This window comes from Genypterus blacodes, unplaced genomic scaffold, assembly GCF_046128005.1.
Source record: "Genypterus blacodes isolate CSIRO-AG114 ecotype Tasmania unplaced genomic scaffold, CSIRO-AGI_Gbla_v1 ptg000003l_1, whole genome shotgun sequence".
NCBI classification, from domain to species: Eukaryota; Metazoa; Chordata; class Actinopteri; order Ophidiiformes; family Ophidiidae; genus Genypterus; species Genypterus blacodes.
The window spans coordinates 4,540,934-4,829,291 of NW_027466817.1; the positions used below are offsets into that span (position 1 = coordinate 4,540,934).

The following is a 288,358-nucleotide window of genomic DNA, read 5'->3' on the forward strand; positions in this document are numbered from 1 at the left end:
CATTTGGTGCTCCTAGATCACACAACGAGACATTTTCACTGATGGCCAGTGTAGCAGTCTTACAACCAATCACAACCTTCAAAATTCTGACAGTGCTAGAAATTTAGGATGAATATTTCACAATTAAACTGCTGCTATGACCTACATCTGAAACCCAACCAGATGGATTACAAAGTAATGACGCATTTCAGCCGCCATTCTTTTTTCTTCCTACTTGTCATGGTGCTACAATCGACCAGACATTCATCACCAGGCAGTCATCACAGTCTCATAGTCATTGCTATGGGTTGATGATAACTGAAGATTTCATCATTGTTCACTCATGACTGTTACCCTTTGTCTTCAAAGCTGAACTTCTGTCAAAATACTGCATTAGAATTTAGTACCAAAGCAGAAATTCAAGTGGTTTTTGCATTTCTAAGTGTCTCTTGTCACAAATTAGTACACAGTATAGGAGAACAACATCAAAGTGTGGAATTAGTCTTCACTGGCAGGTAAATGAAGCAGGTACTAAAATAAAATAAATATATTTTGAAACAAACATTAAAATTACCTTAGCATGATCCCAACATGTCAAATTGGAAGATTAAATAGTTCTCAGTGAATATCAAGATATGGACCACACCTATCATCTATGAGAAACAATGCAACAAAGACTTCAGTCTAAGACGATTTCAAAAAGCAATCTTTACTTACAGTCTGGGAGACAGCATGGTGAGGGGCACGGAGAAAAAAAGCAAAGCATGCAGTCACACTACAAGGCTGACGTGAACAGGCACATCTTGGTTATGAGCACTGTCTCCTGGGACCCCAATTGGATTAGATGCCAATCTGTTCCTATGGAAATCAGTACCCTCAAGAACAGAACAGTGACTCTTAAGCCTTTTATTTTTTTATGCCAGCACCCAGAGATTAATTAACACTGGTACCCAGTTTCAAGAAATGAAAGGAGAATGAGCTCCGGGACTCGGGAAGGACCGAATAAAATTGCCATCTTCTCACACCTCCATGGTCCTGCTCAGAAATGACTCGGTCTTCCTCACAGCATGCTCTCAGCTCACCAGAATGGCTCTACAGAGTCATTTTTAAAAACAGTACCAAGTACTTATGACCTACTCACAATCCTATTCTAAATTTTAATTTCAACTAAGAAAGACTGCCTGTGTGATTCAGGTCTCTACATGCAATGTCTTCATCTACCTACCTATCAGATGTCTGCATTGTGGTACATGTGGTTGTTGGTGTGCTGTGAAAACAACAGTTGGCAGATTGGGAGCTCAGTTTGCTGTGAGCTCTTGGGGCCTCAATGTGCCATGTGAAGTGACTCACAGCAGCGCACAAAATAAGGAATTACTCATGTTTTATACATGGGAGCTAACCAAGACTGTTATGAACTAAAGTTTAGTTTAGTAAGCTTGTGTCTCAGATCTAAAATGCAGCTCATTTAAAATTTCAGACTAACTACAAGACATAATACTTTAAAATGCCATTTATTTTCATACTTGAGCATATTTCGTAATAACATTAGATAAATTAACCCTGGAAAGGTTACATTTTGGCATTTTTATCCATTTTTGGGTTTCCTTCTCTGCTGTGTTTGACAGTTTCATTGACCTCTGCAGCAATAGGCCAATCTCAGTTATGTTTTTGTGCTTATAACTCTCTACACATCACAGAAACACAGTGAAGCTCACAGTTAAAGTAGATACTTGTACTATTAGCTTCAACATCTTGAATCACAAAATGCATTATTATAAAATAAGCTTAGAAGCTCTTCTATTGGTTGAAACCAATATTGGTCAAGTCATTGTAGGCAGGACAGAGTCATATCAGGAGGCATTGGTATGTGGGCTGAAGCTATTAAACTGAAGCTTAGATTAAGGGCCTGTACTATGAAGAAAGCTCAATTTATCTCTGCCTTGTTTTCGTAAAATGACATAACATGACAAAATCAAAACTCCACAATCAGGGGTAATTGGTATCACGAAGCCGCTAATCAACAGGATTGGTCAATTCTTGCCTTGTTAATGCGGACACTTGATGGAGCGGTCAGGTGCAGATACGTAACTCATGTCCAAGGAGCTTGTCTGTGTGTTTTGTCCCATTTTTTAGGAAAGTGCCATTTGTGTCAAAAGCATCTTAAATAAATCTGGATCTGACTTCACTCGCAAATTACAAGTTGTCTTCAGTGTCATTACTGAATATTGTTGATGGAATATCACCTGTGATCGATTCCTTAGATTAAGAATTATTATTATTATTATTGTTTAGTTGCAGTTGTGACAATGGAAAACGCATGGAAACGCAAGTAAGACGGGTTCATAATTGTCTCGAATTGTGGCTCTAAATATCCTTGAACGGCTTTCTGCGGGTCACCCCAGAAAGATACGTCAAGGGGATCTTGCAGGTACCGTGACAGAAATTTCCAAGCGAGGTGATTGGTCAAGAGGCGGTGCTTTATATATCTCCCTGACTAAGCTCCAACAGATTCTGATCCGGACCTGGATTGCCGTGGAGCATAAATTGCCGTGGGAACAGCCAGCGTGAGACAGAGTTTTAGTGTGATGAAACAACATGTTCAAACAGTTTCATAAAGTAGAGTTGGGCTGTGTGAGTGAGTTACATTACATTATTGATTAGATTGTTGACAGAGACGTCCAGCAACAGGGCTCACTTGCGGTTTGAAGTTTGAGATCGTATGTTGAGCTTTTTGGCTGGACTGTTTCAGTGTAATTGTATATTTCGTTCCTCTTATTTGGGCATATGGAACGTCAAATCATTGCTGTTATGCACTTTTCCTTTATGTTGTAAAGATTAGGGTGTTGCAGATGTAAAGGAGTGTTCTTGACAGTTTGAAGTCATAGAGAAGTGAAATATTGGCATTTCATTTGTTTGCCAACAGAGGGTGATTTAATTTGTATTGAGCAGAGGTGCTGGTGCTGAAGAACATTATGAAAGAACACTGTACCTGCACACACAACAAACACAGCCTTTTTCCATTAACGGAGGTTCTGTTCACAAAGATTTGATCATTTCCTCAACATGCCACTGTGATCCAATTTTGCCATTTTATGGATGGATTTTTACGTTCAATGTTGCTGGTTATTTCCAAACACTGATGACGTGAAGGAGCACAGTTGCAGCAGAAATAATTTGTATGAAGTGCTGCTTATAAGTAGCGCCTGACACACGCTTGAAGTACACTACAACACATGTGATGAAGGCAACAGATCACAAGTATCTCTTCACAGTCTGTCCCTTTGACTGAGGAAACATCAGTGGAATATTGCTGCAATATTCGACGTCCTGTAATAATGAAAACTAAGATTTTGACAAGATCACCGCTGTGAATTGATGAACAACATCAGTATGTAATAATGATATGGTTGGCTTCCACATGAATGGTGAATGCCTTGAAACTAATTAATGAGGACAAGAAGAAGTATGAAAAGTTTAAATTATGTTTCTTATGTAATGCAAGATTGCTCCTGTCATGTCTTCACTGTCACTTATGATGATAAAAAGGGTCAGAGTTATCTGTTCACTCTCTGTCTCTGTCTCTCTCTCTCTCTCTCTCTCAGTGTGTGTGTGTGTGTGTGTGTGTGTGTGTTTGTGTGAGTGTGTGATCAAAATGTCTTCAATAAGGTTTGGAAAGTTTACTCGTTTCTCCCAGGCATTATGAAACATGCTCAGTTCCCTCAGTCGAACAGCAGTGATAAATTAGTTCTACCGTGCATTTCAATGAATCTCCATTTCCACCTCCTATATTTTCGTGTTGACACATAAGTAACACCCAAAATACATAATGCATTAACCCAAACACACAGCTTTCAGCCTCGACAATTTTTTTCTCAAAAGTCGCCAGTAAACCTCAGTGCAGCCCCTTAGTAAATACGGAGAAGCACTATTCCCTCATTTGCACCTAAATGATCACAAATTCTTAGTACATTTGGCCCGTAGTGTTTCATGATCCTTGGAATTGACCGAGCCCCTGCCAGAGCACAGGACCATTCAAAGTGTGCTTGTTGGAGTGTAGTGGGCCTTCCCTCAATAGATCTCGTCAAATAGAGCTTCTCTGTAATGGCAGCGTGGCAGATTAAGGCAAAAGCCCTCCCAAGCCCAACTCTTATGTCCCTGTAGAAGCAATCCCCACACTGATGGAGGATGTGATTCCAAACAAAACAGTGAGAATGACAATCTCTCATTCTGTGCCAAATCTTTCTGAATGTCCCATTTTGAAATCAGGATCTTTCCATTGTGAGATAAAAAAGCAAACTGTCTCACTCCCTAAGTCCCTATGATACACATTCAGGTGTAAGGTGACATTGTGGAGGGACAAAACTCCTCCAAAGCAAAACAATATACAAGTTGCCATTGCATTGCCTGACCTCTACCTATGGGTCCTAAGAGAGGAATAGAGGAGCAATAGGTTAGCGTTCCCTCTCACAGCTAAGCAATCTCACACTCTCTCTTTTTGCCTCAAGCAACCAGAATTTGAAGAGTAGCGAGGCCTGTGTGGTTCGACGTCTCCTGTGTCGGACACAGGAGAAGTCCAACCAAAACATAGTATAATATCAGGCCTTTCTGCCCCCTGACTTGGATGATGATATGTGAAGGGCAGAGTTCTCAGCCTGATTCGGCAGGGAGCACAGGTTCAATATAACCCCAAGAAGCAGGGGGCTTATCTTTGTTTCTTTCCCAGCTTTATTCCAGATGACCTACCTGGCTCTGTCTTGGGGCAGGTAGGGGTGCACTGTGAGTGTCTACCACCACTCTCTTCTTTATGCAGCCATGTAAGACACACATAACTGGGGCGAGCGATCACTCAGAACTACTTTTCAACCACAGCCACCGATCTTCCTCTTCCTCGCTCTCAATAAGTGGAGGCAAACACCAAAATGTGCCGACCTGGCCTTTTTAACTAATACTTATCCCCCGCCTACCTCCATGTTAAATCCCTGCTCCCCAGAAGGACTCTCAGGAGGAGAAGAGAATGAGGGAAAAGGAAAAATGCACAGCCAACCTACTTTTCACCTTCACCTCACAGATTTCTGTAGTCATCAGTTCATTTTTTTCACACCGGTTCTCATTCTAAACATATCCTTTCAAGCTCACAAGTGATCTGATATCAGACTCTGCAAATTACACGTCATTAATTTCAGTCACTAGCAACCAACTGAGGTGACCTTGAACTGGAACGTTGAGCTTGAATTATGCTAAAGCCAATATCTAAGTATTTTCTACACGTTCCGTCTTGCAAATAAAGACATTAATAAGCCATGGTATTTAATGCTGCATCAAGGTTAGAAATAAGTGAAACCTTGAAAATATCTGCATGTGTGCTGGTTGTTTCTTGTTGACAAACAGGAAGCATCACTCATTATTTAATACAGCAATGTTTGTGATTTTGGAATTTTTAAGTCAAGGATTAGAGTTGCATGACAAGTTAACATGAGGGAAAAAGGGAAGCACAGGCAGGCATGTGTGCCTCACTGGTAATCCCTCATTCCCTCTTTTCAGAGTTCTAATTAATTAAAATATGCATGGCAGAAACTAAGCAGTAATCTCCAAGGCTTTGGCTTTTAATTCCAGCAGTGAGTTGTATGACCGGAGCCTAAATGACTGGTAATTCTGTTTTCGCCAGCACTTTTCCATCCCTCCTCAAAAAAAATCTCTAAATTCCCACCCACCATCCACAACCACAAACCCCATGACACTCCCATCTCCCATCACTCTCAGTCTTACTCCTATTTATTTGTAGGCTATTTCTCCTCTCCATTACTTTAAGGTGTGATCTATATTCTGTTGATGACAGTTTAATGAGTATTTTTCTATTTCGCTGGAGTCTTATCATGTCATTAGCAAGAAAAAAACCCAGATGAATAATAGATCTAATGGTGAGACATCTCAGGAAACATCACATATAACTCTGTGTTGAGATGAGAGAGAGAAGACTAGGTACTTTCGTTACACAGAACTCCACTTCCAACCAATTAATGGCTCGTGGCTGATCTGAAGTTATTCTGAAGGACAGCTGATGGAGAATGAGAAAAAGCATTCTCATGGAGAATGAGAAAAATGAGGGAGAGAGTGAGAGTGAGACCATTGCTGTTTTCTCAGCTTTAAAGGAGTAATCTTTTGGAGCTCTGTGATGTCACTTCACCCCCCGGCAGGACCTGTGAGTGGGCTAAAGCGAGCACAAGCCCCCTGTTGGTTCTGTGTTGCTCGGAAGGCTAACGCACCCTGCCAGTTTTCCTCCATACACAGCACTCTCAGTTCTGTCAGCTTAATTGGCTCGCCTCCCATCAGCAAGATACCCCAACCCTATCCTAATTGGCTCCGTTTTAGCCACCCAGCCAATGCTATTGTTCAGGTACACAGTGTGTCGCTATGGATGCAGTGATCACTCACACATGAATTCTGTTACAAAAGGCAGACAGGCTGCCTCTCAACTGGTTTCCTGAACCACAGCTACATTATTGCCAACAGCAACAACAACCACAACACACTTTTTAAAAAATCCCCTACCTCCAAGCCAATACCCTGGTGCCTTCTTTGGAAAAGGTAATTTATTCACAGCTTGCTGTTCCTCCACATGATGTAGGGCCCCATGCCAGCTGCTGTGAGATCGGCGCTGTCTCGTGTGTTTAAGCTCATCCTGTGTGATGTTTACATAGGAAGATCATAGCAGTCCACCGAATGCCAGTCAACCCACAGAGACAGTGTGAGAGATAATGATTGAGAGAGAGTTGAAGCTTCCTACAGCCTGCATGGTCCAGAGCCAGAAGTCTGGTTCTGCCTGAGTAAGGGTAGTCAATGTTACCCTGATGAGTGCCACTTTGGCCCTGGCCGGGTCAGTTGCCTGCCAGTGCGTAATGAGCCCCGATGATGGTGAACTCCCTGTTCCCCTGTGCCCTGGCCCGTCTCCACTAATGAGCTTCTGAATAAATCAGTTTTGGTACCCTCTCTCTCCAAGTCCATCCACTCGCCTTTTCAGTTTACTTACCCCTTACCCTACCCGTCCCTCTACACCTACCCATCACCTGGCCTTGTCACCCTACACCTTAATGAGCCTACAGAACACCTTAGACATCCCCTTTTCAACAGTGTCTGTCTGGTAATTGTGAGTATTTGTTTGTGGGACAGTCTGCCCTTGTGATTCCTACATTGTGGCATAGAAATCTCCTGTGGTGTGATTGTCACTATTGTTGCTGCCTTGCGCTGTTCTTTAGTCTGTTTTTGAAAAATTGATTGATGTTCCTCTGCTCTTCACCAGGTTTACACGACATATTTTGTGTCATTTTCTACTTCTCCTGCTCAGTATTTGCAGTGGAAACTATTGTACTTTTTTACTTCACATAATTTAACACATATTGAAATATTAATTATATTTATTTAAATATTGTCATTGCATATCAAAACACAACAAAGCTTATTTTGGCAGCAATCCACTCAACATAGCAGCATGAACATAAATGTATAAAAATATGATAATCAGTCAAGATAACAATATAGTAAAAGTCAAGAATAAGAGCCATAATCAAATCAAATAAATAGAGTGCCAGTGAAATGCCATCAGCAGTCATTGCACTTGCCTCAGTTATATAGTTGTGGATGAATACATGAGACATGAAACAGGATATAAACTTCACCATTACTGTTCTCAGATCCATTAACATGTACAAGCACATATTAATTAACCAATGATGTAATACTGACATTTTTCCACAAATAATGCTTTTATCTTAGGAGATTGACCATAGGTGATAGGTCGGTGTGAAAGAGGGTCGGTGCCTCTTACCCAATGAATGCTGGGATATGCTCCAGCTGACCTATGACCCTGCACAGGACAAGCACATTTATATGATGGATGGTTGGATGGGCAGATTGGATGGATGGAGTATTTTTTACTGCAAATACTAAAGTTTAATTATGAATACAGAGCCTATGGAATGTTTTTAAATAAAGGTATTACTCATTTTCAAAAGGTAAAAGAACTGAGCACTTCTTCCATCACTAGTCTTATCAGACAGGAGATAAATCATGAAATAAAAGTTCTTGCCGCTCCTTCACGTCCCATTATCCTCAACCCTAATTTCATTCCTATTACATTCACTCACCATTTGGGGAGTGAAGGTCTGTTTTTGGCATGTGGTAGACTGACACAGGTTGCTTTGCAAAAGGTAATGATGAAAATTACAAGGGATGGATTACTGGACCACGAACCTGCCCACTCAGGTACCATAAATAGCCTCAAACATTTGGACTATGAAATAACCAGGGGGAGATTTCCCTTGCAGAGCTGGGTAAAGTAGGCCACAGCTTCTGGATTTGGAAATCATATGTGACACGCTGATTCAGATGCAAAAATACATAAAACACAAAGACGTTTGGCTATTTTTAAACTGGAGAAATCGCTAAATTCCCTTCTGAAAAAACAAACACTGCCATCAAAATGTAGCTGAAATCAATGTGAAATTGTCCCTAAAAACATATGCATTAAAAGGCAAACAGAAGTAACTTGGGCCACCAAGACAAAGAAGTTAGAAATGAGGTGAGTTCAGTTACTTTATGGTGCAGTCAGCACTGTTGTTGCCCATAGATTGCCTTTCCAAGGTGACTGACCCTTGAGCAAATGTTACTAGTCAAAATATTGGCTGCCATGCATCAGGATCAAACATTCTTTTTCTTTCACCTCAACTCATTCCTTTCTTCACAGATTGCCTACCCCAGCAAACTTATCAGTTGGCTTGGGGGAATCAATCATGGGGTGACACTATTCCAGACCAGAGTGTTTGCGAATCTGTTGTCCGTGATGCCTGCAAATCCCTGGCTGTGATTGCCAAGCCTCTCAATGTGTTGGTTTTGGAGTTATTTTTCATTGTAGACCTGTTTCCTGTCTCCTTGGCTTTAATTCTCACTCTCTCTCTCTCTCTCTCTCTCTCTCTCTCTCTCTCTCTCTCGCTCTCTTCTCTGTCTCTCTTTCCGCGGAAATGAGAGATTCTAACAAATCATCGTGCTGCACCACCGGAGATTAAGGTAAATGTAATTTAGAGTGTACTCATAGTATAATACAATATTATACTAGAGATTCGCAACATCCACCAGTTGTGTGGCTCATCCACCCAGAGCCAGCATGAGGGCAACTTTCTTTTGCAGAGAGCTGACCACACCCAGTAGAGATGCTAGATTTCTTTCCTTCTTTCCATTCACTTGTGTTTCAATAATACAATAATATTCCTCAAAATCTAACTTTGTTTCATAGATAAACATAGATTTTTAAGTGGGATCATGCTTATTTAGAAATTTAGTCACACACATTTCAGCATGTTAACAGCTGAATCAAATACCGTCAGCGCTTCCAAATGAGGCTGGATTTGTATGCATGACTGAGTGGAAGCACTGGCTGAAAAACCTGACTCAGGACAAAAAAAAAATATTCCCATACACTCGCTCTGCTGCTCCTGAAGCTTGAGAATGAGCAAATCTCAATTCCTCAGTTGAGCATATTTTGATTTTTATATGATCAGGGAATATTCTTGTAAAGATGCTACTGTCTGGATAACATGTGCAGAATGGGAAAACAAAGTTCCTCCTGGACTACAAGAGCAACTCGAAGATGGGCAGGCTTGATTCAGCACAGTACAAGATATCAACCTTCCATAAAGTGCATACTTTGAGAGCAGGGGGTATCATTCTACATCTGTCCATCTGATGGATTTCTAATTTATAAGAGATTAAATGACACTATTGTTTTACATTGCCTCCTCATTGCATTGGCTTTTTAAACAATGGACACACATTCTATTTATCCTCAACTAGTAAGCAATTAGGAAGCAGGTAAATTAATTAAGTGTTGTTAGTGTTGGCTCATCTGAATTCACTTATCAAGGATGTCTAATCGAATTAATTTGTCTGTAATCACAACAACAGAATAGTGCTGCTTATGTAAAGACAGCAGAATGTTACAACTCAATTCTGTCTGAGGTCTTTATGCTTTAACCAGACATAATTAGTAATGATTTCCACCGTGCCCTCTAGCTTTTTTTTTTTAATTTCCACACCTGACACATATGACACATATGAATTTGGCTCAGTGGCCTCATACAAACATTTCCATACATTAATATTCTCATGCATAGTAAGTTTTTGCACTAGTGAGTAATGAATGAGCTCTCGTGCATTGAGCATGTGGACGTGGGCAGCCACAAACCAAGTTTCACTGCGCTGACTTTGCCCCAGGCTATGTATTGTATGTAATTGTATATGCATCTGGGTATGTAGTGTGTCCATGGTGCTGTCATCTGATCAGCAAAATGAGAAAAGTCTATGTCAGAAACTTACTGAACAATTACAACAAACTATAACCATTCGGATCAGAACAGCCAAGTATAGTTTCATTCCAACTATTCTTACAGACTGGCTGTGTTTGTCGCTGTGAGCCAGTGCCCAGAAATTATATCAATGGGGATATGTTTTTATTTCTTCATATATACTCCATCAGCTTCTCCCATAAATGCTCTGCTATTGTTGTTGCTGTCATTGTTGTGGTTGTTGATGCTGACTTGCTGACAAGAGTTGACATTACTGCCTCATTTTTACAGCAGAGTGTTATTTCTTTAGCACAGAGGTGCACTTGAAACTACAGCATAAAGCACACGGATGTCAACATTTGCACACATACTTTAATGGCAAGTGTGATCATGGACACATGCTTTTGTGCTGTATATACTATAACAAAAGGCTTTAATATATATATATATATATATATATATATATATATATATATATATATATATATGTTGTTTTGAAAACTGGCATCATTCAGCAGAATAATGTTATCCTTCAGACATGAAACCAGTCTGAAGCACATTATTTTGAGTTGAAACACTGGCATTGCAATGTTAATGCACTGTAGCTCTTTTTGCACACTTCTTGTACAACATTAGTGCTTTACAAATAACAAAGAAGCATAGAATATCAGATTCTTTTTCTTACATTTCCATCTTAAGAAACTAGTGTTATTACTCTTTCAATACAAGAACATGACTATAATAAGGTGTTTAATCCCAATTTGTCTGGGTAGAGCTCAGAATTTCTTTGTGGATCAGTGGGACCACTGAACCTGTGAGGCCTTCAAAAGACACAATAAAAAGAAAAAAAGCATCTGGCTTTTCCTACAGTAGTGTAAAGCTTATTTTACAAGTTAAATGAGCAATAATGGAAATGAGTAGAAGAGGCCTTAAAGGAGGAATTAAAGTAAATTGATACATTTGGACTTGGAGGGGCTAGACATGCTGCTTCTCCTTGGTGGTGTCTTGGAGGTGCCTTTATTGAAGAATTTAGTATGTTTAAGTGTAGTATAACTGATGGATAGAAAGCTAAGACTCCAATGATTGTTTTTGGAATTAATAATACATTACTGGCGTATATGGTGAGGCAGGTGAGGCAGTGGCTCAGTGGGTAGTGCTTCCGCTCGGGAACCGGAGGGCCGCCGGTTCGAGCCCCTGCCAAGGTGCCCCTGAGCAAGGCACTGAACCCTCAATTGCTCCCCCCTCTGCGAAGGGTGGCAATGTAATGTAGGTCGCTTTGGATAAAAGCGTCTGCCAAATGATCGTAATGTAATTACTGGCGTATATCTTTGTCAGGATTACTTTAGATAATTACACAGGCTGTGTGTGTTGAGTGGTTGCATTTACATAGCTATATGATATTTTTGTTGTATGGGTCTTACAAATCAGCACCAACCGTCATCATTGAACGATCAAAATCTCTGGGTCCCAATGTCAAAACAATGTGTTCCTGTTTTTAAAAAGTTCTCTTTCGTTCACTCCATATTTTACTGGCATAATTTTATTGATAATTGAAGTCATGGAAAGGTGGTTAAGTTTTTTTCTGCCATTCAAACTCAACTCAATTGTTTTGATTCACTTTGCAAAATTGAGTTCACGTCATTTTAAATTGTCCTGCATTCTTGTACAGTTATTAATTTAAATAAGGTATCATTCAACTCTTTGTGTTCCATTCAATCTGTTGTCCTTGGATAAACTATAACCCCAAGTGAAACAAATGAGGGTCTGTGAATGCAGCATCATGCTTCCGTTTACAGAATGTTTTAATTCATTTTACTGATGGGGGAAAAAGAGGACATCATTGTGACACAATGTTTCCTGTCTCAGCAGGATCCCACAGATCATTACACAGTGTATCATACCCTACATATAGTCCCATTTCTGCAGTTTGGTTAACTGAAACAGTGCTGGATGGCATGGATATTTACACCAAGATGAAATGTAATGAGCAGCAACTCCAAAAGAATGACCAGATGGAGAGCCCTTGCTGAGGGTGACTCACTCCTCCTCTGCACTACTCCTACTGCCACTGCTTGCATCTCTCGTCCTTCCCTTTCCTTCCCTCCACACTCGACATACACTAACTGCTGCGGCTGCTACGACTGCCGCTGCTTCCACCTTTTGGATTGCTATATTTGTGACTGCGCCCATTGATGTGGAAAAAGCCATCATCTGGGCCAGTAGATCTGGAAATAGAGTACTCGCCGAGGTCAGCCAGAGACAAGCCGTGTTCCCTGAGAGCTCACACAGCCAAGGGTGTAGGGGGCAATGAGTTCCAGCTTGGCAGAGTTGGAGGTCTCTGCTGGCTATTTTCTCAACACTCACACTGGGGCTGATAATGTTCAGAAGTTAAGACAACACTTCCTATTGGATGAGGGTCATTCAGGCCTTTGTGTCCCTGTAATGTGTTGTAGTGTTGTGAGTAATGCTTAAGTCTACAACAAATGGGGCGTTTTACACAAGAAATAGGGCGTGAATCAATAAAATATCCAAGAGTAGGACCTTCTGTCCGATTAAGCAACATGGGCTCTGATAAATAAAATCAAAACGTTGTTTCAATACTTATGTCTCTGTTTGTTGGTTACTGTACTGCATTTGATGGGCCCTGCTCAAAATAATTTTACATTATACGAAATAATGGTCTTTGGTAGAACCTGTAATTGTACCATGGCCTTGAGTATATCAAAGATGCAGATAGAAAAGATTGGCAAGTTGTAATTCATATCTCGTAAACACATATATATACATGCATATATGTTGCTGTTTGTAAGTTTGCTTCTGATTGAGGCATATTTTTTATCATTTAGTGCAATTTGGTCTGTTTCTTGTGACAAATAAACTGTCCTGTTCTTATTATAGCCATTTGTCTGACTTTAAAGCAGTACTTTATTAGGGTGAGAAATGTTTAGATCTTAGTTTGCTGGGCCTGGGCAGAGGTATATGCATTCCAGTGAGTGGACGGCAGTAGCTCAGTGGGTAGTGCTTCAACTTGGGAACCGGAGGGTCGCCGGTTCGAGCCCCTGCCGAGGTGCCCCTGAGCAAGGCACCGAACCCTCAATTGCTCCCCCCTCTGCGAAGGGTGGTAATGTAATGTAAGTCGCTTTGGATAAAAGCGTCTGCCAAAATGATCGTAATGTAATGGACGCTTTGATTTGTGAGTAAGTCATTGCAGAGGAGTGTCTTGTGAGTAGATACTGTCTTATTCGTTTGTAACTGAAATGAAATAGATTAAGTTTTAAAAAAACCAAATAAATATTTATGTTCGGTCAGATACAACTTGCTATACATCAGGAGTTTTTTCCATTACCATAATTACAGGTACTTTTCAATCCTAGAAATTCATGAGATCACAGTATATTGAATAGCTCAGCTGGGAGTGAGCCACTCTCCTCCATCCAGCTGTAGAATGGCCCTTAGGCCTTTATGGCATACTTAATGGAGTGCACCTATGAATTATTAACAGTGCTTACATTCCCTTCAAATTTGCCATTCTATCGATCTTTAACTCTTTACAAACTTATAGGCATGTGGCAATTTTAGTTTTTTGACATATGCTGAATGGCAATTTCCTTAAATACTGGACATTCTGCTTCCTGATGGTTAGACATCTTCCATGATGAGGATAAGGCAAACTATGTTGAATAAAATATGTTACTCGCAGACAATAAAATTAAATAGAAAGCACTTCACACATGTGGATCTGAATTTAAGTGGTGGTGACATTGACTTGTGACAACCCACCACTCTCAGTTCTCCTGTTCTTTCAGTTGACACTGCAGGGACACCTTGAGGTGTACATTATTAAAGGATACTTGGATTTATGACATCATCTTCAACACGAAGTAATCCATGCGGGGAAATCAATGACCAAAAAACAGCATCCACAAACGATAAAACCACTTCTCTCTTCCAAAGTCCTTGTAAACTCTTTGGGTTATCATTGGTGGGCTCAGCAGCATGTAGCTCTGGGGAGGTTCACATTAAGAAAAGAAAAAGGGCGGGTGTAGCTGCCTTGACTTCTTTGGTCATGAGGGAACAGTTGCATTGCCTTGCTCTCCTGTTACAGTGGGACCTGTGAGAAGATTGTTCATCTGAAACGAGCAAGCTGGGGCATAAAACTCAAATTCTAGGTGTGCCTTCATAAGGATTAATTATCACTATTGACTGTGTGTGTGTGTGTGTGTGTGTGTGTGTGTGTGTGTGTGTGTGTGTGTGTGTGTGTGTATGTGTGTGTGTGTGTGTGTGTGTGTGTTGTTTGTTTGTTTGAGAGAGACATTTGTTCCAGAGCAGATGGCAAATCTATTGCCATGAGAAAGTGAGAGAAGGTTTCTTTAATCTATTTCATGTATATGGTCTGAGGTTTCTATCTAAATTTCAATTTTATCAGATTTTTGCAGTAACAACAGATTGATATTGACAGATATTGAAGGCAAAAATCAGCTCAAGTATAATTACAAAGTGAAAAATAATGATCGACTCACTTCAAGCAACCAAAAGCCCAAATGAGGGAAATCTATCCTCACCTACAGTATGATAATAGAATTATTGGATTTAGGAGTTTTCCTCATGAATCATTATGATTGGAAAAAAATAGCATTAAACATGAGTAAAAGCTTTGAAAAAAAACCTTTCCTTGTCTCTAAACACCAATTCATTTTCTGTTATATTTATCACTCTGTCTCTCACTCCCCACTCTTACCCCCCCTCCTCCATTCCTTTCCAAACAATCTCTTCTTTGTACTGCCAGCCAACATTTTCTCTCTCTCTGACTCAGTCAGCCCCCCTGAACAGCTCTGGGCATACAGGTTCTCAGTCTCCTTAGCCTCTATGCTTCTCTGTCTGACCGTATGAAAATGACTTTCTATGGGTTGTTAATAGACTGCCCACTCCTATACATCCTATCACTGTCTGCTATCATAGACTTGACTGGTCTGTGAAAGTATGGGTGTTTGCATCAGCTCTTTCAGCTTGAGTTCCCCTTCTCTTCCTCTTCATCATCCTCATCAATTCTAACAGTCTCTGAATCAAACAGCCACATAGGTAATTACTTAGCCTATTGTCTCTCCGGGCACTCCAATACACATCTATCAATGTTTCCTATGGGGTTCCATCTAGTTTGGGCTCTGCTCACAGGAAGCCCAAAGCTTACAGACAGAGATTTCCACTTACACATAGTGCTACACCACATGCTCACCAGCAAACACGTTACTCTGTATTTAGATTTAGTTTTAGTATAAATATTATGCATCTAGTTGTTGTGTAGGTCAATACACCTCTTATGGTAGATTTAACACTGAGAAGAAAATTCCTCTCCAATCATTTCTTGGCAGTAGTATAATAATTGTTTATCAAATGTATCCAAATGTGTACAACCCGTGACACAGCAGTGGTTACTTTCTGGCTATATGACCTTTAGTGCAGTTAGAGGACAATGTTAACAAACCGATAAGTCAGGAAGCTCTGGACATATGGCACTCAGTGTTTAATCACAGTTGTCCTACATTATGTCCTCTGGGTTTTCCTGCACACTTCACAGGCCTATCTTCCATTATGTTCAAGACTTATGTATGCTTTGACGAACACTTAAATGGATTAAAGGAATGGTAATGGTAAAAAAAACAGTCCCTTGCACTTATAATCTTGTTGAGCCAGGAAATTAAAAAAAAATCGATTTGATATCTACCAGGGAGGGTTGAATAATTTTAGTTCTGTAATAATTTTGATTTTAGTTCGAAAGCAAAGGGAGAAAAATTGAGTTTTAGGCCCAAAGTATTCTTAACTCTGCACAGTGGGGCACAATTGAGCTATTTCTGTTCTTATGCTAATCTGCAAATAATTGTTGAAGCCACGCTTGCATAGTAATTCAAATGTCCATATTAATGTGCACTTACAAGAACATTTTCTATTTCCAGTGTGTCACCATGTCTTGGCAGAGATTGTATCATTATAAAGACGCCTTTTGCTCTTATTACAGCGCACTGAGGTGCTGAAACAGAACAATACCTTTTTTGTTCATCCAAACGCAATAAACACACGCTGAGAAAGTTATTTCCCCATGATATAAGATAAGTATTGACATTGTGTCTAGAATCATATACTGCAATGTAAATTGTTTTTCTGCAAGGTTCAGACAATAACACGAAAAAGAAGCTACTTCAAATAAAAAGGGGAAATTTGATGACACAAGGACCTGTTTCAGCTGTGTTGTCCCAAACTATGAAATCAACCAGGAATCCATGTGAAATATGTTAAATAATCTCTCTTGTAAAGTCCACTTCCATTGTTGCCAACTTCAACTTTACCAAGGTGACTTAAATGTTCAACCATCAGTGTCCAGGGGCAAGGTGTCCAGTCAAATGCTGATGCTTTAGATAGCAACACAGCCATGTCCGTGTGATCAGTGTTAAAATGATGCCATACACTCAGAATGATGTATGACTCATTATGTGAGTGAACAAGAGCGGCACACTAGTGTGCTGTGAGAGATCGTCAGGTGTGCCTTGGGAAATTATCCAACGTCACTTAATTAGTCCAAAATTATATTGTTTATGTTATTTAGTTACCGCAAATAATTTACCATGATTGTGCGTCTGTGCCTCCAATGTAGTGACTGGCGGAATAATTAAATCCTCTTCCATGTGTACTGACTGACCTGCCCAGTAGGAGGCGGTAGCGCAATAATGACCTTGTTAATTTAAGACAATAGAATTAGTGATGTGCGCGAGAGGTGTCGGTGACAAGACACACGGCGATGGATAAATATTTAAAAAGGAAAAATGAAGACTCCCAACTGGGCCCTGGACAAAATGCTAACCCAGATGAAGGGAGTAACATGAGTGGTGGTCAAAAGAAAGCAAACACGGTGAGCTCAAGCATACACAGCGAGTCAACAGTGTCATGGTCCAAAGCTAGCTTAAACGCCATCTCCAAACAAAACGCCCGTTACTTCAAAGCAAGAACACTGATTATTTCGTTCGCCTGCGAAAAAACACGGAGGAACAGGCAACTTTTATGAGAAAAACTACAACGGTGTCTGCGATAGCTCCCAAGGCTAGCTACTTAGTAGTTGAACTCGTAGCCAAATCCAAAAAGCCACACACTGGCAGAGACATTAATACTAACTACCTGCAAAGCCATTGTAACTGACTGAGTATAAATACATTGAGATACTATTGACTAATTGTCATTGTAAATGTGTCATTTTGTAACACTTTTGGTTGGTGGTGTAACTCAGGATTTTTTCAATGTAAAAATTGTGCCGTGGCTCAAAAAACACTGGCATAGAGGACAGTGTGCAGTACAAGCGAAGTGTAGTACTGAGAGGGTTCATTCTGATTTTGTTACTACATTTTTAGCAGTGATGTAAAGAGGTGAAAGCATTTGCAAAAACCCTTGTCTTATTATGTGATGAATGGATTTTTTATTGCAAGGCTGCAGAAAGTAACAATTGCTTAAGTTAAGCTAAAAAGCTCAAAACAAGAGTAATGGCAACAAATTTAATTTCTTAACTTTAACACAAAGTTTTAATCTTGTTCATCGAGAACATCATTATTCCTTGAATAACCTCAGCTCATTTCCATAGTGTATACAAATGCATGTCACCAAAATATAGAAAAATATATAGAGCAATCAGTTTTCATTCAGTTGAGGTATATGAAGCACAAAATTAAATTTGCTGCCATTCAACAATGTAATTACTCAAGCAAGTATTATGGGAAAGTAATTAATGTAATCCTTTGGTTACAACTATAGCTACAGCTGTGATTTATGGGGATTCAGTAAGAGAAACACAAGTATATTCGTACGTCTTCCTCATCAGGCCTTTTGACCCTGTCATATGAATCTGGAGGCCTTCTTCGAGCACAGGGGATTACCATGTGCTTTGCTGTAGCTTGAATAGCACATACATCAATAACCCCTCCAAGCACAGCACACAGCTATTCTCGCATCTTAGTATATTTGAAGACTACCAATCATCGTGAGCTTGTGGCATCTCTTCCTCCCCTGGTCACCAATCTAACACGACTGTTCAAGTAAGACAAACATCTCTGACTCCTCTTTTGTTCAGTTTTAGGTAAGAAGTGTAGAAACAGTTCTGAGAAGTGAGAGTAATGTAAAGTAACAAATCCTTATCCTAAACTGTGATTAGATTGATTGAACATTTGTCATGAAAAGTGTTAGGGTTCATTTATAGTGATTAGACCTTGATTTATATGCAGAGAGGATGGAGACACTGTCTAGAATATTCAGTTCATGGCAAACAAAAATCAATTTTCTCTACCACTTGAACTACTTCTACTTATTCTTGAATTTCCTTGAAACACATATCATTTTGCTTTGGACTTCAAAACTGCATTTCAAGAATAATATGTGCTATTTTGACACCCTTTCTAAAGGAACAAGAAATGTGTAATATCAGCCATGCCATGATGGCAAGTCATAGATTGGGACTAGAATGTCACATTTCCTGACCCTTCAACAGTACACAAGGGACAGAGGAATATAGATCTTATCTGTGTTACCATCTATTGAAGTGTTCCGAGACTGAAATGTAATTTCTTTGTTTTGTTCAAAGGGGCTGGTGTCATCTTCGGGAAACATTGGGTCAGAAACCCTGCAGAAACAAGCACACGTTGCCATAAGGTTAGTAATGGGTAAATGACCTTTTTGGGATTTTCTTTTGGTGAAGTTGCAGAGCAGAATCACTTTTTGACTTCAGGTCGCCTGCAGTAGAGGCACAATGAATGACATAATAGTGGTTGAATGATTGACAGCGGTTGTCTGATTGAAATTGCAGTTACTATCGTCACCTTTTTTGTTGGCATGTCTCAGTCACTCTTGTATGTTCATATTCACTTGATCATTGGATATGTCTCCAACAGCAATTTGCTTTTTCTCTATTTGTTTAACTGGATTTAATGGATGGTTAACCTAAATGTATTTGTACAGCAAAAAATAGCATACAATGTCTTGAGGGGTTTTATAGACCCACACACAGCTTTCTAGGATAAGACAGCTCAACTTAGTACACACAGGTACACACAGATGTTTTTGTTTAATTGAAGAAATCAGTCAAGCTAACATTATTTTATTCAGCAAAGTGTATGAAAAATACTCATCGGGGATGTAATTGCCACTATAATTACATTTTAGATGTGAATCGAAAGATTTAGAATGGAAAAGGGAAATAGTAACTCTTGTGTTGTTGTGTTATAATATTCCCATTTTCCCATTTCCAATTTCTTGTTACAATATTCCCAATAGCACTTGAAGGAGGCCATAGGCTACAGGCACAGTGGGATTCTCATTTCTGTCATTTGTACATACATCATTTGCACATTTATGCAGTTTGAGAAGACCTTGTTTTCATGGAGTAGTCCAGATTTGGCGCTTTGTCCCTGCAGGCACCGTCTCTGGAGATGTCCACGGATCTTGTCTGTTTCAAGCTTAAACAGTTTATACTATCCTTAAGTAATAGGTTATGTTTACGTTTCTTTTACTGTTAAACAAAATGAACACACATTTGCTTAGACACTACAGTAAACTCTTAATAATGCCAAACTGACGGCTGGCTTTTTTCTTTTAGCTTTTTGCATTTTCAGCAATCATAACATTCTTGATACATACAAGGTCGGTGATTAAGTATGCAGATTGTTTCCTTCTGTGTGTGTATCCCAAAATTCACAGCTTTTATTTTAGGCTGTAGATAGTTTTTTGTTGGTAATTGCCCTAGAATTCTTTGTGGGAAGAATCAGGAAAGGGATCGTTGCCAAAAGCTCTGTTTTACAGCTGGAGAAATATTTTAGTCCCATTTTAACAAGGTAGGCCATGTCACACAGTACACCAAAGGCCTCCCATATCAGCCCTATAGCTTCAGTGAAATGATGAAAGTGAAGAAAACAAAGGCCTTGGAGCTTCGTGTTATTTGTCCAACTGATTTGAAAATGGGGTGCAGGCATAAATAAAAGCTTATGCAACAGATCCGTCAAGTCAAACCTCTAATAATAGAAACAGATAATATTGTATGCAAGAACTACATTGACAGTTTAGGAATATTTCAAAGAGGATTATGTTAAGAGTACATTTACTTAAAATAGTTTGTCTGTGTTTGTGTATGTCCACCCTGTAATATCTCATGCCGTCTGTTCAGTGTGTGCCTTGCCTCTCTAGGATAAACGCCAACACCTCTGTGACACTCCTTGGAAAATAAGCAATAATAGTGATTGGACAGATGGATTTTGTTGATATCATTTGGTGAAGGTTGGTGCCTGAAAAATAAGACAAATAATGTTGCTCTACTTGATACAACAATAAAATGGGCAGTCCCAGGCTGGCAGGTCATAGGAAACAAACAAGCCACACTCTTTCTGAATGAGTGTCATGTGTGTGCCCTGTATGTGGACCAGAGTTTAGTTACACACTGAGAGCTCTGCTTACAGTGATAGTTGGTGGAGCAGCAAAAAGCCAGCTGTCTAATGCTGTTGTTATGATGGATGCTGCGTTTTGGATCCTGACATCACAATACAACCGGCTGATCACAGATTGCAAGAGCTGTATGTTGAAGAGGTGCCCTGCTCTATAAACAGACACAGAAAGTCTGGGCATTGACTGCTATCCTCCAGGAAGCTCTGTTGATCACAACCATGACCCAATCAGAACAAGTTTGACATCACAAGCTTTGACCTTCGAACAACAGTAGCAATGGAACGCTTTAAACACATTTCACAAGTTGGCAAATGTTAAAAATGGAAGAAATTTTCCTACCACTCCTCAGCAATAGGACAGCTTGATTCAAGGGGATCTTCAGCTACTTTGAGTGAATTCAAAACTACATCAAAAAATATTTCTGGACAAGGTCAGGACAGTGCGTCCTTAGAATACACACAATAACAGAGTGGTTTAAAAGAGAGGAAAATTAACCGAGTCATAGTCCAGACCCTAATTAAAATGTTTATCAGTTTGCATAGATTCTGTTCATGACTTCGAACACATGGAATCAATTGAGAAATCCAGTTTCTTCTGCTCTCTGCTGGCCAAACATAAGCTCTTAAAAAGGGGATAAGACATGGACGTTGAGGTTGAAAACCTACATAAAGTGGAGGCACTGCCCTTCAGACTGCATAAGCCTCTTTTAGCTGATAAGGTCAGAGGTGATCAGTGTTACGGATGCCCTTCAGAAACTAATTTCCATCTCAAAAGGGTACCTTGTTCAAAAGGGCACACCTCTATCCTAACCTCACCAAATTATAATAATGATTCAGAAAGAATGCACCCATATCAAGAAATGTGTTGTTATTCAGTTTCTTCGTTCAGGAGTAGTACCTATATTATTAATCCAGTGGCTCCCGAAGTGGGGAGCACGCCCCCTGGGGGGGGGGGGGGCGCGGCGCGGGATCAAAAGATTAGTGATATGAATAAGTACCGCCTCAGGTAAATGAATGAGGCGGTCAATCTTGGATTACCTTTATGGAACATGCAGAGGTGCAGTTTAATTGCCTCCACAATTCCACTTAGCCTCTATAAGGCAATGAGACCTGTTTTAGTCTGTTAAAAGAACCTTTTATAGTTGGCTCTCACGTCCAGAGAAGAACAGATGTGTTTGATCCATTCATTACCTTACTGGCATAAGGATACGCTGTAGTTGGTGGTATTTTGCATGACAACCATAGCAGACAGGTCTTTGGACTGCACTGAAAACATTTAGCCAGGCAAATTGATGTTGTAAGCAGAGCCACTGCTGCCAGATGGCAATAGGGGAATGAAATGCAGGTAGTAAATGCCTGAGGTCATGATTAAGCAGACTTGTGGATAAAGCACACTGCCGCAAATGCATGTAGCATAGTGATTAAATGCAGGTTAGCAGAGGAAAAATTCAACAGGTTTCAGGTTGGTCTACATGGAGAACAAAGTCAAGACTGGGTCAATATTCAACCCTTACATAAACATTTCAGCCATCTGAGTCAATTCTATATGTAAACAATGTATCGATAACTGCTATGATGCGCTGGGGCTTTCTTCTCCACTGTGAAGCAACACAAACAGAGCTCAGCCTGGGGCGAACTACAGTTATCCACGGAGAAGAAATACATTCCGTAATCTTCGAAAATGGAGGACAGATTCCAAGCATGTGAATAACTGAGCAGAAATGAAAGGAGACCAGTTTGGAAGCATATACAGAGCCCTTGTCTGAAAAGATGTCAGGTCGGTGTGAATGGCTCAGATACTTATTGTTAGAGTTACCACTGAGGGAGGGAGAGAGGAAGGGAGGGAAGGAGGAAGGGAGAGACTATAATAATGTCAGCAACACTGCCTTGAGAGATAAAGAGAGGTATGTTAATTAATACATAAGTCTTAAATTATAACCATTCCTTGGAATGGAGACCTGAAGTTTGTGTGTCCATGTGCATGTGGTGCCACATCGTGTTTGGATGACTCTTAAGGTTGGAATAGAAGGAAAAAAAAGAATGGCGGGTCTCCTCCCATTCCTGGCCCTCAATGCCTGCTTCCTGAGGAGGTGATGGGACGGGTCTGTTTTGTGGAGATAAAGTGCTGCTCAACACATCCCCAGAGCTGAGAGAAGTTGGCACAGAAGACAGGGGCAGTGTGCATGTGTTGCAGGCCCTGAGAGAGAGAGAGAGAGAGAGAGAGAGAGAGAGAGAGAGAGAGAGAGAGAGAGAGAGAGAGAGAGAGAGAGAGAGAGAGAGAGAGAGAGAGAGAGAGAGAGAGAGAGAGAGAGAGAGAGAGAGAGAGAGAGAGAGAGAGAGAGAGAGAGAGAGAGAGAGAGAGAGAGAGAGAGAGAGAGAGAGAGAGAGAGAGAGAGAGAGAGAGAGAGAGAGAATTTCATTTTGTTGATTTGTCTTGGCCACTGTGTAAAGGGTTTAGCAGTGTCCAGCTTCTATGCTACTCTGATGTGCTCATCCAATTATGTGGCCTTCACTGTGTCAGTCGACCTTTGGCTACAATGGGCCGAGAAAAGTTTGTGACCTACTGTGTTTAGTGCACAGGTGACATCCCATGCCTCTCTCTGCTTGTTTGAACTGAAGTATTTATTTCTTATCTTTGGGTGGCATTCATCCATCCAACCATCCAACCATCCATCCATCCATCTGTCCATTCATCTATCTATTCATCCATCCATCCATCCATCCATCCATCCATCTATCCATCGACCATCCATCTGTCCATTCATCTGTCCATTCATCAATCCATCAATCCATCCATCCATCCATCCGTCCATTCTAAATGCAAGATTGTGCTTCTCACAAAGCACTGAAATGCTACTTGTTTTTACCTTAAATTGATCAATGAGGCCCATTGACTAGTTTGATTAATTTCAACATCAATCAATTCTTCACACAATCATTAAAAGTTAAAAAAAAAGGCACAGAACAGGGACATGATCACTCCCCAATTGATTGGCAGATTGTTTTATGACAGACATGACCAGTCAACATCTTAATTTAAGTTTTCTAAGTGTTCCAAAACTGTGAAATTATAGCTGTAAAACAGGCCTATAATATTTTCAGTTGACAAGCAACAAAATTCATTATGACAAAACACTTAAATTATGGATGTGGAACTTAAATTTAAACATCTGATGAGATAAATTGGTAGTTAAGTAGCAGACAATATTTTACCAGAGCAACACTTCTGGATTGCATCTAACACATTCTATTTAGCACACCCAAACTGAAATACACATGTACACGTCTAATATATATTTCTCTAATATGTACGCTAACGGCAGCACGTTGATACAAAATCAATGTTTGTTCAGCAATAAAATATTAAAGATTCCACCGGAGAATGTGGAATATCCAATACTTGCTAGATGTGCTAAAGTTGCACTCCTAGATCGATAACAACAGTCATAGGGTCCATTAACTGTCATTTTGGCCATCTCATGACATGCAACAATGTAAGAGCAGCTTAATACCCACGAGCAGAGAAAACTAAAACCCTGGTATTGATTGCTAAAATCTAGTTGAAATGGTTAGTTTCAGGAAGATACTCTCTGCTCAACATTTTACCATGCAAATCTCAAGTCAGGTTCATCTTTTCTACACCGTAAATGTCTTCAGTAATGTCATCAAATTGAGCTGTTATTTAGTTTGTCATTTAAAGGTTTCAAAATGCATTTTCAAGTGATGTTTGTGTCTATCCTTAATGTCTATTTTCTGATTAATTCTGCTGGGTAATTCATCTCTTCCATCGCTTTACACATGGATGCAGACATACTACACACACACACACACACACACACACACACACACACACACACACACACACACACACACACACACACACACACACACACACACACACATGCACACAACTATACACGTCCTCTGAGACCAAGCTCAATATCGCACTGTGTACCAGCTTTCTGCTGCAGCATCTCTACTTTCATTTTCCCAAATGTAGACTGGGCTATATGCTCCACCACAGGGGATATCAATATACCAACTATAGTATTTAAAGGGATCAATACTGTAGAATATGTTCTCTCTCTCGCGCGCTCTCTCTCTCTTTCTCAAATCTTGTGCATGTTCCTTTTCCCCAAAACACTAGATCGAAATTTTGGCGTCCAATGGTCTGTGTGACCCAAATATGAAAGATGCCCTTGAATCATTCAAAGAAGTGGCATCCTTACTCCACCATTTATCAAAATTAATGCTTTAATCAGGAAATACAATTGTCATGCTCTTTTATTCTCAAACCACTCAGCAAAGGAACATTTTATTGTGCCATTTTTTGGGAAATTTGCTGGCCTGGCTTCCAAAAACTAAACATAACTAAGAAACAACTAAACAGCTTGGGTTGTCCTCTGTGTCGCATGTTTTTTTGGGCAATGACTGACTCTCCTATGGGCGCTGTAGTTTCATCCCTCAATTCAAAAGCAGGTGAGTTAGGTGAACGGAGGAGAACCCGAGGAAGGCTTAAGTCTACTTAGCTGGAGGAGATCCTACAAAAACCAATGTGCGAGCCAAAGCAGATTGTCAGCCTCACTGAAGCCGCTGAGAATTAAGGGAACAGACTTTGCACTGCATTTGAATTGTAAATAAAAGAAATAAAAGTGGTGAGAGACGAGTTAATTGCAATGGCAGAAAAGGTGTTTTACTTAAGCGAACGCCTAACTTTGACTGGCATCCATGAAATTGAAGAAATTACTTCCAAATAACCTCTTCAAAAGCCACTGTTTTCACACCTATGAAGTATAATTATATAATTCTTTGATTGAGGAGCGTACAACTGCAGCTGTAAACAATTAGATACAACATCTGTAGAAATTCAACTGTAATCATTTTACAAAAGCACAATTGTTTGGCATAGCTAAGTCGAAATATTGAATTCTCTGCACATTTACTTTCAAATATTATATATTGGTTGTGATCAAACTACTCAACAGCATAATATAATGCAGGTGAATAAAGAATCCCCTTGTGACCTACAGGATAAGTGGCATCAGTGGGTGTGAATTAAAATTCATTTAAGTGTTTCCACTCTTCTTCATCATCATTGGCACTTTAAAGTAGTTGTACAAGCTGTTTAACACGTAATGCCTAATTTGCTCCATAAAGTACCCTAAAATCTAAAAACTAACTGTTCCACTAGATAAGTTTTGTCTGCTCTTCTCCATGACTCCCCTTTTTTTCTATGTGCATTTATTTCCTCGTGCATAACCACAAACTACAGAGGAGATCATAGGAGATGTTTCAGTCTCTGGTACATTGGTTACGCCTCTCCCCGCTAATTATTGATAAGTTACAACACACTTACTATATGTGGGTGTTGTTTGGGCAAAACAGTAGCTGTGAGTGAGGCCTTATTATCAGTATGAAGTCACTTGTAGTGTGTATTTAATGACTTTCAGATTTATGTTCAGATATCAGAAGACTCTCTGTAATTACTTGACACTGTTTTGAAAGTTTGACACACTAACGTTTTGAGAGGGTAATGAATCATGGTGTAAGTAAGTGATTTGTCTCGTACACATTTTAAAACTAATGAGTAAAACCTCAGACACAAACGGTCCAAAGCAAACGAGTAAAACACGACAGCGTAATGCATCGTTGAAAAAGAAGGATAGAATATTGTTTTGTTTTGTTTCTGTGTTGGAAACTGGTTACATTTACTGGCAGATTGTTTGACGTTTGGACGCAATAATGAACAAAATGGATTTTTCGTATTTTCATAGTAATAGTATTGCATTTCAGACCATTTCCATCTGATTTAGATGCTGGCTTCAGTAAATGTTCTGGATTTTCATCGTGATCAAAAGATTTGGCGAAAAAGCAATATTTGGTTTGGTGTTTGGTGGAGACTTTTACTTGACAAGAGACGATCCAGTAGAACATTTTGGGCGAGATTTATGGAAATAGCTCCTTTGATTGTATCACAGGGCTGTGTAATTTAATTTATTTTCATAAAGCTCTTTAAATACACTTTGATTTGAGTTGACGATATCACCTGAATTTTCCTAGCAGATTACAGACAACAGAGAGTCGGCCACGGAACACGTCAGTGGTCTTACAATGAGAAGCAGGAACATGACAGCAGGCTTACAGAGAAAAGCGTGTTTAATTTGTCTGGGTAAATATGTGAGCGACACATCTTATTGTACACGCAGAGTACTTTCAAAGCAAACCAGCGCTTCCTCAGAAGTCTGCCTACAACCACAATCAGTTCTAATCACTGTGATTGCGCTCAGCAAGAAAATTAATCTAATTCTCTGTCAAAGCGGCTGCCAGTTACTTAAGATCTGATCTCTTTCATTTTTTCTCTGTCATTCCCTACCCTCGCCCCACTTGCCTCCCTCGCTCTCTTTTGGCCATGGTTAATTAAAACGTAAAGGAAAAGCCGTGTGTTTAAGGATTTGGAGGCAGTAATTCAGGACAATTTGTGGCGGAGTCTTTCACAAGTTAATTGTCGAGCCCAATGAATCATATATATATAGAACGTTTCAGGAGAAGTGTTATTAAAAAGCGTGTTAGAATGACCTGGTTTAAAATTTTAAGATAGAATATTAGTTTTTGTTGGAAAAAGCTTTTTATATTTTCTCTACTTTTCTTTTACTGAAAAGACCAAACAATGACATTGATCCAACTTATCCTACTATGATTTCATCCTGTGTTTTCCACCAAAGCTCTGATCACTGGTGTCACACTCTGGTTCTGTTCTTACATCCACATTTTTGCCCTTTTTGAGCTTTCTTATCACCTCATTTGGTACATGTACTAGTAAACAGTTTACATTTTGATTAAAATTTTTGATTTTGTTTTAAAAAATCTTCACCAAACTGTAGAGTATCACTGATGTTGCTTGAATAGTTGATCATGATGTGACTAAGGAGCTTTATAACATTGCCACACAGTGTGTAACAACCACCACAACATGTTTTGGAGTCATAATACAGAAAGACACACACCTGACTCACCTTAACACATGCAAACACATTTCATCATACTTGGAAGCAGAAACCATTATTACTATGATTACACGCTGTGAAAATGATGCACCGTGAACACTAATTGCTGTAAGTTCAATAGCAGCGAATCGAAATAGATTATGATGAAATCAATCAGATATGATTAAAAATCTCACATTCCCAGCAGGCCTGCACTGTTTAACATGCACAGGGCTGGTCTGTGCATTCAAGCTTTGTTACTGATTTCTGTATTTTTCCGAAAACAACGTGTTTGTGCATACGCAGAGATAATATAAATGGGACTATCACACTATTTTACATTTTAAAGGTAAAATCTAGACTGCAACAACAGTTTAAGCTATTTGGAAGCAATTTAGACTGTAGTTTATTGTTTTCATCCTGTGGGAGATAAAAGCTCAGAAATGGCAGATAAAAGCAAAACAAAACAATAGAAAAAACATTGAAATGTGGCAGAGTTAATGATTTAGTAAATGTAATGACAGTAATGCAGTAAGAATTACATCTTTCATCTCTGGATGAAATTCAGCCGCAAACTTGTTTGAAGGCAATAAGCAGGAGTGTTCAATGATAAACACTTACCACTGAAATATTCTCTCTGATGGAAGACATGAATATCCTTAATATTAAGAATCTGAATTCACTGGCTGCCACATTTCACTGAATAACCTTCTTGCTATAACTCGACTGGAGATCACCTGTGGACACCTTTGCTATTGGAACACAGGGTACAAAGCAACATAAAATGACTGAGATTACAGATTTATCAAACAAACACAAAGGAATGGGTTTAAAAAAAACACCCAGACCGTCTAGAGTTCTGGTGAAACATTCTGCGTGTAGCAATGCTCGTTGTAACTTTGAGCTACAGCATGCCTTGGGAAAGGTTCTAGACACTGGGAGTTCAGGAACAAGAGCAAAAGCATTGAATATTGCCCAGTACTGGAAATATATTACTAGAAATGGCTCACAGGCTGAATGTTCGGACACCCTTATTTTCTTAATAGTCCATATTTATTGCCTGATTCAAATGCTCATTCCTGTCAGTCATGTATTGTGTTGTAACAGATGGGGAAATATTTGAAATATGGAACAGAGAGAGAGCGCATTGCAACATATTCTGACAACCACGCCCATCGAAGGGGAGAACAGCTGGTGCAAATCATAGCAACTTAGCGCTGAATCAACCAAAGCTGCAGAAAGCAATGATAAACAATTATCTTGGTGCCGCTTGTGTAACAGAGAAGAACCTGGTGAAGCTCTGGATTGCTGGACTCCCTCAATATTCTTAGATAAGATAAGAGTATTATATAGGATTAATTATTTAAGGTTTATTTGTCATGTTGCATGCAATTCACGCACAAATTACATGCAATTGAATTTTTTTGCACCCCCTCTTACATATCACACACACAAACACATGCATTACGGAGGGGCAGGGCAGCCATTTTTCGGCGCCCATGGAGCTGTTGGGGGTTCGGTGCCTTGCTCATGTGCACCTCGGCAGGGCTCTTGAGGCAAACTGGCAACTCACCAGCTACCAGTCTGCTTACTTGGTCCACACAGGGGACTCGAACCAGCGACCCTCCGGTTCCCAGCTGTCGACCCAGTGGACTGAGCTACTGCCGCCCCCTCTTTTGTCTTGCCTCACTGTTGAAATGTGAATTGTCATTGAATGGCCAGAAATTACATAGCAGAAATGCCGTGGTTTTACTTACAGCAACACAGTTGTCCCTCAATTGACAATTGTGTAACTTAATTGTGACAAAATGCCTGCTGCGCATGAAAACACAACATACAACATGGATCCCACAGTTTTGCCTCTTCCTGAGGTCTTGTTTGTATCCTCTCTTCTCCTTTGTGTTACATCTTTTACTTCATAAATCCAAGGAAAGGTAATCATAGACAACTGGACTCCGCAAAGAAGTTCTGGAGCAGTTCTGGAACTATAGAAGCCTTTTGGATGAGAGGTGAAACATCCTAAAGACTTGACTATCAAGTACAGTTGCCTAAGATTAACTTTTCTTGGATTCCATGACCTGAATGACTGAGACTCTTCCCGGATATTTCATTTAAATAAACAGGTTTTTTGCCTTGTTTCTAGCGCCTCCCTCCTCTCGGGTTCAACTTGGATTGTGCTTTGCAGCGAGTATTGCAGGGTTACCAGAATTTATAATGAGATTATTTTTCCTGAAGGTAATTGTTGTGCCAAGTGGCTTAAATAATATACACTAGAAGATACAGCTTTTAGAGCAAGGTTCTAACCTTGTCGATCGGATCAGTTCACTCCGACTTTTCACACCGATTCCTGGTGACGAAGGAGTTAAGCTATATTAGATGTATGAATAAAACTACTGTATATGATTATTGAATAGAGTGCAGAGTATGCCATGTACAATGTCAGTTTGAAAAAATCCCATTCTAGCAGGTGTAATGTACCATCAGGAAAGTCAAGGAGATGTCAAATCAAGCACACACTGCGCACGCCCACGCAGTCCCGAGAAGTGGTCTTATCAGCCAAAATGAGTGAAAACACCGGTGTGGGTGTAACCTGGTTGTGCAGGAACTTAAAAAATACATTTCAGTGCTACATTTCTAACACAAGTCTATTCATAAGCTCCTTTGATAGAAAAAAAGTGAAAAACTGTATGTTTGTACGTGTTAAGAGTGTACTCAATTATGTTAAAGAGAAATGACAGATTTATCACCATTGCCGATTGGAAAAGGTCAGTTTTCGCAAGCCTTATATTGTAAGTATAAGATGGCATGACAACATTTTTAAGATCTCGTGCAAGAATATGTAGACCTCAACAAAGACAGCTCAGACATAACATACCTCTTTTCAGTTTTTTGTTACGAAGATCAATCATGCTTCATTGGAGGTGGCCGACACTAGCGAGAAGTAATTTCTGCATCCAGAACAAGAAGAAATACAGTTTAAAGTCAATGAAATAGTTGCAAAAGAATGTAGAATGTTTTCTTAAGTAATTTCACAACAATACAGGGACACATGGTAGCTGTGTCTTGAGTATTGTAGTATCATATTTCTGCAAATTCATTATAATTCATGATTCTCTTAGTAGACTGATCCCATAATCCCAGTGTTCACACTCAGAAATTCAATTTGGACCAATTTCATACGCTGCTGCACTGAATTTACCGCAATCTACAGTATCTCTTTTACCATCTGAATCATTCCTGCACTTTGTCTCCATGTCATTAAAAGTGCAGCTTATAGGTATGTACTGTATATATTTTTGGACTACATTATGCAACACATCTCTCACTCTTATCACAATGCACTTGATTTGGTCTTGTAATTCTAATTAAAGACCTCTCCCCAAACTGACAATGTTAATATTTCATTTATAAACGTCTGCATAATCTGGCTTCCTCATCGTCCTCTGATTCTTCATAAACTGACATTGCACTGCTTATTTTCAATTACGGGAGTCACATACGAAATGTAGATTGAATGTGAAAGTAGCGAATGAGAAAAGGAAAACATTAGCGCAAAATATAATTAAATGCCAGTCATGGAGACAAAAAATAATATTGCAACATTATTGTTGCTGCTTAGAAAACAGTGGAGAAGTTGGCCTTGAATATCTTCTTATATGGCACAAGCAGTGACAAAAGATTATGTGTCACATCCAAAGCCTTGAAAGAGGCCTAATGAGTTTCCGTGTTTTTGTGGCGTGCTGCTGTTTCAATTTCTGTGCACTTGCATTATTGATGCTACAAAAGTTATTCAGAAGATTGTGTCTGTGCATCTTTTCATTATTTGATAACCAGAAGGAATTTGAATATTCTTTGTGTTATCAGTCAGAAGCCGTGCACAAACACTGACTTGTTGCCTACTTAGTGATTGGGCTGATATTACCCATAAGTACTTTTAACAAGAAAGTCAAGTATGAATGAAATCAGATGTGTGCTTTTGAAAGGGTGGGGAATAAAGCAAAGGCACATTCATTTGGTTATTTTGCAGAGAGGTCGGCACGTTTCAATGTGATGAGGCATTCTTTTAGTTTTCATTGATTCATTGGAGGAGCTGCTTGCAGTTGCAGTCAGGCTCCATTAAATGTGAAACTTTTCCAGGATGCACTTTGTGTGGGCCATTATTAAACTCCAGTTAACAGCTGCAGAAGGCTGTATTATGCCAGCACTGATTTTTTTTCTTCCTGACACCCTCCCATGCTAGCACAGTGAGAGCAGTCAGACACGGCTTCTGCTTTTGTAAGACATCTGCTTTCGCACATTAACAATGCTTCAGAGCTTCTAATGGCATTGTCAGGGTAAATATGTTGATTCCTCATAAGTGTAATGTGCTCATTTCTTTACATTTTATTAGAGTGGGTCCTGACCTCCCTGGGGCCCAAAGTAAAATTCTCCTGCCTGACCTGTGAGCCATGTAAACCATTTGCCATTGTCACACAGTCGCATGTGACACCCCAGTGCTTACACTACAATCCTCCCTCTTTTTAACTGTCGGCTCTACCTATACACCTGTACACAACATAATGAGGTACTGTGGTAATGAGAACATTTATTCAATGGAATAGTTTCTATCGAATCTTCCAATAAGTGAATATTACCATTAATATAACTACCAAATTGTAGATAATATTAAATGTAGAAAACAGGAAACAATAACTCTAAGCTTTGCCGCCTGGTAATTTAGTCGAGATTAGCATTGACAGTACGGTGTAAACATAAGCCTACAGGCTATGGCTGCTGCTGTATGTCTTAAAATAGTCAAATAGTGTCTATGGTTCCATCGACATGCCCATATGGAAAAGAAAGAGAAAAAACGTCTAAGATTTTCCCATTGCTTCTAATAGTAAATCTATATATCTTGTATGACTGCTATGTCTCATGCTACGATGTTACTCTTGAAAGTGGCCCGTTTTGCATTTTTGTCATATAACATAATTATAATAACTAAGTTACAAGAAATGGCTAATAATGTTTGCCTGTACGTTCCATATAATGTTTGTCGTATGCTCAGCTAATCAACAATTTAGAATTCAATATTTCATAGTATAGTCAATGTCGATCCATTGCTTTCCATCTCGCATTGGTGCGGAGTTGTAACTAAACATGACTGAGAGACTCGATAATCATCGTCTGTCTTTAAAATGAGGTGCGTCTATGAGAAGAGCTATCATGCCCGTATACTGTAGGTATCGCGTGACATCACACTTGGAGAGGAAAGAACACAAGCTTTCCTGTTTGCTTTTCTTGCAATTCACATTCATGGTTGACAACTGCTTTGACACGAGGGGGGGGGGGGGTTGGAGCTCTTGCTTAATTTGCAGGGTCCTATACAAGTTGTATAGTGAGCGTATAGGTCCGCCCGGCTCTACATTATATTAATGCACCTCATGAGAGCCTTCTTCCCCAACCTTCTCGTCTCTCACTCAACATTTTGGCTGTTTGACTTTTAAAGTAGCCGAACGCCCTCCAACAGGGACGCTGTGTTTTCACCAGAGTCTGTCAGTGTGTTTGTTATTTAGCAGGATGACTCACGTTAGGCGCCAATTTTTGTGGAATATTAATGGCCAAGTGGGACACTGCCCAAGGAAGAACCCATTACATTCTAGAATGGATCTAAATCCAAGAATCTCTAATATGATTTCTTCACATTTAGAGATGTGTGAGACGGGTTGGTTAGAATCCTTCTTTGCTATATGAATACTTTCCTCTCCTGTCAGCCGCTGTTTTTGTCTTGACTAGAATTCTGAACTGAAAATGGCAGATACCCTCACAATCAGCCAATGTGCGCAATCATCTATATATCCACCGTTCTGCCAGCTGGAAGAAAAAGGAGAGGAAAAATCTATATTATCATGGCAGGGTTGTGTTATCAGAGTGTACGTATGGATTCTCCCTCCACCCTATGGCTCACTTTATTGCAGGGCCAGCACATGCTGAATCTCCCTGCAGCAACTAATTTGTGATTTTTCTCATTACAGGCTATGTGATCACAAGATGGAAATGGGAGCCGTTAGCAGGAAAGAAAGAAAAACATATGCAACAAGATAAGGTAGTGTTAATCAATAGCTCCAAATTCTAATAAGACTCACCCCCTTGGCAAATTGCATTGATCTAAAATAAGATGTGGGAAATAAATGAGCAGACACAAGGGCAATGGTTACCCTCAGTATTAATGTTCCTCTTTAATCCAGAGTCAGCAATCACATTGCGTGGGAATGCATGGTGTTCCCATACATTCAGATTTTTATTACACTGATTTATTCCTCCTTACATGCCAGATAATATATGACATTAAAGTTGCCTGCAGGAATTATATACACTCTAAGTGTCTAACAACATTGGGAAATGGAGAGTGTATTGATCCTGATGTAATATTTGTTTTTTAGATAATTATACTCCTTACCACTTCACACATGTGTTTTTCCAACTCCGTCTCTGATTTTACTCACACTTTTATGAGCAGGGGTGTAAACCTAGCAGATGTTGCGTCATAGTTTTGCATTAATAAGCAGAAAAAGTGATGTTTTATGACATCTTAAACTTTTTTTTCTATTTCAACAGAGCACTTTCCTGATGAGTGAATTGTGCATCAATCATATTCAGTGGATATATTTTGAAACTAACCTTTAAAGTCACCCTGTTCTGGACAGTTAATTACAGAGCTGGCAAACTCAAGCGGGGCCAATAATTCTCAAGATCAGGCCACAGGTCATTGGTTTCAAATAGTTGAGCTGGTATACTTGATCATCATTTTATGGCTGGCTGTATATGAACATGTTAATTAGATGAGTTCATTCAGAGGCGCAGTTATTGATGAAATTGTTTTTAAATCAATAATTAATAATCTCACAGTTTTTAAATCTGTGTACACAGTTTGTTGGCTAAAATGTCAAGCTACATTCTTCACCAAGATATGACATAGCCAATATTTGGTTCATGCACTTCAAGTCTAGCCATCCGTCATAAACATTCCTTCGGGAGTGTTAGATGGAGTCTGCAGATGAGACTGTGATTTTGAAACCAGCTCTATCTCCTCTTCATACTTATTGCCAGTGTCACATATGAAGACAGATTGAAACGCCTTCATTTAAAACGGCAATATTCTTTGACTTGATCCTGCCCGCTTTATACTGTATATTAGCCGCCTCATGTGTGCTATCATATATGTTCAGGAAACCTATAGCCATGGATATTTCTGCTATAACATAATCTGGCATCCATGCTGTGACTTATTTTTTTTACTGTAATGTGCCACAGGCTTGTATTTTAGCATATATTTATCTTTTGATTGTGTGCAGCATGAAGCATTTAGAGAAGAGTTCTCATAAACCTTTCGCATTATAAGGTCTCAAGTCCCCTGGTCCTTGACAAAACGAGATACAACACTTAGTCAACACATAAAACTCTGGAACACTACCTCACCTTATAGTCTCTTGAAAGCCGGTTTGAGTGCATGGGTGCCGTAAACAATGACCATTACTTGAATGATACGAAAGGGTGGCACAGAAAAGGCAATATCTCTCAGTGGCTGTGAGCACTTGGCTCATTTATTAATTTATTTAAGGACAGAAGAAACCCAGGAGAGCTGAATGTTTTAAAAATCCATGATTAATGAAACATTAATCGAGGAACAGGAAGCAATGTCACTCTCTATTTGGGGCCTTTAAAGAGGTGGGGGAAGGAGAAGACAGGCAGTGAGAATAAGGGGTGACAGATCATGGAAGAAGAGGATTTGGGGGTGGATGTCAAGGAAGGAACAGAGGGAAGGGACATAGCAAATGAATATGGAGGGGAAAGCTCTTCAGAATTCATAAGATGTTGACTTAGCAAGACTTACAAAGCCCCTTTGTCAATGCCAAGCCTTTCATTTTAAGCACCCATATTGTCAGCCACGGCACTGTGTAGGCAGTAAAGCCATTAAAAAGGATACAAAGAGGTGCCAACTTCACCATAAGGCCACTGGTGAAGTGTATGCAACTGAAGTAGTTGAAATTTGACAAATTTAATGCAATTACTACACAAATCTCTAGAGGTTGTCCTTTAGCAATCAGCACTACTACTACTGAAATAAGTACTTGAGACTTGAGGATACTCAGAAAAGGAAGACCTTCACCAGACCAAAACAGTCCCCTGATTCCTCTGATTTGACATTGGTCTTAATCCGATACAAACACATAACTATTGGACAACTTGCTCTCATCCGATAGCAAAGAAATGGAAATGTGTCTGGACCTTGAGCTGACACCTTAACAAAACAGTGCCACCTTCTCCCTTGAAATGCATTTGCTTTGACATCCATGTCTTTGTGCTGTGTGTGTAATACGCCTTCCCGTGTACATGCAAATCTCAAGGCTTATAGCGCTACAATAGCACTTGTCAATATTTGTGCCAGGTACAACAATCCTCTCATGCCTAACCTTGTGCTGAATGCTAAGTGCCCAAATCGAACGAAGAGACAGCAGAAACGCTTTTCAAGACTGATGCCTTTGAGGCGTCTCTGTGCAGAACAGATGGGTACGGATGGGTGGAGTAAAAGGACACAATGAAATAAACACAGCCGTTGCTTCCGTTGTGAACTTCCTCTGATTTCACAGCCATTGGAATTTGACAGAGGTGTAAAGCTGGAAAAAATGGAAAACGTGTTTTACTTCTTTCTCATGGTTATTCTTTAACTTGTGTTTGTAACTTTGATCAACAGCACCTTTTGAGTGAGAGGTAAATGGTCGGTTCTTATATAGCGCTTTTCTCCAAAGTAGTTTACAATGACCTCACATTCACCCATTCATACACTGATGGCAGAGGCAAACCATGCAAGGAGCCAACCTGCACATCAGGAGCATTTAAGGGTCCAGTGTTTTGCTCAACAACACTTCCACAGGCTCTCTAGAAGTCAAATTACAATTGTAACTGTGGACCCATTAGCCCAGAAATGAACTCTCTCCAGGAGAGTAATTACTATATTGTCTGGACAAGGTGGCCAGCTGCATGTCACAGGACAAGAAATACTTTTGGGACTGATCAGATGTGTTCCCTAACCAATCACAGACTATTTCTCTGGCATGGTATGAAAGGAAGATAGGCTAATTTTTTTTCTCTTTTATTAATTGGTAGGAACTGGCAAACTGAAAATCTTTTTTTATTTCATCCTTTAACCTTGTGGCTGATTATGTTGTAATTGGCTGCTAATGTTCCTTAGTAAATAAAAAGGCAATTGTGAACATTGATCTATCTCTGATTATTATTTGAGCAGTTACACTTGTAATTTCTAGGGACTTGTTGTTCCCGAGTCACTGGAAGGGATTAGTTCTTATCCAGATTGATTTGTATAGAGCCGAATGCACAGCAATTTCTGATTTGAGTTGAGGCTAATCATTGAGTGAGTTAGGCAACAGGGAAAGTTACTGAGCATATTAATGTCTTGCATCTGGCCTGTCAGACATGCGTGGATTTTAGAGCATTGCGGTGTGCCAGTCCCGCCTCTGAGCTGACAGGACATGTTTCAAGATCAGTCCCTTATCTAAACTCAAACCCCTCCAGGACATGTTTAGGAAGCTCATATACTGTATGTAAACTGGTCAATTTGACTCCAGCGTGACCTCAACTACGCCCTGGCTGAACAAATAATTTAGCCTTAGTCTAAAACAAGAGATAACATGATAGTGAGTCTCCTTTTCCCAGTACATGAACGTTCAGGTAATGGAATCAAGATTATCCCAATTTCATCGCCGTACTCTATGTGGCCAGTTTTACTTATTGTAATAGTTTGCGCTACATAATTACGTGCAATATAAGCCGTCAGCCATGGTCCTAGATCCCTAAGAACGTTGATAACAGCAGTGGCGGCTAAATGAACTCTACATATTTGTAGCCCGCATACTAATTCAGCCTGTGTAAAGCCTGTGTTTAGATCTGACTGACTAGACGGGGCTGTGTGTAGATGCATCTCTGTAAGACAACTAAAATGAAGGACAATGTAAAACAAAAATAATTTCTCGTACTACCTGGAGAGCCTTTTTTTTTAAGCAACCAGGACGTCACAAACTGTGGTCCTTGAAGTATTTTTAGTTCCTACTGTAGGGTATGTACAGAGTAAATACTATTCAGGATCTGCCAGGTGGAGCTGGCTAGACAGAACATCACAAACTGGTGAGATGCAGCTTTTGCAGCCCAGACAACCACCATTCTTAGATACTCAAATTTAGGTTGTTTTTGTGGCAAGGGAACTCAGATTTATTAATGTGAGTGCTGAGGGGGGAAAAAAATCAATAATAACACAAGATAAATTACGCGACACTGACTTGCATGATCTAGCATTATGAAGCATTGTCACCAGAAGGTAAAATGTGTGTTTGTGTTGAGGAAATGGCACAACTCTGACATCATAGACAACACTTGCTCTTATTTCCGTGATGTTCACACTACATGAAAAGAGGTGGGAATGTGGCACCTTGTTACTACAGATATTGCAGGTAAAACTGTTTCCATTTGTGTCAGGATTGATGGCGCAAAAGTGCCTTGCGCTACCATAATTCCTGGTTCAGTTCCTAATGGAGATCACTTATTAGCCTTTTCTTTTCCTCACTCCTGGTTCCTCTCTGCTCTGTACTAAGGGCAAAAACTTGGCATATAGAAGACATCTGGCAATCGTCACTATGCCATACATTTTCTAAGCCCTGTTGACCTAGTGTGTACAAGAATGAATTGTACAGCCATATGTCTCTACAGTGTACTCTACAGTGATTGATAAACCAAAGTCCTTATAGAACATTTCTAACGTTGACACATACATGCTCACAGTGACACAAATATACTTCACTCTAGAAATGAGTTGTTTAACCCTTTCCCCCTTATATCTGGTCTAAAATCGAAATTTTGGAAGTACAGTAGTACCTGTTCTTCCAAATGAAAAATAAATAACTTTCCTGCACACTGCTCTCCCATGGCTGAGCACAGCAGCGCTTCTGGGTGAGGTCTGCAGCATGCCTGGCAACGGTGCCAATGGAACGAAAGGTGACCTAATGGTCTGGGGTAGCAATCATGAGGAGCAAAGAGTCTTATGGTAGGATGGATGCAGGGAAGGTTGGTGGCATGCACTAGAGTAGACTAGAGTAGACTTTTTTCTATTTTGTATTCCTGCCATCATTTGCCCCTGAGGCCAAGGTACAAAGATGTACCAGGGCCAGACAAGTCAAGTCATTTCCTCCCTCTGCACCAATCCCGCCCTTTGGCATTGCTTGCATCTGACGCTGATCCCACATCAGTCAGAGGCTAAAACCTGCCTAGCTTTTGATATCAAACCTCACAAACTCTTTGGCCAACTCCTGACTGGAGCATTTGCCATCCTGATGGAGCTCTCACAGCTGAGCAACATCAAAGGTATCGCCAGAACTGCTCTACCAAGCCCAAGTTACTTTTGCAGGAGACACATTATAATCTGGCCTGGGTGTGGATGAATAATGTAATTTATGATAAATCACTATCATAAATAACATTTTCGGATAAATACGAGGCCTTCATCCATGACATATAGCAACCGACTGGCTGTGTTAGTGTATCAAAGCCCTTCCTCATGTTTTATTAGAGGTGTTCACAGTCAGCTATATGCTCCCTGATCCCTCTTGCAGCCCCCCATCATGTTGCTCCATTTATCAAAAGCTGAAATAATATGGCAGGGATTTATTATCTTATTCAGGAGCCAGGCTTCATTTGCACAACAGAGGCCACAATCCTCAATCTGGCATTGATTTCTTTTGATTTATGTGGAACAGACAGTGTTAGGAGTGCATGTTTATTGAGCCTGGTGGCCTTCTATCCCCCTTTGTTTACTGACAGTGGTATGACCTATGATGAAACATAGACGCAAAACTACACATCTAGTTTCCTGTAGAATTGTCTGTTTTCTATAATTATCCCAAAAAAACTTTTCTCATAAGACAACACAAAACAACTTTTCATAGTGGTGTCACATGGCAGCAAGAGAGTAATTGTGTTACATTTAATGATTTATATTTAATGTAATATATTTTAATTGGTGTATTTAGATATTTAGATGTGAGAATCGATGAGTGAATATAGCTAGATTGTCTTTTGCAGCTGATTTCTCCCTTTTTCAGGTCATAGCTCAGGAAACAGAAGTTAAAAATATAAGGAGACAATGCTATAATTTAAACTGCTGTTACTTGGTAGAGTCCGTTTCTATTTGAATCTGGCAATCGTCTTGCTTCGGGAGTGGGCGATGTAGAGTTGTTTCACCTCATGTGATAAGATGGGTAATCAAAGTTTGGACCTACTCACACTTTGCCTGGCAGGTCAGGAAAGATCATCTTCGCCTGCTGTCTTCCTCCTACTCTCCTCCACCGTAACAGCTGCGTCTATACTTGCCAGATCACAACCTTTTAGCGGCAGCTATAATTTGAATCACTGCTTACTGATCACTCCCAACAAGACTTGTGTCAGTGTGTTGGTGTTGCTGAAAAGACCTTATGCAGATTTGGTTGCTATTTGCATTATATGAATACAAATTCACTTATTACTTTGCAGAAAACTTAATGGTATGGATTCAGAGGGAAAATTTGTTAAACTTGAGTCAAGGTTATTGAACTTATGGGTTTTATAGTTGATATGTTGAGGCCAACATCTTAAATGTATGGTTTTGCACACTAATTATAATAATAATAGGTGTGAGTGGTTTACTGTCCTTTATTAGTAGGTTGAGAGTTAGTGAGGTCAAACACATAAAAAAAGAAATGTGTATTTGGAGATTCTGATCATTCAAGGAGACTGCCAATCCTATACTGAGTGAGAAACACTACTTACCGTACTGTGGTGGTACAAGCTGCACTACTCTTACCTCTGAGATAGATGAAAGAAAAACATGGATAATCCATCATCAAATAAAACAATATATTCTTAGTTAATGTACTTGTCAAGTCCCTGGGTTTTGCCATTCCATTTCTTATTGAAAAGTGAAGCGGACTGCAGCGCACGACTTTCATGACAAGCTTGTATTGTTTCCAGACGGAAAAGATAATGACATTGTTTTCAGTTCCACTGCAGAGACTCATTAATTAAGCTGATGACATTGTTTAGGTTCACATATGAAGGAAAAGGCAGGGAAACGCCAAAGAGTGAGCAGATTTCATGCCAATCTGCCCATAGGTTTTTATTATATTATGTTGGTCACAGATGGGCCAAAAGAAGACACAGTGCTGATTATATAAGTTCAATGTAAATGCTGTGAATGCTGTACTTCCCAAGCACTATCACGACTAAATGCAAACATTTTTCCTCATCTGTCTCGTAAACACTTGAATTTGAACAAACACTGCTGGGTGTTATTTTTTCACTGCTGTAAAAATGCAAATTTACAAGTTTACCTAACATGCACTCTCTGACCTCACAATGAGTGTTGCCTACTCCCTACGTGTTAGTTCCGTAACGTGTTTGCAGCTCATGCAGTGTTTTTGCTGGCAGATATTTACAGTCGTTTGCATTTTAATTTTGCCCAGTGCTAAGAAAAGACATTGTTTATTGACTGATGCTTGCTGCACTTGGCCAGTGTTTCCACCTGCAGTGTGAGTAAACTGCAGCAATCGATGCAAAAAAACAAACATTTTCTCTTCTCTATTTAAATGCCTGTAGCCATTGTGGCATATGAAATCTGGGTCTTTTCTGGAATTAATTAGTTTTCTCTGAAATCGGAGACCACACCGCTACAGGTCAGTTGGTTCAGTTTAGTGTCAGTGAAAAACATCAAGTGAACCAAAACGTTTCGGCAAAAGCTGTGTGAGGAACAACGGTGTGTTTGTCCAAAGTCGAAAGTTCAACCACACAGCTTTGTTGTGCAACGTACAAACCACTTGCAATTAAACTGCTGACAGTGTCCATGCAGTTTAAATGAAAGCTTAGATAAATCATCGCCATCAGAATATGTTTCCATTAGCAAAATGTCTTCAGATCTGATGCTGAAGTCTGAGCATATGTGAGAAAAGTATGCCGTGCAGGCAAGTGACTTTATTTTTCACTCTTGCTGTGGCTCTTGACAACAATAACACCTGCGCTGTGCGGCTGGCTATATTTGAAATACAATAAAAGAGCAGGAGGCAACAGAATTGGGATTGAACCTGCTGAGACCAAGCAGGGTATCGGGCTATGTCTGCCAAGATGTTTTATCTATTCAACAACACTTCTTACCAGATGATTGTGATTGTGCATTTTGTTGTTTACCCAGAAACAGAGGAAGAGGAGATTAGACAATTTTCCATTTTCCTTTTTGACATTGCCGTGTGGGAGCTTTAAGTCTTATGAAAAATAAAGGAGCTCAGATTTTGGTGTGAATAGAGATAGAGTTTGACATTTAATGGCATTTAAATCCACATTTGCTTGTGATTGGCAGACTGATAGCAAAAGTGTTGGTATTATGATTCTTGCGTCTTTTTTATTATTTCTCTGTGTTTCGTGGAAGGCGTCACATCATATTCAGTCAGCTGTTAAATTGGAACCATTCCACGTCATTCTCGCACTTGCCGAACGACCACAGCAGACATTGGCTGTCTCTTGGCTACAGTCCACAGCCCTCAGCTTCCCTGATTGCAAAACATGTTGGAATTTGGACATTTTCCTTTCTAATAAAATAAACCGACTATCATATTTGGAAGAAAGCTATACCACTTTTCATATGGCCCTAGGTGTTTTCACTTAGATGATGATATTCTCTTTTACAGTCCATTCAAAGTTCTAACCAATGAATCTGAAATGTGCATTAGGAATATTTACCCTGGTCTTGGTTGATATCTCACTGATTTGTGGTTTGACCCTTGATTGCATTCCACGGGTGAATATCCCTCCTTTGCTTTGTGTGTGTGGGTGTTATACCTAGTGTTGCTGCATCAAGGTGCAGTCTGTGAGGCTTGGGAGATCAAAAACCAGCCAATTTATTATGGCGCCACCCCTCTGTGAGCATGGATAAAGCTCACAGAGCCAGAGCCAAACTGACATCAGACCGCTCCATGTTGTGCAAGTTAAATATTGTTTTGTGCTGTAGTCTTTCATATTTTCCCAATTCAACTTCATTTAAACAGCTTGCTGATTAAATTGTCACTGCTAAACTAGGGCTTGAAGTTGGGACCATAATTAGATTTTGGTGATATATATTATCAACACTGCGTAGTAGTTTTAGGAAGCCTTCCTTCACAAATTAGCAGGTGACAGTTTCACTTATAATTAGATGTCGCATTCATCACTCGGATTTAAATCACTTAGATCACTGCAGACACCACAGCGAATACTACCTAAAGATAAAGACCTGACATATGCAACCCCACCCTTTGACTGCTGCACACACCACAAGGCATCACTGTGTCACAATACTGTGTCTTGCAAACCTAAAAGCTGACACCACACCTCCAAATCCTATTCCCTCTCCTCCCTTTTCTTCAAAGGAGCGGACAAAACTACCAGGGATCAGATCCCAGGAGACACTCAGAGAATAGGATCCTCAGACTGCCACATGTCATATTTCATAATTTAACCTCCCTGGATGATAGTTGAGGTTGGATTAGAACACATCATTATTAGGATGATAGTGCATTTCGATTTAAATGTAAATCAGTCTCCTTTTTCAATTATTATTATGCTGCATAAATTTAGGTGTGAGAGCAAGAATTGAAAGGCCTCAACTTAGAAAATACTCAGAGAAATTAAGACAAGCCAGTAAAGTACCACATTGGGGATTGACTTCAACTTGTAGCAATTAATTAATTTGTCTTTTTCACTGGAATCCTCTACTGGTTTCTGGATACACAAGAAGGACGTCTCTAAGAAGTCTTAATAAGTGCTTAAAAAGTGTCCTTGGCAAACTTCCACCTGTCAGTGTTGCCTTGTGCCCATTCAGCGTGGCTCTGCAACTGTGATGAACAATTCTGACAGGAGATGTTGTTCTGCCCAACAGCAAGGCAGAGCCTGTTTGAAATGTGGTGACCGTGACTTACATATGGGAGCATCTGTCAGGAATCAGAGCGTGCAACAACTGACGACTTCCCCCAGTGCTACAAAACTTTTGTCTTCACATGTGGAATGAACAACAGTGTCTTGGTCTTTAGCATTTGGTCAATGTGAAATCAGTCATGCATCTGCACTGGGCTTTGTTTTTTTTTTAGTAAGTGTATGAAATATACAGTTTATCTACTCTACTACGATTGCTGATCTCCTGTATAAGACACTTAATATGAACTATACTATACTATACTATAGCAGATGTACAGATTCTATTAAACACAGGATTGTGTTTTTGAAGGATGAATGCCCTATAGTAAAATGCAAAATGCTGATTAATTATTCAATGTAGTTGAAAATGTTAAAAATGTGGTCATCAATCTAAAATGGCAATACAAGACTGTAGGATGAAAAAATATCCACTGACGGCCACTTAAGTGCTCTTGTGACCAAGAAAAGCCTGCAACCAAAGTGGCCAAAGACCTACAATTTGACTGCTGCTACAAGCAATGTCTATAATCAAGCACACATGGATGACAAGAAGATGGCGTGTGTGGACCTGCACTATTTTTTCCTGCTTGAAATGGTGCTGAGACACACCAGGCATTTATCACACAATCTGACATCCATCAAACTTGATGCATCTATATCCGGAAACCGACCGTCTCACACATTGTGATAGGCAACTTAGTTATACAATTGCTATCAATACGATGCTAGACATGGTTGCTAAAATGACATTAAGTTGATGTTTCAATGTAAGAATGTAGCTAATTTGGTCAGGCACTTCTGTTCGCTTGGCAACAAGCATCAATGCTTTGCTGAGTATGACCATGGATGCTTGTGTCTGTTATTGTTGAACTGCATGAACAAGATGAAGGTGCCAAGGCTTTAACCTCAGGTGGTGGGGGAGGATCACATGACATGCCGATCCATTTCTCTTGCACCAGGGGTTAATACTTGCGCAAGTCATTCATATTGGCAATTATTTGCTCAAATGATGCGTGATTCTCAGTTATGGCTCACACACTACAGTGAATTCCAGTAGACTTTGTTATTACAGTAATGAAAGATAATCGACCAGCAGAAGCTCCAGCTGCAAATTAGAGTATGTGACATGCATAAAGGTACCTTCTGCTGTATTACATTTACAACACACCCTACATCACCACTGCTACATGTCTTGCCATATGCAAATTTGTCACATTCTCTTGTAAACCATCAGGGTTTTCATGCTACTATATCAGTTTTCTCAATTCACGCCATTCTGTCACCTCAAGTTCTTGAGGTACTTCTAATTTTATATGCAGCGTTGCTATTTTACATATCACAGAGGCAAAATCTTTCCATTTTATACAGTTAGAAATGGAGCAGTATTATATCATCCACTTCCAATAATCACCCAGCTAAATTCCTAATACCGCTTCATAACTGTAAGTAATAAATTGTTATAATTGTGACAGACCTCCAGTTGTCTGATTACCCTGTCATTGTGCTGATCTAATTTGATTAGCCGGGTCTGCAGTGACAACGCTTTGAAGAACACGGCGGCGAATAGATAAGGGCCGCCTCGAAGGGGGCTGGCCACGGAAGAGGGAGCCGAAAGAAATGAGAGGGCACATAAAGTGTTTCTGACACTGGTGAATCAGTTTTCCTCGGCAATTACAGCAAGATAGCTTTTATTTCATGGGGAGGAGGATGGGGGGGTCGTCGGGGTGGGGCGGGGTGTGCAGCACTATAGGGCTGTCAGCAAACACAAGCAGAATATACAACCTACAGTAAATCTCGCAGGGTTTTTGAGGATATTTTAATGACCTGCCTTGTCCTTTACACGGCTCACAATCTGATTATTAGCGGCGGAGGACAAGAGGCTAATTGAAGTGTCACTCAGGACCAAAGTGTCTTCTTTTTTTCTCTTCTTGTGCTGACAGAGGGAGAAATCATTTATTTGAATAAGTCATCAGCACTTGAAATATAGTCATGGCCATCGATTTCCTGAAGGCACACTCCCAAAGTAAAAAAAGCAGAACTCGTTGAGGAGCCGTTTGTGGGATAATCAATAGAAACACAAGATACACTGTAGATATCCATGTCTGCTATATAGGTGCATTTTGAGGTTTGATTATAACTATTTTAAATTCATATTTCTAAATTGTATGCAACATATGAGATCTTTAGCAGCGTGACTCAGGCAGCACTCCGTATCCTCTATTGGACTTAGAGCCAAAAGGAGGCAAAAAATGGATTATTGCTCTGTCATTGAGAATGATGAACATCCTCCCTCTTCAGGTCAGCGTCACACTTTCTGGGCCATTAATCAAGACTGAAGCAGAACGATAGTGTTCTGTTGAGTGAAAACACAGTCTGACCTACATAGAACTCTCATCCATTCTACTCAAACAGCCTGATTAACACAGGATTTACATGACACAAAAGTAAGTGATAAGAAACTTGCTACAACAGCTACTCCTAGTAATAATAATGACACAGAGTAAATCCCAATGTTTATTTACATTTGTCATACATGGTACTACATACAGGCACATTGGTTTGTTTACCAATGAAATCATGCAAATACTACTAATATATTTTGTTTGTTTTGTTCTTTGCCTCTTACCGCTGAAATCATTATGCAATACCTTGTTTAGTGCTGTAAGGTAATTCTAAAGAGTAAGTAGAACTGGAATATCTCAACATCTGATATGGATATGCCCAGAAGGGAATAGGTGCACAGGGAACCGTGTGCCTACATTTAATAGCTCCATTTTACACTAATGTCTTGTTATATTCTGCTGTGTATTAATTGAGCGTTAATATCAGTTAATAGATTACATTAATAACTGCAATATTATGGTGCACATACACCATTGTGTCTACACTAAACACATGCAGTAGTTTGTTTGCTGTTTTAGTTGTTGTGCAAGTACTCACACAGTCCTCTACAGTGTGCAATCGGAGGTTTCCTTTCTCATACATGCTCAACTCTCTCTCTGTCGATACACTTTATTTAACACACCTTACACATATCATGCACAGAGGCAAAAACCTAAAAAGTCTCCCTAATGATATAGCATTAAAACACTTACTGTATTTCTTTTTATGAACTGCTTAGTTTCACTCGTGTTCGGCGGGATGCAACATTTTCCAGGATGTACAGAATCAAAACAGTGGCTCAACTTCAATATGGCGATGATATAAAAGCATAATAGGCATGTAGTGAAACAATATAAAATCTCCATATTCAAAGCAGTAGTACCAGATGCTGGCTCATCAAGCGTACCTACTCAAATCGCTTTGGCAGGACAGCATCGTACCAGCAGGCAGTACAAACAAAATTTGATTTACCTCAACTGGAAACTCAGGTGAAAGTGTAACATAAACACCAATAAAAAGAAACCTTTATCATCCTTCAACCTGGAAAGAACGAAACATAGAAAATATGAGGATAAATGTAACAGTTTCTACAATAGCAAATACTCCTACACCATGAGAGCAGGAAAAAATGGAGGTAGATGGCTATACATTGTAACCAATTTATACTACCAGCATGCACAAAACTGACACTGTGTTCACGGCAGAAACAAAAAAAAAAAGCTTCGAAATCGTTTGTCTTAGTTGGGATTACTGGAAACCTTTGAAAATACGATATTATAGTCTGAGGATATCAAACGGAAGCTCATTTTCCAATTATACTGGAAAAAATGTTAACTACAAGATGATTTTATCTCAATATAAAAAATATACTTTCACATTTTAATGGCATTTTCCTGTATTGTCATTTAGATAAGAAACTTTGTGGATGTGCATAATATGGGGTCACTCTGATTTTTGAGTTTTTCTTCTTCTTGATATAATGCAACAATATGGCACTGTGACATGATAGAACAGGAGAGAAGAACTACTGTGATACTGTGAGATTCTCTCTCTTGTGTTGATACTAAACCCAACCTGTCAAGGCAGATGGCCGCCCACCCAGAGGGGGAATGTTTGGATTCTTTAAATGTTCTATGTGTGTGTTTGTTGTGATTTGTTGCCCTATAAATAAAGTTGAATTGAATATTACTGTACATACATAGAACATACATAGTAGCATTTAAGTTTCATTAGAAATGTCAGTGTTCCTACACCATATACAGAAACATTGATTAGCAGGTTACATTTTAGAAATAAGCAATAGTGCTAAACCTGCAGCGTGCCTGAATTTTGAAGGTGCAATGTGAAATATTTTCCAGGCTACTTGCAGAAAATAGCCAGAATATGCGGCTGCTTTAAAGGTTTTTCATCAATATGAGTCAGCTCTCATTTTTCTCATGTCAGTCAGAGTTTTAGAAACAAGCAATGCTGCGGAAGCTTAGTTTTCCCAGGCTTCCCTGAATGACCCAGTAGACACTTCGGTTTGTACAAAACCCAAGTAAATCTCACTGCAACTATTGACTGACTGAACCAACAATCTTTGTGAAGCTTCCGTGTCTGCATTATATTACAGTACCATATGATTCAGCTAATGTTGGTAAGCCATTAAAGCAGAAATATACTGATTTCAATGTTTTCCATTCCCTTTATTTCTGTGTTTATGATCCTAAACACAAACCTCTACAATGCTTTGCAAAAATATACATATCTTTTAACTTTATACAATGAACTAGGCCTGAACTAGGCCTGAAGAACATGGGCAAATGTATGTATTCATCATGATATATTTCTATCCTTTGGTGACATTTGATATATATATTTATATTAAGTGATGATCAGCCACACAGTAGTATGCATTCCCTCTACTGCATGGAAGTTTCTCTGTGAACACTTATGAGCAAAACACCATGGTTTGCTCTGAATCCACTCGTAAAAATTGATTCTGTCTGCACTGAAATGGTGTTTTTAACCCCATTAAAATAAACAGAAAACGCTGTCAGCAGTGGATAAATCTAGGGACACCTGCTTGTCGTTTTAATGTGGGTGGAGAAGGCAGAACTTTCTCAAATACGCTGTGTGACAGCCATGCGTTTCAAGTTCCGGCGGTGACACCCAAGACCGTTTCCACTCCCAAGCTAGGAGTCTCTGTGTGCGGGGCTACATCTTGACTATGCAGAGCAGCTTAGAGGCAAGGCAAGGCAATTTTATTTATATAGCACATTTCAGCAGCAAGGCAATTCAAAGTGCTTTACAATAAAATAAAATAAAAGCAGAAAAAGAAAAGGACAGTTAGATACAAGAAAAAACAGAAAAATGTAAAGAAAATTAAAAAGGACATTTGAGTACAGTTGAAAACAAAAATGTAAAGAAAAAGAAAAAGAAAAGAAAAGAAAAATAGTTTCCCGCGTAGTTGTTTTACTTTGATTTATGCCTCTGTTTAACAGGTTACCTTGTCCCACAAGGAATTCCCTTTTGCCTCCACTCACACCTCACTGCCATTGCGCAGGTCTCGGTGGAGCGGTCTTCTACCTGTCCTCGAACTATGGAGTTCCCTGAACTCTGGAGTTCCCCGAACCCCTCCTACCCCAAAGTCTTTTTTAAGAGGCTAACAACTCAGCCAAGGGTGAGGACAGCTGAGAAGCAGCAGCCGAGCTCTATCTTCACAAAACTTAACAGGCCAGATAAAAATCATCACAATCTTAACGATGTTGCTTAATTATACACCTCCAGCAAAATCACCACCAATATACGATAAATACTCAGTGTACCATCCAGTCCGAGCATGACCTTTACTAGGAAGTTAAGGACTCGTCAAATGTTTTGCTCAGGGCAGTTCAGGACCAATGAGCTTGTCTCTCCACATACATTTCTTTTGGAGTGACAATGTTCAACTCATACTTACCATTATCACAGGAAAAATAGGAAAGGGAAAATAGCATGATAATAATAACAGGATACCGGATTGTTTTACTAGATAAACAGAAAAGGGACAATTACACAGAGCTTCAAAATTAACCTTACCTACACTACGACGTAGGCTTCTCTGTTACTGACTTACTTCAGCATGTAGTTGTAAATCTAAGCCATGTGTTAGCTTTTAGTCCACATATGTCTTGATTTTAAAAGACAGGACACAGAGATGACATAGGAAACATGGAGAGACGAAGAAACTAGACACACACAGAAAACAACCAGAGAGGATGAGAGACAAGACAGACAGGATACGATGAAAACAGATGGCGAGAGACGAGATGGGCGAGCATACACCTGGTATCTTTTTTTCTTTTTTTTGGTGTGTGTGTGTGGGGGTGGGGGGGGTTGTTGTGTGTGTGTATGTGTGTCCAAACATGGTGGTAATTGTGCAAATTTGAGTATTTTAACTATGAATTCCGCATTTATCGGGTGTAAAAAAATCAACAGACTGTCCTGGACATGAATAGTTCGAATGATGGGGTCCATACAAAGAGAAAAATCTAGGTAATAATAATAAATTATTTATATCACGCCTTTCAAGAAACCCAAGGACGCATAACACTGAGGTAAATTGACAAAAAAAGGTGCGGTGCAATACATTTATATTGGCTATTGCTGACTGTGAAGGTGTTGCAAACATGACATTTGCTTTACTTATCCGTGTTACTTTCTTATTTAAAGCATTTGACGCTGGCAGCGATAGAAACAGCCGTGTGCTTTCTTGCCAAACATTGACCCTGAGCTGCAACCTATCGATTTTTCTGCAGTAAAATCACCACTTATCCTTTACTTTACATACTTAACCACCTCGATTATGCGATCGCATTTACTTCACTCAGGCTTGTAAACGGGACGGACGCTCCTCATCTTTACTCTGATTACATAACGCCTCAGGTATATTCTTAGAATAATACATACATCTCACTCGCATCCGAATCGCATAATCAATACAGACAAAACAAGTCAACCACTTGTAATATTAATAGTAACAAATAGTGGCTTATATAAAATGAGATCAACCACCAAGACAAAGCACCCACTACTTGTAGTTTGACTGGTGGCTGTTTCAAACCTGACCTCAGTATACATGGGGTCAAAGCAGAGGCAAACACTGACTTCTAACCTCTAAAGCAATCGTAAGGTGTGTGTGTGTGTGTGTGTGTGTGTGTGTGTGTGTGTGTGTGTGTGTGTGTGTGTGTGTGTGTGTGTGTGTGTGTGTGTGTGTGTGTGTGTGTGTGTGTGTGTGGGTGTGTGGGTGTGTGGGTGTGTTCCATAGGCACTCCCCAGCCAAGATTGCAACACTGATTGATAATACACGTTTGTGTATTATGTATTGCCTGATCAACAGGTATGTGTGTAATTAGTGTGTGTCAATTTGCTGTAGGATCAGATGGGTCGATCCGAGCTGTGCTCATCTGTAATAATCTTGTGTGATTGGTGTTAATTGGCCACAGCAGGAGGACACACACATACCCCGGAGGATTTGAACACTGGCCTCTCACTATGATGACACTTAAAAGTGATTTTGCAAGAGATTTGTGGGAATGTTTCAATACACAGGCTCTTAGCATTTACATTACGGTTATTACTGGCTGTAGTTTGCTATTATAATTGTCATCTGTTATCACTCACTGGAATAGCTCTTCTCTAAGCTCTGTGGAACCAAATGGAAAGAGGAATGCTGCTGCTTGCATGATTCCACATCTTCAACACAACAAACTACAACAATTACAGTCACTTCTCAAACTGTGAAGCATTTTGCACTTACAGTGGGCAGCACACCGGTACAGTTTTGATCTCGGCACTCTATGGCGTTAGGCCAACCCCTCGGCAGATACCTCTTTAGAATAACATTTTTTTGTTCTAAAACACATCAAAACCTCGGCCTATGTCATGCTGCAATTTATAATGAATACAAACGCTGCATGCATCTGTTTCATGTGTGCTGCGGATTTTCTCAAGAGTAACTTGCGTGTGATGTTAAGGGCTGAGCTTTGGGCAGAACACTTCAGAGGCGTGAAAATTCAGCTCCTTCGCTACTCAATCTGCATTTTCAAACGAACCAGTGGCAATACACTTAGAGGTAAATTGAATACGTAAGTAGGATAATAATGGGCTGCATCAGCATGTTTTCTCTCTGCATAAACTGAACTGTAGCATCTCCCTCGTTCATTTCCCAGGAGTTTTTTTCCATATTCATGCTGTACCAAAAAAAATCAATTTTGTACCTTCAATCAGAAAAAAAAAAAACGATTAAAATTTTAGGTCAATATGTGAAAAAAATGAACATGCTCGTATGAATTATTGACTTATTTTCAAAAATATATATAGAATCAACATTCATTGTATATTTGTAAGGCACAATTAGAAATGGAACTTAATGTGTTAAAAGTGAATGTGATCGATTGCCCCACTTGCATTTTTCTTTATTCAGATTAATTTTTCTATAACGCTCTCATTGATAATGGTCTTTCAGTCCTTGAGGTATTCCCTATGTCTAAAAGACTTCTCAACCGCTGCCAAAAATCTTAGTCTGTATGAATATGTTATATATATTATATTAAACTATTGAGTATCAGTGTGGATTTTTGCTCTTTGGGGAAATTCTTTCTGGTGCTGATGTACTCATTTCTCCTCTACTTTATCACTTACTGATTTCTGTAGACTTCTATACAAGCCTGAGGGCAAATCCATAGTTCAAAACATTGCTTTTGTTTACTGTGCACTGTAGCAGGGGGTAACGCATGCGAGGAAGATGTCAATGTTTTTTTGTTTAATGTAAACCAGCACAGAGCCATTTGCCTCTCAAAAAGGGAATCCAACTTGACATGCAAAGGCCTCTGACCCCGAGCAAGCTCTCCTTGAGGTCTCGGGTGCTGACCATTGCTGTTTACCGACCTCCAAATGAGCGTTACAAAGTTTGCCACTACTTTGCATACCATGTAAAAAAAACTCATTTCCACGGTGCACTGGAGATGAAATTCAAATGGGCAGAGTCAAATGCAGCCACCCAGTACGGAGAGCACATTTGACTGAGCAGGAGAAGAGCTCAGGGTTTAAGCTGCAGGCGGGCTGAAACAACATGCACACATGCACCCATGAACAAAAGTACACCTTTGCGGAGAAATCATGCTCTGATTTGGCAACGGACGCTAGATCGCTTAGGACACTTGTTTTGTGAAAACAAACATGTTTATTTATTTATTTGGCGGTTAATTATGCCCACAATGAAGACATGTAATTAAACACATAATACAAAGCTACAACAGAATAGAAAAGACTTGAAAATTGAAATCCTGACATGTTTCAGTGCATGATGGTGTTTATATATAATGACTGCATAAATCAAGCTTCTGGCATAATTTCACCTACTGGCAAGGTGGATGGAGTTGTGAGGCAATGAGGCGTTTTCAGGGGCTTTTTCCTTCCTTTTTTTTTGCGGCTTAAATGCATTCTGTTTACAAAGTCGCCTGGCTAACCCTGGAGAAGCTCAGTTTATCTAAATAAAGTTGTAGAAGCTTCACCCCTGAAGTTAGCTGTATGGAAACAAAAAAACTTTCTGCATTCATTATTGATAAAAAATGACTGCATCTTAGATGTTATGATTGATCGATGGCAACATTTTCAACCTCGTAGCTGAGCTCTGAACTTGTTGCCTTGTTTTACTTCATACACACATCCAGTAATATCTCAGATCTAACCTCTAAGGTCTTCTCTGCGAGTTGTGTTGCAAATTGAGCAAGTAATGGTGTGTGTAGGTCACACTGTCAGTCCAGCCAAAGTGCTCAGATAACAGAAAGGTGGTGTGGCAGAAAGCGAGCAGAGACATTATGGAGTTTGTTTTGTGCCAGTATGAATGTACAGTACATAATAAAATATATTTGTGGAAAGCATCCAGTGGCCAGAAATTGAGCAACACACTCTCAGATAAAAGCAAAGGGTCAGCATTATAAACACGCAGACGCTTGCACGCATTTTATGTGTTTGACTGTGGTTCTGTTCCAAGTAAATTTGCATTAACTTGAAATACACTGCTGCCTCCAGGCTTTACTGTTAATGTCAGCATCGGCGGCAGTAATTACTGCCAATAGTCAGGGTCAGCGTTTGAAGTATGAATAAAGCATTCGGTATTTCTCAACATTTGTTCAAGGTATTTTTTGTTATTTTGAAATCACAGTATTTTAGAAGGTTATCCAAAGTGTTTCCCAGTGGATACTCAGTGGAATATGAAAAAGAGTCACCATCATTATTCTGTGACCTGTAAGCAACTGTCCTTGTCTTAAGAAAATGCCCTGGTTGAAAATGAGAAGCCGTCACTCTTCTAGCTTGCCTCCAACACATTCCCTTACTATTTAATTCCATTCATTTAGGTCCTCTGCTGTGCCACTTTGCAGACTTGATTAGAATGAGAATGTAAGGCATCAGGGCGAGAGGTGTAGCCTCTCTGGGGAATCATCGGGCTGACAAAGATTGAGTGGATGTCTTTCCTTGAAAGACAACTGGCTGATTTACTAATTTCAAAACACAAATTGACGGTAACACACACTCAATAGACACACTCGCGTCCAGGCACACACATATCCTCAGATAACCGTGTTTCAGACCTATTGGCGGATAGCGGATATGCAGGCCCAAGAGAAATAAACAGAAATGTCACTTTCTATTTAGCTCAAATACGGAGTGGCTGTCCATCATCTTAATGTGTCACTTTTTGAGTGTGTGAATGAGACTTTACACTTCCCAGTGATACAGGGAAACGGGGCTAGACGGAGAAAGAATTTATAGGTGGCTTAGAACAAAAGCAGCAAGCAGCACAGCCTCAGCACTCTTTCACACTGTTTTTTTTTCCCTTTTTCCCATGGCTGCCATACTATTACAGTAAATTAATTTATAGAATTGGATTCCTTTTTGTTAGGTTGGGGTTTTGTGGCCAGCTGAATTCCCCTGCACTTTATATCTGAGATTCTTTTCTTCCTCAACACCAAGTATTATATTTTCCATACACACAACAAGCTGACAAACCAGTGGCACAAGGCATTACTCATATCCTCTAATTTAGACTTTCACTCCCCACTTAGTTTTGGATTGATTCCCAATTTGTTCCAGGTAATTTTTAAGCCTTCAAGTTTCAAAGGTCACTTTGTAACGTGACCTAATTAATTAAATTAGTTAGCAGCTGCTGTTTTGCTGCACCGTGCAAGAGCAGCTCCTTGAGCTTTGAGATGCAGACACGAGAACGAAGTGGATAAATAAGATTTATTGCCTTTCTCACTCGCAGGGGGAAAAAAAAATCTGCCTGTCTTGAATAATCCTGTGAGTCTCTAAAGTTGGACCAACATGAAAATCAATCCCTTATCCCCAAGTTACAACACACTGGCATCTGTATTATTATTTTAATAAAATGCATTCTATTTTTGAAGCACTGATACATTAAATAACAAAGTCTGACCGTCAGACTGAACTGAGGTAATACATGATGTATACTCCATTTGCATTCTGCTTGTAGCTATCCAGAGAAGTAGTCGTGTCTGTTTCCACCCAATACGCACCTCAATATTCACCTTATGGGTCATAAAGTCATGATCACAGTGGCTGTAATGTCTTAACAGTACATAATTAACATCAGGTACATGGTTTTATTGTGGAGTTTTGTTCAAATCATGTGGAGTTACAGATGGATCAGTTTTGTTGTGGTTACAAGGTGAAAGATAGATAGTCATGAACAATGTATGAAAATAGATTCACACCCTCTATGTTCTGTTTTTTTGGCTTGGAAGCATTAAGATGTAAAAAACAACAACAACCAAACCAAAAAAAAACACCTCATTCCAATGATATTCTCCTTGTGCACTCTCCCTGAGTGAAAATCTAGTAAACATGTTACAGAAGAAGAAGAGCGACTAAACAAAAGCCAACACTGTAAGGAGATAGGGGTTTGTCTTCCTGGATGCATATCTATTGACACAAACCTCAATTTCTGCAACTTTGACAATATTACTCACATAATCCTAATCATATTACTCTACAGAAATGATGGGAGATAACAAAAAACGTAATAGCTCACATTCAAAGTCATTTTACAACTGTTTTCCCATTGATGGGATACACAGTGTTACCCAGTGAAATACTGACATGGCATGTATTACTGCAATGACAGATTATTGGATATGAAGAAGAAGAAGAACATCTTTGTAATGTCAGCTTTTCTCATGAATACATATGAAGCATACATAATCTGTGTTATATCAAGTTTGGGACGGGATGACCTTGCAGTAACTTTTATATCAAGTCAGTATTGTAGAAGCGCCCTGCAGTTAAGGGTATGGGTGATTTACAGACAGCCCTGGCAGATTAATGGTTTGTCTTCTTTGTTTTCACTCACTTTCCTCTGAGTTTGTCCTTTTGACTGTGGATCAGGGTCAGAGCTGGTGCAGGGATCCTGTTAAAATCATGAGAAAGGAAGAGTTCCCTGGTCTGTAAGATATTTAAGATTATCATGAGGATGCACTGTTGGTTTATCAGTTTAGGGATTCTTCACTCAATCTTAAATCCCCAAATTTCCGCCTCTGCCTGCATATTAAAAAGTGAAAATGATTTTTAAAGGACACTGATTGGCTATTATTGATGTCTTAAAAGAGAGGAACTTCAAGAACTCTCATTTCAGGCCTGATCCTAACCTTTTTGGGACCCTAGACGATCCCAGAAGAGTTTACTTCTGCTTCGGTTGCACATCTTGAGCATTAAATAGTTTCTCCACTTTTCACAATATAGCCTCAAAAAAAATATGCTTTATTTTTATTTATATTTATAAGAACTTCTCTGGAACTGCCCCTCCAAGTGTTTCTTGTTCAGGTTCAACTTTCAAATTCACATAATAAAACACTTATTAAAGCAGCAAGGGCAGGAGAAAGTATAGCACCAAAACAGAGTCTGCTCCTGTGTTGTTAAGTGCAGCCAGAGGAGTCATTCACAGCATGGAGTATCAGATGGACATTACTCAGTTCCATGTAGTTATGAGGTGTATTCATGGTGAGACAGAATATCCATTTCCATTTGTTTTCATTTTATGGGCAGTTGGTATCATGATCAAGCCCCATTCTAGACTTCAAACTGCATGCAGTGAACAGATCCTCACAATTGTGAAAGTAAAAAGGAATGCAGAGAATCTTTGTTGTACTAATTCAAAACTGTGTTCTCGATAGTTGCGAGGAGTATTTCAAACATATTGAGGGTGACAGGAGTAGGAATCGCTAATTGACTTTACACTGTGGTTGAACCAGTTTTCAGCTCTTCAGTCTAGAATTCTCTATACTGAAGTCTCTGTATGGATAATATGTATGTAGAAGGGGAGATTGTGGGTATTGGACATGTATTCGTTTTTTCCTGTTTCCTTACACACCCCCATCGCTTAGCAGTCAAGCACATAAGCAGCATTGTTGTTTTTGGCCCGGGCTCATCATGTTCTAAGACTGAATGCAGATCTGTTGTCCTTTGCTTTGCTCGCAGTGGGGTTATTTTTGTATGTAGTTAGTTGAGCTGATGAAAAGACCACCTGTCATCCTCTGGTGCTTTGATTAGATAAGGAGGTCAAAGAGACATATGTATGGACTAATCTGCGCTAAAGTGATGTGAAGTTTACCACACCTGTGTTCTACCAATGTGCTGCACATAACATCTTTTGTTGCTAGACTATATCTAACGATTTCATTTTCATATTGTCAGCCATATAAGATATTGTGATTTATGAAAATATGTCCATGAGGATTATTTATTAGTGTTTTCATCTAAAAGGACTAATGGATAAATTGCTATCTGATCTTGGGAACATGTTGCCACTTATCCACAAAGCATCATTAGTTCTAAATTATGTTAACTGTGTTTACATTGTTGACCTTTGCCTGAACTAAGAGATGTACTGAGCTTAAAAGGCTCTAAACAGCACAAACGCATAGAGGCCATTCAGAGAGCAGCAGCGAGTGAATAATTAAAAGGTGAATGAATTCTGTTTCCTTAACCTACAGTAGTCTTGGGCTTTCAATGTGCTTTTACATCAGGAAATATAAATGGGTTAAGTGAACAAGTATTTGCTTGGCCATGAGGTAAACAGAAGCTTAACAATGCCCCTTTAAAATATTTAGACGACGAAACCAAATAATGCATTTGGCCTTTTATGACCTCCCGTATCAGAGCTCTTTGAGAGGCTATGAATCGAATTCACCTCAATAAAAATTGCACACTAATGAATACAATAGGGCATATTGGTCTTGAATGCTAATGTGGTATTTATCCATTATCAAAGAAGGCTGCTCATACATTCCTAAATTCAGTGACCTCCATGGAATCTAAAAAAAGCCAGGGGTCTCACAGGGAGGAGGGGTGAAAGTGCACTTTTTTTTGTTTTGTGGATGTCTGTGTTATTATTTGTGACCACACAAGCCAAGATGCTCCTATTCTCATTCTAATTGGAGCTGCACCCTTTCTGTTCTCCCGTGGCGGCTCCAGTTCCCAGAGCAAAGACCGGAGCCTCCCAGCATCGCACTCGTAGGCACAGCCACCCAGACAGCCAGGCTGGGAGAGAGAGAAAGGGAGAGGCAGGGAAAGAGAGATAGAGAGGCAGGGAGAGAGCGAGAGAGAGAGAGGGAGGGAGGAGTCTAGTTGTGGAACGCGCCCCTCAATCCCTTGACTGTGTGCTGCGTGAGTGGTGGAGCAAGAGAGAGAGAGAGCCTGAGAGAGAGAGTAAGAGAGAGAAGGAGGGGGGCAAGTGAGGGATGAAGAGGCTGAGAATGGATGGGCAACGAGAGACCGTGTGAACGGGAGAGAAAGAGCGAGCGGGTGTACGCTCAGAGTCAGCAGCAAAGGCACAAAGTCTGCAAGCTCACATCAACAAGAGAGCGTGCGAGGCAGAGGTGACCACCGGCAACTCTGAAGAGTGACACAGAGAGGACAGACAGAGAAAGAGAGAAGAAGAAACAGCAAGAAGAAGAGAGACTACCAGCCCTCAACTGGTAAAAGGAGACACCACTGAGGGACTGTAGCCATCCGTCCCCCCCCCCCTCCAACACCCCCCCCCCCCCCAGCAGCACAGAGGAGCACTGTCTCATCTCGTGCATGTGTTTGTGCCTGCCAACTTCAATTTCACACTCGCCCACTGTTTTTCATAGGTTTTGCCCTCTCCGCTCTCAAGTCATGGTCCCCTGGGTCCTTCTGCTCCTGTGGATCTCTGGACATGGTGAGTTTTACGGATTAAGTTGCTTATTCATCGCATCTCGTGTGCTTGTGACTGCTATGTGACCCACGGGCTGGGAACTGTGTCTCTGAATTCATCTCTTGCTGTGATGTTGGAGCTTTTGCCACCATTTGTGTGTTTTACTGCTTATGAAATCACACTCCCATTCACGATGTTATGTTTGATGTACAGTGAAAGAGAGCGGCGACGTGTGGGTAAAGTCTGTGTGCTTGTCCTGGAGTGATAGTTGCACCCCGCACTTTTCGGCAGCAGCAGTTCATCGGAGCTTTCCAAGCCAGGAACTTGAACTCACCCTACGAGTCTTGATATTCAGGTCACACACACATTCACACACAAACAAAGACGTCTGCTCTAACCCCAGTCCGGGTCAGTTAAGCATGGAGTAACGAGTGACATTGTTGTGAACTGACAGCTCCCCTCTATTGAGTCCGAACCGCAGGGGGTTTGGTCAAAGGGAAAGAGAGCAAAAAGTAACAGCGAACAACTCACAAATCCATACTCCTGAGTACTGCTTGGCACAACTAGTCCTTTGGACAATATCTGCTGCTGTTATTTTTACTCTCAGACAGCCTGTTTGTAGACAGAATGAGGATGGATTAGTTGTTTCCCTGGCTTGCCACCAGGTGGTTGTCTTTGGAAAACAATAGAAAAAGTAAAGGAGATCCGTACCTCTGTGGTGTCTGAGCCGGTTAGATTCATTGTGGAATCTGACAGAGTTTAATGACTGCTCCACTAGTGCCCTGGCCCGAAGTGAGAGTCCTGGGTTTACGCTTCAGAGGGTCCGGGTCAGCGTCATTGTTCGAAGTCTGACCCCGTCTCGCTGGACAGTATTCTAAGGAGGACTGAAAGAATGTGCGTCTGTGTAGCCGATTTCCACAGGCAGTTAAAGGGTTTTGCTGGAGAACAGCAAGAAAGAGGCAAAACGCAGCCTTTTCTTATCTTAGTTCTTGGCTTGTTGACACATTGAAGAGAAATTAACAGCTCAGAGATTGAATCACGCTGGCAACAAAGCGGTAACAAACCTAGTCAACGCGATTGTTTTCAGCAACCCCTGAATTCAGCAACTCTTCCACATGTTGATTTAGAGACCCAAACACAGAAAATGGATATAATATAACAATTTTAAATTTACTTCCTGCTGAGTCACTTTACGCATGGTGAAAATATTAAATCAGGACACAGGTGTTACTAAATAGGTGTTGTAATAAGTGATTTAAACCTGACTGGGGTGATAAAACTTGTAATTGACTCTCAGCATCTCTCACGGTCTACATCTCATTCAGAGAGGATATTTGTTTAGGGACGGTGACACAAGCTGTTCTAACCAGAGAAGCAGCAGTCTTCTGTCTGGGTTATGACTTTAGTGGAAGGAAATTGGACACAAATGTGTTGTTGTATTGTCTTCTCTCTGGTATCACTGTCAAATGTTTGAGTACCGTCTCTGCTTGTTGAGATACAAGAATAAATTATTAATCTCCTCTCTTCTATAAGTCTGCTTTTACATCCATATCTGACCTGATACATAGCATGTAGCTGTTTGTACTGAACTATAAAAGTGTCACTAATTAAAAATTCTCACAAGCGTGGAGAATGAATAATGTCCATGCTATTCATTAAGAATGCAGAGGGACGTTGGTGCTGTGCACATACAACACACTTTTGGGAAAAGTTTATTCTGTAACGATCCCATTTTCAGTCACAAACCATCACTGGCATAATCAGCATTCTAAGAACAACTAACATCGTGTCTCTGGAATGAGATAGTTGCTATAAGTAGAATGACATTTGGACATTTGATTGCTGCGTATTTCAGCAGAGGTGGTTGTTACCATGATATGAAATACTGCTTTCCATACCAGGTAAAGAGGAGATAACGACCTTCCTTCTCTTCCTGTGCCTCTGGGGGAGTGTGTGTGTGTGTGTGGGGGGGTGCTACCCTGTAGCTTACGCTTGTTGTACAAATTACGGCTCTGTTTATGTGCTGAGTCGGAGTCAGCAGAAAACTGCAGAAAACAATCTTGTTTTTATGAACAAGGGGATAGAGAATAGATGTGGCCATAGAAGTCATATACTCACAGCTATGTTTGTGAGAGAGTGACAAAGAAAGAAGGCATGCAAGTGAGAAAATGAGGTGAAAATGAGGAGTCGGTGTACAGAACAGAGCACTTTTTCTCTCAACTTTTTGAAATAAATGGATTAGAGAGAAAAGAAAGAGACAGTGACAGATAGGGAGGATGAGACTGAGGGTGAGGGAGGAGGCGAGCGTCTTTCCAGATGCTCCCCGTCCTGAGTGTGCTGTGACTGCATCTAGGGCACCTTTTCTTTTCCGTCACCTCTCCTGCCAGTGACAGATGACACAGCATCTAAGGATAATCTGGGCGACAGGCTCCAGAGGACAAACATGCATGGGACCCTGTCTCTCTACCTGCTTGCTCCTACATCTCCGCATCCCAACCCCCCCCCCCTAGCAGCTTATCAAACCAACATCTCACATTCTTCTCTCGCTCTCCTGATTTCATCACTCACCTCGCAACAGCAAATTCCTCCCTTGCTCTTTGTTGAACCATCCCTCTTTCCCGCTGCCCCCTCGCCGCCTGTTTTGTTTTCCATTGCAGAGATGCGGTGTGATTGAAAACTCTGGGCCTGCCACGCCACTGTGTAATATGTGAGAGCATGATGTCCCAGGGGAGGAGGGGCACTTTTAAGAATAGTCTTGCAGTGGATGTGCCAGACTCTGAAGCCAAGAGCTAGAGGAAAAAATCACACAATGTCAGTGTTAAGTGTTTGAGCTGACTTTATCTCTCAGTCGCCTTTTCCTCTTCACCCACTCCCTCGCTCTCCTTCTTTCAGTCTCTCTGTCTTTTGTTGCTCTTTCTTCAACTGACATCTTGTAAATGAGCTGTTTTGTGTACATTCTCAGTTTAAGTCTCACTGAGTCTCACTGTTGCCGTGCTTGACTCGGGTCTTGCCCACTAGGGGCAGTGCTACACAGCCATTTCATCTGAATCTCCTCACACAATACAGTATCTCTGCGCTGCTCCATCCACCTTCACTACCCCGCTATCACCTTCAATCTTGTTCAAAAACTCCTGATTTAAACCCCCCAGGCAGTCTAAGCTGTTTCTTAGTCCTGGAAAGCGTTCCTTAGCACCCCCACAGCGCGTATTTCATTTACTGCTGTCTATTAACTGCTGTCTGACGACTCTAAATCCCCCTTTTCATGGGCGACAGGCTTTGATACATATTTCTCAACCAAAGTATAATTAAATGTCTTCCCAATGTCATGTTTAGATGTGTGGATTTTTTATGGAGGAAGAAATCATTCCCTCGTCAACAAAAAAATTGAAAGAAATACAGCCCATTACATTCCACAACACTAATCAAACACAAATACCAGTTTGCAGTCCCATTATTGTGAATACTTATTTGTAAGACATCACGCTGCTGTCCAATGCGTGGATTATGACCATAATAACTCAGTGGTAATTAATTGATTTATCCCCATTCTAGCCAGCTGGCAAAACCAATATATTGTTCTTGTCATAAGCATTCCAATACAGATAACATGACAAACGGAGACGGACTTTGCTGTGTCTGTGCTCTGAAATCGGAGTCTTGGATGAGCCAATTAAAATGCCTGATAAGACGAATGGAGCGTCCTTGTCCTGTTGCTATGCATTACTCATTCACCGTCTACGGCACTTGCCTTGAGTAATGCTAACCCTGCTCCTGATCTTCCCATCACCAGCACTGAGTGACGGATGATGTCATCGGTTCACGATGGGGCCTAGAGTGAGGGCAGCTTGTTTTCTTGTTTGTGCTGCACGCCGCATCAAGGCTAGCCAGCTTAAGTCACCTCAGCCGCTGTGACCTCTGCTCATTTCTGTGCCACCATAGATTAATCCCACTGTAATCCCTCAGAGCTGAGTGCCATGTTGGATATTCGTGGTAATAAGTAAACATATGAATAAATAATCTAAGCGACTGGTGGGAGTTGTGAAATCCCAGTGTTTGGCATTGGTTGTGGCATTTAAAAGGAGATGTAAGATCCAAGAAAACCAGTTTTGGCTAAGACTTTGCTTCTTGGCTGTTTTGACGATCCCTTTTGAGATATAAAAGAATTTGGCAGATGACTAATCAAACAACGAATAAACAAATACATAAATCAACATGTTTAATCCAGTCTTGTTTGGTGAGAATCATTTACAGATGAGACACTATTGAGGTAATGGGCTTGTGTTGATGTATGCAAATAAAGCAGCTTTCAAATCATGATGCAAAAAATAACAACGTATTGTTTATGTTATCAGTGTTGCTGTGTTTGACTGCGGTTCAGATGAAAGCCTCGTTCTGACTCAGTCAGGATTCAGGTCATCACTGAGGGAACAAATACGATTAGTTTTCTTGGAAAACCAGGCAATGATCTGCTTCCTCTAGCGCTGTCAGCCCGTCAACAAAATCAGGCTGTTTACTGTGGGCAACATTATCCATCTAGAGGACCCTCTCCCCAGACCCAACACTCTCCTTTAGTACCAACCAATCATCCCCAAGCCCCTCATCTTCTCTCTCTTAGACCGTGCTGATGGATCTCATTCCTGGGGGATGAATTTATCCAGATTGGAGCACTCAGCAAAAGGGCATTATCCCGGATTACATGTCTGTTGGGCGGCAGTGTTAAGTAATTCAACCAGATGCTGTTGTGATCACTAGGTCACCTGTGAAGGCAGGGTTACCAGATGCACTTCTTCATCCACCTCTGTGTTTATTGTCATAGCTCCATCAGTTTGAGACTTAATCCCTGGAACGCAGGAATACAGAGGTTTGGGGGCGTCACGGTGTTTGTAGAAGCCGTCTCGTGTGCTTCTCAGGATTTTATTCAGTGACAGATTATGGGATGGATTAATGGCTTCTAAATTGCAGTTTATTGCACAGGAAATCACAGTCTGTTTTTTTTCCTGTTAAGACAACCAAGGCAGCTGCACAGCGATCCGTGTTTGGTGGTTGTGGGGGTGTTGTAAGAAGAGTCATGGTACAACATACAGAGAGCTCTATATTTCTTGAGAGAGGACAAAGCTTTTGCGCAAGTGGTCTGAAAGAAAAAGAAAAATGTTTTTTTCCCCCCCCTCAGTTCTCTTCTAATCCAGTCTGTCTACCTTGTCTGACAGACAGAAAATTGCACCTTGCTACTTGGATCTGTGATTGCTTGTGGAACACAGTACTCTTTGTGTTTAATGTGGGTTCAAACAATGAAACCATAAGAAGTGTGTTCCTTTCTTGTCAAAACACTGCTGTGCAAACCTTAGGTGTTAATAAACTCCTACCCAAACCCTTTGTTCACAGCATACAGTCAGAAAAAACATGTGCTCCTGTTCAATTTTCATTTAGTTCATTTAGTTTATTTTAGTATTGACATTTAAATCACTTCAATGTTATTTTCATTAATTTATTTGTTTTTCAAGCCTTTTCCAAAATGATATAATCATGGTGTCATTTGGCGTAGACATGCTCGACACCTTTAATTTATTACGGAGTTAAATAGTAGCAATTTATGGTTATCCTGAATACAACATGAAACACTTGATCGATCTCCCGTGCAACGATTTCATTGCATGGGAGATTGCCGTCAGTTGTGTCGTGCAGCATGTCCCGCAATTATTTGATACATTTGTGAGGAAACGATCCTGCCAATGCACTGACGCGAGCTATAAAAGGGAAGGAGCCCAGAAGATGCATGTGGCGCTGAGCTCAGGAGGCACTTGAGGAATCGGGAAGTTTTGTGGGACAGCTCAATATTACACCTGGATGGACTCAGCCCGCTTTCCTCTCCCCCATTTCCTCCTCCATCTCTCCAGGCTGACATTCTCATGCCAGTGCTCCTTAACAATGGAATCGAGGAAAAGGCTTTCACATCGCAAAGTGCACATGCGTTCTGTGTGTGCGTGATCCTGCATGTGTGGGGTGTGCATTTACCACCGTGACACGACAATTACAGCTGCAAGGCTTGAATGGCAATATAAATGCAAATCAGCCTTTTAACTTGTACAAGTAGAATCTGGGGAGAGAAGCTTCTCACCTGTGGATGAGTGTGTGTGTGTCTCCTTCTGCCATTACAACAGCTGAACGTGTTTTGAAACTCCAGTGACAATAGATAGCATTTACTGTACCTCTATTTCTAAGCAGGCCTTCATGCTATTATGTGAGTGTGTGTGTGTTTGTGTTTGTGTGTGTGTGTGTGTGTGTGTGTTGGCTCCATTTCAATAAGGTCCATTCTTGGGAACAGTTATAGACCATCTCGTTAGGGTACAGTTGCATCAGGTTATTATGATACTAATAATAATGATAATAAAATTTAATTGTAAAGCACTTTTCATATAGAGGCTGCAGCTCAAAGTACTTTCACATGTCAGCATGCGACAAAATTAAACGAGGGAAAAAAAGAGGGCAGGTCCTTTAAGTCAAATAATGAAACAATTTAGAGCAAATAATTACAAAGAATTGATAAAATAATTTAGAATAATAAAAAGTGTTAATTATAAACTAGATTAAAAAAGCATGTTCTGTTCAGTTGCCATTCAAACGCTGTTTATTATCTGCTCAGTGGTTTCCATTTAAATGCATATATCTGAATTTTGATCAGTGGTCAGGCCTCTGTAGCTCCATTTAGTAGATCAATATGAAAACAGTTCTCTTTCTTTGCGCACCAGACACCAACCCTGAGATGCATGGGTTTTTAAATCCGTATTTGAACTGGACACCAAAATGTTTTATTCAGAAAAGCACATCATGCAATAGCACCACAAACTTTCTCTTGATCCATGCCAAGATGTTCCACCAAAGGAAAGGGGGAATAGTGTGGAAAAAAACCTCTAATCACAAACCCCCAGCACTCTTATACCACAGTGCTCATGTGTATGGTTCAACCAGATGCCAAACGAAGCTTTGCGCCACCTGCTTGGACCCCTAAGACAATTAACCAATTGGGACAGAGAGAGCCATTCACTAGTTAGGCTCACAATGCAAACATAGAAGCCAGAATCACCATCCCCCACCCTTGAACCCCTTTCAGCACCACTGCCACTGGCAACGTGCCACCTTTCCTCATTCTCATTAGTCTATTTGTTAAAGAAAATGCAGGATGTTTCTCAGCCCTCTTAGGAAATGTGCGAGCTGGTGTGACAGTAGATAGAAAATCCCTTCATTGGTTCCCAGACAAGTTCAGTCTAAGGTTTCTGACTTGGTATCGTTACCTTGATTTACTAGGGATGACTTAATCTGCATACACAAACACACACCCTCACTTACAACCTCCCCCATGTTAGCACACAGGGCTGAATAATGTTTGTAGATCATATAACATGCTGTCAAATAGTTTTTTTTATTGATCTTCAAACATTGATATAATTTAATTTGAGAAAAAGGCTGTTTTGATTGAACTATGTACTTCTGGTGTTTCTTTGATATGCTACTGCTTGTATCCATTCTGCCTTCTCTGATATGCAGGCCTATTTTCATACACAATAATAATGTGGTGTCAGAAGCGGGATCAGCTAGAGGTAATCCCTAGACACATTTGACTCTTGAATCTCTGCTGTGCCACAATTGTCAGTGCCTTTGCTACATATTCAGTGTCAAACTATTACTTAATCAGCTGGAATCCTCCAGTGGCTGTCACAAAATAGTGTAAACAAAGTGAATTAATATAAAATTAACCTTTAGTTGCCTCTCCAATATTCACTTCTCTGGTCTGGGCTTTGAAGAGCTCTTGTCACACCCTCTGATATTTATTTTATTTTATTCTATCAAGTGCAATTTAATACTGTGGAGGCTGGTCGGGGTGCTGAAAAAAATGCTAATGCACATCGGGGAGTTTAAATGATTTGCTGTCCTTTCAAATCTGTTGGCAGGGGTTTCAATCTGGCTGGCGTCCTGGGGGAATTCACAGTGGTCATTGCTCAATCCCAGGGGGACATTAGTGCAAATCACAATAGACCTCAGTAGTCATTTTAGTTTTTCACTTTCCTCTGGCCACTGCCCAATACTAAATGGCAGAGAACTGGCGCATAATACTGGGCAAGGCAGCCCCATGCCTCCCTCCATCCTTTGCTAACCTTTTAAACCTGATTTAATCAAATCAAAATACCACAGTGCAGGCCCATTTGAGACAACCTCAAGACAAACAGTTAAAGAGGAACCAGAAGGCCTTGGGGTGAACCAAGGGCAAGGCCATCCATTACTTCCTGTGCAACACAGAGCACAGGGACAGGGAAAATGCCTGCGGTGCACGATGATGAACAGACTCCACATCAGAGATTGGATTAGAGTGGCAAGAGAGAGAGCCCTAAAAGCCATGTGCAGTTTATTGAAGCCTTATCTAAAGCGATAATGTTACTCCAGAAAGGTCCATGTAATGACAGACGAGTGGACAGCGCCCTGTGAAGAAGTAACATCAGCCAAGATGAGTTTGGTGGATAGTCTGGTCCACCATGGTCAACTCATCTTATTTTAAGAGCAGGAAGTATGAGCACTGGATAGTCACTATAAAATGGACCATCAATTGCTGGGCCCCTGGTTACCTCACAGTGTCATCATCACCAGTGCATCACCAGCTAAGAGGGGCCCAGTGCTCCGGTTCCCTGCAATTCAGATCCCATTTCATCACAGATACCTATGAGGCATTTTGGAGAAAATTGTAACAGTGTCATTTCTAAGATTTGTGATGGAGTCTCCCTGAAATAACTGATATCTGCACTGGGTTGGGTTTTGTGCAAGGGTGTGCTCGACCAAGCATTGTCCTTATATGGAAAATCATTTTTCTGAGTTTGGGGTGCAGAGAGCATTATTTGCCACAAACTCCCACAGAAAAATAGAGAAGATTAAAAGAGGAAAGTCTGTGATTGGGATTTCATTTGTTCATTTGGAAAACACAAAGCAGCAATTAGGCAAAACTCCTGTTCTCATTTTTCAGGATGACTCGAGGATTTTCTCCCTGCTGAAAGGCAGCGTTATCTAATAGTTAATGAAGGATGATAATGGCAGCGTGCTGCCTTCTCAGGTAAGCAAAGTGTTGCCTTGCATAGAAGAAAGAAAGAAAAAAAGCAAAGAAATCTCAGCGGAAGGAATTATTGCCACAAATGATTTGCATTGGACAAAAAATGTATAGCAGAATAAAAGAAGAGATTTATATTTATTCTTAAATATATTTTTAAAAAAGGCCCTTGTGTGACTTCAAGCTTATGTTTCAAAGTGTGACACGAGCACAGCAGGACATTAAGAATGTAGACAGGCAGCACACAGTGGGCTCTTCAAAGGTGTCACCAACCTTGCATCGCTTCCAGTGCTTGGCCCTTAAAACTTCTCCGGCTTTTCTGGGTGAATGATGAAAAATGTAACATGTTCAGAGACAGCTGCACAAACTCTTAGTGCTTTTACAGCCTCATTTGAAACAAATAAACTATCACATACATTTATGTTGGATCTCCTGTCACCCAAACAATCTCCTCCAGATGGGTGCACTCCATATTGAGTGGAGACTTAATACTCAGTCTGCTGTCAATCCTTTTCTGTAGACGCTGAACTGCTGATATTTTTCTTCTATTTTTGTGTGGGATCAGTTCAAATCATTGCTCAAATGTATGAAACTTATATCTAATTTCTCAAGGAAAAACTATTAGCTTTAAGCAGTTTGTGTTAAGACCATTTTGGTTCACATATTTTATTTATACGAAATCTACTGCTGTAATATTAATTTCACAGACACATTTGGCATTTTTGTATTTAGGAAATGGTGATATGCCTCCTCTCTGGCTTTAGCTGAAGACATGAGAGCACTGAGAGGATCCGGGGATTGGCATTGTTGTTGTTTACTCCAAAGGAGACATCTTTTAGCTTCTACCGCAGTTCCGATCCTTTTGATCATCACCTTCATATTGGATATAAAATGGAGAATGAACAGCTCTGTAACACAAGTGACTTTCAGAGTTCTGTGACTCTTTGAAGGCTGCCAAACAAGTGTCTTTCATCTCAAAAACCGCCAGGCGCCTTGCACAAATGGAGTACAGGGCAGAATGAGAGGGAAGGCAGAATCTAGGGCTTGGAAATGAGAAAGTGGAGAGAGATCGCAGGGTCTCTTTCTGATCACAATTGCTCTTCGGCTTCCTATAAAGCAAATGACGCATGCGACCTAGCATGGATCATCTGCAATGCTTACTAGAAAGGTTGTAGTGAAAAGTATTTAGTTCAATTATTAGGCCAAGCAGGTTGACTATTTGGTATCTGGACAGCCATTTCCAATCATTTCAGTGTAAATTAGAATGAATTGAGTCTCTTAACATATTTGGATGCATTATCGAGTGCCAACAGGTAACATGCAGAATAGATATCAGTCATATTGGAGTAAATAAGCTCTAATTTGATTCATCTCTGCTTCACACTAGGGGCCTTTGCAGACTACACTGATGACATTAGACAAATGATCATCCACCTTTGAGGTTTCTGACGTACCTGGGTTATTGAACTGAGCATAGCAACAAAGACCCCGACCTTTACTGTGTAGGGAAATTGAGAGAACGCTGAAGAAAGTTAGGCAGAGAAAATGACCAAATGACTGAATGAGTGAGCTTTATTGTGGTGCAGCCCACAGGAAAAATCCCGTACTTCCAGAAGCTGTTATCCGTGAATTAATGATGGAACAGGAGCAGCAGTGTTCCCCCACTGAGACATGAACCAGATTTCAACCCGGAGCTCCCTGGAGGTGAGGGCCGGCATCTCTCTGACAGGACATCTGGTCCCTGAGCATGGCCACCAGGGGGTCGATGTCGTCACCTTAATTGTAATGTCTCCCTCTTCCTCTGTGTTAAAAAGTAGGGCAGCTTTCCATAAAAGGAGAAGTAGAAGGAGGGGCCATTATTTGCTGGGCCATGACAGCATGCTACATCATTTACGCTGACAGCCCTAATAAATTACTGCAACAGATTGCTGTGAACAAACAAAGCTTAATGGAAATAAAATGAGAATTATCAGCCAAGAAATAAAGAGGAAAAAGAACTGAAATTAGTGCAAAGAAAGTGGAAGGAAAAGATGCTAAGCCTGCATAACATTGCTATTAAATAGGCAAATTGCCACTTAAGAGATAGGAAGTGCCATCATTGCTATTGCTGAAAATAGAGAGTAAAATGAGAAGCCTTGAGCAGACGTAACACATTCCTCACCTGGCTCCTCAAAGTCTCCTCCCTTGTCCTTGTTTTTGCTTTCCAAAGAAAAAAACTCATTGTTCTGCTGAGTAGGACCCTTGTTAGACTGGAGAACACCTGCAAGCTTATGTCATTAAAATATGGTGAGTGGAAGACAACAACAAGAGATGGAATGTCAGGGGTAAGGTTTGTCAGGTGCAATCAGTATGACAGCTGTCCATTGAGAGATCATTGGAGGATTGACGGTGTCCAAATGGACCGGCACATCAGAGTATGACAAAGTATCAAAATTATCCCCAAACGGAAGAGAGAGCAAACATTTTCAACACAAGATTTTCGAGAAACGTAGAACAATCCCATCAAAATCATAGTATGTCTTGTTACATTTTAGTTGGAAAGGCCAAAGGCTCCCAGGCTGATAGAGCCAACATGCAGCCTCTCTGAGAGCAGGCAGAGATCAGAGACCTCAGCTGTGTCTGGTTGATAAAATACAGGTAAAAACCAATTTATACCATCCGTGCAGTAGTTTGGCTCCAAGGGGAATAAAGGTATTCAGGGTCGGCTTACTCTCATCCGAGTATTTTCTCTTACCACGCGGTCTATGTTTTAGTTCTGTCTCTTATTTAGATATTCGTAGATTTCCAGGCTTACCTGTTTTCACGAAATTCTGACAGGCAACTCTGACCTTTCATTTTGTTTGCATAGCTCATTGAAAATTGGCATGCTTAACATTGAAACTTGTATTATTGTTAAAAAAAAAAAGCCATCGTCAGCAACCAGAAATTATATCATTTTAGAAATGCTTTTTTGTCCAAGTTTAATCACATCCCAAAAGACATGCCAGGGAGGTAAGGAGACCATTTTGCTTTTCTAGAAAAATGTTATTCAGTTCACAGATTAAGTGGAGTGGTTGAAGATGCCACGCGGGTGCTGTTGTGCTGCTGAATTAAATAGCAAACCAGCTGAACCCTGCGGGGAGGTCCTTAGCCATGGGCTTCAGTTTTCTCCAGCCCACTTTGTTAGCCGGAATGTATTGGACCAAAGCCAAGGTTAGCCAGCACCATGGACATAGAATCCCACTGCTTTTATAATGAGCTCTGAAGAAGAACCAGGGAGGTCAGACACCACGAGACTCTGATGAAAACTAATTGTGAATGTCACTCACTAACAATAAACCAAAGCAGAGCTCCTTCCTCCTTCCATATGCAGGGAAGCTGTTCGTAAGCACTCAAAGTGGAATGAAGATGGCGTCAAGGGGAGAGGGGTGTGAGACACAAAACGTGTTCCTTGGAGATGCTGTAGATCATGCGTTATTGTCACTTCTCATGTGTGTACTCACACCGTGTGTATCTGTGTGTGTCTGCTTTGTCTGTGGCATGTGCTCAAGAGGATTTGTGCACTTGCCTTTCTGTGGGTACAGCAGTTGTGCGAATGTGAAGAGACGGCAGAGAGCTGTCCAACAGAGAGCACTGCTTTTCGAAAGGTGCCAGAAAGGGTTTGTCACGAAGAGTGTAAACTTGAGGAGAAAGGGGACTGCAAGAGAGACAGAGGGAGAGACAAAGACGGAGAGAGAGCGGGAGAGACTTTCCCTGGGCACCCAGAGTCTGTCAGGCTGATTAAGTCACACGGCTGGAGTGAGAGTTGGGAAATTGAACCAGAGCGTGCTAGGGGATGACAGCAAAGAAATAAAGAAATAAATTGCAACATGTAAGTATTAACATGACTACATGTCACACGTGCACTTACACCTGACCCTGGAGACGCCGGATGGGACATTGCACACCAGTGTCCCATCAGCGCAGCTCACATCTTCTTCACCCTGCGGCACCATAAAGCAGGTCAGGGGTATCTTGAAGTTCACCAAATGCAACATGACAGGACAACTTGAACATATGCCGGGGTGACAGTGAGGCAAATAGATGAGTGATGGCAGAGCGCAGTGTCTTAAGGGGAGGAGGAAAAGACAGAAACTTACATGGACTTGAGCTTGTCGAAATCCAATCTCCTTCTCCTCCCTTCTGTTTTTAGCTTCGCCTCAGACAGTCATGCTGTAAGAAAAATAGGCCACAAGCTGTAACTCTCCAGCTAAGAATATATAAATGTGTCCATTATTCTTTAAATATAAGCATCTGCCCACTCAGCCTCCTAGCCTGTCTGTCATTGATGTATGTGGTAGAAATGCTAAGGACGTTCAAGCCCTTCAAGTGACGGCAGACTGCCATGCCACGTGGTACCATCTTCCTCCAAACACCATTTCTTTGTTCCATGGACCTTGTCTGCTCTGTGCTGCCCTAGCTGCTCTCTCTGGCCTCCCCTTCTCCCTGCCAACTTGGAACAGCAGGACAACAGCTATGTTGGTTTGTAACAGTAGGGCAGCATCATTAACAAAACAGAAAGCTTCCCACATAGAAACCCTCAGTACACAGTAACTGCAAATGAGTTGAGAAACACAGGATTGTTTCTGGTAATGCCTTCGGTAAATCCAGGTGCACGGTGGATATTGCTCAGCAGCAGAGAATGTAAAAAAGCCTGCCATCTCCACACTGTCCTCCCACGACTGGCCACCCCCATACTGAAATTAACATCACTCGTTCTCTCCTCCACAGGCTCTAGAGTCCCATCGATATGCCAAAGTACAATCTATAGCACCTCTAGCATTAAATGCTAATTGCGCGGTGTTCTTTGAGAGGAAAGGGCTCCCAGAATTAAGAGTCATTTAGTCAGAGCCCAGGTTTAGCACAGAATGCAATGCCTGCCAGCTTATCCTTTTATCATGCAGAGTGTGGTAACCGGTGAGAAAGTGCTCTCTCGACTGTGTAATGCAAATTCAAACCTGTCCTAATTACCATCACAGTTGTTTCAAAGTAGAATATCAAATATGAACCAAGTGAAGTCCTTTGTGAGTAAACATGGCTCTGTCTTTGTAAAATTAGAAAATCGGTGTGAACTAAACAGTGCTTTGTTCTTTGTACAGATTTTAATTTTTCGGCCACAATCTAGATTCTTTCAATGGCAATTGAGAGAGTTGTTGATTATTTTGCACTGACAGGGACTACACAGAGTGTTTCCCCCTTACACTGGTGCAAACAATGGAGGTAGTGTGTGCCTTTGATCAAGGGCATGTCTGTGTTGATGACAATAAGAAAGCTGCAGGAGTGTACCGCAACCCTACCTGCAAAGAACACAACTATTCCTCCTCAGCATCCTTCTTTTTCTACCTTGTTTCTTCAGTGTGCTGATTGATCCTTTTGTTTGCAGAGATCAGTCAGCAACACACCGACAACACAATAACACAGAACTGCAACGGCTGATTAAAATTCTTAATGACATTCTGCTTTGACATCCTATGCAAACCGACAATACAAAGTATGCCACAAAAGCTTGATTTTCTAAGAAATGTCATGCGCTCACTACAGCTGAGGCAGTAATTGTATATTTCAAACAGTTATTGCTGATAGTTACTTTGGCACAATGGCTCACTGTCTAAATACAGTAGGATTTTAAATAAGTATTTCATACATTTTAAAATATAGGAAATATGACTAAGTTGAGTAGCAGAAGTAGAAGCTAAACATTCTGCTCATTCTGAAGTGTTCTAGCTTAACGTTTGTGCTCGGTGATGCCAAATTTGTATTGTATTCAGATAAAAAAAATGAGGTAATTGAAACCATAAAGCAATGTTGCAATGTGTATTATAACTAATTGGGATGACATAGGTACAAATTGTCATTTTGAATGTTTCAGATTGAGTGCATGTATGTGTGATAAGTGTGAGGTTGCGCTCTCTGCTCTCTCTGCTCTGTTGCATCTTTCCTCGTCCTTGTCTGAGCTGTTTCAACAAGACAGGCATAAAGAGCAATCCTCTGCGACTGGGACCGACCCCTCTGCTGCAGCAGGGTCGAGGTCTTGGCCAGTGGCAGCAGATGGGTCCCACTGTCACTTGGATAGTATACATGAGCCAACAGAGTGTGGCGGATGTGGTGAAAGGCCTTTGATGGTCACTCCTCTGTCACTCTCTATCACAGTATGTTGTCTTGTAGACAATACACTTTAGTATGTGTCTGCATATTTGTATTACAATTCAGACTAGCACCTTAAGTGTTCTTTCACACATAGAGGCTCAACTTGGTACATTTCCAGTGCACCACATTAAAAAACACATTAAAAGTTACGTTATTTTCCGTAACATTACAAATTTATCGGTCCTTACCAATAAAGATAACAGTCTTTGTTTAAATATTCAGCCTTTCATCGTGCTTCATATGTCAGTTTGCAACGGAGAGATTAATTATTTTCAGCAATTTATCTATGTAAGAACTTTAATTATAGGGCAATTAAAAGGTCTAGCAGAGCAGATAATGTGAAAATAACAGCCACAATACTGACCCCTAGAGGCTGCATTGATGGCTGCACCCCGCATTATGTGTCGGACGAAGCGAATATCATACAACCAATTTTGCAATCAAATTTGAGACAAGGCCTTTGCCGAGTAAACACCATGACAATCTAATATGAGATATGCAACGTTGATAATTTGGTCAGTAGTAAAATAGTAGAGTTTATTTGGTCCAGGGAACACAGAAATATTAAGATTCATCTTCTAGGGACTGGGAATATCCACAGTGAATTACCTGGAAATTCAGCCATTAGCTCCTTCTCACATGGACTAATGTGATACTTGTGGGCCTCAACAAAAGGTCATCACTAAAATAATTGGGGTTTAACCTTTGGATATCACAGATGACCACACACTACTTAACAGCAACATAGCCAATAGTCACTGATATCTTGGTCTGAACCAGGGACCAGCAGAACATCACTGGTATTCTCTCAATGCAAGTGTAACCCATTGATGTTATCTGCTGCAGGTGCCTAATTAGTGTGAGAAAGCAGAACAATGTTGATTTACTTATGACCATTTCGTACTTATATTTGAATTTCAGAGCATTAAAATGAATCTACATGTTACCTCAACAATTAAGATAATACACTTATTATAGGAGAGCATATACTGTGGCAGTGTATATATAGTTTATTTACATGTTTGGTCTCGCTGTCAGTTGGTCAATAAAGCCATAAAACACAATAGTGTAATGAAAAGAATATGCCTGCTGAGCCAGACGCGTAACCACAGAGCCAGCTCAGACTCTTTAATCTAGGCACCCCCTTTACTTTCGCTTTTTCCTGCAGTGCTTCGAACCTGCTGCGAAATTGAATTTTCTACCCCTGTGTGGATGTGAACCAGCCAAGCACTGCATTGTCAGAGTACTCAATTAGCTCCCAAGGCGGAAGCTAAAATGTTTTCAAACAGCAAATGTATTCTTCACAGGGCAAGCGCTCATTAGCATAATGCTTCTATTCCTATAGCGCAGACTTACAGTGCCTTCCCAAGGTTGAAACAAAACTGACAAAAACAGCCCGAAGCTTTAATATTGGTGTCCCTCCACTCCATATCATCATACTTAAGGGTACTGCAGCTACTCAGTGAGGAGAAATTGTAACCTCTGCTTCAGGTGTCTCATGAGCATTGGCAAATATCCTTCCTGTTGTGTTTAGCACTTAGTAGAGACAGTCTGCATGCCTGCGCAAAGGTGCTATCTTTTCTGTGGAGAGATTTTGATTTGAAATCTCAGGGAGTCTGAAGGAAGAGTCCTTGGAGTCTCTTATAACTCATGAAAACAGATGTTGAAATGTCCTATTTCCTCAGCAGAAAAGCTGAGTGCACAGTATACAAGTCCTGCATTAAATCCAGAGAACAATACTAATTCAAGCTTTAACCTCCTTGAACCACATACTGAAAGTGATAACAAATTGTTGAAGCATTATTTACAGAATATGCTGACATTGACGCAGTTGGCTGAAGCTTTAGACATAATCTGCACTGACAAGTAGTTAAACAGTTCCGTGACAATCTGACACGGAAGCTGCATCACAATATGAACTTCTTTTTTTTCTTCCCAAATCAAATGCTAAAGGGAGACAATAGTGTGGGAGACATTTAGACTCAGTAGTGATAGGAACCCACACACAGTTGTTAGGCTACACTAGTACAGTGGCAGTAATAGAGTCCGTGCAGCATAGACGTCCATACCGTGAGAGGGTTGTAATCTCTGCTGCAGCTGACCTATCATGCCCACTCGCTCTCATTATTAAGGTGCCACAGAGTCCAAATTTAGAGCTCCTGTATTTGCCACCTGCCCTCGGCCTTGTATATCAGCCGCCAACACTCACACACACTCATCAAAAAGACGAGGCACGGATATGAAATGAAAGGTGGGAAGTAGTGTTTTTGTTAATGGCTATGGTTGTTGGAGTCTCAATCGCACCCCGTACTGGTGTGAGTTCTGCTGGCAGCATTCCACACAGAGGGTACTGTCACAAAGATTGGGGTTGGATCAGTCAACCACTGATCCTTCTCTAAGTGTCATACAGCCAGTCCAGCTCCATAGAAGTAGAACTGCAAGCAAGCTTAGGTCATTATGGTGTTGTCTAAGGTATTTGATTCTCATTTTCCTCTGAAGCTTATTTCTAACTAACACATTACATTTGTATTTGTAATTAGAAAAAATCTGATAAGGAATGTACATGTTTAACTAATTAAAATACATGGGCGGCAGACAGAATTATCAGATTTCCTCATTGAAAGTGTAAAGGCTGCCTTCATCATCAGTATTAATAGGAATTAGCACCTTCTCTAGAGGTGCAAGAAGATGATGATCAATTTAAGATGTTAAGTGCGAAGAACATCAATATCCTCCTTTGTATTCTTGACGTTTCAGATTGTTGCTGCAGTAAACAGAAGTGTGCGTGTTTGTGTGTGTAAAGTTCAAAAGTGGGCATTTGTGTCCGTTGTAAATCTTTTGACTTAACCTTGGTGAGCCTTTTAATGGAGCACTCAAATGAGTGTCTCTGTTATGAGACAGACACAGCAGCAGGATTAACCCGGTTGGAAATGTTCTTTGTGTGAAAGATTGCCGTGGTCTAAAGTGTGGTCTAAAGTTTGGACAAACCCTCACACTTGATAGAAAGTGGTTGTTAATAGACTTCCCAGTGCTGAGAAACGCACTGTTGAGATGCTCTGGTTTACGGTTAATATTGTTTGCCTTCCAAGACGATCTTGTTAAACCTTCAGATGAATTTCCTTCTTGTGTAAATAGTGTTGGCCACTTCATCTACGAAGCAAACATTTTATAAAACTATTACTGCTTCAGCTAGTAAATCTTTATGATCTCCAGATAACAGCTTCAGTGCCACTTGTGACAAAGTTTTGTTGTAATTATTTTTAGAGGTATAATTACATACAGAACCACAAGCAAATTTGTCTGTATGGCATCTTTATTTCCCAGACAGCAAATAAAAGGAAAGGATGGATAGATGAGCAGTCTAAAGGTTTGAGCTGCAAAGTGATTGGGGACAAAATTGTCAGTGCATTCCCAAAAGTACTTGTCTTTTAATTCATACTGCTAACATGTCTGCTGTTATATTGACCAAACTTACTTTTGGTCAGGTAAGGTAAGGGATCGGAAAAAAGCACTGCAGAAACTTCCTTTAATCCTCTACATTAGTCCATCGTCTGGGATTGGGGCAGTTGGATTCTGTCTGAGATCTCAGCTGCACTTCATGGGAAAATGAAACAGGATGATGGAGATCACTGACAGTGCAGGCTGGATAATCACACCCAAATCACTGCCATCTGCTCTCAATCTCCACCACGATCGGCATGCACTATCATCAATCTCACCCCACCAAATCTCTAAATCCTGACAATCTGTAGCACTCAGCTTTGAACCTCCTTTAATCCACCTAGCAAACTCGCATTACTGGACAGGATGGTAGTGGACCCTTCTCTGACTAGAAACTAAAGGTTCCCATTTTTCCCCTCAGCATTCCTTTTAAAATGCCTTCATTCAATGGCTATTCGAGTATACTGTCAAGTTTAAGGAAACGCGTTACTGTTCATTATTCATTTGGTCATGTTAACACTGGCAGACTGCAGTAAACACAAGTATGCATGGTAAATTGTAATCGTCAGGATCTATTTATTCAACGACATCCGGATTCAGAAATAACAGAAATGTACCTTGACTTGTCCTGATGAATCCAATCGGCTGCAAACCTGAACCCCATTGTGGTTGGTGTGACAGCCACAGAGGTCAAGGATTGATTCATTGCTTCTAAGCTACAAGAATATAAGAAAGCAAACAAAGTACACATAAACTCTGGAAATAATGGATGAAGCAGTTGGTCTCTAAGCACCCACTCCATCTCCAGCTCATGTTTAAACAGGTATGAGTCCTCTTGTGGTGTTTTTGAGACGCTTCTCGCTAATGATTTCTGCTGTGTTTTTGAATTGTAAATCTGTACTCATGAAAAAATAATCTGACCGTGCCATTTCCTTAAAGGCCTGAGGCCAAATCATGGCCTGTCTGGTTTCGTTCAATCTCCTGTCGAACATGGAGGAACAGAAATTGCTCTTCGCATAAGAAAAATGCTTTCACCTTCGACACAGGAACATTGAAATAAGCCTGTAATAAGCTTGTGTTTGGAGCTGTACTGTAAATGAACTGTTCTTTTTGATATTGATCCATGAAAGCCTTTTTCCATTAAATCTCAGTACATGTGCATTGGGTTCACTTGAAACCATCACAGCTACCAAGCCTAGTTACGTATTTTTTGCCAATTTCAGTTCACATCATGTACAAGTTGTTGATATGCAATCACACTTGTTGGTTTGGTAGTCAGTATATGAAAAGCTGCCAAATATGTTTTTCTCAATCCAAAGACTCACCTGGATATCTCCTAACGTTTCCAGACTTAATTTTCTAGGGTTCCCTTTAGCTCACTCCCGATCCTGGATCAAGCTAGAACCTGCTGCGAACATCAGCAACGTCCCACTTATGGTGTGTACTAAATGTTACGGTAAACATTCAGTATGTCACTTGAACCATCCATCTTTTCCTTGGTAGTGATGCCATCACTAACGCAACTGCTATCAATCTGTTAGGCCTTTTTGGATCAATAATCTATTTGTAAGCATCAATTAAATGCCAATGTTTATCATCGATCGATGATTGCATAGCATGTATGACTACTGGACAAGAACATTTCATTTTAATAGCACATTTTTACCATTTCACCAATGTGAAAATGTAATGCCATATTTGGTTAAATGTCACATTTACCTGATGACATTATAGGCCAGTTGAAGTTTCTTATGGTACTAATCTACAATATTAAGTATACGGAAGTTCTACCTTATTGCTGTTTCCACCACCCACGTATTGCAGGCTTGTTATTGTTATCTTTTTACTTTAGACCTGTATAAAGTGAAGGGCTGTCACAGGTGGCATATCACTTGCTATGACTTATTCTCTCCAAATTAGTTCCGTTGTCTGGTGAAATGCTGATCAAAGCTGACGTGATTGCTAATGTGCTTTTGAAACCTCATTGTCAAATGCCCCAGTTTATTTAGAAATAGATCATTGAAATTTACGGTGAACTTAACATTGATACATTATAGATGATCTTTTCATCAAAATTTATGAATATCCACATAATAACTTTGTTAACCTCTTATTAAAAAATAATGTCAACTGAAATCTCTGAAGTGCTGACATGTAATGGCTTTTTGATCTGCACCCACATTGTTTCCTCTCCTTTGTGGTAAGACGATTCAAATTCATCCATTTAAACTTTTTTTGTTTGATTTATAGCCTTTTTTATTCAGTACACATACTACTAAGCTCAAATACGAGCTAAGTGACTCCCGACTCTCTAAGTCCGTAGTTCTCATCCTTGGTTAATAAAAGGACAGAGTGTTGTATTGACAGAAAGTTTAAATTCTTTATATCTATTAAACCAGTAGATTCTCAGAGACACTGGACGTGTAATTTTTTTGTCACAGAAATTTGTCACATCTATTTTGAATACGTCCCTTCAAATGGCACTGAGCTATTTTTCTTGCTGAGAAAAGAGCACCACAGGCGTTTAATCAACATTTGACATTCCTCATTTTAATACCTTTTATATTGCACAAATGTGTTAAAATGTTGCTTTACTTTATGAAAAAACATCCAACACTTTCTCATCCTATTTTTAAGCCAGCCTAAATGAAGACACTCAGACTAATATTATTCCTTAACAATAGATGGAGAGAATATAGTTCCATGCCATGCTAAGGGAAATGATTATATGATATATAATGATTTACAATCTATACAGTGTACAGATCATTCTTAATTAGGTAAGTGTGGTCGTATAGATCATTTTAAGTGCTTGCTCATAGGTTATAAAAACCAATACATAGAGTTGTAGTCATTCCTACAAACATTAATGGCTATAGTTCCATATTCCATATTAATCCCCTACTGTTTAATGTGTTCTGAATGAATGAATTTCTTCTCATGAAACTGCTGCAATTCGATCATGTATTACACATTTTTCGCTCATAAATTCCATGGTGGTTTACCCAAAAATTTCAAATGTAACATATGCTTTATATTTGAATAGCACCTGTCACCGAACCTGGGTTAGCCGATGAAATGCAGTGGAACGCTATGCTGATTTTCAATCATCACACATATTCAAGGGAATATCCGCAGATTCCTCTATTCTGAAGGGATTTTCTGCATGATGGGGAAAGAGAGACAATCGACACTAGTTATATGTATATTAATTGTTTTTTTAAAGACGTTTAAAATGTACATTTCTATCTACAACTAAGCTCTGTTATGGTTTTTATGAATTTTGAAGATTCTCAGGCAAGTGTCAAAGGGATTGATGTCTACATTGAGTTTTGAGGATCAGCGCAAATACTAGGTATTGCTTTTCAAGTTGTCCCACTGCACTCATAGAGAGGATATACAACCAAAAGGCCTGGATTTAGCTGAGTCTTTAGTACACCAAATCTTCACTGTGAGTTGAAGGTGTTTAGTGTAAGTTGCTATGGCAATAAGCAAGACAGTCGTGTTATATGGTGGGGGGGGGGGGTGTTCAGTGCGGGGCGTGATATGGACGACTAACATGTGCTGTGCTCGAATTGCTTTGTAGAAGCAGAGATGATATCTTTATGCTAGATTGAGCCTCCCTCCATTTTGCTCATGCCGGATTGGTGCGCACACACACGCACACACACACACACACACACACACACACACACACACACACACACACACACACACACACACACACACTCTGGGGATGTTGCATGGAACACACTTAAAATGAGCTCACAGCGGAAATATCTAATGCTGTTCCATCTGTGTGAGGGAGATCTCCCAGTGTGGGATTATGAGGTGTTTATGTGCAGCGGTAGGTGTCCAGTTACCTGCGACTTATCTTCTATCATCACAATAAATAAATTCAAACTATTTCTCATACCAAAATGAATTACCATTCTTCAGTTTAACCTCGTATCGTAACGTATACTGTCAACGTGTCCAGACAATCGAGCTACCGTAAGTGATATCTAAGCACTACATTTTCCATGTTTAAGGTATATAGGGAATTATGTTCATAGCAAATGTAATTTTACTGGCAGATGTTTATGGTAATACATTTCTGATTAAATGACAGAAAATGGTGGATTTATGGTGGATACAGAGTATTTCAAGGATCAAACTTTACTTTTCATGTACTGCCATTGCAGGACTAGAATGTGAATTGGAACAAAGTTGTCGATATTTAATTAACACACAAAACAATCCTGCTCTGATTTGATTGGATGTAAAATATTGCTGTTTTGGACGTATTCTCAGGAGACAAATCAGGAGACAAATTACTTCTAATCCACAAAAGAAAACACAGAAAATAATTAGAAGTTTAATTGATTGACTTTTGTATTTACTCCTTTGTAGAACATGCATTAAGCCATATATGGCAGTCAGGGTGAGAATTTGAAGCAGCGGAATACCAAGGACTGCTCTTCGGTGAAGATAATCTACAGTCAGCCAAGAGCCATCCATTTAAGTGACTTTATCATTACCAGGCACAGAGTATGGATCCGCCGAGTGAAATGGAATAGCTGGGAAACTAATGGCACTTGACGGATAGTGGCGCGAGATATTATGCTTATCTTTGTATTATATGAAAAGATGGCGTTTTCTGAAATCATAATGTGTGGCGGAAGGTTTGGGGTTGGCGGGTGGCAATGGATGCAGCTGTGGTGGGGGTTGAAATGTCTGGGAGGATAAGGAATATGATATTATGGAACAAAACACTTCGATTTCAAACCAGTCATTTGTTATCGTTGGTTAATTGTGACTTCCATTAGATATCCATTGTCAACATCAGCCATCAACATAGATATAGAATATAAAATTTCACAGTTGACTCGCAAATGTGAATTGACTGTGTGTGAAAAGGCTCTTGAACAACTCATGGACATGAATATTCAATGGGATTCATCCTTGTTCCTATAACACTAAAATTGTATGCCTTATTAATTCAGCTTTATGCATAAGATGATTGATTTGGTTTCTGTCAGGAGTGGAGGCCCTCTGTTGACAGGCAGAATGAGACACAGCAGGGATGTGAGTCTCCCTGACGGTGTCCATGGTGCTTTCTACAAAGTGGGTGGTTCCAGACGACAAATGCTCATTACAGTTAGTTACGATTCAATTACATAAGGTCAGGGGCTAAATCAATCTATGACAGACCCTACTCCATGTAAGGCTATTGACGGATGGCGACCCTCAATGCATGCACAGTTGTGTCAGTCAGTGTTTTAGTATTTTCTCCGCATCTGAATTACCGTATGAAACGCAAACAGCTGTCGTCAAAATAGATCTGCAGTCATAATTTATGAGCCTTCGCTTTGAATGTTACTTGTGAATGCGCGAGGCAGCCACCTCTCCACAAATGATGGAGTGGGAAAGGAAGTTTGTCGTCCTCTTTTTTTCCAGTGATCTGAGATGTGTGTGAGCAGCAGCAGAGATTGCGTTACCTTCCCACTGGCTGTTTACAAAGCCTAAGTGATAAGGGAAATGAGTTCATAAATAACAAGGATGTCTCTGAGATGCCTCTGCTCCCCGGTCTGTGTGCCTGTTTGATACGCTCCTCTACTAAACTGCTCTTAATTAACTGAGTGATTATTTTCATCAGATTGGCCTTAGTTATTAGACTGGGTGTCCTATGACTGAGTGATGGTGTGTGTGTGCGTGGATTTGACTATTTGAAGGATGCTTTGATCAAGGTAATGCCGCAGAAGAATCTGATTGTGCCTCCACAAGACAATATACAACATTTCTCTCTCACTGATGCTGTCATTAAGGGCAAATCTGCTTGTTTTGATTCAATAAACAGTTTACTCAGGCACACTGATCTGACTGAGATATTGCTGATGAGAAAAAAAACCTCATAAATCTTGCTTAGCTCTAAGACACGATGACATTTAACTGCATGGTATACTGCTAAACAGAGAAGATACTTCCATAATACAATTCCTGCTACTCTTGTTTTCCAAGACAAGACTAGGGTTTTGTACTCAGCTTCTTTCGCCTGTGTTTGCATCTGTTAGAGTGTTTATATTCATCTAGACTAAGTGGCAACTAATGCTGATGTCTATGACAGTAATGCTGCTTATGTCCTCTGTAGGCATACTGTGAACTTGAGACATGTCTCATTGTTTATTTTTCTAATTAGCTTACACAAAATAATAATTATTGTGTTGATGAAACAGATATTAATCCACATTATACATGAAACTGCACATGAAAATAAATTGGCTGTGCAGAATAATATTGATTTACTATGAAAATTACGTTAAAAACACATGTTAACAATTAAACAGTGACAGTAAACAGTAAAAGTGTCCTGATGGCAATGCTTATCTTCAAAGTATAAGTAAGTACAAAACTTCCACTCGTTTTTGTAGATCACAGACATAAGCCTCTGATCAGAGGCAAATCAATGGTTGTTCCCATGTGGGAGGATCGTTGTGGGTGCACTGATGGGGGATGTATAGTGGAAGCATCGCCAGCACGGAACACACTCACGCAGACTACACATATGGACCTGTTGGGGAGTTCATAGGCCTGTACTATAGTGTGAATGATGTAGTGATGAGAGCACATGACACAACGTGAGGGAGAAGAAGAGGGAGGAGAGGCAACACTAGCTGCAAATCAAAACCAAACAACTTAGAGCGCTACTTTCCTGTGAAAATCTGTTTTTGGCAGAAGGAAATATAGTATTGCATGTAGTATTGCTCCTTTTACCATGTCTTGCATCTTTAGTTTCTGGCCAGACAGCGTTGTCAGGGATTCCTCTTCCAACTTTGATCCTTTTGGATTATCTACAGTATAAAAGTCTGAAATATGAGAAACATGCCTTGCATATATCAAACTATTGTAACATAAGACTAAGCTCCACCACCTCTGTTTCATCTGCATTTTCTAAGTCGCATGAAAACAGAGCCCGCACACTTTCTGCTGCTCAGATTAATCTGAAGCACCCAGCATGAAATTAAGAATTGATTATTGTAAGACGATTCTGCTTGGTTAACTCGATTCAGTGGCATTCACTCATACAGTCTGACGCACCGTCCTGTCCCATGGGCCCAGACATTAATTCTCTAAAATCTGTCCAGGTGACCTATCATCTTAAAGATTTATACCAGTGAGCCTTTGCACCGAGTGTCCTTGCTGCTGAGAGCCTTGGAACTCATGAATGACAGCTACAACCTTTTGTTGCTGTAGGAGAGGAAGAACAAAAGAATCAGCCATCTTGTCTGTCATCCCTATATGATTCTGTCGCAATTACAGTGTGCTCTCTGGCATGAACTCCTTATTGTCCCCTGCATTCTTGGTAAGGATTTGCTTCGGGCAGGTATGATACGAGAAGGAGGAGAATAAACAGCTTCTGTGCTGTGACTGAGCTGCGTCGTGGCAGGAAGCAGCCCCTGGATGACAGGTCTGACGGCAAAGTTCTCGCCAACGAAAACTTCAGGACAAGGCGATCTTTGATGAGTTGCGGTCCTTCCCGTCATGTTGTGGCTTGAGCTTAGAAATTCAAAAATAAAACAGGCGCTGCTGCTCAGACGAACGACAAATCAATGCAACATTTTTTGCCCCAGATGTACGGCTAAACATAGTCGAGCTCTAACCAGACTCGAAATAGGTCCACCTGGATAAGCCACACAGCGATGACTCCACGTGTTTTCCTGCCTCGTGTCTACCAAAAACATAACACACGCACATTGATCGTAATCTCACATATATGTTCCTGGCAGGAGCTGAGGTGTTCAGAGATAAATCTGTGGGGCTTATAAAGAGAGAAAGATCCACCTGGGTGCTTACGTGGTATCCCTGTGCCACATGTGCCCCATTTTCTTCTCCAAAAAGACACTTTCTTAAAGCAGTGAACTAATCTGACTGAATCTAAATCAGTCAAGCCAAGAATGAAGGTTGCAATCTGTTTGCTTTTTATCATTTCAAAGGCAGTTCAATTGTTTAATAGGCATTTGTAGATCTCATTTGTGTGCAATTAAGTTTGTATCTATACTGTCAAAATGACACTCCATAAACAAACAACATTGCACAGCACCCCCGCCTACAAGCTGCCAACCAATATCCAAGAGAAATAAAGCAAAGATGTTCTGGCCCTAATCAATAAGGACTACAAGTGGGTTCATCTGTTGTTCTTCTGCCTTTTGCTCCACATGATGAAAATCTCAACTCATAGCTTTTATATCTCCCTAGTTGCCATGTGATTCTTTTTTCTTTTTTTTTTGCCGCTATCCATCTCTGTTCCTGTCTTTTGTCTGTCTGTCTCTCATGGCAGTTCAGGCTACAATAAACTCAGGTGCCAGTTTCCCTCTGGCAAAATGACCACCCGCTCGCTGCGCTGCCTGCTACAATAATTCCAGCCCGTGTGCTGGCCTATTTGTCAGCTTAGGGGCCGTGAGGGGGCTCTGTCTGTCACTTAGCACGACAGCAGCGCATGCTTATTTGCCATGCTATTCTGAGGTGTGATTGACAGGCCGACAGCTACGACATTCTTACAGGCGTTGTGGAGCCTGTTATTATGTATACATTAACATTCTGATAAACACATGGCCGACCATTTAGGAAATAATTACATGTCATCAGTCTACTGTCTTCAAAGAGTGCTATTCATTGTGTGTGTGTGTGTGTGTATGCCCATCCACACACACGTGCATTCATCTGTGTATTTCATCCCATAAATATGATCTCTGCTTTTCATGCCCCCCTCCCCTCTCCATCCAATAATGAGTTCAACGGCAGGACCTCTGGTTTGGAAAACACTCTGCTCCATATCATGATGTACTGCATCACTCACAAACCACGGCGAACTGTAATACTTTTTAAATGGCAAACACTATGCAGTCGACAAGATTTTAAACACTGAATCACTCCCATGTGCCTGGTGCTCTTTGTGCCTTTACGCAGAGCTCTCAGGAAGCTGCACACAGGCTCATTTGTGAGCAAATCATCTTTCTCTTGATATACGCCTATGGAGATAGTGCACACTTAACAGTTTGTATGTATTAAGGTGGGGAAACAGTATGGTGGAAGAGTAACCATAGCAAAAATAAGCCGGCCCTTATCATTTGAGTAGGATTGGAGCATAACAGTTGTTACAAAAGAGCTTGAAAGAACAGATAACATAACATTTTAATTGGCTGAAAAGAAGAAGAAAATACTTGCTTCTGATGTCATCCTTAGTCCAAATACTGTATTTTCCAAATAAATTATGTGTTCGCTTCATCTCGTAACACTGGTCCAAACCAGAACATTTTCTATTCTCTGACCTACATAACTCTCTGTCAAATAATTCTTTTCGAATTTAACATTCATATTAAAGTTGACAAGTGACTCAAATGCTACCTTTTCCCAGCACAAGGGACCCATTGGGCTAATTACAGTACAGTTTGGCAAGCAGCATATTGACTAACTTCCCAGAGGCTCTACGCGACCTAAATCTAATTCTGCACCGCACAATGACACATAATATCAATCAAGTAGCCTGTAGCTTCAGATGCCAAAAATCTGATTGATGGGTCATGGCAGTGACTGATCAGTTGGGTGTCAATGAGTTGCAGAACTCTGACATAAACTTATGAACATGTGTTTTTGCAGTGCACCTAAGTCTTTATACTTATTTAACGCGTCATGTTATTACACTTCCCCCTGAGCCTTGATCTGCAGCCCTGACACTTTGTGAAAAATGCACAAGTCAGCAAATGCAGTATATGCAGCTCTCGAAGCACTCCTAAAATGCCTTTATAAAAACGATGGAGCAAACAACAAAAAGAGGCTAAGAGTTGCAACTCCGGCAGAAGGTGTCATATTATGCCATCGTCAGCCCAGCTAATTCAGCGGTAACTCCTGAATTTTCGTATCCACGGGAATGTCGGTACAAGCTGTCTGATGCAGGTGGCCTGTAGAGCTTGGCACTGGACTGCAGCTGGGGGTCAGACATTTTCGCCCTGCATTTGTATTCCTGTGAAACCTGCAACGCCCTCGGATTCTCCACTCCGTCACACTACAGCTGTCTGAAAGGAGAGCCCCCTGGAGAGCTCATAGGAGAGGAAAAACCCCTTGGTAAAAGAGTAAATGGCAACATGAAGTATTGCAAGCTGACAAGTTGGACCCATAGGGAGACTTGTCGGTTAACTGCTGTCTACTAAGCCCAGTATTTGGTGCAGTTTGACTTCCAAGCACCTTTTTATCTTATGTGGCCTCCATCAGTAAATCAAAAACTGCAAACAGTATCTCTCCTTTATACCTTTGAATAGATCCCGGGCACTCGTGGGAGAAAAACAGCTTACACAGAAGAATCTCTAATTCCTGTGTGCCAACAGTCGCTGCCCAGCTCGAGAGCAGAAACTGAGTGGAAAGGTGAAAGCAACACGATGTGATTGTCAGGCTCTTTTAGCTCACACTCCAAGCAAGAGTGAGGCTTTCAATTATTCAATATTTCTTCTTTGCCCTTGAATTGTACATTAGTGTTGATTGATTCTCCACATGTTAACAAGGGGACGTCTGGCTTGCTCCACCCAAGATGTGGCTGTCACCACCATTTCACTTCATTTCATATTGGGAGGGGTGGGTAAAGGCATCAGACATCTTCTAAGAGCAGTTATGGTGACAAATAAATGGAAAAGCTTATTTATTTGTTTATTTATTTCACAGAATGGTTTCAATCCATAAAAACTGACACCTGGGCGTGTAGAGGACGGAGACGATGATAGTGGGTTTACCAGGCAGGGTGGTGTGTGCATGTACACATTTGCATATCTGCAAATGCCTATGACCGCGGACGCTATCGCTTTGTGTCTTGATACAAATGGTCAAAGTGACGTCTTGAGCAGTGTTGTTGTGTGGATGTTGTTGTCAAGTACAATCATTGTTTGTCATTATTTATTAGTTGCCTCTGCATTCCTGTTTGTCCCAATTTGCCACGCAGCTTTTTCTCAGCTTGCAAATGTATTCATGTTTCAGCATAAAATCATCACACTGTATTACATTAATCTACCGTATATGTTGTGACTTCCAAAATTTAATTATTTAGCCATGTGAATTTAAGGTCTTATTGCCAACCCGTGGCGCAGTGCAAATATTCTAAGCTTTGTCAGTTTACTTTATACAAAAACCCATCTCTTCCATAATTACGCCGCTTATCAAAGTACTTCATTTGCTGTTTTTCTACAACCGGCTGCCATGCGAGGTAACACGAGATAATACAAAAACTACTGCAAAGCTAGAATCCGAGTACACATGCACACTTTTATCAACAAATGGTATTTCCAGTGCCTGTTTAGGATTTGGCTCCTGGTAGACACATGAGCTCACAGGACAGCTACTGTATCTTCTTCTGACCTGGATTTCAACATTGTCTCAAGACTTCAACGTGTGCCAGCCAGCACAGCTTGAGTGCTTATATTTAGACAAGACTGCTGTCTGCCCCAAAATTACTCATGCTGGGGCTCCCTCGGGATTCCTGTTAGCTCATCCAGAGCTCCTTTCTTCAAAGAGGCAAAGGGCTTGCGACCTTTCTGCGCTGCCCGTGGTGTTTGTCCTTTGCATGGTGCCATACCTTGACCTTTTCAGTCCTTTTAGATTCCAGCAGGTAATCAATTAGCGGCTACTTAGATTATCCAAGTCAAAGGTGAATAAATGCATGGTGGTTGCCACTGTATGAAATATAGTTTTTAATGATTTCTTGGCTACCCTGCACCCTTGAGCCATTGAGTATGTGAGGAGAGCATAGTGTGTGTGTGTGTGTGTGTGTGCGTGGTGAGGTGAGTGTTTGTCCTTGAAGACGATGGTACGCTTTTGGAAAATGCTTACGGTGGTTTTAAGGCACAAACTTGCTTCTGTTTGCAGAAGATTAAGGGAGTAAAAGGTAACAAGTAAGAAGGACTCAGAGGGTGATGGACATTTGTCTCTATCAATCTTTAATCATCCTGTTAAAGTCGGATCAATCAGTCTTTTCTGGTGAGGCCAAATGTCGGATCGCCTTAGAAAGTGTTAAGAGTCTGGATTCTGGAATTCTTAAATGCTTGTTAGGGTTGTTTTGTTTGTTTTACTCCCTGACAATCCCTCTCCTAATAAGTGGCGTGTTGGCAAATCCTCTTGGGAAACAAATGGTTTCTTTTTAGCATTCTCAGCTTTGTCACTGCAAGATTAGAAAATTATTTCATGACAACAGTCTCCCCCGTGAACAACACATCTGTTTTGGCAGAGCAGTGACCTTCAACCCAACGGACTGCTGGAGGGAACAGATACTCATGGCTGTCTCCTTGTGAGTGGGTGGGCCGGGTTAAAGATTTGCCAGTGTTTATTGTCGAGTGCATAAGCAAGGAATTTATTTGCCATGAATAACAGTTTGTGTATGCTTGATGAGAGCCTCTGAGGAAGTAGCTGTGGGTGAGTCATAAAGACTCCGGTTTGGCAGGCAGCGAAACAAAGGCCCTGCCGGAGTCGATCCGAGATGACAGGTAGGTGGAGACGCGAGGGGAGAACCAGCCTGTTGCTGTCTGGAATCACACGGATGAAATGCGAAGCTATTTTGGCAGAAACATTTGAGACGCGTGACAGCGGTGTGGGCGTTGGGTAATGTCCTCAACCTTCAACCTGATTTTCTACTTGACCACCTCTTATCAAATTGATGACGTCTTGGCCGGTGAGAGATGTCATTGATTGTAACCTTCTGCATCTTAATGAGGCGTGTTGGTTTGAGTTTAACTTAGTACATTTTCTTTTGATGTTGGTTTTTAATTAGGTATGGGGCATTAAATACACCAACCACTAACAACAGCAATAAAATGTAAGATCTTGAGAAATGTTTCTTTAGATAACACAGTTAAATTATAATCCATTAAATAAACCAAATGAAAGACTCTATTTCATTAAAACATTTTTTTTTTTCCATATTCCATTTCTATCAAAAAAAAGAATCAATTCATAGTGCATCACATCTTTAAATTATAGAGCCACGGTTTAATGGTGTTACATAAATGGATCTCTAGAGTATCTCGATCTACATATTTCTATCTATGTTAACACAATTCAAACAACATGCCTTCCCAAAGGCATGTTAACATACAGAAGCATGCGTGGTTATTATTGATAAGCTGACATATCGATGTGCTGACAAGGAGCAAGGCTGAGTTTACACTGAAATGTTCCCTCCTCACCCTCAGCCGTTCCTTCAATGCACACCATTATTGATCTGATGTTCCCCACGAAAACAAGCTTTGAGATTCAAGGTCCAACACAAACACGCAACACACACAGGCATTGAAAGAATATTGAGTCTTTGTTTTTGTGCTGCACACGTACGCTTATGGTCAGATGAACGGTTTCCTCTATTTTCATTTCTTTTTTTTCTAACTCTTTCTCTTTGTCTGTCTCCATCTCGCTCACTCTCACTCACTCTAGCTCGCCCCTCTCTCTTTCTTTCCAAGGCTTTCTTTAAAGAGTACACACACATCACATTGATGAATCAGGTATGCTTCTCAAGGAGAAAGCGTCCCCTTTAATGTAAAGACAAATGCCCTCAGTCCAACAACCCACCCCACCCCCGTCAGGCAGATCTTATGTTTAAGGTGATGCGGGTAGACGGTTGATTAAAAGAAGGTTAAGAGATGCTGGGACCGTCACTCAGCCATCCTGACGGATTGGTGACAAGCAGGTCAAGGGTGTTGTATCCAAGAGATGGTGGTAGAAGAATGGAAACGGTCCCCCAAGAACACCTCTCTACTAAAGTACACACACGCACACACACACCTTCCTCTCCTTCATTCCCCTTGGTCTTGTGGTTCAACTGGATTTATGATTGCACAGGTGTTCACAGAGAGACATCTCAGCCATGTTGTAATTAAGCCAGACATTTACTCAGGAACAGTGGCAAAGTCACGCAGAGGGGAATGGGAGCTGAAGGGATAAGGATGTTGACCTTTTCTCACTTTGTCTTACTGCATGATTCAAATTCATGATGTTTCATGCCCTGTGTTATGTGATGTAGCATTTTGTCTGCATTTGGTACAGCCGCTTTCCACACAGATCAGACAGTGCTGCAGATGTACAGATGCAGAAGAAAGTGGAATAACATAAATCCTCCATGAATCACAAACTATAATCAAATATATTTCTGATAATTGAAAATTGTTCTCTTCTTTCTTCAGCTGCTTGATAAAGGCCATTATTAGAGGTCTTATGTGGCTCCAGAAAACACATTTGGCTTAACAATGGGAGCGCTTGCGTTTGATATAAGGTTGTGTATTCAGTGTGTGGGTAACAATAGAACATAGACAAATTAGAAAACTAACTTGAACTGGTAAAAGAGGTGCTTTATTATTTTGCAGCAGTTTTTTTCCGTCCGTTTTCTTTTGACCTTGAGCGCGGTGGTGAAAAATGGCCCCAGCAGAGAGAGAAAGGAGATGAAGTAATTCTTCTGTACGCGTTTGCCCATATCTGCACCAGAGATCCTCGCTGTCACTGCAGAATTACGCACAGTGGGCAGAGTGTCACACACACACACACATGCGCGCATATGGTACACACGCATGTACACACATTCAAATACATAACTACCGGCTGCAAAGAGAATTTAGCCGCAGGGCAACTGTGTGTTAGAGTGGCCTTATCTCAAATAGGCATATTCTCAAAGCTTGTGAAATAAATGGCTTTGTGATTTTTTTTTTTCCATACACCTGATTAAATATCAGGTTCCATTATGTTTAACTGGCAAAATAAAGGACTACCTAAATTTAATCCCTTTTTTCTACCAACATGATAATGCCTTTGAATATTAAAGTTGGACTTTAAGCCACAGCAGCACATGTGCTACTGGCACTGCAAGATATTTTCAGTTAATTGCTAGCAAGGGGTCAGAGTGTCAGCCTGGCATTATCTTGATACAGAATGTCAGTCAGTGTGTGCTGCATTTTATTTGCGGTTTATCGTTTAGAGTGGTCTGAGCTGGATGGAAAATAGAAGAAAATAAGAAATATGCAATGATAAATACTGAACCCAGACTACTGCCATTGTGTTGTTTTGTGTCTTCTCTGTCTTTCAGAACCTAATGTTGTTATTGTTGCTGATGTTCTGCATCTGTTTCTTTCCTGTCTTCATAATGCATGAACCAGACTGTACGGCTGTTATTATTTTGGAAGTGTTGGCCTTGCAACATCAAACACGGCGACTTAAGGGAAAAACCAGGCATCCAACTAGTCTAATCTCAGCAGCCATCTGTCTGTCACAGGGCCTCGGGAGGGAGGAATCAAAACAGACAAAGATGAATTCTTACTTTTCTGGATGCCAATTCAGATCTGTAAGAATAAACACACACACAGCCTTGTTCAGCACCTGAGGTTTACAAAGTAAAGCTGATTTGTTGACAGAGACGAGTTTATCCTTGATTTCCATCACTTTTCTTCCCTATAAATTTATTTGCCGGAGGGAAGCGGCTTAAACTTATACTCAAAGAAAAGCTGCGAATGAGGAAAGTTGTGTGCGTGCTTGCGCGTGTGTGTTTAGGGGGTGTCAAATGACCGCCCTCCCACAACAGCATACGCTCAGTGAGCCGGGATGTAGCACCGGTAACGTGGAACAGACTGTCTGTGGATTTCCATGTATTACTCTGGGAGAAGTTCTCATTCGGAAATGGGGGGAGATGAGGAGAAGATCCATCCTCCTATTTTTTTTCTCCTGCTGTCCCAGTGGCATCTGAGTATGCTTATCTGAAGCAGCAGATGCACCAAGCTCATGGGAGCTCATCAGAAAGGCTCTGTGAAGGCATACCTGCTGCCGGTGAACCGTTACCTCCATTCCTTCTGCATCCTTTTGAGCCCCCTAACCCCATAGCCTTCTGGGCTGAGGGACAGGCACACCAATTACTTAAGCCATGGAAGAAGCTAATGTTATACACCATGGAGTGACAACTTGCCTCGCATGGGGAGAGGTCCCATCTAGTAGCCTCAATAAGTTTTTCCCTCTCTAGCAAAGAGAGAGAGAGAGAGAGAGAGAGAGAATACATCCCCTGCTGGGGATGTATGAGTAGAGGAAATATTGAATGGTGGTGTGGAGCATTGCCTCAGGAGGAGCATTCTAAAGTGATCCCTTATATACCACCCACTTGCAGTATATACCACTCAGGAACACATTAAGGGTTCTAATGCTTCAGTGTTGGTAATTATTTAGTAATTTAAAGGAAAATGCCTTAATTATTGTCTCACATCACAGTGTCACAGAGACACCTGTGTAGGTTGTTCCTGAGACACTACCAGAGTGGTCCTTTGTCTAATGTCTTTCAGGAGAATGCAGAAACCAATGCCTGAGTAACTATTACCCTTTTTAATGTTAATGGTAATAAGAGTAACCCTTGCTCTTAGTACGAAATAGTCTTCGAGTCAGAAAGTCTTAAAATGATTGCTGAGAATCTTGCCTTAGGGTCAACAGCTGCCATAAACTCTCTCACACTCGTTCTCTCTATCACTATCCCTCTTTTTTTCTTTGTAAGCCAGTAGCTACAGGGCTATGATCATCCAAAGTCATAAAAGTGCCAAATAAAGAAAATAAATAGTAACAAATAAATTCTAGCGCCAGTGAGGTCATAACAAAATACAGTACAATCTGCTGAGAAACATGGCGATGTGGGGATAACCTGTGATTTCCTACCTCATCTCTGGCAACATCAGTGAATGTTTTCATTGATAATGCTCATTAAATGATTATCTCTGGGTATTGCTATGGAGAGAGGAAGCACCTCTTAATTTTTTGTTATGACCAACAGTTTGGCCTCAGCCACAGAAGCTTCTCTTTTGCAATTATTTATCTATTCAGTTGTTTCTTACTTACATCTGTAATTCTTAATAAGTGAATACATATTTGGCAAATGCGAATTGAGAGTATGTAAGAATTGGAAGGAATTACGGTTTATCTGCCTGCGGGACCTTCTACCCTTCATATTTTTCACAAGTTTTTTCTATTTCAAAATCAAACCAGATCTCATGAGATCGCCCACATCCCTGTACCTGGTTTATTTGTGATAGGGAAGTAGCGCCTTTCCCTCTTTTACTATACCACCATGACCCTGGAAGCTGCTGCGTACAGTAAATCTCTAAAATCTTTCTTCTCTTTATCAGGAAACTGCAGGTATACACTTTATCCCGTGTGTCAGCACAGGCTAGCATCTCTAACGTTCAGGAGTGAAAACAATGTGTTTGCACCAATTATCCCGTGTTTCTGCTCTCGGCCAAATGGCTCCTACATGGGGATTTTTCTAAAAAGCTCACAACCTCTCCGTTACAGGGAATAAAGGCAGTGTCGTGACAAAATCTGACACAATGTGTGAACAGAAAGAGAGAATCTAAACAGTGTTGAAAGCTAAACTGCAGTAAAAGGTAAATATTCTTCCTCCCCCTGCACACATGCAAAATGAATGACTGTACATCTTTTTTTGCCATTAGTGCAATTGTTGGACTGAGCAGCTTTCGAACAAGAAAAAGCAGAGCGAAAAATTGCCAACACTTAGGAAGTTTACAGGTTTCTCTGAGAGAGAGAGAGAGGGAGAGAGAAAGAGGGAGAGCCTTCTTAGCCTGCTGAGTATGCATGCACTTTTCAGAAAAGCCAACCATTCACAGGGCTAAACCCATTCTCATTTGCCACTTCTGCAGTCCACCATAGGTCACTGAGTTGCTCTGCTACAGCAGTTTGGGGTTAAGTGCCCTGCTCCCGCTTTTCACCATAGAAAATAGTCAACTCTTCCTGCGCAGCCTTGTCAGTCAGTTTTCGAGTTTGAACCAGTGACCTCTATGGCCAACAGCTGCTTGGCTCACCCAAAAGGCAACAACCGAACCAAAACGAAGGTGATTCTCTTCATGTCCTGATATTTAGCTGAGTCCTGCAACCGTCCCCACACCTTTTGCTTACGCTGATGTCATCTGTTAAGGTGTTGGGAAAAAACTTTGAGAACAACACAAAGAGCAAGACAAAAGAGCAAGGTTGACTCTGACTGTGAGCACGCCTGTGTGTGATAAAATGCCTGTAGAGACGAGCAACAACACTGAGTGTTATCAGACACCAGAAGATGAAGCGGGTACAGGGGAATGCCATTGCTGATTTCCAAGCTTCAGACAGTTGATTAGAATTGATTCCAGAAACAGTCTACAGCTGAAACATCTGCACTGGTAATTGTTTCACTGTTTCTTGTGTGTTGTGTGTAACTGTTCCCCAAAGAGCCCACTCCATTTAGTGCAAACGCAATATGTGTGAAAGGGGGTGAGACGGTAGTCGGTGATGGTGGGGTGACAAGATCCCTTAATTGGTGAAAATGTTTTGCTGCACTGCACACGAGTTAGAGAGGTCTTTGTTGTACAAAGAGCTTGAGAAACTCAACAGTTGTGCGAACACTTCACTTGTTTAGACAGTCTATGTTCGGCCCAGGCACTAATTGATTGCCCTGTGGAATATATTTTATTCGATAGACAAAAAAAACCTTATCACATTTGGAGACACAAACTCCTTTTAATTAAACTTAAACTTCGCTGGGAAGCTGCCCTCATTAAGATCTAAATGCTGGGTAATTGGGCCAGAGATAACAAAATGCGAAATAACCGTTTTTTTATTTTCCACTGTAAAACAGACGCTTATTGTAAAAACTAAGAATACAAATACATTAACATTAAGATAATGATGGCAGGTGGAGATAGAGGAATAACACATACACAGTGTATGTAAATGCAAATTTGAGCTATTATCACATCAGAGCCGTAGTCTTATTACATTTCTCATTATTTTGCAGAATGCACCAAACACTGTATATATTTAACTTTATGCAAATATGAAACTTCTCCAGACATACAGTACCATACCCTTAGTTGCTACCCAACAACTAGATTGGCAAAGTTGTGTTTCTAACTCATAAAAGGTCCCCACATTTTGAGGGAGAGGAGATTGCTTCTCAATGATTTGCTGTTTCCGGTAATTCAGAAACCTTTTTTGGCACCGGGTTTTAACCCTCTGACTGTCGCCGCCGCCTTTTTAATCCAGTATAGAGTATATATTTTCTGTAAGCAACCAAAAAAGGAAGCAAGGCAATAATAAATCTGAAGTGTGCAAAGCCCTTGGAAAGTGGGCAGTGGTGGTGCTGGTGCACGCAGAAGGTGAAGCCTAATGGAAGCTTGGGAAAGGGGAAGTGGGGAAGCTGTACTTGAGATAGGGCCAAGGAGGAGTTGTCAGCTTTGATTTATTAAGTGCAGCTCCTACCCTGACTGCTGGTAACTTGTCAGTCCCCACATAATGGATGGGGCTCACAGCTCACTGCACCGTGATTGGCCTTTTTTCCCCCCCGTACCCTGTCCGTCGGGTCTCTCATCCATTGCTATCTTGCTCCCATTTCTAATTAATTTGTTATTCACAACCTCTACCACTTTTCCTGTTTGCCCCACTACCGAGGACACAGGAGCCCCCTCTTTTTCTTACTTCCTCTCTTCCCTCCACATTCTTCATTCTGCATTCTCTCTTTTTTTGACAATGCCTCCCTGTGGTGTCAAACTTAGCAAACGACTACTTCCCTCCCAGTGCCGTTCTTCTAACATGGTGTTGGTCCACAGCAAAGCTACGGCACTCATCATTCACTCGCCGAAGATGCTTGGAAGCTTTAGTCTCTATCCCTCACCAGGGAGTCGGCGATATCACAGATATCATTAAAGCCACACTGAGACTTCTCACAATATCTAGGTGTGTTAGCCCCAAAAAATTCTTCACACTCCACGCTAAACGGGCCGAGAGTGAATCGGATCATTGACAATTATCCAAAGTGCTCTCTATGATTTGAAACGTAGTCATGAAGAATAAAATACATAATGGAGGGTGAAGTAGACAATATGTGCAGTGGCATGAATAGCAAAGGAAAAAGAGCTCAGGTCGCCTCCAGATCGTGAGCTCTGTAATTGAGAAGAGAATAGACGAACCAGAGGATCCTTCTTCCATGCAAACTACAGGATGCACTGATTATGGTTATATGTAAATGCCCCAAGTAGCTTATAAATATCTAATTTAGCAGATAATCATTTCAATGACTTCAAATACTTATTGAATGTTTTTTTGAGTGGGTAATTTATTCACAAATACAATTTATATACATTAATTGCATGGCCTTTGGCTCTTAAATATGGTGAAATGTGGTAAGAAGTGACAAGAAGTGGAAGGCTCATGTTGATATGTGTTGTCAACATGCACAATAGTTTCTCATGCAGTATATAAATGTGAGGCAGATGAAAATCAAGAATATACACACAATATTGTTTATTCAGAGTAAATTAAACTACAGTGATAGCGACTGTCACATGTGATAAATATTGTTTGTCTCATAAACAGAAGGCCGGCCACAAAATGGGCAAAATTATCTTCCATGCTTTGCACAGCCTGTAAACACACAAACACGGACCTCCACACGCACACAGACACACAGATAACACAGCGCAAGTTACACAACATACTGAATTTGAAGTAAGCCGCTGTGGCGTCTCTGCTATAACCCCAATCTGAGAGCAAGATCAAAGATACACACACGCACATACGGTACACACGCAAACATCACACCCAGCATGAGCTGAGCTGCCCTACAGGGGAGCCTTCCACCGCGATACCTCACATCACGTCCACTTCCATTAGCTTTGTCTTTGGCCAGACGCAGTATAACAAGCCTGGAGGACCTAACAACGGTGTGTGGAGCTAAAACTCAAAAACAATCAGTCACAACATAACACTCCATGGTTTCATGTTTTCTTCTTCAGATCTGAGCACTGCGGGAAGGCCTTCTTAGAAATGATGTGTGTTTTTCCCCATGTGTAGAGACAAATATGTTATTCTTAATGTCATGCTTGGACCCATTTATCAAGTGCTCCTGACAGTGTGACACAATCTATTCAAGACAATGAGGCTCTCACAGCGGTAAGCATCTTGCCTTCTGGTGCCTTCACCCGTGTTATAGGCTTTTTACACAGAGATGTCCAGTTAAATATTGTCATCACTGTGCACCAAAGACACATTTATCAATTCAAATATCTGACAGTTATCAGCCGCAATGCTGAGCTTCATCTGCATTTGTTGCTACCAACTAAATGCTACAGTAAGAACCAAACCATGGTGTGTTCAAGTGTTTTTCATTAATGTATCAGGAGAAACATTTAGATTAAGAGAAGCAACAAAGGTACAGTATACTACAAATTTGGCATGTCCACGTGTTGTTTGTTTTGTGCTCTACACACCCAAGTATGAGGGATTTATGGAGATTCACACCACATGCACAGGTTTGATCCATCTGTGTGGCAGCTATAACAAATTCCATGGAGATGATTAAAGCGCATTCTGTTCAATCAAGGTTTGACTGATGAATTAATTGGCTAAGACCATTCATGTTTTCCTCTCAAAATAATCACCAGTTATGCTAATGGGGATGACATAATTCACAGTTTTAAGGATTTTAGTGCTGTCAAGTGTAGACTAGAAACATCCCATCAGTTGTTGCTGCTGCTACCATTGGAGTATTTTTTTTAAATATTGATGACATTTTAGATGATTGTATTTCTCATGGATTGCGATCCTATAGTAACCTTTCATATAAGTTTACTGATTATTTTGGGTACAATCTTTCCTTACAACCCCCTGTATGATTTGATTTTGATATGTATATCTCTCCAACAGTCTCTAAAATACTTCACATTAAGCGACAAAACTGATAAAGTGACAAAGTATCGAACAGATACATTTACCTTTTATATTGTCGAGGTTACTTCTATCGTTGTGCTATTTTGAAAAGTGCTACTGACCTAATTGGGAAATAGTTTAGAATTGCCGGAATATCCCTTTAAAAGGAGGAAGATGAGGGTTAGCGACAGTTAGATGCGTCAACCGCCCACAGCCACTTAGAGCACGTAATACACTGTGAAGGGTAAAGTTCATCACGGGTATAGTATGGGGGTGAGAATCATTAGACTGTGACAAGGTAAACAAATAGTAGTGTCACTATCTGACAAGTCTGGGCCTCGTGGGAACGTGGTGGCTTCCATTTAGAAGACAGAAGTATTGATTTGAATAAGTCAATCCTACACCTAATGGGGAGCGTCATTTGAAGCTACCCCTGTGGCATCCACAATCAATCTCTTATCTGTCCAGTTGGCATAGGGATGAGCACCTGTTGTTTATGTGATTTATGAAGAATTTCATTACAAAGGCAGTTTTGTCATTCAAGAGTGTTCGGGATGTGATGCATCGATAAACCTGCGGTATCTTAAGTGGGCGACGGAAAGCGGAGGAGAGAATAGGGACGAGGTGTTTGTAGAGACAGAGAGATGGAGTTCCATGATGCCAACAAGAAAGAGAAAAAAAATCGATACTTTTCAATGCCATCTGACATGAAGGGCAAGTCAGAATTGGATGGAGTAATGATTTTTAGTTTATCAGCCAACAGGCAATCCAATTCACATTACTGTTTGATCACTCATACCTCAAAGAAATCTTTTTTTTCCTGCACCTTAATGATAACAACATTTTCGGATCTCACTTTTTTCCTGGTGTGTCTTTAGAGTCAGAGTTGACCGCAAACCCAGTAAATTAAAAAAGAATAACACTCCATAAACCCTCTCTGATTGGCATATACTGTACATAAAATTAGAGGTATGTAACTCATTCTGATGTCGGTGTGATCGTCATATGATCGTCACAATAAGACTTGCCAATGACACATTGGTTAGCAGCTTTAGAGTGCCACCCTGTTTATTTTTGCATACTTGATCTTCTCACTTAACGTACACATTTAATAGCTCAGACATGGCAAGGGATTGTGAGCGGAGTTCAGTGTGACTTGGCAGCTGGCAGAACAAAAATCACAGACTCCATTTACACCTTGCGTGTGTGATCTGCATCCAGATGCATTATTATTCATCTGTACACGCTGCTATTCAGATCTCAGTCACAGCTACCCATGTGTAAAAACAGCACCACAAGTAGAAAATGTCATCCAACCTCATCTTCTCTGCTTGACTCACACTTGATAATAAAGTGATTTTCAATTGGAGATTTGAAACCTAGGCGACCACACCTGAGAGGCAGAGAGTAACAACTGAAGCCAGAGAGTCATAGGTAAGAATGGGTGATGTTTCCCCCCGCAGAGCAAAGGAGACAGAAAACCAGATAATGAGGCCCAATGTTAATGTGCGGTGTGAGAGGAAGTCCCATGATTGGAAGCCATGATCACGATAGCATATCCAGAAACATTTCTATTCACACCATTTGCCTTGACTTGGTTACAGCCACAATGGCTCTGTGTGCCTTTGACACGAACACATGTGCGAACACATGTTCAATTAGCAATGAAACTCCTGTGGAAAACTTTGTTGACTTGTGTGTCTCTCCATAGCCTCATTAAATGTGTCGCTATGACATATTTTTCCCTTTACCAATGAACAGCGTCATCGGTTTGCATTTATCATCTTACTGCAGGCTGAGTGAGTCCTACTATGGAAATAATAAATATATGTGCTGAATAATGATCGTATTGTCTTACTCTCCCATAATGTACAGTATATTGTATAACACTCAGTGCTATATAGCGTATATATTTTCCTTCACTGCCTGTTAGACAAAAAGGCAGCGGTGATGGTAACCCTGATCATCTGAAAGTGTTACTTTTCAAGTCAAATGTAGCGGCCTCTGTTGCAAAAGCAGTTAATATAAGAGCAATGTCACTGCTGGATTACTTTCTTACTAAGTTTTGGGGAAAGAAACAGTCCAAAACACAGTCAGAGAGCATGGGTAAGACATGGAAAACGATTATTGTACCGAATAAACACTGAAATCCTCTGACAAACCTTAAGGTACAGCCTGATTGACTTTGACTTCCTCTTTAAGTACAATGGAGCTATGAATAGATAAATTATAGATGGATGGATGATGGAGGTTCTGCCATTATACTAATTGCTAACTTGGCTGCCTACTTCTTGCTTCTTCTAGGGATGACCACAAAACCTCACAAACTATTTCTTCAGGCCGAGATGTATTTTTAACCAAATATCTACATTAATGTATAAGATAGAGACCCCATATTGACTGCTTCCAATGTAAGCCTCACAACTATCTTTAGATCTAGTGGAATGCCCGCTGATCATCCTGAGTAGTACTTCAGACATGCAGTATAACTGCTGTAGAGTCCTCACGCACTTAAGGGCCAAATAGTACTAGTTTAATGTGAATCAGTTAAAATCAAATGGATGCCTTCTTTGTGGCTTTATTAATTACTTCTGCCTTCAACAGCCTCTTTGTTTGCTCAAGGGCTCTACATTTGATTGCAGCGTGCCACCAAAATTGTTTTGCAGAAAATAACTACGCTTTAATGACTTTAAAGACTTTTGAAAAACCACTTTCCCTAAAAAAACTGGTAATTATCTGGCTGCTTTTAAACAAACTGCTCACTGACCATAGAAGTGAGATTGCTTCATTCAGTGACCGACTTGAAGACCATGTGGCATTTCACTCAAAAAATTAATTCATTGTAATAAATTCACAATTTATATCGAACACAACCAGATGTTTCAAGATAATCTGAAACATCAAGACTGGAGAGTTTTGTCCCTTCTTCCCTTTTTCCCTTTTTTTTTTGTTGTATTTTTGTTCTCCATGTTTGGCAGTCGGCTATTAATCTCTGAGGTTCAAGATATGTCAAGCACAATAGCTCCTCTGCACAAGGAAGGACGACAAAAAGCAAACAAATGCTTCTGATTTGAAAGAGGTTCATCTTTTTACACTCTTCTCCAGGAGGAGAGAGGTTGCTGATGACATTGCTTCTAATGTGCAATGAAGAGAACCTGGAATTAATCAAAAAGGCATAGAAAAAAATTGTCCCACATGTTGTCGTCGACTAGATTTTCTGTTCCCTTGATTGCTTTGTTTCTCTGATCAGTCAGCAACTAAGAGCACCTCAGCAGTGCACAGCAAATAACGTCCAATTCCTCTAGAGGTTCGGTTATGCTGCGTTTGGCTGTTATCTTCAATATTCTTAACACGGTCAAGGGAATAGCGGGGGAAATATTAGGAAAAGGCCATTAAATGAAGATCCTCTGAAAATATCTCAAACATGAATGTCACTCTGGGAATAATATATTTCTGTTCCCTTTCCTTCATCAAATCAGTTAGAGCTAGAGTAAGAGTCAGTTACTGGAGGACTTCAGCATCAACTCAAGCTAAGAAATACATTTCCTTCAGTGGTTTGATCACATTTTATTAACGCAAAAGTGGAAGTAAATTGAGTCTATTTGACCACATTTAACACAAACTTGCCTTATGTAAGTGAAATCATTGTGAGGACCCACCGTATAAACTTATTTTGTCATGGTCAGGCAAGGTTACCGGCATGCCCGTCCCTTTTTCCTTCCTGCTGCAACTCCCCACTTTGAAGCTCACGTCTCTCGCCCGCTTATTTCGCCAGCCCTCGTTTATCTCCACAATCCAATAATTCATACTCAGAGAACCGTCTGGGCCAGGGGAAGCGGCGGAGGGCGAGCCAAAAGTGTTCGCAAAGTGTCTAATTAGCTGCAGCTGCTGATGGGACTGCTGCATGCCGTCTGCCAGCGGAATCTCGACTAAATTGTTATCAAATGCAATCAGAAAAGATGAGGCATTTTTCACAGCGTTAAGATTCCGGGCAAATTGGAGATGGTGGCGGTAGGAGAAAACAATTTTGTGCATCGGTGTGTGCGCGGATTGTGAGGCACAGCATGTGAAGAGGGAGGGAGAGGAGAGAGGAGGGCAGGTTGGGGTGGGGGGGGGGGCATGGGCGCTCTCCTTGTGTAAGCATGTTTATGTGGACAATTTTTTTTTCTTCTGAACAGGTGAGCCATTTCTCACTAAATGAGGCTACAGAGTCGGGCAGCCAGAAGCACCCAGGAGAACACTTTACATCTTAGCATCCCTGCACTCTGGCTGCTTTTTACATACACCACAGTGTATCTCTCCTCGCTCGCATCGCGTCTCTGTATTACTACAGCAGATGGAGCTGAATGTGTGGGCAGGGAACTCTGCATAGCATATCCTTATATATCCCCCTTCTGTTTATTTCACATATATATTGTGGGTCCTTGATGCTGCACGTGCACCCTGCATGCCTCCATCCTCCTGTGACATTGCTCCAGAGATGTTTGCTGAGTATTTCTGGTCCCGTAGGCATGGAAACCTGTCGATCAGGTAAGAGCAGAGCAATCAGAGATGAGAGATGTTAAGATGTCATCTCTAGTTAAGTAAATACTTTACTAAATAAAGTAAATGCTTTACCTCTAACTGTTGACGACTGTAAATGCTTTCATATATGGGTCTTGTACGCAATAATACACCAGTGATTTTTTTCTCCTTCTGACACTGTAAATGTCCCCAGTTATAAGAGAGTCTAAGGAAACATTGAAATTTCCGGAACAAATTAATATAAATTCCATTTTTAATATGACATTTATGTTATTTATGTGCTCCTATACGCTAGAGGATATGTTCAGACTTCATGTCCTTTGTAAAACTGCTTAGATAATGTAAAACGCAATGTAAAATAAGTAGAAGTAGAATTGGAGTAGTTGTGGAGTAGAATTTGAAAGTAGCATAAACTGTATTGTATCGTAATCCTGGAGTAAATCTACTTTCCGGCGATGACAGCCGTCATTGTCTGTGTCAATGAACGTATATCCAGGAAAAGTCTCCATAAGGCAGGCAGGCATCGGGGGGGCTCAGTCCATTTAGTCCCCCCAGTTCCCTCTAATGAGGCCTTCTGGAGGAAGAGGATGGCGAACCTGTCAGCTGCAATGACAGGAAAGCTTCTTCCTCTCCAGACCTGGGGAATAAATAAAATCTGTGTCCCCTCACATATACAGACAGTCGGCGTATCGTAGATCGTGGCACAAAGCGGTGTGCAACGGAGCAATTTGAAGACGCTACAATGTCTTATGTTCTTAGAGGAAAGTGACTAATGTATGCAACCACTGACAGTGGGTGTATCACAACACTCATTTATGGGTTTTCTGGTTTGATTTCATATCCACTGCAGTCAAATGGATTCGCCGCAGTTCCACCTCTGCTTCAAATGCCTGTGTCCTCGCCTGTTGCCTGTTCTTCAAATCAAAGTGAGGATTCTTTGGTACATGAAAGGTCGCGCTGAGGGAGCGACTTTCAGCGAAGCAGCCTGTTTGTGTGCATATGCTTGCTGTGTGGCCGCTGTGTGCGCGTGTGAGGTTGTGTGCGTCCCTCCATAGTGTCGTTTCCAGGTGTTTACCCTGGCGTTAGGTTTGGGTCTAGAGAGGCTCGGGATGGCCAGGGTGCTGGCAGCTGCTGGAGAGTGGCAGCAGATGTGAATTGTCAAGCGTTCTGTTTGGTTCATTAGCTGCTCTTCCACTTGCACCAAACACAGCTGTTGCCAGGCCCACGGAGTAAAGGGGATGTGTGTGGGTGAGTGTGTGTGTTTGTGTGTGAGAGGGACCTATGAGTCCTTTATTTATATTCCTGTATGTGCTTGTGCGTATGCATGTGCATTTCAACCCTGTCTAACAATGTAGATATGTACAACGGATGAACCGGCTCAGGGTGCAGGTTCAAGTTGTTCTATATCTCCCCTGTCATTCAACTCAGCTTGACATCTGACTCCATCTTTCTTCCCTCATATTGCTGGAATATTACCTTACGACAGTCTGTTCATAGAGTTTATATCTACTTCTCACCAAAAGTATCTGCAGTATATCAGCGAGTTTGGGTTGTGAACCCCCATCTTTCCATCTTGCACTTGTAAAACACATCCACAGAGCACACAGCTACAGTTGGTTATTCCTTTTCAAAATGTACGATTCCACCAATTCTACAATTCACCAGAGGGAAAGGTGTTGATGGAATCAGTGCATTTGGATTTATACGTTGATACACAGTATATATCAGCATTTGCAGTTTGTATTCCCTATGATATATTATATAATAATATAATATTATAGCATATGAATACGAAGTACATGAACATTGAGGGGAAAAAATCTTATAGGAATAGCAAAGTAAATATCCTTGGATGGTGATTTCTATTCATTGTTTCTTGTAATTACTGTGAGCGACTTGAATAATAGCGGCTCCTTCGTGTTTCTCGTCACCTTCAATACCTGCAGCTATAGTCTGAACACCATTTGGCATTGTTTCACTTTTTTTAAAGTAAACTATGGTGAAAATTGCCTTCATCAAGTAGGAGACACAGCACCCCCTGAGTGTGTGAGCAAAACACATCTGGGTGATAATCAGCATGGGTGAAACTTGGCAACAACACAAGATGTAAACTGACACTCATGTAGCTGCTTCCTAAATAGAATAGTAATAAATAGTTTGTCAGCGATATTTCTGCTTTTTCCAGCGTTGTTTCAAAGTGTAAATAGGGGTTAATATTGTGATATACTTGTAGTTGTGCACTATATAATTCACAATTTATGCTTCTGAGTGTGACTTGTGACTGGCATGGCAGGCTTTGAATATGCCTAGGACCTGGTTGTATAAGATATGTGTGCCGATTGTAAGTCCATCTTAATAAATATTTATTCAGAGCCAAGTTCTGTTGTAATTAACAGGAAGGCAGAAGGCGCAATTCTATTATCTCTCTCCCTGGAGTTACCGGCAGCTCTGGAGGACCTCAGGTCAGCTGGTCCGGTTATGGAGACGTCTCTTTCACAAACGTCTACTGTGTGTGTGTGTGTGTGTGTGTGTGTGTGTGTGTGTGTGTGTGTGTGTGTGTGTGTGTGTGTGTGTGTGTGTGTGTGTGTGTGTGTGTGTGTGTGTGTGTGTGTGTGTGTGTGTGTGTGTGTGTGTATTTGGAAACGTTAACAGAAATGTGATACAGAGCAGGTCTGCCAAGAGACGCAAGAGCAGCAATCAGTTTCTGTAACTAGATGGTGGATGTTTGTGGCGTCTTAGTCGACTGATATGAATTAAATGTAAATATAGACTTCCAATATATGAGGACAAAGCACATGATAAATTAAAAATGAATGACGCTGCTGCATCAGTCAACAATTTATTGTACTGATGAGTCCATGTAAAGTGATCATTTCGAAATCAGCACTGCATGGAATTTAGTTTTGAAAGGTCTATTTTTAATGTATAGGCCCCAGTAAACTTCCAATCGCAAACTGTTTGCAAGCTAGGAAACTCTTCTGACATAAATGAAAGAAATATATAAAGAAAGAAATTGACACTGTGAAGCCTGAGAGAAAGCGGTGAGAACGACAGCGTGAGAGAGAGCAGAGGAGTCGTGGCTGGGTGGCAGTGTAGCAGTAGGTTAATTAGTAGTGCTGACTAGAGTAGAAAGCCCCCATTTTCGGTGTTTTAGTGAAATCCCTCCAGCCTAATTAGGTGAAAAAAAGCACAATATGTTTATGACGGACTGGAGACAGCCAATGGCATCCGCTAAAGAGCCATCCGATGCTGGAAACGGTACTGGCACTGGGGTATTTACCCTGAACCTGCAGAGCCTGCACAGATGACATCTTAATAAGTCGACACTATGATACATTTTTAACAGAGCGAGTCGATCTGTTTCCAAGACTGTGCACCAGTGCCCACAACCAATTGGCTTTCCCTTCCTCCTTCGGTGTTGTTGAAGCGTTACAATATTATCCTGTAAAGTTATGTTCATGTTGAGGATAGTCTAGCCATCACTCCTTTGTTTGTTTTTCTTCGTCACACACATAGCACATCAACACACCATAATATTTGATACTATCCTAAACTTGTGCGTTTTGTAAATAACGTAATTTTTTCATTATTTACGTGTGTATCAATGGATCGTTCCTCGTAGCATTGTCATTGACATGTGGAAGAATTAGGATTTCAACTCTACCTCCAAATGTGTCATTGTAAGAAATATAAGCCTGTCAACTCACAAACACACACACACACACACACACATAGCCTTGCTAAGCTTGCCAATCTTTTGCAGCACATGGTAATACATTGATAAGTGGTTATGGACGGAAAATCATATACTGCACCTCTTGTGTAGGAGTCAGTGTAGCTATACATGATATCAGAATCTAATGAGAAGGAACATCTTTTTCTCCTTCAGAGATTCCGTATGTACATATTGAAGATTCCCTGATGGAGTGTGTAACTAGTTCTTTAAGTATTACCAATAACATTGAGGAAAATAGCCTGAATAAGGTCCTACTGTCAAAATCATGTTTATGTAAAAGTAAGCAGTAAAATGAACGAAAGTATCCAAAGTAAGATGAATGTGCCCTGCCAGAGGAAAATTACTTGATTAACTCTTATCTGCATTTAGGATGAAAATACACCAAAATGGAGAGGATGTACTTGTATAGTTTGGCATAACAAAACAAAATAAATGAAATGGAATAAAATGTATGAAACGACACAAGTAGACATTAGCAGAAATTTTAATTTGACACTACAAGTACCTCAAAGTTGTACAGCTGCCCTCCACCTCCATCTTTATTTCCATAAAACCTGCAGTCAGATTGATCTTTTCACAGAATACGTGGATCATTATTGGCACCACTCGGCACCGTTCGAGTGCTTCGGGACATGTGCCAGTTTTGGCAGAGCTGCCAGTGTCTCTCAGCCAGTCAGTTACAATGAAGAGGAACAAAGCTTTGGTCTTTACTCACACATCTTTAAAATGTGTTCTCCCGACTGTGGCAATCCGACTCGCGATTCGATGGCTCCTATGAGGTTTGCATCATTGTGAAAAAAAGTGTGTTTCCTGTGAGGCTAACACACACACACACACACACACACACACACACACACACACACACACACACACACGCACCATCACACTTCCCACAAATTACCCACTGTACTCGGCAGTGGTGTGGGAGTTGGATTTCTGGTGGCCTGGTGGTTTAGGCAGAAAGGGAACCGTGCTCACCCTGCGTGAGCTGCCAGCGAATCTGTTAATTAAGCATGCTAATGGTTGTAATTGTAGCTGATGCTGAACCCAGCTGCTGAGGTAAATGGTAGGTTTAGCCCACTGGTTGTCAGGGATCAACTTGTGCGTGCATGTGTGAACGACTTGTGTGTGCATTGAGTGCATACACGCACAGTTTTATGCATGTGCGGAGAAAGAATTAGACAGAAAAACAAAGTCTGGCCTGTGGAAGTGGCAGGAGTGAGCGATAGGCAGGTGAGGTGAGAGAGAAGAGAAAGGTGAGGGAGGATGATGGATTTTTTGACCTTGTGGCTTTGCTTTTTCCTATAGCTCCAGGTATCATTTCTGCAGCTGCTCCCAGAAAAATACACAACAGCTGTTTGCCCTCTGCCCGGCGATTAGAGGGTGTAGGCTGGGTAATGGAAGGCTAATGCTGGTCTCACCTAAGTCAGCAGCAGGTGTGCAGAAGCTCCACACGTCAACCACATATAGAGGTTTCTTTATATAGGGTCAACCTGTGCAACTGTTCATTCAAACTGACAAGCTCTTATATTGGGGTATTTACTTTCTTTTTTCTCATTTTTTAAAGTTCCGCTACTTATTGTACCTGCATTCACTGAAGGGTGTAACTAAAATAGGCACAAAGATAAGTCAGATATGTGCGCCAAATTAAAAGCAGGTTTACCATCCGTCTCCTCTATCTGTGACTTGGCAAAATGCCAGGTAACATTTTGGTGTAAATACTCCCTAAAAAGGGATTTCAAAGAGTACAGGATTGCATTTCGTCTCTTTTTCTGTAAGAAATGAATTGCATGAGAATCTTGACAATGCTGGATTCTATTTGAAAGCACCAACAGCAAGCTTTGTCCTTCTCTAATGGATTTATATCCTTTGTGTAATGGATAAGACTCGACTAAATCCACCTTTACACACATTTCTATATATTCTCTGCAAAAAGGAATTCTGACAATTCTGACGTATTTTTAACTATACTCACAAAGTATTTTTCCTTGGCAAATTAATCAATAAGCTCGCAGTACACATAGACCTAAATGTAACCTTGACACAGGTTAAAGAGAATCACAGCAGTTTCATTGATTACTTAATAGAGGTAGATTTACATGTATAGATTAGATTATGTATAGATTTACTGTATATCAAAATCAAGCCAAACAACAATTAGATAACCAGCCTTTGATGTGAAATAGTTTGTAAACCTGCTAAGATCACTGCGAGGAGCTGAGGTCTAGTGAAGACCAGTGACCATAACGTGACTAAACCTCTCCATGTCCTCATAATAAGATACAAGAGTAAACAACGTATGAAAAGGAAAGTTTTCAGCAGCACTGAGAGTTCATCGCATTCTAATGTGATGAACAATGACATTTATTGTGAGAGCTGCTTTGTTTTCAGGTCACTCTTGTAACACAAACATATCACAGCATTGAATCTGCCTGGGTGCTGTAATGGTGACCCCTGCACTTGATATTTTCCTGCTTTGAATTTTGAATGTATAATTCCGGCTTATTTGAATTATACACTCATTGTTGCTTGTGTAGGAATTTCACCCCCTGTGAATGCTTCAAATTGATATGTAAATGTACCAATGCTCCGTTCGCTGTCAAAAAGGCATGGCGTGCTGCTGTTGTTATTACAGTAACATGCTCTTGTGTAGAGCCGGGTACACCGCATGCAAAATATCAAATAATAAAATCAAACAAGGGCTTGTGAATGCTTTCTTCTGTTACGAAAACCTGTGCATTGGCTGAAGCATAAACCTGTCAAATAGCTGTTGCATGTGGAGACCTAAGGGGAATTAGACATTGATGTTATAAATAACCTCTCCTGGAGTCAATAAGCAATTTTCGTTACTTCTCTGTTAATCACAGAGGAGAGGTCGAGGCAGAGAAAGAGGGAAAGTGTGCGTTTTGTAATGAGATGGGTCTGTGTGTGGTGTGTGCATGTTTGTGTGAGCCCATAATCTAGGGCACATAGACACATAGATGGATGAGGGAAAGACAGAGACAAACACATACACATATACACACACATACACATACACAGTTTGTCCTTTCTCTGTCCTGCTGTCTGCTGGCCTGTTGGACCCTGATCCTTCTTAGTGCCTATGCTGTGTTTGTCGGTCATGTGTTTGTCTATATGTGTCTGGAACTGTGTGACTAAACAACCGTATGTGTTTGCGTGTGGCTGTTTGCAATGAAGATGTCAGGGGGAGCTGATTAGCCGCCTGTTACCTTCTCTCCCAGGAGATGGGGTCTTGCCACGGGCACAGAGTGACAGCTGTGGAGCCATGTCATTACTGTAGAGAGCAACAATGGGTGCATTTTTCTTCAGAGACTCCTCTTTAAAATATTGAGAATAGCTAGATTTATCGATTTAGTATGTGGGTTTGCATGAATCTTTGTGCGTCTCCCTCAGCATTAATTATGTATGTGATGTATGCATATGTTTGCATGTGTAAATACATGCATGGTGTGTGTGTGTGTGTGAGGCTAGGGATTCAAAGGTTTTTGCAACACCATAATCAAAACAGCAATGTGAGGAACTAGATGTGCAAAATATCCTTGTGAACTTGTGACCTTGAGAGTGCCATAAACCAAAGGTGGTTTATGCACTAGCGGGTCTCAAAGGTACTTAGACCAGAACAGAGCCGGAGGACACAGCGAGAGTATGAGATCAGAATCTGTTTTCTTGGCTGCGGGAGAGCTGCTGATATTGAGCTTGGAATTACTTTCATGTAATCCATTCATTCTCACAGCTGATTCCTGGAGGAATAGCATGCTGATGATTACTTTGGTAATCTCTTTCAAAGGCTTAGGTGTATAAATCAGTCAGTATTGTACTGTAGTTTAGAAACTTACTGAAACACAGATGACAGCACAGGTAGAACCGTCGACATTGTTGTTGTTTAAGCAGTACTGAAATGTTTGTAGCCAACACGAATGTTATCATATTGTGTTCATGTTTTATTTCGGTGATGAATTGTGGGACCTTATAAACAATGGATGCAGTTCCAAAACATAGTACCAGCAAAAATCTGTATGTTCTCAAAATGTCCTTATCAGCCTTGAGGGGCATGAGCTTGGCGCGGTAAGACCGGAAAAAATGTTTCCAGGTCAACCCCAAAACCCGGTTCGCCACCACTGTCTTGCAAACCCAAAGATTCCCTTGAGGTGAATGTCCATTCAGCAAGAAAGAGCAAATGTGGGAGTGAGGAACCTTCCCTATTACTAGTGCATCCTTTGGCGTCGAGCTCCGCTATTACTCACCTGGTTCCTTGTGACGAGATGGCCCACGGCCTGAACAACGAAGACAACGAACAGGGGCAGCAGATACAAATGACCCCCCTCAGGCCATTTCTTTTGTGGGGGGGTGGGGCAGGGGGCAGTGTGTGAGAGCACTCCCCGCTGAGCTGGTTGTTAACTCACCATAAAGCCAAATGGATGTGCAGAGTTCTCTTGCCTGATAATGATAAAACTTGGGCAGAGAAACACTGGTGGTTAAACAATGAAAGCCTCCTCCACAGCGGTATGTAATGCTTACAGGAATGCTTTTATGCTTCGGTCTCGCTTTTCCTGTTGTGTTGATAGCACCTTGGTCACTCATGTTCATCCGGCACCTTACTAATAGCTTAAGCACGTAGCCACTGGCAGCACAGTTCCCCTCCATGTGAAAATATGTGAACCATCTGCCTTAGAAGCTGTGCCTTTATCCTGTTGACTGTGAAAACGGCACGGCAGCAGGTTATGTGATGGCCATTAGTGAGGCCAAGATTGCACCTCAAAAATGGAAGATATTTTCAGCCTGTTTGCAGGGGCATGTTGTTTCAACTAAGGGGCATTGGTGATAAGTTTAACGACCCGTTCGTCATTAGCATGTGCTGCTGGGTGAAAGTAAAAACACTGTAAAAAATAAAATAAAGAGAAAGGTAAAAAAAAAAAATGCCAGTTAAAAACTGTAAACTGCTTATTAGTTTATACATTTCTGAACAAAACATTTGAATTTAAACTTAAATGTTATAATAAATACCGACTAAACACAGTACACTTTGCATTACAGTCAAATTTACAGCAGAAACCACATTCTATTCGACAAATTAATTCATTTTATTTTAAGGTATAGATACAACACAAATGTAAAATAAATGTATTTCTTTTATAGAAACAAAAATTGTGCTTTCTGTGATATTTTATTAGCCAACACATTTCATGAGATTTTGCGGATGAAAAGTAAAATGATGATTTCAATTGTACAGTAAAGTATCATGTATTGACCTCATTGGATGGTAACTTTACACAGCTAGTGAGCTAGTTATTGTCGAATCCTGTTGTGTCCTATCAAATGGGTGTAATATTTTACCATAACATCTTTTATGTTGGCGTCATATATTTTACAGTTATAATCTGGCAACCCCAGTTGCCAGTATTATACCGTTAATTTGAGGTGGTGCAGAGTCGACCAGATCGACAAACACAGGTGAGCTTTCAAACAGCAGCATTGTCATCGAGTTGCTTCTGTCCATAAAAACGTATTGAGTGACCAATCGCAGTACAAATGTATCATGGCTGCCTCATCTTTGTGGTGGCATTGCAGGAAATACTGAGGCCTCCACATGGGAACATCTATCCCAGACTTTTTATCCCAGACCAAAATTTCAGCAGCTATTTTTCATTTTCTTCGAGTAAGTAATGTGCATAGCTTTTGCATAATCTGCCGCTCTGCAGTCCAGCTAGGGAGGATGGAGAACATTGTGTGAGGGTGGAGTGGAGATTTTGTGTTTTTTTGTGCCCATGATGTGATGTTTACGCAAGAGCCCGATGCAAATGAATCCACAAAACAGTGACCAGCTGGAGGTATTCACCCAAATTCACACTTGTACTTCGTTTATGATTATTCACTTCCAATCACATCCTACTCAACCTTTTTGCATGCACACAAGACGCACACATGGACAGATGCATACTTGGACAGATGCACACTTGGACCCTTGAAGTGAAAATGTAATGGAAGTAAGCGGATGCATCTCCTGAATTCACCTTGCTGCTCATGATTGACTTTGAAAAAGTTTCGATTACACCAGAGCTTGATAATAGCGCATTATTACCAATCAAAGTTGGTATGAATGTGAATGAGACTAAAGCATTCATTTCATTCGTTGATATGTCAATTGCCTATTGAGGCGAAAGTGAACCTCTACCTGTATGTGAGAAGCATGACGGTAATTTTCTTTCACTGCTGGCCTGTTAGATGATTATGTGAGAGTATGTGACAGGTGTTCTAATTCTGAACATTGCTTCAAACACATGGATGACGTGACTGCAGTAATGAATAACCATTATGAGAGATGTGAGAAGTATTATGCATGCATGTACGATACTTCTCACATCTCTCATCTTTATACATGAAATGTGTATTATTCCTCTCCTGTATATACGGACTGGTGAACTAACTGAATGTCTTCAAATTGCCTCTTTGGTGGTAACTATAGTAAGCCTTACAAAGGTGCAAATCTTTAAAAAATACACAGGGATAAGCAGAGAAGAGGATTTTAGTGGAAATCAAGGATGAGTGATTCAGTGAAAGACGGGGGTGTTTTTAATCCGGTATGTTGCTCTTTAAATCCCAGTCACTTAATTTAACCTCCTTTTGTTTAATTAACCTCAGATTTCAAAGCTAATTAGGTTCAGGTATTAAAGGCAGATTATTTTTTCTGCACTTGCTGTGGGCCTAAGTGTGAACGTGCGCTTACAAGAGCCTACGATTGGATCTGATCTGGAGTCAGATTCAATCTTAGTGGAGGATGGAAAATAAGTTACTATGAGAGTGAGCGAACATGACATGTGTGTGTGTGAGAGAGAGTGTGTGTTCAAGGTTGCTCGAGTGGTTTGTTGTGAAATGCCAAGGTTTCGTTTTCAATACAATGTAGTACACACAGACCTGCAACACAATGAACACAAGCCAACTGCAGAAGAGAGGTGGGTCAAATACAACAAAAGTTTTTTTCATATATCCCAAAAACTAATTAAGTGCAGGAAAAAGGATGAAGGTTTTCAATTGTGTTTCAATACTTTGCTTTGTGTCTTTTTGTGTATAGATACTTGAACAGGCAATTTCCAATGGATTTGGAAAAAGTACATTTCCTTTCTTATGATCACACACAGACACAAACACACAGCTGCTCCTTGATAAAGCCCAATAGATGAACAACAGCATTGTTCTGGCACCTATAAACTGCTCTCTGACACAACATCCCAAATACAAAGTCCTCATTTGACCTGATCCCAAAAGCTGTCATGCCACGTCTCATTAGCCTGATGGCAGATCCATGGCAAGCAGCCCCCGCACTGTCCTCCAGTGGCCCGTAAATCAGTGCGTTTGCAGCATCATGTGGGAAGGATGAGCGACAATAGCCCCGGACCAATCTGTGGTCTCCACAATGTTTGGGGTTAATTATTGTTCGGGTAATTGCAAATGGCCGAGCCTCTTGTGCGAATGGAGTGTAAACAACAGCAAATTGGAAGCAGGTATTGTGCAGCTTCCATGTAAGGCCTCCTGGAGGGCTCTGTCTGATTACGACAATCACCACATGTTTCTCTGTGCAAGATAAGTGAGGCATATGAAGTGGCTTTAAAGCACAGCCCCACACATCTATCCCTTCATCCATCTATCCATATATCACTACTGCTTGATCCTCTACTGCCACTTAGCCATATTTGAAATTGCAAAAGCCTCTTGTGGGTGGCTTAGCACCCATACGATGGCAAAGTTCAAATGTGAATCCATCTGCAGAGCTCGGAAAGCAATTGAAATCCTCTCTAAAAGGTGCTGATGACCACAATAACTACTGTCAATTTACCAAGTGTCAGTTGTAGAAAAATGGATGTAAGTTTTGTCTCTGTAGATTGAACCCATTTAATTCTGTACAGATTTTGTATGTAACTCTTATTTAATGCTCTGATCTTGTTCATTTTCACTTTAAGGCACACCATTATGAGTTATAGACGGGAATTTGGCATTCAGAATTCACAATCTCACTTTTAAACTGCAGTGATGATACAAATACACCCAGAATGGAAAACTCTGGAAGTCTGGAGTTTCAATTTAAAAATGTATTTAACTTTCAAGGCTCACACTCCTAATAGAAAAGTTACTCACAAATATCACTTCATTTGCCTTCAAGACAAAACCTTTGAAAAACGAAATCATCAGAATTACAGAAAGCTTTGGGTTTACCTTGCCGCTACAAAGAATACTTACAACAGGGCCACATTGACCTCTAGTCCTGGGCCTGAGATAAATTGACTGGAGAGGCTGAGTTTGGGGGATTAGCCCAGGAGGGGCAGCAAATTAAAGCTCAGCTAATGAGTTGAAGTTTCTTAATTTGTTCTCCCCCGTAATTCCAGAATGGATTAGCAGGAGCTTTACTCGCCTCTTCCCGGCGATTACCATGGCTCGCTTGGTTTAGCATTTAACGGCGGGCGAGGACAGAGGAGAAAGGAGAAGTGGGGACGGTTACACAGACTTGTTCAGTGGTGAATTGACAGCGGTGTTTAGCAGATAAAAGCATTCACCTTTTCAAGAATTGCAGACAATGCAGCAAGGTCTGTTAAATAACTAATAAAGGTTCAATGGAGATCTGACAAGTGCAACCTAGTCTGGCGAAGATGGAACAAAGCACAGATAGAGATGGGATTTCAGATATGATTTTAATATTTGTCTTTGTTCTTATCCATTAATGTTTAAGTTCGTGACATCAGACAGCACTGGTTGCTAGAGAATATTCAGTTTCATGGAGGTATAAAGCACTTGGAGGTTGCAATCTACTGTATGCGGCTTGAAATACACAAACCTTTTCTCTCGCTCTCTGCTTTTGCTATCTTGCACGCTCTCTCTCTCTCTCTCTCTCTCTCTCTCTCTCTCTCTCTCTCTCTCTCTCTCTCTCTCTCTCTCTCTCTCTCTCTCTCTCTCTCTCTCTCTCTCTCTCTCTCTCAGTCAGTTTCCTTGGCAGCTCCAGGATAGTGGACTTTAGACTGTCAATTAGGGTTAAAAGGCTCAGACGTGGTGCAGAGCAGCCGAGCATGACAGCTGGACCTGGCATTGCACCTGATGCCTAATAATGAAAATTGACAGTGCTTGTTTTTAATTCTCCCACTACTTGGGACCATATTGCGATGGAGCACAACAGCGCCGGAGGGCAGACAGCCACACCTTTAGGCATGTTTCTCCATTAGCCTTTACACTTCCTTGCCTGGATGTCAGAACGCAACATGTCAATACCATAAAAGCCTCGAGTGCCATGTGCAATATTATGCGTGCAGTCATTTCATAACACTACTTTCTCCTTTTCTAACTGTCGGAAAACAATGAAGAACATGTAACCACCTTTCCGTTCCTCATGAGTGCCTTCACAGGAGCCGCTAATGAAGGTTTCACAAGACCTATGTTCACTCCTTGAAAATCAGGGAGTGTTGCCTGCATAGTGCATTTCACGGGTGAGAGACATTTTCAGCTGACTTTATGGCAACCTGCTTGTGAAACAAAAGCAGAAGGTGGTAGGATGCTTCTTGTTGCAGACTAGTTATTTCTGTATCAGACGGGAGCAAACTCAACCATCTCCAATGCTTGGACAGCTTGCAATGGAGTTGTGACAATTGGAGATACATTTGTTTTTGCCAAAAACTGTAATTACAACGAAACCTTGAACCTTACCTCTCTGCTTTTTCTGAATTCTGAAATCTAAATCTACAGTACTGACACTTAAATACATGTAATGTATCACTCTAAAAAGTTCTAAAAGCATCAAATCATTTTTTTAATGCACTTTGGCATAGATACAGAAAGTTTCAATGAGTTTTATTCTCATTCTCCACACAGGAGACGGCCAACTTAAAAAAAAAAAAACAAACATTAAAAAAACCCTTCATGTTGTAATATTTGAGAAAGAGATGTGGCACAGTAATAAGATGAACAACCTTGTGAGGCTGCTGGCAGTATTTGGGCTCTCACACTGTCAAAACACCCAATAAAGTAGGTGAGAAGGTCCTGTAGCCAATTAGGGAGCAGTAAAAAGACCCAGACTCTGGAGAGGATTTTATTGTGAAACAGCTTCACGGCAAAACATCCTCAGATTATTTTTAGCATGTGCCCCAGAGCACAGGCAGTGAAAGGTATATGAATGTCACACCCTCACCGCTACATCCAGTGTTGAATTCAGCTTCAGGTATTAAGTCAAAAACACTTTCAGTCTACAGCTGAACATGTGCATTCTCATCAGGATCGCTTTGGGTTGCAGTGGGGGAAGAGAAAAGGAAAAGCATAGATCCCAAAGCCATAGCTGAAAACCAGTGGGTAGATGTTCTGCTGCATGCACAAACTTGTCGTCTGACTGATAAGAGAGTTGTAGATGTTTCATTGTGGCAACTTTCATCTGGAAACTTAATTGCCTTGGTGACAGCCAGACTCGTGTCAGCAGTGGGTGAGCCTGTGACGTCCTTTGCCGTATTTACAGGCACTTAAATTGCTTATGCAAGCAATTACGCTGATATTGCCATTGTTTATGATAGCTCACTATTGTTTCACCCTGGATAGACACTTACAGCAGTTTGAGTGTGTGGAGATTGGCGCTTCAGTAAGATGTGAGTGACCTGAAGTAGCTAGTGCAGCTCATATAAACTGTTTATTTATGTTTGTTGTACCACACATCTAAATGACGTGTGTGTGTGTGTTTCGTGATCTTGATGACATGAATCACATAAACAGGGATAATGGCGACACTTTTACATAAGTGAATGGGACGGATTGTCTACAGGAATTCTGCTACACCTCTCATTTTATAATCAGGACATGATAGTCATATAAAAACGGCACACACTCAGCTTTGAAAACATGTACAGTGACAGAAAGGAAATGATAAATTAAAATCCTACCCACTGTCACACCTTACCTGACCAATGCCGCGTGATGTGGAACTGACTGTCAGATTTGGAAAGATAAAGATTTTATCAGACGCATTCTACCCCATTTTGACAGCCAGGTTTCAGACGGTATCTGATGGTCTGACAGCGGTTCATTTGAAGCATACTGAGGCTTTTAAAGTATTACACTCTGAACACTGAACAGTGTTTGCAGTGCCAAGCATACTTATGTATGTATTGCAGAGAGAGAGCGTGTTAAAAAGCATGTATACTGTGTATGAGATGAAGAGACCGCGCTTTAGCCAGGGGCTCCGAGTAACGCTGACCTCCACAGTCGGGTTGACAGCAGCCGCACTTCACAGCTGCTCCCCGAGGCTTGGGATGTCCACTATCTTTTCAAGATGAGAGTGCTCTACAAATACCACAGCTTTGGCACTAACACAACACCACAGAGTGCAGTATTACTCACTAACAAAGACCCCAACTGGCAGAGTCTGTGTTTCTCCAACACGGTTTCATCTCAGTTCCTCTGTCAGCGAAGATATGAAACCCAGGCTAACACAGGAAAAAGCAGAACATGTGTGAATAGTATGTAAATCGATCCTTTCCAATAGTTACTGAAGGGCTTTGCTGTGTGTTTGTGTTTGTTCTGGATTTCGCCTTTGATTTTGATGTTTTTTGGGTGGGAAGGGAAACAGCATGTGCTCATTTCAGATGCAGTGCCAATTGAATAGTTGTATTTATTTATTTATTTATTTATTTATTTATTAATTTCCCAGCCAGGGTGGCATAATTAGATGGCAATTGTGCCGCTGTAGTGCATAAAAACTGGCTCTGCTGAAACATTGTCCACATGTCCGGCCAGCTTGCCTGGCTGTGGCTTTTTTTTAATTTTTATAATTGATTTGTTTTACTGTCATTTTATTGGAACACTCCAACACTCCAAATCCAATTCATGTGGATATCGTTTAAGCTAATTGCTGCAGAAAAGAGCCAAATGTGCAAACATATAAACAAATACATCCAGAGTGCCAACTTTCACTGATATGTCAACTGTCTTTAGTGTTAACAACTCACCAGGATTAATTCCTGTATGATAATGAAGCCTGGGGCAATCATACAGTTTTCCTCATGGCACAGACCAAAGGTTTCCCTCTTCTCATTTTAAGCCTGTGTGCTTATTATGTAATAAATCTGGCAATTAATATTATGGTAATCAAAGACCCATTTCCCAAGGTTACCCACAAAGTCTTCTCTTTGTACTTTTTGTCATTGGTATTATGTTATGTTGAAGTTACTATCGGGGCTAATTACCAGTGTTCAGTACGGCAAAAGTCTCCACAAGAATCCTCAGGTGATCTGATAATAGGGACAAACGGGCATGTCCATTACCTGTCCAAGACAGGTCTTTTATGAGACGGCTGGGATGTTGGATGACTCAATTGACCATGAGCCTATATGAGAAAAAAGGTCCTTCATAACTGTCATTATGCTGTTTCATAATTCATCAAAGACACTGAATTGTACAAAAGGGATCTGTCACCGGTTTAGAGATTTTTACTGACAATGACCTGTCTCGTAGTTCACTGATAAGTTTTCTGCGGCGGTGCGGATGATAGGAAACGAACATGGAAAGCTGTATTGGGATACCTGTCAAATCTGTCAATTGCCCGAACCTTCTATGCGCGGCGGCTCTCGGTATAATGAATTAATGATTATTCAGAGTTTTAGATAATGGCAGAATAATGAGATCGTCTTTGATTGTGTTAGCCTATGTCAGTAATTTGCGGTAAATCAGCTAAATCCTTCTATTGAAATTCACAGACAGCTTCCACTCGAATAAGTGTCCCACAAAACCTTCCGCATAAAAAAAGGCCATCGGTAAATTCTCCATATCCTGAGAGACTTAGGCTCAATCTCTTCGGCTTTGCGCAGTCTCCAAGGCCAGCTCCAACATCTGGTCCTCAGAGTGGACATCACATTATTATAGCCATGATTGGACTCCCTGTCTGGGAATACCCAGCACTCTTCTCTGACTATGTGAGCCTAATGCCGTGTGGCAGGTCTGGCACTCCACTGTCTAAACACATCTGTCATGTTTTGTCATAGTGACACAGCAAACGGCTAAGTCTCCACTCCATGGCAGGACATTACAGTCGATATGTAGCTTTGGTTTTGTACAACAACACAAAGAGCACTAGTGAGCGACGGAGAGATAATCACACTAGTAGGTAATAAACACATAATAGTATTACCCATTTTGTTCACTTAAGTTATTTTCAAAAGCCTGGACCCATGTTCCCCTCAGATCTAAAAGTATGTAGTTTGTTCTTTATGCCATATTTATTCTCTCTTCAATTTCTTATTATTCTCTCAACTGCAAACTCCATAACAAAGCAGAAATTCGCACAGTATTTCATTTTTATTATTGATCACACACTTCTGTGTCAGAATTCTGGAGGCTATTGCCTTGTAGGAAAAATTACCTTACACACATTCTTTTAACATTGGGAAAACCAGGAGAACTGGAAGCATGCGGAGATCGAGCAAACACCAGGCTTCAAACCCACAAAGAGGAAGTCAGTCTTTCATTTCTTTGTCATAAGACAGAGTCGTTTTGTGAGGTGCACATTGCAAGACTCCCACCCATATGAAAGTGTTAATTTAATACCCTGTCCTAACCTTTACCCCTTGATTTGTTTTTCTTAACTCTCTGAGCTAGTATTGACATTAACCGGAATTGATTAGATCTGACCTAGAAATATTAAAGAATTGGTAATCTGTCTGCGGGCTATTACAGCATGATATCAGTTCATCTGAGCCGTATTTCTGCCCTATAGCTTCCAAAATACAAAATCGACTTATGGCATTGAACGATAAACAAGTGTGCAAGGGATAAAGCTCAAAGTTTCATGAGTTGATTATTGTTTTTCTCAAATGATAAATTATTTTAGTTTGTATTGAATCAATGAGCAATGAGTTAAAAGAAATGTGTAATAACTAACTTCCATAAACAAAATAATCAAAACATCCAATGTTATGGGTTAAAGAAAGTAAAAGTTGACCTTGTATAGTGAGTTATGTCATTCTCACCCTTTCTGACCTCCCGTCGCACAAACTAATGAATTAGTGTGACTGGGTACGATGTGGAGACTTGGCAAAGCACAAAAGAAGATTTTCTGCTTTGCATGGCTGCTGCTTTGTCATCAGAGTTTGTCCTGCAGGGTGTTAATGTAAACTTTGATGGGCTGTACCCCTGCTGATTATCTTGGCGTGTAGTTAGGCCTGTATCTCTCTGGAGGCAAAGTGTTATTAGTGGCTCTTGACATGAATATCCCACATATGCACACTAACTGTACACACATACACATGTCTTAGGAGGGTGCACTTTGTGTGTGTGTGTGTGTGTCTATGGCCTACAAAACTAGACTAATCAACCAAGTGCAGTGTGGAAATCAGAAATGTGAATGAATGAAGATGTCTTAGAAGACGGAATAAAATGTGCTTCACGCAGGGGTTCTGGGCACTGGTCACATTAATAAGACAGCATGTGAATATCTTATATATTATTATAGACTTTGCAGATGTTCATTTTAAGCCTTTATATTGTTATGAGTCCTCTTGAGATCAATTTAAGAGCAGCAAATTGGAGTACATGTATGCAATTTGAAGCAGTGTAAGAAGGTAATAAAATGTATTTTTATTTGTGGAAAAATACAAGCAAGGGTACCGTTGCAGACAGGAACACATCACTCTAGGCGTGAACAAGAGTCAGCAGGTGTTGGCAAACACGTTGAAGTCACAAGCAGTGCTTGTTAACATTAACTGTGCTGTAAGTTACAGCTTGACACCATTTCCATTCTATTGTGAGGTCACTTTTGCCTTAAATCAGGCTTTAACACTTTAACTAAGACTACTCCGTCGTTACAACTGCTTGTGATATGCAGGTCCGTGAGTGCAAAATATATTGGTAAATTAGCTCTAATTGGTGGTTTTGTTTTCACACGCCCCTGGATGAAATCCTGCGGCTGCCCGTCGAGCACTGTGGCCTCCAGCATTTTAAGAAACGTACAACAACTCGTCTTCAGAGAGGGAGTGGAGCAGTGTTTCCAGCATTCTTACCCTGGCAAATACGGTGCTCGAGCCAACCAAGGCCCGCTGGCCAAAGCTCTTTTGAAACATGAGGGAAGTCATTTACTGATTGCACTGTATTTTGTAGGCTGACTTTTTTAATGCTACTCTCGGCATGGGGATTCTGAGAAATCTGTGCGGGTACTTATAACTCTTCAGTGCCCGTGCTAAACAGCACAGAGACAACAAGCTGAAGTTGAAAGAATTGCTCACACTGGCAGAGTGAGTGACAGGGAGGAAAGAATGAAGGCCACCGTCACTCAAGATCATCAGAAATGTGGTGCCTGTCATCACATCGAGCAGACGACGGGGCACAGGTGGAGCTAAAACTGGGAGCAGCCATGGAGCATGTTAACCGTGACTGACAGCAAGAACAGAGCAATTACAGTACCTGCCAAGGGTTTGGAGTTCACTGAAGGGGGAGATAATTGAAGAACCAATACATAACCTTCCCTTTATATCTTCCTTTTCCGACCCCCCTTCTCCCTTTTTGTTCTTTTTTTATGGAGTTTATATTTTAATTTGCACTAGTACCTTCAGTTAATGTTCAGCAAGTATAAAACTTACATTATGTATCACTATCCCAAAAAATATTAAAGACATTATATTTAACAGTAACTGTTGAATTAGAAAATTTCCATCACTCCAAACTGACAGAGCTGTCATAAATTAATGTAACACAACAAGGTGTGCTATGATGTTGGTATTGAAAAACAAATAAAAACACAATTGAACAATTTTTAATTGAGAACAAAATCCAGTAAATGCAGAATTCTGAAGTCAAATCTACAATTACTGTTAAGAAAATAGACATATATAGGGACCACCTCCTAGAAAGATATGTACATCTCTTATGTTCAGTTCCGATTGAATGAGTGTCACGTACTTCCTCATCCAAATTCAAAGGGTCACGTTCCGAGCAACAGCATCTCTGAGTGTGTGCACTCTCTAAACAGCAGGAAGCAAACATGGCCTCTCTCCAGGAACACAAGATGGCAGAGGCAGATGGCCAATTACATCCCATAATGCCTAATTGTAAATGATGAGGCAGGTGTCAAATTAGGACTACCTGAAAATGAATGGGAATTCATAACACAGTGGCTGAGCCTGAATTAACCCATTAATCAAGAGGAGAAATTCAAATAAAAGGAATGTAAATGTTGATATTTGCCAAGAGGTAAAGACAGAAACATACACTGGATGAGGAAACATCAGATTTTGGCGAATTAGGGAGAAAAGCATTACTATTTAGAATGTATGTCATTTACTGTCTCCTGGGATACCAAGATTGCACACAAGTGTTTGTTGGCTTCACGCAGAGTGTTTCATTCAGACAGAAGACATTGTTTGTTCAGTGTCCGAAGGTACAAATATATCACAAAGCTGTTTTCTGCTTTCAGCCGGCACTCATACCTCTAGTAGCAGGGTGTAGATGCGTTTTCTATAGAACATTTGAAAGAAAATTCATTTAGAGTTAAAATTCCCTTAACTTCTCTCTTTATTATTACTTACCCTTGTCTATTATTAGCTTGTGTTTATATGTTGATGGCTTCGTAAGGCATCAATGTACGTCAAACTACCATTACTTCTCTCTTTCTCTGATTTAAAGGATGAATGAACCTTTCTTTCTTTCTTTCTTTCTTTCTTTCTTTCTACTCTTTCCTGTTATTGTTCAAATAAACTGCTGGCAACACAGACTCCACTTTCACCACCACCTGTTGTAACAAACAACTAGTGACCATTCTGTGCCATCTACCTGCGTGGAGCAGCATGAAGAGAATGTCAGTTCTTTGTTGTTTCATTCCTTTGTTTGATGTCTTTTGAAGTATACCAGGGTCTTAAATACCAAACAAGCAGAGCCATTGATTTAAGTTCGAAGTTGCCATGGAAAAGGTATGATAATACGCTCAACAAACGGTTAAGGCTAAGAAAACTGTTGTGCAAGCATTGTGTTTGTCAATTTTTCCAGAGTCAGATGTTTTCAGAAACTTCAACTTGTATTATCCAATGCAATATTATGTTCTTTCCTCAGAATGTAGACATGCAGTCTGTTCCAAGGCAAAATATATAAGAAGTACATTTTAACAGTTTCATGCAATCAATCCCATTTCATTTCTTTGAATAGACAGGAGGCTACTGCTGTGCAGTGGAGGTGCTGCGACATCAATGAGTCAGTGCTCAAGGTCGTTGCTATAGGGCTTCAGGAGGGCACTTTGATTGTCTCACTCGGTTAGCCATGTCTGTAATGCTTTCTCCTGATGTTTCTATTTCCTCATCGCTCGCCCCTCATAGGTCACTGTGTCCTCCATTCACCTTGCTGTCCTCCTAAACTTGATTATTGTCTCCCCATTCAGACACAGTCACTTCTGTTAATTACAACAAACCTTTGAGTCACCGGGCATTCATCTTTTCTACCGCGGCCGGCCAAGGCTGCCACAGACTTGCCACAGACAATCATTAGCCTGAGGAATGCACCCTTGGTATCCTTTCCCAACCCCTGCCACCTCTCTGTTGTGGCAGCACAGCTCCTGTCCAAAGGAATTGAACAGCTAAATGGCCACAACCAGTCATGTGGAACGACCCTGCAGTGAATATTAAAAATCCATCAGGCAGCAAATCAACAAGCTTGAACATGGCAAACACTATTATTTTCATATGGTGTTACTGTCACCCCTGGCCCCCTATTAACGCTGTAGAGTTATAAAGGAAGTGAATCAGTGCCATTATTGCGTCTGAGAACCAACAACCTATTAGAGACTTTTGACCCGTTGGTTCAACATTCTGTCACGGCTATGCAAAGACTGGCCGTGTTGAGAAAGATTGGAAGAGAACTAGAGGGAGAAAGAGGAGATCAAAAAGCATTAGAAGGACACAGGCAGTGGAAGGAAGAAACATGGGAATGGTAATAGCCTTGGACAAAGAAAAGATGTAGATTGTCTGCACCCTTAGCCAAAGGTTGTACCTATAAAAGTGTATCCTTTCCTGTGCTGCCGGGCCTCCTTCTCTTACGAGCACACTCATATGCTTTTAACGATGCTCTCTGCTATCTCTACACTCACCCTTTGTCCCAGGAAGATTCAGTTCCATTATTTCCCCTGCTGAGTAGCACACCAGCCCATTTGATGAGGCCGTATAGCAAGTGGAGATTTGCTGGGGTTCCTCGGTCCTCAGGCCTGGGGTGCTGGATGGGGTGAAAGATGTGGAATTGAAAATGTGCGAGATCCTGTTAAAGTAGAAGTGAAACTGGAATAGAGGCAAAGCTCTGGCTTTTTTTTTTTTAAGAACGCGTCGCCTTACTGATTGCACCGCATTAGACGACAAACAGCAAGAGCTAGATTAATGAATATGTATTTTTACACATGCAGCTATCACGTGGAGCTCTTTCTGTAGTGATACATCTGCTGACCAAGAAGAGGAGGATCGCCATGTTGTAGTGACGACAGTAGTTAGTGGGAGTCGAGGGAACACAAAGTTCCTCAGCAGATTTCACACCCACTCCCTCGGGTGTTTCGCAACAGACAGGAAAGTGAAGGAGAAAATGTGGGACACAGTTTCATTTTAATTTTTATCAATATAATAAACTTTCTTCGTTGACTGGGCTCAAAACTCGATTACCTAACTTTTCCGCTCTCTCCTTTTGATTTTAAAAGATATTCATATTTATAATATTTTTTCCGCCATTTAGTGCTTTTCTTTGCCTACTGCATGATCTTGAATAAAGCAAGGTGGAGGCGTGAAGAGCCAAGGAGGAAAACTTTGGTGTTGGGCTCAATTGCTTGAATCGCAGAGGATGAAACTCAAATCCAACTTAATAATGCAGGTTAAAGTGACCAGGAATAACCTGGAATTAAACTTAGATAATAAGACATAGATAATAGATTCTTAAAAAGGAACAGAACAACTGCACTAGTTATTGTGAGCAGATCATGGAACTAAAATGGTTGTTTACCTGTTCATACATAATTATTTCTCTCTCTCTCTCTCTCTGAGTGATCAACAAACGTTTTCCCAGACTTCTTTTAGAGCACTAGCACTATCTTTTCCACATTCTTCCTATGAATCTGAAGCTTGACTCTGTTTTCCTGTTTTGCATTTGATAATTGCAAGTCGCTGTGTTTTTGTTGTTCGTGGATGTGACAAAAGAATTTCATTGTTACAATGCACCAATGTCATCAGTGAGCAAAATCTACATACTAACAGGGTTGTCTAGTCTGTATTCAAAAACTCACTCAATTTCAAGAATTATCTAATAATCTGGTCATTTATGAATAAACATTTACATTTGGTGTATCATTGTGACAAAACGCAATTTTTACCACTAGGTACAATACATATGCCAAACAACAGACACACCCAAAATCCCTTCATAGCTTCACTCCAGCTAAATGTTCTGTCCCCACCTTTACCCTCTGCACAAGGCCAGCTGAGTGTCCCACATTGCCTATCCACTAAGCATATGGAAACAAAGTGCTGCCAACAGGACAAATGGTGGTTTAGATCCATCTGAGCCTAAACTGTCACATGGTGGCACCTGAGGCACAAGTCTCTTCAAACAGAATTCTGCCACAGTCAGGCCACTGGAGAATTAAAGAGAAACTATTGCAATAAAGGATTTCTCCTCCCTCCAGCCAGTTTGATAAGTATTTCATCTCTCCCAATCTCCAAACCCATTTGCATTGACAAAAAAAAGTCAAATAATATCCCTGAATTGCATGTTAGAGTTGGTATTATTGTTGATATACACTTCCAAGTCTCATAAAGAGACTAAATTGGATTTGAACATTATTACAGTATATGTCTTTTGACATGGTCTTTTTTTCCCGGCTATGCAAATAAATGAACATTATCCCTATATCTGATCGTGTTCTCTCTCTGCCACAGGGCAGACATTAGTGTCACACTTTCTCCAGTGGAGGCGTGTCGTATGTGGGCACATCAATCGTTTGGGACCTCTCCGTGCTCTCCATTATTATTGTTATTCTTTAATGCCAACTGTGGCTTGATTTAAAGCCTCACACATTCTTCTCCAGTCTGCCATTGCTTATCTGCAGTTCCATTACCATACAAAGCCCAGTTTTAGTGGCAGGGGGTTAGTGGAAGATATCAGCCAGCCCTTTTGCTCATCTGACTAAGCCCTTGTGTCCCATGCCCACCAGGGCCAAAGATGATGTCTTTGTGGCACATTTGGCTGGCTTTGTCTAATTCCGGCCATCTAGGCACTGTAAGCCCAGTTGCTCAGTCTTGGTGCAGAGCATCTCAGATGGCCTCAGACACTATAAGCAATAGGGGGAAGACAAACAGCATCTGGCAGAGGAAAAAAAGAAGTTGGGCAAAGGTAAGGAGTCACTCAGGCATCTGCGCTTACTCAGCTAAGTTTGTGTGTATGTAAGAGAGATAGAGAGAGAAAGAGAGATGCAGCAGGAATATAAACTCTGCTTAGATGAGCGGTTTTATTTTTGGGAAGTCATTCCACGCCTTTCATAACAGGACTCATAAGGCATCTCTTCCTATTCCATCTGGGAGATAGTGTTGGCTTTTTTTGTATGCCACGCCTGTCATGCATTTGGGGGCTGCAGTGTAAATGTGCTGCCAGGCTTGGCCTGAAAACACATCTCTATGCAGGGAGCTGCTGCCTTCAGCAGCATGCATGTTGCCCGCCCTCATCTTTCCAAGTATCTCCAAGATCTCAGAGCTCTTCCAGCTTTCTGTTACTTAAATAGGGAGCATCTGTAATGTCAGGGTGAGAGGAGATGCAGACATCCAATGCTTGTGCCTCGCCTCTCTAACGTGATACGAACAAGCAAGACAGCATGTCAACATAATTACAATGGGCCAAAAAAAGGACGGATTTCTTGAATTTCCAAGCTGCAGCCTTGAAAGTGCAAAGACGGAAATTCTGCTTATCATTCCCAAGTGTGATTTCACTCATTTTTGTCAGATTCCCTCAATTATTTCAATACAATTTCAACAGTAAATAATATGTTTACGTATGCTTGACAGTTGTAACAGTAACCTGCCATCACCATAGGAGTGGATTTACCTCACTTCCATATGTCCATATAGCACCTGGTATGATACAGTATAACCGAAAATGTAATATCTGCTTGCACCAGGTGCTGTGACGGTAAGAGGAGGTGTGTGTGTGTGTGTGTGTGTGTGTGTGTGTGTGTGTGTGTGTGTGTGTGTGTGTGTGTGTGTGTGTGTGTGTGTGTGTGTGTGTGTGTGTGTGTGTGTGTGTGAGAGAAAGTGGATTTTTTTTTGGGATGTTAGAGGAAGCTGAGGGAATAAAAATGCATCCATTAAAATGTGTTAGCTCAGAGGAAGAAACTATATAAGGTGTAAAATTAAATTTAGCACCACCTCTGAACACTGTGAATATATCTAATTACAAAGCAAATCATCAAGGAATGTGTGACTTTGAAAAGACATTCACAAATAAAGAGAAGGAAAGGTCATCAACATCCTAGAATATTCGATTGTGTACTGTGTTTGTCTGTGTCAACACTGCATGTTTATGTTACTTCACATTCCAATAAAGATACATGCGTGTCACACACAAGTTCCCTCTGGCAACCCAGCTGCTTAGTTTAATAACGCCCATTACAGTACACACATCCCTGGAGGGCAGTGCTTCGAGATGAAGTCTAGCGCTTCTGTCTGCTCAGGTCACAGCATCCTGTCCTCACACACTGCCAAGCTGACACTTAGACATGTTCTAAATCTGGAACACTGCTCATGTTTGATCTTATCGCACTTGTTCAAATTTCCTGTAACACTGAAAAAGTTGTGCCTTCGCTGGCTTAGAGCAGGAGTTGAGTCTGCAGAAGTAGCTCCTGTTTGTGTGTGTGTGTGTTCTTGATCTTTCCAGGCAATCTGACAAGGCCAGTGTGCCCGCGGACTAAAGGGGCCTCTGTTTGGGTGGCTGCATAATTAGGCCAAGTTAGTCCACAGTGCTGCAAAATGGCCTGTTTTTTTTTGACACCCCATTTTTCCATCTCCTCTCCTCTTCTCTTCTCCTCTGTTCTGTTCTTTGTCCTCATCAGTCTCCTAATATTAAGCTCAGCCTAGAAACCTCATCTACCTGAGGGACTTTAAGAGTGTAATGGTTGCTGAAACATGTTAATAAGAATGATAAGAATACATGGACTTGTTATCTGGTAAAATACAAAGAAGCTATACTTTTGCAAATGTGTTAATTGAATTTGAGGCGTACTGTGAGCATAAGGTCTCCTGGCAACAAATGTGTTGAACTCTCAACATTTTGGGATGGATTACCTAGTCTAACTCTCTCGCGCTCTTTCTCACACACATACACAAACACTATTGGTAAAGCATTGATCCCTCCCACAGCTCTACTTTGACCTGACATCTCTGGAGTGGACATCTTGTTGAGGTTTGGCAGTGTTCTGCCCTCAGTTTAAGAGCTGGATGGAAACCAGAGGAAAAAGCCTATATTGGTCATCTATCCTTCCCATCCCCTTCTTACATAAGTGTGTGCTTTCTGAGGTCCGCGGAAGAGAACGGAGAAGAGTGTGACAGGTCCACGGGGAAGAGTTGTCATCATTTCCTTTAAACTACACCAACATGTCTAATTGAGCCATGCTGCTTAGTGCAACCCTCTGCCAAAACCGGTCAGTAACTGCTAGACTGAACTGGTTGTGGAGAACTGTGTGGGTTGTATGTGTGTATGTGGATGAGTGGGTGATCGTTTGGCCGTGCTGAGGCGCACTGTTGCAAGGTCTGTCGGCCTGTTGTGCTCCAGGTAATAGCTGACATTTCTTCATTTGTGCACCTAATTGCTGATTTACACTGCATCTAATGATATGTGAAGTCAGTTCCAGACTCTGTAATGGGTGAGGGAATCTAGCCAGAGGTGTCCAAACACTTCACTATCTCCCTGTCTCCCCTCCTCTCTCCCTCACTCTCTGTCTCTTTCACTCTCCTCTGGCTTGCTGACATCTTCTCAGCATCCTTTATTTATGCACTCTTTCATCAGTACAGCGTTCAGCTGGCAAAATGCCAAGTCAAATTGTCACTTAAGATCAGAGATGAGTTTATCTCTTTCTCTCTCTCTCTCTCTCTCTCTCTACGACACACTTTCTCTTTTCCGCTCTGTTCTCACCCTTCCAACCCCTTCATCGAATGGCTTGTGCTGTCCATGCATGCAGAGGCTAACAAATGGTTTAAAGATCAGTTGACTGGAAAGAATGGATGGAAGGCTGGCGGAAAGAGAGTCAATGGCTTGGCTTAAACTGACACTAAGCAGAATCACATTGTGCACCATTTTCCACATACGTTTACTGGGGGGTTGTGAATTTCAGAAGTAGGACACAATATGTTTTGTTTATGGAAAGCTATAGAAAATGAATGGTGTGCAGGCAAAATGCAATCAGTAACATTATGAAGTTACAACATTACTGCCTGCTGGCATCTTCCTATATATTCTGTGGTTATGAAGTGGAGCGAAAGAGATGGAGGGTGAGATCAACCATTTATTATAGCATAAGGCCTAAGTCATTTCCAGGAAATGAACACACTCTGGGGTGTGATATATGGGATCCCCTCTTCCATGTAACAGCAATCTAAGTGTCCTTTATGATTTCATTCAAAATCCCTTGCCCTTGTGTGGTGCAACTAAACACGTTAAGGCAACATGACGGATGGCCCGAGCAAGAGTAAGGAAAGTGGGTGGAGGAGTCATATTGCGTGCCCCACTGTGTCCCCCACTGTGTCCCCCTATCCTCCTATTAATTACAGTGATAGGCATTTGCCCAGCTCCACGATGCTAGTCTACTGCATGAACCCTGTGTGTGTACAGGTGCCAGTGCCAGTGTTGCACTAACTGAAGCTGACTTTAATGGCTGCTTTGATGTAATGAAGTTCCCTAATTAAGCCCTTTCCTCATTGGTAAAGACAAAACAAATTCAGTCTTTCTCTGAGTTCCCCAAGCACCTGTTAAATATCTTCCCATAGAATATGTTGTCTTGACGTGTGACATTTTCAGTATGTTTGTCTGCACAAACCAGCAGAGCCTTCATAACACAAACTCTACTGGCAGCTCCTTTCTTTTGGCATCACATAAGGACTGATTGGGGATGGATGTTGTTGTGTTGCTGTTGTTGAATATTTTCATTAGGTATTTTTTAAATACTGTATATAAAAATGTGAATATGATTAGCACATAGAATGAATTGACCTGGCAAAGTGTCACTTGTGACATTGAGATAAAGTGGCTCCTTGAGACATAAAGGTTGTTGTTCATACACACAACTAGCAGTGATGTTGGTACCATTAGCATGACTCAGACGTCCCTTCAGCTACCTCAAAGTTCTCTTGCATGTAAAAGCACAGGTACACAGGCACAGGTCATTTTAAGAATATCATTATGAACGTTTGCTTGGGTCCAGACAAATGCTCTATAAATATCTGTGAATATTTGCTTTATTCTAGTTAATTAGCAGCTATGACCTTCAGCTGTCTTGAAGCGCAATTTGATTAAATCAGTCCTGATACCGAGACAGCTCTGTTTTTTTCTCCTCTCCCCTTCATTCATTTGGCTTACTTTAATCATGTTTCTGTGGTAGCTGTCACAAGCAAATATTGATAGACTCACGATGTCTTTGATTTGCACCGGCTTAGCCAGGTCACAACTCAACTGGCAGTGACAAGGGAAAAAAGAGAAACAGCCTATTTGCTGGGGGCTCATTAGGAGCCTTGCAGCCTGACACCAGGGTCACTGGGTGTTCTTGGTGTCTTTTCATTGAAAACCCTTGATGCTGGAGATCATGAAAATATGCTCAACCATGGCTAGAGGTAATTGGCGGGAACAAGAGACAGAGCGATAGAGGCACACGTGGATATGTGACTTATACGTTGCAGATAAATATCATGTCTGGTCCATTTGAGGCACAAATAACAGCAGGGAGTTCTTATCTATTCTGTAGGTCAGAACAAATGGAGGGACACACACATCTATATATTTATAATATCCCATATGGATTCAAATGCAAACAGCTGTTAGCGAATCAAGTTGTTGTGTTTAGTCAGAATACAATATGCGCTGTTTGCATTAACCTCTCTTATACCCTTTGTGTTTTCATGCTCGGTATACATTTGAGCTATAGTCCTTTTGCTGAGTAAGTACAGCATTGGCTATGAATGACACTCACTGTACTGTGCTCTGCTGTCTGGACACCTCATCTCGCTTCTCAATTTTTTTCTTTGTCTGAATGTATGCATGCAGGCTTATAGAATTAATTCCAACCAGTGGATGAATCTGAAACAGGCATAGCACTGGTTATACATTGTGTTATTCATTAGGCACATCATCTCAACAGCTGGAGGAGAAATAATGCAGAGGTGGCTTTCCCTAAAACTACTGCTGCCGATATTGTGTTGTTTGAATTCGGGTGTTCAAAAGGAATGGATTTTGTGGGAACAATGAAGGACTTTTAATGAATTCCAGTGAAACTTCAGCTTTTATAGGATAACAATAGAAATTAAATGGACTGTACCTGTATGGCGTTCTTATCCAAAGTGCTTTACATATACCTCATATTCACTGATGGCAGAGGCGCACCATGCAAGGCACAAACATTTTGGGGTTCAGTGTCTTGGTTGACAACACTTCCACTTGCTCCCTAGGAGGAGCCGGGAATCAAACCAAAAACGTTCCCATCACGAGATTAGTGCATTACTTTCCAAGCCAATTTAATTTACCAAATTTAATAGAAAAATGACTTTCTCATATTTCTTCTTGTCTCGGCCTCCATTATTTTGCCTCGTCACATCTCTCTCATGCCTGTTCCCAGTATGGGAATTTCATTACCTCAGAGTTGCGGTAATACCAGTAACAATTATTCATGAAATTATGCACAGGTCTGCAAATTAATTGGGTGGTATTATGCATACTGCTCTATCCCTGTAATGTGTTTGAAGGTATTTTTAACACAGTTTAACACCACTGCACAGGTTAGGACCTACAACCCATTATTCATATTCAGTATTTCCGCCCCCCTCCCCCAAGGTTAAATGTGGGTATAAATGAACAAAGTGGCAATGAAGGTGACACCACAAGGGATATACAGTATGTAAATGCACAGTACACCCATTTCAGCCACAATCCCAAATTCAAGTACTGGTGAATTTTGCTATCAAGCAAACACTTACCTTCTTTAGGTCATAATCCCTTGCTGTTTTATTTACTGGGGCTTTGGCATGATTCTGAAATGACTATGAATCAGTAGTTTCCCTCTCCGTACCAGTGAGAAGCTATTTGCAATTCAGTAACAAAATTCTTATTTAGCGAGTGCTTGGAGCCGGATATCAATTGTTTTGGACACATTTACTATGCATCTACTGTAGAGATATACTACCTATATTCTATACTCTGCTGAATGTAAGGCTGTATTTTGTATGGTTTCCAAGCATTCAGAAGGCCAATTCTCACCAGATTTCACCCTCGTTCCCTCTGTAGGTGGAGAATAAAAACACTCACTTACACCTATAACACTTGTTCTGCCGCAGCCCACACATCTCTGCAGTTGACCAAAGGAAGAGTGTTTTAATTGGGAACAGCTATGACACCTCTTAACCTCAACAAGATTGACTGGGGCTACTCCGATGAATGCAGAGAGTAGGCAGTGGGAGAAAGTTGCGCGAAGGTATGGAAGCTGTGAGCGCTGACACCGAGAGGCATTGAGATATAAAAGAGATGTCAGAGAGTCAGATAAAGCTCAAGGCGTGACATGTTAATTGCTCTTCAGTTGCCAGGTGTAGAAGAGAGTCGTGATCCTGCACCGTGTAAACTGCCTGGAAGTCTGATTCACTGACACAGGAAGTACGCACATACCAAAATGAGGTGAATGTTATGTTTGCCCATCCCAAGAGGGGTCACATCACCAGTCTCACCCACTCTAATTGACTGGAACAAACTCGCTAACTGAGATGTACTCATGGCATCACCCCCATGCGCCACTGTCCGTTTAAGTTAACTTTGAAAAGTGTGAGTTCATGCGAGCCTCCGGGATGTGCAGCTGAGCAATGCTGCGAGGCAACCTGGGAGAGATGTCTAGCTCTGAGGCTGACTAGATCGCTAAAGGTCATGTTGTTAGAACGGGGCAAACACTCTAAGCTCCTTTGACCTGACCTTCAATACCGTAACTATCTATAAATGTTGACACAAGCGGCTCTGAATTTTACCCATATTTACTGCACATTTGTGTGTATATTTAGAACCCATGGTCTCAGTGGTTTAAGATATGCCTCCACAGCCCAATAGACACGAGGAGAGGTGGTGAGGCCCCCCCCCAGATCATGAACAGGTTTAAATGGTAGTTCATTTGATATAATGAGGTATAGCCGGTCTCTTGAGAGGGCTGCACTGTAGATGGCACAGTTTTTATGACTGCCTTTCATGCTTGGCATTCTGGCTCTAACGGTCTATATTCCCAATGAGCTCTCATTAAGTCAAAGGCAGTCCTGGATGTTCTCTTCTAAAAACCCATGGTGGTCATTTTCAGTCTCTCTCTCTCCTCTCTCTCTCTCTCTCTCTCTCTCTCTCTCTCTCTCTCTCTCTCTCATAGAGGTAAATTATCAAATTATTTCCTCCAGCAATGCTGAGAAAGAAGGTGTGGAAGGAACTATTCAGTCAAACTCATTGTTCAGCACATACTTTATCATTTCTTGCTGAGCCACTGGGAGTCTGAAGTACAAGTTTTTTAGACTGAAGTCTCACTGTAAAAAAAAAAGGGGTGACCTAATGTCTGACCTCCACCATGAAACTGCTCGTAGACACTTCATAGGGGGATCACCCTGTTGTACAAGCGTATCCGACTCATTAGTCAAAATGACGCCTGACTGAGTTAAAGGTGTGGAGCAGGTAAGGTAGAGATGTGAGGAGAATGGGTGCTGGGGTTGATTTTTGCAAAAACTACAGCCTCAACTGGGTAAAAAATATATATATTCACGAGAGCAAAACTGACATCAAATTAGGGACATGCACAAAAAAGGGGTAGTAGGGATTGGGGGAGGTCAGGTTGTGATGGGAGGAGTGTGTGGGTTCAAAGCCTTCACACTATCGAGCTAAATTGTGGCCCCAGGCAGCGCTGCTGGGTAAAGCAAGTTCAAAAGGTGGAGGAAAGGATGGGAGCAGCCATGAAAAAAGGCTTTCTTGGGGCCTCACACATTAGAAAGCAGCATGTAGAGTTGGAATGGGGTGGAGTGCCCCAGGGGAGGCCAGGAGCACACAGAGACAAGAACCCGACATGAGAGATACCTGAGCGCCGACATCAAACCACTCCTGTGATCTACTAAAAGCTACACTCTGTGTTCTACAATACCCTTACAATGGGCATTAAGAGCAATCTTTCGTTTAGCTAGATGTCACAGACCACAATAGACACCAGTCAAGCAGAGTGGTGTTCGTTCCAAAGCTGCAGTGCATTTAGATTTTGGGTTAGAGTTAATAGTGCCTGATTTCAACTGTGGTCCATGGATTAATATGGTCTTTTTTTATTTTCAAAGAGGAAGATTTATGATGTCTTTTAAGGGCAGACTATTGCACGCTAAATGACTTTGATAAAGGTGAAGTGAAGTGCCTTCCTTTTGAAGAAAAACACCTCTCACCTTGGAGTCTTCACTTCAGTTAGATGTATTTATTTCCACTTAAGTAAAGTAGGTTAATAAACAAATCTGGTTCTAGTCTGGATATTATGGGTTTCTGAAGAGAAAATGGTCAAAGTAAAAGGGAATATTTTCAATTAGTTTTTGGGCTGTTTGCCCACAGTGTCTGGCAAATCATTATCCCGCCGTTTATATTACCACCTCCAGTCCCCTAAATTCTGTGACTACGGGATCTAGCACAGCTGTGCACTTTTACTGCATTTTCTAATGTACTGTAAATGACATAAAATATGACAAGCTTAGTTTTTTGCCAGCGCTTGCTTTTATATCATTTTTTACACCAGTTTGAATTCCCATTTATTTATTTGAAGGCAGATGTGACTTTATGTCCTCACCATGGCTGTAAAGTGCTACTTTGAAATGCAAATGAAGCTGTGATTGAGAGATTTTCATGAAAATGGTGTTGTGTACGCAAGCAGTGTGAAAGCAAGTCCAAAGGGAGATGTTTTGTGGTCCCATTTGGGGCCTGGTGATGTATTGCTGCAAAACCATCCAGACTGCTAGAGGACGCTGCGTGACGCGCCATTGAGCTCCCAAGTCCATAAGTGCATCGTCTTGTGTTCTGACCGTAACTCACACGTCATTTACAAGCTACATATCTTTACATATCATCTCAGTGCGTTAAGGACATTGTAACTTTCTGGAAAATAATATTTTTCTCCATTTAAGGGCAGATTTCAAAGAAAGATGTTGGGAAGCCAAATGAAATTACAAGATAGAATGTCAGCTTATTGCCTTATATGCACTTAAAGTTAAAGTGTACACTTGAAAGGTAATGGCTTTCCACAGTCAATTATTATGGTGGCTCCCACACTGAAATGGATCTCTTTATTCCTGTCTTGACAGTGTCCTCTTAGTGAAGGTGTGGCATAATGTAGTTCAGACCCAGACCTCTTATCTCATGTCAGTGGTATCCTGCACACCTTGCTGAAGCCTCCTTTCCTCTCTTGTCTTCAACAACACACCACTCGGTCTGACAGGTACTGTAGGAAGCAAGAGCCTGCCTCTCATCTATAACCCTCTAACACACACACGCACACACACACACACACACACACACACACACACACACACACACACACACACACACACACGACATTCACCCCCCCCCCCTCTTTTCTAAAAGTCCTTTTTTAATAATGTATCGGAGAGAGCTTGTCGGAGATGAACACGCATTTGGTTAAATCCGAGGTGTTGCACAGACATTCGCACCACCTAAGCCACTATGTACAGCCACTGACACCTGACAACCTGCTAGTAGACAAAGGTTGAGTTATAAATACTCTCTAATGGAACAGGAAGTCATGACAAGGCTGTCATTAGTGACCTGTTATTGAAAGCAGGTAAAAGTGTCAGAAAATGGAATTTCGACCGAGCGAGGTTATATTTTGCCACTTTGTCTGTCTGTCGGTTGGTTGGTTGGTTGGTTTATTCACAGGATTCCTCAAAAATGACCAAACTAATTTTGACAAAGCTTGGTGGAAGAGCTCGGTATGGAGGAGTCATTATTATTATTAGAATTATTTATTAGGATTCTTCAAAATTGAGAGACAGTGTGTTTTCAGAAGTAATATCAATGTAATCAAATGTGTCCTTTAATACACCACGATAAATCAAATCAAAATAAAGCAAATAAGTCCTGTGACAGTTATTCTTGTATTACAGACTAATTCTGTTTGGGCTTGTTCAGCCTAGGCAGAGGAATACAAGCCCTTCTACTTATACATTTGTTGTTTTGGACCTTGAATGGGCTGACACAAGCATAAGTGGGATACAACTTGAAACCACATATTAATTCTAATGTGACATTTACAAGACAAAAGCAATTAAGATGTGAAACACATTTAAATGCATAGTCATAAAACCAGTATAATTCCCGTTCCCAACACCACCAAAAATATAATTACAGCCACGTTTGGCAGTAAACAAGACAGGGTTCATTATACAGCATTTATGAGCATTTATGGCAAAGGCAGAATGCTTGTGTTGCCTGTAACAGCCATGGCTGAGGCACTGACGTTGTGATTTAACCTGGCACTTTGGCAGTAGCGAGACGCTCCTCCAAATCAAGGCTAAGTGGCGGATTCATCAGTGCCCTGTCGAGATGAAACACTCGCCCGGCTGTGACACGGAGATGAAGCCCTGATTGGGACAAATACGTCTCCCTCTGGTGTCAGCTCTCATTCACGGGTCTGAGCGCAGGCTGAAAGAAAGACAAATGTTTTGATTAGGGGTCTCTCTCAATGTCACGGCGGCCGGCAAAGAAGAATGAGATGAGGCTGTCTCCAAGGGAAGCAAATAGCTGAAGACGATGAGGGGAAAATGGATATCTCCACTGTCTGGAGGGTGTCGAATGGGGATTTTATGAGACAGAGATAGTTCAGTGTGCGAGTCTTCTTTAATGAGCACACCTATCTTTCTTTTTTTTCTCCTAGACGACCATTTTCGTTTGAGCTTTGTGGATTTTTTTTCGTAAAAAACGTCTATATATCTATCTATCTATCTATCTATCTATCTATCTATCTATCTATCAAGGTATGACTATGCATGCTCAACTTACTGTCTGGAGTGGTCAACTATGACGTTTTCATGAAATGGAATGTTGAAGCCTTAGTCCACAGCTTACAATACAGTCAACAGAATGAAAGGAAACGTGCATCTGTGTTTAAGCATACGCAACCTTGACACATGCATGCCTGCTGAAAACAGTACACAAGTCAAAGGAACATAACAGCACCACTGAGAATATTGTGTTTGATAAAAAAAAGCTGTTTTGTAAGTGTGCAATACACCTAATTATGTCTAAATCATGGTACCCTCGCTCACCAAATATGACTATTACAGAACAATAACTGTTCACCACAGGCATAACTAATACTGAGAGGCGACTCCACAGGTTTAAAATATTTAATTATGGGTATTGATCTTGGTAAGCGTGATTGAGCATTTAAAAACTAAAGGCTTTGTGGTGGAAAAAGGAGATATCATCTGGAAACATTGCTGCGTAGCGACATCATGGAGGTTTTATTGTTTTTTATTGCATGGACTTACAACAGTTCACTAGAACAAGCAGCAATATATGATTCTGTGATTTCTTAGAGGTCATCTTTTCAACACTAATCAACAGAGTTGAATGTGTGTAATCGGTGGAGTACTCCTTTAATAATGGCTCTATCAAATTTAACTGTGCCAGTGAGCCATCATGAATAATACCACAGTCCTGGCACAAGCACACTAACATAGAATGAATCCCTAAATAACATTATTAGTCGCTATATGGAAAGATCTGAGAGGTACACAGACACTGAGGCTTTAAGGTTGTTTTTTCTATTCACAATGACCTTTGCCAACTGAAGAAACACAATCACACTTGCGGTGCTGACATCTCATTAACATCTCCTTTGACTTCTTTATACCTTCACATGAATTGAACGCCTTCTCTTTGCCTTTATTTCCTTTTTTTCCATCGGGTTTGATCTATCTTTTGATTTAATCTCAGTCAGGGAGACAAAAAATGTGCAAAGTCTTTAAAGTCAAGGTAGACTTTTATCTTGTCAGCCCCACAAAATATGAGTTATGGCTGGGCTAAAGGCAGCTTAATGCAGCTCTCTCTGCCTGTGACATATCATGTAATAGAAAAATGGGACTCTCCCTCAAAATATATGACATGCCTATTGGACTAAGGCCTTCTCCATGGCACATCCATCAAACCAGCCACCTGAGTCTGTTTCAAATGCTCATCATTCCTTAATGAACACGATCAATCCCCAATGTAGGCTCACTTTGAGCACCCTTCAAGGTCTCTCCCTGCACACGCATCTGTTTTGCAAATCATCAGGTGTCATGACGTCCAAACATTGGGTAAACACTTCATGTTCACGTGTTAGCAGTGAGACAATTGCACAGCTGGCCTTGAGGCAACATTCAAACAAATTCTGCAATGGGCGAGAGCACTGACGAGGCAAAAGAAGATGAAGTGGTAAAAGTTGACAAAGAAAGGATATAATGATAGAGTAGAGAAGCAGAAGGGGTCCTTCCTACTCAATCAGGCTCCATCTGAACAGGCAAACTCATTTGCATCTCTTTTATGTGCCCAACTCCCATTATGCAAAAATGTAAGGTAGAAAAAAACAAAAGTAGTTCACTTTGCATTTCCCCATGTGTTTTTCTAATCAGTACTGGCCAGATGAAGAGGGTTACAAGATGCTCAGTCACATTTGTGCTAAATAGAATATTTACCTTGGAAGAATATTACTCTCATATATACAGTACATCAAGGAACACTTTGTGTGTATAAATGATCTATTTCACACTACTTTGACCACTCAGAAATGGGCAACCTCTTGATCCCTACCAACTCATTAAAGCACAGTCTCCCTCTATGCATAATAACAGATGGTCAAACAGATTTGTTTGTTTTCTGCTTGGGAGTTTGAAGGGAAGTAACTCAACAATGCATTTTATGGTTCCTGACGCTCTGATGAACTTTGGACATTATTGTTTGCAGACCAGCAGAAAAGTTGCACCCTGGGGAGATTTAATAAATGGTTTCTGGCCTTTGATAGTCCAGATATCTGATGTTTATGAAATATGAAATGTGTGGCTGATGATAAAGTGCGTGCCTGCAAGGCCTTTGCACTGTTGTCATTTGTAATTTTTAGAAGTCATCATCACTGGCGATCTTTCCTGATTGTGCCTTGACGACTGTCATGCTTCACCAAGATGGCATAAATACAAAGTCTTCCCGCAGCACAGATTTTTATCTTCTCTGCTTCATGAATTTGCATTCCCATCAAAAGACCTTAGCTATAGCAGCAGCCATAGATAGGCTTGGTGGATTATCTTTCTGCGTTTACTCTTTGTACAAATGGACAGCAAAAAATAATTTAAGGAAGATTAGGACAATAGCACATACCTCTTTATAATGAATTTGATAGAGATTCATGAAATACTCAGTCAATCAGTAATAACTGTAGTTGAAAATTTGCCTTTAATGAAGTGTGAGAATACTTTGCTATGGAAATTTAAATATACCGATATTTGAGCTGCACTGCTCAGCAAGGTGGCAGATTTTAAGCATTGAATTTGAATTGAAAAATGGATTAACAAGTTACTCACCTGCAACCCAGGAAATGCCACAGCAAACATTTGAGGCCTTGACATGCTCTCTGTAAATTTGCTCCTGTTCCTTTCCTCTGCGCAGAGGGAACTTTGTCTCCTGTCACATGTAATATCCACTTTTCAGAACCCACTGAAAGCAATTTCTGTCTGAATTACTCAAGGACATAACAGGCCATTGCACTTAAACCCTCTCTTGTGCAATGGCTGTGGGTGTTATTTTGTGACTCTGTGCCATAGGTTTCATGGTGTTTCATACATTCATTTTGATAAGTTGAGCTGAGCTATTCAACTTCCTTCTCTTTCATCTGTATAATTTGTATTATTAGTGCAGACATGTCTTTAGACATTACACTGAGCTTAGTGTAGTGTGACAAATTGTGTGGGCACGTTGTGTGTAAGTGCAGTGAAAATGTGTACGTGTACATAACCATGCATCATGCATTTCCATTTATTGATTGCATTTATGTCATGGTTATGATTTTAATTTTAGAGTAAGTTTAGATGACCAAATATCAGAAAAAATGACCCTCTAAATACCTTATTAAACTCTTACAAGCAGTAAATCAATCACACTTAATTACTTATTTGCTGAATAATGTCGTACCCTATCACTGCTAAATTTATATTGTGAATAAATTAGATCACAATGCACCGTTGATCAAAGCTTGGCTTTCTACATTTTATGTCCAGTAATTAAAACAATTTCCCTGCCAAGTTTCTGTCACAGTGTTGCTTTATCACCTGTGAAATTAGACAAACACAATTCTATCTGCACTCTTTTTCAACGTTGTCAAAATGCTTTGTGGGTTATTTTACAGGATGGGTTTATCACCAATCCCAATAAAGCAAGCTAACTTGCATAAAAATGGATGGGAGTCATATTACCTCAGGCAATGTGGGAGTCCACCTTTTCTGATTTATATCCTCTCAATGAGTTGATGTATCTGACAGCAGCATGCTTCACTGACAATGGCAAATTAATAGTTATGCACTGATTACTTAAAGTGCACCAATAATGACCACTGGACCAGCGGCGTGAATGAGAGAATGAATGTTGGAATAGTGGGCATATGACTGATGTGTCTGATGTTGAAGGGCAAGAATATGCACCGCTGCCTTGTGAACACACAAGGTGCGATGTGCATGCTCATTTCTTAACGTTGCTTAGTTGGGAACAAAGGTTAATCTGTTCTCTGTAAATTGTTTTGTGTATTTTTCTGAATTTGCACGGGTTATTGCCTGTAACTCACAAAGATCCAGTCTTTTCTTAGCACAAAAGGGTTGAGTTATGTACCGTTATGACGGGGAGGGTGAAAATGTATCAGGCACACCATCTTTTCTAGCTGTTCTCGCTTATACTTTGCACAGCCGCATGAAACGAGGCTTAGGTGAGGAGTCTTGATGAGCTGGACTGATATGAGGATGAGCTGTAGATAAACATTTCGATACGGAACTCTAGGCAGAGAGATGTGCAGTTCAGATTGACCTGCCAATCACGGAAAGCCCAATAGGCAGGTTTCAATTAGAAGAGAGATAGAATAATCCATAATGACAGAGACTTGTGTTAATGTTGGACCATGGGCGAGGATTAAACAAATCACTGGAGTCTTTTATCTATTGTAAATTTCTAAAATAATTTAAAGATCTCTAACAAAGATGCTGCTCGATGCACACCATCTTTGAGGTCAAAACAAATGGACCAGTGGGGACCTTTTTTCAGATTGTAAGCGTTTTTTTTCCATTTTCTTTCATTATATAAATATGAGAATGACTTCAGAAGAGTGGTGGTATCACTTGATAGTTTCTTGGTATGAAGGCAAAACAAAAATTAACCCTTGAAGTGTCAAAATATGACTAATTGTATACCTCATATGTGTTATTGATCATTCCACAGGCTATCTAACCAAGTTATGTTAGTCTATATGTACCTCAAATAACAGTAATAAACCTCAACACTTCACCAGAGACCCAATGGCTCCAAAACCTTCCTCCAGTCTGCTCTTCTGATTAACATAACAGTGTTTCCTGTGGATGATTTGAAAAATGGATGGATGATTGTGTGATGGAGACCAAATAAGCGGTTTTAACAGCAGTTTGAGCTGCCTACGGTAAAATCCATTTAAAAAATAATTCTCTGCGGCTCTCTTCTCTCTTTCAGTCTGTTGACTTTGGGCGGCTAATGAAAGCCGTCAAAGACGTTCCGATATTACTCAGACATTGACCTTTCTATATATCATCTCAGAAACCTTCACTTCTATTATTTTCAGGATTTAATGATGAAGTGGTATGTGGCATTCACAAGCAGATCAGTTGGAAATTATGATAATTTTACACATGGCCATGTTGTAATGTCAACAAATCATAACCCACAGTCCTCTAATGAACAGTGAGATGAAACATGTTGCTGAAGTCAGGGTCAGAATTTGTGAAACTTTAATTACAGAATATTCTTATTTATCTCAGCGGCACCATACAACAGCTGCAATGTAACTATACAAACAACTGGGTGGTGTTGCACTTTTGCAGACAAGACATCATTTTTGTTGTAATTCTTTAAGCTTTAATTACCAGCTGTTGATCTCACAGCTGCAGGCAGGTGCCAATGCATAGTGCTCCCTAACTGTGTTGCCAGATCAGCGGGTTTCCCACATAACTTAACTCTTTCTCTTCACAATGGCCCATGCACACCTGGCAACTATATTGAGCTAAAAATGGCAATCCCACTTGAGATCAAAAATATTGATGTGGCAATTTTGAAACAACTTGATACGGGTGAGGACATGTCTTCTTCTGTCCCTACCTTAATCTGCACCCATGCTCCTCAAGGTGAAGTGAAGGATTTTTTTTCCCATGTGCTTTAGGCTCTGGCGGTCGTTGCAGTGGACTCCACAAGTATTAGTCTAGACATTCACACTTTAATCAAATGCAGCATCTGTCACCTATGGCAACAGTGCCAGTTGAGAAGAAGAAGTGTAAAAATAAATCTCCCTCCTACTCACCCTGTCTGTCTCCCATACTTCCACTGTATAGATATCTCATAAAAAAAGGAAACTGTGGTCATTGCCCACTAAACTATAACACAGACCACGAACTCACCCTCTCCTCCATACACTGAAGCCCCCCTGTGCCTCTAAATAGCTGGTATAAAATGCTCAGGCCAGAGGGGTAATACTTTTGATAATGTTCCTGGGCTGAGCCTTGGCTCGGTGTGGCCACATGCCTCACACACAGCATGCTGATTATTTCTCTGAAGTGGCTTGGATGTGTGTCCGTAATGGTAATTTCAAGGCCTGATTGCCAAAAAGCATTGGAATTGGGGTTATTTAGCAGTGTGGGAAAGTGTGTGGAAATGCTGCAGCCATTCAATAGTAAACAAATTATTTGAAGTCAAATGACAGTATTGGCCAATGTAAAGTACCTGTCTACATTATGTATGTGGCTCTGTTTTTCTTGTATGGGCCCCTAATTAAAGCCTCAGGCCTCACCTGCTGAAATGACCCAGGGCGATCTATCAAGCATGCATTTATCATACTTTATGAATCGGTGCTTCAAAAACAGATTTAGCGCCAATTGCACAACATATCAAACAGATAAATACAGAACTGGAGAACATACAGTACGTTGCAAATATTTTATTCTGTGTTTAGAACTGTCAACATCACATGTTGGGGACTCCACCAACATTACACATGATGATCAGATTACATGCTCAGAAACTAAGGGGAGGCTGAGGGGCTCTGAATTCATTAAAAAACGTCTCACAAAGCATTTTTTCTGAAAGGGCAACAGGAAGTAACCCTTGTGATGCCATGGAGGTCAGCTTATGTATCAGCTCAGTATTAAATCTGTATTGTAGGTAAAAACACCTTTTGGCTGAATTTGCAGAACTCTTCATTAATGAAGGGAATCCATGAATTGTGTGCTCTGTGAAAGATATCATGTCTCTAGCATCTCATGTCCGGTGGAGGGAGCAATGTAGACAGGACAGACAGGGATTCCAATGCATTCAACCATTGTACAGAATGTGGCTTTAAGGAAAGAGGTTGTAAAACTATACACATATGCTTACAAGCTGTGAGCAAATGCACAATGCACAGTGTTCTCAAATACTTAAAGTTTGCCTGTGAATATCCCTCTGTTACAGTCTCTTATCTTTGGAGACAGTGCATAAAACAAACCAAGTGCTTCTGTATCAGTTTATTGAAGTTCTATTCATAGCGCATGTGTGATGATTGCCAGACGAAAAAACCCACAAGCTTTCTGTTGTCTGTAGCGACAGACACAAGATGTCTCTTCCTATTTTGATTTTCAAGCCCACACGTTTACATAACCTGACCCCTAAAATCAGAGCCCATTTGTCTCACAGCAAATTGGCGCTTCTAGACTTTATTTTTCCAGCTGGCTCCCTCTCTCATAAACTCCATTAGGATGCTTAATAAAGCGTTATTAACACAGATCTCTGGCTCCACTGGCACCTGAGTACTTTCACCCTCCTCTCCAGCCATTACTGTCAAATTTCAACGCTGTAAGTGAGTGGATTATTTCCTAATTGGACATTTTAGTTGTGAAAATATTTTTCATCAATAAGTGAGGGGGTGGGGATTGTCTTCATTTGGTTGGGTGTCATGCCTGGTAGGCGCGGTGGCGGCCTGACAATGAATAAGAAGTAGATGAAGGAAGGGAGCATTTTTGCCAACATTGACTGATGCTCAGTGAAGGATGAATCTGGCAGATGTGACAGAGATTTATTTGGTGCAAAGGGGATGGATGACTGAATGTGCCCACCTTGATGTAAGCCTCAGCATCCTCCAGCTCACCTGACCTCTCTCTCTCTCTGTCAAGATCCAAAGTCAGTACCAAAAGTTTTGGTTCTGGGTCATAAACAAGTCAAAGTTTGTTCTCCAAGCAATTTATAAACGGCAGCCTACCTACTTTTTTTTTTTGCCAAAGTCGTTTATTGAATATTACTGCTGCAAAATACAAAGTCAAGGCATATCACTCATGTCCAAACCTCGGCCGTATATTTATGCAAGCACCTGTAGGGCTGTTATACAAACCAAATATGGATCGGAGCTAATCACATCATTATAGTTGTGGGGGGCAGTGGCTCAGTGGGTAGAGCTTCCACTTGGGAACCGGAGGGTTGCCGGTTCAAACACCTGCCGAGGCGCCCCTGAGTAAGGCACTGAACCCTCAATTGCTCCCCCCTCTGCGAAGGGTGGTAATGTAATGTAAGTCGCTTTGGATAAAAGCGTCTGCCAAATGATCGTAATGTAATGTAATGGTCTGAAAATCTGCGATCGCTACTCTTTACTTTAATATTCTGTGAAAAATCTGAGTCTTCTTTCATGCAAAAAGCAAGGTGATAGAAGTAAGTGCTACTTATCATTCAGTAAATTAAGTCATATTAAAAGGATCTTTGTGAAAAGTGAAATGTAACTACAAAAGCCAACATAAAAAAGGACAACTTGATTCAGTTGTTTTAAAAGCAGCTGCTCCTGATATGTGATCAGCATAACTCAGACAAGTGAATGCAGTTCTCTTGAAAAAAACATGAAGACATGCAGCTTCACTGTGATGCGCAAAAAAGGATGGTGAGAATTTAAAATTGCCTTACGACTGCATATTGTATGTATTGTACATATGGTTTTTCTAATCAAATACTGCCCCTTTTTTGTATGACCTAACGTGACAATGTGCTCAACAATGTGAGATTCCATGCTGTTTCCACCTGATTCAAATAAATTGGGTGGTTAGGGAACAATTCCTCTCACACTTTCAGGTATACAGAGTGAGGTAACATCTTTCTTGGTGGTCTCTGCAACAAAACAGAACAAAAAAAGACAATCAATGTCAGTTTGCTGTGCTGAATGGTGAGAAGGCATATCACCAAAAAAAAAGGCAGCCTATTTTTTAAAAGATAAATAGATCAATAAGTACATCAAATAACAAGTGAGATGTTGTGGCAAAAGGTAGGAATGAGGTTGTTGGAGGGAGGGGTGGGGAACAAGTGTTAATCCTGCCAGCGAAATCCTTCTGACATTAAATCATTAGAACAGACGTTGAATTTTTGATTATATCAGTAATGAGCAGATCCGAGGAATAGAAGAACGGGTTGTATCTCCCTGGTGTTTATGTTATTGCCATGAAATCTATCAAATATTGTAGCTGTCTATGTGCCGGCGTGCTTCATCTTGGGGCTGAATGATTAGTTGAATATAACCAAGTGAGTAAGTGGCTCACACGGTAACACAGTCAGTGCAGAACAGTGATGGAGTCAGGGCAGTTGACCAAATTACACATCACATAATCACAAACTCAGCAAAGCTTCGTAGGATTGTCGTGTTTATGGGAGATCCCATTATATTTCTTGAATTACAGTGCATTGTATCTTTTCCAGGTCTAGATTTACGAGCAAATTTACCGTTTATTAAAACAAGGAACGTCACAGTGTTATATGTGTGTGTGAGGTGCTGGAAGAGCGTGCATGAATCAAAATGAAAACATCTGCGTACCTCTTTAACAAGCCATCCATCACATGTATCCAGGCTGAAAAGGGACGTCTGTGGATTCTAATGGCATTTTCCAACAAAATTAAAATCAGCATGTTGCATGACAATAACATTCCCTCTGATGCAGTGAATGCGGAAATTAAGACAACTAATTTCCTTTTAATATAAAACAGTCATAATATAAAGTCAACATAATGCAGGAGCAATGCAATACAAATACTCTCATAAGCTCCTGTTATCATTCTCATCTCATCTTATCATTTGGAATTTTCTTTATGTTATGTTATTATCCTATCAGTTATTGTGTTCCATATTATTAATTAAACTTTATTAAAAATTGTCTATTCGAGCAATTGGGGCTGATTCACTTCTCTCCATGTGCTGTTGTACTTATGCTACCAAAGAACAAAGACATTGTAAAATTTGAGCCTGGAAGTTTGACAAATAGTGACAAAAGAGAGTAGTCCCAGTAAAGGTAGGAGACAGGAAGTGTCATTTGTGAACCTTAGCTACAATTTTCGGTCTCAAATCTGCATTTGCTGTAGTGAGTTTGAGTGTTTGAGTGTGGCCGCCTATATGAATGCCAACATGTTGTTTGTGCATGTGTTTGTCCGCTTGTGTAGGCTTTGCTTCTGTCTCAGCCACTCTGAGTCCTCTGCTGTGATCCAATGCTCTACCCCTCCCATCCCCACCCCCATTAACAAACCCTCTGCCTCTAATGGAGTTCACCGTCACCACTTTCTGCCTGAGCACTCGGTAGCGAAGTGCAGCTAATAACAGTTCCACCGTGTACATGGGTGTGAGCCTAAGTTAATGTATGCCACTTGAACAGTGTTGGCAGATCCGATTGTGTTTCCTGCTGTGGTGTATATGTGCCAGGCCTATCTGTGTGCAGCCTTATAGAAATGAACCGCACGGAGCTGCAACGCCTGTTTTTTAGACTTTGCTTCAGTCACAACATAGCAATGACACCTCTTGAAGTGTGTTCAGTGTCTTGTGTCAGTATTATGAATACTAAAAAAATGTGTCACATCTGTAAGGTTCATCCTTAAGTGTTTGAGATGTTTGACTGAAATGAAAAAGGTGTAAATGGGCATATGGTGCGTTTGCATTCATTTTGAAAGTCAAGTCATATTTCTTTATATATAGGCAGTTATCACACATGTTGTGTCAAAAGGCTTAACAGGCACACTATGGTTTATGACCTGGCCCAAACTTACCAAGAAGACAGAGAACAACTCTCTCAAAAACCTGAAGTGTGATGGAATGAAATAATAGAGGAAAAACATTCCATCCACAATCCAGCAAGAGGATCACTGATCCACATTGATTTAGTCATTGGTGGCTAAAGTTCACAGTCCTTAAAGTCACATAGAACACTAAAGTGCACAGAATTGTTCATCGTTATACTGTTCCTTTTCAATTTTGGAAGCTTTTGGGTCACATTTAACATTCCCCCTCTTCTTTTGCTCTACAGGGGTGGAGGCGATGTTTTCCCAGCAACCACAGGACCTGGTGGTGGTAGCCGGCCAGCCAGTGACGTTACCATGCACCATCCCTGGTTACCCTGGTGTTGTGCTCTGGATCAAAGATGGCCTGGCACTCGGGGTTGGCAGGGACCTCTCTGGTAAGGAAGAGTATTTTTAACCCCAATGCTCAACTTTCTTTCTAATAATTATATCATATAGTGTAGCTGTTATTGATTTTGGTCCAATGGTTGCCACCTGAAAAACTCCATACAAGTGACATGAAGTTATATAAGCAAGCAAATTATATATCTCAGCTTGAGCAAAGTGAAAATTCTCTCTGAATAAAATACGGACTGGAATCATGTATGCTGGCCAGAAAAGCACAAAAATCCAACTGTCTTTTTCGGGTACTTTGGATTGATAAATGGCTTTTTGAAGAACAGCTGATGTCCTTTTATTGCACTGTATAATTGCTTTAACAGTTCATTTGGAGTAAAATTGAGTTATTTAGTGAGCTATTGTTTTACTCATTGAGCCTTTTTCCATATACCTGATCTCTATGAATGAATGACAAATGGAACACATTGCTCCTCTAAATAAACATTTACAAACCTGTAGGTTTGTCACCTGCCCCCGCCCCCCCCCAACAAATCCAATCTGTGTATTTAAAAAACAATATAGGACATCATCCTATTATCTAATTTTAATAACAATGATATATAATAAATTAATAATAATGTTCTTTGCACACAACATTTCTCTTTATTTAAAGAGTGAAGGATGTGTAATTGCAATTCAAGGCATTATGATACGATGACCCACTAGGGTCATTTCTAAAACACAAAAGTCTCTTATGATCAGGAACAATTAAGTATGCATTCCACCAGAGATTTGGGCTCTTCTAGCCTTTGACCTTAGCAAATGCTCTTAGAGGCCTTCACTCTCACCGATTTGGTCTGTAATTAAACCTCAGTGGCTGACAGAGCCCCAGTAAAGCCATCCTATTCCCTCTGCAGGTCCTTATCAGGCCCAGGGGATGCTGAGAGGTTGCAGTAAACAACGGTCCAGCACTCTTAGTCTCCTTTGAAGGGAGAGGAAGTACAGAGTGAAAGTACTTAACGATTGCTGGATATAAAATGTCTAAGAGAGAGAGAGACTGAGAGAGTGAGAGTGCACAGTTTTATGTAGCGTCAGAATGGAGCAGAAGTGTAGAGCTCACTTCACTTTTTTCTCTTTTTTTATTGATTTAACAAGACAGCACCATCGAGATTAAATCTAATTTCATCAATGGACAAGGACAGGAGAATGAAGAGGGGAGGGGAAAAAGAGAAGGTCAGAACATTCAGGGAGAACACGAGCAATTGTTAAAGTCAAGAGGCAGTAATCATAACCTTAACCCACGCACAAAGCCATTCCTTCTTCCTCGTCTCGATCAACAAATGCTGTAGGCTGAGATGAACAATAATGTGTACTCGCACACCGCCCACCAATGCCATCAATTTTGTTTAACTAGAGCAAAGCGCCCAAAGGCCGCTTCCCTCATCACCTTCAATGAAAACTTCCACGCTGCTGGCTCTCTTAACCCTGGAGAAGGCTGAGTATCGCTGGCTGTGAGCGAACACAGGCTGAGGAAGATGCCAACTCCCTCATTCTCCTGACACCTTTGTTAATGGTTACTGTGAAAGCATTAGAATTGATTATAATTGATAATTCAAATAACTTCCAATTTTATGTAAATGAAATGAAAAGCACCCTATGCAAATGTCGGACCCCTGAACTTATGTTTTTGGCAAGTTGTGATCGTATGAATAGCACTTGTTGCGACACCTTCCCCCTTATATTCCACCCTCTTCACCTCAGGCCTCCTTTGAAATGAGTGATTTGGCATTTCTGCAAAATGGTATACAAAATGTATACAATTGCAAGTGGTTTCCTTTTGGAGATGTTTGGCAGTCACTCAACAGGGCTGTATGCCTTGGAGTGGTCCACTACAGCAGTACAGCCCTCTTCCTGTTCCATTTTTGGCTCCAAAGCTTTCACTAAAACCTTGAAGATGGTTTCTGTCCTCCCTCAGCTGTTTGATCTCTGCCTTGTACCTCTATCTGCAGATGGGCAGATATTTGTTGACCAGCAATAAGCAATCTCTGCAGCCGTCTGGGAAGCACCCAATATTACACAGCCGACAGAAAAGATTCCGTTTCCAAACTCGGCTCGGATCACAGCCCCATTTTGCAAGCACGGTGTAGGAAAGAATCACTGAAAAACACACCCACGCCCACAATAATCACCATGAAACTTTGATAACACTGAATAAAACCTTACAATTTAACAGAGCAAATGTATCCCTCAGTTCTTCCTCCTGTACGGCCACGCTTTGTAATTTTGCGGGTGAAGCCATGATTAACGTTTTTACAAATGAAAACCAGCAGAATCTCAAAAAATATAGTCATGCCATTGATGATGTGGAATTGGTATGCTAGTTATCATTCCCTATGTCATTATGGGGGGTGCTCGGGTGGTTCCATTCTTGTCTCCCACGACCATAATTTGGAAATGCACATAAGAATTATAGTAAAGCTATGTAAATAAAATGAAACGCACCCGAAGCAAATGCTGGACCCCTGAACTCATGCTTTTGGCAAGTTTGGAGGCAATTGTAGTAATGGTGCTATTTGCAACTCAACACACAAGAACACACAACCAACACACACACACACAAACAAACACTCTCTTTCCAGTGAGTACTAATAACATAAGATAAGATTTAAGCCATTTCAAGAATAACACTGGGGTTTTATTTGAGCAGGAGTCATTGCCTGCCTTGTGTCTTGAGACGATAGGCAGGAAACAACAGCATGATATGGACAGTGTTTTCAATTGAGACAGATGACACTTTTTGAAATAAAGTGCTCTGCAGCTGTCCTTTTTATCACTACTGCCTACTTTCAAAAAAGCAGCAATGCCTTTGGCAGTAAAGACTGATGTGCACCCACCGCAAGATGCACACAATGAAATCAAAGTGGCAGCTGTATACATGAAAAGTGCGCGGCATCGAATGTTGCACAGAGATTTCGATAATATAGGTCTGCTCCGGCTATTCATAGAAAAGAGCTGCGTCGGCAATAGCGGGCTCCGCCTGGAACCTGTTTCCATTCAGAGCAGTGGTGATTAAACCGAGAGAACTCTTTCACTCGTTCAGTGCGAGAAATCAAAGCACAAAAGCCAATGATTCCAATCTGTCTCTCAATTTCTTATTCATTCCATTTTGTGTCACATTTTTTCCCCTGTCTAATTAAAGAAAAGCACTGTAGCCGTAGAGCAGCTTTGAACATTCCGATCAATGTCATGAATATACTTGACAGGGAATAAATGTTGTATGCATGATTATGATGGCAACCATAGATTAGGCACCTATAAGTGAATTCTCTTTGAGCGCACACGGTATGTGATGGAAAAAGTATATCCATGTATGTATAATGTAGGATCCCCAGTGATTGAGCTCCTGAGAAATGTAGTTGACAGCACATCACATGACAGACTGACAAACTGAACACTGGTCGCCAGTGGTTTCCAGCTGCGCCTCGCCTAATTCTCACCCTTGATGGTTACATTGTGTAAAGCGTGTTTAGGTGAATACTATAAATCACTTGGCCACGCCTTCAGTGTCTGCACATTTACACACTGACATACACATTCACCTACACAAACACACACATAAACACAATCCATTGATCCAGCCTCAAGACAAATCCATTCCCCCCTGATGGATTCATTACTCCTTAATGGGCCTATTTTACATTGTTTGCTTTGGGTAACACATTGTGTCTTAAAAATTCACAGAGATCTAAGATCAATGACTCTTTATAGGCATACGTCACACGGCAAGAGGAGATCCGTCTTCATGTGCAACAGTACAATTGTAACCGCATTGCCAAAGGAATGCTTGATTGAGGTGGTTGTAAGGTGTTGTGCTCTTTGACAATCAGCAAGATTGGAAAATTGTAGTATTTAGTAATTTACTGCAAATGCAATTCAGTTTTTCCTGTGAGATCAAACTGAGAGAGAGAGAAACAACTGGAACAGAGCCATATCCTATCACAGCAAAATTATGCAGAATTTGCCCACGGTGGGTATGAGGTAATTGGCCAGATAAAATGTTTGTCTAACAGCAATTTGCATAACTTCTATCATTCTACAGATTCCAAAAATAAAAAAACTGAAACTGATAAAGTAAGTTCTAGTATTTTTATGAAAGTGCTTGGGGGAAATATCATGTGGATGAAAGGCAGCTCAAGGTCACATCGTTCAAAACGTGCCATGATCATTACCCTTGTGATCCTCAATGGCATCATTGCATCGAATCTCATCAATGAACATAAAATTGAAGCGAAATGGTTCTCTGGATGACCTTGTGCGCATAATGGCCCATCCTCTATTTTAGGAATTATTGTGAGCGCGAAGAGGCAGAAAGCTCCTTCTCAGTCAATGGTTATTAATCTCTTTAAAAGGGGGCTTTTAGTTGTGATCACGTATCTGCATTACTGCAAGCTCTAAATCAGAAATGTCACCTTTCCCCACGAAATCCACCACTGTAGGTTACATCTTAGCTCACCTTTTTGTCCACTTTAGACATATTTTACATTTCTCTTTTTACATTCTACAAAGCTTTACTGTTTATGTGTTGCCGTTCTCCTTGTCCTTTGTCCTCCCACTGCATAGTCCCTCAAGATTAAAGCAGGTACGTAGGAGGATGAAATGCAGAGAGTGGCTTAATCGGCCGTAACTCGCACAAAATGAGGCCTACTTCCTGCTTTATTAAAGGCAACTGAAATCAGTACAGGAACCCTCAGTAATTGGAGTTTTAACATCAGAAAAGCTTGCATAGAATAAAAAAAATCCAAGGTCTTCAAAGTCGTCATGGTGTTACTCAGGCTGTTGATTTTCCTTTGTGTGTTCAAATACAAAACCAGGCAGTGAACAACAGAAGTCACGACTTTCTGAAAGTGAATGTGAGTTGTTGAGCAATCAATATTTTTTCCCCCAATGTTTGCTGTCAATGATGCAACACACAGACCATCCTTTTTAGATGGTAAGTGAGAAAAATTAAGCGTTCTTTGCAGAAAGACTGATTGTCCTACTTCAAAACGCTCCAATCCTGCCCACACGCTCCTTCATTGATCAATTACTGGAGGACCTTGGGTGTAAAAAGCCATTTTCCTGCTCAAAATTACCAACACTTTTTGGAGTGCAGTGTTTATGAACAGTCTTCTCCTTTCATTCCACACATCCCCTGTAATTAGAGAGACAAAGTGAGAGAAAGGGGAAGGGATCCTCAGAGGCAAGCAATTCCAAAAGCGTGAGAATCATCCCATAAAGCTTCCCAGTCAAACACATCCTTCTTATGCTTATTTTCCCCAATGGAGGGCTGCACTCTGCAACACACTCTCAATGCATATTTCGATAATAGTTAAGGGGATATCTTTAAAACCTTCTCACTTGACTTGTGTAAAACGCCCGGGTCTCATGGATATTGCTCTGCTTTCTGGCATTATTAAACTATAAATCATTTCACCGAGCAGTGCTAAAACAACTACAACTCAACGTGCAGCTCCTCCTGTTTACAGTTGCACTAAAGCATCATTCTTTTGAAGGCGACAACCTCCACAGTCGCACACCGACATTGCCAAGAGTACAAATATGTGTTTTACATTTCACAGTTGTATCAAAATTCACAGAGGAATTTTCACTGAATACTTTTGAGCTGTTAGCCACTTGAACAATCAGATTATTCTCACTGATGTTGATCCTGGCTGATATTTAATACAACACATTTAAATGTCTAATTTGGTACTGAATCACTGCTGTCTTTTGTTGTTTTAAATGTGCTTTCTGATTCTGAAAGGCGATTACGATGAACAAATGTGTTTGTGCCGCAGGCTATCCTCGTTACACAGTGATTGGCGACCACAGTTCAGGGGAGCATCACTTGCGAATTCAGCGTGTCGAGCTGATGGATGACGCTGTGTTTGAGTGCCAAGCTGTCCAGGCCGCCATGAGGTCTCGCCCTGCTCGTCTCACTGTGCTGGGTGAGTATGGAATATACACACACACACACACACACACACACATATAATTTCGCTAGCCACCTCCATGAGTTCTGAGGACCAAGGCAGCTTCTTAGACAATTCTCTCTCTCTCTCTCTCTCTCTCTCTCTCTCTTACGCTGGAATTGCACATTATGAAGAGCTCATATCATATTAGAACTCGAATCCTGAAAATGTATGTACTTATTACATTGATAACCATGTGGGATATCACCAAAAATGTTTTTGTTCAGATTGTCACACTCAAAACCAATCTCTGATTAGCTTACTTAGCTAGCGCTCATTCTAAGCCCATATAAGAACACATTCTCCCTCCGTTCTTTCTTTGGAAACTGTGACATAAACAGTCTGCATGGAGATCAGTACAAGAAAGCAAACAGCCATCTTCTTTTTGACGCAACACCATGAGTTTGAGTGTTTCAATGGGATTTGTTGGTGTCTAGCCTAGTTGCTAAGCTATGGGATGGTAAATGGGCCTTGATTTGGATCCAGGAGGACAAAGACACATTTGTTGCATTCCTTCTCCTTCCTCTCTCCTTGTACACACTTCTCACTCCTTCACCTAAACACTGGATGAAAAATCAGGAGTGCTGTTAAAAAGTAAAAGCAGTTCACATGCGGTAACGTATAGAATAATATCAAATATACTCAAAACAAAAGACTGAGCTGACATTGTGTGGAAACTGCCAGATAGCAATTACATCAATGTTCCCCATGTGGCTGCTGTCTATATCAGTAAACCTTTACAGACCCTTACATTTCCACTTTAATTTCCTTCCTCTGCATGCAACCCCCATTTTCATTATTAAGCCTGAGAGGTTACTGATTCTTAATTAAACTTTATTGGGTTATCATTCAGCGTTGCCAGTTCTGTCTTACAGGGTAACGCCACTAAGATCCACAAGTCCAATCTTTCCTTCCTACTGCTGCTTCCCTGTTTTTGACTTTTCTTTGCTCGCAACCTCTCACACTGTAAGACGGGCAATCACCGGAAAGATAGCCAGAGTCGATGACGAAGCACAAGAGAACGAGTAAAAGGGGAACAAGGAGAAAATGAGTTGGGAGAAAAGAGTGTCTGCCACACAGTATCCTCGCCACGAGCGACTGATCCGCCATATTGATCCGGCCTAATGAAAAGTGAAACTAACGATTTGTAGTGGGAGAAGGCAGCAGGAGAAACGGAGAGAGGGGAAGACAAATTGCGCCGTGTTTCTCTGACTGCCAAGCCCCCTACAAATGGATATGAGTGAATAATCATGGATACGTCTACACGGAGATAAAAACATCTCTTGTGAATACACTTTCTATGTTCTGCTCTGCTACTACCCCCTCTGTCTCCCCTTATTCAACTCTTTCATAGTTTATACAATCAGAATCAGTACCTCTTCACCATGTTGTCAATTGACGACATCATCAAGGACGCAAAAGTTTGGAGAATGACTGATTTTGAATTGATGTGCTTGGTTTAAGCTAAGTGTCTGAGTAGCATTCAGATACAACAGTGACTTTAGAGTCCCTTGTATCCGTGGTTTTCACCTGTGAAGTTTCAGGACTTTAAGTGCCTTAGAAGTGCCTTCTAGTGTTGATCCAAAAAGAATATTAAAGCAGTGATAAGATAATAATTACATTTGAACTTTATAACACCACAAAAAACACACCAAAAATCTGGGGGATTTCTTGCCTCATGTTGCAACAACTGTCACCTCGATCTGTGGCTCCTCATTAGGACGTTACTCTCCAGATGCTCCAAAATGTTTGTCACGAACATGAAGGTGTCTGCCTTTTTCTGTGTTCGTGCTCTGCATAGGAGATATCAGCAGAGTTCACTGAGCTTTTCATCCCTCTGAGTGCATTTCTAGTTCCAAGTTTTTTCCGAAACACTACTTGACAACAGCTACAACAACTATTTGGCAGGGTCCTGACAGCACCAATAGGGTTTGCTGCAATACCTACAGTGTCCCAGCTTCCTGCCATTGTGCATGTGTGTGTGTGTACTGTAAGATATGAAATAAAAACTAACAGCCTTATGCCGATTACTGAAGGTAATTAAAGAAACTGATTATTTCCTTTATTACCTTTTTGTCTGATTAAGGATGAGAGACTATCGTTCCTCCCTATGAGCTCGCTAGTGGGTAGAGGTTTACGCTGACACATACACAAGGTAATGGAGGAAATATATGCAAGGCCTGTGTCACTGCAAACTCTGAGCTGTCAATTACTTGCCAGCGGTGACAGAGTGTGTCTATTGACTTAGAAGACAGCTACAGTCCCACATACCTATGCACACACGCAAACATGCTCACATCGACACCTACACCCACCAATGCACACACTCATGCACAAAACACACACACACGCACGCACAGCTTCCCTTCCCCTTGCTGACAGCAGAATAAATCTAAAACTTTCCCCTCCATCTTTCATAACTCAATATCAGCCCCAAAAGCCTCTGTGTGCCACATCACAGGGAACTTCTCTCCTCTTTACTTTGATAAGCTCTGAAAAATATAAGACAAATATTTACGAACACATAGAAAATAGACTTGTGCTGCTGCTGTAGGAAAAGGAAAATGTCTGATTCACGTGTATTCTCCTGCTCAGCTGCTGCAAAATCAGAGAAAAAATCCCCTTATCAAAAACAAATAAATAAAATGGGCCTTGAACGCGCCCTCGCCCTCACATGCCAACAGAGAATCACAGTCTTGTGAATTAGTCATGAAGGTAGAGAATGGAGAGTTCCAAGTCCAAAAAAAGACTCCTGGGGCTAATTATATCCCCCCGCAGCAAGTTGGCACTGCTCCAGACCTTTGCTCTCATCTTTTTTATCTTCGCCTGGGACTGCCCGAACAAAGACAGGGAGATCGCCATTGCTTGATTAAGGTTTTTAGCCCAAAACTACCTCAAAAAAGGCTGTTTCATATTTTTTGCAAAGGAAAACGTACAGACAGATTCATCATGCTGCGGTAAACATGGTGGCATTTGGTGAATCATTGCTGACATTTGAATGCAGTGACGTCTTCAGCACTTAATGTCATTCATTTCATTCTGCCTCCGTGACACTGCATCATCAGCTCACACACATAACTTTAATTTAAACATGAAACAATATTAAAGGGATGTCCAATCCTGTATAAAATACATCGAATGAAGATATATCAGTATATAGTAATTTGTGTAGAATAGAAGTACCCCTAAGACTATCTCAACACAAAGAGTTGCAAAGAAGAGTCTTCGCTCTTGTCAAATCATTTACATTACATCTGCTGTGAATGTATTTTCTCTTTTCAAAGCAAAAATGTCCCTGACAGTCTCTTAACCTTTATTTGTCTCTCGGTCATGACGCGCAGAACTTTCACATTATCCCTTCACAATTGCGCCTCAAAGGATGTGACTAAATGTTCAGTTATAGGAGAAAAAAAATCAGAACTTTTGCTGCTTGACATTTCTAACTCATTTCCCATTTCAGGGTTACAATATTTATCTCTTTGTACATTTGTATTCATTTTTGTTTAGGTCAAGCAAATAGTAACACATTTACATTCAACTGCCTGTGTATCTGGTTACGCACACCCAGCAGGTACAATATAATATAATATAACAACTTTGGAGCCATTTGGGGTCATTGATAAATCATTTGGGGTCATTTCTGGGTACAAAGAGTTGCTGTAAAGAGTAGTCTTTGGGTGAATGAGTCCATTCAGGACTGAAATGATAAGGAGAAGTGGTGCATTAAGCAATTGTGACCAATTTAACAACAAAAAGTTGGTCAAAGTATACAATTTGTGTCACGACCAATTAGCTGGGTTCATGCCTGATTCATTTGCAACACACCTGAGCGCACTTTTCAGGAAACTGTTGTCACTCAGCGTGCACTATGATGCTAATTTTTCAACATAGACCCCTAGAAATAAGAACATTGAAGGATACTGTATGTCTCTCTTACAAGTGAGATCACAGGTTGGAATCTGGAATCTACTAATCTACTAATTCTCACACCTTAAAAGTTTGTTGAAATACCCAAAGTGTACCATGGCAGTGTCGTACTTTAGCTGTGTACCTATATATACTATATCTGTAACTGCTTTCAGAGGACTGTGTGGTGCTTTGTTTGCCTTACGTTTCCCACTCAGCCCTCATAAAATCAACTAGTACAGCCGTGACTGAGGGTGAACCGTCATATGTCATCCACGGGATCCTTCAAAATGACAGGCATTCACGAGCACGCCGTCATGCTGGTTTTGTCATGTCATTTGAATGAGCCACTCTGTGCGAGTTGTTTGTTTTTCTCCCTTTCCCGGCATTGTGAATGTTTGAGACCCAGCGTTTCAGCGACAATGCTCATCCAGACAAAAGCCAAGGGTATCTTTTGTTAGCGCCATTTCACCGGTGCCAATGCTGAATCAGTCGGTTGTTTTGATAAATTTGAAATAAATTATTTCTCAAGGATCACAGTGTCATCCTTTAAGGAACATTAGGGAGTCAGGTTGGTGAAAGGTGAGAAATAAAATAAAATGAAGGAAATAACAAAACCTGTTCCACTCAGTCCATGAATTTGTTGGTTGGCTGTGGCACTAGTGAAGTTATCTGAGCTACTCTGCACTAATTCTGCCTGTGGTGTTGTTTACTGCAAGCGGGAGACTCATGACAAATCATGTTTCTGTATTAATCCCAGGGGCAGTGTTTGCACCTGTTGGCTTGTCTGTATCACCGTGGCATTCATGGCTGTGGAAGTAAACAAACTAATGCAGAGATTCCATTATCCTCTTGGTTTCCGAAGTTGACTGTTAACTTGCTGTGCTATTACTGAGAAATATTTTATGTTTGTGGAGTTTCAGTGTAACGTCGTTGGAGCTGTTGGTGTGACTGCTCAATAGGGCTTTTCACATTACCATCCAATTTAGAGGAACACTGCGGCTCTACCTCTGCTCCCTGCTTGGGTATAAGTCAAACACTATCCGTGTTATGATTTATTTTATGGCCATATGAAGTATATCTACACATGTAAGTTTTTGTGTACCTGCGCACACAATGTTCACTGTCGCCTATTTATTCATCCTGATTGTAGACTAATAGAATCAATCATATACTAGCTCTCTCTGTGGTGTCGTGTGGGTGCAAACCATTTTTAACAGTCCATTTGCCAGTTAACAAAGAGAAAAAAAAGCTGCCTTTTGTCCAGAACTGTGTAAATAAACAATTTGTCTCCTACAAAAGTCAATTTAGGTCCAGCCAAGCATCTCAGCTGAAGTAGTGAGAGATAAGGTGTCCTGATCGGCAGGCTTTTTAAGAGAAAATGCGAGCGGTACATTTATATTACATTGCCTTTCCCAGTATTTCATCTGAAAAGTGAGATGGAACGATAACTACATCTATGATATCGGAGATGCAGAGACAGGTGCATGATTATGGCAGACAGACTGCATGTAGGATGTTTTTTTCTCTCTCGGCGTTTCACCAGAAGGAGGAGAAATGACACGGCTACATCTGTGCTTTTGCAAAACAACAGCACCGGCTGTGTACAGGTGCTAAGTTGATTTTAATTCACACTACATAGCAAAAAAAGTTTGCTTCTGCTCTCTGGAATTGTTCTCCTCAAACTAATTGGCAATAAGATAAATACAAAACCATAAGGTGTGCTAACTGGAAATATCTGGAAATAGGAATGTTCTTTTACTTATGAAACTTGGCTCCGGATGCCCTCGCCTCCTACCCTAGCTCTCCCTCTCTCTCTCTCTCTCTCTCACACACACACACAGACACACACTTATGCATAGTAATATAACACAGCCGGGTGGCAGTACTCTCCCAATCTGTGGAGAGCAGCTTCTGGGACTGCACATGGCTGCACTATGACGGAGCAGACTCTGCATGGCTCTGACAGTTCTGGCATCTCACCACTCCTCATCTTATCTCCCCTCACACACACACACACATATACACACACTATCCCACACCATCCAACTGGTCCGGCATAACACCAATATTCTCACAGGATTACTAATGGATTGATTTTCTGTATACATGCATATTAACAATGTTTATGCTTGTGGTACTGCTATGGGCCTTGCATAAAAATTGCCTCCAAATCGTGTAAATAGTGTACACCACCATTCCAATCTACTCTCCTGTAGACATGAAGAATTCTCTCCTTGCATCCCACTCTCACTTCAAAAATCGCCCAATGTCATTATCTGCTGATTCTCGCCTGTAAATACTGCCCCAATTCTTCCCTTTCTCCAAAACAGTGGCACACCGCATGCTGTGTGCGCTTCTTCTTGGCAGAGCAATAAATGAATTCTTCAACTTCTTCACACACACAATCTTCAACTGCTCTTCTGTTTGTGTTTGTGATAGCCGTCATCATAGGTGATCGTTGAGGAGCCAGGGAAGAGACATGTTTACATTCATTCGCTGTTTCTTACCGTGTGTGTGTGTGTGTGTGTGTGTGTGTGTGTGTGTGTGTGTGAGCGAAAGCATGGTGGAGAATCATCTGACTTTCAAACAGTTGTACATTGACAGCACATGAAGAGGGCCGTTGATTTGGGCCAGCGAGCCATCCATGTCTCTTGCATCCACCTGCACCGGGTATTCCTCTACTCTCCTACTTGTCTACTCTTTTTCTTGATCTATCTATCACAAACTCTTCAAACTGTCGCAACGAGGTGACAGGCGGCCCGTGCAAGCGCTCCTCTGAAATAGACAGGCGAGTCAGGAAGCTCATTGTGGTTCAGGGCATGTCTGCTGAAAGCGCGGCACTACAGCAGCTATACGGCACCGTCCTCCGCTCCCCTCATTCATCCTGCTCCTTAAGAGGAGAGCTCCCTCATTTATTTGCCTCCAAATTACTTTTCTCCCTCGTTCACAGGGAGGATTTTATTGCTTGCTTTCGGGAAAAAAATCTCATCATATGTTTTGGCTATAAAGCTGTGGGAGGCAGAAGTACGCATGTGCTTGACTTACGCTATACCGCTTATACCACAGCGGAGTACAAGCTGAAGTTCTGCCTTCAGAGTTGTTCTGCATGAATTCTTCTTGCAAGAAGGGTTTCCACCAGAGAGTTACTGCTGCATCAACATGTTGTACATTTCAGGCCCACAGAGATGCAGATCAATGGAGATGTCAATTTCAATTAAGTTATTCATTCTTTAAGGTTAGTTGAAGGCTTACACAAGAGTGCTACACCAGAGTAACTTCTCCGATTTCTTTTTCGATTCTGAAACTCTTTGGATAAATTTAAAAAGGCTCTGGAACAGAACCTAAAATTATTAATTTAATGCTTAATGCCGTAATCCGCAAAGTAACTAAAAACTATGCTATTAGTAAGTAAATAAATAGAGTTATGTTATCAGGGAAAGTGAAATGGAGTGGGGAAGGTAAATGATAATTCTCAAATGAAGTCTGGGTACCTGAACATTGTCTTTCAGTAAATGTCCTACTTACTTTCAACTTCCACATAAAACCGGTTTGAAGTTGAGCAAAAACAGTTGTAGTCAGACAAGATGATTTCTCAGTCGGTTGCCAAGCATACCATCAGCTTCCCCTCAGAAAAGTAAGACTTAATGTTTTGTGTTTGGGAAATTTTATGCCAGCTATTTGGAGAATTGATATGTATCATGGGACAAAAGGCAGCTTTATGACCCCCAAGTTTATATAGGCCCCTCTTGGTGGTGACAGACTTACTGCCCAGCGCTGCTGAGTTAATTACACATCAATATGCCTTGGTTTCATTTATGGATATCTTTGATTATGCAGTAAAACTAAATGATCTCACTGAAATCCAGGCTTTCTGACATCACTGTTTTTCTCTGATTGAACCATCCGAGGTGGGCTTTTTACGGAAATAAATAAAATGAAGCACTGGTCTTATCTCATACTCGATGAGGTGATGCGCGTCCATAAAATTCTAACACTAAAAAGGAACCGTCTCAGGAACTGGGACAAGCTAATGAAAGTCATGACCGACATGTAGCGTTCTTGCTGAAATTGAAAAAAATGAAATAATTGCTTGAAATTGAAACGTGCAAAATCAGATGCTGTTATACTCTGAATATCAAGCAGTTATAGGCCACAGTAACCACAACAAATATGCTCAATCACTTAGATATTACTGGACGTAAGCATTTGTCTGCACAAGTATCAATGGACTGCTGATGCATGCAGTATATATAGTTAATATACGACTGAGTGTGAAAGTGTTAAAAGCATTACATTATTATCCTCGTGTAAAAAGAAGTGGGTTTGCAGTGAGTCAGCCCTGTAATTAAAAGAGGAGCGATCAATCTGTACCACTGACCATACTACTTATTCCAAATCCATTGAATAGCTGCAGTAAAGAGCTAATTTAGGACCATTAGGGACTGCCGAGTTTGCAAACAGTGCAGTAATGATGATGGCTGATTCAAGTTCAGGGCCTGGCCTCTCTATAACTGACAGACCTGGCAGTCATAGGCCTCTCTGAGAGGAAGGTTTTAGTGGAAGAGAAAAGGCTGCGTTCCTGCCTCCTTTATCTTGTATGTGTAGTGGGCTGATGTGAGGTTATTGGTTCAGATCCCCGCAATTCTTCAGCAAGCGCTAGGCTATCAGTGAGGAGAATACAGCACCTGACCTACCTGCTTGGCTTTCTGCTGTGTAATAATCACTTACTTATCTGAACTCACACAGAACTGAATAAAGAGGTGAACACAGTGATGAATGAGTAAATTCTCACATAACCGTACCGAAAAAGACATTAATGACGGATCAGCTCCGAATTTGGCTGCCAGGGAGACAGAATGCACAATGAGTGAAACCATTCATTTCTGATATTAAGCACCCCCTGTGTTTGACACATGAAAATATCAATTACCGTCGCTTTTTATGATTCAATTTGCAATGAAAACATAAAGAAATAAAGAAACACCAATGAAAATTTGGCGGAAAGGGTGTAAGGAGGGATTGGAATGCTTTAACATCCCACCTGAGAGTGACTGTATAGGCTTAGAAAACAGACTCCATCCTCATCCAGGCTGTCCCGATCGAGTCCAACTTGAAACGACCCCCAGCATTACACGGTGAGGAGTAAACAGCCTGTCACGACTCTCTCTGCATTGGCAGTCACATAAGACCTCATACACAGACAAAGGACAGACAAAGACAAGGTATAGATGTATAAGCCAGGCATGCCAATTCTCTGTTTCCATTTACAATGCACACCTACCTTGCTGGAGACATGGAGGGAGAGTGTAGCAGTGCCTTGGTATGTCTGCCGGTGACCTCACAGCCATACCATACAATAAATAACATGGCTGACTAAGTTATTATACTCATACTTTAAGAGACATGTACATCATATGCAAGCATATCGTCGTATTGATCAGTTGAATTTGCATCCTGACCAGTTTAGAGAACGTATTTGTTCTTAAAGCATACAGGGTATTAATGAGGATGTTTATTGTTCATGTAAAAAGTCTCAGTTTGGGCAATTTTTGTGCATATTTTAGATCAGTTTTTAGCATAATAGATTTTAAAAAATCTCCTCACTGGTTGTGTGTAAGTGTGTGTTATGTCAGTCACACACTGTTAGACATCATTCCTGTGGTTTTCCAAGCACCCGTCCCATTAAAAGAAATAAACAAAAATAAATAAAATATGCTTTTGTCTCCCTTTATACGTTTGACATCTCATAAAAAAAAATCAGTCGTGCCTGCAAGACAGCACTGACAGCAAGCTAATAACTAGATCTTTACAATCAGCTGTCATAATGCTATCACTGAGCCTCACATCTTTTCCATTTGCTTTAAGAACAATGGGAGGCCTGTCCCAGCTCATTATGCTTTTCACATGCTCCCACTTTCTTTTGCATACAGCAGAGTAATGCTATTCCAAGGAAAATAAACTAATGCGATCTTCCTGACCTTCTTTCCAATTGCTGATAAAGGAGCAGAAGGTGACCGTATTCTCACAGAGAGTCTTCCCTACTTGCCTGGATCAGCATAGTCTGTTGTCTGATCTGCTAGTGCTGACCTGAGATTCCTCTGCCTTCTCTCCAAACCCTTTTGCATATTAATGAAAAACAGATGAAAGGCTGCCGGAACAGCCAAGCAGAATAGAGACTACACTTCACACTTAGACGCTACACTTCAAACTTAGACGCCATAGGAACCAGTGAGTGGGCATTGTGTTTAAAATGCAGCAGAATTACTTCTATTATCTGGTCTAGCCAGGGTATTCTCTTGTTTTCTTTGTCAGACTCGACTGGAGAGGTCCAATCTTTTCTGTTCCCAGATTGCTCTGACTCAGAGTTTGTCACTGGCACTGATGACCACGACATGTGAACATCTGGACAAACAGTTTGTTTGTCAACAATTGTATGTAATGGAAAAGCATTAGTCATAAAAACAAAATATGTGAAATTATACTCATCAACAGCATTTGAAGAGCAAACATGAGTCTCTTCTTGACAAGTGTTTGTGTTCTGCTGCCTTCACACCTACGCAGTTTACTCCAGTTCAGTCAGACTCACCCATGGCAGTTTTTTTGGGGGGGTCACTCGAGTGCACATCAATGTCTTTATGATGTGACCACCAGAGGCGTGTAAGTGGTTCACAAAAAGTAAACTTCACAGCTGATTGACCACTGCTTGGTCTAAATAATGAAGACAACTGGGTATTCCCACTCTTGCATTGCTCCGCGTCTTTTGGCTATTCTGGCGAAGAACACATCTTTCTGTCTTGACATTGTCACCCTCCCTCAAGTCTTTTTGTACATATGCAGTATATGTAGATATATTCTGGTTCACTTGGACCAAACCAATGTGTAAATGCAACATTATATCAATTTAGTCTTTAGTCTGAAACTAAGCAAACTGTCCAGGATCTGAAAACACTGTGCTTGCTGTTCCTCAATGTCCTGTATTACCTTCTATCTAACTATTATTTCAGACCTGACTATTTCCTCAAGGAATGAGTTGTTACACATCATTATTCCTTTATAATTAGAAACACACTTATCCAAGAGTGAGCATCATGGGAATCTCTATGCACGCCCATCTGGCCCTGCACTCGCATTTATGTTTGCCATAAAATCACTTTTATATCTATTGTCATTAAAGGAAGCCAACAGTATTCCAATGCACCTTTTCTCTGTTCATTCATAAACATAAATCTAAACCTTAACAGCCCTCCTTCCAAACATGATGCTTTTGCAGGGGAATTTGGCAGCTGCCTGCAGCCTTTGATTTCATCTTGCCCTAGATCTGCATTGTAATGAGCACTTGAGTTAATCAATAATTCACTGCAGTTTCAGCGATACAAAAAAAAGGAAGAAGAAGTTAACTTTGATCAGTGCCATTTAAGTTATAGTGCCGCCTGCCTCTCTCTGTTGAAGTTGACAAAGCTGAGAAATAAAGAGAAATGAAATAAACACATGGAGGTGCGATGTCATTCAATAGACTGAATTGATTTTAATGCTTCATTCTATGTGGAAATCACATCTGCTTTGAACGTGAAGGCGGGATTATTTATAGTATCACACTGTGAATCCTGCAAAGATTTGTCACATCTCACATTAATAATATCTATCACTAATTTATCACTTAACATTTCTTACTGGGAGCTCATTATCATCTCACAATTGGAAGCCAAAAAGAAAAGACTTTGACTTTTAACCACGAGAAAAGGAGCATAAAATAATCATTTGTTTTCAGCAACCAAATATTTGTGCAGTATTATTATCATAAGCACTCTCATTATATGGGTATAACCTGTGTAAGCGGCATTTATATTCACGATTGTCTTATCATAGCCATCATAACTGTTAAGTAGTTTGGTCTATAAATGTGGTGTACAAGACAAATGAAGCAAGACTGAATCACATCATCTGTCATCATCATATCAATGTATATTATATTTATCTCCTCATAATTTTGTCCTGTATTTACAGATTTTATGATAACTTGATTGCGTACTTACTTCACCAACAGTTAACAGTAAAATAAACCAGTATTATATGTTAGATTTGCTTATAATAATAATATTGTTAATACTAATCGCTCTGTCTCTGTCTCTCTCTCTCTCTCTCTTTCTCTCTCTCTCTGTCTCTCTCTCTCTCTCTCTCTCTCTGTCAATAGTCCCCCCTGAGGACCCGGTCATCAGTGGTGGGCCGGTGGTGAGCCTCAGGGCTGGCGACCCACTCAATCTGACCTGCCACGCTGACAATGCCAAACCCGCAGCCTCAATCATCTGGATCCGTAATGGAGAGGTCCTCAATGGGGCCATGTACTCCAAGGTAAGCATTGAGGTGTGTGTCATACCAGGTTTGTATAACGGATGGGGTGAGTGTGAGAGTGGATGGGTGGGGGAGGAGAGTCTAACTTGGCAGCTGTGCAGTGTGTGAATGTAGTCTCTCTACTGAAAGCCCAAGATTTTTCGCGGCAGATAGGTACTTTGGATGTTTCACAGTGATTACCAGAGAGGGCTTTTGCTCCAGCATCCAGGCTGCTTTTTCGAAACTGAAATCCCTCGAAAATCCAGGTTGTTTTTAGGATTACAAAGGAATAACTAGCAAGAAAACAAATCAACTCAGATGAGCAGATGGTAAGATCGTGCGAGCATCACTGCCATTTTCCGGTGTTTTTGCCTCTATCACTTCCTGTGCAGTGTCTGAACCTTGTCGATGACAGATTGCGTTCCTGGTTTGGTTGGCACTGTACGCAAGAGCCACTGTTCACGTCTATGTATCCTCCTGGTATCATGGTAATCTTACCCTCTATCTTAACCTGCTAGACTCATTATGCAATCGACATCATCATGGTCTATATCCATTTAAACAAAGGACCTTAAGGGATGGGCCACTTTAGAGTATGAACACCTCTCCCGCCTTGCTTCACTCCCAGCACTGCCTCATCCCATTATCTGCTTTTTGTTCAGATAAATGCCATTGATTGGGAGGGGTATGGCACTAGGCCGATTTGAATAAAGTCATTGCCGGAGGTACCGCTTGTTAATGGCGGGTGGAGAGCGTGCTTCCTGCCTTCACTTCCTTTCTAGGTGAAGGCAGATATGAGGTCATTCTGTGCTGGTCCTAGCTGATGGATGCTCACACATCTGCACCGAGCCCAAGTATGTCCCTCTTCCATCTTATCTCTATTGCCCGCCATTAAAAAGCAATGGGTTCGATTAAAAGGAAATGACTCTTTTTTGGGTCTGAAGAGCAGTGGGGGGACATTTTGTAAGCATAATCATCTGCTCTGATGGTCTTCTCATATCCCACAGATGAAGACGAGTAATGTGAGCAGATGTGCTGGAGGAGTCACAGGAATGTCCTTCCTGATGGTGTCAAGTCTAATGATAGTTCTGACCCACAGCTAATGCACAGCGGCAAAAGGCCTACTCAACCTCATCTCTGCCATCCATTAGAAACTATTTACTGGACCAGTGGTTAAAGTGTATCAGTGCGGTGAGACCGTGGCGGAATGTGGTATTTCAGTACATTCAACACTGATTAAGGAAGCAAAGTTATATTTTTCATCGGAATAAATAGTTGTTGACTACTCCAGAAGAAGTAAGCAAGGACATAAGGAGTAAATGCTAGTTGGTGGCTGGGAAATGGATGAGGAATATTGAAACACACTCAAAAAACCCATCCAGTGGTCCTTCTCAGTGAATGTCGTCAAAGGCCTGCTGTTAATATGCAGCCTTCAGGTCTGAGGTGTGATTTTGACTTGCATACACTTGCAGCATGATACTTAAAAACAGGAATGCTGCAACAAATCATTTGCAAAACATGATGTATTCCTGTCCCTGAGAGCTGAGTGCAACACCTTTCTGTCAAAGCTCAGGTGGCTTGAAGGCGAATAGAACACTGAGGTAGTGTATCAGGGTTAGGAGGTTTAAAACTAAATAAATAATGACATTTTTATGAGCTGTTGTTTGTGCTTCTTTTGTCACATATCCTCCGTGTTGAAGTAAAAAATGTTAGCTGTTTTTCTAGTTTTGTTTTCTTGACTTTCCCCAAGGGATAACTTAAGTATCTATCTATCTATCTATCTATCTATCTATCTATCTATCTATCTATCTATCTATCTATCTATCTATCTATCTATCTATCTATCTATCTATCTATCTATCTATCTATCTATCTATCTATCCGTCAGTCTGACTATATAACTGTTCAATTTTGAGTTTGGCCTCGACATTTCAATTGTGTTTCATTTTTAGACTGCTGTATTCTCCTGCATAATAAGTGCAAGGGCTCTTTCATTTCAGCATGAGTATTATTCAGTGCATCTGTTTTAAAAGATCTCCAAAGATTATATCGCCATAGTTAATCTTTTTCCCATTTATTCTTCATTGAAATAAAAAGAAAAGATATGTTATGAAGATCAATTCCATGAATTAAGAAGTTATCTTAATTTAGGGGTGAGTAGGCATTTACCTTAATCAAAAGAAACTGGAAGCCAATTTAATCTTACTTAGCAGAGGAAATCACATAAAGGTACATATCACTTAAGAAGGAATACTGAGCACAATGTTCTGACAGAGTCTCACTTTTTAAGAGTTATTAATGCTCAGTAAAATAAATCCTTTGGTCTAGACTCTAGAATTTAAAAAAATGGCTGATAGAATTGACCCCTAAGATACATTTGATCTTTGAGCATATCAAAGGCTTGTTGAATGAACAGCAGAATATTAATGGTGTATAAATTATTGTGTTTTTGCTTACTTGGTAAATTCAAATGAATCCCTGTGGCCTTCCCCTCGTACATTCCTTATTACTAACCTAATCAAGGCTCTCCCTGCATGCCTACCAGGTCTCTGCAGGTCATTTTCATTTTACATTCTGTGTTTTACATTTATGATATAAGACCAGAGGGCTTGAATGGATCACAGAAGATGCGCTACGGAAGCATTTTGTATGTTTCCCGTGGACTTTCAAATATAGACTTTAGGAGTTAAGGGAAAATTGAAGACATATGTTTACATAAATGTGCTGATCATGTGTTTTGAGCATAGTTTGGTCACCAAGGGCGTCAGTTTGCCACTGACAGTAATTACAGAAGGGATATTCAGTATTAAGATTAGATTAGATCTAAATCCGTCTTAAATTAAAATATATCTACATAAGACATCCAAAGTTTGTAGAAGTTTGTCCTTGCATTTTTCAATTAAAACACATAATAAAAACCTTTTTTATTTTCTTCGCGGCAAAAGCCACCATACATTTTTGATGATTTTGTGCTATTTTTCATTGTCATAAACTGCTATCTCCATGCAAAAGTCTCTCACTTATAAAACAGAAACCTTAACTGAAACTCTGCATAACTAACATGGCAGAACAAAACCTTGACACACTACAAAATACTGGGATGTACAAATGAATTTGCCATATTAGGATATGAATATATTCACACAATTATTATTTTATAATATGTTAATGCTCTGGCAGTTTTTTTTGTATCAGCATTCTAAATTGATTTGTTGTACAGAGCGCATAAAGTAGGTGTAGTGTGATAATCATGCAGCTTCGTTAGATACATACTTTCTGCATAAATTAAACAGTCTGCTGAGAAAATAAATTAGAGATGTGAATTGGAATCGGTGGCTGAATGAACTTTGGAGCAACCCTACAGAAAAAGGATATGGAAGCTATCCTCCTAATGACTTCAGACAAGTCTAGAGTGACGAGGGAAACAATCCTGATTGTGTCAGAAGAGATATTACATTGACACTTCCCACGTTTGACAGCTAACGTGTTCAGCTTTAAGAATGATTCACACACAAGCAGGAATTTCATCAGAGTTCTGCTCTTCACATACAAATGGGCTACAGACTCGTGGATGGCATTTACAATTTCCACCATTCAAAAATGGCAATTATTGCACAGAAACAGGATATTAGTATTAAAGTCATTCCAATATCACATATGTTGGTTGGTTTAGATGCAATGTACAAATATATCACCACATCTGTACTTTTCACAATACACAGCTTTCTGTTTTGTAATTGCGTATTGAAGTCGTGGTTGACAGAATATGAGAATGGTAGGTAAGGGAGGGAGAGGGGCGAACGACAACGGCTTTCACCAGGAGGAAACCTCGACAGGCCTGTCTGGATATGAAATCACTACTTCTTCTGAAAATTGATCTCCACAAGACGCTTGAGATGCAAGTTGTTTATGTGCTGATTTGCAGCTCCTCTTCCTTAATTCCCTTCACCCCTTGTCCGGCGTTCTCATTGGCTGTAGCTTTCATTGGCTGCGTTCTCCCTGGCTGGGTCCTCATTGCCAGTCACAACACATTTCATATTGCAGTATTTGAACTCCAAGTCCAGATATTTAGTCTGCTTGTCATCTCTCTGGGCTCTGTGATGTATCAAGTTTTTTGAAGAGTTCATACATACTAAGTGTCGTTCACAGGAGCGAGCCTTGATTTGCCTCCGATCAAGGGCTTTTCCCTGCAATATCCACAATGTGTTGTTGACTGAAATATCACAAGAGGAAAGTCGTACAACATTTTGGGAAAGAAAATGTATTTGTTGAACGCCAATATGTTGTGTATATTTTGAGACAGAACAGAATGTTCCCCCTTATTTGAAAGTGTGATCTGAGAATTCAACTTAAGGAAATATCAGTGTAGTCCTGACTTTGAGGATCAAACCCTTGTTTCAGCTCCTTCTGGTCCACAAAGTACACAGCAACAGCGAGCCTCCTTTAAAGTGATGGCAGAGAAATGCATCTTGACTTTGTGGTTGACCACACTGTGCCCTGTTGCCCAACCAATTTGTTCTAGTCAGTGACTCTGTGCTGTCCCGCACTGGTTAACATAGACTCTCATAGCCCTCCCCCGAGTGTGAGGCAGGGTGAGAGCTACCGAGCGCTACCAAGCGATTCCATATGGCTCCCACAATACGGGGCTCAAAGGATGAATGCTGAAAAGAAGATTGATTTCCTTTGTGGTGTATGACAAGCCATGCACTAGAGCACAGCTCTCCACACACACACACACACACACACACACAGGCTCAAAAACATATTTGTCCTTTTTTCACATCAATCAGTCTTCGAGTAAAACTACAGTGTGTTCTGCTATTTTGTTTCCAATTCCTTGAGGGACACAGTGTGTATTCATAATTTGCTACCAATTTTGCAGTTGTACACCCTCTCCAACAAAATGCATCTGCTGAACTCGTTTAGCTTTAGTGAAAAAAAAACAACTTATGTACTTATGGAAATGATGTATCTATAATTCAGAGCTCGAACACATGTTGTCTTTCTTGCTTTCTACTTCACTCAGTCTGCTTTCATTCTACACAGACGTTGCTTCGGGATGGAAGGAGAGAGAGCACTGTGAGCACGCTCTACCTATCGCCATCCAACATCGAGACGGGTCAGCAGATCATCTGCAAGGCCTCTAACAAGGCAGTCCCCAATGGCAAGGAGACCAGCGTTACCATTGACATCCAACGTAAGTGCAACTCTTCTATTTCCTCACTCCCTGTCCTCCTTTCTGTCTCAGTGTTGTGTTTGGTGTTAGTTGTTATTGTTACTCAATGTCCCTCATTTATCAGTACAGATGGGGAAAATCACTCATGACATTACTCAGTAGTCTCTACATACAGAGGCTTGAAACTGTCAGAAAAGCACACATGGCTAATTCCCTGTAAACATCTATTTTAAGCTCTGGTGGATGTTTATAATTGGCATTCATTTTGCATTCACGGCCTGTAAGTGGGTGGATGGTGTGGCCATGCAGCATTTAAAATATCAAAGGAGCTGTCTGTGTAAAATGAATGAGAATTGTCTGCGTTGTGCATCTACCTGTCTGCTAGCACGATGCACAGTCCACCTCTTTTACTTCCTTGCCCATGCCATCAATCTTTCTGATGTGAGTGCGTACAATTTCCCGTCTAAAAAAGGCAAAGTAAGCCCAGCGTGTAAAATGCATTCAGCTTCAATTGTCAGGGAATCTTTTTTGAATCGGGAACAGTTCACAGTCAGAGCTAGGCTCTGAACAAAGGGATTTTGCACCACTCACAGCCCCTTCGACACCATTAAGTATGACTAATAAAGCAGAAAATGCTATTTAGAGAGCCATTATGACTGACGGCTCCATTCTTTTCATTATGTACACCACAAGAGGCAGGCATTGCACGAGCGGGCGCAGCACGATCGAGCCAAGTCAGGCATGAGTGTAAGGAATGATTAACAGTTGTTAGTGTTTGCAACCCTTGCAGTTTGTCCTCGTCATTTTATTATCGTGTAGTTAAAGGGGGGCGTCAGCCCACGTGTTAACTGATTTGTCACTATGTACGTGTAATGATGTGTCTGTGATGAATGCTCGCTATCATAGTGTCGTCCTCGCCTCTGAATATATCATTCAACCCTGAAAAATGAGTGCAACACATTTGTAATTAGCATTCCAAAATGTGCTCTTTCCTCAATTAAAGCTCCTTGAAACAGTTTTCCCAGTGTGGGATCTAAATGAGCGACAGCGGAAACTAATTGTTGAGATTCACATGGCGTAAGTGCTTAGCCTCACTCATCCCGTGACAGGTACTGCGAACGTTCAGCACAACCTGTTCGTGCCACCACTGACCATTTTAAATTATGTGTAAAGCCGACACCTGTGATTATCCACACCCACACGTCTCGGTACATGACAGTTTGATGACAGTTGATGTTGTTATGAAATTGCATTTACTGCGATAACCTTCAGTATGTTTACAAGCACGCTGGACTGAAGTTGAGATTAAATGAGTTTGTAGGATTCTGTCATATACTGAATGTAGATGATTCACTGTTGAACTGCTTGTGAGGAGAAGCATGCAGTGCCTACACCGTTCTTTACATGCTTGCCTATATCGACTTCATTTCACTCCATTCATGTCTGTTACCTGGAGAACGCCAACATCGATTATGATTTTGATTTATTGCCTTATCAGAGCTGTATAAAAGCTTTATTGTGCATGTTAACATACTGACGACATGAATGGAGTATCATGCCGTCATGTAGCGCCTCTCTATCCCCGTGAGGCCATTTACGGTATGAATGCAGTGTGCTTTGCAAAGTAGGTGACCAGAAAGTAGAACCCGGTCACGCTTCTGCCAGGCTCATACTGTTACAATGAGAACAGGTGTTGGATGAATAAGTGATGGAGCATTGACAAGTGGAACAGCAGCAGACATACACCCCCTCCTGCATTTCTAGAAGCAACAGCCCCCATATACAATAGGTCTGGCGTAGCTTATTACACCTCCACAGGGGGCAGTGTGGCTGGATTACTGAATGGTAAATATTGAATTGATAAGAACTATATGTTGTTATATAGAGGAGGTATAGCCAGGAAGGAGTGTTCAAGTACAGTATCAAGCACATCAGATTGACCGACTGGACAGAGACTTGCAGCCCTCTGCAATGGTGAAAAGAAAAAGGAAAAAGAATAATAATAATAATACAACAAAGAGCATTCAGAGTAATGTTTCTGATGTCGTTTCATCATTTTCCTGTTTATTTATGTGGTCACACAGCTTTCCCACAATGTGGAATACACATTTGCCGACACAAAGGCTCATAAAGGATTGACCGTATTGACCTCATCATCAATTTGGTTTCAGATACGGCTAGTCATCACCCTTCTACTGCTGTTGTTTGAACACAATATGCAAAATACAGAGGGCATTACAAGGGTAATTAATCTGAACAGTTCGCTGCTTGCAAGTGCACTATTGGCTCATATGAAGCGTGAATATCTTTGACACATTTCAAAGTGTGGTGATGGGACTGGTGCTTAGTATTCAGTAAGAGCTGTGTTAATTGATTTTTGTGTTAATTGTTCATGAATTTGTGAAATGTGTCTTTGAAAACACACCTGTCAAACGCAATCATGATAAGGAAAAAGACAAAACACAACAGCTTCAGGCAAAGGAAAAAAGTGCTGTCAAAAGATGTGCAGAATATGTATTATCTATATGGACCTAGCAGCTTTAAAACTGCCTTTCCTCCATTTCTGACCACAGTATAGCTCTTTTCATGAGTCAACCTACTTACAGTATCAAAGCAATAGCTCCTTTTGTGAAATAATTGTAACACTGTCCGTCTCTTCCGTTAAAATATCATTGTACGTTAATGTTCTTTTAGGTATCACTTCAGACACAGCTGCAGTGCCATTGTTCTGTGCTTCTAGACAGAAAATTGTAGTCTGAAGTTCCAGCAATGACATCATCATGGTGTCATGCAGTATAAATCAGGTCATGTGAAGTTAAGATTACGTAAGAGCGAAAGATTGAGGTTTTCTGTGCCTTTCAACAAATTGAAGACTTGTAGATATGCTCACATATTCTTAGCACAAAATTAGCATCTTATACAAGGCAACATTTCAAGCATTTCAAGCAAAATAGGACAAATGATGTTTATAATCATTAATTGCAATAAGAACATTGCAATTGCTTTTACAGTTCTGATCATCTAGTTCTGTGCACTGATAGAGTCTAAAATCAAGCTGGAGCATTTTCGCAAACGTCAGGGTGAGTTTGCATTTCTAAAAAAAATCTGGTATTGGTCTTTGATCTAATCCATTTTTTTAAAAAGGAGATTAATTCAGTGTTGTGTGGGTGTCCTATAGTTTCCTCCCGCAATCCACCGACATGCAGGTCAAGTGGATTGTATAACACCCTTATACCATGTAATGATTATGGATTATCACTGTGATGGAGGCGAGGGTCTTTCCCTGCTGACCGCACAATGCCTTTTTGCAGATTTATTGAAAATATTCATATGATAAATATGCATTATTACTCAAGCCACTCTTTTTGTATTATTGTTATAGCTTTGTAATATTGTTTGCAAAGCTAGTTAAAACCATTGGACCAGTTCGTGTAGCTTTGTTTGGGAAAAGTAAAGTAAATTTTCCAAGCAACAGACTGTTCAACATCATACTGCTGCTGTCACACGCATGCAGTGATGCTTGGTGATGGCAGCGATGAAGAGAAGCTCAGTGCTTTATTGCTGTGCCCATATGTTCCATCATTGTCCAAGTCAAGGCAGAAGAAAATGTTGTCACCATCAAATGACATATCCTTCAGATGAGCAGGACAATAATCATGTCAGGTAATTATCCATGCAAAACGGTCGCACAGGATAATAACAAGTAAACACGCCCTTACTGTCCAATACCTTTCTCACTGTATACTTTCTCCTTTGTACATTATGTATAGACACTATTGTCTAGTAACTTTTCTTGAGTTCAGTTTATTTGTTTTCTAGATATTCTTCTTATTAATTGTCATATTATTATTTTCATTGTTTCTATTCTTCACATTACCTAATCTCTATACGTCATGCCTAAACTGAATTGTGGGGAGTTTTACACACTTTTAGGCCTGATGTAATTGCGATGTGACAATAAACTTGACCTTGTTTAAGACAAGACATAACATTGTATCCTGGAACATCCTTTGATCAATTTTTGTAAATTGAGGTCGTTACCAGTATACTTGAAAAAGAAAATTGAAAAATCCATTCCATCTTCCTCTGCATGTCTTGGTCTCATGCCTGCACAATCACGTGGTCTTGAGTGTTGCTCGTTATTAGTCAAAGTGGTTGGGGGTGGATAATTTCCGAAATTGCTTAGGGCCCCCGAAAAAGCTTGGACCAGCCCAGCTTCTATCCTTTGACTGTAACATTGTACTGGACCCAATGTCCCTCTAGACTTGTAGACTTGGGTAGAATTCTGTTTTGTAAGTCTAAAGAGAAGTGTCTAACTATAGACTCCCAGGTGGGGAAAATATGGACACTCGTCTAGCAGTTTAGAAATCTAGGAGGTTTTACGAACGAAACTGACCCGTGTGCAATCAGGTCTCATTTTAAGACCTGAAACTATATTTTTGTAGCATTTTCATTCATGGGATCTGTTCATTTATGCATTTAAATGAACGCACATTCTCTGGGGTCTTGCAGTTATTATTTCTTTTCCTGACGTGAGGTATCCAATTAACCCTTTGGTTTATTCAGACATTACCGGAAACGAAAGCAATTAATATATTCTCTGTCTTGCTGCCCTTGTCCACATTTTAAATTCCACTCAGCTATAAGCTTAGATGCCTTTTTTCTCTCAGCCTCATCCAAATAAGAGTAATCTACACACAATCTGGCACGGAGCAGCACAGCTTAAGCCAGCCCAAATCCAATGCATTTCACCACAGTATTTCATTTCATCTTCATATTCATGCTCATGATTTACATCCACCTCAGCATTTTGATCCTCACTCAGTTATCTGACCTTGGGTTGGACAATTTAGTTTCTAAATACAGTGTATGCTGGTGATTCTGCCAAATGAGAGGGATTGGATGCCAACAGAGGTGATTCAGAGCCCTGGATAGACGGCTGACACTAGTCGTCCATACCATCTTATTAGTTTACTGTAATTATTTGATAGCAGAGGGGTGACTACCTGAAGATGCTGTTAACTTACATTATACCCTGTAGACTTTTAATCAGTGTAAATACGCCGACAACACCCCTGCAATGAAATATGATGCCATCGCTGCATGCCACACCGCCTCCCACTCATCACACAGCTTCATGTATTTCTCAAATGTTTCTAATCCAGCTGCACATCACTGGAGCTTTGCCCCACATCCAAAGATGTTTTCAAAGACTTAGTGGGGAAATTAATACACAAGGGACAAGCCAAGCCAAGGTTTCCTCATGTGTTTGCATTGCAAACAAGCTGAGCTATGTGGGGGGGAAATGAATGTCATTTGTTGAGACTAATTAATAAAGAACATGCAGATGTGCGATTGGGGAGGATGTGTTTGTGATAGCTGGCTCACCGACTTGCTCTTCCCGCTTAATCAAGCAAATAATGTTAGAGGATATTTGAAAGGGAGAGAGAAACCATGTATGGACTAGGAATTTTCTCAAAGGAACAGATCAAGGTAGTTTTCACCTCAATTTTATTTCCCCAAACACCAAAAAGGTGTTTTGTTTACTGCTGCGAAAAGACTTTGTTCACCAGTTTTCAGTAAATCTGGCAGTGACTTTGTTTCTAGTTAAAAACAAGCCGACAAACTAAATGAGCTGCTAATTATGTCCCAGAGTCCCTCAAAGTAAAAATATCAAATTGTGTTTGTTCTGCAGATTGTTTCCACCCAGATTTACCCAGTGTTTCCTTATTTGCACCTATCGTTTAATCTCAATACAAAACATCTGGATATATTTTGTTTAAAGATAAATGTAGTCAAAATTCACATGCTTACTGATCTATTCATATTAATGAATTGCAAAACAATAGCCATTGTTGTGAGGAATATACAAATTCTTATTGATGGCAAAAAAAAAACATCTGCTTCATTAAATTGGCAACATTTTGTGCACTCCATGGTTGAGTATGTCGTGATGAAGATGCTGGACCTGAGGTTGTCTTTCAGTCTGCTCTCCCCTCAAGTAATACACTCAGCCAGTCATATATGACAGCATGCCCATATTGCTAAGGCTAGAAGCCACAAGCTGACGTCTCTGCTGTCATTCAGAGGTAGCCGCCACTCTCGCGGTTTGAAGTGGGTCCTGCTGGAGAACATCTGTCCATGGTGACCCACAGAGAGTGAATATTGAGCTTTAAGAAAGGGAGGAAAAAGTGATTGTGGCACAGGCTCTGGGAAACGGAGAGGTTGGTGGATTGTTCCAAAAAACACCATCTGGTCTCCACTTTGAACTAACCGATCAAAAGCTGTCGGCCAGCTATTGCAGCAGCCCCCCATTAGTCCTGTTGTTTTTACCAGAGCTTCCATGACTGCAAACCCTCCCACCCTCCTCCCTTCTGTCTCGACATCCATCCCTTCTCTTCTCCCTCGCTTGTTGCCACTCTCTTGACGAACTGGTGGAATTAATAAGCTCGCATATTGATGGGCTGTCACACGTCTCTTTAAATGGACTCCCTCGGCATCGCATGCATTTATAAATCAAAGTGACAAGCAGACTTCTTTATTAAGTAGATGTCTGTCATTTTGGAAGGGTCAAAGGTGAGGCTCACAATCCTCACAGGCAGAGTTTTGACTGCTGTATCTCCCATGTTCCTCTTCTCTCGCAGTTCTGCCGGGAGGCGGAACTATCAGTCATTACTTGCCTAATTACTAACTTACAAACTGATGTAAAGTTCTCACAACACTACCACTTGCTGAGCGAGATACTGAGGTCTTTGTAAGGGAGGGTCAGTTATTATACCTCCGTTTTCCAAGAGGAACCTTAATTAGTGGCTGAATTGACAGTAATGAGCGTTTGTATCTTTAGAACTCTCTTGGCGGCAACACCAGAGGAAAGCTTTGGCATGATTTAAAAGTACAGCAGCCACAAAAAGAAAGTATGTAAATTAACATGGATATTACCGCGCCTACTACCACAGCCTTTACCTCTAGATCTCTCTTTTTTTTTATGTCTCTTCTGTTACTTCTTGCTGGGTTTAACTGCCCCCTCCACTGCTGCCACATCTGTCACTTTACCCTTGAGATTCCCTCTGCCCACATTCTTGTCCACACAATTAAGCGACACCATGCTTAAAGAAACACCAGGCAAACCATCAGACAGCCAACACTGCTGCTGAAGGTACAGATAGCTTTCCTACCTTGTTATGACATATACCCACATGCCCTTTCATACAGGCACGTATTCACCCTCAAACAAAGGGCCTACACATATACACACGAGCGCACAGTAGGCAGCTAGACATGTAGAGAGAGAGTGGTTGGCTCACTGCGGCCTTGAGATTTCCAGGATCTTCGATGTTGTTGCTTTCGTTACTGGCCTGGGGAGAATTGGCACAGGTGGGGTTTATGGGTTTGAAGTTGGTAGAGTGGCTGGTGGGTGGGTGGGGTGGGTGTGTGTGTGTTTGGGGGGGATGAGTCTGTCTGTATCTATGAGTGCAGAGAGGACTATGGCACCTGAAGCACACCCCCTCCCCCCACCCTCCCTCCCCACCCTCTCCCGGGCTCTGCGGCAGCTGAGCCAGCCCAGAGCATCTGCACAGCCACAGGGTAAAAAAAAAGACAGCTTCCCTCCACTTGGTGCCCCCGCATGGAGGATCGCTCTTCATAACTCTACACATTGTTGTTTGGCAGAGTAGCAGCAGTGTCTGCGATGTTCTTTAGTTCTCTGTGGATCGCTACGCTCCACCACTGCTCTTCATCCACATCCAAACAAAATCCCTGGTTAGAGCATTAGCATCATTAAACATGGAGTGCAAAGAGTTCATACACTTTCTAAACAGATGGCTGCACCTGTATCACAAAAACAGAACCAGCTCACTCTTTATGACTCATCCGAGCTGTTGGTAGGGTACTTTTGCAGTAGTTGCAACTGAGACCAAAATACCATACTGCAATAAGTATTTTTTGGGTCATTTGAGCAAATAATTAGAGAATTATGGCTATGCAGTGTAACAAGGTTAGCAGGATTCACGGACTGTGATATTAAATGGGTTTATGTACAGTACAAATATTCGCCATTAGCGGTTTACAAGTGCAGCATTCAGGGTCAGTGTGACTGTAGTGAGACAATCATGTAGGAGGAGGTAAAGAGGTATATAAGCATGGCATGTCTCTCTTCACACAAACAACTTCAGAATCACCTTACTTAGAAGAAAAAGAAGAATCTCCAGCCATGAACATTCCTTTCCCTAACCTGCATTAATTGCTTTTAATTGTTTCTGACATACCCAGTTATAAAGTACCTCCACTATATTTCTGATGCTACACAATGGATGACATTGGAGAAAATAAAGATAAATGACTGTTACATGTTAAAGGGCTATAACGTTCCAGCTTTCACTTGATCTGAAACATAGACCTACCCACTCATCAACGCAGACAATGAACAGAATGACCTCAGCTGGATTTGAAGCTAGACCCTTCATGGCTGTAAGGTGGTATTTCCGACAAACCTTAGTGAGTAGAGATGTGTTTCATTGCTTCTCTGTGAGGGCTGGTGATATGTTCCAATTCTTATGGACGCCCACTCATTCACAGAAACGTAGCAATTATTATGTCAGGGTGGGTGAATTTCAAAAGTTATGTGTGTGTTCATTAGAAGAGAAATAACAATAATAAGAGGAAGAAGGTCTCATCATACCTAATGAGTCTCCTTATATTCATTACGTTCTTTGGTTTCTTCATGGGAAGTTACTGAAATGGCTTAACTGACAACTATCATATGCAGGTTGGCATACGATTCTGCCTTTGTGTCTGCGAAGCCCTGAAATAAATAAACCAGCGAATAGCTTCACCTGCTTGAAATTCATTCTTAGCCTTTGATGTTAACAGCTCTTTGGCTCACATGGGACACGATTGATATGTAAATTATAATGGATCTTCAAAAAGCATTCCACCTTTGTCAATTAGTATGAATTAAGTTGTTTATTAAATGTACATAATCCGTTTGCTTGTTATGTTACGAATGGCATTAATTGAATCTATTCTATCACTGCGGTTGTTCATTGCTGTAATTGCAATGGATTACACCATGAGCTATTCACTGTTTGCAAATTACCATTTACTAAAACTAATTATCAAGTCAAGTTTTCCTTTGATTTGCTCCTTATGGTGTTTTTTTTATGAGTGTATGGAAAACAAATAGCACCCTATCCCTCCCACCTGTGAACTGTGCTACAACGCTATTCAACAACGGAGTCTGGGCACCCTTAGGTGGGTGGTAGAAGGATTGAAATAGGCCCTCAAGCGCTTCTGGAATAATCACCAATTATTCTGGTGAAAGTACTGCAACTAACTGTGAGTGTCAGCCGCATAAAAAGACTTTCACCTGGGGGTCTTAATTGGAGTGTATTATCACCATGTGGCACAGCTACATAAATGGCTTCCATATCTATTTCCAGTCACACTACAAAGGGCTGTAGTTAAGTTTAACTTTGTGTGTCTTTGGCTTTTTTATATTGATAACTGAATGTTTCTACTCAGTTCGATTACTAATCTGATGTAATATAATCCACCACCCACCCCCCCACCTCCCACCCACACACACACACACACACACACACAAACAAACAAACAAACAAACAAACAAACAAACAAACACACACACACACACACACACACACACACACACAATTTTTAGTTATTTGTCAGTGATGTTGTGTTCCATGACTTTAGACTTGATTTGATTTGTAAACTCACAAATTTCAACTTGACATAATCAGAGAGGATGGACTAAACACATACTTATCGGAGTCTTGAGAGAGGTGTAAGTGAATGTCAACACCCCAATGCGCAGTTTTGTGCATACAATTGACTACATGGGGCTATAAGTGATGTAATTTGTCATCTTTGTACATATGTGTGTGTTTCAGATCTTCCTCTTGTCAATCTCTCGGTGGAGCCTCAGCCTGTTCTGGAGGGTAACCTTGTGAAATTTCACTGCTCAGCGAAGGCAAACCCACCGGTCACACTCTACAGGTGAGATCATCAACAAAAATGTGTGTGTCTCTTAGAATAACCGTGTCCATTGCTCCCACGAGTAATGGATGCTAACGTGGGTTTTTCTGTCACAGTTCGTGAAAATGATACGTTAAAGTTTGAACTTGAGGAATGAATTTTAAATGATAAGCTGCGCTCTTCCCTCATGGATGCTGTTTGTAGATAATACAGTTTCACATTAAGTCAAATTTAACACTTCATTATTAATGGCATTAATCATTGCCAGACACCTTCTTATGATGCCATGACACCATTATATCTGCCCACTCACTGAAATGAAGAGAAGAGGAAAAAACAATGAAACACTATCACTGAAGGAGAAAAAATATAATGAAAATACATCTCACAGAATTCATTTGGGAAAACTTGTCATGTTCCACTGGGCTGCAGAAAAAGAATACAATGATTTGTTGCAAAGCCTTTTCTTCCTGTTTTTTGCTTTATGGTCACATTGTGTCCCTTGAACATTAAACGCCCGTCATTGTGTTGGAGGAAAGCTGGAAATATTATGTGTAGGACATGTGATGAAGCTGTCAAAGTTACTGCTGTGCTGAGATTGAGTTGTGTTCTCAGGTGTGCGGCAGAAAGGCCTTGTGATAAAGTGTTTAGGTTTGTGTTATACTGTGTTGGGAATGTTATACAATTGCACTTCACTGGATCAGGTAAGGTTACATTTAAGCGGAGATTTACATTTCACACCTATTGCACATCGTGTTTATCCCTTATTATGCAGTCATACATATAAATGACTAATGTATGTTATTAATTTACTTGAACAGCTGGCATAAACACAACATCTCTGGCTCTATTAAAAATAAATACGGACCATCAGCATGCTACTGAACCTCATCTAATGTATTAGTGACATGGCATGTTCGCTATTAATGATTGTGGCATGTTTCCTCGATTTGTTAATGTGCGGCTATTGTGATGTGTCCCCTTTCAAATCATATATTTAGGTCTGCCAGATGCAGATCCTTATAAACATGAAGATCAAATCACACTCGCTAAGTTGATGATTAAACATGCTTATTTGCTTTGTTTTCAGCGAGTTCACTGTTAGGTTACCTTTAAAGAAACACATAACAACCTGTTAATAACCATTCCTAATATTCCTCAATCCATCCCTGGTTTGAAAATGACACTAACATTTAATGGATGCAATGAATGAAACTGGAAATGTAAACTCTGACACAAAAATGTGTTTCACGAGGAACATTGGTAGAAAAAGTAAAAACACAGATCTACACACACTTTTGCCGGACTCAGCAAGCGTGCAAGATAAGCAAAGACACTTTTCATGATCCAACATGCAAAAGAGCACCTTTAGAGAACCAGACATTGTTGTAAGGACAGTAATCATAACAGATAGCAGCAGCCTCAAAGCAAAGCTGGCATGAGGCTGCATGGTAGAGAGAATCCACTCCTGCCAAAAAAAAAAGTAAAAAATGAATAAGAACATAAGGAAAAGTCAAAATTGGATTTCAGCCTACTGCAAAAAAAGCTATCTGAAATAAACTTGAAACAAACTGAGATAAACTTCTCTAACATCATTATTTCAATGGAAGACTATCAGGGATGTTTTTCAGTGGTCAGGGCGAAGAGGTTTATATGAGGTTAGAACGGCTAATGTGGTCAAAATCATTCCATTTTTTCAGAGTAATATCTTTCAGAATGCTAAAGTCTATACACCAGAGGACTGATAAACACTAAAATAGTTTTTAAAAACAGACGCTTTTGAGTGGCCCTCTACAGAAAAACCCTAGAGTTGATTTTCATTGAAAATCAGTAGAACATCTTGAAAACAGAGCTTCAGTACCCTCAGGCAAGGCATTTCTGCATTTTATTTTCAGCAACTTTGCTAAGAGTTCCTGTGTTTTTACGTTGGCTGTTTTGTCAGGGCTGCTGCCAAAAAAGTACACAACTACACCACCACCACCACATTAAATATAATTTTATTTATTTTAAAATCCAAGCTGCAACAGCAAGGAATATAGAAAATGTCAAGAGGGATCGATACTTTCTAAAGCAGCCTTATAAATAGAACACCTTTCCACCTTTCACACGGGTGCAAAAATATCTGTGTATACACGTAGGTGTATGTGTATTTGCCAGTCAAACGCAACGCTTACACTGCACCTACAGACTTCTCTGATTATCCTATTTGAATAAAACAAAAAAAAGACACACTGAAGGAAAATGGTCTGATTACAGCATGATCCTGTATAATCCAAAGTGAAAGTGGCTGCTGTCCTCCTTAGCGCACATTCTGTTTTTCATTTGCTATCTTTGTACATTATAATAAAACCACCAAATGATCAATTATTCTCATAAAATCATGCGTGGCCTTGTAGAAGTGTAGTGCTGTGGTGATTTGTCAAGAGATGGTTTTCTGTGGGGGAGGTTTTAAAAAACCGAGCAAAGAATAAATGGAATGAAATCGATAGCAAAGGGAATTGGTCGACTCTGAATCTTGTAATGGTACTGGGAAATGAAATGGATGTACAACACACTCACAGGTGGCAAAACAGAGATGTTGCTTTTTTGATGGATTCTGCCCTTTTGAAAACGAAAAGGGGAGCAGCGATATTGAGAAAAACAAGGTTTGTATTTGATTTTGTAGGTGCACGGCCAAGGCAGGTCTTCTATTCTATTCACCCACAAAGGGATTTCACCTCCATTGTTATGAGTGGATCAATGTAAGAATCAGAGCTCTCCCCAGGAAATCAACAACTAAGAAGCAATGACGGAGAACTTTTTCTTTCAGTTTGTCAAACTATAGAATGGTTGGAGAGGGAGACTAAATAAGAAAAAAAAAAAAAAAGCCACTTTCTTGCACTTTATTCCCCTACTCACGCTCCCAATTTCTCTAATCCAGCAGAGGAGGAAATAATATCCAGACACTTCAAGGACAGGCTTGATACTACAGATGTACTTGCATCCTTTTGTACCGTTTTAAAATTTAGCGACAACCCATGCAAACGTTTATAATCCCCAGGACTCCCATGCACCATTGGTGCGCTGAGCATGGCAGAGAGGGGGATCTTTCGGGCCTCATCCTGTCCGCCTGGGAATCTTCATCATGGGAGAACCTCCCAGTGTGATCCTTCCCTACAAATACTCCCCAGGAGGGAACGATCACAGAGGAGAGCAGGAAGCTGGTCAAACAGTATATGTGACCATTATTCAGTGCTAATACACTCTGTCTCCCACAGATCAGATACGGCACTAGGAGAGAGTAGTTCGTAGACAGATGGCCTAGAGATCCCCTAGAGAACCATCCATTCCCAATGTGCATTGCACCATTTTGCCATCCTCAGATTCAATGGACACTTGAGACACAGACCCAAGATAGTAGAGGCCCGAGTCAGAGGCACAGATCTTTCTCCTGCCTGCTCCCCCTTGTGACTGCCACTGGTTCGATAAATCAGACTTTAAACAGGGAGATGGGAATAATATATGTTTCTCCAGATACCTGAACCTTTGCCAGCTCACTCAAAGCTCAAGGGGACAGTAAAGAGGGAACAAAGTCAGAAGATCAGATAAGACGTGTGTGTGTGTGTCTCTGTGTGTGTGTCTGTGGGTGTGTGTGTGTATCTGCTGCATTTGTGTCAGTGTGTGTGTTTGGATGGAAGTGTTGTAAAGTGAGTAAGGTGTGAATGATATAAGAGTAATAGGTGTTTGTTTTAGGCATCACCTAGAGAAGCCACAAGGTCTGAGGAGGTGAAGACGCGGTTCTGAAAATATTCATTCTTGTGTCCTAGACTGGCATGAATAGCAACAACTCACCCAAACAAGGAAAGAATGAATGAGCAAAGGCAAAGGGTCTCTCATCTCCACGTATGACAAAACCATTAACTGCAGGATATAACATCCAGACATCTTCTCCTCATTTATATTTATAATGTTGTTGTGGTTTGTTTTTTTGACTGACGCTACAATCTCCACAACCTTCCATCTTCCCGGACCCCGGAGGAAGCTAATTGATTCATCTCGCAGCGAGCCGCGCTCTCGTTTTTGGACCTGGGAAATATTCCCCAACCACACTTTTTATGCCCACCAGTGCATTAGCTGGGTCTGTAAAAGCAGCAGGAGCCCAGAAACTCACGCATTAACAATATAGTCAGGTACAAAACAAACAAGAAGTAGTTGCAGTTTCGAGATACTTTTACTTCACCTGAGTATGAAGGTACTTTTTACTACACTGCATTTATCAAATAGCTGCAGTTTCTTCTAGCTTTACATTCAAAGATTCGAGATTGTAAATCCACTCATCTCACCCTTGGTTTAGCTTGACAGAATAGCTTCAGAAAGGAAGGTTGTTAAATCTGCTTCCAATCCTCCAAAAAAATCTCCAAAAAACTACAGATACAATGTTTTTCAACCTGCTGGGTGAAAATCTTTGGATCCCAATTCTTGGTCAAACAACCTCATTTGAGGGATGTTTTTAGCAGCTCATTACTTTTCTGTCATTACTTACTTTTGATAAAATAACAATTAGTCATAATTAATCGCCATTGGTTCTCCCATTACTTGCTGCTGAAGGAAATCATGACATTGTTTCATCTCTGAAGCCCTTCTGCAACTTTGCAACCTCCCTACAGAATATGTAATTAACAATGTCCCTAAAAATACACATTCATTTGCTTCTTTTGTCTTCTTTCCTTTTCTTTTTCCACATTTGTCATATTTTGTCCTAAAGCAGCAGCCATCTGCTTCATAATACCTCAGTATTTTTGTGCAAATGTCAAAATGACTGCAGGTTATAACAGAGTGCGCATGTTTTGTTTCATATTGCATTATCTTGCATGATAATTCAATAGTCACCATTATCAATATGCATGTGAAGGGGAATGGAACGGTGCTGTGTGCACCCATGCTGATAATAACTGTAGGGACTGATTTACTGTAGGGTTTGATGCTGATGGCACAGATACCTGCTTAATTTAATTGTCACTGCTTTATTGCCTTAATCACATCCAGCAAATACAAAAACCTGCCCCCTTTTCCACGTCTCCCTCTTCCACATCCACCACTGTCATTAACGGCAGGTCTGTTTATCGCTATGGTGTGATGGCGGTGTCAATATGCCCACACGTGCACACAAAATCACAGCCTTTGTCTGAATGAAATCCCTAAATAGCGCACAGCGGTGCAGAGTGAGTCAGCTCCTGAATCAGCACGCCTGGCCCCTGTAACCCTCCCATTGGGAATGCAGGTGTTTGTGTTAGCGTGGGCGAGCTATGTTTAGACATGAGTCTTGGACAGGGCCCAGTGCACCAACAGAGTTCTCAAGCTCCCTGCAGACGACGGCATTCTGTCCCTGCTCCCTCTAACACAGTCAAAGGCTCCCTGACCTGGCAGTCTCAACCTCCATTTGGGAGCGACCTGCTGCCCCAACATCTGTGCTCACCTCATTACGACTCTGAGGTAGCAAAGTGCATGTGGATGCGTCTCTGCATTCAGTGACATTCTGATGCGACATGTATGTGGCTGATGTCATCGGTAGCATCATAAGCATTGCTGTTATCTTCATCATAATTATTGTCTGAACTCCATCTCATCATCAACAAAGTAATTATCAACCATCTTCTATTGTTGGCAAAATCATCACATTCCTTGGCACCCAGTACATCTTTAGCATCATCGCCATCAACATCATTGTCACCACCACCACCATCATCATCGTCATTATCTTTAATAACATTTCATATCCACAGCAGCAGAGACATCATGTTCATGTAAAGCAATCAGGGAGGTATTAGACAGTTTTGATTCCTGCTATTCATTTCTGCTTTGACCACTGCAGGCACTCACACAAACGGCGTTCATCAGTGCAAAGACCTTTTGATAAAGATTTGTATTGAAAATGGTATTACTAAGGATCAAAGCTGAGATTTTTCTAACCAAAGGCTATTGTACAACCCAAAATGACTGTTAGATCGTTGGGGAGAGTTCTAATGTATGTTAAGGGACATAGAAGTTATCATAACTATTTTTATTGGAACGTCTAAAATGTATAAAAACTATTTGATGTTCATCGTAAAAAGCTAACTATTTGATGTGAACATTGACAATCATTACCATTACCACTGTGGTTCTCATAATCATTTATTTAACATTGTGCTTATCCTCGCTTTTCATTTGCAGTGGCCTTGGGGGGGACTCAAAGAATCAGATATTCTTTGCAAAGTGCATATTCTGTGTTTTCTCTCTCTAGGCTTTCCAGAGTATACATCTGTTAACTTGCTGACCCATGCACTCCCTCGAGTACATATACTCGAGTACTACCAGTGGATAGGTTACACAAGAGGGCAGACAGGCCAAACACCCGTCTGCCCTAAATTCGATATTTTTGGAATCACAGGTGTGGCTGAGCGTTCAGCTGTGTGCACCAAAAAAAACACAATTCTGGAAAGATCTGCTGTGCAACGAAAACATTCCCATGAAGCTCAATTAGAATTCAGCTTCACTCCACTTACTGATTGAATGAGGTAATCTGTCCTCATTTAAATGATAGCATTTCAGTCAAGCATAGGGCCAGCTTAGTCGTGGAAAACAAATGAGTTCCTTATTCCGTGAAACCTACTCTTAGCACTGCCAGGAATACAAAACACTCTGCGCACTCTGTTTCTGTCATCATTGTTTTTGATCGCCATATGAGCACAGGGACGCATGTCTGTTGCGCTCAGATCTGTGACGTATTCTGCGTCCCTTAAACACCACCTAAATATCCCAGAGACCCAAGACAGAGATGCCTTTGGGCCTCTTTTATAAATGGGTCTTGTCTCTGGCAGCAGCAGAGAGAGGCCCGCTCCACGCTGAGGGAGACGTCAACACCATAAATGTCTTACCTAAACACGTGGCGAGTGTCTGTACCCCCATCACAGGAGCTATCATTCACAAACACAAGCAGATGTTCTTTATGTGATCCGGTGTCAATTTATTAACATCAGCTGTTGTGCGCAATACAGTATGTGTCAAACAGCGACTTCAAAGGTTAGGGAGCTTCCCATTTGTCATTTTGTGATTTGTTTTTCTTAGCTGGCACTCTCTCTACACTCTCTGCCTGCCGTAATGAGGAACGTGCTGTCTGCTCTCAGTCGCCAGGGAGCTTGTCACAGCATGGAGTGCTGCCACGAAAATACGCTGAAGCCAGCACGGGAAACCTGCCCTAGAATGATGATTTAGAATGCTATTGACACAAGGCGCTGTGGAAACCTGTCTTAATGCCTTTTCCCTCTCTGTTAATTTTTCTATTTCCTGTCTTCCCTTCCCTCTCGCCTCTAATACTTTCATCAGGTGGGCCAAAGGAGGGAGCATGATCAAGGAGGTCTCCGGGGACACGTATGAGGTTATTGTGGACCACTCCTTCTTTACAGAGCCAGTTTCCTGCGAAGTTACCAATGCGCTTGGCAGCACCAACATCAGCCGTAATGTTGACGTCTACTGTGAGTGTCCTCTTAAGGAATGCTTCATGCCAATCGCTGCCTCCGTAACACAAATTACACCGTAGAGCGCGATTATGGCTTTTGCCTGTGTTTTTAATGCTGAAGTGCCACAGCTGATGCTTGATTTTTGGATGTATTTTGAATGGTTATTGATGTTTGTCCCAACAGTTGGTCCTCGCATGGCTGCAGAGCCACAGTCATTACAGGTGGACCTTGGATCGGATGCTGTGTTCAACTGCGCCTGGACAGGGAATCCCTCCCTCACCATAGTCTGGATGAAGAGGGGCTCTGGAGTGGTGAGTGTCTATATCTGTTTACTCTCAATACAGCTACTGAGTAATTTTTCATAATAAAAGTAATATTGCAGTGAGTTGCAACAGTTCCAATGCAGCATTTACTCTATTTAATAACAACAGAATTCATGACTTTGATGTATTGATGTGGGAGTAGAATGATTCAGCACATATGATCTTTGGCTCTCCAGTACCTCCAGGTCCTCTCTGAAGGAGAAAGTGTAGGTAGTTGATCATAGATAATACCACATGTTATGAAATATCCATTGACTTCAAATTCTGAGACTGTTACTGCCAGTGTCTCCTTGGCGACTCACTCTCAGATAGGAGATGTGTCGAATTCTGACTCATTCCACCTTTGTCAACATCAAAGGCCAATGCCAAACCCTTTACTTCACTGAGCTCAGTCCGTAAATTGGATTTTAATAATTGAGGAGAGGTGCCCTTTAAGGTATTAAATGCTCTATATGCTGCCTTGCTTTTCCACCAGTGGAGCTGCCTTGTTGCTACCTGAATTGTGAAGGTGCCTTTGCTGTCATTGCTCATTTCATGATCTCTGGCTTTCTTGACGCAGGTTCTGAGCAATGAGAACATCTTGACGCTGAAAGCGGTGAGACAGGAGGATGCTGGGAAATATGTTTGCCGTGCAGTGGTCCCACGAGTCGGAGCAGGAGAGAAGGAGGTCTCACTTACTGTCAATGGTAGGTTCTAACGAATTATTGATATGTTTTCCCGCAAACAGGCCCAGGTGAATACACACAAAGGTAAATGTGTATCTGGAGGTCTGAGGTCAATGCCGACAAAACGAAAAAAGCAATTTGTCCAAGGTGTCAATACTCTGCTTTCTTTTGTTACCTGCATTTCCAGAACCTCCATCAGAGTAATTCTCGATATGTCACAGCCTCATCTTCAGTGAGGCACAATGTTGCAGACAAGGTTAATTTTCTTAGGCAAGTAAAGACACAAATCACCAGCCAGGAGGTCTGCGCAAATCAATTCTCCTGTCAAGAATGTGACAAATGGAGGTGTCTCATCAAGTGTCATCATGAAATACTAAAGCAATAAGTAGATTTAATATTTTCAAGGTACGGCTGTGCATTTCATAAACAGGTGAAGTATACTTAAATTCTAATTATATTCAGCACGAGTCACAGGGAAGCTGTGTTTTCTGAGGCGCCGATTGACTAATGAATACCAGCCTTGGTGGGAGACCTGGCAACTCTCAAACAAATGACTTCATTATCAGTGCTTGATATTCATGGAGCATGCTTCAGCGTGGCTCAGGTTCTTAGCTGCGGGATTTACATGTCTCTTATTTTCTCTGTGTCCATTTGGAAACAGGGTATGTCATAAAAAAAAAAGCCAGAAAATAGGAGAAAGCGCAAGAGAGAGTGATTTCAGACACTAGGGTAATGATGTTGAACCTACGCCTGAATGTGCTTAATCATACATTTCAAAGACAGACAACAGGGTTTGCCTGTAAGCAACGGTGATGGTGGCTTTGAGGATGAAGAAACATCAAGCAACTGGAAGTGCACGTAAATATTTTCTTTTCAGAAGCCAGACATTTGTTTTGCATATCAGAGAGAATAAGATACCACTACCCCCTGCAGCGAGAGATCAGAACCGTGACTTTGTGTGAACTAGAGTGAAACGTCTTCTCAGCCAGTTATTCAGTAGAAATAAAGGCTAAAAGAAAAAAGAGACCTAAGGCAAAACCACAAGTAATTCTATTGTTTTCCTTTGTTTTGATATCTGGTACTGTATACTGGCATCTTTTCTTCTGCCTACACAAACTGGACACATAATATCCAGTGTTGCAGTCTCCTTTGGTGCATCTCTTTCCCCCCGACACAACCCCCTTCCCTCTCATCTGACTATGGAGATTGTGTTGTCTTTGAAAATGATGCCATAAGAGAAGGAAGATGGATTGTTTTAATAAAGGCAATAACACAACACAACTGCGAGCACATAGGGAAACATATAACAAAGCTGAAATGTCAGGTTTATTTGGTCTCTGCTGACTGGATTCACGCATTAACCAGTTTTCTTTCAATGTCTTCTGGTTTCTTAATTTATTTTCCTCCTCCCCCTATTTTGCATCTCAAGCCTCCCAGCCTGAATTTGTATTTGACATTCAAAAACCGCATTCCCTTTTACCCTCCTGAATAATTGAAATTCATCTCTTTCCGAAAACCACACGAGGAATCCTGAGTCGCATTTTTTTCTTGTGCTCAGCCCTCGGGGCGAATCAGATTGTCAAAGTTGTGGAAGTGGGCAGGCGGCATTCAGTCAGAAAGGCAGTTTGTCTGTTTGTTTTCCCCCAACTCTTTCATGCCATCTATTAAATTACACATTTACACTCTCCGCTCTGGTGTTATGTCACCGGCTCCCACTGTGGTTTACCACATAGACATGAGGATCCCTGCCTTCTCCTGGGAAGAACGTTATTTAATTATAATCAAACAGCTCGCAGGGAGGCAGTTTGTGTTTAAGTCACTAATGGATACATATTGCTTACTCTGGTTAAACATTTTCACAATGAAAACACCTCCATGTTTCATAAAAGTTACTCAAGCGGCTACATGTATGAAAATTGGGTGTGCACAGCCATGCATGTGATTATTTATATAGCATACAATATATATGCATAGGTTATTTCTTGGCTCTGAACAAGTTGGAATTGGAGGAAGTTATCTGACATGCTTGGGAGGGTTTTAGCCCGCATGAATTTAAGGCCAGCGTGTTCCGGCAATGAGGATTAATTAATATGTATCCACAGGTGTGTTTGTGGGTACGGTGGTGTGTATAGTGTCACACATTCTTAGACAACCTGGAGAGAGAAAGCCCATTACCACAACAAGGGAGAGAGAGGGCCAAAGGATCCCAGTATCCCACAGAGTACCGGGTTGTTATAAATCTTTTTTTTTGTCGTTCCTTTCTACAGACGGTTTTATCTGCCTGGTTAATTAGCATTCCAGCCTCGCTTAAACCCACAATGACACACTATAAGAAAGAAAAGTACAAATTAATGAAGGAGAAAACCACATTTTATCTGACCAGATAAATTTAGACGTATTTAGATAAAGACTTTCTGGAGGACTTTGAACTTACTTTCCCCCATGTGCATTGTGCTTGTGCTCATAAAAGCCCTCAGACAGTAGAATGAGTGTGAAAAATATCCACTCATCAGGTTTAACGGTTAGCTCTGCAGTAAGGTTTTGTTTAATGTGATTGTGGTTGTCATGAAAACACAACAGCTTTTAGGCCAATTAGCCCTGAAAGGCGCCTTCTGTATATCCAGAGATGGCATAATGCTCAAGAAATATTGAAATAAAGTGGGTAGAAAGCCTGGGAATGGATAAATGAAGCCTTGAAACAAACATCCTAGGTGCTACCATCATTACACAAAAGGTTTAAAGCCAACGTGGACCTTCCAGGGCTAATTAATACAGGAAATACAATGTGTGTGTACAAGCAATACTGGAACAGAACCCTATTTGAACTTGATCTCTCATTGAGGTGGTGCTGCTCCTGACAGTTTTAGTTTTTCTCCTATTAATATTACCAGAAACATTGCTCACCATGCACTCTGCTACACTCCTGCGTCTTTTATCACACCGTTGTGCCCTTGTGGTGTACAAATCTTACGGGATGAATTTGCCATTGAGAACTAATAAGAATCTTCAAGATTCATAGTTCTGCAATCTAAAGCACATCGCCCAGTTCATGCTATGAAAGTGTATTTGTCAAAAAGGACAACAAACACTATTTATTGAAAACTTACACCGTCTGCTTTTTAATGGTAGACATTATGGATCATTCTGTATAAAAAGCGATGAGGAGGCGATACAAGCTACAGGCTCCCTGTAGTAAAAATGAGACTTACTGGTGGAAATACGGTCAGGTTGATTGTAAGAGCACTTGAGGGGTCTGGGGGGATAAGTGTTTGTTTCTACTGAAGTTTGATATTGTGTCTGGCTCTGGCTGGGGAAAACAAAGTATATATTTCAGTGAGACAGAGATTCTAAAGAAATCTCTCTCTAATTTTACAAGCTGATTGTTTCCGTCAATTGTGGATGAAGAAGAAATTATTTGTGATTGCAGATCAGTTCCCGCAGATGTATTGCTGCAGATTTGATAGGGTATGTGATATTGTATTTTAAATTGTGAGAAACAGAAAGAGTGGAGTGTTTTTGTCTTGGATCCTTCCCGTAACATAGAGCTGTAAAAAGCTGCGTCTGAACAACTTTATGTTGCAGTACCACACTTTTGATCAAACCAATAATGACTTTTACAGAGCGATGCTTAGTATGTGATAAAATGATGGCTATCTTAGAATTAAAGTCAATAGAAAACTAGTAGATGACAATCATTAGCTTGAAATCATCATCATCATCATCAAGATTGGCCATGTAACTGTTGAAAATATGTGAAAACGCTGTCATTGCGTTGAATCAGCATCTTCAGAACAGCAGCCTGGTTTTAGTTTCATGTGAACACGTGGCTGTGGCCTGAACCGCACATTGATCATCTGTTTTGGAACACATACAAGACTATTTCATGACGATTAGAGTCAAAGTTTTTCAGAAATTGGCCGACTCCTCCATGACCCGATTCAGACAAACACCATGCAAAACACAACCTCCTTGGCAGAGGCAGAGGGACTTATAGTATAACTATAATGGAACATATCTCAAAACATTTTGATTACCTCCCCTGGTGCTGACATTGATGTTGTGGTGCCACCCACCTCCACCCACCAACTTGTTCGTATTCCCATCACACACACACGCGCAGACACAATCACACACGCACGAGCACGCTTCCAACCCAGGCAGTCTGAGCCAGAGAGATAAAGCTATCTAATTATATTCCTCATTTGCAGCTCTGATCCATAGAATAGATCGTCTCTAGCCACTGCCACCCGCCTTTCGCAGCCTATAAGCAATTGATCTTCCTATGTATGTACATTTGGAGCCAATATGAACAACTTATTAGTATTTCATCTCTTGATCATGTGCGGGTGCATGTCCACTTTAAGCCAAACACGCTGAGATATCTGCATGAATTATATACCAGCGACTACCATGCTGGCGAAACCAGCGAGAAAGAATGGGACCAGCACAGAGTAGACATTTTTTAAATTGTTTGCAACAATCATTCCACAGCAGTTGGAGCCTTCCAGCATCCTCCAGTAGCATACCAAGACGCCATCTGGCAAAGTCTCATTAAAATGCTAATTCATTTTAATAAGAGACAGGTAATAAACTGCAATTATGTATCGTCAGAGAGATGGCAGAGAGCGGGAGTTTGAGCGAAGTTGGCAGGGAAGCAAGTCGTTTTCGCTAATCTAACCGCCTCACTCGCTGCCCCCTCGAACCCACATTCTTCACCCAGACTCACACAGGAGCTGTGTTTAACGTTTGATGTCTTTCACTGATTTTTCTAAAGTCACAGCAGAACTGGTTAATGCTTCCTTGTGTTTTTTTGTTGTTGTTTTTTTTGCTGGAGCATCTCCATAGAAACCTTGTTTTTAAGTCTTAGGGAATATTGGGAGGGGCAAATCAATTTCTAAGCACCACAAAGTGAATTCCACAATATTTCTTGAAATCTCAAGTTTTTTTCCCATCCTCTGGGATTTGAAAAAAGGATGACTGAAGAACACACAGCGGAAAAATAAATCCCCAATTAGAGCGAAAGCAAAATATCCTTAAAGAGTTCATTTGTATGGCGAACAGATGTTTCAGGATATCAGTTTGTCAGATACCCACTACATTTTTCCAGACTTGTTTCCAGTGGAGCTGAAAAACCGACAGACTATTTTAACGAGACAAATCAAGGCCAATTATACTGAAAAAGAGTCTAATAATCTAGTGCATATGGTCCTTGGTGATCCTTTCATTTGAATAGGACATTGAAAACGAGATCTAATGGGATTAATACACGCTTATTCTGCACTGTGAAAGCTGTTTGTTTTGATGTTTGGTCCAAGATTGAAATCTGAGGGTGACTTTGGAAAAAGTCAATCAGGAGGCTGGGAGGAATAAAAGGAAACCGATAAAGTCACATTTAACAAAAACAACTAGTGACAAGTAGTGACAACATGAACTCATCTCAGGCTTGAAAAACAATTATATTCCATACAAGTCATACAATGTTGGGTAGTTTTATTTACAGCAAACTGTTCAGGGCTGGTGGGGAAGCAAACTTTAATGACAGAATCAGGTCGTCGGCGATCCCTCGGTTCCGCGCATCGCTTCCATATTTGTCCTGTCACCTGGTGCGAACAGCCTCCTGAGCAGATGGCGAGCAGACCAGTCATTTAGTCTAAGCTGCCCCTGTCAGGTGAGATGTTGTAGTCTGACCAAAGCTTAACACATGCTGGACTGGAGCGAGTCGCAGGCCCCCCCCTGCTGAGAGAATTGCCCCCAGAATTAACCTTGTTTATGTCAGAATACAGATCAGATGTATTTTTAAAAGGTTTTTTTTCGAAGGAACAAACAATTAACACAGCAAGACGTGGGGCTGTCGATGAGGATGACAAAGCTTTCCCATGCTAGGTCGGTGTATGAAGGGATAATGATGGCTACTGAAGACAAGATAGTATGTGCGCAATTACCATAGAACAAATCCATTTCTATTATTCAGTTATTTTCTTCAAGTCAAATTAAAGCTGTATATTCAGAGAGAGTTGAGGATGAATGCTTATTGATTTGCCGACCTATAGTGTTAGTTCAAGGGTCAAGTCAAATGAATGGGCATTGCTCTCTGTGCGTTATCTCTCCACAATGACATTTTTCTCTTTCCACCTGCGCCGTCCTGATTACGCTCCAAAGAACTGCGTGAGCACTCTCCACTGACGTTTATCTCAGTGGGAGAAATCAAGCCAGCCATAAATCAACAATTTCTTCATCCAGAATGGGGCCTGAGCCCTCACGCACGCCCTTGGTTGCGTCCCGGCTCGTCCTTGAGTTAGTTGTACTGAGGGAGGACGTAAAATAAAAAAAAGATTGTAAATACAGCTATTAGTGGTTGGAGTAGGGGAGCAATGAGAATTTTGTGCTGAATTTTCAATTGACCTCAAACTGAAAATTAATTTCATTTCAAACCTCTGTAATTGTTCCTTACAGGGCCACCAACCATCTCCAGTACACAGACTCAACAAGCATTACATGGAGAAAAGGGACAGATCAAATGCTTTATCCGGAGCACACCACCTCCTGACCGCATAGTAAGTAGAGCTACTTCATCTGCTTTGTTTTATTGTTTATTTTTGTCATTATATTTTTGGCCTTCTCTATTCTTCATTTTCTAGAGAGGACAGATCCTCATAAATAGTATTTTATGGACTACAAACCCATGAATAACACAAAATTAGATGTACCACATAATGACCACTTTGTTACAACAATATTTGAGATCGATATTTAAAATAAAGTGCCTAACTGAGCTCTATCGATCTGTTGGCTGTACTATCTCTTAACATGGACAGTGCAAGCGAGAAAAGCAAAGTTTAATGCATTTTAAAGCCCCAGCTCATTTATTTTCCGACATGAAACATAGTTAGTCTGAACACTTAGTTTCTCATTTAATGCACATTTATGCTGTGTTAGCGTAGATCCCATTAAGATTTATGGAGCTTATATATACAGGGACTCTCTGAGCCCCCATTTGCGCTGTTATTAATTTGTGTGTAAGTGTGTGAGCGTTTCTATGCAAGTGTGGTTAATTGCCATGCTTTGTCTTCTAATGTGTGTTTTGTATATTGATGCCTATTATTAAATAGAAACATAATTAATTTCCAGTTTGTTTGACAGGCAGGCAGAGCTGTTGGGTCTTGAATGGCATTAACGAATTTCCAACAGACTCAAATTTCATTTTATGCACCGTGTGTCCACATGTAGACCCCCACGCCCACCCTTAGTTCGTTTATCAGACAATATATTATCATCTCCTTTAATTATTTTCTTCTCTTAATGTGTTGAATTCCCAAGCATATATATTTAATTCACCACATAATGAACTAAACTTTTACCCCCTGTGAAGTGTTAGGTTCCAATCGTAACATTTAAATGTGAATGAATATTCAAATGAAATAAACAGATTTTTAAAAGTTTAATGAACAATTTAATATTTCACACATATAACAATACAAACAGAAATGATTTCAACTTTTCACCTTGTAGTTTTTTCACACACATATCCTCTTACCTGTGCTTTCTGCCAGAACTGCTCAACTCAAACCAAGTACACTTCAAATTCAATATACTTTCACATACCAATTAATGAAATAATGGGCCTGTAAATCCTCTATAAAAAGTGAAATTACAGTAACATAACTACTCCAGTCCCTTGCATTGGTGTTGGTGCGTCTACAGAGCAGAACAAACTAACTCACTCAGTTTGCACAATGCAGCGTCGCCTGAGCTCCTCTCTCCTGGGTCCCACGTTGCAGCACTCAAGCAAAGTCTGTGGAGTCGTGGGGGATTCTCTCCTCTCAGCACTAAATCCTCTATGTGGCGCAGACAATTTAGAGTTCACCAGTTCACAGGCAAAGTCCTCCCATCATTCCGGAATAGTTACATATCTCAGTCATGTCTACTAATTTGGGCTAATCCAGATGTCAGTCTGGCAGATTGTTGCCTGCTCGTCCAAGAAATTGTTCAAAACCGTCCGACAATCTGACAAAAACTCCTAAAGTTCATGGGTTGTGTATGTTATTAGAAATGACATCCACACTCTGTGAATGAATTTACGTAAATTATGATCTTATTTTCCATTAGGGCTACACACAGAAATAACCATTGTGCAAACCATAAACCACCAACTTATTGGTTTTGGTGACCTTTGCTTTAGTTTTTAATTTCATTCTCTACCCTTAACAACAGTGAAAGACTCTTTTCAGAGGAGCACATGCTTGAGCTGAGGCCACATATACTGTATAACAGTTCATCAGCAGCTTCAAAGCTCTGTGTATCTCCTATAGCTTCACAATGAACATGTTGTTTATCCTTGAAAGATGTTCCACTGCCCTGATCCCGTAAATGCATTTCCTACAAAGTTTTGATGTTGCTATGGTCATTTACAGTTTCATTTGGTTTACATATCTGTTGTGTTTACTCAAATACAGAATAACAGAGACTGTTGTTGCAAAAGGATGCACCACCTTTGTCGTTTGAAAAAAGTCTCAACAGCATCTTTAACTAACTTTAATTAACTTCCCTCTATGCACACAACACATAATTCTGCGACTGTTTAAATAATTCTAATGGGGAGTCGAGTCTAAAGCCCTAAATCCCTTCCAGGCCTGTCAGAAGTCTAAGTCTTCTTAGAATTTCTGCGAAATATATCTTCTGTGTTATGCAATGTTAGACTCATCCGCAAAATTAATTAGTAAGATCGGTATGCTTTGTCTAGAACCCACATACCTTAATTATGAATTATTTAATTCAAGGTGCTATGATGTCACCACAGTGCATTGCATTAAAACATTTAATCCAAGCCATCCTGATGCTAGCTGGCTCCTTTTTCCTAACTTTTCCTTATTTACCACTATTATTATCATTCACGATCAAAACGTTACCTCTAACTCCTTGTATTCCTCCAATTTAAAGGGAACACATTCTCTCAACAGCCACATTCAAAATGAACACAGTCATTCTCACACAGCAGTGAGACGAAACGCAATTTGCCATGATTGTTGAGACATTAGTTCAGTCTCCAGATGCTCTGGTTGTTGATACCAGCAGCTTGTCAGATAGAAATTAACAGCGACAAACACACTCTGAACCCCAACGCTGCATTCAAAAGTTTCAACCATATTTACAAAAGAATATAACACTTTTAGTGGAGTTCTGATGTTTTATCCTACTTCAGATCCATTTTATCCAGTTCATAATCCAGAGTTGTTGCCAAAGAGCAGGGAGAGAATGGAGTGTAAACAAGTAGTTCTTAATTACTGTTAAGCGAGATGCATATAGTGAATAATGATTGGTTACTTAAGAACAGACTGCATACTGTACTATGTTAATTAACCCTTGTGTAATGATTAGTTTCTGGATAACTGTCTGCATACTAATGGCTTACTTCACAATTCATTGCAGATTAATTGGTGCCACACAGCGTGTCACCAATAAGTAATCAATAAATTAATGATTATTTACTATTTCTGTCTTCGCACCAGCAACAATGACGTAATGATTCAAGTGAGGAGACATATTACTAACTGATTTTAGATTATATGCGCCTTGATTTTCAGAATTCTATCCTCCTTGTCCTTGATATCTTCTTGGGATTTGACTTATTGTAAACTGTGATTGTGTTTGCTGGATGAAGTCTGCAATTACAAGGTTCAAATTACAAGGTTCCAAGGTCCAAGTTTCAGCTCTAAGACATGTTAATTAAAGACAGAGATTATTTTGTGCCGGTGGAGAACAACAGAGCTCAGACTGGGTTGGGTTTTTGTTTCGGTTCTTCCTAGACCAGGTTTCTATTGTTCTGTTCACTGGGTAAATGTATATAATCTATACTCTACACCGACAACCCGCATAACCCCGGCTCTTCCCCCTCCATCTTATCTCAGGCTTGGTCATGGAAGGAAACCGTATTGGAGTCTGGGACGTCTGGCCGCTACACCGTGGAGACGGTCACCACAGAGGAAGGAGTCATCTCCACCCTCACCATGAGTAACATCGTCCCCGCTGACTTCCAGACCATCTACAACTGCACTGCGTGGAACAGCTTCGGCTCCGACACCGAGATCATACGTCTGAAGGAACAAGGTGGGAGCCAAGGTTCGGCAGGTTCCACCTTCCTCTTCTTCAAAGTCACGTGGCTGTGCTTATCTTGATAACGATAGATGGTGGCTTATGGCAGAGCTGCTCCGTTGTGTTCACGTTGGTGTGTCAATGTGTTTATATGAGAACATTTGTGATTTCTTTTGTGATGGGATTTTATTACAAAAGTCATGTTTGATCATAAACAATAGGAAGGATTTTTGATACTTAAACCTTTTATCAATTTAGAAGTTCACCGTGGCATTATGTGATACAAACTAAACTCCTGAGCTTGGTCCTTTGGTGGCTCTTAACTCATTTGCATCCTGTACATCATACATACATTATCATCTATACTGGATGTACCGTCTGCTTTCCTCAAGCAAAGGTGTGATTAGAATAGACTTTCTATTTTCTATGCATTGCTATATAAATTAACAATGTTTATTTGTTGACCCTTTCACCTTTCCAGATGGGGAAGTTTTTTTTCTTTTATCCACTTAGCTCAAATGATAAATTATAAGCTCCTTACGTGAAAGTGACATTGATCAATGAAGACATTAAATAGGCTTTAATAGTGTAGGAAGAGCACTTGGTTGTTTGGCATTTGTATATAGTGTGAGAAGGTCATTAATGTGGGCTGGTAACTCAGTTCCTCATTAAAGTGCACTTTGTTGCAGGAGCAGCATATAGATGTACGCCTGCAGGTTTAATCTTTCCTTACACACGTCTGTGCAGTAACACACAAACATGATTATGATAAAACTAATGCATAAACTCTTTCGCTCTACTTAATGAAAACAAAAGCCCTCAGCCAAATTCTTCTATTACCCTAAATGAGTGTAAATTAAAAGTTATTAGAAAACGGGAGAATGCTTCTGTGGCTGATAAACAAACGGTCTGGTCATTAGTTTTCCTTTGAGTTTGCAGGACATATTTTTATTCGGTGCCACTGGGCCTGCGGAATAATGTCAAACTAACTTATACAGGGATGAAGTATAGCATCTCCTCCCAGAGACACAAATAGAAGAGAGAGCCGGGGAGAGAAAGCACACGTGTTTGTGTTAGAGAGAATGTTGGCCTCTACTGTGCGACTGTACTGTCCTGTCCTCCACCGCGCTGCACTGCGTTGTATACTGAATTGAATGTGTGCATTTGCGATGATTATGATGTGTTATTGTGGAAGGACATGTCCTTTTGTCGCTCTCTACAGAGTCTCTCCCAGTTGCGGTGATCATCGGCATAGCTGTGGGTGCTTTTGTGGCCTTCATCGTTCTCATGGGGACCATCGGCGCTTTCTGCTGCACCCGCTCCCAGAGAAGTACGTCTCCTCCTCCATGTGACACCCTCTGAAACATGCATGATGCACCCAAACTACAAGACATCGTCCCCTAGCACACAAAAAATGTCCATCTATTCAAATGTGAACAAGAAAGTCATTCCATCTTGTATTTTACTCTTATGGTATAGCTGTTATTAGCAGGATGTTCATTAGATCACATAACTCCACCAGGGCCAAGGCCAGACACAATTTGTTGGCTTTTAAAAATATACTGGCGGAAAGATACAAAATACAACATTTTTTCTAAATCTATCTCTGTAACTATGAAAGTTGTCTTAAGCCCGTTTCTACGACACTGATTCAGCATAATCTCAGCTTCACATTAGTGGTTGATGCATGTTTCTCGCCTTATTTGCGACTGTCAGCAATTCTGCTAATGCACCCCTAAATAAATATTTTATATTTAAGGACCAAATTGCTTCTATTGATATTCTATCATGGGCTTAATATGACTGCTTTTTCATTGATAATGGTGCATTTACCTGTGACAAAAACGACAAACAGTACGCTATCTAACAAAGCCAAGAATTATATTTGAATAGCTGGATGCAGTCCTGGATCTGGATCGGCTCCAACATTTAATGAGTTGTTCCCTGCACAATGCTGAACCCTTCCATCGGGTTTTGTCGAACAGGTTTCAAAACTTTGCGAGTTCTACAGCTAAAAAACAAACAGACGCAGGTGGAAATAAATTGTCCTTGGCAGAGGAAATTAATGATTAACAATCTGCCAGAAGGATGAGATCATTTCATTAATTCCCAAGATTTTTGAGCTTTCTTTAGCAGCATCTATAAAAAGGTATAACGATACATCTGATTTGAAGATATTGCCACTGGCTTGAAGATAGGTCGGGTACAAGATTAAAGAAACAAATTGATAGGAAATGATTCCTCTTGTTAAGATGGACATGTTTTTGTGGTGCAGAGATAGCCAGAATGTGATAAGGGCTCATTTCATGCAATCTCCATCTGAGTGCATTCACATCTGAGGCTTCTTCCATCCTGTGTTATATTCACTGCCACCCACCCATGTTCCAAGTGACTCAGGTTAGAGACAGTTAGTCACTGTCGCTTTCCCGAGATCCAAATTGTGCTACTGGTCCCTTCAGCATGTCTATTGTCTGTATACTACAGAGGAAGCGCACCTGGTTATGCCCTCACTGCCCGTCTCCATCTGTGCTCACCAGAGAGAACTTGCAAGCAAAATTAAGACAGAAAGTAAGATTTTGCTCTATGAAAGTATCACCAGCTTTGTCCCAAACAGAATGAACCGCCATAATAGGTTATGTGAGAATGCATATGTATGCGGGAAAAGATAATCTTGTGTTGGCAGCAAACAAATGATTCATAATGCCTTGTATTGTTTTCGAGAAATATGGATGCGCTCGCAAAAACCAAAGCCTGGGATCTTGCTAAACTCTGTAATACTGCAAAATGATAAAGTCAACAAATATGTGAGGATGTTTATCCAGCTTATTGAGTTATGTGTCGCCATTGTTTCTGCTAGATCTCAAAGGAGTCGTGTCAGCGAAAAATGACATCCGGGTGGAGATCGTGCACAAAGACCACAATGCAGCGCGAGAAAATGAAGAACACACCTCCATGAAACAACTGATGGTGAGTGTGAGTGTCACACTCTACTACTTTCCTCTTTTTAGTTCTGTTTCCAAAAGTTACAAGAATATTCATTTTTGTAACAATGAGGTAATGAAGGATTTTTTTTCGCTTGCCGAGTTTGGTTGCCGAGTTTGGTTGTCAATCCAAAACTGGCAGATTGCAGCATTAGGCACAGACAGCTTGCAACAGCATCACAACCTTTGAACAAAACTCCAACAATGTGGCTGCTACAATTCTTGTTTTTAACCAAAATGAAAGGAATTACCCATCTGGATTGCCAAATTACATGTTCCTCTTACTTTGAGGTGTTTTCTGCATAGAATCAAGCACATTTTTATCTTACAACATTTTCAAAATGTGACATTGTTCTGCCTTCATCCTTTTTTTCCCCCTCTCCTGCTGCAGCACCACAATTCACCAATCATTCATCGCACAGTCTGACATAAACCAGACTAGATATTGTGCAGTCGGACAAAGATTACAACACAATTTGATTAAACCCATCATGCAAATAACATTTGTGATTGCTGTTGCAGTTTGCAGGAAGCACAAAGATATTGATGTTATTTTGTGTGGCGATCAAAACAAAGGGGTTATATTTAGCAAAACAATGTCACCGTTCATCTGAGTAAGACAGCCCCAATACATTGTAGCTATGGAGATGCTGATGCTCATGCTGGGTAATCCGACAGTGGGCGTACGTCTGTATCTGCATGCCTTCAAGATATAAAAAAAAAACCTTGTTTCCTCTTTGGAAATCTACCAGTGTTTTAGTTTTCGTGCAGAATGCTTCAGGGCACGACTATTTGCAGTGAGAGGTATTGGATTACATTTTCTTTCAACATTCCTGCTTGATAAGGGAAATGAGCTTAGATATCTTACAAATCTGCGTTTTGTGTAGATAAAAAAAAAGATTCATTATTCATTCATTATTTTAGCTACCAGAGTGAAGGTGAAAGATGCATGACTGACATTAACAAAGGAAAAATGAAAAATGGGGAAGCCTTCCATCTCAGAATGCCTCTCTACGATGGGATGGGATCATTTTTCAAAACCACACCGACTCATGGCGCATTTGGCTTGATTTTTCTGCAGGTTGAACGGGGAGAGTTCCAGCAGGAATCGGTTCTGAAGCAGCTGGAGGTATTACAGGAGGAGGAGAAGGAATATCAGCATATTAAGGTATGAATCATGATCAATCATGACACAAAGGCACAGAGGAAGGGAGAATAGATATCGGTCAGATAGTGGTGGCTTAAGGCGTCACGCTCTACAGGTCTTCCTCCCTGGGACCAAAATGGCTGAAAATCATTAATTGATCACCTGCCACCTATGCTTTGACAAGGATGAGGCCAGGGGCAAAGTGACTCCTTTCTAAGGCCTAATTCAATTTTAATCACATATAGATGGATAAGACTATATTCAAAACAAGTCTGAATAAGCAAATGTGGGACTGGGAACAGTATAGTTCCATTAATCAAATTTAGTTCTCAGCTTTTTCACCCTTTGCAATCTATTGCCTCAGCCCTGTATTTACAAGAGCATTCCCTCCTCAAATTGTGCGATCTGACAAATTCCTTTTCAACTCTGATTTTTTAATTTAGTCTTTATAAAGTCTTACATCGTTGTCAAATGAATAATGCGTTTAAAAAACTACTTTATTAGCTCTTCTCTCTTTGCTCCTCGCTCACACATTTACACGTCTCACATTCTTTCCACTTAATCGTACAGGTCAAGGTTTAAGAATACAAATCCCCAAAAGATTATTGCTGCATACTTCTGCTAAAACTTAACAATTGACCAGTGGTACCAATATTTTTCTTCTTCTTTTGAATTCAGTTTAGAATGTGGCATTTTAATGGAGGTGGTACAGAAAGCGCCACACCAAACTGTGTGTGTGTGTTTTTGAGAAAGCGAGAGAGAGATAGAGAGAGAGAGAGAGAGAGAGAGAGAGAGGTTGAAGCTTGAGGAAGATGAACAGAAATTCGATTAGATTAACACTTAAACTATTTAAAAAAAAAAGGAGTAATCAAATGAGTGGCCTTGTATATCAGATTTAGAGATCACTCGTTTTGTCATCTCTCGATTTCTAGCAAACACCTTACAAATCAAAGTCAGTAACGTCCATTTATGGGTGTATGAGGCTAATTGCCTTCATCAGAGCCAACAAATAACAAAGCGTCTTATTTGAAGATAGGAAATCACGTTTTAGTTAATGCAGGAACAACAACTTACATCTGCCTACCCATTGACATTCCAGTGAACAAACACCAATGGATCAGTGTGTGCAGATGTTGCTTTTATTTCTCCTACTGCATATGAAAGCACTTTCACATCGGTAACTCCCGCAATAAACCCTTGGCCCTTAAGTTTGATTAAATGATCCTGGTGTGATTTAGAGGATTGTCCGCCCGCAATCCTTTATCAAGGCAATTTTCACTCCTTAGCTGATGGCTTAAAGCAAAGTGCTTGCCGACTTCTCCTATAAATGGGCGTAATTTCACTCTTGTCAGTCCCGTATAGAATTCATTATCTTAACTGTGACTAAATCGCCTCCACGAATGAAATGTCAGGCTCCCACTCCTTCGCCTCGTCATCATCCTCAGTCTGCATGTCTCATGATGGATATGTCTGTATCCAACAGAGTAGTTCACTCAGTGCCTGATCTCACTTCATCTCTGATCACTTTGTTCACGTGTGTGATTAATGATGGAGTCAAACATTGGCTTTGCACCCTAATTTAGCTTCAACTTAATTTTCAGCTTAAGTGAGTTCTTTTTACCTGGGATTTTGCATTTAAATGTGCCAGGCTTCATGTTTTGTAATTGCCTCCCTTCCCTCATGGCACATTACCTCATACTGCCTTTCTTCCCATGTTCAGAAGGATTAAGTTGTCACCTAAATTTTTTGTGTATGCTCTTTTTTTTGGACTACTGAATACATTACGCTAAAAATGGTTGCCCAGACTCTCTGCTTTTGAATCATACACATTGTCCTTAAATATCCTTTGATATGTATGGAGTCTCAGTGACAGAAAGATTACTTCAGCGTGCTTCTGAAAGGAAATTCACTGGATTTAAGCAGAAGTAGTACAATGTGACCTGCCAATAATATAAGAAAGTCCCTGTAAATCTCAAGTTGTTCAAAAAGGTGGTTGGAGTGTTTCTTATAGCTGCGGAAACCATACTAGGTCCTTCTACATTCAAATGTACAAGTCAGTCAAGCACAAACAATCACGCTGTCTGATAATGACAAGCAGAACCAGGATCCTCACAGGTTGTCTCTCTCATTTCCCCCATTATGTGCCTCCCTCTACAGGATTTGGCACTTTGCTCACTATGCTCCCTAGGTTGACATTCACATGCATTCTCCTGTGGACAGGACATCTCACACACACACACACACACACACACACACACACACACACACACACACACACACACACATTGATACATGCACATGCTGGACCCTTAGCAAGAGCACCAGAGTCTGGAGCCCAGCAGGAAGACAAGAACCGCAGCTGTAGCCTCAGAAGCCACGTCTGTGCATATGTAATGTTACCAACACAACCATCCGTTAAGGTCCAATTAAAGCTGGTGTGTCAGTGATCTTTGCGATGACATGTTGGACGCTTAACTATGTACCATCGAGGCCTTCTTAATTAGTGAGAAACATGATGTTAAGGTTTACATGTGGGATGGAATAAATCGCAGCACTAAGCTCTGCCACTGTTTTTCTTAGCTACTTTTCAGCTGTGATGTACAAAGCAGCCTGTATCCTTATTTATTCCCTAATTTGAATGGTAATTAATGCCAGTTTGACCTTGGCTCCTGTTAAGCTTTGCAAAGAATAAATGCATATAAACAAGGGGTTTTATTTTCCCTTTTTCTCCCTGTAGAGAGCGAGGATATTTGGTTTTGATTTAATGCTACTTATAAACAGACATTTAAGGAAATCACAACATCTTGTTTTGAGAATTTTTGCAGCATATTGTTGTTTTTTTTCGGAGGAACCGGTGTCATCAAGTGCAAACTTTAACAGATTGTGAGACTATTTTCTAGAAAGTTAGTCTGAATTTGTTGATGTAACTTATTCTGTCAATTTTGCGACCGAAAGGCGACTTCAGTCGAGTATAAAGTGTCAATTTGTCATCTGACACATTAATATCACAAAAATCTATTGGAAACATGACAAGATGCTTTTGCTTTCAGACAAGCTGTTTGGTCTGTTATTAAGTCCTTAATCCTTATCTTTACAATTGCGCTTTTCAACAAATATAGCTCTCATTGCCACCTGAAAAGATCCAATCCAAACAAACTTTTTGTCATTAATTAAATGACAGATGAATGAAGATCACTTTTGCTGTGATAAGATTTGATGCTGGAGTCCAGAGTGTTATACTGCTTGTGCTAAGAACTGGCATTTTAAACAAGAAATGTGTTTATTATCAAGTTTGCTATTTTTTTTAAATCAATTGCACATATGGTCATCTTTCTTCCTTGTGTTTTGAATAGGACCCCACAAATGGCTACTACAGTGTCAATACCTTCAAAGAACACCACACACCGACCATGACAGGGAATCAATCTGCTGAGGCGAGGAACCCCACCAATACAGGAACTCTGGGCAAGCAGCGGGTACCAACAGGCATGTCTTTCACCAACATCTACTCCACTTTGGGGTCAGGACCCAACCGTCTGTATGACTACAGCCAACGCTTCGTGCTGGGTATGGGCAGCAGCTCCATCGAGCTGTGCGAGCGGGAATTCCAGCGCGCCTCGCTCAGCGACTCCAGCTCTTTCATCGACACACAGTGTGACAGCAGCGTCAGCAGCTACAGTAAGCCGGACGGCTACGTGCAGTTCGACAAAGACAGCAAGGCGTCGGCCTCCTCCTCCTCCCACTATTCCCAGTCCTCCTCGCAGAACTCAGACCTCACCCGGCCTCTGCAGAAGCGCATGCAGACCCATGTCTGACCACCAGGGAGGCAGGGTGCTCGAGCAGACAGTTTACCGCCCAAGATTCTTTTAGAATCCTGGACGTGCAAGAGCTGGTTGGCTTTAACACACCGTTTGACTTCTTCAGACTTACAAATGCCCCAACAAATGGATCAAAAAGCCTTATAATCCCCATGCCGCTTAAATCCTCAATCACCTCATTTTTAACTCATAATTAGAGATGTGCCAATTATTTGCAGACATAGGAATTTGGAATTTGAACATCCAGCACTTGACTTTTTTGTTGGAATTTTTGGAGTATCCGAAGGCAGGAATACCATGAGGCTCCAGTATGTGTGACAATCAGCTCCTCTGGCAAAGACTGTTTTGCCTTTTGTAGATTGTCATTCAGAAGAACTGCAGTAGCTGTTTTGAGTGTTGAATAACTCCTAACAGCACGATAATGAGTATGAGCTGATATCCCGCTGCTCTCTTGTAGTTAGAAGCACAAAAACGAATGTGCACATGCTTTTCTTTTTCTTTTTTTTTCCGTTTCCTCCTCCTGCCTCCCCCTACACACGCTGTACGTGAAGTTCGGCTTATAGAAAAACATTCCCACAGATTTCTCCAACATTAGGATGATTGTTTCCTATTTCCTCTCCAGCTGAGCAGATAAGACAGGCTGCCATTTCATTTTGAGTCATTATTTTTGCTTTGACACTCTGAGATAAAACTATCAGTGTACATATATCTATAATTTTATAGCAACTACTTTCTGACTTTGATTTGAGTTATGAAGGGGACCTCAAATGTGACACAAGGACCTCTTTGTTTTCTTTGCCTTGAGGGTCTTTTTGAACTGCGTCAACACAAGCATATGAACTCAATGAAAGAGACACACAGCTTGGGCTCATATGTGTCGATGGGGAGCTGCATTCTCCATGGGGATGGAAAAACTACAAACTGCAACCTGTGTTGTACTTGTGAGCTTCTCCTACTAATACAACAAGTCATCAGCCATAATCTAGAGGGTCCTTATTGAATGAAATGTAACCCAATGTTTTGGCTGAGCTTCTTATCGTGTGGCTATCCTATTGGTTTTTGTCAACAACATTGTTGACACTGGATCTTGACTGTATATTTAACTGTGATCTTGCTGCTCATTGAGGGATACAAGGAGCCAATTAGAACTGTGGTTTGTTTCGCTGCGTGCTGTTCATTTTGATACTGTGGAGCTGATGGTGGCACGCCGACTCTTTTCGGTGCATCATACCATTTTGTTCTGTTCTGTATGTGACATATATTGAATTGAATTTATTATTTAATCACTGACACTGTATTTGTTTTACTTAAGACTAGAGACAGAAACAAGTAACACCTATTTAACATCGAGTTTCAAAACGAGAGTGTCTTAGCCATGCACAGCGCATGTTTTGTGTCAGAACACAAAGAAATGACTGGAAATTGTTGCACATTAGGCAAGTCAGAGCGTTTGAAGGATTGTTTTTGCAAAAGTGCAAAAGTAAGTGGCGAATATGTTTGCATGAATATTACAATGCACTACATTATCTCCAGATTGATATATGATAGATGCACACGCCCCCAGAATAAGATTTGAAGCCACTAAATCCTTGTGATCATTGTCTGCTGTAGTTACTTAAAGCTGTATAGGAGCAGGCCCGGGATTGCAAAGGGGCTACTCCTCAAACATTCATCATTTCTGTAACAGCTCTCTAATCCGCCCACTATTACATCATATATTACATCGCAATTGGTTTTAGCCAATAAGAGCCTATTAAGGATATTCTTATATGTGTGGGCTTTCAGGGTCTGTTCCTGCTTTATAGAATCAGCTCCTTCATTATTGGATCAGTTCTTTGATGGGTAAAGAGTAGTTCCTGGAAGAAAAAAAAACATGGCAGCATTTTACTGTAACACCAAACTGAGGCACTGACTCATGTCAAATTAGAAATATTATATCATATCCCATCAGATGAAGCAGTTTCCAATATTCAAGGTAATACAGTCATTCAGTCAGTAGGGAGGAAATGAGGCTGAAACTTTGAACAACAGTGCTGATGCCTCCAAATCCTGAAAAAAACCGAGCATGGCATTATCAACAAAAGCAAGTTGTTGTTGTAAGCACTTTACATACGATTATATTCAAGGCATTTGAATGGAGTTTTCCACTTGAGTGGCAGTGGTTTGGACTCTAATTTTACAAATGGATTGGTGCCCATTGTACAGCTTAAGACAAATAGCTCTGTTTCAACGCTGATAATCCAGCTTGGCACTTAGCTGCCTGTATATAAATCTCAAATGCTGTGTATTTCCGTACATCATTTCCCTGGCTTTTCTTTCTCTCTTAGTCAGATTTTCACAGATCCCCGCAGCATCCAAACTGTACAGACAGACAATCTGTGGGTTTTTTTCTGTCACCTTGTATGAACCAAGTTTATTTTTTGAAAGTGAAATGAATGGTTTGTGTGCAGAGCCCCTCCCCCAACCTCTAAAAAAAAGCCAACCAAACAAAACGTTCTCCTCTTTTCGTACGACACACAAATGACATCTGGTGAAAAATGTTCATTAAAATGTAAACAGGAATGTTTACGCCAGTTTACAAACTCTGCTGTGACAACTGTAAAATATGTCTTTGTCATTTTTTGATTTCATTAGCGTTCATAACTAAGATATAAGATCTTATCTTTCACTTATATTTAGCATGGATGAAGTAAGGTTTTTCTTTTACTTCAACATAATTTAGCCATTATTCAAAATATATATTATGTTTGACAGATGACATACAGTTATTTTGGCGGTTTTTCCTTTAATATATCACCCATCATTATATTCAGGACTTTCTTCAAAGCTGATATATTGCATCTTGTGTCCAGCAATCTTCATCTGATGCAACATCTGTGCTGATCCAGATTGAATACATTTTCTCAGTCGAGAGAATCGGCACGCTGCACTGCAATGAGATAAGTATTCGAGTCTAACCTTCTGTCCCGTCCCCCCGCATGGCAGCAGTTACAGCGGGAATGAGTGCAACGTAGGACGCCAGAGCCATCTCAGACTTTTCGGAATCAAAGCCCACGAGGGGACAAAATGTGCCCTGCTCACCTGTGGGTGCCTCTCCTCCCGACTGGTACTGCCTGCATCTGTTTGCTTGGCTGCGAGCGCCGCACAGATGCCAGGGCCAAACAGATGAATAAACACAAAGACCCTGAACAATTACAAGGGGTTGCTGCCCTTCTCTGATAAAACATAGCAACTCTCTCAGAGCAGCCAATGCAGGATAGTCTCGTGTTCACAGATGCTAAAGACTAGCCTGTAGCAAATTGGCATAAAACTACAGGAGTGAGGGAAAAAGTGGTAAGCAGCACGAAAGCTCAAAAACAGGTTAGTAGTTGTTTGTGATGGCTTCTGTGCCCACTGGCTACATTACATTTGTTTGCTTCACAAAGGCTTTTGTTTGATCTGAATAAGCTGGAAAATAGATGAAGGACTGCTGAGCGTCAGTGCTGACAGTATCTCGCCTAATACCTGCAGGCGGTTTTCTACAAAGCGATGATATGATAATTTCACTGTCCATGATCGAACACAGTCGAGAAGGTGCCATTACCTTAATAACCCTTTCATTACTGTGTAAATGTTTTCAATCACTCTCTTTTGCTTTCACTTTCTGTTTTTTTCTAACAATCAATAGCTTGTTCGTACTTTAATGACATGCTACTGTATGGAAAAAGGCCTGAATCGAATAGTATTTGCAAATGATCCTCAGCATTTGAATTACAAAAAAATAAGTCACAGATAATTGAAAGAACACAGAAAAGCATTTGAAAGTCAAATCAGAACGCGTTCTCTGTGAATGGCAGTTTGATCAAACTGTCCGCGCTCCAGTTTGCAAATACTACTACATGTACTGAGCTGTTGGTCCCGGTCCTTTCAAAGGTTTGTGTAAATATATAAACCATGAACATAATTCTAATGAAAAGACGTGTAAATTATACTGGGGGAAACCACTATTTTCAGGCAGTGGCGGTCTGTATCTAAGAAAAAAAAAGAAAAAAGGTTGTATTTTACCTGTATTGGTCTGTGAATCTATGATGCTTTTGCTCTGTATATTTGGAGAATAAAAATAATGTTTGAGTTTGTGTTGATTTTGTTTTATGGTCCGTAACAAATAAGTCAAAATGGAAAGTGGCGTTCACTTGGGATTCCTCTTTATTTGTAGGAAAAGCATCGTTTGAAGCACAGTGGGACATTTGTGGAAAATATTACATTCACACGTCAAGCCTCCAGCATCAATTGTGAACAGTGTGCCGCTCGACTCCCTGAGAGAAAGAGATACAATAGATTTATGAGTGATAATCTGTTGTCCAAATACCGAGACCTACAACTGAGCAGGATTCCTTTAAGTATCTGCATTGATATTACAATAAAATGCATCATATTCAGGGAAAACCATGGAATCTACATATTCTACAACACATCAGAAAGGGAAAGAAGGGCAGGAAAAACTCCAAGAATCAAGTTAACAAACACAAAAGTTCAAATTAACCTGTTGTGCTATGGGGAGCTGGAATTAGCACTTGCTTTCCCAGAATAGCATCCATTGTGCCTTAGCACTTTTCTCTGCACTACATTGCCTTATTAGCAATTCAGAGTTCTGGTAAACATAATGAGATTGTGTCATTCTAGCGTGTACAAAAATGAGCTTACTCTGCATACTCGGATCAGCCATCCGTGGCCTCATTTGCAAGAGCCTGTTTAAATGCCTCTAAAATGAGACCATAACAGCGGAGCACCATCATTTCTTTTACATCTGAATGCTAAGCCACCGTAGGACAGCGATGATTGTATTGCATGATGACAGTGACATGTGAGGTGAGGGGAGACCAAGGGGTTTTTATTCTTCTTCTTCTTCAAGGGTATTTAGAGCAAATCCACTACCCGGGCTTGCAGCACAGCAAGGATCTCAAGAGAATATACTTTGTTTAAGTGCATAAAAGGGCACCAACACAAGGGACACTAATTTCACAGCCTCTTTACCAAAGCCTCTTTACCGCTTTATGAGTGAATCAGTTCAGTAAGACAGGATTTATGCATTATTATTATCTATCTATCTATCTATCTATCTATCTATCTATCTATCTATCTATCTATCTATCTATCTATCTATCTATCTATCTATCTATCTATCTGTCTATCTGCCTATCTGCCTATCTGTCTATCTGTCTATTATAGTATAGTATAGTATAGTATAGTATAGTATAGTATAGTATATAGGGCTGAATGCAATTACCATCAAAAATTGTGTTGAAGTTGCAGGTTGAAGATCTGTCAGCAATGTTCAGTCTCATGAGCTCTACTCTGCAGTTCCTGGGGGAGATTTTACTCTCTTACTCAAAAAATAGGTTTCCTAATCCAGGTGTGAAGGGAAAGCTCTTCACACGTTCTCTGCACTCATTCCCTCACTGATTTCAGCTGCGCTTGCAGGAAATGCTGGGAGTGAGTGAGTCTAGGAACTGAGCTTGCAACTCGGTAATATGTGATCAAGCTCCTGGAACAATATTTATCAGAGGGTCCTTGTTGTATTAGACTTGTAATTCCAGCCTGATTTAGTAGTGTGTGATGCCTTAAATGCATCCCTGTCGAAACATATATTTGAGTCCACCGTATAATGATCAATATCTGGATCTGGACTGAACTGAACCGCAACTGCTGGTCTCAGATTTTGAGAAATAGACATTAACGTCATCAAAAGAAAAGTGGGAAAACAATCCAGTAGCTGAATCCTTATTCTGGATGAGCCACACTACCGCTTACTTGAGCAAAGATCCACAGATTTACAAAATTACATCAAAATCTGTTATTGTCTTTTGAGCTAAGCTGCTGACAGACTGGCAATCTTTAATGAAAACAAAACCTTATTTGGAGAAAGCAAGAGGGACATGCAGAAGAACACATCACATTTTTTAAAAGACTACTCCCTCATACTCATTCACACCAAAAGCCCTGAGGGTTGAGTTGAGTCAACAGCTGGACAGTTCCATGCAAGATCTGCCCATTACTACCACAGCGCGTTATAAACTGGCCGCAGATGAGCACCGCTGAGCCGTCGAGTACTTTGTGCTGGGCTCAAACCTACTTTAACAGCGTTTGCTAAGGAGGGGCGGAGTGCTGTTTATTCACTTCTCCCCTCTGATATTTTAACCGAGAAGTCAGCAGATTCGCACAATTACATTTACATGCAGCCCTTTAATCCATTAACAGGACCATTGCAATTTTACTCCAAATTAAATGAACTCACATAAACACCTGAGCCTGTCCCAAGTACTGGCTCCAGACCTACAGTTCTGAAACTTAAAAGTGATTTGAATTCCCTCATGCATAGAGTCGATACAACGCGAGGGCAATTACTCCTGAGCTGGATTAATCCACTCGCAGGCTGCATGGAAATGTAGCATTCTTGATGTCCCGCATCAGAAACAATTCTCTGATTTGCGAGCGCACTGTGGCTTAGAGGGAAAACGAAGCACTTCAAACCAAAGTACACACACACACACACACAAAGGACTCGCTGTACCTACATCAAGTGACACAACCACAGTCTGGGCTCGGTACAGAGTCCATCTGCCAACAACATGGTTTCCTTGGAAAAGCATCCTTGATCGTGCTTTGTAAAAATGATACAAATAGAGCCATTTGTGATGGATATGACTAATCATGGAGATCCAGCTCATTACTAAATAGATCTAGGCCAGAATTTGCCCACTGAATCACTTTAAACACCGTCTGTGGATCCTGTTATTGGACGGCACTAATCATTCATTTCTGTCATTCTTGACAAAGTGACAAGCTTGCTGAGCTTCCGAAGTGCTTCACCTCTTCCAAGAGAAACAGCATTGTTCCAAATTGACTCTTAAATGACTGCATCCTTTCAAATAAGCAGTTACAACAGACGAGAATTACCCTGGAAGATAATTGTGTTTGAAATCCGGTTTAACAACGGCACAAAGAGAGAGGGAATGACGGGCACTGTTTCATCCGCTGATACCATTTATTACAAAATTATATATTTATATTTGGAGATATTTAAATGGGATTAGAGAGGAGGAAGAGACTGAGCAAGCCAGGACAGAAACATTTGGATTTTTAGCTGAATGCAAAATTATACCTTCAGATTATCTATCCTGAGATAACCACGGCTAATTTCATTTGAGATTGATATATTACTAAAACCTAACAAAACTATCATTTACCAATTATCAGTGTTCAATTATTTAACCCTTTATCGGGCAAGTGACTACTTTGGCACCAAAATGTAATGGATTCTTCTCTTCTGTCATGTTTCCATCCAAACCTTACACCATGTTTAGTCAAAATCAGTTCACATTTGAGTCTGTGTAGTACTACAGTTTCAAGATATGGGTTATAGCTACCATTGCTCTTGGGCAAGGCACTAGGCTTTAGACCTGGAGTTTGTCGTCCCCAGACGCCGCACTATGGCTGCACTGCGCCTTAACCTACAAGTTTCCCTGTGGGGATCAATAAAGTTACTTAACTGTGTACTTTCACTCTGAAATTCATGTTCCATGTTCCCTCCACTATGAATGTCCAATTGCTGTGTCTGTCAAACTTGTTTATAGACTCAAAACTGTAAACCATATGGTCTAATAGCGGGCTGAGAAGTACTGAGTGACATGTTGATGCAAAATTCTGCACCACTGCTTCCGGAATGCGTTTAGCTAGGAAATGTCTCCTTTATAGTCATTTGTTTATTAAGGACAGATGTTCTAGTGGGAAACTCACTCAATCTGTTCTGGAGTGCGGAGAGACACTGGCTCACAGATTGTAAAATGCAGTCTGTCGAGGTAGGAGGAATGTGTGATGAAGACAATTTATTGAGAGCATTTTTACCAGGAGATATTGAATTTTGAGAAACTTAAAAGGGCAGAACATCTGAAATCTTTCTGAGCAGACAGGTTGGTAGTATTTGAAATGATATTGCCTCTGGATGCCTCCGCTCAGCAGGGCTGCATTATTTAAATCAGAGGAGGTGGTGCTGTCTCTGATTCAGGCTCTCTGACTGCTGTGCACGTTAAAAAAGTGTGTTAACTAAATGATAGATATTTAGAAACATTGCAAGGTGTGTTCTTCTCTGGTAACATTTCATTACAATGAATACATAAATCATGGGAAGTGATAAATTTGGGTATTATTTCATTTTTCAAAAGCCGCCCATCCTGTTGTAGACAGAAACTCATTATCATATTGAAGCTCGATGGCAGCCTGCAGGTGTACATTACAAACATATAGAGATTCCTTTCCAGATCTGGATGGAAATTTAGGAAAGTGAACAGAAGCGGACTCTGACTACATGTTTCAAGTCTTATTTCCAACATGAACGCAATCAGCTGTTTGCAGATTTTGATAAGAAAACAAAAGAATGACTAGGATTCACTATCATGTTGTGGTTGTGGTTGAAGGTGGTGTATAATTAATGAATCTCCTTCCCGTGTCTCATTAACACAGAGCTTTCTTACGCACAAGCTGATGTGTGCATCGTTTTGATGTTTTTAAATTGACTAATCACTAATTCAATCCAAACTCTCTGGATTTTAATGTAATATATTTTAGGGCAACTAAAATGATTCCCATTGCAAATACATTCATTTGCATCTTTGGGTGTATTCTTATCACTGCATTCCCTCTTTGTTTATTTCTCCTCCACAAACTTTCATTTATGGATGCTCAATCCACAGCTGAGGCCCTATTAAAGATCTGATCTTCAGCAGCTCCTGGGGGGTAAATAAAACAGAAAATCATGTGGCTTTGCGAGGGCATTGAAAATCGACTGATGGAGCACAACAATGTTTTTTCTACCCCAGGAATGTGGATTTAAAGTTGGTTAAGATAAATAAATCTCCCCTCCTGATTACAAGGCAACGGCGAAGTCAATCCCAGGGAGCATCTTAAATGAATTATTGATCCCATGACCTTTCCCTGTGTTAAGGTTTGCTCTTGTTTATTCCAGCTCTGTTGACTGGACTAAACCTATGGGCAATTTGTGTTGATCAAACATTGGCTTTGGATATTAGACTGTTATAAAATACATAAATACAATGAATACTAGATATTTGAGCAAATTATATCCTCCATCATGTGCTGTGTTTTTGACAAGCTTGTTGATGGAGGATAGGCTGGATCAGGCCCCTTTGTGCCGATTTGTTGGGAGGAAATGCCAACCAGTTAAACATCTGCCAGTGTGAGAGCCAGTGAGAGTGGCTGACTTTAACTTAAGCACTGCCTGTACAAATACAGACGTGTTGAGATATATAAACTCTCATTGGGTGGCATGAGAAGAGAACTTTGGCCAATTACAAAAGAAAACTGCCTGAACTGAACTATCATCATTTTTTCTAATTAAGTTTTGGTGTGCACTTCAATTGCGAGGGCTCTTTCTGACGCTTGGAGCTTTTAAATTGCTTTTCACTTTCAGTGCATTCAAAACAAATGGAACAGCCTGCAGACGTGACATTTGGAGTGCTACCCTGGCATTTGTTAGACTCATCTCTTTGAATTGGAAGCATTCCAGCAAATGTTCGCCCATGTGAATATTAATAACATGTGGATGGTGGACACAGAGAAAGTTTAATAGATGATATGAAGCTGGAGACTTAGATGTTTGAAACCCAAGCTGACCTAGTTAATTCCTGTAAAGCATGATGAAACACCATTTAGTGCAGTTTGATGAGATGCAAGTAAAGGCCTTTTCAAAGTTAATCCACTCTGAATTTCTTTCCCAAAGCTCGGATACAGAGAGCAAGACACGAGTCTCTGATGTTACTAAGAGGGAATGCCTGGAGTCACTTTAGTGATAAAGAACGGAGGAATGAGCTTTGGTTCTCTTGATCAGAATTGCTTGTCCGAATAGTGACTGAACTGAAGTTATTAGGTAGGTAAAGCATTTTTTATTATTTATCTAATTAATTCCAAACAACAATATTGCTGCAACAATATTAGGAGTTTATGCACAGATTCTAATAAACACATTCAGTAGAAAAGTTGCTTTTGTGTGTGCAAGGAACATTTGGCAGAGAACAACAACAACAATGCCAGAGCATAGACAGCCAAACAACAGCGACACAGCAGCAAGGTAAAGACAATAGGGACAATAAGCACACAGCTGTTGACAGTGCATAAGAATTGATTCCCAGTTACCTGAAGTTTGGAAGAAGGAAGTTAAATTACTGGATTTCGAGGGTTCATTCTGCTTGTATGTGTGTATGTATGGAGAAGAAACAGGTGCTAATTGAAGTACAATTTCCAGGTATCACACTTCCATTTTATGCTTTGTACTTTCAAAGGGAGATTCTTACTTTCATCTTCGTAAATGTAATGGTGGTGGTAACTTTGCAGACTAAGATTATTTGTCAGCATGACATGAAATAACATTTTGCTGTTACTTGATGACAACCTTGCAACTTGTCTATGTTTATTCCTAATGAGACACAGTTTTGACATTAAACAACATGTTTGATACAATATGAGGCTGTAAGGCACTGAACATCAGGTTTACCTACCTAATAGTTCATTCTTATGTTATGATAACAGTTAGAGAACTTATTTGAGTCGTTCTGACCCTGGTTTGGTGGTACACAGCTCACAGTGCACAATGCGGCTTTTCCCTCACGTGTCACAGATTCTCACAGCTTTAGATGAGTGGCAGTAGGCAGATGGCTTCCTTCATGCAGAGCTAAGTGCGAATAGAGGAAAGGGCTAAAAGAAAGAGACAGAGGAGAGGCACCCACTCCTAACCGCCCCGCCCCCCCCCCCCCCCCCCCCCCCCCCCACCTCCGGGCGCTTGGACGCCACCGCCATTGTACAGCTGCTGGCGCTAAAGTGACTCATGATGCCATGTTCCTGCCTGCTGGATGGAGATGATGGAGGGGGTGCAAAACTTGTGTGTGTGTGTGTGTGTGTGTGTGTGTGTGTGTGTGTGTGTGTGTGTGTGTGTGTGTGTGTGTGTGTGTGTGTGTGTGTGTGTGTGTGTGTGTGTGTGCACGTGTGTGCGCTCGTGTGAGACAGAGATGGTCTGTGTGTTTTATGTCAAAGCAGGGCAAACGAGAGGGACGTGGGTGTGGGGTGGGAGGGGGGGTGATAAATGGGTCAGAGATAAGAGAAGCTAAGGTTTCACAGTAGACAGAGATGGAACTGAGGTCAGTCCAGACCCCTTCTGCCCCCGCAATTCACCCTGGAGCGTGAGGTCCAGCGGAGGATGTAATAATGCCTTAATTGTGCCATGGATGGGAGTTATTGAGTTATTCACACAAGCGTGGAAGGATGGGGTTGAGCCCAGAGGTTGTGGCCAAGGCTGCAGTCAAAGAGGGACCAGAGGAAGAATGGAACACAATGAGTCATTTCTTTAATGAGCTGAAGATTCCTTTTTTCGAATGTTCTGTTGGTCAGTCAGACCATCGCAGAAGAATGCCATCCTCGAAAATATCCACTCTGATGACATTCCGTGTGAACTGAAAAATGGTTACTAATTAGGCACAGAACAGCAAAAGCCAATTTTGCAAAGATTTGTGATGCACGATGTCAATGGGCTTGGATTTTTCTTTTGAAGATGACCTTAACATGTCGGTGATCCATTACGGCAGCTCAAAATGACATCAGGCACCAGGAGAAAATGGCAGATTGAAAACTGTGGCACAGATGAAACAGTAGAGATCAAAGATCAAACAAGCAAAACATCCAAGATATGCTGTTTGGGAAGCCAAAATGTTGCCCATTCAGATGAGAATATCACTGTGGGATTGTGATTCCATACTGCCCCCATGTGTTCAAAACTTAAGCTTGTAGAAAAGCAACGGTCTCTGATTTGCAGGTAATGGGAGATTCTGGTTATATCTAAAAATGAATATCCTTTATTAGCCATCGCTCAGCCATGATTATATGTACTGTATCGTTCAGAAGAAGAGGTATAGTTCTGGTTTCAAACAAAAACTGATACTCTGCTATCCTTTAATCATACATTATGTTTTTTTAACGAGTCATATGTTGCAATGCAAATGTTTGTCCCATAGTCTGGATTTCATGAAGTTTAGGCAATCCTATTTGCATAATTAAGACTATCTTACCTGTTTTACACTTATGGAGACTTTTTTCACCCTCAGGATTTAAATGTCAAGCCCAATCAGTATGTGAAATTAAGTGATTGAAGAACACCACCGACTGTGGCAATAATTAGTCTGAGCAGCCGAAATCCTTTCAGGTGAGATAATTTTCCCTTTTCTCACTTTTTACCCAAGGAGCCACTTATCTGTTTAATTAACTTTTAATATTAAGTGTGTCATTTAGTCCACACATCAAACCATGAGAAGAAGAAAAAAAATCTCTGCTAGTTGATTATTAGTGTGTTACTCCATGAAGGTCTCAGATAGGCATGAATTGGAAAAAGACGGGGAAACAGCTTCTATAAACACTAAAACACAATAACATGGATGTGCCCTTGCTGTTAAACAAAACACCTTTCAAAGAAGACAACTTGATAAGAGAGAAGACGAGGATGACAGAGAGGAGACGGAGACGGCGACGGAGACGGATACACTGGATTGAAAAGACGGCAGAAACAGAGGGAATGTATAAGCATATGCAAATAAGAATGACTTTGAAACAAGAAAGTGAATTCAGTATTCAGACTCGATGCTCCTGCACCGATGTAACCCATTAAAGATGACACACGTGGATTCTATACTACAAAATCTATCATGTTCATTCGGATAAATTATAATGGCTATAGAAGAAGGGAGTCAGTTGCATAATTTTTATCTGTTTGTATGTAAATAATGCAGACAAGTCGATTGTGATTAACAGTTTTCACGTTATACCAACAAGCGTGAGCTGCTCTTTTGATCAGTATGATAGGAGTAGTAAGTAGAATTCTAGTAAAAGTAAAATAAAGTATTCATAAGAATGTTCCTTTAAATTACAGTTTATGTTGCCTGAACACTGCAGTGATGGTTTTTCTATTCCATTCTATTCTATTCTAAGTGTGGAGTGAAGTGATGAGTCATCTTTGAACTGAAGACCCTACTACTTACTTAATGACTTGTAAACATCTGTTTAGGATGTTGTTGTTGTTGTTGTTGTTGTTAGCCTTAACATGCTTGTTAGTAGATAATGTAGATTTCATATTTGAGTGAGCTAATATCATACAGGAGTGCTATTGTGCAATGGGAAACATATGGTACTTCAAAATTTATGCAGAGAATTTTAAAGAATCAACACGGGTTTTGTCTTATGTTGCCACACTGCTGCCAACTAATATCTCATTGTTTCTTACTTTACTTTTAAGGTCAAAACTAATATTCTTCAGTCCTGATAAAAAATTGTCAAGAAAATAATGTTTATTTGCACAATGTCACTGTGTTACCATGGTAGCATTAACATAGTAACACTGTCTTGGTATCAAAGTTCATAATCACCAAAACAAACAAAACCTCTGATATAATATAGTGTAATTCATAGATTTCTTGTCCATTTTAAACAGTTGTTTCTGTAAATGAATCCTGCTTCAACTATTATCTATATTTGTGTATTTGCTCTAACCCAAGCTGCACAGGTTATTGAACAAATATATGTTCGTTATAGTCATAAAACTTTAAGGTCAGTAAAACTTCTCTGAGGTTATTTTGGTCAAGTCTTAGATTATAGATTCCTTGTCTGTTGTTACTTTTCAGAAGGTTTCCTACCTTTCTGACCTTTCACCAATTGGTCTGCTTGCCGCCGTTGTTCAAAAGCAGTTGCATAAGCCTGCAAAACAGAATGGAATTACAATATGTTGCTCCAAGCACAGCTGCGTTCCTTATTTAACTCCCACAAAATATATCTGGAGAAACAAACACTGAACTCAAAAGATGCTGTAGTTGCATCATGATCAAACACAACATTATTGATTGATTTCCACTGAGCGCTCAGAGCCTGATTTCATTTGCGCATTGACATCGCGAGCTATCGCATGGCGAGCATTCCATTACACATTCAAACACATGAACACACACAAACTGCCCTGAGGCAACTCTCCATTATATTTCAGATGTAAGAAGAATTTAAACCAGCAAATCCAATATCTAAGATGGGGACAGTGTCAGAGCTGAGAAAGCATCAACAAAATTCAAACCAAAGAGCAGTAGGTGCTTTAAGCTGCCCGAGAGTGATACCTGTCGTGCAGAAAAACCCTAAAAGAACTCAATACTGCCAAAGGTCTGCTTGCGATTGTATGAAATAGAATTAAATGCGGTTGGAGGGCGAGATGGAGGAGGTGGGACGAATCGGCCCCACGGTGCATCTGACCAAGAAGTCTGCACTACAGTACTGCAGACTGGTAGAAACGCAATGGAGAAAGTGAGTTGGAAAAGATGGAGGGAAAGTGTAGGAGCCTCAATGTTGCTCAACACATACTTTATCGAACTACACATGAAAATGAGGCATAGAGACAGAGAAACATGGACTCACAGTGTTGGAGAACTTGATATTTAGGAATGTGCATGTTTAATCTGCTGGCATTCTGCGTCTCTAAAGCTCTGGATTGTTGATGTGGAGTAATTTGCTCTGACCTTCTTGCTGAATAAAGCAAAGGTGCTGTAGCCTTTTTCTCCTCAACACACACACACGCACGCACAAACAAACACACACACGCACACACACTATCTCATTTGCAAAATGAAACAAATAACATTGCTTTCTCTTGAGGACTCACCTTCAAAAAGCCTTCTTGAATGCCAAAGCTTGGATCAAATCGTTATCTTTGGCTGACACACTGCCTCTGTTCACATGTGTCAAATTACTTCACTTTTTACTTTTCATGTGATAAAATACATGAAACCCCCTTAAATTTCAATTCTAGTGATCTAAAACTTAAGCTTTGGCTTCAAAAGAAACAACCAAACTTGATTGATCCTCCTGATGAGTTAAAATCAGGGTCGTAGATGCTCCTGATTAGTCCTCCAGACTGCTGTAACGATAGTCGTTGGAGTCCCCTGTCTCGTTGGGGTTCTCCTCTCTGCTGTATTGTTAGTTTGTTAGAGGCTGAATGGTTGTTTAGTCTCATGGCATAGGGATGAGAGAACAGCATTGTATGTGGGTGATGAGCAATGTCGTAGACCTCCTCCTCTGTTCACAGATTGTTTTTCTCTTTTTACATAGATCACCTCATTTGTCGTCCTTATCCAGGATGTGTACTTTCTGTAACAAAGACCATATCCATGTGTTTTTCAAACCCAGCAATACACTAAGACACAAACTGCCCCAGCCAAAAGACCCCTCACCCAAACACAACAAAAACAACCTGGTGTATGCGGTGCAATGCAGGGAGGAGTGCACAGACCTGTATATCAGGGAAACAAACAACTGCTGAACAAAAGCATGGCTCAACACAGGAGGGCCAGCTCCTCAGAACAACACTCAGCAGTTCACCTACACATTAAAGACAGGGGACATTCCTTCAAGGATAACAACGTACACATCCTGGATAGGGAAGACAGAAGAACAGACCAGCGTACAAACATATAAACAACATAGACAAACATCCTTACAGCAGAAAGGAGAACTCCAATGACTGTTGTCGCCATCCACACCTGGCCACAGGGGACTCAAAGGACTCCAACAACAAACGTTACTGCACCCAGGAGGACTTATCAGGAGCATCCACAACCCTTTTGAATAATCAGGAGGATCATTGACCCTGAAAACGCCTGGGAATCAGGGAATCAGTCAGCCAGAACTCAAGAAGAACCTCAGATCGTCAAGTTCAAGTGTTTTCTACCACGTCCAGATACCTGAGAATCTACTTTCCTTGGATTCCATTACCTGGATGAATGACAACTTTCACAGACAATTCTCTCTAAACTCTTGGTTCTATTCTAGATTTACGATTCTTGATGTGATGTCATATGTCATCTTTGAATCAGAATGTTCCTCCCATAGAGCCTGCCAAAGTGTTGTTGAGCAAGACATGGAACCTCTTACTATTCCTGATGTGCACATTGGCCCTTTGCATTGTATACTCCTGCCATCAGTGTATGAATAGGTCGTGTTGAAGCACTTTGGATAAAAGTGCAACATAAGCAGAGAATTATTAATATTAATAGAAATTTTCACAGTACGCATCCTGGCATATTTTATATCTTTGGAAACATTTGGCTCTGTACTACAATTCAAAATAACAAGGTGGAACAGTTTGAATGGGAGATAATGAGATGAATAATATGAGTAGAAACTGGTAGAAACATTACCCATGTGTCAGACTAACAGTAACAATATGACAGTGGACAAATACTCAAACAGATGTAGAAATCCTGTGTTCAAGTTTTATTCAAGAAAAGTAGTGGCAGTAAAATGTAAACTTTGTTGCAATAAATGTGGCATTAAAAAGAAGCAGAAATGTATGTCCAGGTTAAGTAAATGTTTAAAACTAATCATGTCTACAGGTCTTTATGGCATTGAAATGAAACATTAGTTAATTTTTCAGAATTTAATAATAACACACACACACAGACACACACACCTTGATGTGGACAACTTGGCAGCTCAACTGGTATCTTTTGGACAGTAAAATGCACTGGGACTAATATAACATATTCATTACTCCTGGAGTTCTACCAGTTTGTAGAAGCCAAGAGAATTTTAAGAGTATAGGTAGTGAAGCAGCAGAGGGGCACAGATGCTCAGGTTGTGAACTGTGAGTAATTTATGTGTTTTTTTTGGCAGTGTTATGGAAATTAAATTTACACACTGGTCTGTTTAGTTTGGAACAGGAGCAGCAAGGTGCATCGCTGCGGGCAAATACTACATCAAGATTCCTCCCAAACATAATATTTTATTTATTTATATGATATAATGAGAACTGCTGACCGCAGGTGGTTTACTGAGAGTGTGTTGTCATGACATCCATCAATGTGTGTGTGTTCCAGCAGCACCTGCATTGTAAAGCAGCTGAACAAAATAGTTAACGTTTGTCTTGCAACATATCTCCATAACTGCCACAGACTTCTTACTGTAGAAGGTTAGACAACACACTCCTAAAACACACTGGGGGACCGCCTGAACTTGAGTTAACCTGGGAGAAAATGTCTACTATTTCATTCCTGGAGCCAGCGAATCCCATATGCCGCCATTTGCTGCCATTGAATTAAACACTCAACTTCGCAGGCTTTATGACAGCGGCGGCGCTTTTCTTTGTAGCTTTTGTTTGCGTTATTCTAAGCTTTGTGTTCAGCTTTAACAATGGCGCGGCTGCTTGTGGACCCACACCGCGGCATCCGTCAGTTGGAGCCCGACCTCAAGCAGCTGATCCATGGCTGTGACGTGATAGACTCCGGCCTCGACCGGCGCTTCCTTTACCGTTACTACTACTACCATTACATTACATTACAATCATTTGGCAGACGCTTTTATCCAAAGCGACTTACATTACATTACCACCCTTCGCAGAGGGGGGGGCAATTGAGGGTTCGGTGCCTTGCTCAGGGGCGCCTCGGCAGGGGCTCCAACCGGCAACCCTCCGGTTCCCAAGTGGAAGCTCTACCCACTGAGCCACTGCCTCCCCACATCATGATACTGCACCGTAATCAGGTAACTCTCTGACTAATTTTTATATTTGTTATTTGTTTTATGTTTACCTGTCAAGGGAATGAAGATGACATTTAAATGACAGCAAAATCCGGCCCAAAGCATCTCTCCTCAGCATGTTCCTGTTAAAATAGAGTAATCATTTGAAAAGGGTATTCAGTAAATCCTCTTGAAGCTGCTGTGTTGACATGCAGTAGGCATCATAACTCGTATTTTCTCTTGACAGACAAATTTGACCCCTTTTAATTAGGATGTTTTCACCTACCAATCACCATAATGAGATCCATGTTTGTGATAAATTTCATCTTTGCAATCAAACTAAAGGTAAAGATAAATAACAACCAATAACACCAGGTATTCCCTTGTTGTGACTCATTTCTAACTTTAATTTTCATTTCATTTTAGGAGAAGTGAAGGAGAAGTGTTTGAAATGATTATGTGAAAAAATAACAGCACATATGTAGAAAAATTACGGGAAATTGAGGGAAGATCACACAGAAAGTCTAAGCTTTGACTCACACAGTCTGTTCTCCCCTCAAAAACACGTTGCAAACATGTGAGGTGCAACATCTGTAGCTTGAGAGATAATTGTCAGCACACATGGATAAATATGTCCATCAAATCTGTGTGAGAAGTTATTCATCCCTTTTCAGAAATCTACAGTGTTGTTTACATCCTCTTTATGAACATAGATAAAAATAGAATACAATAAATACATCTGGTAGGGTCAAGGAAATACCTTCACCATTAACACAAATATAAGTCCTTTCATAGACATCTTAATTTTAGTTAAGCGGAAGGGAATCAGTCTTCTCTGTGTGATGATGAGGCTGTCACAGTGTTTGGGTGTGATGGAGACATGCACATATGATGTGATATTATCATTTACTTAAGTGAATGGCAGCTCTGGTGCTGTGAACTTGCTGTCTGCACGTCATCACTTGGAAATGTCATTCAACACAGCCTTTGTTTGTTTGTCTATCTGACTTTGCCAGGTTGTGTGATCAGATGCAAGGCTATGCCACGTTTCAATTGAAATTCCAAGGCTTTGGTTTTCCAATTTGGTGCTTTTCTTCTCACAGTTTGGTTCCTGTTAGAGTATTAAATGATGGAAATTGGAAGTATGAACTAAAGATGGATATCTCCAGTTGTAGCAGGTTTGCAGTGATATATATTAAAAAGTCAGTGAGTTAAAGATTAATCGTTCCCGGATACAATCCCGTGATTCTGAGATACAATTCGAAAGCAACAATTCAAAGTTCAAATCTTAAATCTGCAAAGTAACCAATAAGAACATCTGATGCATTTAATCAAGTAGTACTTAAGTTTTTCCTTTTGCGTATTGGAGTGAATGTTTTTAGTTCATTTCCTCTCATGTTATGAATGTTGGCTCTTTTTAGACTGCCATACACTGACCTTCACTGAGTACAGTGTAAAGATAGCAGAAGATATTTTATTGCAGATGTAAGTTTGAGGAAATAATAGGAACAACAATAACATGAACACTAAGGCCACAGAGACAGAGACAGAGAGAGATGGGGTGAGGAGGAAATGAAATATATGTGAGATTAAAGAAAAGTGAGTGACTTGTAATTAAAAGCTAGTGAGTCACACACTCTGGCAGATACTGTCTAACTTCTGTCAACTGTATTTGTGGCGGACCAGCATGACTCTGTCTGCACATTTAGCTCCAAGGTTAATTAAAAGAGCCACTGTCTCCTGGCTGTCTCTGCTAGAATCAAACTAAAAGACACATAATTAAAATGACACCTGCTCATTCCCATTTGGGGGCCCGTCGCGGCAGGGCAGTGGCCCTGGACCACAGTACAGAGGTTTGTCTGTGGCAGAAAACATGCAGCTGTACTGCCAGGTAGAGCATGAATGGGATTATTTTTAATGTTCAGTGGCATCTGAAAGCGCCACCGCAAGATTCAGCCAAGTGAAATGAAAGCTGAAGTGCTGCAGGCTGTCGCATGGACAGCTGAGACTCGTATACTTGGTTGTACAATATTCATCTGCTCTCATATGGTTTTGGCTCTCTTTACAAAACATTTGTCTACAATTGGTACATGAACCACTTTCATGGCAAAAATTATGATTTATTTTGACCAAATGATGATCTACGAACGAACAAAGCCTTTTTTGCCCACTTCTATATGCACTGTTTCCATGTAGTGCCCATTTTAGAGAAAGTTAGAATTACTCGTGTAGTTGTTTTGGTGTATCTTACCAGTGTAATCAATCCCCCATATTCAGCCCCAGTTCCATATTCAATCGCCTACTAGATGCATAAAGTAACGTGCTCTTTTCCCCTTAGGCGATTAAACATGGCACCTTTGTGCAGCTCAGCCAAACAAAAGTAGTAACCAGGGGCTGAAAAGGTCACTGATAAACATTCTGCTACAATGCTAACCCTTTCATGCACGATGTCCACTTGAGTGTAGTCCGCTGTAGTGGACATTCCGCGTCAGTGAATACAATTCATGCAAGAATTTTTCTTCTTGAAAATGTTTCATCTACAGTAACTTTTTAGGATATAGATAAATGTTTCCAGATTTTATTAGAATAAATTAATTATAATTTATTTATGACGTAATGTTTATATCAAAAAAATTATCATTTTATTCATTGATTTGTTAAATACACACGTTTTCTGTTTCTGTTCCTCAGATGCACAATGTCCACTTAAGTGGACATTTCAGTAACTCCTTAAATAATTGGTTTAAAAAAAAAAAAAGATAATAATTTGTTCTTTTCATGCCTAAAGATAAATAAAAACACTTGGGAGAAAATCCTGACTGGGGCTTTCATAATTCGTGCATGAAAGGGTTAATGTAGTCACTTGCTTTTCTTTTAGAGCAGCACACTGACTTAGTTCTTGTGATTTGGAGGGAGTTCATGGGTCAAACTCTGGGGATCAATTACACTGGTAAGATTCAGCAAATACGACTATATATGTAAACTTTGAACTACAACTTCATATTCTGATTTAATTTAACTACGGTACTGACTGACTGAAAATCAATCGTCTTTCAATCTGCTGCATGTTAGCTAGAATTGCAGGAAGACAGGAGGCTTTAAATAAGAAGAGGCTATATTACTGCCCCATTCCCCCAAAATCTCCTTTGATAAGATTTGTTTTTGCAAGTTGAAGACTTCTCTCCATCTGGAGTGACTTGGTAGCTTTAAATAACCTAGAAATATGTGAATGAATTAAACCAGTCAAAGGAAATGGGTATGTCGCCCTGTAGACAGTGCTGACTAAAGCTGACCCATGACAAACAGCCAAACCCCTGACCTGTGGCCTCAGCACCTGGCTTCACGTGGAGCCTTTCGTCAAATTCAGTCGGGGATATTTCCCATTGCATGGCCACACAACCTTTAAGAGCTGTCTTCTCTGCTACAGTATCTCTTACCCATTTCTGTAATGCTTTAACCTTTCGGTGACACAACATATCGTCTTCTAGACGGGAAACTGTTGTTGAGTAGATGCTGTCAGGATGTTTCTGAAAATACTGCACATTTCCCAGATGCTGAGACACCTTTTTTCTTGTGTAATTTTCCACATGATAGAACACCATCACCAGGAATTGTCGGGTGCTGGTAAGGGAAAGTTTCAGACTGATGCTGTGCTGTCATGTTTCACCAGTCCCCAGAGTGCAATCCTTCACTGTACTGTGTACAAATCTGGTGACCCAGTCTGACAAAGAGAGGCCCAGTGGGAGCTCATGCCCTACTCGCTGCACAACAGGTAATTATCACCACCATCACCCAGTGAGCTGAGTATTCAAATGAGGAAAATTGATATGTAGATTAGGTGCAGTGCTTGTCACTATCCCAGGCTTGCACACGTTTGGCACATGAATAAACAGAAATGGGCACGCACAGAACTGGAACACTCGCACACACAGATCAGCCCTTTCTCATTTAGTCTGACACCAGCAGATTAGGATGCAGAGGACGTCCTGCAGCGCTTTTTATTAATGTATGCTGTCACACCAGGGGGTCAGCGTTGCTTAGCGGAGCATCACCAGCGCTGCGAAGATGATTTATCAAATCAAGGCTGCTGTGTTTTTTAAGCATCCTCTTATATGCTATTTTGTGAGTTCCCATTCAACTCAAAGGGGAAAGCTGTTTAACGAGAGATGTCTTTCTCATCTGACACTCACATCAAACTGACCTGTAAGATATGTGATGCAGCTTTAACTTAATAGCATATAGCACAGTCACATCCCTCCACTCAGACTCTCATTACAGTCTGGGGAAGGTGTGAAACCTGACATTTAACATCTTAATATGGCATTTACCACAAATACAAGCGTCCTTATAAAACTGGCCCTGGCATTAAATCTAAACTTGACTACCCGTATATTAATATTTGATTAGATTTTTGTTTGAATTACATCAGAGTTTTGCAGGTGCAGAAATAGGAATAGATCCACACACAAGTCTAAAGTGTGTCTGACTCTCTAACCATTTAACTTTGCACTGCTTGGTGTTGTTCTGTTCCTCAGCCTTAGCCCTCTTAACCAATTGATTAGATTGTGTAACTATTTGTGTTAATTGATGACTGCATAGTGTGTGAAGCTGGCTGATATCCAGGACATTACCTTTGATTCAATGTCTGTGTTTGCAGAAATCCAAATGATTCAATAATTACTTTGAAGGTGGCTGCAGCTGCAAAGTGGAGGATAAAGTTGGTGCTTACCATGAAGTTAAGAGTGACACTCACAACACACTCCAAAGTTTTGTTGGAGTTGGTTAGTTTTTTACCCCATTACAGATTTCAAGGCTAATTTGTCTTCCCTTGCTCCTTTGTACTGACCTCAAGTTTACAACCAAGAAAGTAGTGACTGTGATTAATGAGATAAGTGGGGTTTTTGTTAATGCCTTGAGGATTTACACTGAATTGAAGATTAACATAGGTCGGCTCTGTCACTGTGCATCAGCTCATTTTAAAGCTTTACACTCTGTTTAGCTCTCAGTTTCAAAAACAGTCCTTACCACTTCTCCAAACAATCCGTCCGCCTTTAAATATGCACACTTCTGCAGCAGTTTACCGATTAAAGTTGAGCAACTTTTAGATAAAGTTACATATGACCTATGGTGACTGAAAATACAGGGAAAGGTTGTGGAATGGTGAGTTTAGGGGATGGTGGGAGCACATGGCAAAATGTCCAGCCAATATAAGCCTAATAAAGGCTACAGGGACTTGTTAGTAAGACCAGACCCCCCCAGTGATGGTTCAGCTTTGGGACTGATGCCTGTGGTCCATGCCAGAGCATCGCAGCACTCTGTCTTTAGTTTAGTTTACTTAGGGTGAACTCCCTGTAGATGTAGCAGACTGCATTGTGTTTATGTTGGTGGTGAGTTTCGACCAAAGTAGTTACTCCAACATAAAATAAATGTGTTTCTTTTTTATATTGAAAACCACTGAATATCAACATATTCAGTGGGTAGTAGTTAAAAGTAAAGTAAGCACAGTATAACCTCCTTTGACCTGACTGAAGATGTCTGCATAGAGCATTTATTGATCATGTTGCCACCGTCTCCTCGTCACTGGCAGGTACAAAATGAATTAAAGCCACACTCTCCGGAGCGCAGCCTCTAATAAGTCGCTCATTGCCTCTCTGAAATTTGAGCATATATCTGTTTCCTTGGGTGGGCGGCGTGCAAACATCTCATAAGAAAGAAAGAAAGAAAAGGTGAGACGGGTTATACTTGCCAAGTACTCATAATCAGCCGTTGAAATGGGATTTTGAGGGTGATGGAAGTCTCAGCTGTGACAAGACGTGACAAGGTTTTTGCTTTCAAACCAGATCCCACAGTGTTTTGCAGGATCTAGGCGGCATTGGAGCTCTTCCTTTCCTTGAATGCCAAACGGTCAGCCAAGCGTCTTGCTAGGATTCACTTCTCCACGTACTCTAAGGCAGGGGTGGGGAACCTCTGGTCCGTGGGGCGTTTACGGCCTGTAAGGCTGTTTGATCCGGCCCGCAATCTGGCCGGCGAGACGGACCGGCAGATCGCGGTGCAAATTTCGAAGCGCAAAGTTTTTTCTGACATTCAATCTAAAATGCAAATCAAACTGTGTCCAATTCAACTTTAACAGGACATGTTTCTGTCACTCAGCTGCTCCATTAGTCTGTGTGTGCTTTTTCTAAAATATAGATTAAAAATTTTACATGTTTGACAAGCAAAATGGTTCATCATAATCCGCTTACTTACAGAGAGAAAGTTTTGCCGAACCGCTGTTTTCACTGCTATAATAACTTGTGAATTATTAGCAATACAACAGGACCAATAACTCCCAATTCAGGATGTTTCAATCTGTAGCATTGCAAACGGACAATCCATCATGCTGTATTACTGTGGGGAAAGCTCACACCTTTTTGATTCAGTGTGTAGCGCTCTCTGTGGTCTGAAAGCTCAAACTGCCTGATAGATTATATGTATGCAGAATAGAGTAGTGGCTTATAATAGTTTAAGGAACCATTAGGGAAATGTTAAAACCTTGACAGAGGTTGAAATCTAATTTTGGTGTAATCATGTTTTGATATGATCACATTAAATATAGCATAACATAACACAACATAACATATCACAACATAACCTAACAGAGAAGCTCTCACACCATTGCTCACGCACTGCAAATTCTTGTTTTTCACCTAAAAGACACACACCAGGCAGACACATACAAAGAATTTCAGCAAGGCACAAGCTTGTATACAGCAGTTGCACATATGCCTCATAAGCACGCCGCAAATACTTGTGGGTGGTATCTGGCTGTGGAGTGTAGGTTGTTGTCTTCACTTAGATCCATCAGCTCAGAGTGCAATCTAACAAATGGATACTGCAAAGATTTCTCCCAAAGCGAGTGGGAATAAACACTTTTTACCGTCTCACAAACAACAAAATCAGACCTTTTTTGAACAGTTTTGTACATAGTTCAAAGACTTTTCTAGTGATTTCAGTTGATAAATTATTTACAAATCAGCGGTGCTATTGACGGTAGTAATTATGAACAAATTGTCAATAAGGCTGCAGCGGTTATGTGACAAACACAACAATAAGATAAACCTGGGGAAAGTCTCAACCGAGCAGCAGAGAAATATTACTACTATACGGTTACTAATGAGATATCTATTTTGTTTTAATATTAAACTAACTCCTATTTCAGTGCTACTGTTATGATACAAATAGAGTAAAATAAGATCAAATGGAAAATGTATCAATGACCACACCAATGCTAACCCGAACCAATGTTCTAATCTACACGGTCACCCCTAAAGTTGGAATGATTTTTTTCCCCAACTTAATAGGCTACCGTGTACTTACCTCAGGTATGAACCATGCTGCAAAAAAACTATCTTATAGTGTTATTGACTTAGCTCATTTAGTTTCAATCTTGGGGAATGTTTTGCATGTGTAGATCATAACTTGCGCATAAATTATAGACATAGTATAATTACTGTACTGGAAAGATTTTGTGTGATATACTGTGTTGTACGTGATGAACGTCTAAATAAATTATTGCAAACTGAGAGCAAACACCTTGAATTAGGTGATGACAGCATGGTTGTGAACAAGCAAAAGTTGTTTGTCTTAGGATAAGCAAACCTCTCTCTCCATTTGTGTCTCAATAGCATGAAAATAGGTGTTGATATTCAGCTGTCAAAACAACAGGTGTAACCAGTACATCTGAAGTTTTTATTATGCTTCCACTTGTACCGTAGCAGCACAATCTCAGCAAAAGCTCAACACAAGCTCACTTGTCATGGTGTGTGTGTTGACTCGCGGCCTGAGTTTGATTTCAAGGAAATGAAAGGGAAGAGAATGTTGCTTAAATACCGTTGGATGACATTGAGGATACACAGACAGATGGATGGAAGGATGTGGAGAAAATGGCTCTACAAAGGGGATTTTCTGACCTGGTAGACTGAGTGCAATGTGTGATGGACTACTGATCACTGTAATCCATGGCTACAGAGAGAGAGAGAGAGAGAGAGAGAGAGAAGAAGAGAGAGAGAAAGAGAGAGTCGGAGAATAGTTTTAGAGAATCAGTGTTGTGAGGGACTGTCTGGTAAGACCAGAAAAAAAACTTTAAGTAAGGCTGGATGAGTGGATGGTATAGAGGAGACACAGATACCTCCACTTTGGGGGATTTTCTTTGTGTGTGCTGAGCATTTGGTGAGTTTCATTGATTTGATTTACCCAATCTGCCCTATTAAATGACTAGTTTGTGATATGCCTGATTTATGGTATTATGATTTAATATGACAAGGAGCGTGACCAAACTCTCCAGGCCTATAAACATTTTAAACAACATAGTTTATATTCAACATGTGTGTATAACCACATAGTGGAGGTGATCAAGACTTTGAAAGTCCAGTTGATGTGGTAATATCCATACCAAATAGGCTTGAGGACATTTTAGATACATTTATGTAGCTCTTGTATCTTTCCCATAAAAATTGTACTGTATAAGTTGTACAGTACAGTGCAGTTTTTAGTGTTGCCGTATTCATGTTCAGAGTTCAATTCAGTCAACAATTCAGAAACTGATTAATGCGATTAATGCCCCTGAAGTCTTGTTGTTTTTTTCCAAAATGAAATAGTGCCCCACTGTATGACTAACTAATGAACAATAACATTCACTGTTTGTTTTATGTACGGCTGCGAAACTCATGAATAAAGGTAGGAAACAGCACCACACGCTCATCAAGAGCAGGCTGTAAATGGAAGATAGCCAGACAGAAATCCCACATGGCCCAAAAGAACTCATTAGGTACAGCAGAATCGATAGCAGGAGTGTAAGATAGAAGCTACCGTGAGCGCTGGACAAGGCCAGGCTAAAGGCTTACTTTGGATCAGCGCTTTAAGCCAGTTTGGGCTTCTAGCGCCTCTCCCCACCTTCACACCATCTACTCCATCCTCTGCCTCCATCAGCCTCGGCCCAACCATGCGCGTGACTACTCAGCTCTGTGGTTTCGACCACGTCTCTTGTTACAGTGTGTGAGCACAGGAGAGAAAAGGCATTCATGTGCAGAGGACATTTTTATCCACGTTCACCCCTGCCAATTCCCGGTGCTTGGAGACACCTTTAATATAAACTCACTTCACTCTCAAAATGAAAACACAAAATACACGGTTGTGAGGTGAACTGCACAGTACAAAATAAATTGTTGCTGTCAGAAAGAAAATCCAGCTAAATGCATTTCTGCCAGTTTTTACTTGAAATTGAGGTTAACAGAGTCAAAAGCCAAGAAAATCAATTCAGTGCTTATGATAATATTTCAGACTTTGTTTTCATTGAAAGCATGCCTCTCAGAGTATCGGCAAAGTTACCATTTTAAGGGTTTATTAACGTAATAAGAAAGGAAAGAACACTGAATGTAAATGTGCAACAGATAAAATCCAAGAGACAATGCCAAGAACAGCCTGAGGCCACAGGCTGTTTCGATTCCGAGAGCTCATCAAGATGACTGAAAGGTGCCGGGATGTGAACCTGACGTACTGAAAAGCAGGAGAGAGAAAGACACTTCAGCCTGAAAATGAAAGTTTAAAAGCAAGGCACCTTGCGATAAATCCACAATTTAAAATGTCTTACCGGCAGACAATGTACTTGTTTTATGCAAAAGGGACAAATATTGTCATTAACATAGATCAAATGGAAAGGATTTTTTCCATTTCCACATGCTGGGGATCAGATTGCTTCGAGTTTCATCACTATTCACCTTGGCTGAGAGTCTACTGGGACATTGAAAGTGGTTGTCTTCAGCAATTAAACAACTGCTGTAAGTATTCAACGTGTCCATCATTCATAAGCCTGCATCCCTAGCGTCCTGTCTGTCTTCTATCCACCATATCGGTTTTGTTTACTGCTCCGGCACTTGCTAAGAAAATACAGACAAAAACTCCCGACCCAATAAGCTGTCTGTTTGCCATGAAGGAGGTTATTTATGAGAAGTCAGAATGAATGAAATATCAAATGATGGGAAGAAACAAAAGGTAGAATAGGAGGAAGAGGACAGAAAGATGATGGAGAACGTAGGTGTTGGTACCTGCTTTTGTTGCCGCTAATTACCTTGCATGCCTCATTATCCTCTAGCTACTCATAGGGTGGGGTGGTGCTGTTGGGGGGAGGATTGGAATCAAGAGTCCGAGCCGTTCTCCCTCTCGCTCTAAATTGAGTCATAAGGGAGAGTGGCACCTCCTTGACATCATGGTGTTGTGCAGGTCATGGCCAGTCAGCCAGGGGCCAGCCCGGCTACTTCACGTGTGCACTTTGCGTAAGGTTTCTCCAGTCCATTAAGCTTATCATGGCCTGTCAGCTCCAGTGCTAAAAGCTTACCTTGGTGACCCACACCACCCATTAAGGTAAAGACTCTACCGTCTCCCATAGATATTTACTGCCAGGTACAGTATTAAACGTATATAGTGTCATACACAAATGCTATATTATCACCGCCCCTCCCTCCCTCCCCCGCCTAGATATCACACACAAAGGCGGTTGATTGCGTGAGCATTGGCTGAGTAGCCGGACGGGCATTACTGACCTCACAGGTGCAAATGTCTCTTTGGTGCCATTTAAAAACATGCAGAGAGTGATTTAACAGCCCTCTGCACCATATTCCAAATTAAGTCTTCAGTATACAGTAGAAGCCTTCCAGTACATTTATAGGGGATATATTGTGCATCAGAGACCAAACTGCCTCCAAAGCTTTATTTTTGATCACACCTTTACTTGCATAGCATGCTTACGTGTAACACACCTGGTAAGAGACAGATCAGGCCTTTTGGAGGACCAATAGCAGCCCCCGGTTCTGTTGGAGTATCCATGCTGAGGATACACCATCCCAGTGAGAAATTCACTTAAAATGTTACCTTTCTATTTTGCACACAGTCTGCCTTTGGACAAGCGGAGGTTTGGCCGTTCGACAACACAGCCATCTCTTTAATTCCACAAACTGTTACCTGATCTGGCTGGTGTATGCATAATGCGCCATTTGTGCCTGGCCAAGATTCTTTTTCAATTGCCAAGAGCGGATGATGATGTATTCATAGTCTGTTTAGTGGGAAGGAACTGGGTACTCGTAACAATCTATATGATATCCAGCCTGAAGTGAAAAACATTCAGCATTGTGTGCATGTGTGGATGGATAGAGGAATGTATACCTTACAGAAGCAAGAGATATTCCCATTCTAGCCATGTCTGTGTAACCTTAACAGTTACTTAAGTAGAACATTTCTTGAGTTAAATCTTTCTTCTGTGTGCGTGTCAGGGCAATTTGCACAAAAGGATTCTGCTTTCTACCTGACTCACAAACACACTGAAGGGGTTTCTCAGAAGATCCAAAGAAAACCCTCCTAAAGGCTAAGCATTAGTGACACATGAACAGAGAGCATGAAAGAAGAAAGCAGACAATAAGGTTATTAAATGAAAAGAGCAATTCAGTTTGACAGAGAGCTGCATGGCTCAGTGCCGGCTAAAAGGTGTACCAGGCTGAGAAGGATTTAAAGCACGATTGGCAACTGATTCCCTTGATTTTTCCTCTGTAAATAAAGTATAAAGTAACCACATATGCTGAAATGGAATATGACTGCACTGCATTCTCGACGAATGCTGGGTGGAACTGGTCAGAGGTGAGGCATATTTTGTTGGGAACCAAATAAACCACCAAGACAAACTTTTGGTTGAATCAAATAGCACAGGCACTGATTAGTGTGACAAACACAGCAGATGCAAGACTGGTTAAAACAACTGACAGCGGATGGTCTGTATTGTCGCTTCTTAAGGCAGAATGTAATTTGAATTAGCTGTCTGATTAGTACGACCTTGGGAACCATCTTCATTCCGCGGGGAAACCGAGTGCGGCTGAAGATTGGTGTTAAGTTTCGTCAACACTCCTCGGAGCAAGTCTAGAATATGTTAATTAACTCATTGATTGAGGTGGGCGGTTCATTTTAAAAGCAGAAGACGAGGTCTCTGGTGGAGGAAGACCAAATGCAAAAAAAACACCACTGTGCATATCAATGGCGAACAACAGTAGCTTCTGTAGACCACATTGCTTCACTCCAAGGACACATTTAGTATCTGTTTTTCAGCAAGGCCATACGTGCAAAATAGAACAACGAAGCGAGTGTTTTTGCCGCCTCCACTCTTGGATTAATTACTGCTCATATCGGCGAGTGAGGAAGTACAACAGGGAGTTTTGCTTTTGAACTCATTTGAAAAAAAAAAAACTAGGTTCAACTTTAATCAGTAGTGCCATTGTTTCCTTGTGCACCGGTGAGGACAACACCCACTTTGGAAAGTCAGTCAGCCTTTGACAAGAACTTTGAACGTGTTTCTTTCAGAGGCAATGGCATCCATTTTGCCATAGAAACCAATGTCAGGAAGCATGTTTTTCATCTCCACTGACACACTCTCCATCCTTGGATTGGCACACTGTGTGGGAGACGGGTTTATGCGTCAACTGAGCGGTAATTGAAAAGTGCAGAAAACATATCTTTTCAATCAGATTGTGAAGGCTTTGTCCTCTCACCACACTGGCAGCTCCGACGGCACATTTGCTAATTTCAAAACAAAGCACGTCACATTTTGCATCAGATAACGCTGCTAATGTGTAGGGGGGAGAATCGCCAATGCCAGCTTTTGTGAGATTGGTATACACCTACAGGAGATGTGTGTGTGAGCAAATACAATCCTGACTTTGTAGATTTCTAAAGAACACCACAGACTCTCAGATCTCATTGCTCTGGAAGTTGTCAGTCACGGTGTCATTCATTTTCTGCTATCTTTGTTTTAATTTTTGAACTATTATATCAACCACCGATGTGAACCACTTTGAAGGGCACACTGTATGAAAGGTGCCTGCAAGTAAAACTCTATTAATTTTTACAAATACTTCACAATTCTTCAAAAAGCACTTGAAAATCAGAGAGTACAAAAGAGTCACTCTCATGTAAACAGACACACACGCATCACTTTTTTTAACAGTGAACTGTGTCCGACCTCTAAAATGATGTAGAGTACCCAAATAAAATCTTCATAATGTGACGTGTTGTGAATAGAAGCATTGTTTGTGTTCGCGCAAACCAACAGAGTTAATAAGACAAGCAGCTACGTTTAACCTTCAAGTGATGTTATCCATTAGAAAATTATTATTCTTGCTTGATCAATAGCCTGCAGCAATGTCAGAGTTCAACTCTATCAAAATCCACATGCACATACACACGCGTTCCGTCCAAGGGATTTGGTTTAGTGAAGTGGGTTGAGTCAGAATAAAAATGGAGAACTGAGTAGGCAGACAAAAAATCAAAACACCAAAATTTTATATTAGATATGAATGTCAAACATAATACATGTGAAAGAATATACATGGACAAAATGAGTCATGAAGGGACGTTTCACAGAGTGTCCAGTGAATGTGTGTGCGTTTGTACAATGGGAGGTGAGTGTGGAGTGTGGAGGAGGATTTTGTTTATATATATGTGTGTTTGTGGGGGTGAGTCAGATGTGAAATAACATAAATGTCATCATGGGAAAAAACCATTTCCAACAAGAAGCATGCTGTTAATGTGAAGAGACAAAACAAACCTTTCGCAATCTATTTACCATCATGTTCTTTTCATTAGCACAAAATGCCACTGTGTATGCAGGAGGGTGTTTTCTATTCTCGTTATTATTTGAAATATCCAATAATTTATATAACACTAAATTATACAAGAATAACAAATATTTATACATTTCTGCATCTTTTCACATCAAGGCATGCAAAACCTGGCGATAGTTTGCATTGCGTTGATATGTTTTACTAACAGGATGCTACGACGATATTAAAAGGAATATGAGGCATTATTACAAAACACACACCCGGGTTTTTATGTGGGGATTGCATCAAAAGACTTTTCAAAATGACAGCGAAGACGTTCCACATAACAAAGCAGATGTTCAGTGAATCTGCTCGGTGATAAGCTGGGCATAGCTGTGAACATCTCCACTCCTCCCCCAGTGTACATCATACCGGCACGCACATGCATAGACGGCGCGTTGTGTCACTCACACATACAAACCATCACTCTGTATGACTGCGCACTTTGGCCATCTGGAGAGACGCGGCCTGACAACGAGCCTCAGCACAGGCCTGCAGTGTAACACCAGCGCCATCTGTTGGAGAGGATGAGGGAGAACTGCCTGGCTCATACACTCTGTCTGACCAGACTTTATAGTGATGAATGAGAGGATGTGTGGTGTATTATAGGCTCCCCAAAAGCGTTGCCATGGCAGAGGATGTGGATCTAATTCTGTTTTGGCATTTTTACCACAGTATCTTTGCTCCAGCAATTTATACATATAGTTATTGTTATGGGGGGGTTTTTTCTACCTTTTTTTCAGTCACACAGAGCTTGGCACAGGACCTGGACCGGTCTCGGCTTAGACTTGGTTTCACAGACTCACAAAATCCCTTTGAGCTGGTATAAAAAAAATTCCAAGTGGGAATTCAGCAAGAGCAGTGCTGATTTTCAACCCACAGTGCTCCCTGGTGGATGAGAGGCTTTAAATGGAACTCGTTGTACATCTCCTCAGTATTTGCCACATCATAATTCAGTACCTGTCAGCTTTAGTGGAAGGAGGCAAAAAAAAGTGAATCCCTGGTGTTTGAACGTGATTTTTCTCTCGTATCCAAGCTTGAAGAAAGTCTGGGGAGCGGATTTCATTACATTATAGTCACAGAATTATTCATAGTCTTGTTTAGTCTGGCTAATCAGTTCTGACAGAGAGGTCTCCCAGATCCAGGAAGACTATTGTTTTTTATTTATTTTCATCTCAGCATCTCTATATTGATACATGCTCAGATTTTCAGGGGACAGGGGACTTCTTAGATCTAACCATGTGTGTAGGCAGGTAAATTCAAATCATTTACAGCTTGATGTAGCATGTTTACAAAGGAAAGGACTAATTGAAAAAGATGTTTTCAGGGAAGCTCAGGACACACAGGTCTAGCTTTTTGGATGAACTGAGTAGGTGTGACCCTCATGATTGGAAGCAGAAAGCACATTATGTCTTATTTAGGCAGAAAACAACTGGTTGCTAAGTTAATATACAAAACATTAGATTACTTGACTTTGAATAAAATGCAACAACACAAAAAACATTATATGTCTGATATATTGTAAGTTTTTTGTATTGCATTATAATTGCATAGGATGACCTAATGAACTAGTAACTCAATGTACATAAGAGACACACAGGCAGATATGAAACAAGACATAGTGCTCATTCTCAACTCAACTGAAGACACTCCCTGTAAATACAATATGTATTGGCAGTTTTATTTGTATTTATTTGTACCTTCTGAAGCAATATACTTATTAAGACTAAACTTTAAGATTGAACTGGTACAGAACATGCCAGAGGGTAAACTGTTCTATACATTTAATGATGAATAGAGAAGCTCTCTACAGTGGAACTTAACTACAAAACTATCAAGAATAACATTTAACAATACTCACATTAATAGATATTCCAGACTGAAGGATATCAAGCTTATCCACCTTAGAAACGTAATGTGATATTATACAGAGTGAGTCATGCCGACTTAAAGAGGATTACAAACTCATGGTAATTTTATGCTATGTGCACCCAGTTCTAAATAGATAAATAACAAAATTAGCCTGTAGGGAGGTGTGCATTTCTAATTAAACGGCGCAGGTGCAGAAACTAGGCTGCACATCTGTTTACACAAATTACAAATGCTCACTCAATAGAAACCAGATAATGTTGTGTACCTCGAGCTGTGTTTTTCCCCTAATGATTTTTCTGGCGTGAAGAGCCGAATTTATTGCCATTTTTATGGGCGACATTGCGTCCAGTCATTTGCAAGGATCACACACAGATGTGTAAACACTGCAAGCATTTTCTCCACTGTATACACTTAAGAAGCAAAGATCACAGCCTGTTTGAAGAATTGATATTCAGAACAGAAATTACATGCACACAATGTGGCTTTAAATCACACTGTATACGGTGTTAAGAAGCTGTGACTGAATATGTACACCCTAATGCTCTTTTGATGCTTCAGCAAATTGAATGTGTGAATGTATTCTCATCTTCCTGTGTTATTTTTGAAACATATTTAACAGCTCTGCTTAAAGAAGGGCATTTTGATATCTGGTGTTAATGTTGAGAATGAACATATTAACAGTTCAACAACAAGGTGTTAAACAGCAAATCAAGCTTACCAGCAAGTGCTCTCAGCACTGTAATAAAGTATCCAAACATGATGTGAGAATGTGTTATAGCCGTCTCATGAGAGGATGCTTAGAATCTGAATAAATGAGCTTCTTGATAGGATATCTACATAGAGACGAGTTGTCTTCTCATATCAGGCTTTGTTTACAGGCACCTTCTGGTTCTAGTCAGACAGACACGCTGCCATACTCCAAGGTTTGTGGTTTCGAAGGATTGTGCACCGAAAACCACAAGGCAGCTGGTGTTTGGAAGGGTTTTTGTAATATCTTTGAACAGCTGAGAGCGGCAAGGGACCATTTCTTCTCTTCAATAGCCACTAGATGACAGAGCCACTTTGTGAGCCATATGCAGCCTAATTAGTCCTTGTCCCCCTCTCCAAACGGGACTTAGCTGCATTAAAGGCAAGATAAATGACTGAAAGAGGGATAGTTAATGTGCCCTTTAATGTCCCTAATGTGTAAGATGAGTCCTGTTTTGTGGACAAGTGAGTCTTAATCAAGCACAGGCAACGTATGTAGACTCATTTCAGTCTGTGGGTGCCCTGGACGTTTCTCAGAGCAGGACTGAAACAACACACAGCCAGTAGATGGCAATGCTGAATCACAACTAACAGACACAAACGCACGTAGAAATGTTGGTTTCATGTCACATTGACGTCTCTGTTCAGGAGTTCTGAAGTTTGTTCATATGACTTGGGCTTTCTAATAATGACAATAATAATAATAATTATAATAATAATAATAATAATAATACAAATAATAAATAAAACCTTAAAATGGCCACATGTTAATAATATCTTCAATTAAAATCACATGAAGAGACAAACAAAAAACAAACATTTTAAATTTTTTGCTTGTATCATACTGTCATTAATAAGATGATAGGAGGTGATGCTGTACTAAAACTAGTGCTAAACTTTTTCAGGGGATATCGACTAATAACTGAACACTGCTTTAAGTTCTCTTTCAGTGAGTAAATAAAGCAAAGAAAGTGTGTAGGATGAAGCTGTTTGGTTTTCATTATACAGTAATTAAGGTATATTGATCAACTTAAAGAGAGGACATGATTCTAATCGACAGTAAAAACAATTGGAAAACATTTCAAACGCTTGGTTGTTTGGCTTTTTTTTTTGTAGCTGTCCACATTAGTTCATTCCAGCCGCAGAAACAGAATGGCCTGACCCAGAGTTGGCACAATGTGCCTGTGCCACAGTCCCCTCAACATTTGGCAACGCTGTAATGCCCAGCCCTCCCCTTCTTGATCAGAGGCAAACTTGCCGACGCCACAGTGTCGCATTCTGTGGATAGCTGCACACAGGGACGCTGTGATGTGCCACCTGGCCCTTGGCCCCGTCGGTCACAAACTCTCTCTGACCTCTCTGTTAAAACTCGTTTGCCATTGAGAGCCACGTCTCCAAGGACCACTTGTGTGCATTCTCCCCATGATGAGGACAGACCAGAGGGAGATTGCCGACACCTATTGGGGAAGCTTTGCCTGCCTCTTATTCTCAATGGGCTCATGAAGTCGCCAGCCCTCAAGAACTGCATAGTTGTAGATCAAAGATTGTCCATTTGTTCTGCAGTCAAGCAGCCACTCTCCGACTGTTACCCCCTTTATCAGCAATCCAAAACGCTACGTAAGAAATAGAAAACGGTCTGATTGATGTGCTCAGAGTGACATTTTGAACTAAGCATTTGTTTTATAGCTGATGAATCAAAACCTTTACATTCAAGGGCTAGTGTGCCTCACGGGTTATAATAAATTCTTCATCTCTGGACCTCTAATTCTCATTGGATTCCCAGTATTGTGGAGAGTCGTAAGTGCAAAACAGGTGTTTGGATTGTTTTTCACATTGTTTCACCTCATCGCCTAGACCCCTACTAGTCCCAGACACAGCTTTTACACCCGGAATAACATGTGCTATTAGACCTCACATGTAGTCTACACCATGTTTGTCTGAGTAGTCCTCAACAAAATGATAATATTTGTCCAAAGAGCTGAGAGTAGATGCTAGTGAGCCCCTGACACTTGGTCTGTCTGGCTGAGAAGACACTGTCTCCACCTGTTACAGGTCAAGGGCTAATGCTTTAAGGTCAAAGGTTATTTCCACAAGCCTGGTTTGGAACTCTTGCTTTCTCTGGCTGAAACAGTTCCCACCCTGAGTGTTGAATGTTTAAATCAACGCTGAGGACCTATCAGCCAAAAGCACAGAAAGTAGGCAGTTGAATGCAAAGCAAACAGCAAACACTTTTGTCCACTTAATTAAATAGTTTCTTTGGACAGGCAGAAAAATGATATCTGAAGCCTAAAGTGAATCAATAATACCACTGTCTGCCTAGATACGGTCTTGGAAACATTAAATGTCCTCCCAACTGACACCACCCATTTTGCTATGTAATCTCCTTATCTCAGTGGCAGCGATTGTTCAGCACAAAACAATGTGAATTGGCAGCATAACAGATAAATGGGCCACATTAAAGCTCTTTGTAAGCAAAGGCAACTGTTGTGTGGATACTCGACTCCCAAAGTGCTGGACTGTGTTCAACAGAGCAATGTAATGACCAGATAACTAGGCCATCATATAACACATCCCCAAATACCATGGACTTGTAAGGCTCTTTTTAATGGTACCATGGATGTATGCCACTTTTAGCTACATTTAACTCTGAGACTGTACACCTCAGGGGATTTAGAGGCATGGCCAGAGGCTAATTAGCTTGAAAAACAATAGCTCCCTGATCACCATTCCATTGTGCTCGCCTGCATTGTGCGGCGGATCTGATTACAAACTTGTGATAAACAGGGAGCTAAATTAGATGTGCAGTTGTTGCCATTGTCCCGGATTTCTGATACCCAAACCCCCCATGTCCTTTGTACGCAATACGCACAAGCCAATGAGGACAAGCCCGAAAGAGTCACTAGTCCCTCAAGGAGTATAAATGTATGGTAACTGACAGGGAGCGAGAGCTGATATAGTTGGTTTGCTCTCTGCGGTCACCTTCTTCTGGCAAAGCCGAAGGTAATTAAGACCGCGAGTGCAGTCCAAGGAGTGGGCGGGTTAAGACAGAATATTAATGTTGCTTTGATGGATGGAGTCAAAAGTGATTTCTTGCAGCAGAGCGTGGGTTGAGAGCCAGCTGGTCTTAGGTCAGAGCACTGGATGGTGGGCAGATGCTTACAGCCTCTCTTAGCCTCTGCTGATGGAGCACAATTGATTAATGCCCCCCAATTAGGGAAACATTAAAAGCCACGTTTTCCAAAGCACAATTCAGTGTCACATAATGCATGCAGGGTATTTTGTGTATTCCCCAGGCCAACAGAGGACAGGGGCAGCTCAGTTTGCATGGAATCTATACTTGGCAAATTTCCACCACATTAACTGCTTGGCATGTGGAGGGCTGTTTCCTAATGGTTCGACTTTTAAAAGGAGCATTCTTTGTAGGCATTTAGATAGAGACATCCATGCCAACATCGTACATTAATGCTATTGTTTTTTTCTAAGGGGTCGGGGAAACGACTGTTTTTTTCTACATGTAACATAAGTTGTTCAACGGATCTAAAACAAAAGTTCAAGTTGTATCTGTAACCTTGTCCAAAGCTCTTTGCCATGATTTTAGTTTTGTCACACTTCATGATGATTTTGGCAACTCCAAAAACGAAGCGAATAAAAACATTACTACAGCGAGTCTCTTCCTCTTTTTGGTCTTTTAATGTGGAAATATTAGTAAAATCAAGTGCCTGTCAGGCCTGGGCTTGAGTTGGCTCGACATTTTATAGCCTCTAAAACATTTTAGAATACAAACAGTGGTATTAGTCATCCTTAGTCTACTTTACATTCCGTTTGGCTATATTAGTGTTGCACAATGTGGAGAGCGCTGGCACATTCTGTCCGTCGTCATGAACTGCAGGCTTTGTTTCAAGTACAGCTCAAAGGATCCCTTGCCACTAGTTCCATTTAGACCCGCTGCGTTTTTGCATTTCACAGAATTGTACCTTATCTGACCCTTTGATAATGCTTGTGTCTTTTCCTTTTTGAAACAAAGACCTCACTAGCACCCATTTTTTGCTCCTGACTTACCGCCCGGCCTCTAGCCTACATTACGGATTCCCGTACGTGATCCTCAGCCTCCCAAAGGACGTGGAAGGAGCCAGGGAATGTGTCCTTGTTACTCGCTAAGCAAAGTCTGTTATGGTCTTGTAACAAGAAGCCCTGAGCTGAGACATCGACAGGCCCGCCTGTTAAAAAAGCCCCGACTTTCTCAAGGGAAGTGGCAGCAAGATAAAAACGGGCAAAATCAAAACTGGAGGAGAGTGTAAAAATGTATTAACAGTGATGTTCACGTCTCCAGAGGTCACGGCATTGTCACATTTGATTTATTGCTTTTGTTGCTGAACATTTAACAAATCGTAATTACTTTCTGACCCATTAGAGTCAAACTGAAATATGGATTAAAAATGAATAAAGAGCAAAGCAATATCTACATAATATCAATGAAAAAAACGTATAAAACTATAAAGTCAAAGTCCAAACTCTTTCTACTGTATGTAATGGAACATTTTCTATAATATATCCTAATAGGAGATATTCTTATTATATGACGGCGTGTAATTGATCACGTCCCAGAGGCTCTCTCCTGTCTGAGCTCCATATGTGTCTTAAGACGAGACAGGGTCAAGGCCAGGGACAACTGCAAGGCGCTTGTTAAGTGTCGGAGGCTCGTGCCGCTGGGACCCCTGAGCCATTCCTGGCATCCTGCTTGAGCAGGCCCCATGCAGCACGCCTGGGGGGTCCTGTAGCATGCTGGCCCACTCATCCGTTACCGCCATCATATTATGTCTAGGCCACTCCACGCTCCAAACTCAAGAGGGTCTCGATTGTATAGAAACCAAAAATAAACAAATCAACAAAACAAAGGGGGAAGGTGGACAAAGCGAGCAGGCAGGGACCGACTGGCTTTTCCATCTGTCTGCAACTGTCAGCTCTTGAGCTTTGGAATGATTCCACTCACCGCTCAGCGCTGAGCCCCGCACCCTTTGCACAGCGAGGGCACTGGCAAATCACCTGTTGAGTTCTGACTGAGCGGTCACCAAAAAAATGTCAACCGTGATTGTTCAGAATGAATGTGTTGGTAGAAAAGACATTAGATCACGCTGCTACAGCCTGTTGTGTTTTCTCATAATTAAAATACCCACGGCAGATGTGAGCTGGAAGATGTATATCTTTGTTTATTCTGCATGGCAATCCTTCAGCAAAACAGCAAAAAGAAATTTACAACTTACAATAGGAGAGATCACTGTTTATCTACTGTTTCCATGAGACATTACGAGTTTGGGTGTTCCTTAGTTTCAGTGTTGTCTTAGTGCTGCATAGACTTCAATAGCCCTTTGTCAGGTTTGTTTGTACAGACATGGTGCAACTGGTCATAAATGATCAGCCATGGCAATTCAGGACGTGTTGCATGTGACATCTCAGTCTTAGTGAATTGGATCAAATAGTAAAAATCATTAATCATACAACAGGATTTAGTGCAAACAGAGCTGAAAGTGTCGTATCTGCCAATGCTTCTAATTCGCTGTCGATCCGTCCTTCATTTGCAAAATAATTTTATCCCACAAGATGATTGTAAATTGTTTTGATGAGACGTTGCTGTGTTGTGGCTGTAACCATGGCACTGGAGCAAGATTGCATCAGGGATGGGAAAGTGATTACATGCAATGTTAAACAAATACTCCAGAAGGAAAGTAAGATTCATTCGGAACATTTCAGCAGAATAGAGTATGACTCCTTAAAGTTAAAGAGTTAAAGATGGATTTGCAATTCAAAGTTGGTCTGGGGTCAAAGTGTTTTTTAAATAGACTGAGGGGTCAGAGGTGGTCAGGATTAGGGGTTCAGTTCCAAGACTCATCCTGGAAGATGAAATAGCTCTTTATGCGGTTTAAGCACAAGCTTTCACAGCCCACAATTTCCCCTTTAAATCCCCTGACGATGGATGACTTGACATTCAATATTCCATTAAAAAGACTTTGTCAAGCGCAAGTCAGCTCAAAGAGGATAAAATAAAATGTGCCTGCCAATCATTTGCATTAATGATGAGCGCGATTTCTAAACGCTTCTAAGGAAGGGATGGTAAAATATGTTTTCATAGTCTTTCATTAAACGTCGACCCATAAAAAGCTTTGTAATTAACAATGTGTTGACTGCAGGATGTTTATTGGACACAAACATGTCACAAGATTTACTGCCGTTGTGAAGATGCCATAAACTCAGGGCTTGTCTTGGAGAATGACAGATTTCAAAGTGGAAATCATCCATGAATGATATATTACTCCAATAAAACCAATGAGTTATTGGTAAAGGATTTATTATTACAAAGTGATAGCGATCGTTTAAGGTCAAAGCCGCGCTGCATGTCGTGCACTATATGGAATCTTTAATGAAGGGTTATCGCGCTCCATTTTTGTAACCGAAGCAGCACACCTGGAAATGACCCCTCCCACTTAGTTTGCAGGGCTGCCAGTATTGGACACCTGCTGTTGTGCTTGTTTTGGAGTGACTCAAGAGCATTACATCAATTTTGTGCACAAGAAATTAATGAGAAAAGGAAAGGAGGGTACGGAGGAATCCGGGCTGTTGGCACATTAAAATCTGGCCGAGGGTTCCTCAGATTACCAAAGCATGAGAGCATTGTGCGCGGTGGCACTGATGATTGTTATCATCACCGGTAAATCGTGTTTAATAGCGGATATGGACAAGTGATTTTTTTCTGTACAATCTTGTTTACAATCTTCTCAATAGATCCAGGTGTCATGTATCATATTAGATGTAGAAACGTTATTCAACGCTGCAGCGTTTTTATTAGGGACGATCATTCCGACTACTAATCAGCAGACAGTTTGTAATAGAAAAATGCCAATAAACCTGGTGAAGGCATGCGATGACCCTCTGTTTTATCTTATTGATTTAGGGAGAGAGTCTGACTTCTGAAGTACCGATAGGGGCTGCGAATTGCATCTATAAATTCCTCTTTCATCACACCAGGACTAACAAGCTAATAACAACCCCCCACCTGCACCCCCCAGCCTTTGCAGGAGGGCAGAAGGGCAAGCCTGTGCAAGAGAGCCGGGGTTAGCTTTTATGTGTCTGGTCTACCGTAACCATCCAACAGAACCATTGGGGTCTTTGTTGGATAATTATAGTGCCGAGATATATTGTCCTAATCGTTGGTTCCTGCACAGTTGGAGCCGACGTCGAAGTACCATCTCAGCAAACCACAAGCTCTAAGAAAAGTCCCAAAAATCACAATCTGAACTCTAGAAATCCAACTCTTGATATTCTATAGGTTTGAGTTGTTTTGGTTCTCTGTAAATACTTTTAAAATAACGTTGTGTACCGTCAGGGGGCGGCCCATAAGCAATATCGTTGTTACACAATGCACAGTTTGAGAACCACTGTGACTTATTGTTCCACTAAATTGGTTGTGACATGGCAAACACCCTCAAATCTATACACACATATTGGGTCATATGTTACAGTTTTGATCTCTGGTGACAAAAAGTCCAACATATGTAATTAATCGATAAGTCGATTAGTTAGTCTTGAGATATAATAATAATCTAACAAAAAAAAAAAGCGGGGGGGGGGGCTCCATTAAAGACAAGTTTTTTAGGAATGATGTCAAATTTGGCAGAGCTAAGACCCGAGATTTGGGTTTAAGTCAGGATATACTTACATAAGTGTTTCATTTATTAACGACTGAAACATTTTTTCCCTTCAGACATTCAGTAATTTTTGAAGTAAGGTTAGTTTTGGATTTATGAGCTAGTTCCTGCCTAAGTGTCTTAAAGTGTAACCGCGTTCCTGGGGTTGTGTAAGGCAAATAAAACCTGCCACCCTGGACTTTTGGCTGCAAAACATTTTGTCGCAAAAATCCCTTGCATGCACTGAGGAGAAGCACATACTAAGTATCTTGAAAGCAAAATCTTCAAATAAGTGAGAACAAATGTAATGTGTAAATTTAGCATTCAGAGAGCTGCTGCTGGCTTACCATTACAATTTGAATTGCATTTGAACATGTCGTAAAACTTCTTGATTTCAACAAATGCGACCTGCGTCAGTGGCTGCTCCATACACAGCTGCAGAATAGTCTGAGAAATTCTAGAAGTATCTATAATGATAATCTAGCTGTTCAATGAATATTGAAAATAAGCAGACATTCACAAAAACACACCAAATGCTGAATAATTCTTAAAAGTGTGGGATTTCATAAAGCTTACTTATTAATTGATATTAATTATCTTGTCTAATTTTGCAGAAATCGTTTTTGTTTTTGCCTTTAACCAGCCTCTGAAGCATCACTTGCACAGAGGTGTCATGTAAAGAGGTCTGAAGCAAAAGGATCCACGGAAAAATCTGTAATGCCACATCTCAGCCATCACAACAGCATGAAACAATGCCTCCATCACATCCCCTTCAATCCAGTCAACTGATGGGTAACTGGAGTCGCCTTGAGAGGAGCCCCGTGCAGCGTTATCAGGGGTGGGAAGGGGGTGTGAACAGCGGCAGAGATGCCTCCGAGGTCAAGCCTTTAATAATGATTACAAACTGGAGCTGGCTGCTGGAGCGACAGGCTGCAGCTGTGGGCCGGCCGGCCTTTGAAGTGCTCCCCGCCTGTTGCAGGGTCCCAGGCCCCCTCTCATGAGGAGACGCTGGAACTATGTGGCTGCCTGTGGGAAAGAATGTCATGCGACGCCAGGGTGACGGAGCGCTGGATGGCAGAAGGGTGGACGGCTCGGCTGGTCCCGCCGGTGGGCTCGCCGGGTCGGACGTAAGGGGGGACCGTTTGGGACGGTGCGCTGGGATGATGGGAAGAAAGAACAAAGCTTCTGCGGCCAATGTCTGTTCTTTGGTTACGCACACACACACACAGACACACACAGACAGGGTGGGGGCTCCATAAAGTTACAGCCAGAAAAACACACAGACGTTTACTGTGACAGACATCGTGGCTGCATGAGAGTTTAAGTAGTTTATTCAGAATGTTTCATTAAAACTGCTTATTGATGTTTTGGACCATCAGCTTTTTGTTTTTCTCATAAAACTAAACCACTTCTGTTGTATTTGCTACCAAGTAATAACAATAGTTTCCTAAATGGTTTATTCCAGACAAGATTAAATGCTTTTAGGATTTTAGAATACAAATCAGATCAGATAACGTGAATCTTAAACTAAATGAATTTATGACACACAAAGTAGATAGAAAATCTAAACCTTTTAACCTCTGCAAAGCAAGATGGTTGCATGAGGTTTATGAGGGAGATTTACGGCTGATCATCTTAATTACTACCTGCCCACTCACGCTGCGGATGAATTACAATGCACACATAGTTTGAAGCGATATGAGGGCAACATATCAAATAATTACCGAGCTTGCAAAATCGGCATTGACAAGAAGACTGCTTTGATTTGCTGCCTTGATGATGCTGTTTGGGAAATATGCAACTACTTATTATTCTTATTCATCTTCAACCGTTCTGAGGATTGAGGTGCGGTGCCACATTTTTTTAATTTTTTGCTTAGCATTGACTAATGAAACTAGATGTGTTTAAGAGGTTCTGTAAAACATACATTTAAAAGTGATAATGTTATACAGAGTTCAATGGCAGATGATTTTAGATATACACCACAAACAAAGATAGTTTCCATGGTTTTATTAACAATTGATATAAAAAAATGTTTGACCACATTTCACAAGAATTGTGAGTAGTATAGTTTTAATATTCTTCTTACAGGTTCATAAATATAAAAAAATTGGTTTAGTTTGAGGATCATTTAAGTTCACCTCTTAGGCGATTGCTTAAAATCATAGATCATTGGGTTAAAATGAATGTGATAAATCTACAAATTAAGACGAAAGCAAGAATTTCTCACTTCAGAATAATAGTAAAGTGGAAGAGGAGCAACAGAGAGTCCAGCACAGTCATATGACATCATCTCATTCCATAACAATGATCCATTGTGTTGCATAGGCTTCTGCTCTCTGCCGATGGCTTAGCATAAATTTTATTTGGCATTTTATAGCTGTTAGATCACAGCAGTTCAGTGCCACGCTCAAAGGTGGTCACTTTGCTGATAGTCCACGGGGATGGAGGAAATGGGGGGGGTTGGGGGTTGGCCAGAGAAAGAGAGAGTGTGCGAGGGAGGGGGAGGGTGAACGAATGAGAGGAAAGGAGACCACCACGGCTAACTTGCACAAGTCCTCTGTTCTGCAGCGACGCTTTCATCTCCTCCTCCAGGATCTCTGTCCTAATTCCCCCCAGAACACACACGTAATTGCTAAATGACAGTGAATCAAAATGGCTGAATTCGCTGCTAATCCTCTCTTCAGTTGCGAGGGTTAATGGAGGAAAAAGAACCTTCATGTGCAATTAGAAGCCTATTATAGTTTCATTTGATGTATAACTGGATTTCCGTACGGATGTCGACGTGAGTTGGGGGGCTGAAAGAACAGGTCAAATGTTTGCAAAATGTGATCTCTTTCTGTAGTGATGTAAGCAAACATAATTGCATTTGCAAAAAATTAACCATCAGGAAAGTGCAATAAGATGATAAATGATAAAGTCATGATGTGGTAAGGGTCAGGACATTAACATACGCAGATGTGCTATATGTACCAATGCTGAAATGAAAACAAAGATATGAGGAACTTGCCTGCTTGAAGTTTGAATTTTTCTTCTCCATATAAACCTGATTTATAGACATACACAGTAATTGAATTGTTTGTTTAACGAGTAATCTGGGATTAGTTGTTGTCTACTGTATAAAAAAGCATGTCAGTCAGTTTTAAGTTTTCATTTTTGGTGGCAGGGCAACCAGCTTCAATTTAAACATTGGAAGTTTGAAGTTGTTCTTTTTTAGTCCAACATAGCGACAAAGGCTTTGCGTTCCAATACTACAGATGCTTGTATGTGCACGCCAACTCAAACACGAGTGCAAGTGGAGGACACTTTGTCTGTCTCTGTTGTTGTTGGAGATAATAAAAGCGTGAGGGAGATCTGCGTGTAAAAGTGCCCAATTGAAGGAAAGTTGTAAAGCCTCCACATCGCTACTAAAAATATATTACGCGACTACTGTAGCCAAGAAAACCATTTTAATGCCGGGAAAAACTATGATGGACTGTCACACAACGTAATGTCTTTCTTTCTTTCTTTCTATCTTTCTTTCTTTCTTTCTTTCTTTCTTTCTTTCTTTCTTTCTTTCTTTCTTTCTTTCTTTCCATTCGAATTACTGAAATATCCAACTGTGATTTATTTAGCCTTATTACTTCGCCATAAACCAAAGGTAAACATACTTACTTCAATGCAGATTAAAGGGCTAACTTAATGTTATTGCTGCAATGACATGTCCCCCCCCCCCACCCCCACCCCCCACCCCTTCCCGCCTGCTCCCCCCCACCCCCACCCATATTTTTACGAGCTGCTTCATAAATGAAACCATTCTCCGCAAAAGTGCCTCTGTCTTCTCCTGTGACCAATAACAGCACCGGGTCTGATTGAGTGTGCCATAATGTAATTTGGATATTAGGCTGACTTAGCTGCACATGTATTGGCAGACCTCTGCTCTCTGTGTTCAATTCAACCACAGGACCTCAGGATAATGTTTCCCTTCACCGCCATTAATATTTGTGGCTTTAAATGCTGCAGAAAGTCCAACCAGCGAGTAATATTGGGCTACCTGGCACCTCTTCTGCCGCCATTAAATCCTATGTCTCGTTCAAACTTTTATGTTGTCATTTTAAATGTTACCCCGGTAACCCTGGCTGTTTGGTAACACACTGAAGTGCACTTAGCACGCCTGTCTTTTGAGTCCAAAGGAGAGAAAGTGGAGCAGTTGGGATTGACATGGGTAGATATCTAAATCGGAAATACACACTTTTTGTATTGTAACACTCTACTACTCATACTTTAAGAGTATTCCCAGTATTCCTTGCATCAGTATGATCGCAATGATTGGAATCAGTTTTCAGACAACATATCTAAAACACTTTTCAAGGATGGGTACCAAGAGATGAATAATATAACACAGTAGTTCTTAAACTGATAGCTGAGAAGATTTGTGCAGACATTAAAATGCAGTTACGTCAACAAGCCACCTGATGTTTTAGGAAAGTCACTTTGTAAAAGCTGCAACATTGAATACTAAAGACCAAATTAATTTATGCAAAGTCACAACAGAAGAATCCAGCAACTATAAAGTGAGAACAACTGCTTAAATCAGCTCATGAGTCTGTTTTTGTCTTATTTGATGAATTACTTGATACTTGATACTCTTGTGAAAATTCATTACTTGAAACTAGAATAAACTGTGCAAGGGTGTGAGAGATTAATCTCACTGGACCATGAAGATTGTGTGTAGTTCTCTTGACTATGATAACAGTGGGTGTAATAAGCTCATATAATAGCATCTGCACCGTCCACCCACAATGCCTCCTCGGTAGCTGTATAAACACTTCCATTCAGCGGTGTGACTCATTTGTGTTCTGTAATTCAGGTGTGGTATAAGTACACCCTGCGTAAACTGACACACAACCGTGACAGAGAGGGATACTTACTGTGAGCTGTGTAACACTGTATTATCTGAGGGTAACTGAAAAAATAAAATGACAAGGAGAAAAGTGCGGCGGGGATTATTCCCATATTAAATCACTCAGTCACCAGAACAGAAACCTTTTCATTACCTGTTTACTCGCAGGGATTCTGTCATTTAGAGGTCATTGATGCTCAAAGCGCTGCGTTTTGCACTCGGGTGTATTCATTATGTAACTTGTTGATTGTCAGTTGGGTTTGCTCGGTGATTATCATTTGATGAGTGACTGATCCAATTAGTGTGTGAGTAATTCATGGTGGTGGTGCGGTGTGTTTTTGTTAGATATTTACTTACAAGAAGTCACTCATCCACACAGCGCAACGCCACACTGTGGTATTATAGGGAATGACTATTTTCATACCAGATTTGTAGCAACGGAACAAAGCTTTCTACAGGTAGAACTTCAAAACTTTACTGGTTCAAAGATGTGAGTGACCAGGATGATGCAATATGACAATGTGAAGAGAAAACATTTAACAGCAGAGAAACAGAGGGGAAGACAGCCAGAATGGAAAGAGATGAAGGCCGACCGTCCCAACTTGTTGCCTTTGCGCTCTGTTCCACCTGTAAGGAGCAGCAACTGGGAAATGAATCCAGCGATTGTTTTGTTTCACCTGCTGCACAACCGCCCCCCCTCAAAAAACATGAAGCCACTCTCCAACTCCTAAAGCTGGCTGAACTACTTAACCCACTATTACATCACTCCAACTGCACGCCAGTCATGACTTGGCTGGTGGCCAACTTTTCTTTCTTTCTTTCTTTCTTTCTTTCTTTCTTTCTTTCTTTTCTTTCTTTCTTTCTTTCTTTCTTTCTTTCTTTCTTTCTTTCTTTCTTCCAAAGCGCGAGCTCCTCTACTTTCCTTTACCGCTGACAGTTTGTCAGTCCATCTCGCAAAGTTGACAGGTTATCTTTTATTTATGCCACAGCGCGCCTCCTTGCGTGTTCCACTTGAGAGACAGATAGACGTGTGTAACACCAGATTCTCTGCTGAATGGAGGATTGTGCGTATCTCTCCTAAGTAAGCCCCGCAGGAGAATGCACGCTGAAAGATGCCCTCCTCCTTATCAGGCAATGGACGTAAGTCTATCAGCAGCTAAGGCCTGCAGGAAGGGCTCTGTTTTTTAACTGTTATGAATAGGTGCTTTTCTTGCTTCCTTTTTCACAAACCCTTTGCCTGAAGGCAGATACTGTAGCTGTGTGTTTTTGAACTCAGCAGAACTTTTGAGCAGACAGGACTGAGGGATGTAAACCAGTGGCGATTAATGGAGACATTCAGCGATTGTGTTGAGGGGAGAGTTGTAATGTCTTGACATACAACATATGTTGGAGGTTCCTACTGTTAGGGTTAGTGTAATTACTCTGAACTTAAACTTTGCCTTGCAATCAAAGCACAAATGTTTTCTTAACAGTTGGTTACTTCCAGAGGCCGTGGCTTCCGGCGGTTTCAATTTCAATCTACCTGTACCTCATATGGCCTATTTTACCTCAGGGATCGACGTAAAAAGTTTAACAACAACAACAATAATAATAATACAACCTTCTTTCTTTCTCTCTATCTCTCCTACCTTTTCCCCCTCTTTCTGTATAAAAATTGATCTCCAAAATATCCTATAACTGTATGCGCACTGTCAACAAATAGTGACACATGGTTACTTGGTACTTTGTGATGGACAACAAAGAACAAAAGAATTCCATTGAAAAAGGTTTGTTGCTTCATTATGGTATGAGGATATGCAGAGACTGTTCACACTGGAGAGGTGAGGACGACACGCTCCCTCACTGTGCCTCTCTGACAGGCCGTGTAGATAAACGGAGGTGTCTGCATTTGTGCGTTCATTCAAAACACTTAAAGGAATCCTTGTTTACTGCTTGAAAATGAAGATGTAAATGATCATTCTTATTAGATATATAATTTCAATCTATCCAGCTAGCTTTTCCTAACAGCACGCTGCATCCACTTGATTTTGCAAGGCTCAATTTTCCACATCATTGCCGCAAACAAATTACAGTTTCAATGTTTGATGCAGATAAATCATAACTGAGATTGAACTTTTGACACGGCATAATCCTGCTTATGTAAAGGTAGAAGATTAATGCATGTGCTGAGAGAGACTAAGTCTTTACTCTGCTCTGTTTGCACTGTAAAATGTCCTAGCATCAATCTGTCCTCATTGGGTTTATCAAACGCACTGTACTAAGTTTAGTTATTAAGTTATTATCCGTAACAGCGTACACACTGCTGTTAGAGGGTTTAGGTTAATCTATTTAATCTGCACAAGGCAAAGATGATTCAGTGCTTGGACGGCGCTCTGATGTTTCCCATCACAGTATCGTGAAAACTGCATAAACCAAGATTTGTACATATTCTAACAGCGTCCATGTATAATATAATAATGTAAAAACAAGATGTGACATGTACGAGCATATGTGGGTGTTGTGTTTTGCAACGATGTGCAGTTAATCATCGGACAGATAGACGTTGCAATTGTGAACAGGGATGAATGACATTTCCAAATATGACATATTCCCATAAAGTGTATGTGCACATATGACATGGAATGTATATTCACACGCTCTGCTAATGTCAGATTTCCCCACAGGCAAAACAAAATACATTGTGAATCCGTTGACTGATACCTCCAGGTGCTTATGTGTTCAAATGAAGTATCACAGGGACTTTATATTGTGCTTTTCTTATAGTTTCTTAGCAACAACTCTTAGATATTTGTCACCTTTACGAGTGAAACATGAGTGACATGCAATATATCGGTAGTGATCCTGTCAATCAAATATGGGGGAAAATTGGCATCATGTGATGGCAGGATGGGGGGAAAGTTTCAACAGTGGAAAAAAACAACATTGTGCCCCTGTTGTAAAACGAAGACAACCTCTGATTCACCCAGTGAGAGAGGAGCTGAGCGTGTGCAGTCCTGAGGATCAATGCCAATCCAGAGCAGTGACCTCATCTGTTTTATCAGGGCCTCGCAAAACAGTTTCATTCATGATACGCTGAGCTCAAGTCTCGCTTTGGAAATGTCAGCAGCATAGTTTCCTGGCATCTCAGCTCACATCTACATTTGATGGCTTTTGTATTGATTATAAAGCAACTTCTGTCTCCCTCTCTCTCTCTCTCTCTCTCTCTCTCTCTCTCTCTCTCTCTCTCTCTCTCTCTCTCTCTCTCTCACAAAACAGTGATTTAAACATCTGTTCACACCACATGACTGCGCCTCACAGTGCTGACAGCTTAACCAAACCTGTGCTTTGTCAACCAGTTGTTTAATTGCTTTTTAACTTCTTGACACAGAGGTAATGCTCAAGTTGCAAAAGCAGGCTGAATGAGTTTGCTCGAGATAGTGACAAGGGATTTCATGTTTGACCCCCAATGAGGCTTCAAATGCTGCACGTACCGTTTCTGTCCAATAGGGAATGATTGATGCTCCTGTGCAAGTAGAAAAAGTAAATATCACATTACAGCCAGACAGGTGCCTCCTTCCACCCGTGAGTCCTTACATTAGTTTTCTCATCTCTTTGTGGTTTATGGTTCTTATACATTTGTCCCAGCGTCCGCAGAGATGTGTCTTATTTTGTAATACTGTGTGAGGCTCAGAAAACGCCATGAAACAAATGTGCTGTACAATTCAATACAACTCATAATTGTTTTTTTTCCCCAATGCTTTCAGCTGTTAGATAGTCATCAGGCTGTTTTTGACCTAAGTTGTAGTCTGATAATACATTAAACGGGACTGGGGATGGTATTTCCATTAAAACTGCCATTCAGACTATTAGCATGATTATGTTAAAGTAAAATCTTTAAGATGCTTCATTGATTTCAACTTTGGCATCCTGAAATACCCCCCCCCCCTTCCCTGTGGAGCATCTGAAGGAGCAACAGAGGAGTGAAAGTTCAGTTTTGAAGGATACACCTGGGCCTGCAGGAAAGCCTTGTCAACAATTCACAACTAGAAGCCGTGAAATCTCGGGGGGGACGCTCTCACTCTTTGCTTGAACGGCTTTATTAGCGCTCTCTGCAGTCATTCTGCCTCCTTTTTTTAAATCGGGCCACACTTAGAAGTGCGATGAAGTAACGCGGGGCCCATTAGCTCGCTTTCGCCGCACGGCACCGCGCCGCTGGTGCTGAGTGATATTGCCAGCAGCTGGGGTTTGACAACATGAGGTGAAGAGCTGAATGGGTGAGCAGCCACAATAACGCATTTATTTCATTGTGCTTCAGCCAAAATGCCAAATGTCTGACCTTTACAAATAAAAGCTAAAAATAGATGAATAAACGCATAATAAATTTATATCCAGAGTTTTCTTCTGGCCCGTGTCTTCAATGATTTAAAGCACGTCGCATGCCAGCCTTTGTAAAAAAACTATTTCCACTCTGCCTATAAATAGCGCGGCTTGTTTGTGAGGATATTTTTATCGTGACTCCAATCATGCTTTCCTTTGAAATTTGAGACTTCACTTCCTTGAACTTTTATCCGATACTCCAGTTTGTGAATGCAGTGAATGTCACACACCGAGAAGATAACAGGTCACAGGGGTCAGAAGATGATTTGAAATATGTGTCTCTGTCCGACAGCGTCTATGTGTGTGTGAATGTAATATTTTTATGGAGAAAGCTGAAGTGCGCTGTTTAGTGGAGGTGTGTGTGTGTGTATGGTCATTAATGTATGCCTGTCACATAGAGACGACGCGGAGGTGCTGAAAAACAGACCACTTAGTCCAGCCGCGGCCTCTTCCGTCTTTTCCTCCCCATTCCTCAGCTTAACATGTCAAGAGGAGAAACGCATCACGAGATGCTGCTGTCCCCGTGGGTATGAATTAAAGCATGTGACAGGGGTGTGTGCGCGAGTGTGTTTAAGTGTGCCCTGCTCGCTTCAGGAATGTCCCCAGACTACCCGGTCGAGCGGAACTGCACCGAAACCGGAGAGCGAGTATCACCTCCGTCGAACAGCGATACTGAGAGGCCACAGTAAAGAGTAGATACCTACATCTCACGTTTGGCCGCTTTGGGCTTTTTAACGCGTCTGTCATCTGCTGGAGCGACTTAGGCAGAAAGAAAATTGCATGCTGTGAAGCTGAAAGATGACACATCTGGTGAAAGTTCACGTGTTCCGCTGCAACACTGTCACAATTCATTCGCCACTTTGATAGGAGCGTCTTTACCTTTGGGGAGGTCAAGTGAAACAGTTAATCTTCCACGCAGCCCAGGGAAATCACTTTGTTTGAAACAACTTTGCGTAAAAAGAGCCGCAATTTAAAATTGACGCTTAAACACAACATAGTCATTTGAAGTGTCTGCATATTTTCTGCAGTGAGCCTGAAGTTAAGTTGAAGTTATGGAGGAATAACAATCTGTAAAAACGTCAAAGTTTTACTGCACCGTGTCAGAAGAAGCAGAGAGAGAGAGAGAGAGAGAGACAGAGATGAATGGATAATGAGAGGGAGAGAGAGAGAGAGAGATAGAGAGAGAGAAAAGGTAAACGATTAGTTGCTGGTATTTCATGCTGGATGATACTTGGCCGGGCCTCCCTTGTGAAACTGGCTCTCTGTGCTTCACTGACTGGGCCCTTGTCCCTCCAGGGCTGATTTACACCCGTCGACATCATATCCCTCTTCTGTTTGTTTGGCAGTTCCTTAGCAACGGTGCAGGTTGTTTTCCTAATGCACTGTTACCTGTCTTTGTTTGTCTCCTGGCAATCAGAGCAAATGTCTCATTGTTATTCATCGCTGCGTTTGGGCTCAGTCCGATTGACGATATCTTCATCATGTGGTGAACAGAGGAAGCCTTTGTCTGTGCCCAGTCGGTTCATCATTTGAAGCTAGTTTATATAGCATTCCATACCCATCCACAGCACTTTACACATGTTAAATGCACTTGTATTACAATAGTGCATTGGGTTTTTGGATAATTGCAGTATTTCAGTCAACCGTGTAATTTGGTGTTTTTCTATGAGCCATGGCATAAACCCCTCATATCCTTTTCATTCATCTTATCAAAGCAGATGAAAGAACCACACTAGCGCTTTGACTGACAGGCTCGCTGATTCAACCGCGATACATTAATGCTAAACCATTACACGCTTGCTCAATCCATCTTGGCATGACTATAGGGCTGTCATTGTCCGTGTAAATACATCTGAGGAGTGTAGAGTTTTCAGTTAGGTGCGGTCATTGGAAGGTTGCGCAATCCAGATCGTGGACCTGGGAAACGACAGGGGCGTGATCGTTGAATGTCCTTGTTTTTGATCCTTTAATAGGATAACTTAAGTCATACTTAATCTTACACTTTGAGCTTTCACAATCTTATTCATCTGTTTGAGCAAGTTCTCACTCAGTGGGATAGTGATCCAGTGTAAACGGTTGATTCCAGACCTTGAGTGTGTTTGCTTTGTGCTAAATCAGGGAGTAAATTGTTATAATGCTGCATTTACCACATGGTTTAGTGTGCAAATGAAGCAAGTCGTATCAGCAAAGGCCATTTGAGAACTCTTGAACAGCATGCCACCCAAGTTGTATTCATCATTTGGGCTGCACACCAAGCAGAACTAGGCAGCATAATTCTTGTTTTGACTCATTTGCAATTGCTTTACATCATGCAAAGAAGCCGTGCTGCCTTCAGACCACTGAATTTGAGAATGGAACACACACATCTCATCCAAAGACGTCACAGCATCCTTTTGATTTGCCGTCAGGTCATCAAAGGTGATGTTTGAGTCACGTTAACCACGTTAACCTCTCTGCTCCTGGATCCATCAGAACTCCTGCATGACATATTCACAACACAAACAAACAAGAGGAGGTTTGTAACGCACCTTCTCAAAACTGCAGGGGGAAATTAACCTTAGCTGTAAATACCACAGGTGTCGAAATTCCCTAATTATTATTCAAAATAAATAACAAATGGTAACATTTACACAGTTACAACTCTTATATTATTTCACCAAGATCATCTCTAATTGTGCCGTGCACCTGCGAGCTCTCAGCAGTTTTAAGAGGGGTAGTTAATGGAGACGGGTCGACTCCCACCTCTCTTCCATTACAACAGCATTAGCAGTCATTTGCACACTAAGCCATGTAAATAACTCCCAGTTTTATTAACTTTTCTTGACACTGAGTTCTTAAAATTGCTTTTTTTATGGTCTACTTTTTCAAGATAATTGCATTTAAGTGAATTACTACACATACCCGTGGTTGTAAAGTGCTTGCAGGGACAATAAAGAACCTCTGGGGCTACACACACACACACACACACACACACACACACACACACACACACACACACACACTCTTGGAGACATCTTTTGCCAGGATATGAAGTAATGGTATAAAATCCAAAACACGTTTCACATATGGTGCCTTTAAGTAAAATTGCACCTTTGGAGAAGAAATAATGAAGGTTAAAACAACATTGAATTTTTCATGACGAGTTTCCTCAATTGTGTTTATTCTTTCCTGAAGTTAAAATAAGCCAAAATACATCCTAAATGGTGCCTAAAGTGTCCCTCTGTGTGCCGCTCTGAGGCAACAGGTGCAGCCCACTGTCTCCTCTGATGGACATAATAGCCGGCCTCTGCCTGGGATTCTCAGAGGCAACGTAATCCAGCCCTAATCTCCCTGTAATTCAGGGAGGATTGGGTTCTTCAGATGAGCAAGTGGAAACCGTTGCTGCTGTGTGAGAGCTGAATAGGCTGAAATTGGCTGTACATGAAAACCAGACAGCGGTTTTTGTTTTGTTCGTTCATGTTGATCTTTTGGTGCTTTGCCTTATTCTGCTTCCAAAAGCTGTATTCAGGGCTTTGGCTGTCTAACTTATGTGGGTACAGTTTGACAGTGCTTCTTCTAAATAGGTTGAAGGAGATCTTAACAAATAGTTACACTTGTAGACATTTAAATGGTATTTGAAATGCGTGCAACATGTTTCAGCAAATCTTGAAGAAACTATGATACTTTGTGCTAATAGTGGCTAATCAACCATAACCATAACATAATTACATGAAACATTACTTGACAACAACTTGACAAGAACCAGAATTCATCAATGTTCTTGAAAAAAAATCTTGAATGTTCTTCTACACTGTTGGCCATAAAGTTTGAATCATTTTTATTACAACTTTATGGGCAACAGAGTACATATTTTTATATATACTGTCATATATATATTCAGTCAATCTGCAGCTCTATGGTGCTTTAACCTGTTTAAGGTCAGAGTTTGGTTTTATGGCTACACGTTCAGTGTACAGACGCATCGCAAATACTTCTCCAGCAGTAAAATGTCCATGTTTCTATTAAAACACTATGTAGGATGAATGTACATTGCTTAGAGGCAGAAAATAGCAAATAGTTCAAAGTTCAATCCCACGAAAGAGCTATGCATTTTCCTCAGGAGTTGGTGGAGACAGACACAAGACACTAGAAGGAGGCTGAATATTTGACTTCTGATTATAGTGAAAACATAACTGGTTTCACTGGGTAGGCAACTGTTTACTCACAGTACATCAGGGCTATTACTTCTCTCTGGGGTTTTCTGTCAATTCATAAATTCATCTTGCCATCATAGCAAACAGTTGAGGTAGTTTTAAGTGGAAATGTAACATTGTGTGTTTTATGAAATAACTATAAAATGCTACAAACTGGACATTTATTTACCTGCAAAAGTTGTGTAGAACCTTTTTGCAAAGTTAATCAATGTCATTTCATTCAGAATACAGTTTCTATTAGGTCTTTTGAGCAGTAATATCAATTTTAAATCAAGTTACACCAGTTGTTTCTTTAAACACAAATGAGAAATGTATCAACACTCAACACTTAGGTAGGTTTGACTTCCTGAGTGTTAGTCAATTAATAGTTACAAAAGAGAACAGGATGCTTTCTGCTGACATCTGTCACAGTGTCATCACTCTCAGCTCTAAGCTCACCCAGCAGGTTGCTGTCAACACACATGCACCCAAACCAAACTCGCACAAACAAACACGCATGTACAGTGCGTGCACACCCCTATGTACACACACACACACACACATATATGGATCAGGCAGGATTACTGTCAGAGGGGTTAGGACAACATGACTGACTGAGCAATCCACGTACATGTGCCAACAATTTCCTTTCACCTGCGGACAAAGAAGAGAGAGAGAGAGAGAGAGAGAGAGAGAGAGAGAGAGAGAGAGAGAGAGAGAGAGAGAGAGAGAGAGAGAGAAGAGATGAGAAAAAAATAGAACTTGCAGAAGATGATGGCGAAGATACCAGTTGTTTATTTATGTGGAACATCTTTTCAAGGGGAGGAGAATGAGAGAAAAAAAAGTTTGAGGCTATTCCCTCTTGTACGGTAGAGATGATAGATTTACTGCCTCAATAAAATAAAGAATTTGTTGCAAGGATCCTTGTCTAATAGCTATGGAGAGACTGAAGAGCTTATGCGATGGAAATCTCCGATCCAGATTGCTTTTTTCCGTACTGTGGATGTGGGAGGTCTTGGAACTCACTTTGAGGTTTTAATTCAATTAAGAAAACAATAATTCCTGTGTGCACTGTGCCAGAAGAGTCTGCTGGACCTTTGTTCTCAATTACTGGGGTTTAATCTTACTATATAAATGGGTAGTGTAATAGCGTTAAGATCTGTACTGTTTAAACTGCAGGAGAAATGATTAGGATACCCAGCAGAGACTTTTCTTTAATGCATCTGTGAACTATCAAGCAGCTGAGAATACTAGAAATAAAGGCATATAAAAGTCAAAGCCTGTATGCACAGACAATAAAAACAGAACAAAAAACAAAAAGAAGTAAAAGCACCTTATGTCATCCAATCAGTACGTATCTAGATTCCAACAAATACTAGCGTGAAGAAGTAAGGAAATAGTTGAATGTCATTGATGACAGTGAATGGAAAATACAGAAGTATCAGGTATTATTCTCTGTATCTCTTGGCAGCTGCACTGTTTGGGTAACCCTGCGCACAGACAACAGCTTACAATGAAGTGGGCACATGCTTCGCAGCAGCGAATTCTCCCCTTGTGTGAGGATGAACGTGCGTGTACAGGTGTGCGTGCTCCGTGCCTGCTCGCTCCTCCCTGCTCTCTGAGCAATCAGTCAAAAATAATAATATGCTTATGAGCACACAAGCAATAGTTTGACGAGTGCACTTTGTGGTCTCTGTACAAATATGCATTGCAAGTACGCAGGTGTACTAGGAGCGCGCGTGTGTTGGTGATTGTGTAAATACATCGCGCACAAATGCAACGCTCTGCTCTGACAAAATCATTTATGTCTCACAGATGATGTCAGTCAAAGTGAAACACAGGTTTTCTTTGTCTGCAGCCACTCAGCCAACAAAAATGTGCCGTGTGTTTCCAGCCAATGTTGATAAAGATGGCAACCATTAGTTTGTATCCAGGGCCATCGGCAAACAATCGTCTCTATTGTGCCTCTTCCACTGACTCACGCTGATTACTTGCTGAAATGGCCAGTTGTTATTGGACGGCACGTCATGTTACAACTGTTACACTGAATACACTGTGACTACAAAAAGAGATACACCTGTACAATCTAAGGTAATTCAACAGCCACCTGTGAGAGCCTTATAGTCCTGTGTTTCTTTAACGTTGTCATCAAGTGTTGAGTCAACTCAGCCGTGATGTTTGAGGCTATGGACCGTTGTGGTGTTTATACAAAAACACACATACCTCCACCGAGGCAGAACAAGCCAATACTAACTATATACTACTATTCTTCTTGGTATAATAATTTACAGGCATCTAGATATGCACTGAAAACAAGTCTCACAAGTTAATACATTTGGTGTAATGCCGCAGTCAAACCGACAGGATGCAGTCCAATACAACGCCACTAATTACAGCCTCGTAATTTACAATAGAGTCGAGTCAACGCCTCTCTTACAAAGCGGCAACCACAACTGAACATTACAAGCTTGGAAATGATAGGATGCATGGCGTTAGTGTGTTGTAATGCTGGATTACATTAGTGTGTGTAGGTGTTACCATTTTGGAGCTGAGACAACCTTAGCCGGATACACAGGATGGTTTATGAGTGGCGCATGTTATTATAACACGGATAACGTCTTCACACATTGCATAGCCATGAATACAAGGTGTGCCCATTTGTGTTGACAGCTTTGTTTGAAAGAACAGCCACTTTTCTTATAATAAATCCATCAATTTGCTTATGAGGATGGGCCTCCTATATGATTAGCATGTTCTTCTCTTCTTTTGGGATCATGTCAGTCCTGTGACAGTTGGTCTTCAACCTCAGGTCACAGTCAAAGTACAGTGGCTTAAAAAGTCACGACTTTAAATACAGATAATTTCATTTTATTCATCTAAAAAAAAGAATTTTACTGTACTTCCCGGGTCCTGTTCATCAAATGTGCATTATCTTTTTTTAAATGTTTCTAAAAAAAAATTTAACCCAGCACTTTTATTTTATTTTATCTATATTTACTTATTTATTTTGTTAGTTTTTTGATGTGATGGATTTATTCAGAGCAGTCAAACAGCTCATAATAGCTCATAATGTTTTTGAACGGATGGCTCTATTTGCTGGAGATGTTGATACATTTTACAATGGCACAGAGGCCACTGATGGGTCCTATTAAAGTGTCACTCCTTTGCTGTCTGCTGTCACAACACAATTTAGATATATGACAGTGCTTAGTCTTATAACGTTACAGCCAGAGCAGCCACCCCGCTGATGAGGAGGAGTAGATGTGAACCCCACAAAACCGGGGTGTTGACAGCGCCGGAGTGATTTAACAGCAGGAAATGGAAAGATGGGAGATTGAAATAGTGCAGCAGTTGCTGAGGAAAGCGAGTTTGTCAGACAGAGACAGAGAGAGAACAGAGAATTTGGAGCTTAAGGAATGAACAAGTAAATCAAACTAATGCTACTGTTGAAAATGATTGTATATCATCGATTTCAAGTGAATTACTACTTTTTAATTCATATAACTTGACAATAAGATACATTTTTGAGGAAAGTTTGCTTTTTACTGGCAAAACAATGTGGTTCTCATCAGGATGGAGCAATGCTTTCAATGACATTCTACACCTGGGATTGAGGGCTATCTCAATGTGAACACGACATTAAATGATGCTTTATATTTGTAATAAGCTATTAAGAAGGAGGAGAATTTGGGTTGCCAGATTGTGAAAAATGGCCTCATCTGATGTACAGTATATCCACCCCTAGCAGAAACCCATTACCCATAACCCTTAGCAGTGTAGGTTTACAGTGTGAATCTAATCAATAACAAGTTAATATGAGGATTTAGTCAGTCCAGTAATCTTTTTAAATGTTTATAAAGTGTGCATCATTAGAGAGTTGTATCCAAGTTGAAATGTTTTCAGTGTTTCAATGTTGTTCTCACTGCAACAGGACCCTGTCAGAGGTGAGCAAAGGTCAAAGCCAGGTTTGGATAACGACTTCTGACAAGCTGACCTTTTACCCCCAGCAACCCGCCACTCCAACTGTTGGATGAGACGTAACACTAAGCAAACACTCCCCTCTACACCTTTCTGTTGTTTTTGATCTCATTCTCCTGTCGACCGTGAAATCAGGCCGCCCCAGAGCCAACAGTGACAAATGCTCGGATGGATCTGTGAGTCTGTGTGTGTGCGTGTGTGTGTGTGTGTGTGTGTGTGTGTGTGTGTGTGTCCTAAGGGTCAGCCGGGCTCTGCCATCCTCTTTCTTCCCTCTCCGACATCCCAGAATGCCACAGCACATGAGAAGACGGAGGATTAGAGAAAGTGTCCTCTCGGATGACTCGTCCATCTGTCCCCGGGATCGAGTTGTAAGGAGTTGTGATATTGGGCCGATTCATTTCAATCAACAGCAGATCCAATTCAAATAAGCCCCTCAAACTCCAAGGAAAATCCCCCCCTGAGGCTCTGTTACCGTGTTCCTTTGGTGGAAAAAAAAATAGCAAGGCGACATTTTTTTTCTCCTCCTCTATCTTTCATTTGGCATTGAAACAAGCGCTGTTCTGCTGTGCCATTGCTTCATCGCTCCCAAACCTAATAGCGGAGCCATTTTTCCTAATTTCTTCAATTGTTCGTCCCGTTTTTCCCCCTCTCCTGTTGGGCCACTAATCAGGAAGCACTTAGCCCCTATTTATCAGGGAAATTGAATCATCACCACCCACACCACAGGAAAGAAAAACATCATCATGGCTTAATGCATTTTGCGGCTAGATTTTGCAGTGATTGTCATTTTGCACTTTAACAGAAGCAGGGGAGTTAATGATAACGCTTTGATCTGCTCTAAACGAGTCGGCCTGACCTTTGAACCTTCACGTATTTGTATAGAATAGATCATTTATCCCAGAATATAAGTATTCTTCTGTATTATTATAACCAAAGCATTTGACTGCTATAACACAATTCCTTTACAGTTGAAGGATTATTTTACACACTCATTGTGTTTGTGAGTGTTTGTGGAGATAATTCAATCATTTCGGCAGCACAGCGACTGAGTGTAATCCAGTGTCCAGAAGAAGAAGAAGAAGAAGAAGAAGAAGCACAACAATGTACGATTACTCACTTCTAACTACTTTAGTTTATACTACACACACATGTTTATTAGATGACGCATTAATCCTGGGTACTTATCGGGCATTTAGTTGTACCCGTCACTGCTTTTAATATCACCTTTGTGTAAAATGCTAATGTCTCTAATTGTCACCATCATGTTGCCAAACTGCTTATTGCATTGTGTATTTTGGGCACTCCCTTTGTTGGAGCTGAGAATTCTTGGAGGTGTAATGCAAATGCACGCTATAATTGATTTACTGTTGCTGTTTGACTGCTGCGGGACAGGAAGCCACACCTGTTTAACTCCTTAAAGAAGCTGGGAGGAAACTTTGTAGCACTTGATTGATTAGCAAGAAAGATTAACTTGTTTAATGCAAGCAGCAGTATTGCATTTTTTTCAACAAAGGAATATGATATTGTTGAACACATATCAATCAGTTTATCGATATGAAGTGTATTTCAGATGATTTTGTGCTTTTAAACACTAGAATCGTGTTAGAATGGAAGTTGATTTAAAGTTAAAACGTAAATATCCAAGAATTGAATTTATTTTTTTGGTATAGGCTGCATGTGTAATCGCATTATTAGTCAAAAATGTCAAAGAAGTGCCTCAGTGTTTGTGCCGTAGAGCTCTAATGTACAGTCATCGCCTTATCCAGCTGGAGCCTCTGAGGCCCAAAATAACGTGACGTGTCGTGATGAATATTATTACCATTTTAATGATTTCCTAATCATGTGATTGACAAACAGACTGGTTCTCTTTCAGAACTCACTACATACCTACAGATGGGTGGGCGAGTTTGACATCTGGTCCGACTGCTTTCTCTGCTTCATCAACTGATCACATTTTAGTACACAAGTGTATCCTTGGGTATTGAAAAGCCATTCAGCTTGTGCTGTGAAACATTGCAATACTTGGCGCTTGCTCAACTAACTAATATTCTTGCCGCAGGAGTGCACAGTCATAAGTGTCAACAAATATTACTTTAACCACACCAAGTCACTATATAGCAACACGTACATGAACAGACTTTAAGGAAATTATGACTACGGTTTTGCCCTACACATTTATTTTTTGAAACACATACATACATACAATACCCACATCTAAATGCAGTTTTGTAACAAAATGCAGACAAGTGTAGCCTTGTGCTTTGTGGTTAGAATTCTTCACCAAGCATTCAGGCAGAGAAACGTGAAGAGACAGAGAGACAATCACAATACAATACAACAAGGCTTGCTCATTTTCTAAACTGTGAATGAACTGCAACAGGAACCAGGGCGAAAAATCAGAGAGATAGAATAACACTGCCTGTGTCCATCTGCATCTTCAGTCAGTACACACACACACACACACACACACACACACACACACACACACACACACACACACACACACACACACAAGTACATTCTTGGATGACACAGACGCAAGAATCACTTCCATTTTTGCCATGCCCTTGTATTTCATCACCTTTAAGTGCTTATGAAATTATCCGACATTCACTGATGGCTTTGAGCCTTTCCCTTTTGCTTCACCATGCAGAAATGCTTCTGGCTCAGCTGCTCCTGCAGGCAAACAGTGCTCACCTTGTCAGCGCTGAGGAAAGAGATCCCGCCTCTCCATCCTCGCTGCCCCCCTCTCACTTTCTTCTCTTTGCTTTCCTCCAGTGCTCTTTTTGTGTATCTGTGTGTGTGTGTGTGTGTGTGTGTGTGTGTGTGTGTGTGTGTGTGTGTGACTAAGCTTCTATGTGTTTCAGCCTGTGCATTCACCCTGGGTACAGGGCACTGTGCCAAATGCAGGTAGATAACATCTTGAAGGAAACATTACAGTGTTGCATACTCAATTCAAATTACTCAAATGTTTATAGCAACCAGTGCCACAACAGGTGGAGAGGGAGGAACCTTTGGCAGGCTGGCAGGTCTTGTTCTTCATGGAGCACTGCTTTCTGATGCCTTGTGACAGCAAGTCAAGAGGAGCAGACTCTTGAGTGGATCCCTCTGTGCACAGGTATAAAGACAGTTTTGTCTGCATTAAGATAAAGGTAAGAAAGTACAGGAGACACGCGCTGGATTGCATATTTGTTCCTAAACACTGATTTCATGCAGTGTCATTTAGTATTTAGTCACAAACAACCATTAATCATGTCAATGGCTGTCTACGGTCTGTAATTCACACCTGTCAATGACAATGAATGAGTATGGGAATATAAATTTTAAAGATAATCACAAGTATGAGTCACCTGCCTCACATGTAACAGCCTGTATGGGCCTTGGCATTAGGCGTTACTGCCTCAGCTAGCCGTTGATAACATGACCTAATAACAGCTATCAAAAATGGAGACTGTCATCATATCTACAAATTGATCAAAACAGGGACAAAATGTGTTTACTTCAGTGATACACTCATACATTTGATTTATGCAGTGAAGCATGCAAATCTGAGGGCTGTGTGCTCCGCCCCTTGTTCTGTCAGCCCCCCACCCCACAACCCCACACCCCCATCGGCTTGACGGGTGACCCCTGGCTGCTCCCTGACATCAGCCAAGGCAGAAGAGGGAGAGCAGAGCCTCTCTGCAGAATCACTGACATGCTCTGCTGTCAGAGCGGTTGACAGAGGAGAAGCTAAACATGTTGAGAAAATAGAAGCTCCATACAGCTTGCCAATCACCGGCACCCATCCTCTGTTTTCCTCCCTTTTTTTCCAGTGGAAATATTTCAAGAAAGGACAGATCGCTCACCTGAGCTCATTACCTGCCTGCTGGCCCAACACAACACAGTTTAAGTGACATCAAATCCCTCTATGCACACACACACACACACAAACACACTTCTCCCTGACGGAAAGAGGAGGTAAGTGTCTGTGCATAGCAGAAAAAAGGAAAGTCTTTCCTGTCAGCACAGGAAAGCGTTCTTGAGCTGTAAGATTGGATATGTGTCAAAAAGAAGTCTTATTTAAAGAAAATCTTGACAAGGAGGAAACAGGTTTTTCAGGGATGTTTTCTTTGCAATCTCGGAGAAAAGTAAACACGGGGTGAGAGGGAAAAAAAGAGGGGGAAAAAATATTTCTGGATGTAAACACAGAATAGTCTTTAGGAGAAGGCAAGAAACACACACACACACACACACAGGCCTTCAGCAACACATTTTATTTCAGTTGGGCACTGACATATGAAATGGGCTTTCAACAAATACGTAATTGCTCAGTCATCCTGCCACTCTGTTGATCCCACATTACACAGCCGGCGGTTTTGCGTTTTTTTTTCTCCCCTGCGTCCCTTTGACATTTCCTTGGCTCCTAGTGAAGCTTCCTTTATGAACTCCAAGTCTCGGTGTAAAATGTGGATTACAAGCCTGTTGAGCCGGCTTTTTCATGTAGCCTAAATTACGTGCATTAAGGAGCTGTTCTTTACCATTAGGGGAAAGCCCGCGTGAAAGCCTGGCAGACGGGCTTGAGAAGAAAGATGCAAAGGGATAGAAGAGAGAAAGGATAGACGCTAGGGGGGCTGATATGAGTTGGTAAAGCACTGCCAGAGCTGGTAAAGTACTTCTAATTTCTTTGAAGAATGTTCTGGTAATAATAGAAAAAATAAAAGTAAACTCAATTCCACATATTAACCAGGTTTACAGTGTGTTGCTTACACGCTATAGCTTCTGTCACTCGCAGTAAACACATCGGCCTTGACAGCGGTGCCGCTTTTCTGAAGGGTTTGATTTGTTACTGTAAAGAGGATCAAGGCAAACCACCATTTAAAACTCCCCCGTCTAAAATAGCGAATGAGTCTGTACATATAGTAACTGCCAAAGGCCAGACCAGGTCACAGACGGGAAAGGGGGGGGCGGGGGGTGCTAGGCGGCGAAACTGCAGGCTTTGCTGGATTTTGTATGGATGACTCTCATGTACTCAGCTGTGCCTGAGAATGAGTTATGATCACAGTGAGAAACTCTTGACAGTACTGACAGAACCCACCACCCACATGGCCCCCTGCAACTGTCTCGCTGACGGATTCTCTGCAAGTGGAGATCAATCAATCCAGCTGCGACCGCTCGTGTTTTATGATGGATATTTTACATATATTTTCGGGGGGTAAGGAGAGGTGAAGTTCTTAGGGTGCAGTGATGTGTGTTAGAGGGATCTTAGAGCGTAGACTCCTCCACTTGTACATTTATTTATTTTTAAACTGTATACATAATCATTATTTAATTTAAATTAGTCCATTGCATCACACATTTTGAGGTATAGCTGATCAGTCTCAAAAAGTGGTTTTATGAACTACTCTACCACTTCTTTACCCAGTAACACTAAAACTTCTTCTAATTTGAACACATTACAAAAATGATTTTACCCACAAAGAATTATCGTGAAACTGCAGTTCTGTCACCACAATTTGGCCTGATATATATATGACTTAGTATGTCAAGCAAGTCAAAGAACACACATAGTGTTTGTCTCAGAGGTTGATGGAGCTCTGATCTGGAAACTGAGTGAATATGAACAGACTACGTTGAAAAACTTGCTGAGCCGTCATTACAGCAGGGTTGTGTTTCTGTGAGATTCACTGTCCCCCTAGTGGTCAGAAATGGATTGTTTCAATTTTAAAAACAAAGTAGCCACTCTGCTCTAATGATTAATTGTGCTGTTGGGTCACGTAGGTCAAAGTTGAACGGTTAAGCTATGAATTTCCCTTAAACACCACTTAAGACCACATTTCCAACCTTTATAGGCTGTTATAAGTATCCGGGGTTAAGTCAGGATTGACAAACACGATCCTGGAGTTTTTTTGTGGCAGTTGTGACGTCGCGGCACACGAGTTGCTGCTGGCTAAAACAAAACAGACAGGTCTATTGCTGCCCATCTCCTCGGTAGGCGGATATACTCCTCTAAGCCAGTGATCATGACATCCATAACAAGTACATCAACTTCCCTGCAGCAAAAATACAAGCATACACACACACACACACATATACACACACACGCTGGCTGATTTATGAGCACGGGAGCCTGGGGGGTGGGAGGCAGTGTCGTCGTTTCCCAGACATGTTGACCAGAGCATGAGCTATGGAAAGACGACAGAGAGGCGAGCAGCACTGTAATTAACACGCTAAATACATTAGGCTGAAAGATCCCGCTGCAAATCAATGTGTCATGACTTCCTTGAAAAGTTGCTCGGGCACTTAGCTCCTCCAAAACATCTTTGATTTCAGACGCTTCTTGTAAAAAGATATCACAAACACTACATTCATGCATCAACATGTTCTGAATAAGAACGTTTTAGTTTGTGGGTAAATCATAGAGTTTAGATGAATTTAAAGCAGGTGATGAGTAGTTCGATATTCAGAACTTGTATCAGATCATTTGTCATTGGTTTGTAGCTATATGAGGCAGCAGCTGAACGGAAAGATATATATTGAATTTACACCACCGCCATGTACAAAGGACAAGTGGCACGTGACGAATATGAGTTGTGAGTAACGAGGAGGCACTTGGAACTGATATTTTCTGATCCATTTTTGGCCACATTGATATTTAAAAATCAAACCGATCGGATATCATCATAACATGTGACCCTCTACTACTCAAACTGGAACAAGCATGTATGCCATAGAAACACAGCTGTGTGTGCTCCTTCATGATAACATCTGTATGTAATGTACAGTATGTGCAGTATGGCCTGAGTGACCTTTGCTGAAGGCAGCACCCGATTCGTATTTAACTGATGTAGAAAAGCTTGATTACTTGACGTGAAAAGCTATAGAATGTACAGTAGGAGGAGCTTAACCTGTTGCAGCAGCAAATAATATATAGCTATAACTAATGTTACTTGTAAGACTTTGTCATTTACATTTGTTGCTACTGGGTAAAAACCTCCAAAGTATCATCCTCTCAGGAAATAAGCTTCACTACTGTGCAATTACGTACAAATTGTAGACTTGACTGTGTTTTTATGAGAGCGCCATAAAACTGTGGGCTGGACATAAAGGGGCTGGGTATCTTCTGCTCATATTAAGAAACTTGAAACTCACAAAAGCTACACGGGTTTTGTGTGACAACTGCAACCGATTTAAAGTGAAATGCTTTGTTTTGGTGGCTTTTTTTATCCACAAATCTACCTGCAGAAGCAAATCTATAGTCTATAGATTCATTTATAGATTAATGTGTTGTGTGTAGTGCTGTATCACAACTTCTGTAAACATAGACTTACAGTGAGCCTTCATTATGTACGTATAGACATAAGGGGCCATGGTATATGTGTGACAATACACTCTCAGCTCTTCTGATATGTAAATATAACAGATTCAGAAGTTGAAACACAACTTCATTTTCATGTTGTGGTGATTTTGGCCCCCACCTTGTGTGTTATTATCACATATCAGTGTATTACTGCTGCATTCTTTAACACATGTGCAGCTTCTGGTAATGAAAATGAAACAATTGCAGCTCATACCTCTGCCAAGGCCTAGAAAGCTCTTGCACAATTTGTGACTTCACTAAGCCAGCACATCGCACATACACTCCTCTGAGTGACAGAGATTCCGATGCCATTACTGATGTCTTCACTGTTACGGCAAGACAATAGGGGACATTGTGCATTTTGTAGAAAGGATATGCCTTTATTGACGTTAGTAAGCCCTGCTGTGGCTCCGGCACTTAACATTTAGAAATAACTTCCTCTGTCATGCCGCAAATCAGGGTGAAACAACCCCCCCCCCACACACACACACACACACACACCCCCACCCCTTCCCTCTCGCTAATTACTTGAGTGAACACTAAGCTGACAGGTGAAGGTGTGCGATGGATGTCTCAGTGGGTGGGTCGGTGGGAGAAGGGGGAGCGGCTGGAGCTGACACCACTCCACTCCTCTGACCTCGACCTGAACTTGGACCTGCAAGTAAATTACAGGTTCTCCAATTAGACCGCCAGTGTCTCACCAGGGGGCTTTTTTCTGGAAGTCGTGCTTACCTCGCCGCACAACAATTAGCCCAGAGGAGCCTGGCCGCCTGTGGAAACTTGCAAAGCGCAGTTCCTCACCTCCCTGCCTGTCAGCCACAGACTCTGTTTTCACAAGGATATTTAATATGGAAATGTTTGCCCTTTTTTTTCGCTCCAATTAAAGCAGATACACCCTACTTGTTCCAAAAGCGTTTTGTTATTTTAGTTGTCGCTTAAACCAGGTGGATCGACTGACACACACAGCCAATTCAACCCTGGCAAAGGGTGACAAAGCTGATTCTGAATAACCACACCTCTATGACAAATGAGCACAGTTGTTAGGAAAGATTTGTGCCATTAATCACACTGATGACTGAGACTAAATGTGTTATTCCCTCTAATTTGGCCAAATGTGGACTACGTGAGGGTTAGGACTGAAACTAAAAAACGACACTGAAAGCAAAGCATCCTGTGCATGAACCCGGGTGCCTCTCACAGCTTGTTTTTACGCCCCATGTTCCGGCCTTTGCAAGCGTGTGTTTGCTTCAAAGAGACAACACCCACTCACTTTGTCGACAAGATGCAAACATATGTTCTGAAGTCATGCATGCATGCATTGGCATGGTTATTAGCGTATATGTCAAATAAACTTTTCTGACATTTCATCCTACTGGCGCATAGAGTGTAGAAATTATCCATCAAAATTATTTTTAAAGTACTATTCAACTAAACGGGGTGGGATTGCTTTCTGTTTCATGCAAGAAAATGCCATTAGTATTTATTATCTATTTATATTAATTTACAGGAATGGATCATTTGCAGTATAGTGACATGTACGGATCAAACTTTACACATTAATGTCATTTGGGAGGTATTTGTTTAGAAATATTTAGTGTTTGCATGGTTGTCTTGGATGTTTTAGAGGTGCATGAGTATAGAGAAATTGAAATAGTCTAAAATGAGAATATAAACTCTGATCAGGAACGACTTTTATTCATTTCAAAGGAGAAAAAAAAGACAACAGTAGATAAAAAAAGCTGCCGAGACAATTGTAATCGCCACCTATTCGCGACTGACAGCAGATAATGAAAAATCAAAGTGCTCAGTCACACTCGTGGGCGCTTCTGTTTTTGAATGCACACATGAAGCACGCCAAGAATGTTTACACAAGGCGTTAGGGCACAGCACACTTCACTCAGCGCCAACCTGCACTGTTTGCTTTAGAAATCATCCATGTCCGGTATCAGCCACTCCAAATACACTTTAGATGGTTAGGCAGTTGCTCGAGGTCACGGAGGAGCCCTTAGGTGCACTAAAGGCCAACTTGTTTGCTGTACAGATAAAGATGATAAATGTCACAACATGGAGCAAATGCTTTGTTCTCTTGAATGTGATTTATGACTAACTTTGACTAAGAGTAATACATCTTCAAAATATTCCTCTGTAATGGAGGTGACGGAAGGCAAAGCTGCCAGGTGTAAGTGTGTTTGATTTATACACATTCAGCATTAAGTGACAGGACAAGACACAACGCCCAGGAGTTCGTTTTGGCTGGAGAAACTGGTGGAGTAAATCTGTCAGCATGATCACAATCAGTCTAAATGAATTCATGTTTACTGAGAATGATTTTGGAGACTTCGATCAGAGATGTCTATATTAACAAGCAAAAACATCTTGGGTTTAGTTTGTTTGGGCCTACATTCTGTATATGCAGTCTATAGAACAGCTGCATAAGATTATATAAAACAAGAAGAGGACATACCTCAGCCCAGGCTTCTTGCTGTTTTAACCTACAAGCCTTAAGAGAAATAAACTACTATAGTCAAAGCAAGCATATGTATTAATCTGCCACATCTGCACCAAATTATTGATGATATCAGTGTTAAACAGATTCAATTCCTGGTTCTGTATTGGCACTAAAGCTTTCTGGTTTCTCCCACAAGTTATTTTGAACTTTTTGAGCTACCCTGATAACAAACAAACATCCGACAAACAGACATTTATGAAAGAATGAACCCCCTTGGTCGAGATAATAACGCATACAAATAAATACACAAATAGGAAACAGCACTTTTTTCTACAGACACTCATAATCGACTATTATGTCATATAATGCAAAGTGGAATTTAAATGATTGCTGTTTTATTAACTGTATTTAAATACATAAAACACACACATTTATATTGTAAAAATGGTTTTACACAAACTAAAAAAACAGCAAACAAGCTTACCAAACAAGCATTATATTATTTACATCAGAAAAATACTGCAATTTCCATATGAAACAAATAAAAATAAATCTGTATAATTCAAAATAGTGAAACTCCTCAATTTCTAATATCCAAGATGAAACAAGAAGAGTTGGAGGCGTCTAATAAAAGCACTGACGGGCAGTTAAAGACAGTGTTGTGTTAATGCAAGTCTAACATACTGACTCGGATACTCATGCAAAGCCTGCAGGCTGAAAACGTCTCTAAGGTTTTAAATGTTGAGCAGTTGCTGGATCTTTGGCACAGATGATGATTTATTCCCTGTGAGCTGTGACAGCTTCAGAGTGTGAGCGGCCTCGTGGCACCGCAGCCACTCTGACTCCATTGAAAAGAAAATCAGGGACAGCACTTCAATACACATATACAGTATATATCTGTCAGACAATATATTTATACATTCTACATATTCCTACAGTATAATACATTGTATGGCTTGGCAGGAATATTGACTTTCAGACTGGACTTAATAACACAAGCATCTCAAATAATTAACAACTTTGCGTTGTCATCTCCAAGCTACGAACCTAATGTATTTCCAGACTTTACAACAGTGTCTCCAGCAGAAACACTTCATCATTTGACACTAAAAATATATATTTGCATTTGATAGTTGTTTATCAACACTTTTAAAGGCTTTCCTTTGAGATTAACAAGGCACTGAAGCAGTGAATTTATTATTTATAATACATAGATACACTACTTTCCTAGAGATCTTTGGGCAGGGTCAGGAGTTTCCCTGATGTCATGGGCCTGTAAAGCCCTTTGAGACTGTGGATGAGATATTAGGCTGTACAAATAAAGTTGACTTGACTTGACTTGACTATAGTAAGGCAGCTTTTCGGTTGGAGGGTTGTCACAAGTGCTCTCCTTTGGTGATTCTGCACAATAATGTGGAACTGTAGTACATATTACTGACTTGTACTTTGACTGTACATTTTTAATATTCACACTCCGTGAAAGGTTCCAGTGTACTTCAAAAGATATAAAACGACATGAGAAATGAACAGGCCGACGGGCATGTCCCACAACGCAGCGCGCAGCGTGCAATGCACACACACTGGGACTGTTTTTATACCTCTCTATGCCAGTAGGGGGAGCAGAACGGCCCCTCGCAAGTCTGCAGCCAGAGGGGCTTCACACAAGTGAGAGAGAGGAGTTGACAGTCACTGATGTTTATTTAGTGCTAATGAGAAGCTAGATGAAGACGAGAAAGGAGAGAATGTGTTTGTCCCGTAAGTCAGAGAAGGAATGAGAAACATGACTTATCTCCGTTCATTCAGCAAATGCAGATTGTAAACGAAAATAGTGAATGAAAAGAGAAAAAAGGTTTCGCTCTGCCCCTCATTGAAAAAGCCTCACACACCAAAAGGCTCAAGACACTGTGATTCAGGCTTATTTGGTGATCTTAGTACAGGGCGGCTAAAGATCCCTACCGCTGGTCGTACTTGGTGCAGCTATGCTTAGTTGAGCTCTGCTCACTGGCCAAAGCTGATGCAACAGCCATATTTGGGCCAATTTATGGCAACAGGGAAGTATCAGGAGCTTAACGACTTTACCGCGTGTGCTTTTTCCCCGGCCTGCTCTTTCCTCATTTCATGTCACGTCTTTCGAGGAATACCGTTGCCTTTGCCCTGGTGATCTCTACAAATATTAGATTTTAAAGTCAGAATTATGACCGATGCGAAACAGTGTCGACGCACATTAGCTCTTTGTGTGGCACCTGTTCAGTTACACACACACACACACATAAAAAAATAGGCAACATTAAGTGGAGCTTGGATGCCAGGAATATGTTTCCAGTCAAATCCCAAAAGCAAATGGCTCTAAGAAAGAACACACACAGGCTTTTTTACAGTGATCCTGAGGCACTCTGTGTCTGTTTTCAGGTTGGCATCAGTCTTTGGTGAGTTTCTTCTTGCTTTAGCTGGCAGACTGAGACTCTGACTGCATCAGCGCTGGCAGCTCCCGCTCGCACCGCTCCATCGCCGCAGCCGGATTGTGAGTTTCCGCGGCCGTCGGAGGGGCCGGAGTGAGGTCACGGGGTTCTAAGTCGGGCGTCTCTCTGCCGCTAGCCGGCCCCGCTCCCTCTGTCACCCTCTTCCTCCTCTCCTGCTCCTCCAGCTGCGCTCGTCTCTCCTCGGCCTCGATTTCCTCTGTGGTGGGAATGGAGTTCTTCTTGGGTCGCCCTTTGGGCTTAGTTGGGGCCTCGTGACCTCCCTTCAGCACCTGGAACAGCGGGCCCACATGGACACACGCACACACATGTTCAGTAGACTCTTCTGGTAATAAATGGCAGTCACGCTCGCTATTATAGTAATTAAGAGAAGACATATTGCTCCAGGCTGCCCCCGATTGCACTCATTTATCTTTCAAGTTTACGGTTTCAGGTCTGTTTTGTTCTCTCGTTTTTGACCCGACTACCACCAAACCATCACTTCTCTTAGCGGTGTGGCAACAACCATCAGATGAAAAGATTATGTCTGTGGGGAACGTGCCAAATAATCCCCAAGACTGCAGATGCACTTGGTGGTCTTTACTTTTTTTGTAACAAAAGTGCCATTATTTCATTCCCAAATCTTTGAAATTAGAGATCATCTTCTGTGGTTCTACTTACTCACCATTTTCTTCCACTTCATACGTCTGTTCTGGTACCATGTCTTCACCTGGAGCTGTGTGAGACCGAGGGACTGAGCCAGATCTAACCTGCACAAATCACAAACAGACAGATATCTCATCAGCTTTAGGGTCTCTGTCGCCTGTGTGTTATTCAATATTCAAACTGTCTACCAATCACATAATTCAGAGGGGTAAGAAAAATCAAAGCTGAGGCTCAGACAGCACAGAGAGTCAGACGCTGTACACCTGCAGCGTCTGAGCTGTGGCCAGTAATCCAATCACAGCATTCGGAGCGGAATGATCGGAGCTGATGGAGAACCTTCTGAATGCATCTAGCACATGTGCTGGTCCATGACTAACAGGGCTATTGGGTCGGCGTGTAATGTGACACCTTCAGGAAGGGACAGATAAAGTGAACAGGGAGTCTGCTCGGAAAAAAGGGAAGGAGCAGTTATCAGGGCTTTTGAAGAATGAGATTTCCTCCTCTTAAAGTCTGTAGCGGTCAGATGAATGGACTCCCTACCCTGCACACACACACACACACACACACACACACACACACACACACACACACACACACACACCAGTGAAAGGAACTGAGTTTCATTTGATGCTCAAATAGGAGGTAAGAGTGAGAAGAAAGAGAGAGAGAGGGGCCTAAATCTAAAAAACAGAGCGACAACAAATCCCTGTGATTCAGCCAAAAGCGTAGAGCTGTGCGTGCATGTGTGCGTGTGTGTGTGTGCATGTGTGCGTGCGTGCACTTTGCTTTATTTTCGGTAGCTCAAGAGCCAAAGATTGCATCTCATCTTTCTTTCTTCATTCCTTCCGTCTTTCCCTCAATTCATCATTCTAATCAATCATTATTTCATTTATACCGTTCCCCACAGGACTTTGCTTACATTCTCCTATCTGATTAAGGAAGTGTTCTAGTTATTTCTTAATATAAAACTGAAATGAATATCCTGTTTGTGTCAGAATGTGTGTGTGTGTGTGTGTGTGTGTGTGCGCGTGTGTGTGTGTGTGTGTTGCCTTCAAAGAACAGCAGATACACAAGACAATTAAGCTGTCTATCAGGTGTCACTGGGATCCGTACCCCAGTCTGGAGCAGCAGACCAAAGAATGGAGGCGAGGAAGAGTTAATTGCAGCAGAGGAAAACACCCGACTTATTTTGGGGCATTAGCTGTATGCGGAGAGAAACCACACACACACACACATACACACTCACAGCTAGAGAAACACTTTTGAGTTCCTCCCCTGCGGGCTATTGTTACACCTCCATTTGCTTTCTCTCTTACACCTTTCAGAAGAAGAATCTCTCCTGGGCACTGAGGAGCATTTTTAAATAATGATGATAACGATTATGATGATGATGATGATAAGGCCTGAGATGAGAGCGATTTCAAACTGAATAAAATCATTATTGCTTGACGCTATAAACGTTTCAGATGTGGTTTCAAGGAACTTCTTCTTGTATTCGTTTCCGCCCACCGTTTGGCCTCGTCTCCGCTCCGACCACAGAGCTTCCATTGCCAACAAAAGGAAAAGAAAAGCGAAGGTATCTTTAGATCGTGACAAAGCAAAGTGGGGCGCTCGATGGGCTTTGATGTGCGGCTTTGAAAGAGGATTTTGTCTGTTGATGCTCCTCTGCCAGCTGTGTATTTAATTAATATTCAACAGTGTCGAGAATTAAATATTTTGACAGGACACAGTATTTTGGCACAGGCGCCTGTACGCTTGCTTGGTTTTTGATGGGTGGATCCCTCGGGTGCTCTGCTTTACGATGAGGCGTGGCTGGCTGCCATCGGCTCCAGGCAAACCACCGCCTGATCTATTTTAATATTGCATCGTGGGAGTTTTTCCACCACGATTGGATGTAAATGTGACATTACATTTCTTCTGATAATGCTGAATGTTGATCCCTTTTTAGATCAGATGCAGTAAGACGTGTGTGTGTGTGTGCGTGTATGTGTGTGGGTGTGTGTGTGGATGCAACTTTTGTATTTTCTTTATTTTTCCTCTCTGAAAAACACAGAAAATACCCACAAATCACCTGATTTAACGCAAATGTCCGTGAGCTGACGTTGTTTGGGGTTTATCAGTGTTATTGAGGGTTTACACTGGAAAAAAGACTCTGCAGGCCAAATAAAGAAGTGAGCCATGCAATAAAAATGGAAAACCTATTACAACCTTATGTCAGGTCCTACAAACGACCTCGGGAATGGAACATAAGACACGGGTGTTAAAATGTATATTACTTCATCTCATTGTTGAAAGCTGCGCTGCGTTTAATATTCACCTGGACATATGGTACATGTTTGGCAGTAAACGGCTGTAGTACATTTCTGTCTGCTTGTGTTGGCCTGTGTCCCTGTTTTAATAAGGCTGTGTCTCTGTGTGTGTGTGTGTGCGTGTGTGTGTGTGTGTGTGTGTGTGTGTGTGTGTGTCTGTGTGTGTCTGTGTGTGTCTGTGTGTGTCTGTGTGTGTGTGTGTTTTGCTATGGAAGCGCTCAGGGTTAAAACGTAGCTCTTGTCTCGACTAGAATGTGCTGAGGTAATGCGATGGCTTTAAGAAATTCACATTACACGAGCCATTCCCCACAGGAGAACTGAAGAAATTATGATCTTTGGTGAACCGCCACTAGATGACTGCATTTGTGGGTTTGTGTGCAGGTGTGTGTGTGTGTATACTGTATGTGTGTGTGCCTATGCTGTAGTGTTACAATGTGCACTATGCCAGGAATGCCGGTTATCAAAGTGTCACTGTTGCGTGATGCGTTTATGACACTGTCAGCTCTGTGACAGGTACAATACCTCAAACACATCTGCGGTTACTCCTCTGGAGATAACACGACATCATGGAATCATCTCAGCTATGAAGCTCGTTTGTGTTTACGTGCAGTGATGCGTTGTGATGTTCTGGGTTGTGCGTGTGTCATCAAAGTCCTAACCGTGCTGAACGTGCACTGACCTGTCAGGTGTGGACAGGTACTTCTGCTTCTGGAACTTCTTCTCCAGGCCCATGAGCTGCAGCTCGGTGAAGATGGTGCGGCTGCGGCGCGGCTTCTTCAGTCGCGGGGTGCTGCGCTCCGTCTCGGACTCGCTGCTGATGCTCAGGGGCGTCAAGCTGGGCGAAGGGTCGGAGCCCCGCGGGTGGTGCTGAGGGGAGAGCAGGGGCAGGTGTGAGGGGAGCCCGCCCGGAGAGGAGGCCCGGGGCAGCGTGGGGGTCAGGTTGGGGGGCTGCCGCGTGATGACCGACAGGAGCGGGTAGGCGCGTAGTGAGGAGGAGCCTGGAGGAGTAGACACACCATGTTAGATAGAAGAACAGACATCTACTTTTGAGGCGTATTACTTAAATATTTGGATTTATTCCATTGTTTTCCACGTGGTGCTACAGTACTTCCTACTTATCATGTAGCTGTCAGGTCAAATACAAACCTTGTATCTGTTTGTATCTTCCATCTCTAGGACAACAATGTAAAAAGAGTGTTTGCGTTTCATATGATATCAGATTTCCATCCTTAATTCAGCCATAAAATAAAGGAGAGATGAATCGAATGCAGTGCAAGACAAAGGGCTGGAGTGTCTTAGGTCTTATGTCCTCCTCGGTTGCCCTGCTTGTATCGTTATCGACCGTCCCTAACGGCTCAGACAGCCTCGTCTTTAATTGCCCGTGTTTGCCATGAAAAGTGTTTTGCTTTTGACCTCTTCGGTGTCGAGGGCTGCGATCCCGATGACGCAGGCTGTGTTTCACACCTGCTCCCCTGAACCCTTCAGATGAATGATTATTTTCAGAGGTTGTTGCTTCGCAACACAAAAACCGCGTACACACACTGAACCTAATCGTGTCCCCACATCTTAAGTCCACACATAACACTGTCATAAGCTGGCGCTGTTCATCTGGTGAACTCGGCCTGCCTGTACTCTCTTTTCTCGCCTCCTCTCTCGCTTTTGTCACAGCCACACACACGCACTCTCTGCTCTTTATCGGCGCAGATGAAGACCGAGGCTGAACAAGACGCCAGAATCAATAAAAAAGTAGTGCTCTGTCTGGAGCCAAGATGGGAGGGAGGGAGGGAGGGAGGGAAGGAGGGAGGGGGAGCTGGAGGATGTGGTGGAGGGCAACCACAGAGCGCAAAGTGAAAGAAAATCTGTCCGAAAAATCCTTATGGCTTCAGATATATACAGTATATATATAAAACCCAACAAATCTAAATTTACAGGCAAACTGAGCACGACGCAGGATGGGAGGATGAAGAAGAGGAGGAGGAGGAGGAAGTAGATCCGGAAAAGAGCAAATACGGGACTGTGTGTGTGTGTGTGTGTGTGTGTGTGTGTGTATGTGTGTGTGTGTGTGTGTGTGTCCTGTTTAAAGTAACTATAACTAAAGTATTTTCATTTTGTGCTAGCTTTGACTACATTTCAGAGGTAAATATTGCATATTGTATCTAATGTATTGTATCTCTATTTCACTGATTGTGGTATGGATATGTGGTACAGTATTACTATATTAATTGAGGTAAAGGATCAGAGTTCCATACACAGATGTACACACTGTAAACACTCGCAGCTCGGTCATGTCCCTGGCTTTTATAGCCTTTCTTTGATGAGTAGTTCAGGACTTTTGTTGCTTTAGGCCCATTACGAAAACTGATGTTCAAGCATAAATGTGGGGGGGGGGGCGCTGTAGAAGAGTTGTGGTTTTTATTGCATTAAACACACGCAGACACACACACACACTCACACACACACACACACAGGAAACAGAACACATGTCCATCCACTACGGTAAATCGTGTGCACAAACTATGATCAAATAGACAATAAATCCCACTATTGCAGTGAGGCATAGGGAGGTTAATCACACACACACACAAACACACACGTAGGCACACTTGCTCTGTCTCAAAAACACACACGCTGAGACACACAGCAGACACTGCCTTGGGCTCATCATGACATCATGCTGAGGCACTGAGCTCATCGCTAATCCCCCCGATGTGAGATTACTGCCGTGGCAACAGGTCGAGACAAGAGGTCCTCTTCTCCCAGGTTATGGCCTCTTTCCTTCCATGTCTTTTCCCCGAATCTTCAAGTTTTTTCCTCCCTAAGCAGGGATCTCACACAATTCAGTACAGCAGAATAAGAGTGAAGGGAAGAGGAAACAGGGCCCGGTGTCAGTTTGAATGAGGACACGTCTCAGTTTGTCTCGCCGCTCCGCCCGGAAATCTCCTGTCAACGAAAAAAGGCTGGAGGTCGTCTCCGGAGCGGGAAGGCGAGTGAGAGACACAGGGACAAAGAGGGCGAGAGAGAGCAAAGAGAGAAATGTCAACCCTGGTGGCGATGTTCTACTGACAGCAAAAGCTCTCTCTCTCTCTCTCTCTCTCTCTCTCTCTCTCTCTCTCCCTCTCTCTCTCTCTCTCTCTCTCTCGCTCTCTCTCTTCCTTTGAGCCACAGATCTGACAGGTTGTTGACAAGTGTCAGTGTCCTGTCAATAGTCCACAAATAAACTGTTTGAGTAACTGCGAGCGCCTCCCTCGCCCTCCCCCCGATGCGATACTCTTGATAATCACGGTTAGAATGCGGAGAGCGACACAAGTGCTGCTGGTCACCATTACAGGAGACATGCCTGCTAAGAATAGATGAAGGAGCTAAAGGCTGTTTGTTAAGTCTTCCTTTAATGCTCACAGTGCAGCTCTACCAACACACAATTATAATTAAAAGACATATATTTACCTCTATTACCTATATTATTATTACTCAATATAAATTTTCTGGTTGTTTAAAGTCTGATATTTCCTCCGCGCTCACCTGTTCCTGAATGCAACATTAGCAGCTCTTTCCTCAGTATGATGATGACTCATGACTTATCTATGACAAGCGTATATGAACTTTTGCAGTGTTTTGGGTATAAACTAGGTGCTGACAGCTTGAGAGGTGTTCAATTAGACAGGTTTGACTCTTTTCTCTCTCTCTCTCTCTCTCTCTCTCTCTCTCTCTCTCTCTCTCTCTCGCTCTCACCCAGCAGCCGTGCCGTGCCCTTTGAATGTAAATCAAACACCGTGGAGGAGGGAAGGGCAACAGGCCGCGCAGCTTCTTCATTCTCTCCAGCGGCTCCTCTGCGCTTTAATTAAAATCATTCCCCTCCCAGACTTGACAGATCGGAATTATTTAATACCTGTTCTCAACAAAAGGGAGATAGCAGTCGGCGGTGTATTGTTGCTAACATGAGATGAATTTTGCAGACAAGGCTCCTTCCATTGATGAAAAAGGTGTGACGTTCCTTAACTAAGTGTTTAACCTGAAGTGATGCACACAGATTTTCTTGTGGCATCTTCAATCAGCCCGAGGCGCAAACTACTTTTATAACAGATTCATTGCTGATCCTTTGTCTAGATGGAAAACATATAATGGTGGTTATTGTGTGGAAATGTGTGGGCGATGACAGGACATCAATCGCATATTTTTTGTCTTTGTGTGTGCGTGCGCGCGTGCATACTTGCCCGCTTGTTGACGTGGGTGTAATCAACCTTTTCCAGCCAGCTTTATAATGTAATGGGAGGCGTCTTGTCTGCAGCGGATTAAGGTTAAAGATGAGATGAAAACCGTTTGGCTCGCTTGGATTTCTATAAGCTCTCAGCTCCGTAGCCAGTACCAAACCAGTGCACCCAGAGGCCCTCGGGGGGGTGCACACACTCTCTTTTATACATTTTTCATCGTGCTGTCAGGTGAGATTACACCACAGTTGATCTTTATCTCCCTCACCTCTTCCAGAAGACACCACTAAAAGCCCAACCCTGAGTCCCGCTGAGAGACGAGACTCCAAATGAAATATTGTAAACTGACATTATGCTGTTCACTGTCAGATTACGGATCAGTGCCGGGTCAGGACTCGCTGTCCCTGACTCGACACAGAGAGTAAACAGCATGCGCGTGAACATATTTACTGTATTTCACTTCGAGTAAATACGAGACCGGCTGAGGAAACGTGAGAGCACGAGTATCATAATCATGTGTGAAGGTGCAAAATGCAAGAGGATCGTGCTGATATGGCGAATCGATGATATATAACACAGATCCAACAAACAATTTGTCA

At 40.9% G+C, this 288,358-nt stretch overlaps 2 protein-coding genes across 2 annotated transcripts in view; one reads left to right on the forward strand and one right to left on the reverse strand.

The window, feature by feature from the left end:
• Nucleotides 1-58,782: 58,782 nt before the first annotated feature.
• Nucleotides 58,783-209,439, forward strand: kirrel3b (kirre like nephrin family adhesion molecule 3b). The gene is made up of 16 exons (XM_076143268.1): nucleotides 58,783-58,903; nucleotides 149,385-149,534; nucleotides 155,313-155,462; nucleotides 167,587-167,756; nucleotides 172,770-172,920; nucleotides 182,808-182,913; nucleotides 190,237-190,385; nucleotides 190,554-190,681; nucleotides 191,253-191,379; nucleotides 197,812-197,912; nucleotides 201,264-201,474; nucleotides 202,670-202,777; nucleotides 203,932-204,015; nucleotides 204,305-204,420; nucleotides 205,510-205,596; nucleotides 208,929-209,439. The coding sequence occupies exons 1-16, from the start codon at nucleotides 58,783-58,785 to the stop codon at nucleotides 209,388-209,390; spliced, it is 2,421 nt and encodes an 806-aa protein (XP_075999383.1). The 3' UTR covers nucleotides 209,391-209,439.
• A 67,925-nt stretch (nucleotides 209,440-277,364) lies between these two features.
• barx2 (BARX homeobox 2) overlaps nucleotides 277,365-288,358 on the reverse strand; it is a 13,279-nt gene continuing 2,285 nt past the window's right edge. Inside the window, exons 2-4 of the mRNA XM_076141079.1 lie at nucleotides 284,234-284,552; nucleotides 281,265-281,349; nucleotides 277,365-280,872 (exon numbers count right to left, since the gene is read on the reverse strand). Of these exons, the coding sequence (XP_075997194.1) occupies nucleotides 280,567-280,872; nucleotides 281,265-281,349; nucleotides 284,234-284,552 (710 nt within the window). The 3' untranslated portion in view covers nucleotides 277,365-280,566. The remainder of the gene's footprint in view (nucleotides 280,873-281,264; nucleotides 281,350-284,233; nucleotides 284,553-288,358) is intronic.

What these genes read in the sequence shown, in the direction of transcription:
- kirrel3b (XM_076143268.1), top strand. Translation starts at nt 58,783, where the DNA reads ATGTGTTTGTGCCTGCCAACTTCAATTTCACACTCGCCCACTGTTTTT. An exon ending in GGAACAAGGTGGGAGCCAAG is followed by an intron (nt 201,475 to 202,669) that starts GTTCGGCAGGTT and finishes CGCTCTCTACAG; the next exon opens with AGTCTCTCCCAGTTGCGGTG. An exon ending in CTGCACCCGCTCCCAGAGAA is followed by an intron (nt 202,778 to 203,931) that starts GTACGTCTCCTC and finishes TGTATACTACAG; the next exon opens with AGGAAGCGCACCTGGTTATG.